Source organism: Glandiceps talaboti, chromosome 5, assembly GCF_964340395.1.
Source record: "Glandiceps talaboti chromosome 5, keGlaTala1.1, whole genome shotgun sequence".
Classification (NCBI taxonomy): Eukaryota; Metazoa; Hemichordata; class Enteropneusta; family Spengelidae; genus Glandiceps; species Glandiceps talaboti.
The window spans coordinates 12327133-12563333 of record NC_135553.1 but is presented as its reverse complement, the minus strand read 5'-3'; the positions used below and the strand labels follow the sequence as shown (position 1 = coordinate 12563333).

Below are 236201 nucleotides of genomic sequence, written 5' to 3'. Positions count from 1 at the left end.
AGAGTGAGTCAACATCTATTAATGTTTTGGGGTAGGTATGAAGCACTTTTAGATAACTTAGAAACCAAGTCAGCAGTCAATCAATTTACACACACACACACACACACACACACACACACACACACGCACACACATGTAAAACTTGATGGAAACCCAATAACTATGAACACTCAAACAAAACTTCATTTCTGAGCTAAATTTACATGAATTATGAAAAACCTACCCCATCTGAACCCCCACCAAATTAAACCACACTCAATGTGGTGGGTGAAACTTTTGATGAATGTAATAGCTTACACAGTGATTGTGGTGCACTGCATCCTCTTTGTCAACAACACAAGCACTTCATTTGGACATGCACATCAGACAATTACAATACTTCGAAGACTTGACAGCTGTATACATGCATATCATAAAAATCATTAAAAACCTATCATCACAAAAATTACCAAAATCAAACAAGAAAATTCCAACTGCGAAAAAATGTACACAACTATCATATCATGATGTCAAAGATCACACACACATAATCACCACCCAATTTCTCTCTGATGATACAACATTCTTAGACAACAAACAATTTTTTTCTCAATCAAGGAAAATGAATACACAAATCAAGTCATGTTACACGTGTCTACTGGATTTATTACAATTCAAGATTTGCTGTCTGCCTGAAGGCATGAATCATAATACCAGTATAGTACAAACGTGGAAGTGTACATTACACACCGATGACATATGTTTACAACTGGTTGATATCAGGTTACCAAACTGACCTACAGGCTATGAGTATATCTCTTAACATAACAAAAATATTGTCATTGTCAAAATATACCTCTGAGGTATTTTAAAATTCCACTACTGCTGATACCCACATCCCACCCCACCCACCCCCACCCCCACCCTACTCCTCCACCCAACTTGACACTTTGTGACTTCCTAAAATATACCCCTAAGGTATTTTAAAATTTTACTGCCGACAACCCCCCCCCCCCTGCCACCCAACTTGACACTTTCAGTGTCTTCTAAAAATACACCCCTAAGGGATTTCAAATTCCACTGTTGACATCCCCACCCCACCCAACTTGACACTATGTGGCTTTTACCCACTGACTTCATAGTTTCTGTGATTTCCAAAATTCTTAAGTTTTATCTTATCAATTTTGAGTTTTGACAATCATGTTTGGCTATTAACTGTAGCTAAGACAACATTATTCTAGAATATATTGTTCATGGTTGTAAGAATCAATAGGGCAGTAAAATACAGTTACTTTGGAACAGTAAATTAGAAATGAACGTGACCGACGTATTCATTTCTGATTTCTAAAGTCATTATATTTTACTGTCCTAAAATAACTCTAGAATGATTTATTTTAATACACAGATTTTCAACATGTTTTGAATCCTTGACTACTGATTCAGAATTGAATGCAACAAATAACTATAAAATTAAACACAAAATACACATAAATATTTTTTTACACAAATAAATATAATAAATATTTTTAAAAAAATCATTATGCAGTAATATGATTGCAGACAGAAAATGTAAATCTATTTTGAAAAATACAAGACAATTATTGAAAATTTCCTTTTCATATGTAGTGGCTGAGAAATGCATGTTTGATAGCTGTTTTCATCTGACATCAATGTGGTCGTATGGATGAGGATGGGGTATTTATTTTAGATTTGTAATTTACAAAGTAATTTTATCAGGCCTTCCTACTTGGAAAATCAATGTGGAACAGCATAGACCAAGTCTGTGTTTGAAACTCAATACAATAGAAAAATCTATGAAAATGGGTAAAAAGTTTGTTAATGTACGTACAATAACAAGGAATTTACACATTTATTAATCTATTGCAATTCATTGAGTTATAAACACAGACTTAGTCAATGTTGCTTCACATTGATTTTTCAAGTCAGAAGCCATGATAAAATTGTTTTATGAATAAAAAATAAAAAATAAAGACCTCATCCATATGGCCACTTTAAAGGGCATTAAAGTGGCACAAGCTGAGTTTATAACATTTTTTTTTACTCTCGTGAAAATACATAGAACATCCATGACAGCTGCACTAACTGTAACTGGAACATTATTTCAAACTGTTTTATCAGACCTAGTGACTTACCTGTAATATTGTACATTCTGAACAGTACTGAATCACCTACTGGTAAACGTATCTGTGTAGCTGTACACTTAAGACGGTACACTAAATACAATCAAATTGAATTTTAGGTCCACACCCTAAAATCAGTACCATAACATGGGTCATAATTTGGATCTGTTACTGTACAACTTATGGATACAACTCACCCCTTATTAACATGTACAATGTCTAATTATTGGTATTTTAACAATTTTCAGTGAAAACGTTGTTGATTGTTTGATCAAAAACTGTAACATAATACCCCAGTTACAGCCAGTGCAGCTTTAATGTATTCTAGTGTATTGTTGATATATGCCTTTGATGCCATTCAAAATTGTTGCTCTGGTATTGTTATCACCATTGATAGTGTAATACGAGTTTCCTTGACATTAGGCCAAAAAAAGAAGAATTGTTTCTGGTCAGGACAGTTTGTCAACAATGGTGTGACGATATAATTTTTTTCTTCTAATTCTCAACAAACGTGTCACTCAGTCTACTGTTTATGGCAGTTACTGTTCTTTTTATTTAATACTTTAGAGCAAGTGTGTATGTGGGGCAGATGTCATTTGCTTGTTGATGATTGGATCTGCAGTTGTCTTCACTGAAGTAGGGAGAGTTATTTTTGTGTTTCCCCATGAATCTGCAGACTGCTTGCACACACATAAAAAGACCGAAGTGGGGGTATTTAAGTGATGCATACGCTGACCAGAAACAGTTCTTTTTTTTGACCTTAGTATATGTAATATGTACACTGAACTATTATGTAATTGAATCATTTACATAATATATGAATACCCAGCTTGATTTCTGTCAAATACAAAGTGTGCTTCAGTAAACAGATCACAAAAAGTTATCCCTGAAAAGGAATAAACTCATCTAAACACTTTCTTTTAAGACTTCACTTCAAACATACAACAAAACACAAGATTTAAGGTGGTATGCACCTCCGAAATAAAAATGTTCAAACTTTTGCTGGTACTTTGTTCAAGAAAACACCAACCCATTCTCACTTAAAATCATAAAAATAAATCAAGGTTAACCATACAAATATTTTAAATAGAGGCCAAAATGATCTTAAACTTAACTCATTTTAGAAACCAAAATGGCCGTCAAATATTGCATTTATATTTTTGGTGAACCAAAATATTACTTTCATTATTTCAGGACCAGGTTTCATATTGCAAAGTTTTGTGAGATTTTTGAAGAACTTTCTGACAAATTGGTTGCCGAGTAGTCTAGGTCCTGACAGGGACCATATTATGTACTACAATCCCAGTCTAGTCAATCCTCTTGCTTGAGCACAGATATCTGTGCTCCCCCTATGGTATTCATATAAACATGATGATGTCATCATAATACGGTCACTGTCAGGACCTAAACTAGTTGTCGAGGTGCATACTACCTTAAAACGATCTGCTAAATGTCTCATATAACATTATTGCCTTTGTTAATGACAACAGACATGAAAACGTGGTAAAAATATTTAAAAAAATTTCCTTAGTTGCCGTTGAACCATACTTTTGTTGGATGACTTAATTAAAACTGTGCATGTTTTATGAGCATTTTCCTACTTAATAATACTGGTAGCGAGTTCTCTTCAAAAATTTACTCTGAACATTCATTTTTTTAAAAAGTGAACATTTTTCATATGAAAACATAATTCACCTGTCTTTCCTGTATTCTACTTCATACACCTAGTCACAAACACATACAAAGAATGTCAGAAAAACAAGTGTTTCCGATGGAGGGTTCATGAAAAAAAATTACAAAATTTATCGACACATATTTTTGAACACAGGATCATTTTCATATAAAAATGTTGATATGATATAAAAAACAGGCAATATTTGAAGAATTTTGATTAAAAATGAATATGAAAAATGCAAATAATTGATAGAAAGTGTAATTTTGTTCCAAGATAATTTTGACAGGAAAGTCCTTATGAGGCTTAAAGAGATATAAGCCAACTTGAGACATGAGTCTTTCTCTAAATGTTGGATTTATACAAAAGTCATCTTGTATCAAACTTAAGTTGAGTTGCATTAACTGGAGTATAAAATCTATGCATAGCAATGACAAGTTTATTCATGTGCGTTTTCATAGTGATCCTGATGTCAACAGCAAATTTTTTTAGGTGCACTCAAAAATTATGTCATCGAAACAATCATTTCGGTTTGCTTAACTGTTCTGCTATGGATCTCTCACTTACCAGTATACAGTTATTACCTAGCTATGAGGGCACTAGTAGACGTCTATTACCTCGCGGGCTGTTCTGCAGCAACTTTCAGTCTTGGGAAAGAGTTTCTGCATAACAGCACGATCAGGGTAATATGACATCTACTAGTGCCCGAACAAGGCCACGCAATAAAAGTTTTATAACACATCACATTCTCAGGCACATATTCTTTCCATAATCAAAGCTTGTAATTGGGGGCTCTTATGCTACATGAATAGTGCTCTGTGGTAGAACACAAATAGTGCCCATCTTATGCAAATTGAGGTCACTATGTGTCACAAGTCCATACCATGTGACACAATCTGAGCCAATCACTGATGGCTATATGAAAATGATCTGTTCTAATGATGATTAGTATACATGTTACAGAAAGTACAATACCATAATGTAATTCTTCGTATGAAACAACGATAACACAGGGAAATGTTTCAAACTACTCCATGTCCCTTTAACAAGTATGAACATCAATCATGTCTCACGGACAGCACTGTAGAGTTGTGTTTGTCTTCAAAGTACTATGCACCATGGATAAAAATTTTAAACATTTGCTGTTACAGTACTTTGTTCAAGCAAGAAAACTCCCATTCATTCTCAGTTAACCAAGAAAAAACCCTGGTGCAACCATACAAATTTTTGAAATAGCAGTCAAAATGATACAAAAATTTAGTCATTTGAAAATCCAATATGGCAACCAAATGCTGCGTTAACTCAATCAGAAATAAAAAGATTGTCGATTTCCTTGAAGATTAGAAGGCGAACCCCTAAATTTCTTTTATCATTTTAAAAGGACCCAGAACACGCTTTTATATGGAAAACTTTGGACAGATTTGAATAACTTTTATTTTCACAGAAATTGGTCCTAGGCCTGTGGCACAATCATCCTCGCTTTCAATTTGATTTCCATGAACTACAAAGTGTACAGAGAAACTTACAATAAAAAATTATGTGTTGTATATATGTCTAGAAAGTGTGGACATGTGTGGATAGTGAAATGTTCACAGGCGTACATTCATATTACTTTTGCACACTTAAAGTTTTGTGGATGAGAAACACTCAAAAGAAAAATGCAATTTTATGGTATCACATACCAAATGTCTTCATCTGCATCACTGAATTGTATACAGTTTATTACTAACAACAGTGTTATGAACTAAATGTTTGACATGAACACATATTAGCATCCACCCAACAAAGTAATTTTTGTCTAATATAAAAATATCTCTTTGCAACTTGTTTCAACTTTCCATCCCAAAGTGTATACATGGGTAGAATTTTCAGACTGACATTTGATGTTCTTTACTTCTGCCAGGGAAATCACTGCACATAAATCTATGTTTGATGAGAAATCCTTGATGATGATCCTGTGTTGGTGGAAAGAAACTTAAATCCAAGTACTTAGTTTGAGCTGGAGTGACACAAGTCTGTAAAGGTTCATCATGTCGGGGTGCTTCCACCCACCGACCAACCTGGTACACCTCAGTCGATGATGGTAGAATGATGCAACGTATCTTACAGTCCAGAGTGACACACACTACTAGTACAAATGAAAAATAGGGAAGTTGTTGGTGACTTCGATGAAAGTGTCATAACATTGGCACTGTTGTCAACACAGAATGATGGTTACGGTGAATGCGCCATAACATCTTCGTATGATGGAGGCGGTTCTGCATTGATGTCATCTGTTTCACCATCGGGTGATAGGAGCACTGTTATAGGTGACACATTGTGATTGTCGGCAGGGAGTCTGTCTTGTTCTTCGTGTAGAAGAGCCGATGTCTCGGTGTCCATTTCTGTTTCTATTATAGTAAATTGTTCCCTGTTTTGTTGGGAGTGTCTTCTGCAAAGTGCAAAATATACATTACCGGGTAAATATTGGTGGCTGGTTACATGGCGCTGATGGTAACAAACATCATGTATAATACAAAGGATAATGTGTTGACCCTTTTTAGATGTAAACTGCAAATGACTGACCACATGTTTTTTAGAAAATCTATTTTCAGTACACACTCAAGATGGCTGGAATAAAGTCATAATTATTATATATCACAGTGTATTCTTATCAAAGTCATTTTCAAAGGAAATCCAAATCAGGACAGTTTGTACAGTATGCTTGATTCATATGAAGAATTACTTGGGAATGCCACTGCTGGAAATAGAGGCATTTCCATAAACTTTCGGTTCTGGAAATACATCATGATTGTTTTACTTAAATCTTAGACATTTGAGAACTTTTCTAACGTCTATGCTTGAATGTACGATAAGCCCTTAGTAGTCATGAATATTTATCCTCTGCTATTGTACATGCATGTCTGCTGAATGACACAATGCATGTCTGCAACTAGGACCTTCACTGAACAATGAGTGAGCAGCAAGTTTCAACTTGAAGTTTCTTGGCAACCGCAGGTAATGTATCTGATGTAAAATCATGAAATGACTCTCCAGGACCCCTAAGTTTACAAAAATGCCTTATTTCTTGCAGTGGTGTTCCCATTTGATATGATCTGTGTACTGAAACATATTAAAACATGATATTTAGGCAAACTAACTTAACAATTTTAAGACATAATTTCTGGTGCACCGAGAACTTGTTGACATCAGGAATTGTTGAGAAAATAAACGGAATAACACTCCAGTGAACGCATACTGATTTTCCCAGGTAGGTTACTGAATTTAATTCCCAACAAAAATTAACATACAAGGTACAAAAATCTACGCAAGTTTTACCAGACTTGCCCCTCTCAGTTACCAAACCTTATCAAATTCATGGTACAAGAATATTTTCTTGTTTGTAAGTTTGTAAGTATTTGAGAATTCTTCATATGAAACAAACAATGCGGGAAAAAAAGTTCTGATTTAGAAAGTGCCCCTTTTAATTTGGTTTCGCTAACAACATGCTGTAAAGATGAAATTTGTCTCCAATTTATGTTTGGAAATGATGGAGTATAATTTAAAAAGTAGCAACAGACTAGTTCAATTTCATTCTGAGGAGCAACTGTGGTACATGTATGTCATGTGTACTATATTACACTTGTAGTATGTAATTCAAACTTCTTGAAAAGGCCGACTCATGGAGCAGAAACTAGTCAAAGATGCAAGTCATTCTTGTACTGAATTACTAGTAGAATTGTAGCATATTATCGTGACATTAAAATGAGGATTGGATATTTCCTTTGTATTTTCAATTTATGAAAGCATTGTATCATGACCTCCTGCTTGAAAAGTCAATGTGAAACAACATATGTCAAGTCGTTGTTTGTAACTCAATAATTAATATAAAAGTGCAAAAGATAAATAAATGTGTAAAATCTTTTGTACGTACAATAACAAAATTTTCACACATTTATTTTTAGCATTTTGCAATGTATTGAGTTTCAAACACAGACTTGGCCAATGTTGTTTCACACTGACTTTTCAAGTAGGAGGCCATGATAAAATTGTTTTATATATTAAATACCCAATTGTCATCCATAATGGCCACTTTAATCAAGTGTTCATAAGCCGTTTCAATTTGACAAAAATAATTTCAATTAGAGATATTTAATCATCAAGTGTATTGTATTTCTTCAACATCAAGTTCAAAAGTCTTCATCTCACAAAAAACCGTAGTGAACTAAATTTCTGAAATAAATAAAAAAAAAATTGCACTTTCTTTTTAATTTCAGTATAATTTATGCCAAGTATAAAATACAAATACACTGCTGCAGTGTTTTCCAATTAGTTTGATGTGTGTGTAGGAAACTGGTCACACATCAAACTACTAATTCTTTCACAATCCTCCACTATTTTTTATTTCTACAACTGATTCAATCGTACTTCAAAAATGAAATTTTAGCTTTTTTAGACAGATTTGGCATCTTTCAGCTATTGCTCAGGACACCCAGCCCTCAACACATTGATTCTTCAAATTTCTCATCTAAAAATAAAAGCAACACATCATGACACCTAAAGAAGAATACACAGCTCACAAGTGTTCAAAAAACGAGTTAAACTACATTTGATTTGTAATGTTAGCTTTATAAATGGGTTACATGGTTCACATGCTTCTAAGATATTCAACTTTCAAGTTTTCTTTTAAAAAAAGTAATTTATTGTTAAATAGGCAATCAACTAATGCCACTTCCCTGCCAAGATTTTGATTTTGATACCCCAACTATTCTAAAATTGAGTGTAATCAGAACCATACAAATTTTTTGTTAAGGCCTAATATACATTCCCTTGAAAATACTTTCTTTTTCCATAGATACCATACATACTGTCCAAAATTAGCAAAAATTAGGTCCAGGCACAACAGATAATTTCTTTTTCAGTGAAAAAAATTAAACCCCTTGAAATATGGCATTTCAACAGAATTGAAGAAAGTAAGTATATGAAAATCATTATTTTTTCTAAATATTCAGTAAAACTCACCATGCACTGATGTTGACTTGTGGACACTTTCTGAAAGCTGTCAGCACACCACACTGACAGCATCAGAGCCTCATTTGATTGAAATAATCTGTGTTAGCAGGTCATGCTGGCTACTGGGTTAGTTATTAGAAACGGTGAACAGTAAGCATGTACATACACCATGCATCAACTCATCAACTGGTGTCGAAACCACACAAGATGCTGATGGAAATAAATAAACGCCATGCACTGACCAGGGTTGAACCACACAGGTTGACATACCCTCTCTGTTTCTTAGGTACGTTATCATAATCTGATAGCATTTCCTCATCACTGATTGGTATGGTCCCTAGCATTCCGCTCCGCTGTGGTGACGCCGAAACAAAGGTAAGTCCAGCAAGAGGGTTTGCATTTGGTTGATGCTGTTGGGGTGCAGGAGGTACAACTTCAACTCTAGGTATAATGTTTATTGGCACATCTCTGTCTCTGTCCTCGACAGCTTCTGATGATGTTGACAGATGATGTCTACATGAATGACTTGTTGAATTTTGATGACTTGATCTATAGGAAGTTTGATGTGTTCTATGACGAGATCTTTTCCTGACTGTTTTTTGTCTGTCTTTTCTATGGGCTGACACACAACATGTGCTTGCACCTGTCAGCATGATGGCACTCCCACCTTATAACAAGAGATGGCAGAATTATTGCTTAAATAAGAGGTTGATCAACATAAATGGACTTGACTAAAGATCAGTGGACACATTTAAACTAACAACAAGATGGTAAGTAGTGGTGGGTAAAATCGCCCTTAATTCCTCAGTCATTTTACGGATGTTCCCCTAAAAATTGTGGTTCACAGGTTGCCCTGTTACTGATGTTCCCCAAAACACTGACCACTAACACCTAATAACAGTCACTTTCTTTTTGAGATGGTCAAAGTAATATGGCATCACAAGAAGTTTACTTCAGTTATTTCACATTTCATTGCTGCGATTAGCTTATGTCCACTTATCTTCAGTCCTGCCCAGTAAAAACACATTCTTGAGAGTGAGAATATATTTTACCACTGCACAATGAAAAATAACTTTTTCAGGCAGCAAACATCACTCAGTGTTGCCATAAAGTGAACAGATGGACATATAAACTACTGTTCCTGATTATTCCATTAGTGTGGTGAGCATAATGTGAATGTTGTGGTCAAATACATACCCCCCTTCCCTAAATGAAAGTGCTGTACAGACGTCATAAACTCATAAACTGCACTGTTGATCCACAGACAATATCTTTTCTTCTATTGTAAACTTTTATACAATAAGTTTCTCTTGATAGAATATTTTCACACAAAAATATCATCCAATTTATGTTTTAAAAAAGTTCACAAATAGATAATTACACATGCACTGAAATGACTCAGAGAACACCAATCACCCAACCTTAAACCAAGGAATTGTAATTGCTTGAGTAAACGTGACTATCTGAGAGTCTCTGACGATGCAAACATATTATCAAGAGGCGACAGATGGCTGGAGCACTGACTTCTCTGTTCATTTTGAACACAAATTGGAAATCATTAAAATGTGAAAACTATCATCTAGTTCAAAGGCTAATTGAGTTAGTTCTTTGATGTCAAAGTTCCGCCTTCAGCAGGAATACATTCCCTTTCTGGCCTCTAACAAATGACAGCTGGGCCATTAAGACCGCTCATCACAAAAATCCTATAGAAGACATTAACAGTTTAATGGCTTCATTTATTTTCATAATTGCTGTGATTTTTTTTGAACCGGTCCCACTTTCTCCCAAAATCAATTACAAATGGTGAATAGTTTTGACAGCACTGGCCATATTGATGAGATGACATACAGTTGCACGCACTGCATAAAGTTATGTTACTGACTATATATACTGAAAAGACACAATTAGGAAAAAACGGCCATGACCTTTGAACAATTGTATGTTAATTGTGTTAACTACAATGGAAATTGTAGATGTCGGATGACATCTTTAAATTTACTGCCGCAACAAAACTTATAAAATTTCGTATTTAACATTTTACAGGAAATTTATAAAATATATTAGTCTTGAAATTTTGCACAAAGTCTTCCTAATATTTCATCATAGTTTTAGTCTATTTAATTTTACAAATTCTTTCAAGTTGATTAACTTGATTTTGACTTGCTTGAGTTTTCAAAAAGCGATAAAAATTATAGAACTTAAAAAATTACAAAAAGTTTTGAAATGCCCAAACATTTTTTTTTAATTCCCCCCAAAAACTTAGGTACAAAACATGAGCAAGGGAAATTCACAGCAAAACTGTAGTCGCTTTATATTTTACATAAGACTATACTTTGAAACTGAGCAAAGGAAATTCACAGCAAAACTGTAGTCGCTTTATATGTTACATAAAACTACACTTTGAATATATTACTGCTGAAAACTATTTCATTTTTTGAATGGTTGTAATACAAAGATAGTGCTGAGTTAATATACAATTTAACGAAATTTTCATTTCTGTTCGTTTGTTGTTTCTATTTTTTACCTTATTTTTTAAATACTTTTCCACTTTCCTTATATCACCCCAAAAAAGTAGAAGTGTATTTTAGTGAATGTTTTTCTTTATTTTTTTCACAGCTAGTCAAATTCCATACAATTAAATTTGCAAATTTGACGAATTGGTGTGGAAAGCAGTACGACACGACATCTGAAATTCCAATCTACTTACCAATAAAGCAAGGGCCGGCTATTCTGAAAGCTAAAACGTGATGTTCTATATATCCAAGTGCTGTGAGTACAAGACCCAACACAAGTATAAAAATACCAGTAAACATCCAACAAGTCCCGCATAACGCAATATTATCCTGAGGTGGTTCCTCATAAGGCATGGTTAATCAAGTATGAAATATATACAAACATACGCTAACTCCACAAATGTAAATATAGACACATTTTGACGCCTTTTCACATCGGACCACGTTCACTCAATCATCGCTTCAGTCTTCAGCCACAGTCACGAAATTGACTCCCTAAGTAGTAGAAAAGTGTGTACAACTTTTACATATGACGGCAACACGTTAAATCCAAGACTTTTGCACATACAGTTGCATAATATACTGTGGAAGGATAACCAAGTAGACGTTATTTCCCGAAACAGTTGGTACCGTGAGGATTCAGAAGTTCAGTGAAGACATTACGCACACTTCTCTCACGATGTTCTTCACGACCTTAATGGACCCCTAACAGTTCTCGTATCGCGATTTGCGAGAGTTGAAGTTTCGCGACTCAACCTATATGACGTCATCGTCAGCAGAGACAACATCCAAGATGGCGCTGAATCAGTCGACGCAAGGGAACGGTGTCGTCCTTTATCAGGGCGAAAGGTAAGTATTCTGTTCTACCATAACAAGGAAAGTCTCTCGGAATTCCTATGATATTCAGCAAACAAGACTGAGACTTTTGATTCATTTGCCACCTGTACTTTAGAGGAAAACAGCGTCTGAAATCGATGCTGCAAATCTGATCATTCGAGATATGTTCATCATGTGATATTTACATTCTTCCGGCTTATGTAAAAATTCAAAATGTGTCTGATCTTGTAATTAATTTCCTTTCATAATTTATCAATTTAGCCGCTACCAATACTGTCTCAGGTCTGGGGAAAACATGAACATCTAGTTATATTTAATTGCATTATGATATTTGGTTTTGAGTGACATCAAAACATGATGGATTTGTATGTATGTATGTCTGTCAGTGTCACACCAGAAACAAAAGGATGATTTTTAGTACCAATGTACCACTGTAATTCATCATAGTCAGCGGGCTGTATAAGATGTGAAATTCCCAAAATTAAACCTACTTTCATTTTCATGCATTGCAATTGCATTATTTGGTAGTCCACGAAAGTCCACACTGTAACGTTAATAACATGATCATCTCCAAAACTCATCGAGCCATTCTTCTCACGAACAATAGACTGGACAAACTTGAAGATGGTGTAGTAAAGGCAGGATCTGTTGCTACTTTCAAAGTATTCATCCAACATGACTAAGTGGCCCCTCTCTCCATCAGTCACATACCAGTTATCTGGTTTTTCCAATTCTACATCATGTATACAGATACAGGGATGCAGAAATGACCTCTTGATGACCTTACAGTGTCTGTTATGTACATCACATTCATTTCATTCATGCAAAAATCCTTTGTTGTAAATTCAGTTGTAACTCAGTGTTAGTTTGCAACACTGGGCCATATAAATAGTTGAAGGTGTATCAGAAATGAAAAGTAATTGACACAAATTTAAGAAATGGAAATTAAAAAAGAAACCGTTCAGTTCCAATGGAATTCTTGGCTTTGTAATTTCAAGCCAAGTACAAAACATGTACCAGTACTTCATATTTTGAAAAGGGAGGTGAAGAAATTCAGTATACATTCAAAGTACATGTTGATGATGTTCAACTATATAGGTAATGATAATGCAGGATTTTTGCTAAGGTTGGAGAACCCAGTAACAGAAAATGGATAAGGTGTAAAAGTGACACTCTCTGGGTTCCTAGTTACAAATGAAAATTTATACTCACAGACAAAACATTTCTTGGAAGCAAATTTCAAATTATTGTTCATGTCTCATCAGCAACATCAGGGGTGTAGTATAGTATAGTGGGAGTTGTACATTAACAATTTTTTTTCTGTCATTTCTTTGCAGTATTCTTATGCACCAAGAAGATGTAGAGTTAGATTTTGACATGAGACCAATGCCTGATCATTTCAAAGGTACAAAGAAAGGAAAACTCTACTTGACAACACAAAGGGTAAGAAACAGATCTGTACTACATGTACATTTCAGGTTTTTTAAGACGTAAACCCCAATTTTTGAATCCCATAGACTATGAAAGATTACTACAAATACTATATCCTATTATTGGAGTCAGGGATTATATCGGATCATTCTTTTGTTCAGGACTAATTTTTTCTATACTTCTATAGTCAGTTCTCGGAGACAGTTCTTTTTCGCTCCCAAGTGTGAATTGTATTCCAACATTCCGTAGTAATATTGGAACCTTCACTACTATTTTGTCACTGAATGCTATGTGATTCAAGTGATAGAAGACCAGATGATTCATCATTGAAAAATGTGAACCGTTCCTGTTTTTAGTATCCAATATTACATTGTAATTATGTTGGACTGACTCTTACCCATTGCGTCAAGTATAAGTCATACATATTCATGAGATAATAATCATAATTATAATGTTGGTTTTATATAGCACTTTCCCACATTGTGCTCAAGGCACTTCACAATAATTACCCTTGGCACAGACCTATAGTGCCACAATGGCCTTTTATCCTTCCTCAACACCCTGGGGAGCATACAATCCATTGCAGCATTTATAAGGGCATAGGATTAAAGCATTCACATTGCAATCTCTATCCTATACCAGGTACCCAATTATACAGCTGGGTTGACTGGGGCACAATCTGGGTTCAAATCTCGCCCAAGGACTTGAAACTCAGAAACAAATGACAGCGACGGAGCTCGAACCTGCAACCTGCAGATTCCAAGCCAGCCACTCAAACTTTTTGCCAATAATGACGCCAATGAGATATGCCCAGTTGCAGATAACCATGATGGAAAGCCGTTACTGTATATTAGTAACTGTATTTTATCAAATGATATGTATCCGTATGACACTACCATTTTTGTCTTCACAGCTCATATTCCACAACCAAAACAGAGATTTGCTTGTTTCCTTTGCATTGCCCTTCTACTATATGAAGGAAGTAGAAATCAAACAGCCAGTCTTTGGAGCCAACCACATCAAGGGTAGAATTAAGGCCCAACCAGGGGGTATGTATTTGTCTCAATAAAATCTTTGTTCAACACTTTGTTATTTGTTACTTTGTTCATCAGATTTCACCATTACTCTGTTACAACTAGTGTGAGGTATGTCATAGTAATGAACTTTTCATAATTGGATGGTGTACCTTTAGATTTTATTACCCAGTATGTTATTTATTCAGCCAAGGAAAATACAAGAGACCTAAGGGACCTTTGTCACTATGAGTCACTAGACAAGTAGTGACAATGTTTAGGTCACAAGTATTTTCCCGCTGAATGACGAAAAATATTGGCGAATAACATAATTATACCAGCACCAGTAATATCAAAGAAAAGTTGAATAAAGTAATGACAATTTGGAAGGTTTTGACTCATATTTCGAACACAGCAGAACCAGTGACACAGACAAGCATTGTTGTGACATAGACACGTATTGTCATGACATAGACCGACCAGAGTATATTCTGTATTTTTTGTTCAACTTCGCTCGTGTATGGTAGAATGGTATGATGTAGCTTAGAATCTCTGTTGGGTAGATCTTGGTACTGTCCTGTCCTGTCAATCCACACTTGAGCATTGTATGTGCTCAATGTTTCAGTTTTCAACAGTTTAGTCCACATAGATAGAATGAAGTGGTGTTGAGACTATAATGGCATCTATCAGAAAATATTCCCCTTTGTGATACATGTATTATGTTGCACAGCTTCACCTCATTGAGTCACATCACATGGGGATGTTACGTACAATGTACCGTACGTCAGCTGACATGGCAGGTAGATTTAAAGTCATGCAAGTAACAATTTGTGCCCATTTTCCAGCTGGTGCTTCATTGAATTAAAATACTTATTGAATTCATATGCCTAAGCTTGGCTAACGATTTTTAGGACAGAAATCTGAAATAATATATGTATAATATATGTTTTAAATTTGTTTTCCAATTATCAGGTGGATGGGAAGGTTCTGCATATTTTAAACTTACATTTAAAACTGGTGGTGCAATAGATATGGGAGAGAGACTTTTGAAAGTGGCCAGTAGAAGTAAGTGTTATTTTCCCCCTGTATGATTTCCATGTGATGTCATTAATTGTCTGAGTGGTAGTCATCCATGCAAAGTCAAATATAAAAAAGTAGATAAATTGTCATTTTGCTGTGTAAGCTCTTTAATCCTTGTACCAGAAATGATGTCAAGATTGCTATCACAAACCAATTTACTTAGACATGACTGTGTATAGTATTGAAACTTTCAACACACGGAGTCAAACAATTTGAATCCAAAATTTTTGCCGACAGCTTGTCAGCATGGTCAGGGATGTGCTACAATTGGCTATTATCACATGTCTTTGAAGAGACACATGAAATGAGCTTGAGAGAAACAGCTGGGATCTTGATGCCAACATCCCGATTTAACTTGGGCTTCCTTTGGTAAATACAAATAGCTTCCTTCATACTCGCAAGACACTTATGCATACTTATTTTACCCTCATAGATGGTAATGTACCACCTGGACCTAGAACTCCAGTTAACCAGGTGTACCCCCCACCTGGTGCCTATGCACCTCCTCCACCAATGATGAATGGTGCACCTGGACCAGCAGCCTATGGGTTTGACTATGGCTATGCTGCTGGTGCTGCCTACCCTCCACCACCACAAGGTAGGCAAGCTAGTTTTGATTTTGGTAGGTTCAGTTGTTAGCTTAATGTGACAATTACAATGGGTCAGAGTAATTTCACACTTCATTTGTTAGTTTCACAAAATATTTTCCTCTAAGTATACCATGGCAAAAATAGTAAGAATAAAACTTTTTTGACGAAAATTGTAACATGAAGGGATTTTTGAGATACATTTTTTGCTCATGTTTTCATTTCCAACTATTTTTGGCATAAGTTTGTCAGTTGATCAAATTTTTTTTAGCTTAATAAAACACGGTACTCTTAATAGAAATGAAATTTCCAAATTCTTTTCAACCTATGCAATGTACAGTTGCAGTGCTGTTGAATGTTAAACATTAAACGAACTCTCAATGTTAGTATGATTACAATATACTGCCCTCAGTGTCCAAAATGAAATAGTATAGTACTAGTACAGCAAGTGACCATATAGTGATTTGAAAATATGTCTTTAAAGCCTTTAATTTTTATGTGAATGATAATAAAATTATCGAACTTTGTTTATGTTTAACTTACTGTGAAAATATTGGTATAAGAAGAAAAAATATGCCTGTAATACCCAACCTTGCCCAACACACTTTTGTAATGTTTTCTTATGAAATGTTGCAACAAGTCACAATGGAAGATTTTAGTTACATATAGAATGTTCAGCCTATTCGTTTGCTTTCTAAATGTATCTCAAGGCAACGAAGGATAACTTGAAATGATAAAACGTGAAATTTAGATGTTAAAAAAATTCACAGACATATCGTAGGGATAATTTTGAAAGGCATAACAGATATAGTTTATCGCAATTTGTGTGATGGTATGGCATTGTGTATATCACTCAGTCTGTTCACCTTAGTCTTCATCTATTCTATAATCAATCCAGGTCAGCCTATGGATGCACCGCCTCCACCATACTCATCAGTAGCTCCCACAGCACCACCAATGCCAGACAGTGCTTCAGGTGAGGTCAAAGTTCACAGGCCAATCAAAGTAAAAAAGAACATAGAATTGAACAGTTAACTGTAGTGGATACCTCGTAAGCAGAAAATGGGCAAGACTGTAGTTTGAATAGAGTTTTTTTTTAGAAATGCAGGAAAGCTAGAGTACAAAGAAAACAATATTGTACAAATTATTCAGAAAGAATTTTGATGATTGTGGCTATAGACATGCAGATTTTGGCTTTGGTGAGATTAAAATGTTCATAAATTTAGTAAGCTATCACATGTTGAAATGTCTGAAGCACCTTTACTTCAAAATGATTTTACGATGCATAAAGATGAGGGTTTCATTACCAGGTTTTCACGTTAGTCGAGTCGAGCCATAAGGATTATACATAGGATTGTTCTTTCGTTCTGAACCAACTTTTTCTATAGCTCTGCCAAACAAAGGGCTTTTCACAGCTACATTTCAATCTTGATTCAAACTTCTTGGGTCTTCAGAGTTTCTTCGTCATCAAATACAAACAATTGCGCATGCTACCCAGGTATTCATGTTATTCTGTTACACAGATGCTAAAGCTAGAGAAGCCATGTCCAATGGTGGTACAGCATACTACAACCCATCAGATCCACAGAATATTTACATGCCCCAACAACAGGTGAGATGTTCATAGTTGTTAAATTCACTTCTCAGCTGGTATTTTAGATGATTTTGGTCAACATCAGATGGTATTTCTACACTCTAGTAAGAAACAGTTGCTTGTTGATTTGTAACTGACTCCTATAAAATTCTAACATTAAGTCATGAGATTTTACTGACTATTATTTGAATAATCCATGTACCAAAAATGTATTGTGCATGTGTGGCTCTGTTCTGTTCACTGTCAAAACTGAGATTGTAACTGTGGCACCCCCTGGGGGTAACATGAGTACACAAGCAAGGCTTGTGTGGAGACACTTCCAAGTCCATCCCTTCAATGTGAATGTGAATGTGAATGTGTGATACTAACACAATTTAGTAACATAACTCTTTTATGTTTCTATGTCCTTTTGACAGAGTGCACCACCTCCTTACTCATCAGTGCATAATGCAGAAGACAAGAAGAATCAATGAAGAATGTCAGTATCTGTGTACATAGGGCAAAGGTCTTTATTTCCTAAACCATTTACAGTCATAGAGAGAAGTTAATAAGAAATATAACACAAGGCATGGAAATCTCACAAGTTTATTCAATTAGTTACTGTAGTCGTAGCAACAATATTGACCCAGTCGTTTGGGCGAACGATACTTCATACTAAAATATGAAATTGAATTCAGCAAACTTGGTTGACCTAAGGGGTCATGTCAGCCTTACCTACCAAATTTCAAATTGAATTGAGCCAACTTGGTTGACCTAAGGGGTCATGTCAGCCTTACCTACTAAATTTCAAATTGAATTGAGCAAACTTGCTTGACCTAAGGGGTCATGTCAGCCATAATTATCTACCAAATATCAAATTGGCTTGAGCAAACATTTGGTTAACTTATAGGGCAAGCTACCAAATATCAAATTGAGTAGTATCACCCTTACTTTAAAACTCAATATCAAGTTCAACCTGTACAATAAGTTCTTTTGCAACATTTGGATTTTTTCATACTCTGTATTAATTGGTTTTATACCAATAACGCCTTGGGATAATCTCCTTTTCTCTGATTATATTTTAGCAGAAAAATAATATGGAATTTTAATTGCGATTTATTTTCAATGTCAATAATTTTTGTTTCATGTATATATGAAGAGGAGAAGAGAAGAGCTTGTAAAAACAGTGACAATAAGTTCTAAAGTTATCAAAATAAAAAAGTGTTATTGTACTCAATAGCAAGTATTTGGAACTCTAAGTCTCTTAGAACCATAAGTTGAGATAATATGAGTACAAAGGGTGTGTGGACATCATGTATGTAGTGTTCGCACAACACAAAACAGTTATTCTATGGTACAAGTACACGTTTACAAGGTGATGCATTACATTACGTACAGTATCACACACACACACACTCACTCACACAGACACACACACAGACACAGACACACACACACACACACACACACACACACACACACACTTAAAAACATGTGAATTGCAGAATAGGCAGACAAGTGACAATTTATTAAATCTAAGATGTTAAACCACACTGCTAGATGGTCTTCATAGGTGATCAAGTAATCTGTGTGACAGAATATTGCAGTGCCACCAACGGCTATTGTACAATTTATCACTATGCTTGCGGTATCAATCCACCATCGGTAGCAGTTTTTATGACAGCACACTCACCATTCATGCAGCTATGATGAATATCTGGGTCATAACTTTTCATAATTTGTGAATATAAATTTTATAATCGGCATATATTGACATACCACTGTTTGTTTGTTTGTATGTGTATTGCAAATACAGAAAACAAATTTGGATATGCTTTCTGCTGATTTGTAGGCGTTAATATGAAGGAGTTCATGATTCCTCTGAAGCCATGCATGTCAGAAAGCCACAGTTATCCCATTCAATTGAATAGTTACTCAAATCGCATACTATAACTTGTAGTTTACCAAAATATTCTTTCTCTTAGCAAGTATACAATTTTCAGCAATACATCAATATAAAGTAATTATCATGATATTATATATTTATTCAGATTTATGGTGAAATTTGTCATGTTAAAACAACACATGAACATACTGTCTGTATAGTTTAATATTATTGAATAAATGTGGATTATGCAAAATCAGTATTATAATACAGAATAATTTTTTGTGTGTCTTTGAATATTAAGTGGATTGTGAATGTCAAGTTCAGGTATGTACATAGTTTGAAAGATAAATTGTGTCGGTAGTAAGACAGGGGTGTGGTTGGGGGGTAATTCCCAATTTCAGATAGGGTTGTGTCGCCCATGTTATGGTACCACCTGCTACAAATGATACATTCAATTTGTTGTGATCTTTCTCATTCACATGTGCATATTATAAAAGGTCATGGGTTATTGAATATATTAACATACATTACCCCCAACCCACAGCAATATGTCAGGTCAATGTAATGTCTCAATATTGACTTTTGCTAGATGCTTGGGAAAGACCACGGTAGCCAAAGTGGTTGCTTTGAAAGTTAGCTGAATTGCCTGGAGGTCTAGCAGCAAGACCATGTGTCAGCCAATCCCTCTCAGTGATGAGGGCAAAAGACACCATATATCTTACATCATGTACAGTCTAGTAAACACTTTGAAAGTATAAAGATGATCAAGCTGAAAAAAATGGCCATGCACACAATGTTCTTCAAATTAGAAGGCACCATAAAGAAATTACACAATTATAGTAATGCAGAAAAAAACCTCATTGTGTTTATCATGCCGTATTCTTTGGTGAAAAATAAAATATCTGGAATTTCTTAAGAGGTACTGAACATGGTTTGTGTTGTTGTATATAAAGCAGTCAAAATTTGGCTAAAAGGATGTGCATATTCCTGAAAATTAATTGATCTGAAAAAAGTTAACAATGTTTTAATAAGTTGAGAATGGACACCAACTTTGTTATGAAACACAGGGAAATAATTTTTCTATAGGCTTACAGTACTTCAATATCTAGGCCCTCTAGTCTAGTCTAAAAGCAGCTTTTTAACAGCACCCCTAGTGGCCAAACTATACAATCTTTTGTTTTTCTGATACAGGCACCTGCATTCTGACTTGTTACTTCATACAAGTGGGAGTTCTACTTTTTACATGATTCTATCTGGTTGTGGAAACTACAGGGCTACTGTATAATACAAAGTTTTGACCTTGCATATTTAGACACCAAAATTGATTTGGCCTCCTGTTTTTACATAAATTTCTTTCTATTCCAAAAATTTGCATGGTGATAATCATTCTTGATTTTCAATGACAATGTGTTAAGCTTTGGAAAGTAAAATATACTGTAGTTATTTTGGACAAATGCAATGTTTTGATAAAGCTACTATGGACCTTGATCATGAGAAAGATAGGTCAATAGTAGAGAGATCGACGTTGCATTCATTTCTACTTTACCATTCCAAAAGTACTATGTTTTACTATCCTATAGATTTTTAGAGTTTTGGCAATAATTTAAGACATCACAGATGAGAAGCCATTTCATATATTCATCATTACCTTACCATAACTTTGTCTGACTAAAATAACACTTTTTTGAGCAACACAATGTTCTGTAAACTCAGGTTCAATGGGTACTATTCTTTAGAATAAACCACCCAATAATAAGAGCTCTGACAAAATATTTTTTTCATAGGAACATTTATTATGAATAGAACTGTCTTAAAAATACAATACAATACATACACTACTTTTACAGTGAAACAATAACAAGTTTTTACACCTTGTTCAAAACAACTTTGTAATACTTTATACATGTATACATGTAAAACCATAAGAAGTCAAGCCATATTCCGGTTATTGGAAAGATAAATTTTTTTTCCTGGTTTGGCCACTAGGAGTGCTGTTCACAGGCCATTTTGGGCAGGAAGTGAGGACCAAATAAAGTATTGTAGCATAAAGATAGCACATATGAAGCAACTTATTTTCCAGATGCTCCACATTGTACAGTTTTATTTGTCACTACCAGTAATTAAAACATGTCTGATGCTCTTTTCAAAGAGTTCTTGTAAACATATTTTGTTCACAACTCCATACATAGCCATACGATCAGTGAGCATATGACATAAACTGTAACCTCACTTTGCCAAATATGGGAGTGACCTCTTGTGATGCCTATCTGCAAAATGGCCAGAATTTTGGAAACCAGAATATGGCATATTGTTTCTTCAAACACAAAAAAATATCATTATGTGTGTCAACTGATTTATCAGAGTACATTTATACTTAAAAAATAAACTTTCCTAAAATTTTCAATAAATTACAGCTTGTGCAGGTATTATATATTATTATTCTTCTCCAATATCTATCCTTATTCAGCAGGAAAATACTGGTGACTATAAAGGTTTGTCATGACTTGTCTCTGTGTTAAGCCTTAATTTGGTAACAGTAATAAGTATCACACAACACTGTGGTTGCATTTGTAGAGACACAATACAGCCCCCTTTAATAAGTCACTTACATTTTCCTTGGCTGAATGTGACCATAAAACATTACTGAACAAGTTTTCAAGGTCTAGTACACAAAACTTTTTTTGAAAAAAAAAATCTGAAGCCTCTAGAAACACCTATTGCATTACAAAATCAAAACTCATGTTTTAAGAGAAATATGCCTTTAGAATATACACCTTAAGAAACATCGGTGCCCAAAATGTTCAAAAAAGTACAACAATGAAATTTTAAGTTTTGATGAAACACCAAAAATATTACAAAGATAATTATACCATGTGAAACTGTATTGCCAATCATACTTATTGTACGTACATATATTTCCCTATCTGATGCGTAGACATTATCATAATCACTTGTGGTAAACTTATGATAACAAACATTGGTGCCCAAAATGTTCAAAAAAGCACAACAGAAAAAAGTACAACTTAAAATCAATGGATGGGTATGAAATTCACCACGAATAAGAACTACACCTAGAAACTAGAATTATGCACAGGTGGTTATATTTTAAAACTGCACTTAGCTGTAACTCAAGTATTATATTTTGATCAGACGACCAACAATATAGTCACTGAAAATTATTGAATTACCAATAATTAGACATTGTACATAGTAATTAGAGGTTGATTTGATCCATAAGAGTGATCACATCACACTGTGACTGGTGTTTTAAGGGTACCAACCCAAAAGTCAATTTGATTGCATTTATTGTATTATGCATACAGCTACACAAATATGTTTATCCACAGGTGATTCAATACTGTTCAGTGTGTACAATATTACAAGTAAATCATATTATCTAACAAGACAGTTTCAAAAAAGTTCCAGTTGTAGCTAGTAACAGCTTTATAAAAAAGATAACCATGAATATTGTTAATTTCCATGTACAACAATCAACTCCTACGCTAAAATAGTTTTTTTTTTTGGCTCAGCACATTTTCAGTGACATATGGGATCATCTCGAGTTGAAAAAGTATTCTGATATATTTTTGTCTGGCTGCATATACTGTCACTCTGTAGCTTTACAGATGTTCGGTTAGCTCCTGAATTTGTATTACATAAGTCTTGTTTACATGCATAAAAATCTCAAAGCTTATATACCATCGGCAGGAATCGTGATGTTGTAATGATATGAATGTAAATCTACCATGAATTCCTGACTTTGGCACACCCTATATCAAAGGTCATGGAAAAGACCAAAAACATGCTTCCTGGATTTGTTCTGTCTGCATGTGAATGACCGGCCATGACTCCATAGCTAGCATTCACTGCTGTCTGACCTATGACAGTATGAGGGGATCCAGCAGTGCATTAGGAAACGTGCCTTCATGAGCACAAGACTAGTCCAATATTACTGCTTTGACTGAAAATACATAAGTATTTAAACACTGAACATTGCATATTATTATCTTACACAACCACTAGTCAGTTTTTTGATATGTTTGATCAGTTCTCTACCTCTCAACTTTGAACTCAAGTAACTGATCATCTTATGAATACCTTTCTGACTTGTGTCTCTGAAAATTCAAACAAATTAATTTATTTTTCATATCAAAGATAGCTGGAGATCACAGAAATGGTAATTAATCAGGCCTATATATTTGTCAAACCAGCCTGTACATTCTTTTCAATCATAAAGCATCTTCAACAGGGCTTGTTCCTCACATGTGTGGGTACTGTAGTATAGCTTTTGCAGTAATTGTGCCATTAAAGGCTTGGTTTCATAAACATTGCTTTGGCCGATCCCAGCTTCTTATGCTCAAAAAACAAACTTTTCAACCTCAATGCATTATGAAATAATACTACCAGTATTTCACTTTGGTTGGTATACAAAATGATACCCTCTGATGAGGCTGCTGTTAGCCAAAAAGGCACCAGTCAACTAACAGTAGCAGAACAAATTCTCAAGTTTTGGGTTATAAAGTTTTACAGACATCAAAATTGATATCTTCCACATCTCATACAGTTTTGTACCATTTTTTTTAACATTTTTTTTTCTTTTTATAAACAATTTCATTCTGAGTGGAACAGTTTTTCAATCACCATAATTTTCAATAACAGAACAACATACAAATCTGAATGAAACTTCTTGAAAAAGAACACTTAGGTATGAAACTAGTTGAAGCCATGTGCTTGTACCTATTTCAACCACAGGATAACAGAACCAAATACATGTTGAGTTGCCAAGTGTATAAATATGACCCAGTGTGAATTTAAACCTGTGAAGTACGGTATGTTTACACCAAATGTGATGAATTATTCATCAGTTTTGAGTTACAAAGATTATAAATTTACATACATTTTTCTGGTGTTTTGGTCAATGGATCTTGTAGTTGCCACTTCCTCATCACCATGTTTCAATATTATGCCAAAAACATAGCCCGTTTACTAGGTCGGCACTAGCATTGTTAGTCTTCGTAATCTGAGAAGACGCAGGCTAGAAGGTAGTCTTGCTGCTAGACGTTCGGGCTTTCTGTCAATACTATAAGTGAACGAAGTTCGCAGTGAGGGCTTGCCCGAACAGTCTCGCTAATGTCATTTTCAGACTGGACATTCCATTGAGATTACGTTAAGCGGTGGGTTGGGCCATGTATGCATATATATACTTTAATATAGTCAATCTCTGCATGCAGGTGTTGACAAACACATTTGTCATTACTATGTCTTATCGGTTTATGGTAATTGTGAGTTTGATGAGTGTGTAGACGTTGTCATTCACACATTTCAGTTAACGCATTGGTGGTTAGTTTTACAGGCCCCTCCTTAAGATGAATATGCATGAAAAATTAGCTATTGTCCTCTGTTTGTGCTTGTCGCTAACGCGGTTCTATGATTGGCAGTTATTTATATCCTGATGACATTTGCTAGACCTTGGATGTTCCATCCTCGATAGCGATGTTCGGTCGTGTGTCGTATTGTATTGGAAGAACATCCGAGGTCTAGCAGATAGACTAGCTAGAAGGTACATCCAGCTATTAACGACGTGTCTCGGCTGCGCCATAAATAGGCTATCAAAAAACAAGAGATCAAATGTATATAGCTCAGAAGAGTATAATGATGTTTTACAGTCAAGAACTGCTGATGTCATCAAACTGCTTTGTTTCAATTTTGAGAGTCTGGAATTCTGAAGAAGCACTGATGTTTTCAGAAGTTGTACATTTTGAAACACTGCAATGGCTGACAGTAGTTCCTAACATTTGTATTTTGTGGGTTCATACAAAGAAAGTCTCTGAAATTTCAAGGAGTTTCCTAGACTTTTTGAGTCATTTTTGAGGATTTCATAGTCAACTGATGTAATTTCCATGAGTATTTATAGTGTGTCTAATGTTTCAACTGGCAAACATTTCACTTTTTACGTCTTTGTACTCACTAGCCAATACAATGGGAATTTTCAACAATCACTACTTCATAAATTTCATTTTCCAGGTCCTAGAATTTCCACTAGAATTCCAGGAAAATCATGAAATTCCATGACTTTCAACAACTTGAGCATGTGTGAACCCTATCATTAGCATCAGTGGAAAGTTACCATGTCTTTGCAGGCCACAGAAATGTATGTTATTAAATACAGGGTAAACTATTACAACACTGGACATGAGGTAGTGTTTGTGTGTTTTAATGGCATACATATATGGACACATACACACATAGTTGTGTGTGGCAAGGAGACGATTATCAAGGCATAACTGTATATAATGTTATTATTATCTTTTAAGTACAATTTATGCATATAGTTTAAATTGCTCATCAACTTCATCCATGGTATTCAATCCAAACTTAGTTTCATTGTCTTTCATTAAACTGTAAATAGCTTCCAGTTGACGTCGTTGTGCTCTGAAAGTGAAAAAAGAAGATGGTTAAATAAAAAACAGATGTCTTTGATAAGTCATCATACATGACAATTCCACCTTCAAATACACACACGCACACGCACGCATGCACGCACACACACACATGCACGCGTGCACGCACGCACGCACACACATACACACACACACACACACACACACACACACACACACACACACACACACACACACACACACACACATGTGCAGACGCACACACACCCCTACACAAATCCCCATCCTTTGGCATTCAACCATTAACACCCTGCTATCATCACAATCACTGGCTCCTGATTGAATATTGTAACCTATCCTGTGATGTACTTGTTTGATTATTCTGAGTGTTATGGTTACATATTACATGTATCAGCTGGTTTGAATACTGTCTTTATTTTTCTGTGTGTCAGTGTGTCTGTGTGTGAGGTGACAGGAGGTAGCATACAATGTATATGCAAAGTCTTATGATCAAACAGTGGGTAACACTCGAGGGTAACATAGCAAATTGTTGTAGTTTCAAGTCTCTGTATGACTATGAGTAAAGTACATGCTAGCTAAAGGCTTTCTCTAACCTACTGCTAGTAGCTACTTACTAGTAATTAATTATTAATTGATTAAAAAATACCGCCAATGGCGTTGTAGCACAACTGTACAGTTTCTAAAAATGTTTATCCATATGGTAGTCCATGCTAACAATAAGTGGCCATTTGTTGAATGGCTACCCAGTTGCCTATCCAACCATGTTGCTATCTTTACGATACATGCTATCATTTGGCTGTTGCTATGGGCGTGGTCATGTTGTTAGATATATTTGCATACATTTTTGTATGTTTTCGGTCACTTGTGTATGAATTCCTGATATTATCTTTTCAATATACTTGATTATTTGGCTGTTGCTATGGGCGTGGTCTTGTTGCTAGGCATATTTACATATATCTTTTGAATGTTTATTAAATTGTCTATTAATCCTGGTTGTTATCTTTGCAATATATGTGATCATTTGGCTGTTGCTATGGGCGTGGTCTTGTTGCTAGGCAAATTTACATACATATTTTGAATGTTTATTCAATTGTCTATTAATCCCTGTTGTTATCTTTGTGAAATACACGACCATTTCGCTGTTGCTATGGGCGTGGTCATGGTTGCTAGGGTATTTACATACATTTTTTGAATGTTTACTCATTTGCCTACCAGATGATGTTGTCATTTGACCAAAATATACTGCCATTTGGTCGTTGCTAAGGGCGTGGTCATGGTTGCTAGGGCCAATTTTGTCAAAATGTTTTGATGAAAATCTGCAGAATAACACTTTCAGAAACATCTCACCAAGTTTCAGACTCAGTGACCAAATAGTTTTTGAGATATAAGTTTTTGACCAAAAATGAACATTTTTACACCTAATTTGCATATCACTCATGGACTCACTGTATGCTTAATATCTCTTCATCCATACATCCCTAGATACATTCTCATTAAATTTCAGCCCCATCTGCTCAGTACTTTTGGAATTATACATTTTTAACCAAAAAGACACATTTTTAGCCCTAATTTGCATATCACTGATGGAATCATCATGTCATGAACAAATCTTACTTTACACCCCCTTCAGAATGTTCCCACCAAATTTCGCACCAATCTGCCCAGTAGTTTCTGAGTTTAAGTTTTTTGACCAAAAATCACATTTTTTTACCCAAATCACAGACCTGTGATGCGATCATTTTGATTTGAACAATTTCCCAACTAGACACCCAAGGTAATGGACCCACCAAATATCATGGCAATCGGTTCAGCAGTTTTTGACTTTAAGTTGTTTACACACACACACACACACATCCACACACACACACACACACACACAGACAGACGCCGGGCGATCCCTATAGCACTACTGAACAAGTTCAGTTGTGCTAAAAAGTGCAAATGTATTCATTATGTCCAAAAAGTTCCTTATTAGAGAGGGTTTGTTATTACAAGGTTATACGCTTCAGTATGAATGGCTATATCACACTAACCATCACACAACAAAAACCAATGCATGACATTTTGAATTCTCTATGAACGATTTAATTTCCATGGCAACACTGTAAATGACACTGACGACATCACACCAAACATCACATGACAAATACTATAATTGCACAATGACTTTTTCAATTATCCATGAACAATTTGATTTCCATGGCAACACTACACTGACACTGATTATGGCACATCAACCGTCACGTGACATTTTGAATTCTCTATAAATGATTTGATTTCGCTGGTAACACTTCAATGACGCTAATTCTAACTTACTCTCTCTCTTCTGTAATCTGGTTGGGTGTCATCTTCTTTTCAATCTGTTTAGTTATATAATTGGCCCTGGCTTGTTTGACTTTTCCTTGGATGTGTTCTGTGTAGTCAACAGGATTAACAGTAGCTGGATGTTGTGGTCTTTCTAACTCCTCACAGGGTTGTATTTCTTCATGACTAATGATAGCATCATCGATGTCCACTTCTTCTTCTTCTTCTTCTTCTTCTTCTTCTTCTTCTTCCTCTTCTACTTCTTCATCATCTTCTCCTTCCTCATCACTTTGTTTCTTATCACCGTCTCCCTAACAAATCAAATGAAACAAGACGTAAATTGAATGTCTTCCGTAAGGACTGTTATTCCTATATCCTTCTCACTTTTGATGCTAGCCTGTAACCTGAGAGTGTATAAAGTCTTTATGACCCACATATGGGTTTTGCCTATTGAGATTTTACAGTGGAAAGGCTCAACCCTGGGATGGCTTTTAAGTAAGCCACACTACTGAGGTCTGGCAATCCATATACATAGTTTTATCAGACATACCTCATGAAATGTTAAAATACAATTGAAATTAATAATTTGCATATTGTTGACAACGATGTTACATGATATTAAGATATCGCCAAATTACTGAAAATAATTAATCATACAAATACGTCATTAAAACTGAAAGCTACATGTATAAAGGACTTGCACTTTGATATTGTCGATGTATGACCAAATTATATGGACGTTTAGTAAACATTGCGATAACAGCAAAAAGCGATATCTCAACACGGAACGATATACATGATAACCTTATTTGGGCGATGTTTGCTGGGGCTTGATATGGGAAATTATTACATGAGTAGAGCAGATGATTTTCCCATAGCAACACATAGGACATGATTATATCTAGAGGTATATGTAACCATGTAGAGTTGACTGTTTTCATTTAGTCTATGTCAGTATTTGTCTACAGCAAATAGCATGACAACTAGTATTTGAATATTCACTTCAGATTCACTCTTCACTGTGTGTGTTTCACTTTCACAAAATCATCAACATTTTGTACAACTAGTACATGTTAATCCTAATGAAATGAGCAAACTCAAAAAACCAAGCAATATTATCCAAATATTCCATCTTGCATCACCATATTATTCACTAGTCAATTTGTCTAATAGCAATACTACATTGAAATCTCCTCTACATCTGATTATCTCTCACACTGAAAAGCCTTGTTGTTAGCAGTCCTGATTATCTAAATGCAAAGAGTAACAGATTATATTCCACTGCCTTCACAAAGATGATGGTGAAAGGAAAACATTACAATGCATATGGGAAGTTTGGTGCCAGTATTATCAAATAATCATAGGAAGAGTTATCAACATTTCTAGTATAGTACAACATTTGGATATCAAATTAAGTCTGTATTAATTTAGTACAAAAATATAGCAAGAATTTGGAACCAACATGGCACCTACATGTATGTGTGTTTATTTTTAATTGAAGAAACAGTAGAATTGATTTGAACATGACAGTTAAGTTATATACATCTCTCTCTCTGTCTATCTCTCTCACACATACACATACACACACACACACTCTCTCTCTCTCTCTCTCTCTCTCTCTCTCTCTCTCTCTTTCTCACTCTCCCTCCCCCCCCCTCTCTCACTCTCTCTCTTTCTCACTCTCTCTCTCTCCCTCCCCCCCCCTCTCTCTCTCTCTCTCTCTCTCTCTCTCTCTCTCTCTCTCTCTCTCTCTCTCTCTCTCTCTCTCTCTCTCTCTCTCTCTCTCTCTCTCTCTCTCTCTCTCTCTCTCTCTCTCTCTCTCTCTCAAATATCAAACTACTGTAGAAGTTAAGATTGACACTAACATGTGATTTCTAGTTTACTATGTGCTTCTATTAACTAGTATCTAACACTCAAATTTCAATGCTGTGTAATAGTACTATTTTTCACCATCACTTTTCATATGCCAAGTAACTTTTTGCAGTTAGGGATTTTACAAACTTAAGGTTATCTGGGTAGGAATGAAAACCATATTTACAGATGCACTTGTGTGAATGTACACACTTGAACACAACCACAACACACACACAGGCACATGCACACATTATGCTAGTTAGACAGCTTTCGACACAGACTGAGACACTAAATCATAATGGGGGGGGGGGGTATATCTGTCAGCATGACTTCTATCTTCATCACATGAATATAATTAGGACTTAATTATCTGTATTTTAAGACCTTTGACATTTTCCCTTTCAATAGTCTCCAAGGTGAAGTCTGATTACTGGTGTTACCATGGTAACTAGACTTCTGATCTCTGTGGGATGGTTCGCCACGAAAAAATAGCCTTTGTCATCAGTCACATAAATGATTTCCTTGTTGACAAGTATAATGTAGAGAATGGAGATTTGTACAGTGACAATTAGCAAACCTAACTATTTGAAGTTTTATTTTAGGGAAAATTTTTAAAGAAATGACAGATATTGACAGTTACATGGGTAGGCACTATTGCCCATATACATTACATTTTCTGTTTCAAAAACATTTCCAATTTTTTAGCGATATCAATTATCATTTCAATAGAAGATGTTTATAAAATGTGGATTGAAAAATATGAATTCTTGTCCACAAAGATATCAAAACATTTGGTGTTTGCTAAAATAATACAAAATAAATGCCATGGTTGTATATTGATGATAGGGTTTCACATTTCTAGAAATTTTCATCTGCTTTGTTTGTTCAGCTAGCTACATTTATAAGCTTCTGTTTATATATTGTACGATGCAAAGTCTGCTAGGTTGATTCTGGCTGTTATTTCAGTGAATTGAAAGCAGACTGATACACGAACAAAATAATACTACAGTCACACACTGGCCTTTTAAGAGCCACAGTAATGTTCACACTGTGAGCATACATTTGTATGTGTCTTTCATTCATTATTTTTCAGTGATAATAACGCACTTATTGTTATAACATATGATCTCTCTTCTTGTTACACTTTTGATTCAGCCATTATTAATTGCCTTTGTTAATAATAGATAAAAGGAAGAGTTACAGTTGGACTTTAACCAGGGTAAGTTATCTGTTTTCCACTCCTGTTAGGAAAATGTTCCACTGTATTCATTGTATAATAGACCATGCGGCTTTCTCAGTTTCTGATGTCATATTTGAACAGACCCCCCCCCCCCCCCCCCCCCCCATTGTAGGGCTCATGTCAACCCATAATTTTAGGTCCCAGACTCAAAGTCTGATATAGTATAGGTAACAAACACTTCAAAATGTTCCATTCATGAAAAAACAAACGTGATATGAGTTTTCACAAAAATTGTAGTTTTGCTGTAAATATTACTTTTGATGTCTAATCTTTAAATTTTGGTGACACATACAGATGTGGAGCTTGTGTACAACAGTGACCATCTGTGATAGAAACAAATAAGGTTTATGTTAGGGAGTCCGGTCCTATTCTTAACTCAAACCTAGCCCTTCCTTACTCCTTAGCTTGATATAAACATAGACATCCTTTTTTCAACATCTATGATATAAATGCAGTGCAAGAATTAGTCCACTATTCTACATAATTACCCACAATGTGATGATTTTTTGGCATTTTTCTTGAGATATGTATGCTTATTCCTACTTTCACTTATATAATACAAGTGGTGATAATTCAATACCACTTTCACTATGTAATACACATTTCTGAATAGCTAGTATGCTAATCTGATTAAAATCTTAGAAGGCAATTTGATTTGCTTTATTTATTTATAAGTTCTTCCCAAGAAGATGTGATGTGTTAGAGAAATTAGATGTGAGATTTTCATTGCAGGGAAAAGGTAATTGAGTACACTCACTGCATGTGTGACTGAATGTTCTGATGTTTCACTAATTTCCTGTATCTGCATACTGTTTAGTCGCCTCTTGCTTTGTTGTATGAGTATGAATAGAGTTGCAATAATCAGTGAGAAGATGGTGGCAATACCAGCACAGATGTAAAAAAATGGACTCTCCATATATACTTGCATGTCTATCATGGTTGGGCCTGCAACAACAATAACATATTTTGAATTATTTCATAATGCTTAATAAATCTCTGCAAAAAAAAAAATTTTTTGCAAAAATATAAAATCAAATAGTAATCAAATTTTCAGTAACTTAATATACAGCATATACAGCACTTCACTTGTTTGATACTAGAATGACAGATCTACTGACTGAGATTTGGGTTGATTTGGTTGGTTCAATCAGCAACTACTTATAAATCATTAAATGTTATAAATGAATACAACCAAAATATATACAATGTTGATATATTATTATGTCAATCTCACAGAGACAAAGAAAACAACAGAAAATTTCAAAATGAGTATTCATGGTCAAATAAAATTTTCAACTCACGGACTCATGGTTCATACAATTATTACAAATGAAAATTCCTGATAACAAAGTCAAATTTTTTCTGGAATTTTAAACCACTCTTCGTCACATTTTGCCTGTTTTCATTTTTTAAACATTCCAATCTTTCATAGCCCTGTTCATAGTCTTATTCTTCACCTCACTTGATTACAAGTATTTAGTACATCGTTCCATGAAATACCATGTCACTCACTTTGCAAACAAGGACCCCTCTCCATATTTTGTCTATGCAGTCATTTTCCTTTCGCATCATGTCATATATTTGATGTAGGCAAACAAAACAAATAACGGAACGAGTAGCGTACACTCCACTGTACACATACTATTACTAGTCACGGAGAGGAAACAAAAATGTCGACTGAAATATTAGTTTTATATGAAATTGTTTTGGGAACATGCAGCTTCCGCACGTAATATGCACAGTTCACCCGTAGTTTGTACATGTTTTCACACATGTTAATGCACTAAACTACTGTTACACAGTGCAGTGTTAGATGTCGATTCAGCCATATTCGGTCAGAATACTATTTGTATTTCAGATTGTATTTACCTAGGCTTTACATAACTGATACAACAACTTACCTATTTCAAAGAAATGTTTGGTGAATTATTCTGCGATGCAAGTTCATAAACTATGGAACATCTCAACTCGATTACTAATCGTAGCAGACACTTCACAAATTCATATTTTATATATTCTACACCCGCAATTTTATGGTAGTCGGCTTCCACTGCTACACAGCGAACGAAGCAATATTATGACGTCACTTCCGTTTGATTGTACCCATAATGCTCCTGTATCCAATATGGCGATCCCCTTGAACGTTGTTAAAGTTCATGAAGTCAGAAGTTTGTGAACCATCTGGGCCATTTAGGACTGTAACAACAGTGTGATTTGTTTGGTAAGCCCTAAGATAGATTTATTTGCATTGGATATGACAATTTTCATTAATTTTCTCCAACGTGAAATGATTGTCAACGTTATGTTCATGACACTGCCCGTGTCCTGTTGTGTTTAAAAAATCATCATACACACGTGTTTCTCATGTTTCTCCCACATCAAAACTGTATATTTTGATATGAACTTGATTTGATGGCGGAATTGAGTACACGAGGTCTTGTTACAATACCACTCATGCATGATATTACTTTCCAGCAAATGACAAGGCAGATTGATAAATTAATTAAATAATTATTTGTTTGTTTGTTTGTTTGTTTGTTTACAAAAAACATATGTTTATTTATTTATTTTTAAAATGTTTTGTTACTGATACATGCAGTGGTATGACATTCCTATGTTCAGTAACAAACTAATATAATACTAGTTTCAATCAAAATCAATACAGTCATGTACTTAGGCAACAGTCTGTGTACAACTCTAAGTTTACATGTGTATCTTTAATGCTTTGATTTCAGGGTACAACTCATTTCAACAAAACAGATTTCTCAAGTCTCATCCAGTGGATATGAGCATTGTGTTGGATCTTGTGAAAGTAAAAATCAATGAACAAGATATTCTCTTATACAAGGGTGATCAATCCAATTAGAATTAGTGGATCTTGCTTGTTTGACTACAATTCTACATTTCAAAGAAAATCTCCAAAGTTATACCATAATACACTGTCTGTGATATCATGTGTAATTTATGACAAGCAATCATCAAGAAGACAATACTCGGATCTTAAGACAACGAAAGTGAAGATTGATGTGATAAGAAGCATGGCGGCTGTAAGTACAGAAACCAAAGTGATAGGTGGGAAGGAGTACTATACAATCACAGAAGGAAAAGCCGAAGTACTGTTTCCATCATCAAATGAAGTATTTTATAATCCAGTACAGGAATTTAACAGAGATTTAACGTAAGTACTTATTGATTCATCATATACATGTAACAATGTGTACTCACAGAGCAAATCTCAAATTTTTGTCAACATTGTCAGGGATGTTATAGTATTGCAATGGTTATTCTCATAATATATTTCATTCATGTTAATGGTTGCTGGAAGGGTAAAACATTAGAGAAAAGTTGTTTGTCCCCACTGTCACAGTCACCTCGGTATTGTTTGACTATCATTTGAAGAGTTCTAACTTTTCTTTATTTCCATAATGCCTCACCCCTGTGTAAATGTACAACAGGCCTCTTCTGAGCCAGATTTGCCAGTTTCCATTATAACTGCGTTGTAGATAGACTGACAGTGTGGTCGTTGTTTGCGTTTCACACTGGTTCCATGTAAGTGACAGCAACATGAATCCTTTGTTTCCACCCTGACTATCTGAGTCCCTGTAGAGGGCTTCTTGCACACTAATTGCCCAATGACCTTGTCTGCTTTTGCAGTTGTTCTGGAGTATTATGACAATGATGTGATAAATTGAGTACCAACCAGTGAAAATTAAGTAGAGAGAGAAAGGTTTAGTTATAGGGAGAGTTAAAGATACTAAAACGATAATTGAGTTAACTTTTATTGTAACATTGTGTATAATGGTTGTGTTATCTCCTCTGATGCCGTACAAGTATTGCGGTTAACATCCAAGCTATTCCTTTCATTTCAACTAGGGTGGCAGTAATTGGACTGCATGCTGAAGAATTCCTAGAGAAGAAAAACATTGCAGGTAATACATGATTTCGTCACAATATAGCAAGACTGAAAAACACTTTTTATTTATTTATTTAAACAGGGTTAAAAATCATATAGATAAAAGACAACAAAAACAGAATAAGTAAAACACACAGAAAATGTAAGACAAATACCAATATACAGGATCAATAAAACTCATTTAAAATATGCTTCTATAAAATTAGTCTTAAAGACGGTGAACTCCAAACTTTTTCGGTAAGCTTATTAAAAGTGATTGCACTAGCATGTCTTAATGCTCTGGATGTTGTTATTAATGTGGTTGTAGGGATATATAAAACATTGCTTTGGCTGCTGAGTCTAGTATTGTGGGATGATACATTATTGATCCTTAGTAAACATGTCTGATAAACCTCACACTTACATGTACGTTACTTACAAGTGATGGATTTGTATTTTATTGATTATACATTATATTAACAACAAAGAAAGGAACTCTATCAGTAATACTAATTATGCAAGACCATTGGATATACAGTTTAGGTTTCCTTCCTTATTTATACCCCCTTAACACTCAGATTAACAAGAACTTCTAGTTCAAAAACTTGTTAAAATATGTTGCTAGATTGCTTCAACATGAAAATGGTTATTACACTTTGTCATAACACATATTTGATAAAACATGCTGTGATTCTTTGCCTTCACAGTCAGCTACTCTAACAATGAGGATAACAAACAAAATACAACAGAGAATGAATCAGAATCAACCAATCAAAGTACAGATAAAGAATCACCTGACTCATCAGCAACCAATCAAGAGAAGACAGGGCAAGGTGAAACTCCAATAAAAACAGTCAAATGTGGAGAGTTGTGTGAGGTAATGATACGATTACATACTGGATACGGACCTTCCCATCATAGTGGAGATAAACACAGAAAGTGGATAGTGAATTTTCATAAATTAATTCTTCGGCCATTCCTTACTCTTTTCTCAGACTTTAATACCTTGTAGCTGTCCACAAAAGGTTGTGTCAGTCAATGCTTGCCAAATAATTTTGAAAGTCGACACCATCATGTTGATCCAGACTTTGACTTGTACATGCCCTGTTTAAAATAACTGTGTCATGTGCATGGGAGACAATTATATGGGTTGCTGTACCAGTCAGTAAATAAAAAATGATATCATAAATAAAATAGACTCAAGCCAGTTATGTTGTATTCTAGAGGTACATCCTTTGATGATAACACAATGGGATTTCTGCTCAGAGGCCTAAGCTGATATAACTTTCAAAACTCCTAAAACTTCAAAGTCATGTGTTGCTTTCATTTCATTTTATTTTCTAAACTGACTACCGTAGTAGTGTTAGCTATTTAAAAAAAAATCTTTTGCACAGAACATGAAGGGATGCTCGCCAAGCATTATGCCTTCTGCCTATTATGTTGGTAGATGTAACCATTACTAATATATCTTCAAAGTAGCCACAAATGTACAAAGTGTACCACAAATGTACAATATTTATTATTATTTTCTGTCCAGGAAGGGATCTCAATACTTGAAGGCCTATCAGCGTCTGGACTAAGATCAATTCGTTTTGCCAAAGAAGTTGCTGGAATCAAAGACATCACTGCCAATGACTTTGCTGCAGAGGCTGTCATGGCTATCAAACAAAATATTGACCATAACGAGACTGGACATCTAGTGAAAGCTAGCCATGCAGATGCTGCGTAAGTGAAAGTTGAAAGTGATAACAATTTGGACATTGATTAGAGAGAGAGGCATTTAAGAAGGTCACATGACACCACTTTGAATAGGAGATAAGAATAAGGAAGAACGTGTGTGTGTGTGTGTGTGTGTGTGTGTGTGTGTGTGTGTATGTGTGTTTGTGTGTGTGTGTCTGTCTGTCTGTCTCTGTGTGTAATTTTTATGAGAATCTTGTGAAGAAAAACTTAATAACTTAATTTGCTAAAAGACATAAGGAGAGTATGGTCACACATTTACTACCAACTGTTAAATGATAAAATCTTTTTCTTTCCTCACCATGTATTTTCTCTCTCTGTAGTTTACTCATGTATCAACACAGAGACCCATATGAGAGATATGATGTCATTGACTTGGATCCCTATGGCAGTCCAGCCCAGTTTCTAGACTCAGCTGTGCAGTCTGTCAAAGATGGTGGTTTACTCTGTGTCACATGCACAGATATGGCAGTGCTATGTGGTAACCATAGCGAAACAACTTACTCCAAATATGGTGGTGTGGCATTGCATACTAAGTATTGTCATGAAATGGTAAGTGTGCCATACGACTGTGCTATTTGATATGTGGTAGCCATGGATATGGCACCATAATGTGATAACCATGGTGATACAGCTTACTCCAAATATGGTGGAATGGCATTGTATACTATGTATGGTCCTGAAATGGTAAATGCTTTCTTATGAAACAATATGACAGTGCTTTTTAGTGTGACGTAACAACCACTGATATGGGGATGATGTGTGGTAACCTTTGATATGGCAGACCAATGTGGTAACCATGGCAAACTAGCTTTCTCCAAATACAGTGGAGTGGCAATACTGAATATAGTGAGGTCATATCGGTATACAGTGTTGTATTTGTATATGGTAACTATGGGTATATTTATAACTGTATGGTGAAATAACTTGTATTGACTATATATTGTATTAGCTTCAAACTAACATGATAAATGGTATTACTGCTATTTGTCTAGACATCATACCATTCTTTAAACCAGGTTTTTGCTTTTCGAAACAAACATGTTGGCGAAGGGATTGATGGATTGGGTAGAAGGAAGCAATGAGTCAGTACTTTTCCAGCACTATAAATTAAGCAAAACAATGTTGTTGAATTTGACACTTTAGAAATTCCTTTGATTAATTAATTGTTTGTTTGATTGATTGATTGATTGATTGATTGTTTGATTGATTGATTGATTGGTTGATTGATTGATGGGATAGGGGATGGTCTGGGATGTTCTTATAGTCATGAGATGATGTGATTTATGTCACTTGCTTCATACTATGTGGTCATAGTAACATTTGATTAATTTATATTTCCTCCTAGGCATTAAGAATTGTCCTACAGTCTATTCAGTCACATGCAAACCGTTACCATAGATACATAGAACCGTTACTTTGTATCAGTGTGGATTTCTATATCAGATTATTTATAAGGGTTTACACCGGACAGGCACAAGTCAAGAAGTCAGCAAGGTAAGTTAAATCATGTGTACTACTCGTCTGTAAGGTACGCCTTCACACATTGATCAACTCCTTTCACATCTGTATCAAAACTTAGTCTGTAAGGTATGCTGTGATGGGTGTCCTCACACAATGGTCAACTCCTTTCAAAGCAGGCCAGTGAGAGCGGAGCGACAAGACGTATCTCATAGTCAAGTATACTATTAGTCCAAATGTTGACATTATTACACATATAGGTGCTGTCATGAAGATAAATGAAATGATGTTTCCTTTCTCTAGATTTGATATGTATCATCAGTAAGTATTTCGGCACATTGGTCAAAGTATTTATACAAAGAAATGGGTCTGAAAATAGCTTTTCAAATTTTAATCAAGCAATCATGACAAACATTGTTTGATCAAAATTTGAAATGCTCTTTCCAGGCTCAGAGCAATCATTGCACAAAGACCCAAAATTAGAAAAATGACTTTATTTTTTTAATTTTGACATTCCGCAGATTTGCCATATATATGAAGTATTTCTCACAATGTATGAACAAGATGGGAGTGAAAATGTGGTACTGATTATTAAATATGAGATTCCTGTAATGTTTGGAGACGATTGTCCATTACTTTAGTGTTTTGATTTGTCTTGCAGCAAACAAGCCATGGTGTATAGCTGTGTCAACTGTGAAACTTTTCATTTACAAAGAATTGGAACTTGCATAGAGAGTGGAAAAAGGTAGACAATTTGTAATTGTCTGTGTCATCCAAAGTGTTGCTTGAATTTACAATGTTTATTTGTAGTATCATGAAAATGATTACAAAAATGTCATGAGCCTTACTCGCACTGTAGAAACATTTATGACAGCAATACAATAATCAGCTCTTGTATCATGATCCAGGGTTCTAATTACATGCAATAGTAATGTTTCACCTGTTCATGTTGACAGGCTTTGTCAAACTGTCTGTTTGTTTGTTGGCTTTACTGCAAGGCAGACAGCTTGACAAAGCCTGTTGACCTAATCAGGCAAAATGTTACTTGGAAGAAGTTAGAACCCTTGGTTGAGAGACAAGAACTATCGGTGATTATTAGTTTGTTTTACCAGCCTGATGAACATATTTAAGGATATTTTTGACAGCGTTTAAAATTCAAAACACAAGCTCCCAGCTATATGTTGCCGTTCTAATACTTCTTTACTTCAAGGTTCAACCTCTGACTCTTTGTGTTTATACATTTGATGATGAAGACTACACTTTCATGCTCACATGCAGAACAATTTCAGAAATGTTTCAGGAAACGTCAAGGTGTCATTTGGTAGGAGGATTTCAGGACACTTTTGTGTTGTAACCGTTTGGGGTGTGCTAACATACAATGTTGAACGATTTGACTTCAAGTGGAGAGCATCTTGATGTTTCAAGGCCTTATAACTACGATATCTGTCTCCCTATCAACTACCTTCAAGGAAAGTCATTGAAACTTATATATGTTAGATTGCCCACAAACAGTTAGAACCTGTCATTAGCCAGCACCAAATTGACCAATCACAGAGTTCCTGTATACCAGTGATGTTAACTCCTTTTCCAACATGGCTGCCTCTGTCACAGAATTAACTTTGGAATTGTTGAAAGGTGCTTTGACATAAATACATTGATATATCATCAAAAGCAAAGGATTCAAAGTATTCTCAATGGAAAGGACATGTTTGTGATAACCTCGATAATCTCTACAGATAGCAGAAAGTCAATTTGCTACGAGTTGTCAACAGCAGCCTATCAGAATGACCATTTGAGGGTGAACTAAGATATATGAGTTTCAATGACTTTCCTTCAGACAGTTGAAGGAGAGATAAATACCGTAGTTATAATTCCTTGATTATTCAAAATGAGGGGAGAGATGACAAATATTAAAATCAAAACCTCTTTACTTTAACATGCCTCCCCCAACCCCCCTGCTCCTGTTACAGCTGTTGCAGCCGTAGTTTTGTTTTTGAGATTTTTTTCAAGACCTTTTGTGATACTGCAACGTTGCACTTCTTTGTTTTCATTGTATTCTCTTTTTCTTTCTTTCAGTATCAAATATAAACCAGCAACAGGTCCTCCAATGGGACAATCTTGTGAGCACTGTAACAGTAGATTTCAGGTAAATTCATCAAATTTTCTCATGTAAGGTTGGTGAAGAAAACTCAAGGTTTTGAAACTGAGCTTGAAATGCTGTGTGTGTACTTTTGATTTAAAGGAAAGGCTGGACAGATAATTTTGCTATTTGAAATTTGTAGTTATTTGTATTGGAAATAAACAGTGTCTGTCATATGATATAATATGATAATGCTAGCTAGGATTATGATGTCACTTCCTGTTTTTGTGTGCCATTGTTGTTGTTATGTTATTGTTTCATTCAACAACAGAGTGGGGAATTATCTACATCATGCATAAATTGCAAATCCTTGTACCATGTTTTTGGTGCAGAACTGCATTAACATACAGGAAGCCATGGTAAAATTGCTCTATAAATCAAAATTCCAAAATAAATCTCAAATCCTCATCCATATGACTTGTAACATGCAATAGGGAACTTGCACACTCGCCATGTTGAATGTTGCATCATGGGCCATGTGATAATAAATACTAATCAATTAGTATTGTAAACAATATTGATGCATTGTTTAAACCAGCAACAAATAATCAATTCATAGTCACCCTGACCAGTGTTGGAGGTTTATTTTATCAATACCTCCAGATAAGTTATTTCGATAACCACAGATAATCCCATAGTCCTTTGCATCTGAGCATGTGCAGCCTGGATTGCAAGTTCCCTATTGAGAACTTAGGAAGATTTGAAGTACTTTCCACCTTTTAACAAAACACTGCTGTTAATGTTATGGGTTTATCTTTTCAGATTGGTGGTCCAATGTGGGCCGAACCGTTGCACAATTCTGACTTTGTGACAAGGTTACTAAAGACTGTAGGGAAGAATACGCACAGATTTCAAACCTCGGATAGAATTATCGGAATGCTGAATGTTGTCAGTGAGGTAAGTACAAGTACAATCAAAGGAGCAAGTCAGAAGTCATTGAATGAAGTATATTTTAAAGAGCTAATTTTCAATCTTGGGTCAGTGTCTCAACACTTTCAATGTGTATCAAGCCGAATACAGTCCCCAAAATGCAAACAGTTAAAAAAATAAAGTGACAGATTTCTTTCCTGAATATTCCTAATATGGTACTACGTAGCCCAACATTAGGAGATAAAAAAATGGCAGTTACATAGGTGCTCTGTGAGCAGGATACATGGTCAAAGTCATCTAGCATAATGAGCGTCACCTACGGTAGGCTAGGCTTTGGAATAGTAGGGGACTCCGATTGTTCTATTTTGTTTCAAACATTGCTCTACTAGCCAAGCATCTATCACCCTTAAATTTTCTGTCATTTAAGCATACATGTTGATACTATAAACAGATCTATGATATCAGTACTCCCTAAAAACAACCGAAGATGAGAAACAGTACAGGTAAACAGAAACCACCTCATACACTAGTACCAGTACCAGTAGTACTAGGCAGTAATTTTGATATGATGTTTTGTTTTCAGGAATTACCAGACTCTCCACTCTATTACACAATAAGCAGAATGTGTAATGTACTTCATTGCAGTTGTCCATCTCTTATACAATTCAGGTAGGAAATTATCTTTTAACTGTGCATATCCTGTGATTGTCTGTGAGATACAACATGCTTTCCTATTGTGACAGAGTACCTAGTCAGTAAACTTATAGCAAAACCTGCACTATAGCGCTGCATGCAGTATTGGCACCCTGCACTATTATATAGGTAAAACCTCAGTCCCGGTTATCTGTATGAGTTCTTGAATCTAACTGACTGGTTTTGGCTATAGAGGGCAGACTTCTCCTGACAATCACATGGGCTATCATGGAAGGGGTTATACCGCTATATGGGGGGGGGGGGGGGGTGTCTGCTAATGGCAGCTTCATTACTGCCCTACATAAGCCAACACGGGCAAGGGAAGACTGGTTAGAGGTGAATGACACAACATGTCTGACAGTTTAATCCTGCAGTCATTTAAATAAAACTGTTCCGCCTGTAATATACAATGGTTTATCATCCACTTGGAGTTTAAGTGGCAGTTAAAACCATATGACCTGATACAGCAATATCCTGTACTCAATTAAATTTCAGAAGCTGGTACTTAACTATGTTCACAGGTTTATCCTCAGTTTCTCACAGCATACATATAAAATGGAAAATTATTAGTAGTAACTGGAATAAAGTTTTCATTATTTTTGTTCATATTTTCAACTTGTTATGTTGTTATATTACCTCGGTAATTACCGAAGCATATATGATCAGAAAGTGAGCAGACACTTGGCATTCCATAGATTTACAATTCAGTGACAAACTGTTCAAATAGTGTTGACAACTTATCCATACTGTGCACACATGGATATGGTGTAAATACAGGAATACAGAGGGCGCAAAGTTTCACACATAATGATTTGAAATTTAGGTTCAGAATATCACTTATTATGGATGTCTGTCTTTCAGGTCAGCCATTTTGCATGCTGGTTACCAGGTGTCAATTTCACACACTAATCCAGAGGCCATAAAAACAGACGCTCCAAGTCATGTGATCTGGGACATTATGAGGGCGTGGGTAAGGAAATGGATGACATGGATTTTACTGTCGTGGTTTTGAAAAATGATCAAATAGTCTGCGTGCTTCTAGATTTTGTTCACCTATAACTGGTAATGAAACAACACAGCAGTTCAAAAACAGAATTACTTTATTTGTTTATTTGGAAGCCTTGTCAATTCAAAACAGATTTCTTGTATTTTTATGATAAATACAGGAATAATAATGATACTATAAAATATGATCTAAAATAAAAGTCAAGACAGGTAGACTTTCAGCTGGTTTCATATCGTTATGTACCTATATATTGACTGACTACCTTCTCTTATGAGATGTGTGTGTGTGTGTGCATGTATGTATGTATGTATGTATGTATGTATGTATCTATGTATGTATGTGTATGTGTGTGTGTGTGTGCATGTATGTATGTATCTATGTATGTATGTGTATGTGTGTGTGTGTGCATGTATGTATGTATGTATCTATGTATGTATGTATGTATGTATGTATGTATGTATGTATGTATGTATGTATGTATGTATGTATGCATGATAAATACATAAATACATACATACATACATACATACATACATACATGCATGTATGTATGTATGTATGTATGTATGTATGTATGTATGTATGTATGACGTATGTATGTATGTATGTATGTGTGTGTGTGTATGTGTGTGTGTGCATGCTTGCGTGCGTGCGTGCATGCACGTGTGTGTGTGTGTATGTGCGTGTGTGTATGTTCATGTGTGCATATTCTTAAAATGTTTTCAGTTTTTTTAGGTAATTTTAATTTTAGTTTTGTAAGGGAAAATATCCTCAGCTATTTATTTCTATTTTTCCCAGTAAGGTGCTCTACACATTCACCTGACTGTTTCACATTCATTCAGTCACATTATCATTTCACACAAAACAACACAATTGTGTCAGTGTTTTTAAAAAAATATATATATTTTATTCAAATAAAAGAAAGAAAAAAAGCCTGGAGAGTTGGGCAGATGTAACCTATAGAGTATTCTTACAATGTACTGTATATGTGTTTGCAGGTCAAACTACACCCAGTTAAACAGGAGAGGCTTACAGAACACAGTCCTGCAACCGTTATACTCAGCAAAGAACCAAGGTGAGAATATACTGTATCTTCACTGATGGTAGTTATAAGTTGTCTGTTGTCATTACACACATGACTTGCGTGTCAGTGTTCTCACCCAAGTAATAATGTGTAATGAGAAAGGACAACTCATAGTGTCAAAGTCTTCTCCCGTTGTCTTGGTGATTGACATTGTCTACATCTGGCACCAGCTGGTTGTCATGGTACTGGTAGATACATACAGTGCCATGTACATATTTTGGATCTTGTAATGTTGAATATATGATGAGATTTTCTGTGTGTCCAACATATCCTGTAGAATATATAGTCATGAGATGGGTCATTTGATTCATTTGCTGAACTCTCCAGTAAATGAGATGTGAACGTCTTGACATGAGTATACTCCCTAAGTTATCAGCTGTATATTCGCTGGTTGTAGTAATCTTAATAGTATCTTTTACTGGCGTCATTTCAAGTGACAGTATGACAGTACTCTATATAGGTCCATTCATACAGAAACCTTTCACTGTATTTTGAAATATGCCATGCACTAATATAGCAGTTACCAGTATACACTCTTAACATCACGGCAACCAATTTCCCTGAAAATGAGAGTCCTTAAAAAATCTCTTCAAACTTTGCCATAAGAAAGATTGTGCCTGGTGCCTTTAAAGTAAAATAAATTTGGGGGTTCACCAAAGAAATGAATGTGATGTCATTTTGACCTGTATTTTAAAAATTTGTATGGTGACCCTGATATTTTATTCTTGAGATGTTGGAGACTGACTCCCTAGCTCAATGAGAAATCATCCTGAACCAAAAGTTGTTCATGCAAATGAGTAAATCCCCATTCACTATAGTAAATTTTCCACAAAATCATCACCCATCATAATTATCTTTTGAACAAAATCAATGTATACATTAACAGAAATGACACGCTGGTACAAAATAATCAATGAAGGCAGCGGCCTTCCCCAATGGCAATGAGAAGAGATTCAATGCCATGTATAGCCTGTAGACTAGAAGACTTACAGGCATGATTACAATCATAGATACTGAATGTTTCCTTCAGTGTACCAAGTGATATAAAGAAAGTGTACACAACGAGGAATCTTACTTGCAGTAATTTACCAACAAATTCAATGTATGCACGAGCTAGGTTCGACAAAAAATATGGAAAATATTCTCTGGTCGTTCTACATCATGACAACGTGTGCCTATGTCATGACAATGCGTACCTACATCACTGGTTCAAAATATGAGTCAAAAAGTTCAAAATGGCCATTAATACTTTCCCCGATTTTTCTTTGATATTATTGGCACTGGTATAATTATGTTATTCTCCATTATTTTTTTCCATTCAGCAGGAAAATACATGTGACCTAAGGGTTGTCACATTTAGCAACTCATAGTTAAACCCCCCCACCCCCCACCCCTAGGTCACTTGTATTTTCCTTGAATGAACGAATAAAAATATTAGGAGTAACATCTAATTGTTGGATGTCTAGACACTGTACTATAAATCAATGTTAGACTTTGTACATGTCAATAAAATGGTAAGTTTGCTATTCTCAAATACATCAACTGATGTTTGTTCACAGTAAGTTGTAAAATTCCAAACATATTTCTAACTGGGGTCCATTTCTACAGTAAATGCTACAAAAATTGAAGTTAGTATGTATATTTCTAGTCTAGAATCCAAGCGTTTGCAGAATTTGAGATTTTCCCCTCTCAAAATTCAAAATCCCCAATTGCCAGGATTCTAGGCTATACATTGTATCAGGTTACAAACAAATGAGTAAACAAAAAATTTCAAAATGTCCTCCAGTACCTCAAACTTGACAATTAGATTTCTGGTTAACAAATGTATGATCCACTATTGTTGATGAAAATCCACGCACAGATGATCAGTGTACGTCAAAGACTTACCATGGTCACTATCACAGGCTGCCATTTTCGATTTCTGGGGCAAAACAAGATGTTAAAACCTGATAGTAGGGCTTGAAATTAACTTGTTTGTTGGTACTCCCAGCAGTAGACTACCAGTGTTTGATAGCCCAAGGATGGTGACCAGTAGTCCCATATTCTTGAACTGAAAACAGTGGACCCATTGGAAATATGTGTGTTAATAAAATACCTTCATGTCCGTAAATCAACTCTCTTCTAAATCATGCACAATCAACAGTCGTCAAGCAGGCTATTTGATGTAAATTATCGTAGTCACAATGACAGGAATCGTTAGTCTGTGGACACTGAGACTACCATTGATTTCGAGCCCTGATGATATTAATCCAAATGTCTGGGTTAGCTACAGATGATGTGGCACATTCAGACTATAAAACATGTCTGTTGTTGATGGTTTTATAAAGTACTCTGGTGTTAAACATTAACTATTTGATTCATGATGTGTGTTTGCCATTCCACCATTATGAGTCAGTGTGTATATAGGTACATATATGTGTACTTTTATGGCCTCCATTGTTACAAAAATGTAACACATGTACACATGTACACCCCAACCATGGAATGTAAGATTTGAAAGCTTAGAGGGACTCAGTGCTGTGATGTGATGAAATCTAGTTCAAGTTGATGGTATGTTTGTATCCTAGCAACTATTAAATGTAACAGTCTAAAAACATCCTTTATTTCTGTGATATTTAAATAATTTGACAATGTGTAATATTTTATGTAATATGGCAGATTTATCATGATTTATATACCCAATATCACTTTCAATGTAATATTGGATGGAAAGTGCACACATTGAACCTATGCAGTAATTTTCCATATCCCACCCTGGCACACTTTGCCCAAATATTGCAGTTGGTTCACTCATTGATATCTGTGGTATTTTTCATAAAAAAATACCCCAGTTTGCAGCTTGTGCAGGTTTAACATCTATTAATTTCATTGTAATCTTTTCCTCTCATTTTCAGTATAGAGGTGTCTTTTGAACCACTTCCAGGTGCCAATGCCAGATCCAGAAAATATAAACTGGTCAGATTTCCTGAAAACCCACAGAAATACTGGGGACCTAAATCTCGAGCTAAAAAGAAGTAGGTACCATACTTCATAGTCTGTAAGATACCACGTGCTGTGCTGCCTTATCGGTCACAAGAGGGTGGTACAACACAATACATTTACGGTTTACATACTTTAGCAAACGATTTATATAACAATGTGCATATTGTGATCCCAGTCATTTTTTTTAGCAACAGCTGACCACCCAACAATTTGTCAACCTTTTTCCGTTTACACCATTCATATTTTTTGTGGGCAGTTGACGGTCAAAAACATATTGTTGAATGGACAAATGGAATAAGTAAACATAAAAACAACATACAACAACATACATACATACGTACGTACATACGTACATACATACATACATACATACATACATACATACATACATACATACATACATACATACATACATACATACATACATACATACATACATACATACATACATACATACATACATACATACATACATACATACATACATACATACAAACATACAAACAACATACAAACATACACACAGACTTGGAGCTGTGTGGTGTTGTCTATTTTTAATGTGTTATTTGAGACTTAGCATCCATATTTAATAAGCAAACTCAAACATGAGATGATAAGTTTAATGTCACCATGGTGCTTAGGTTATTTACCCTCGATGTTGCAAAATTGGACAAGAGAAGAAAACAAAGGAAGTTATTCAAAATGAACACTAGGTGGCAGTATACTAGGTGGCAGTATACATATGGTGGAGTGGGAGAAATATAATTGAAAACGCTCTGCAGTTGACAAAAAGATAGAATGTGTAGAAATTTAAATTGAAAGACAGGTTATGATACTCAACTGAGAGTAAGACACAACTTGTATAATGATATAGTTATCTTGCCTTGTTCAGTTTGATGTATACATGTACCTGTAATGACCTTTCCAGACATTGTGTATCAAAATGATATCATGTACAAACTCTAACTTTTGACCATTGTTCTGTTCTGTAGTTGTGTTTTAGTAGATTTACAAAAATAAATGTACATTTTATTTTATTTTAAGGATGTATCTTTAACAGAAGCGAACACTAAATTACAATGGATTTTTAAATAACCTACATGTATAAGGCTTCATTTAGCACTTTTCGATGACTGACCTTGATTGCCCAGTGTATCCCGCAACGTGTGACTGGCCACCCCTTTCATATAATTGTACAATCCAGAGCCAAGCTTAGAGCTAGACTAGTACACCTGATTCACCATGTTGATACCTAGACATCAGTGTATTGTTTTGTCTTTATTTTAGAGGTGTTGAACCACTTGCCAACAAGAGAGCTAGGCTGCAAGGAAAGCGCGGTCAAGATGGCCAACTGGAAAGAGACTACAAGAATTACCAGTGTAAAAAATTTAAAAAGGTACTGACTTTTGGTAATGAAAATTTCTACTCAGAGTCAAAACGTTTGGAAGTGAAATCCCAAATCTTGTTAGCATTGTGAGGGGTGTACTACAATGGGCTATTGTACTGACTGTGTATTGACTATTGTCCTATATGAATGTACATAAATGAACATAATCTGATTGAAGTGTGATCAAGGTAATTAGTTAAACTTGTTAATCTGATTGTTGGGGACATCTACATCTTTTTGTCAGCATCACATTAGATAAACTTGTGAACTTTGATTATTAGGGACATTGCCTTCTCTGTTGACAACATATGCATCAAATAAAAATACAAAGTCATGTGCATCGTATGATCAAACATGGCATTGTGAAATCGACATACACATTGTCATCTGTTGAGTCAGATATACTGCTACACATTGAGACTTCATATTTTGCAATCTGACCACACAACTCATGGCATGCAATTGTTACTATATTGTCTCCCCCCCCCCCCCCCACACACACACACACCCAGCAGTCAAATAATGCATTTATTTTCTCTTTTAACAGGGTGAATGTGATCTGGGAGAGGAGTGTCGATATTCACATGATGTTATCGCTGAACAAACAGAATGACAAAGATGAATCATACAAAGCTGATTCTGAAGAACTCCACAAGTCTTTCAAAGTCTTTCACCAAACACAGTCAGATTGATAGACCATTTGGCAAAAGCTGTTCAATGCGTGGTCAATTACGATGCTCCAAAATACTCCAAATATTTTAAGAAATTTAGGCTACTGCCCTCATGGGACAGTTGTGAGAGAACTCTAATAAGCTTTACCTTGCAAAAATTGTTTACTTTTTACCATATATATTCTGTGAAGTGTGCATATTATGCATTATTGAATTCTGGTGTCAGTGGATATTATTTACAGTGTTTCAACTGTTGGAGCATTCTCACAAACCAGAGCTAATATTTCATCCGCGACCTTTTGATGGTGCATTTTGGATGGTGCCTTGTTGTAGGTTATGATGATGGAGTTGGAGCAGCTCAGGATACATGTCATTAGTCGTATAATATCAATACATTGGGATTATGTACCAGAAAGCAGTAATACTGTTCTGTGAAAGAACCCAAGGATGTGGGAGTACCAGTGTGAATACTCTGGTACCTAACTAACAAGTAATGGGGTTCTGTCATTAATTACATTATTTTCCGAAAACCAAATTTTGTTAAAATATAACTGCAGTCACATGATATTATGTATATGGAATGCTTTTTAATCATTTGCATACAGGTATGCAGTATGTTTTTGGTAGATTGTTCTGCAGTATGAATATGGTGAAATACCAATTGTATGCATGTGCACTCATGTATTAAACTTAGTTATCATTGGTATATACGTAATCATGTACTTAGACTACACCATATTATACTACACTGTGCTGCATTGCAATGTACAAATGCACTGCTCTACTATGTCTGAAAGGTCCAGCCGTTGGTTCACTTATGTAACCACTAGCAGAAGGAATGCCCATATTGTTCAGGCTATGCTGTATTCTACTGGAGTGAACTTATCCAAGTCAATAGGCTATACATTGTAATAGATACTCACTAACTTTGTTAATATTGAACCCTGAATATCATACACGTACATGGACCTATAATTTCTTAGGAGCAATAAAGTACCTTCATTTTTGTATCAGAGAAAATATAGTTTGTAACCCAAATGGAGTATGTCATATCTGATATTGGAAAGACTGCTTGGGATGAATGTTTGTGTGTGGGTGTGGAAGAGTGAACATATGGGAATGATTGGGTATGAAATATTCACTGCATTCAGAATCAATAGAGAATCTGGGAAACCAGTATGACAAGTATACGAGGGTAGTATATTTCATTTCTCAGTCTCGCTACACATTTATACAGCTTTACCACACAAGATTTCGTCTTGGGATTACACTCGCACACTACATGCAATACACACAGGGATAATAAGTACATCCATCGGAGTTTCAGATCATGAACACATGAATAAACTAGACGCTTGTAAATTTGGGCCTCACTGTGGGAATTTGGAAATGGTGTACGACTTGGCAAACGTGTTAGTAATATTTTCATTATGTGCAAGCCTTTAACGTTTATATGATACGATAAATATTCATTTTCAAAATTATAATTTTCATCAGTTGAGACTGCTACAATGCAAGAATGTTGACATTTTGAGGAGATACTAGTTTGCAGACAGAACCATATAGACTTTGCTAGCCTAACAAGTTTTACATCTCAAACACTGGCAAGATAATATGTGTATGTAAACGTACGTAAAGATATGCACGAATGGGGATGTATACTGTGTATTGCCTCATAACTGGGAATAAACTGAGTTGGTATGTTTTGGGGGATAAATCTTGCTACACACACAAGTTGAAGTATTCTACTCTCTGAAATAATTGGTATTACTCAAAACCAGTATTCAAGCATAACATAAGATAGGAACCAATTTGGTGACAATTTAGCATATGATACTTGCAATAAAATGTCAACAAAACTCTCCATTATGTTGTCAACTGCTAATACGACCTGAAGATGATATTTTAGTCAAACGTTTATGCAAGTATTTCCACCACCTTCTTGCGCTGCTGTAAATAATCAGACTATGTGTTTATGGAGTTTATGAAAATTGTTATTGTTAGTTTCCATTCACTCAAACTACAAAATATGGCCAGCCAGTAAAGATCACTATCAGAGTCACATTTCCCAGTTACAATGTTGATTTTAATAAAACATTGTACAAGTACAGATCATTGCAAATTCTGTCATTTTAGTTTAGTTTCTGTTCAAATCTTTCCATGCTTTAAGTGGACCGTGGTCACTCATGTACTTGACAGTGACTCCATCAGGCATAAGTCGTTTTTCCTCCCTCATCTTCTCATAGTCTGCTCTCTCCCACTTGGTGAAGCCCCACTTTTTAGATGGAATAATCTGCAAAAAAACGAGACATAACATTTGAAATTTTAGTTATACACAGAGTGGTAGTAGAACTGGAAATGTGAAAGTGTAAGAGACTGCAATTTAATGATCCAATTACACAACATATGAACATTCTTATTTACTTAGGGAGTCTAGTGGGGGATATGACAAGGAAAGAACACCCAAACAGCTCCCCCAAAAGTAGTGTTTTGTGACGCTCTCTCTTACTGGGTCAGCTTTCCATTTTGTCACTGCATTGCTGATCATATCAGTATGAGCAGGTGTTCATGATGTTAATTGTTTCGGACCCAGAACAGTAATGGTATCACTACCTTTACAACCAATCATTCTGTGCATCTGGGTTGAACTCAAATTTCACATGAAAAGGGTACATTTAATACTAGGTGTCCAATAACTATCACTATTTAATACTTTTTCCATGATAATGACCAAATGTAAGAAATCTGGCTACAATGCCTTGGATTGAAGTTCATATATAAGTATATTTTCTTCAAATTGTTTTTGTTTTTCACCTTCAAAACCTTTTAAGTTTGTCTCATTTAGTATTCCAGAAATGTGACTAACTTTGTCCTGTGGAGGTGGTCACCAAACTTGCAAACCACTACATTGATGATGAAGTTACTCTGACAAAGTTATATATACATTGCAAAGCTTGAAACTTGGAATGGAAGTTATTTGTTTAGTCTTCAACACAGTAAACAAAACAGTATTATTACCTTCTGGCGACCAGGGAACTTGAATTTGGCTCTCCTGAGTGCTTCAATGACATGTGCTTTGTTTCCATCTTTGCTACGTACAGACATAATTGGCTGGCCGATATTGACACGGGCAACAGTTCCTTGGGGTTTACCAAAAGCACCACGCATACCAGTTTGGAGCCTAGTAGATAAAAAAAATAAGATTATAATTTCAACAACACTAGAAGTCATTCTTCAATATCATATCATCGTAAACTACACTATATGAGAAATTGCTTACAAACAAAACACAGTCTATAGCTACAAGTCATTCAGAGTGAGCTTACGATAACATCAAATGTACAGTACACTGTCCAAAATTTGTGTTTCGTTTGAACATACAGCACAAAGTATGTATCTGTATCTATTTCTCTAACATCACCTTGTTTAGCAAGGCATCACATTTTCTTTACAAATTATGTTTCAGAGGTACAAAAGTTACGTTTTGCAGAGATGTACATCTGGATATCAAAATTCAAATATTCATCAACAGGACCCCAATAACTCCTTCAACCTGAACAGTTAGATCACCACCGTTCATCTACATCCACACTGAATTAGTAAGAATCTCTTCTCCTATTTTGGGAGGTGGTGCACAACTAGCAAATAGTCACATTGTTAAAGTGGCCATATGGATGAGAATTTGGTATTCATTTTGGATTATTTGATAGTTATGAACATGGACTTGGTATATGTTATTTCACATTATTTTTTCAAGTAGAAAAACTTAGTGAAGCTGTTTTATCAAATAAAAATCCAAAATATATACCAAATTCTCATCCATATGGCCACTTTAAAGCACACTATAATGAGCTTCTCACCCTGTGTTGTTGAAATTATAACACAACACAAAACAAACTTGTCTGATTTTCTTACCTATCAGCCCCGGCACACGATAACATTTTATTGATTCTGATGACGTGGAAGGGGTGGAGTCTCATTCTTATGTGGAAGGAGTCTTTACCACAGTTCTTCACCATGTATTTGTTGGCACAGATACGGCCAGCTTCTAAAGCTTCTGATGATAACTGTTCAAATTCATCTGATACCATGTGGATACATAGTGGAAATTCATCTACGCGTGCCCTCTTACGACCCAGGTCAAAGATACGGATCTTTGCATCTGTGAAATATAAAGAGTTTGTTGGTTAAAATCTTGCTTTCTTTCAATTTTACAATATAGGGCCTATACGCTATAATCACTCCAGATATTCATTAACACTTCACTTGTGCAATGGAACTGCTTCATTCAGATCAGGATGTTCTCACTATGCACATGAACTTCATAATCACCATTACTCTACAGCTTTGCCATACTTGTAACAACTACAATCAAATTGAATATTCATGGATCTCCTTTGGCAAACAATACACATCATTGCTATACCCTTGAACTCTTTTATTGTTGTGGAGGTTAGCTGTTACTTAAAGGGTGTGGGTATGAACTCGCTCTCAGTCTCCTGGCTTTGCTGAACTGTCATTATTAGCTTGAGCAAAGCAGTACTGGCAAAGTGAATTAATTACAGGAAAATTTGTTGAACTCACAACTAGTTACTTTGAACAAACTAAAATAATAACATTCAGTGAAGCATGGGGACTGAGAGTGAGTGGGGGGAGGGGGACCCTCTAGAACAGTTCCATTTGAATTATCAACTTCAAAATCATAACAGCTGAACTGACCTGGGACACCACGACAAAACCTTGATTTTGGATAAGGCTTGTTCTTGCAGTAACGATAACTGTAAAGGAAATGATACAGGATTATTACTACAATAAGAATAACACTGATAACGACAACTATGAGTAATACTATGTTGATAATACAATATGCTTACTATGGCATGACTTGCAACTTCCAACATTTCACAAGTTCATTTTTCAACACGATACCAATTTACCATTACCATCACCCCCGAAATAAATCAACATGTACCTTACAAGTTATATGCTACCAATCTTCCTCATATTTAATTCCTTGTTCATTTTGTTTTACTTTCACCGATCAAGGTGATGTTGAGATGGGGTATCACCAACTTCCGGTACAACTACGTCACTGAACTTTCCGGAATGATTGGTTTACATTGAATGTAGACATTTATACCAAGTGAAGTTTTCTAAAGTTTCGATTGATTTTGACATTTTCAAATATCTCAAAGCATTTTACACTGAACAAAAGTCATACTGAGTACATTTGCAAAATGAGCAACAGTTTCCGATCCGACTGATGTCACCTGCTACATACAGTGCACTGCTAAGAAATATTGGTATAATACCTATATTTTGGGATTATAGAAAGAAAATAACAATACAACGTTCTCAAATGTACGCAACATGTACGAATTTGACGGATTTATAATACCATACCCTATAATTCACAAAAGGCAAGATCGAACGCGACATCAATATTGGCCAAAACATTTCATTGCGGTCAAGATTCGAGATGGTTCTGGTACTTACCAACGAGCAGGTCTTCGCCCCATCTTGACGTTCTGTTGAAAAATGAAGTTAAAGAGAATGAGAATTATAAAAATCGCGCTGTCCTATGATACTTTGATGTTTCTGCTACTACTTTTGAACATAAGTTTCAAAATATGTCTGAAGATATATCCGATGCAGCGAGATATTTAGTTGAACTATCTACACAACACACAATCATGGCGGCTTACCTGCTGGAAAAGGTCGATTGCTTGAATGTTCTCTCATAGGTCGGGAGAGGGCGTTATATAGAAAAAAAATTCGACCTTGGACACAACAGAAATAATTGTTGGTTAACTAACCATGTTTGAAAGCACATCTGTTTAACTTTAATCTTTTTAGTAGACATTTATGTGTATTTATATATATTTATATATATAATTACATAAGATACCAAATTTAATCAAAATTTCATATGCTTTAAATAAACGCTGTGCAAGAGGTCAAGAAACACGTGATGAGCTAAATCACAACAAAATGGCTCCAGCTCAGTCTCAGGAAACAAGCTGCATATGACTCTGCATCAGTCACATAATACAAAACCTCCGTCAACATACGATCGGTTTCCCAGAACGATAAAGGAAAGCTCGTGGTCATTTATAAAGAACCACGAAATGAAAAATGAGTAATAGTAAGTATATGTGTTTAATTCAATTGTTCACAAGTGTTAATCATGTGAAGATGTCTGCCCCGTCGTTAAAATACAATGTACCGCACCGGGCATGTGTACTTTTCTGATAAGAGCAATACAGACAGAGGAGTGGGCGGAGTCCACTTGCGCTGTTTTTGTGTTATTGTTTTTATCTAAAACTGGTAATTGGTCCCCGAACGTTGAAATGTTTTGATGTTTTGTATTTTGTACCATGGTCAGTGTACGAACAGATCTGACGTAGATTCAGATAGAGAAAACAGCTTGCTCGATTTCTCACATTTTCACACTGCGTGTAACAGTAAAGTTCAAACTGGGGAAATCCCATCCTTGAAATAACTACAGTGTAACGTCACTCAATGTCTAGAATAGAAACTGAAAATGGAACGTCATCGCTGAAAATGAGAACAAGTCACCGAAACCATGGAAGTATAAAAAAAGTGGGTTATACTTGCATGCTGAGAGTGAGACTAAAACGTACAAATGTAGTAGTAGTACACCCAGTTATGACAGTTGCCATTTGTGACCAACGTCAACAGATTATTTCTTGTGTGCAACCTAAGCCTAGATTTAGTTTCTAATAGCTTGAATACTAGTGGTAGTATAACCTAGCACTGTAGCAGCAGCTATTTTACTATCAATCCATTGCCATATATTGTTGTCGAGTTTACCTCTATGGAGGAAGGCAAAAGTAAGATTTTAGTCAATATCTCTAAATAGACCACTGCAATTAACTTACCGGGGTCCTTGTCTATGTAGAATTATTATGTATTACCCTCATAGCATAAACAATTATATCATCAACATTTTGTAATATTTCTTTATTTCTTATTTATGATTATTTCATAGGTGGAGATATATTACCCAATGAGAGACAGAACCTTCTGGACCGACTACTTGATGCTGTAAAACAGTGTCAAGTAAGATTTGGTGGTCGTACTGAGTTAGCTACAGATGGTGACAGTAGAGTGTCCTGTCTTTGTGCTCAGTTTGAAGCTGTATTTCAACATGGGATGAAGAAGATAAATAAACCATTTTCAGTCTTCAAGTAAGTTGTGAGAACAAAACATTATTCAGTCTTCAAGTAACTTGTCAGAACAAAAGAAAAATTTTATATAAAAAATAAGATGGGAAAAAAGTCATGAAACATTACTACCATATGTCTACCATGGGTATACATTGAGTTCAGTCATAGTTCTGACTTTAAGTTTAATTATGTACTTATAAAAAAAGTAATTAATACAACCTCTGTCATACTGAATGTTGGTTTATGTAATTCTGCATGTTGTGTATTTAGGTGTAACTGTGTTAATCATATATAGTGTGAATATACATGTACTATAATGGTCTGGTATCAATCTTGAGATTATCCGTAGATAAAAGTACATCTCAGAGGCATACAGCCTCCTTCTCAGAGGCATATAACCTCCTTCTCTGAGGCATATAACCTCCTTCTCTGAGGCATATAACCTCCTTCTCAGAGGCATATAACCTCCTTCTCTGAGGCATATAACCTCCTTTGCAGATGCGTACAACCTTCTACCTCAGATATACATAATATGCTGTTGAAAGGAATATTTAGAAATAGTGGATGTTATGTAAATCATTCTCCAATGTTGTAGTATGTAGTACTGTCAAACCGGCAATTTTATTTTGCCAAAATCTGCTCCAGTGCAGATTTAGATTAAAGTTATACATGTATTTGATAGTACTGCACAATGTTCATCTTCTGAATTTAGATTGCTACAGTATAATTTCCATTCTATTACCGTTCATTTAGTTCCTTGCTTAGCTCCTTGCTTGCTTAGTCTTTAGAAAATATGAAATTGAATAACTTAAAATTAATTTAAACTATACCTTTGAGCAACAGGACTTTTCTGTGACAAACATTCAACTTGTAAATGAAATCCAGGATCGTAGTCAAAGATCATTGTAGAGCAAATCTAGCAACTGTAAGATTTTGTAAAGCCAGGCAATGAAATGTAGCAAATTTGTTAGTAAGATTTTTTGTTGAGCCAGGCAATATAATGTAGGAATGCTGATAAGATTTTGTCAAGCCAGAAACTGTTCTATTTCAGAGTAACTGGCTTCTATAGTGTAGACTGTGTGTTATTACACTTTGTAGTGTTTATTACTATTTTAAGTTGATGCAAAAACCTTTGGATTTTAACTTTGGGACAATGCATTATGGGTATAGTTTGATGACATTCTGATGATGTCTATTGCCATGGGTTTTCAGCCATTTTGAATACTAATAAGTTTGTTTATTGTTTTACTTCCAGGCAAGTTACAGGAATTTCACTGCCAGATATTCCAGTCATTAAGCCTGAAAATGAGCCAGGTAAGAAGTAAACAACATCTAATCAGCTGATTAGCATCTGGTGGTCACCTGACAGTTAAAATGGACACATGTGTAGATTGTGTTTACAAATTTAAAATCAACAACACTTTGTAGGTGATGTAGTTAATTTTTTTAGGAAAACATCACAAATAAAAATTATGATAAGATAGAAAAAAATGAAAAAATTGTAGGAAAGTTGCCATGATTAATGTGATGTGAGTTTTAGAACTACAAAATGTATATATTAGTTGGAAAGAGGAGAAATATTGCGTGATCATCACATTACAACCTGGACATAAACTGAAATTGAGGAATGTAAAAAATCTTGGAAAAAGCCTGGAAAAGAATTGTATGAACAACTGTAACAAAGCCAGAATCAATAGAGAATGGCAGAAATAAGGCTGCATCTTTTTGAAAAATGTAGAAAATATAACGTTGTCTAATATCTTCCAAGTCCTTTCAATGAATATTCACATTTATGTATTCAGTTATTTGGATGTAGTACATGTATGTTATACATTATACAAAGGTCTTAATACATGTTGTAGAAATGTTTGCAGCTGTTGGATTCTAGCTTTGTATCACATGTCAAGATAGTAGACTTTTATCACTGATTCAGATTATGTAATAATCTGTTGTTGTTATCAGAATTGATTAAAAGGTGTGTTGCATTTACTACATGCATACTATACTGGTACAAATCAAAGCTGTGGTTCTCTCTCCCTTCATAAAATCCAAATTTTATTTTTATCCTTTCAGTCAAGGTAATAGATACGAGTACATGTATTTTTCACTCTATGGTTTTGCAATGTTTAAAGTGGCCATATGGATGAGAATTTGGTATTTATTTTGGATTTTTTTTTATAAAACAGCTTCACTATGTTTTTCTACTTGAAAAAATAATGTGAAATAACATATACCAAGTCCATGTTCACATCTCAATAAACAGCAAAACACTAAACAATGTGTAAAATCTTTGTTATTGTACGCACAATAACAAACTTTTTACACTTTTTGCATCTTTTTGCAATGTATTGAGTTATGAACATGGACTTGGTATATATTCTTTCGCTTTATTTTTTCAAGTATAAAAACAAAGTGAAGCTGTTTTATCAAATGAAAATCCAAAATAAATGCCAAATTCTCATCCATATGGCCACTTTAATTAAAGGAAATCAAAGTGAAGAGCAATTTACTGTATATGTAAAGTGTATATTCACTTATGTATACAAGTAACCAGACATACATGCTGAGATGTGACAAGGTCACTATGACTTTAGCCCATTTGTTACTATTGTGGTTTTGTTCAGACTACAAAGTTTAAATCATTTGGTAAATATTGACTTAGAAATAGCATATCTTGAATGGTGGGAGTAGATTTCACTGAAAGAAAGACAGGACAGTGACCTTTAAACCAGTATTGGCACTAGTGATTCAATTGTATAGCCCAGAAACTTGTCATGCAGCTTGAGATAAAGACCATGACAATAGTCTCTTGGCTTGCGACCCGTCTGTAGTTTGGAGAAACCTACAAGAGTACAACTTACAAGACCGAGACCCAAGTTTGACAGCGTGAGACAGTTAATTGTACACAATGCTGTACAGTAGCAGCCATATGTCTGTAAAACATATCAACTTTAGTAGCTTGTAAATACTGTTTGTTTATACATGTAATAATGTCACAAGCTTTTATGTGTGTGTATCATGTGAAAGAAAGTGATAATGCACATTTAGGTGTATGTGTGAATTAAAGGTACATGTATGGGAGAATATTATGTGTGTGTTAGTAGTTGTACCATAGACAGTGGAGGGGATCTCTATGGTTGTACAAGTGTTGACATCAGATAGAGGATAACCGATACCTGTTACTAACAGGGAAAGTAAACAACTGAATAAACACTTAGCACAGCATGTTCTGAACAGCAGAGACTTGTATTACACACCATGGTTTGATAGGAACAGTTTTATGGTATCTTTATGTACACATACATGAAATGCCAGGGGAACTGGAAATTTGTTTGTGAACTGAACTATTATGTAAAGTGGCAATAAAACTGTTCTTATCAAATGGTGGAATGTAATACAAGAGTCTGTACTTCCAACATGCTGTGCCAAGTGTTATTAATCCAATATTCAGTTGTTTACTTGTTTGTACCAGGTTCCATTTGTCCACAGTCTGATGTCGGCAGATGTATATGGGAGGTTATGTGTGTTTATTTATGGATTTTAGCCCAGCTAGAGACTTGGCTATGTAGCATTGATGACATACTGGTGTTTCAGAGTCTGGCAAATGACATTGTCAAGGTTGATAGCCAAGTCTCTGGGCTTGATGCATGTGTGTGTGTGTGTCCGTGTGCGTGTGCATGTGTGACTGCATATATGTGTGTGTGTGTGTGTGTGTGTGTGTGTGTGTGTGTGTGTGTGTGTGTGTGTGTGTGTGTGTGTGTGTGTGTGTGTGTGTGTGTGTGTGATATGCCTGGGATATGATTTGTATGTGGTGAAGTGGTGGTGGTGGTGGTGGGGGGGGGGGGATATCGAGATTTGTGTATGAACTTGTATGTGGAAGGGAACATGTATAGGGGAACATGGTGACATTGTGAGTATGTTGGGAAGGCATATATGATGATACAATGTATATCAAATCCATTGTTCCAACCGATGCCCACCTTAGTTGCCATACCAGAAGTAATATTGATTTAACACAATGAAGGTCATATCAAGTAGCTAGGAAAAACTGTCAAATATATCTATATAACACCGAATGGTGCCATGGTAGTTGAAATATAAGTGTCAAATTCATCAACCCAACTCAGTTATAGAGGCCATAGTAGTAGGAACCCATTTAATACAGAAATATAGTTGCCTTCCTAATCAATAAATTTGACTCTGATATGAGATTGCTGTAGTCCAGATAATTGGATATATATTGTTATATTCCTCAGGATTCTAACACCTGTCAAGCTGTGGTGAGTTGGAATATGCATTATGTCATGTAAAAAAAAACCCAGGAAGTGAAATAAAAATCTGTTCAGGACTGCGTAACATTAGTTAAGGCTTTTAGACAAATTTGATCTTTAAAATGTTAGCCTCAGTATGCCTTGTATTTCTGTTTTTCAAAATATAAATGAATTTACATTTTATAAAGATATGAAAATTTCTATTATGTTAAAAGACATTTGATATCATATTTAATATTATAATAAGAAATTATTATTTAAAACTGTAAAGTACATGCAACACTATCACACCATCTATGGTAACCATGGAAACACCATGATTAATATACTTGTCAGTTCTTTTCTTCCACATTGGATTAAAAACAGACGTATTTTGAACAAATCACTGTTCCTTCGGCGACTCAGTAGATCCAACAGAATAATCCAATCTTAGTCATTCAGTAGCTGGAGGTGTTGAACAACCTGGAAAAGGGTAGTTTCAATATATGTAATGCAAAAATTAAGAAAAATTGGGCAGGTAGGCCAGTCATATATTTTATTATATTATTTATGTATTTGCATCTACTATACTGTTTAAATTCAACTGAGAGTCTTAAAAGCCATTCTCGCAAACCCAAGTTGTTATTTCTTCTGCGACACTGTGAAAGTGGCACATCTTGTACCGTGCCATAAAAGAGGCTGTGGTTTACGATGTTGTAAAACTTAAAGGCGTGGAATATGATTTTAAAGAAAAATATTGACCAAAAAAATACTGCAGGAAGAAAATTTACACAGAAATTGGAGTATTTGGCCTAAATATCAGGTGTGAAAGTATGGTATTTGTCAGTTATGCACATTCTATCAGTACACCCTCAGGTTCTCTGATAATTTATTTGATTACTATGAGTAATATACCTGTACTTGTTAACTGAGCTGCAGTATATTTTAATACCTTTGGCAATCCAATATATTGTAAGATTTGTTGTACAATGCAAAAATGAAAAAAAAAAAAAAAGAATCTGAAAAAAAATGATCATGAAGCTGATAATTCTGTAGTATAATTCTCGATTTGTTTGTTAACCTTAGTATTCCAAAGGAGATGAATTCATGTAACTAATGTATAGGTGTGGTGGCTATCTAGGACAAGGTCGTGTACATGTTATTATTCTAGTGTATTTTTCCAGTTTAGTTTATCATGTGATGAATATATTTCCAGACTAGTCTCTCAATGTTAGTTCTGCTGCATGTATAATTTCTGTTAATTGGACTTTGGGTTATGCTGCAAGTGATACTGTAAACCTGCATATTTTCACGACTAGAAAATTTTGCGATTTTTCAGTCTTCATGTAGTTCACAAAGATTAATTTTCACTAATAACCATACTGGTACATTGCATTATGCAGAAATATATATTTTCACTACTACTTATTTTCGCGCTTTTGTTTTGTAGCGAAAATAAATCTTACGCGAAGAACATTTCCAGGTTTACAGTATTAGAAATATCATTCCATTTATTCTAATGAATGAACTTAAAGAAATGGATTGTTACATGCATGTTGACATGTTTCCATCATAGACCTTTTAGGTAGATCCCAGCACATCGGAAATGAAGTAATTTTGAAATATGTTGTTCATTTCAGTCAGATCCCCACAGTGTTGGGAAGACATTGATTAAAGTGTGTTCATTTCACATTTCAGTCAATTACCCAGTGTGAGAGAAGAATTGATTGTGAAATGTTATGTTGATTTCATCCTAGATCAGATAGCGGGCTAGATCAATAGTTCAATGTAGGATAAGAAACTGAATTCTTTTAGTTTAGGTTTCAGACAACCCCCCCCCCCCCCCCCCCCAACTACATTGAACAAAATTGAAACTTGTTTCAGACAGCACAATCAATTTTCTTTCAAATCAGTATGTAGTAGTATGTAGTGCTATGAATATAAAGCCAGTAAACTATGAATACAAAGCCAGTAAACTATGAATACAAAGCTAGTATGTCATGAGGAAAATATGGTTCTTTTGTTGACACTTTATTTTTGTGTCATACATTTACTGTAGCGAAAATTCTTCCATTTTTCAAATTGATGATATTTTTTTTAGAAATATTTATATTTAGGGCTATAAAACAGATCCATTAAAAGTAAAAAAAAAATTTGTAGGATGAGAACTAAAATGGCTCAAAACACCACCCCAAACTAAACAAATATATTTGTTAATCCTTCTTTGAACTGTTGATCTTGGTGAAAAACAATTGCCCTAAGAATTGATGTTCAGTTTAATACAAATGTATGGTGTTGATTTCACTCTCAGTCTCAATCATATATATCAGAAAAGAATTTGTAAACAACATTATAATGTTGATTCAGTCAGATTCCATCATGTATGAAAAAATGGTGATTAGTTAAATTCTGCTTTATCAGAAAACAATTAAATTATGAAATACAATGTTGGTTAATTTTGGCCAGATTCAACCATATGAGTTAAGAATTGATGAGACAGTTTTGATTTCAGAAATGCAGATTGCATCAATGAATTCAAGAATTAATGTTTTTACTAGATATTGTGTTAAATTCAGTAAGAAATTGACATGTTAGAAGAGGTTGACATATGATGTTCATTTCTGTTAGATTTCAGAAATGATGCTAACATGTAATGTTGATTTCAGACGGATTTCACTATGATATCAGAGAAAAGAATGGATTAGAAATAAATTGTTAAATTCAGTCAAAAAGCTGATATTTCAGGGAGAAAAGAAGATATACTATGAAATATGTTTGGTTTTTTGTTTCAGTCAGAATCCACCAGGTTAAGAAGTAATTATTTATTAAAAACGGGATTATGTTAATTTTATAACAACCTCGACATATTAACGGGGAAAACTAGAACAAAATTGATCAGGTCATATAACACCATGGTTGAAATTCAGTTGAAGTATTGATAATCTAACATTCATGTGTGCTACCATGGTTACGATGTAATGTAATTTGAGTACAGTACTGGAGGTGGATATGTATGTTTGCTAATCCAGAGTGTCAGATAAGAAATACCACTGTACTAGTAGTGAATATTTTATGATGGACTATAGATTATAGATGATATTGATGAGTAGAAATGGTTCCTGATATTGTTATCATAGTATTAAAATATTCATTTGACAACTTCCAGGGTAAGATACATATAGTTGTTATTATTAATAGTACTGTATCCATGGGGAAGGGGGGGGGGTGGGGGGGGGGTAGAGATTATAGGACTATGATTAATGTGGCCATTAGGGAAGTCGGGAGATTAAGTCTCACTATAGTATCATGTTATCATATTTAGTGTTATTGTATCATAGGAAACAATGAATAATATTTTTTTTTTTAAAGTGATGGTGATTGAAGAGGGAGGGGAGAGTGTACACAGAATTGTGTGTGTGTGTGTGTGTGTGTGTGTGTGTGTGTGTGTGTGTGTGTTGAAATGAGAAAAAGTAGAATTTCTTGTGAGTCACCACATAAGGGATAAAAGAGTGCTATAATTAAGTGCAACATAATAACACAGTAATAATGAGGGATGGAGAAGGATGGGTGGTAATGTGATATATAGATAATAATATATTTCAATAATAGTTTGTTTTATCTGCTTGCATATGTATATATACATGTAATATTATGTATTTGTATATTATTATCATATCTATCTGTCTTGCCATTGCTTTTCTTTTGTTGCATTGATATAGAAATGTTGAAGAAGCAGTGTTTTTGTTACTGCTTTGGGAACCCAACAGAGTAGGAGCTACTTATACACTTTCATGTATAGGTTTCATACCTCGTACCATAACTTAGTGAGCAATCCCACAGGGCACAGCGAATATGTCAGTGATGATTTGATTTCATTTGATATTTTTTTTGATGGTTTGATAATAATGCTGATTTTTATATTGTTTTTCTTTTCCTGACGAGTCTTTTCCTCAAGTGAATATGCACACTCTTTACTATACTGTATCGATAACTTTGGTGAAGAACTAAGATAAAATACCTACTGGAGTGGAACACAGATTTCACCTACAAATCTACATGTACTCGATCACCACACATGACAAAAACACAGAGCCTCTCTAGACCTACATTAGAAAATGGTCATTCAGTATAATTAGTAGACTTACAGTTAGCAATCCCTATTGTACATTTATTAGTTTTCTAGTTTTAATTTTCAGATAATTGTACTTCGTAAGTACTCCTAGTCCTAGATATCATTTTCACAGTAGCTAGTGTATCTACATGGAAAGGTCAAAAGTTATAATTTATACACGTTACTGTTTATAGTGAGGGCAATGCATATTAATTTATATACCATACTATTTATACTTACAGCAATACAGAATATTTGAATTGATACGTGTACCATTTAGACTGAGGACAACATGCTGTAGAGTACTTTCCATGTATTGAATAATGAATTGTACAGCCATGCAAAATAAATAGTGTACTCTCACCACTCACAGCTGACAGATAATGTATTTTCACACTAAATTACTAGATATAATAGTACATGTACAAAATTCATGATGATCAGTTAACACTACATGTGCTTTTAAAAATATTGGACTGTATTCCTGCTATAGCTATGAGTTTACAAAATATTGAGACATGTAGGGTCGGCATGATAAATGTAGGTATGATCTGTTTATTGGAATCTTTTATACTGTGCTTATACTTTGATGAAATGATAATTGATTTCTGCTGTCATTTTTTACAAAATTAACCATACGGTAAAATGTGTAAGATAAGGTATATTTAGGGGTCAACAGGATGAATCAAAGTACATTTTGGAAATTCATAGGCTTATGATAAAATAATAACACGCTAGATACATGTATGTAAAAGAATACTGAAATGTACGTGATTATCATCTGGTAGGTCAAAGGTCACATAAACTTTAGTTCAGGTCATAGGTCAACCATACTGACATGTGGACTGGTGGCATGTTCCTGTAATATTGTTCTGAAGGTCGTTCTATTCTCAATTACAATGTCAGACTAAGGCTGTCATAGTTGGTCATATTTTCTGTACTTTGGAACTTGGCACAATGTTATCAATAGAGAAAACTATCAGAAAGTAAGGCCTGGCCAGTCTCATTGAAAACAGCATTTTTTTGATAGACTTGGACTGGTAATGTACAACAATGAATGTTAATGAGCAAGTACTCAATCTGATTAAAATCTGATGTAAGAATGTGGCTCAGTTCCAAGACTTATATCGTTGTTTGTTTTCGATAAATTTGTTGTTCCAAGACTTTAGGTACAATATACATGTATCCAAAATTATGTATGTGTAGACCCTGCACAAGAAGATGAAATTAGACAGAAAACAAAATAGTATGAAATGTACAAGTCTTTAAAATGTAATACATTTCATGCTGCCATGAGCATTCTAAGTATTTTTGCACTGTATGGAATCCATAATGTATATTTCCATAAAATTCCATGCAATGTGATAGCTGAAGATGATCTTTTGACTGCAATAATTGATTGATTCATGACAGTTTCACATGTTTTTCAATAACCATTTCCTGTGTATTTTTCTTGTGTATTTGTGTAACAACAAAAGTCAGATTTTGAAGCTTTATTTCGAAAACATCCATGTAAATATTGAAACATAACTTAACATAACCAAACATAATACAGCATAACTAATATGACATGCAACATACCATAACAATGCAACTTACAATAAAATACAACAAAACGTAACACAATATACAACATACAACATAACATAGCATAACAGTCATAACATAACATAGCATAACAACACAACACAACTTACAATAACAGAGCAAAACATAACATAACATACAACATAACATTACTAACAACACAACATAGCATAACGTAACATAGCACAACACAACATAGCACAACACAACACAACACAACACAACACAACACAACACAACACAACACAACACAACACAACACAATATGACATGAGATACAGCTTTTCACCACCAGTATGATAATTTCCATATTTATTGTACAATTATGAACAACAAATTTTAAAAATGAACTACTGTAAATGGACTATAAGAATCATTGTTATGACATCTCTGACAGGGAATTATTTCATGGTGTATTAATAACTAGACTGTTAGTTTTAGTGTTACTACTGATAGAACCTCTGAAGTGACATGCTTGAATTAATGTGGCCATATGGATGAGGATTGGGGTATTTATTTTGGATTTTTAATTTATAAAACAATTTTATCATGGCTTCCTACTTGAAAAATCAATGTGAAACAACATATGCCAAGTCCTTGCTTGTATTAAACCCAATACATTACGAAAGATTGATAAATTTGTAAAATTTACACATTACACATTTACACATTTTTAATTTTCTGCACTGTACTGAGTTACAAACACAGACTTTGTCAATGTTGTTTCACATTGATTTTTCAAGTAAGAAGCCATGATAAAATTGTTTTATAGATTATAAAATCCAAAATAAATACCCAATCCTCATCCATATGGCCACTTTAATTGAATAATTTCATATGATATGTCTTCCCATAGCCTTAGAATTGCCTTGTTATGTAAATATACGTGGTTGCAGTACTATGAAACTCTCAATAAATATGATGCCTTTCTGTGTTGATTATTTTATGAATTATAAGTTACTGTTTCTGTCCTAAATTACTGAAAATTATTCACTCAGAATTCTTAAAACCAGCATCAGTTTTCTTTTCTTCAATTCCTACTAATATTTACTCCTGTTCTTTCCTATCAATGTTCATTTCAGTTTTCTGGTCAATGGTCAAGGAACACCTCAATAAACATGAACTTGAGCGATACATGTCGCTAAAGCATATCAGTACTGACAGTGGACGTGGACGGGCGTGGTTGCGATCAGCCCTCAATGAACACTCCTTAGAAAGATACATTCATACTATATTGGGAGATAAAACTACTCTACGGTAAGTTTGCTTAGATGTTGGTACGTCTGTGTATCTCACTCACAAAAAAGGTTGTGAATTTAGGGGTACACCTGACTCAAGCAGTTGGGGACTCACACATATAGCCTGAAGGTGCTATGAATTGTCAATCTAAGGTAGTCTAAAAACTACACGTGTAGGTTCATTTTCTACAATCTTACTCCCCAGCATATAGTCAAACATCCTTTACTAGTATGACATTCTGTTCTTACCACCGACAGCAGTAGTTTAATGCTATTATGCTATTAGAGTGTTGATATATAGAACTTTCCAAAATTTTGCCATGGTGGCACTCTACTTCCTGAAGTAGAGTGGCACTCTACTTCCTGTGTACCTTGGGGTATACGTGGTATAGGTTACTTGGTGAATCATAAAGCACTGCTGCTTTCCTTGATGTCTGAACAATACAAAAAACATCCCTGATTTACACTTCTTCAGAATATCAAGAGACAAAGCTCTTATGAAACAGTACAATGAGGTGATGATACCCTCAATTTTAGCGAGGGCAACATATTCTCAATTTCCTGTTTGCATTCTGGAATGACATTATCCCCTTCTCACATGAATATAACTCTAAAATTAGAGGTTGACTAAGACGCCAATTACAAGTGCCTGTCAGTGTGTGATGGATTACTACTGACATGCATTGTTCACCCTTTCCAAGCAGGACATGTAACAAGATTTTCACTAGACTTTGTCCATTTGACTATACATGGAGAGAAAGAGAGCTCATAAAAACGAGCCAACACGGATAGTTTTTAGACTAAGGCAAGGTGACTGGACTGACTGGGAAAGCCTTGACAGTTCCACAGCAACATGATAGCGAGTGTGTAAACATGTCATATAGTCCCAAGTTTGAAGAAAAATCTATAGATATTGTGTCTTTGTTTGTGCATGTATTCATCTGTATAAAAAGACTATTGCTGGAACAAATCACAGCACAGAAATCCATCTAAAAGTGTCTCTGTCAGTGGGATGGTCCCTTGATAGTAAGCAGTCAGCTTTCCTTCTTTCTGTGACCGGGGTTGAAAATTTTTTCTCAGAATGTGATTTATATTAAACTGATTTAGTGTGCGATGGATTACTACTGACATGCAAAGTTTTAGAAGTTATTTTCAAGCTGCTGTACTGCAGAAAAGTTTTATTTGGTTATTTTCTAAGTGTATTTCTGGGTAAAATTTGATGACTTGTATGGATTGTTGTAGTGAAGGATTTGAACCTTGAATGTTTCCAGAGATTGCAAGTACATGGAGTGATTTCCTGAAATGATACTGTATAGTTTATACTTCCTGTCACGGAAAGCTATGAGGATAACATTTGTGAAACCCTGATAACAACTTAGAAGGCTGGGGAACTTTTCAGAGATCAGTTTACCAAGTACTATTCTTTGACTGACGTTAACCAATCAGTTTTAAGACTAGAATTCAAACATTTTCCCCCAGCAATAAAAATATCTGTGTCATTGATTTACAAAAGTTATAATGCACAGGCAGTTCAAAGTTTTTTAGCATTGAGTTTTTCATCTGTCTTGGTCGACGATCCTCATCAGAATGACAAATTCCATAGTTACAGCTGACCACTAGGTGGCGGTATGACCAGCCGACATGTCATTGGTCATCTGCATCAGTATTTGGAAATAGACAGGCCTTTGAGATAACATGGTGCATCTGTAGGAGAAATCATAAATTTGTGAGAATTATCCTGATAAATTTATACATTTATTATCGATAATCATAGTTTGGAATGTTAAAATCTCCAAAGTAATTGAGACCAAATTAAAATTCCCTCCATAGACATGAACATTCATACCTGTGTTGTACAGCATACACATCATAATGTTGGGGGGGGGGGGGGGGGGGTCCTAAAGAAATTCCTATAAGGATATATGTTTCCATAGACTTGAATCTCTATCTAAATTTCATTACTTTCTTTGAAAAATTTCACACATTGAAAAAATATCCACCAAGAAGGGAAACTAATTGGAAATTCAAGCAGTTGTTGTACTCATTCAATGCAGATTACAAAAATTTAACAGAATTCTGCAACTTTATATTATTGCATTCTGTAGAGATAAATCTATTGAAAAGTTTCTATATGAAAATTTGTATCAGTACATCAATGCATATTAATTTGATATCTATGAAAATCCCATAGACATTTCTTTATTGTATAATATAATATAATATAATTATAAAATATTTATATAGCAAAAAGTTTTTCCTGATGAATTCGTAAGAATATTTGATGAAAATTACTTTGGTTTATAAGAAAAATGCTCCGTAGAATTGTTCAGAAAGCAGAATTTATCATCCAGAGATTACTAGAATGTTTTAGTTATATTGTGTAGAGGTCTACAGGGTCAATAGATTACAAGTCTTTCAGATCATTTTGGCAATGGAATATTAAATGTAGGTCTTGTGGGGTTTTTTTTGTAGGCAATTCTATGAAGGATGGGCATTTCTTTTCGATGATGAAAGATCTAGTATGCTGCCGATGATGGCTGCTGGCCTGGGGTCTATTTTGTTTGCTATTAACATCGACAATGAGGAACTGAATGGAGGGAGACAGGTAAGTTGTTGTAAGGGTGAAATGATGGCTGCTGGCCTGGGATCTATTTTGTTTGCTATTAACATCGACAATGAGGAACTGAATGGAGGGAGACAGAGTGATGATGATGTTGTTGTTGTTGTTGTTGTTGTTGTTGTTGTTGTTGTTGTTGTTAAAATTGAAATGATTATTGAAACAAAACTTTCCATGAAATATCATTGTAATAGCTAGATAGCATAGTATAGTAATTAGTGATATACGGTATATAGTCTATGTGTATATCTACAAAAAAAAATTCAAAATCAACAAAAAGTTTATCTGGAAAGCAACAGTGGGTGACTAAGTGTATGTGTTTATGGGTTACATCTAAAATATTCATGTATGACTCCATGTAGGTCAAATCAAGCTCATCACAATGTGATCACTTGATGATGTAGAATACCATAGAGTAATTTCTATGTCCTGATAAAGACTGTACTGGCATTCTAGTTACAGCTGATTAACAGTGCTGTTGTAACTATTTGAATGGTTCCTAGTATATTTGACAAAGTCTATATAGTATATCTTAAAGTATAATTTATATTTTCATTGATGTTGACCCATAGTATTACATTCCTGACAATTATATGCTGACAAAACAGCAGCAGAAATATGGGATTCACTGTCCAGAATTGTTTGACTCTGTGAATGCAATCTGTATTTTTTACGTTGAACTTAGAGTACATCGACAATCTCATGAATTTCATTCTGTGATGTGTTTTTTAATTTATTTTTTTTTGCAATTGTTGTACTTCTGACAATCTTGTATAAATCATCTGTTAATGGTGTTATCTGTTTTGTTATATTGTAGGTGTCTTCAGCTCACAGTTCTCCTACACACCAAAGTCGACATGCCAGTAGAACTGTGGATGAACCACAGCCAGTGTATCCAGGAGATTTACTCATAAATGGTAAATGAACCACATTATAGTTGTATAGATGAAATACAGTCATGACAATGGCAAATGAACTGTTGGCTAGCTAACACAGACACAGACTAAAACTTGTGGCAACATGTTGATATATGTGTATTGATGTAATAAAATTACACCCACAGTAGGGTGGTGTGTCTCTGACATGTTACACCCGCAGTAGGGTGGTGTGTCTCTGACATATTACACCCACAGTAGGGTGGTGTGTCTCTGACATATTACACCCACAGTAGGGTGGTGTGTCTTTTTGACAAATTACAATCACTTAATACAGATACAGGACAGATGGCATATCTACAGTATTAATAAAGAAACAAAAACAATGAAAAATAGCAAAAAAGAAATAAATAAGGAGCAGAATAAATCAAGGATATAAAATGTATATGCATTGCATCTCTTACAAGTTTAATTAGAATTTTTTTCCATAATAATGATCAAATGAATGAATTAATTCATTACTGAAATGTGTAGTTTCTTTATAACTTTAGAACAAATTCCACCAGTTTATTTTAGTGAATAAAGAAATGGTCGTGCAATTGGTTGATGAGTTGAATGTGTTATTGTTATTTTGTTACAGAGGCTTCTAGAGAAAAGAAAAAAGAGAAGAAGAAAAAGAAGAAAAAGGGAGTATCTATAGTTTCATTTGAAGGCAAAACGCCAAGATCCTACGGGGAGTCCTTAGGTGGATTTCAGGGGTCTGTTGGATCTGAAACAGGATCAGTCGAGGATAAACTGTTACATGCTGATTCTGAAGTTCCTACAGTTATAGCCAGTACTACTACAACACAGGGTTTTACCTTAGCTAATGAACAACCACACATATACACACCGTACCGAAAAAACAGTGACAATGCAATAGACAGTATGGCCAACGTTTCTCAACTCTCAACATCTTTCCCGATTAAGACTCCTCCCCCGACACCAAACGATCCGTCGTTTTTGACCCAAGTCAATAACGTGGAAAACTTGACAGATATGGTCTTTGTGACAGCTAAATTGAAACGGCAGCAGATGGAGAGTAATGGCAGCCCACGACTTGGTGGGATTATAGCAGAGAATAATATATCTGGTAATCACTCGTCTGAAGTGGCCAAAGCTCTGATTGGGGGACAAGAGGCTGATGACGCTAGCTCTGGGAAATCTGGTGATATATCGGGCGAGGTTTCTCGGACTGGGTCAGCATGTATACTTCATACTATAGATGATGACAACAATGGAGATCTCTATCCAATATCACAGGATCTAGGTAAGCATTAATGATAAATGTCAAATATACATTTCTCAGGTAGTGAGTGAGAGAATAGAAAATAGTTTGTGCGTAAACTAATTTAAGTCTAGCCACTAGATTTTGAGAGTGATCTTGCTACTTCAATATTTTCTCAAATTTCTTCTAAAAATAGACGATATCTTGGAGGGTGCCATGAAAGGACATGTCAAAGTGTAGTAACTTTCACAAAGTTGGTTGGTTGTTATCTTACTTTTCTCAAAACGGTGCTGTAAACAAAATTAACGGAGAGTAATGCCCTGTATTAGGCTAAAGAAAAAAAAATTACGTGGTTCTGATAACACCCAATTTCAAAACAGGATGGGTAGATAGGAATTGTTTTTTTGTCCAGTTCAGGTTGTTACAATGTATGTAGGGATCAACAGAGTCTGAGATTTCTCATCGACGTGTTTGTACTTTCTGTATGATATGCAGACGATATTGTGTGCCACACTATTTTTGCATTACTATTACATAACTATGTTTTCGATGATACCATAAAAAATACAATGATAGTGTTTCTAGTATTTATTCATAATGATATCTGGTACAGCTAGCATGGTCATTAAATAGTTCTTTTGACAAAATTATGTTTGAAAGGTTTCAATACTCAGTGCAGTATGAGTACCAACAGGTTATTGATTCCAAAGAGTTGTAGCAGCATAGTATTATCATCATGATACCTTCTCTCAGTTCATTCTGTTACTTCCTGATTTAAATACATCTCTAACCATGGAAATGAGAATAGAAGAACTATGGTAAATACTAGTACGTGAAGCTTTCCATACTTGAGACCATTTGTCAGGACTGGCAAATATACATTGATAGATGTTACTAGTAGTGTTATCCCTTAACAAGTTAACAAGGGTATTAAGCCAGCTGGGAAGTCTTGTGATTGTAATGAACTCATTACAGAACAGTACTGGTCCACACTTCCTGCTGAAAACCTGCCCCTGAATAGCGCCCCCTAATGGCTTCATATTTTTTTCTCTCTCTCTACAGATGACACGCAATCCAATGATTCTAGTATGTTACAGTTTGGTACAGAAACAGAGAATGCAGCGCTAGGCCTAGCCTTGGCACAGAAAAGTCTTGCTGCCAGGTATGTTAAGGAAATAGTGAAGTCAACTGTGGATGAGGTTTAAAATTTACATGTGAATAACAGTTGTCTGGCAGAGCTATAAGAAATAGTTGGTCCAGAACAAAAGAATAATCTTATTTTATCATATAGCTCAACTATTAAGATGATATCAATGCAAGAATCTGGGATTGAATTTCTGAGCTGTAATTTAATTTGTCAGACTTTTTTGTTTGCATCTCGATAGTTGATCTGCCATTGTTGTAACTGATCTATTGTGTTAGCTTCTTGATAGTTGATATGCCATTGTTGTAACTGATCTATTGTGTTAGCTTCTCCATAGTTGATCTGCCATTGTTGTAACTGATCTATTGTGTTAGCTTCTTGATAATTGATATGCCATTGTTGTAACTGACCTATTGTGTTAGCTTCTTGATAGTTGATCTGCCATTGTTGTAACTGAACCTTGTTTATTCTACAGTGAGGTTCAACAGGAGATGAGAACACTTGGAGATGGAAGTGTATCTCTTGCACAAAAATCTAGATATGAAACCATGACGACAGGTAAAAGATGTGATTCACTTATTAGAAAGTTAGGATGTGAAACTTTCATTTCAATGTTGGATGCATTGATCCCAATTTCTCAATGAACAGAACTTGAAATACCAACAAATATAAGATGAACTGAAAATAATGTATCTATCAAACACTGACAGTACTGGCCTACACGTCTCCCTGAAAATCTGCTCCTGAATAGCGCCCCCTATTGGCCAAAGTATTCATTCTCTCATCTTTATGAAAACCAAACTATACTACCTATTCCTACCTGTGATGTTCCCCACAATTAAAAACATTTGATACATTTTGTGAGAAAATTTGGTAAAATCATCGAGAAAAAATATATTGTCGAGTTATTTCTTTCATTTTTGTATGGTTGTCATTTTTAGGCCACTAAATTTGGCTTTATCATGAGTAATGTTCATGATAATGAGGATAGAATGTAAAAATAAAATAGAGAAGCAATGAAATTGTCTTTCTGTTGTCATCCAGGTGAATTGAAGCAAGCCATTGTTGCCATGATGGTCCGAAAAGATGAAGTAGAAGAACAAAACAAGTAAGCATGACCTTTGACCTGTTGATCCAATCTTCCATACATATTTAAGAAACTGTTAAAACATCTTCCAAATTATTTTTTAAAGATAAATGTAGTATGAAATCATCAAATGGTCATTGATTCTGTTATTCCAGTTCAAAATCAAGTTAAAAATGTATTTTAAAAAATATCAATGTCTTTTGTTAAAAGTTTTAACGTGTTTAATGTCTATGCATGCTGTACACTGACCGTAGCTAAAATCTCATTACACACGCACTACTTCAAAAATTTTTTATTTTTTCTTTCTGAAAATGTCAACTTTGATTTTGAAGTGTATCAACTGTTGATGTTACTTCCCTGAAAAATGTTGGTTTTTTGTCTTGTCACTTTTAGACTCTCTGGATGAAAAATTGATGAATATCTTGATACGAAATGTTAAAATGTTGTCATTCTTTTTGTTGTCTTTTAGATCTCTGAGATCATTACTAGATAGCGAGATGGAACACTCGGCAGCCCTGAGACTAGAGATAGAAGAACTGAAGCAAAAACACACTGTAGAAAATGAGCAACTCAGTAACAAAATCTCAGCTTTATCTAGGTAAGAGACAAGTTTATATTACATAAAATGTAACACATGTAGGTTGATAATATCTTAACTTCATTATATGCTTAGAGGACCCAGAAAAGTCATAGTCACCAGTTCTGCATTGTGTGACCCTTTACATTCCATATAAATGCTGTAAACAATAGTGGCATACCATAGTCCTGGTTACGCAGACTCTTATCGTAGGGGGCTCCCGCTACGCCAGAGAGTGTGATGAAATAATCAACAAATGGAAAATGTGTGTGAATATGGCTATCAGTTAGGATGCATAAATGTTGGGAAAATTCACTGCCAAGAATGTGAGACAGACTATTACGTAATATCTTTGGCAATCTAAGCCCTTGTGTGACGTGTTTGACAATCTTCAACAACAGGTACCTATTAATTTCAAAAAAATATTGCAAACTCAGTCTACAGCCTTATTCCCATGATTTGTGCATTCAGATTGATAACAGATATCACATACTTTTCATTTACTATTTCCCCTCCAGACTAGGGTGGGGTGGTAGCCATTAAGTGAGCGCCACCAACGACCAGAGTCTAGGTAACCAAGACAACACATACAGTAGAGGTGCTTTACTTAAGTGTTACTGGTTGTATTCTATTGCTATTTAGTGTTGAAAATCAAATATCAAATAAAGTAATTATGTGACAGAAAAAAATGATTTTATGTTACATTATGAATGGAATCTGCTCCAGAAGGTAATTGAGCTCTTGAAAGAAAATTGGCTGACCGAGTCTGAGAAAATCTGTACCAAGCAGAATGTCTCAAAATGTACCTAATGCCATAATATGAGTTATACATGATATTTTCCCAAAACACTGCTTGATTTTCAAAGTTTTTGCGTCATATTATTGCAAAGCTTTAGTTATGATTGTAATGTTTGTATGTTCCTGTAACAGGGAGAATGAACTTCTTAAACATCAACTAAAGAAATATGTTGGTGCAGTACAAATGCTGAGAAGAGAGGGGCCTACAGCTATAGAAGGTATGTAACAAAGCCAGTATACCACAATGTGGTTGAAAACTAATTACATGAGTGAAATAGCATGGAAGCGCTGGTAAAATTAAGGTTAGCACGCTCCTTGGGGAGCAGTGTCACTGAAAATTTGAATCTCTCCAAACATTGTCACACTTAGTTGCATGGCTCATTTGGACATACTTTTCCAACATATTTGTGACATAGATTGATATCGTGGCTACAGTGGTAAGTAAATTTACTTTAAACTCGCACACGTATAATGGGTATTTGAATTTGCAGGTATTTATTAGACATATTCAAATGCAAAATAGACTTGCATGTAGCTGTGAAAAGGAACCCATTCAAGGAAAATCATAATATTCTTTGTCTATTCATTCAGACAAATGTATGAATGATCACAGGTAACTTATAGTATCCCACTCAGATAGTTTGCAATACCTTCACCTTGTTTCCTGCACACATCAACAAATGAAGTAAAACTTGGAGATAAACTTCAACCCTATCTATCAACATCTAATAGTGTGTAAATGTTTTGCTCAATCTTCTCTTGAAAGAACCAGAAAGGTATAAAGAGTTAGTTTACCTGCTAGTCATAGGATGTGATGTTTAGCACTGCTGAAGTAGGATAAACATCATTAAACAGCAAAATGTATAAAAACAGAGTATACCTTATATCGTTAAGTTTCACTATGTTTGACATGACAGGTTTACCTGGTATACGACAGGAAGACCCACAACCAGCTATACCAGAGAGGAAGACACCACCTGTAGACTATAGGTAGGTTAACCCACTGAGTCAAATCTATCAAAGTTGAGAGCCATCTCTACACTATCGAGATTATACCCATTAGAACAGAATGTCACCATGAGGAAATCAATATTTTCACCTATTGATAATTTTTTTCTTTTGTACGTAATTTAGGAATATGTACAGATGTATCTAGAGGGGATTGCAAAATGCTGTCCGCTAAACAATCCTCAGTCCATATTTGTTCGAAATGTACATAATATAGGTGACATAAACTTAGGTGTATGTCACTGCATGTCTAAATGCACATAACATAGGGGGGTCTTTCTACATTGACTATAAAGGCACTGTTACACTACTCAGATGGAACAACTTTTCCTAGGCTATGCACAATTAACATGTCAAGTACTCAGGTAAAGTTGCTAAACCAGACACACACATAACACACTTTTTTGTCAGTATTGACTGCATTTTAATTCCCTTTGTTTCATGAACATTATTTATGTGTTTTTTGTTTTTGTTTTACTTTGTTGTGTACAATGCACTGAGACGTATGTGTAGTGCGTTCTTTAAGAATTAAATAATAATAATAATAACAACAGAACCTCATATGGTCAGTATGTTGCCTATAATGAATTGTTCCATTTGTCCACCATGTCACTGGACATTTAGAGTTATATTGACAAGACTCCATATGTTACTTGCATTTATGTCAACAGACTGACAAGACTCCTTAAGTTACTTGTATTTATGTCAACAGACTGGACAAAGAATATCAGGGTATTTTGATATGACCTTCCATGTTGGGTTGATTTCAACTTCCCCATCAGCTTTTTTTCATAGAAATGATTTCTTAAGAAATAAACTGTCATCAAAGTGCATTATTTAAAGTGGCCATATGGATGAGAATTTGGTATTTATTTTGGATTTTTATTTGATAAAACAGCTTCACTATGTTTTTCTACTTGAAAAAATAATGTGGAATAACATATACCAAGTCCATGTTCATAACTCAATACATTGCAAAAAGATGCAAAAAGTGTAAAAAGTTTGTTATTGTACGTACAATAACAAACATTTTACACGTTGTTTAATCTTTTGCAGTTTATTGAGTTGCAAACATAGACTTGGTATATGTTATTTCACATTATTTTTTCAAGTAGAAAAACATAGTGAAGCTGTTTTATCAAATAAAAATCCAAAATAAATACCAAATTCTCATCCATATGGCCACTTTAAACAACGGTTTGTTTATCTTGTGTTCTGTGTAGTGAGGAAACTAAACAATATGAATACAAGTTAATCCAAGTGGCTGAAATGCATGGGGAATTAATGGAATTTAATGAACGACTGCACAAACAACTGAACATGAAAGAATCTGTAATACGGAAACTAAGAGAAGAACTTGTAGATCTTAGAGGACCGGTAAGTATTTTGTGTGACTCCTGAAACTTTTTGAAGACAAGTCATTCTGAATCATGCTTTGTTCAAGTTTGTGCGACAAGAATCAGGATGACTTGGTGTCCATATTAATGTAAAGTCTTTCTATATATGGTTTGCTGGAGGATAGTTTTGATTTGCAACCACATAAAGACCATTCAGAATGCTCATAATTACCTGAAATAGAGTCATAGAATTTTTGTACCACCTTAAATAACACGTCATAAAAATAATAGGATTTTTTATGACACCGTGACATCCACTCCACGTTCTACATATGCATTACTGTGCATGCTTATGAAAATCAGTTGACCATCTTGTTACACACCACACATGCACTCATGCACACGCACACACACACACACACACACATACATACACACACACGCACACACACACACGCACGCACACATACACACACACACACACATACATACATACATACATACATACATACATACATACATACATACATACATACATACATACATACATACATACATACATACATACATACATACATACATACAGACACACATACTTACATACAGGCACACACACACACATACATGCACAAACATGTACACACATAACCCCCCACACATGCACACACATACGCACACACATACACAACACCCTCACACACACACACACACACACACACACACACACACACACACACACACACACACACACACACACACACACACTCAGACCTGTTAGACTAAAGAAATTGACAGAGATTTTATCACATGACATATCTCTCAATGTGATCCAGCATGTCTTTGTACATTTGTAATTTTCAAAACAGCTTCCGGAACCTGGTTCTATGGACGATGGAAATGGTGATGATTCTGATAGGTAGGAAGAAATCATTTTAACAATTGAAAAAAAAAATCTGTGCAATTTGTCTTATATAACGACTTACTCTGAATGTTAAATGTACTATACATGTCGTTATTAAATCACATTGATGAAAAATTGTTTGTGTCCTCATAAAGCTCAGGGGTCGTGTTGATGTTGCTTTGTAGACATTCCGTTGTTGGGGAACCCCAACATGCACATGTAACTTGAATGACTGCTGCACTTCTTTGAGCAACGAGAGACAGAAAGAGAAGCATATCAATACAGTAGAACTAATCAAACCAATATATACCTTGGAAATACACATAAATGCTTGAAAAAGCCAAGGAACTTTTGAATGTTAGTGTCAAACCCTTGTTTGTAAACATCCTAAACATATGCACACTGTAAAATGCGCATCACGTGACCCCTTATCTTTAAGTGCTTTATTCTATATCTGGATTTACTCTCACAGTAAATCATAAACACTTACACAGTTATAAGCTTTATGTAAAGTACCATTATTTGGTACACACACACACACTTTAGCAAGTTGGACCACAAACTTACTACATAACTTATACAGCAGATGATAATATAGAAACTATATAAAACCTTCTATGAATTTTCAAAAAATGCGCTAAAGGTTGTATTTTTCCTTCATTTCTACCAAATAGCTCCATATCAGCAGCAAATAGGGCTCTGGTCAATATCTGGATACCATCGGCTTTCTTGAAAGGAAAGGGTAAAGATTCGCACCATGTCTACCAGGTATGTGACTCAACAACTTATTGCATAACATATCATTGAGGATGGGTCATCATAACTTTTACCATTGGTGGAAAATACAATGATTGAATATGCACTTTTTTTCTTAGTTTTGCCAAAAGACAAAAGATAGAAAAGTTTGGCCACTAGTAGTGCTGTTCAGAAAGTGAAGGTCCCAAGAACTTGCGTAGTGTGGCCTCCTTTGAAGAATGGTTCTTTCCCAGTGTTCTCCTGCTAAGAGGATTGTGCTAACAGCCAGTCAGAAATGTATTTGCTAATTTTCCCTTGGATCAAGGGACTGTAAAAACATCTTTGTTGATTGCTGGCTAGTAGGTATGTCAAGGATAAAAGGTAGTACTCAGCACACAAATTTTTCTCTTGTGAAATTTGTTCATCAGATTTATGTGAGGATAAAAGATGAAGAATGGAATATCTACAGAAGATACTCACAATTCTATGATTTGCATAGCAAGATGAGAAAGATGAACCCAATGTTGAATTCTTTTGACTTTCCACCAAAGAAAACACTTGGATACAAGGTATGTAACCTTGGCAACAGATATGGAAATTATAAAATATATTACTGGAAATTGTAATGCAGATATCACTAGAAGTTAGTTGTAAGGAATATATCACTGGAAATTCGCAATTCTGTAAGTAGTTGTTCTGTGCTCTGAATAAATTTGGTAAATTTTATTTCGTCACTGGAGCATATATTTTGTCATTTGGTGAATCAGGTGTTAAGACTGGTTAGCCCAACATTAAGTGCAGTATGTGTGTCAGACTACTACACAACCATGTATTTAAGAGGTACAAGCCAGTTTCATTCAAACTTGGCCCAGTTATGAAGAATTGTTGGGTGTGATTACCATACTATGCAGACAATGGTAGATTGAAATATAACTCACTTTCAGAGATGTTCACCTTTCTCTCACCCCACCCACCCAATCCAACCCTCACCTTACCCCCACCCCATCAACTAACCCTATGATTGTTCCATGTATTTTAATTTCAGTAAGCTACAATACTTTTTCACTGTTTTGTTCACTTTAAGTCCATAGTACTTATCTTGGTAGTGGAGCCCAACAGATTCAATTAAAGGCTTTCATTTGACATTTGACTCTAGGCTCCAGACAACTGTTTTACATTGCCCAAATTTTAATCGTAATCTTAACTCTGCCTTTGCTGACAAATACTTCTGCATTCTCTTCCAGGATGCTAGATTTGTTGAAGAACGACGTAAGAGACTTCAACACTACATACGATGTCTACTAAACTTGTGGCTTCAAAACAGTTCACAGTTATCAAGTAGTCCATGTAAAGAAACACTAACCAAACTTATACCCTTCTTTAGGTAGGTCTCATTTTCCTCCAAAAACTAGTGAATATTGTCAATTTTCCAGTCACCTCTTTAACCCTAGCCCAAGCAATGCCAAGGCTAGTATTTCAAGAGGTGTTTAGCTCCCAACATTCTTTGTTTCCCAGAATGCCTCACCCAACAGACAGACCTCTTTTAAGCCAGATTTGAGGATTTTTATAAATCTTTTTTCAGAGAGGTCAAACATTGTTGAGTTGGGTCGAACATTGTATGGTTTGTGAAAATGACTTTTCTTGGTTCTCTAAGCATAAAGAAATGTAACTAAAAACTAAAGGAAAAACAGTCTTGCCTTTGTTCCACTTTACAAATGTAATAGATACACTTGTTGTGTTTGTGTGTATCAAGAAAAAAACATTTTTGATTCAAGAAAGTAAGATATTTTTTTTTTCATTACTGTTAGTCTATTTAAGACAAACTTTTATCCTATAAATCTTGAATGGAATTTGTCTGTTTTTCGTTGTCAATACAGAGAACAACCACTTCAGGAACCCAAGAAATCCTCTAAAAAATTTCGCAGGTCAAGTAAAACAACGGCTACATCACAAACCCCACAACCAGCACAAGAACTACAACAAGCACAATACACTGGACTATGACATCACTGAAGAGTTTACCAATATAGTATAATGAGACAAAGAGGCTTTCTAAAATGTTGTGTCCAAGATAAAAAGGTGTTTGGGGTCCAAGTTCCCCAATTTATTGTTTTTTAAGTGGAAATGTGTATATGTAAATGGCTATGCTGCTTTTATGTGGTATGAATAGAAATAGTGAATATTGTATGCCATGTTGCTAAATTGTGATTTGTTAGCCAGGCAAATGAGAATCAGTGAGCAAGCTAGTTTAGTGATTGGTATTGTCAATTGTGTCTACCCACCCACTAGAATCTGTCAGCCAGCCATGTGATTGGATAGCATAATGATTGACATTGTCAGTTGTGTCTACCCACCCACACGAAACTGTCAGCCAGCCTTGTGATTGGATAGCATAATGATTGACATTGTCAGTTGTGTCTACCCACCCACAAGAATCTGTCAGCCAGCCTTGTGATTGGAAAGTCATATTACCGTTTGTCCGATATTAGATCATTTCAGCTGACTGTGTCAGCCACTTAATAGTTTTGTTATTGAAACAGCTACCCGTAATTTGATTTTTCATGCCGAGTTATTTCAAACCAAGGACTGAGTCTTCATGGTAACCTAAAAATAGAATGAAAATGTCTTTTATCTCAAACATTGTATTTTGTACGATTGAAAACGCTCATCTTGAAGTGGCAAAAGAGATATAAAAAAATTCACTGACTTGATTTGTCAAGTCTGTCATGTGCTGATCACATGACATCGCCTCTGATTTGTCAAAGCCGTCATGTGCTGATCATGTGACATTTTGCATAGTGGTAATTGATGTATTTTGCCTAAATTTAATTAGTCGCAAAATGATACCTAGTGCAATTTTCACTGTCATCGTATTTGCATAGAATGTGGTTCGATAAACGTTCACACACAAAATACACAATATCTTGAAAATGTTAATAAATTACTTGATCATGTTGATGATACTATTTGGGAACAACAATTTTTCATCAATTTTTCATTTTAACTGAAATATTACAAAAATAAAAAATTGTGTTTTAAGGTAAGGATAGATATGTATTGAAATCAGCCTTAAAATTGTCTATGTCTACCTGTAAAATGAACCAAATTTAGTTTAGTTTTGTCAATGTTTCTGCTATCATGCTATGTGCAAGTTGATTTGTGTGTGTGTGAGCTGAGACATGAGATTCTACTTAAATATGTGTTTACAGACTGGTGTTATATGGCAGAGTGCTAGTTTACAACCTTCACTAGATTGATCTTGACGATGTCCTCTAAACACATATCTTGGACTTGACCTAATGGGTCAGTAGTCAAGTCTAAAATTAGACAACTATGACACTAGTAATAGGCCATTGCAGACTGCAAACAGGAAATTGAGAAAACAGCGCCCTCACTAAAATTGGGGGTGTGTGTCATCACCTCCTACTACTGTTTCATAAGAGCTTTGTGTCTTGGTATTCTGTAGAAGTGTAAATCAGGGATGTTTTTTGTATTGTACAGACATCAAGGAAAGCAACAGTGCTCTAAGATTAACCAAGTAACCTTTACCATGTATACTCCCAAGGTACACACAGGAAGTAGAGCGCCACCATTCTTCAGGGTGGTGGATTACACAAGTGGGTGATAGCGGTTCCTCTGTTGTGTGATTCTAATCACCCTGTGATCAAGATAGTGTAAACATTGGAAGTCACAAAACAGTACACTGCAAGTTTATGGAACTAGCTTTCAGAGAGCTGTCCTGCTGAGACTATAATTAAACAAACGTCCATTCAATAGGTTCTCACTGATTCGCACACCAGAAGAACCACTATCAATCACCCCCTTGTGTAATCTACCATGTTGAACAACAATGCTTTAGTTATATCCATCTTAGTAAACCGAAGACTTGATTACCTGAGTTGTATGTAGCCACTGAGAAAAGCAGAAACAATGACTGGATCTTTCAGACTACTATTTTGTCATGTTGCATTGATGAATGCAATATCAATCAGAGAATGTTTCTCTCTGTGATTGGCTGATCCTGTCGACTGACATTGATTCCCTGATATTCACACTATGTAGTGTCACTCACTACTGACATGAACCGACACAGTTGGTAGATTTAAAACCCAGTAACAGTTTACTCTCATTTTCTGCCCGATGCTTCATTAAATGTAAAAGTTTGAATTCATTTTCCTAAGCATATGGTGAGAGGAGGACATCATCAAGATCAACCCAGTGAAGGTTATACGCAACAAAAGTAATAGTGTATGAACTACAATGTATATAAGTGAGATAGCAAAATCTATATTTAGGGCATTAAGGTGACATAAGTTGTGTGTTTATAAGCTATTTGACTCGATGAAATACAAACACAATACCATGATTTAAACTATACTTAGTGTAATGTTAATGTTGGGGGATTTTGATGGCACTGAAATCGTATTCTGGTGCTGTTAGCACACTTGATAGCATATTAGCAGTTTCTTCAACATTTTAGTACGCAAATCATAAATGATGTCATCAAATCTTGTCTGTATACATATTATTCCTAAATACCAGTCCTCCTGATAACATGTCACAGTTAAATCTGATTCAGTAAGTAGAATACAACTGGTATGGTTATAAAAATATTATGCCCCCAAAAAACATATAAACTCAGCCTGTGTCCCTTTAAAGTTTTATGAAACTCAGCCTGTTTCCCTTTAAAGTTTTATGAAACTCAGCCTATTTCCCTTTAAAGTTTTATGAAACTCAGCCTGTGCCCCTTTAAAGTTTTATGAAACTCAGCCTATTTCCCTTTAAAGTTTTATGAAACTCAGCCTGTGCCCCTTTAAAGTTTTATGAAACTCAGCCTGTGTCCCTTTAAAGTTTTATGAAACTCAGCCTATTTCCCTTTAAAGTTTTATGAAACTCAGCCTGTGCCCCTTTAAAGTTCTATGAAACTCAGCATGTGCCCCTTTAAAGTTTTATGAAACTCAGCCTGTTTCCCTTTAAAGTTTTATGAAACTCAGCCTGTGCCCCTTTAAAGTTTTTATGATACTCCTCACGGGGCATTATCGCTCAGCAGAAAGTGTTTATATATTGATATGTCCCTGTCAACTTCATCTCTGCATTAGAATGAATGGTTTGATCATACATGTTAAGTAGCTAAGATGAGCTATAAGCTGGGGTTGCGTAGAAATGTGAGTAAAAATTACAATTTTGATTGTGGTGATGTTTATTGCCTACATGTTGTATTGGTGTAGAGAGTGCATGTATCTCAATGTTCAGAGAGTTTCACTTTGTATATTTTCCCACAAACCATGTTTGAAATTGTGAACCATCGTCAGCTGACTTGGAAAAATTCCATGATACGTATACGTAGAAGTGTTAAGTATTTACAAATTGTAATTACTTCCCAGAAAGTGCTACTGAGTAGGGCTGGTGTTTTATCATTATCTTTGCACTGAGAATTTGCAGTAAAAAAACATCGATAAACATACTTCAAAGAAAATTCAACTTTCTTCCCAGAAAGTATTGGTTGAGGAGGTGTGCTATGTCTGGTACCCAATGACATATCTATTTGCATCAAGAATTGTAGAAAAATATAGCAAATTTTATTTTAATGAATTTTAATATGAACTTTCTCAACGAGTTCCGTAAATTTTCTTTTGTGAAGTCGTAGGTATAGGTAGTCATTGATGCAGTTTTAGTGAAGCTGGATTGAATGCATGCATGGACTTTTACTTGGAAAATTTCATTTTACTTAACATGATTCATGCATGATAAGGAATATTTGCCAGTGCATTTCTTTACAATGTTGTTTTGCATTGGAGAAACATACTATGTATGTTGAACATATTTGCCACTTTAAAAAAATATGATTCTGTTTTATTACATGAATTGAATGCATTCAAATGGACTTTTATGGACTGATTTTCCTAACTTCTATCATTTACATGTATTTTATTTCTATGTTTAACTTTTAGTACAGTTTCTCTCGTTTTAATCAATACTGTCCATGTTCTTACCTTTGTCTTGTGGTTAGAAATGTGAGTGCATGAAGTGCGCCACCTATTACTTCCTGATAAAATCTTTTGTTTTCCCCACAATACCAGTGTATGGTATAGACCATCTCCATTGTTAAGTGTGTTATACTTTCATGTTCTTAGGGACAGGAATGTTTTGGAAATGTTTGCTTGGTAAAGGGTATGGGCAATGAAATGTTGCACATTGGTGGTTGTATGTATTGCGCCCTCAGTGGTGGAAGGGCCACATCATGTTGTTGTAGTAGTCGAGTAGTGTTGTCAATATGTACATACAAACACCTTGAGGTCAGAAATTACACACATTTATGTTGTGAAAAAACTATTTATTCCTGAAGTACGGTACTACACATGTTTGTAATCAGTGCATATTAAATGAACTTTTTCCTGTTGCATGTAGCACAGAATCTTGGATTAATTTGTTATATCATAGATGTGTGCGTCTATGGTTATGTATTGTCAGTGTCTGTCTTTCTATATAAAGCACATAATTCCCACCCAACTGATTTCTTTCACAATGTCCTTTTTGAAAAATAATAAGTGTCTTATAAGTAAAATAGATTAGTTTGAATTTGTGCACAGTGAAGGAAACGAGATGTATTGCTTTGTCATTGTTGGCACGCCAAAGCATTAATGGTGCACACACAATGAAGACTCTTGTCAGTCTAGTCTATCATTGGGTTCACTAGTTGTCATTTTTGTAAACTGTAAGAGTTTTCACCTACCAACTTAGCTGCATGGTACAATTTTTAACACAGCTGAACTGAGGTTCAGTGGGCTATAGGCATCAAGTTTTGTCTGTCTGTGTGTCTGTGTATGTGTGTGTGTATGTATGTATGTATGTATGTATGTATGTGTGTGTGTGTGTGTGTGCGTGTGTATGTGAATGCGAGGTATCCATGATGTGAACAACTTAAAGTGATAAACTGATGGATTTATTGATTTCAGCAACATTGCCTTTGGTGTGTAGATGAAAAATTGTTCAAATGAAAGCGATCCGATGAGTGGTTTTCAAGTTATGTCCAAAAGAGTGATTTTCCGTCAAAACACTCATCTTTTTACAGTGGAAGTATCTTTTATAATGTTACATAACTCCCCCCCCCCTCACTTGGCTAAAGTTCGTGGGATGTTCCATTATCCTATAGGAGTGTTTTCATGTTTGAGGTGTGTTTCTCTCACTGTATGTGTATGTCAGACATTGGATTCAGTTGTGCACATTGCCATTGGCAGCAATTTTTTTGAAGTATAAATATGGCTAAATTATTTTTCATAGTCGAATGATTCTTAGGTACTGCCATCCTTTGGGACGTTTACAGCTCATTTCATGTTAATGTTCACTGGCTTTGTTTGATACAACCGCACAAACCAATAAGAAACTATACAATTTGTATTTTAGGGGATTGCAATTTCTTGCTACATCTTAGTCAAAATGAAACAAACCATTAAAATGTACTGCATCTAGACACAGACATGTGGGTGCCAAAGTTTTGATGTCTGCATGGTGGCACTTTGTTCATTTCATTTTGACGGAATGTCGCAAGAAATTGTCTACATTCAATTTTGCTATCGTAAAGTATGGCTTGTGCAGTTTATATTTCTGATTTGTTTCTACATGGTTGTATCAAACAGAGCCAGTGAACACTCACATGAAAGGGTCAGTAACATTTCTCAACAGTGTCTTTGTTAAGGTTGGTAAGTCAGTCAAATTTACTTGACTACACTCGTCATTTTAATGGGTGTGCCTACCAAACTTGTGGCCAACTCATGGAAAAAAAAGTCTGTTTTATCTGACTCGTCCTCCCCTTTCTGTCACCAAGGTTCCCACAACCTTAGCAAAATCATTGTAAAGGGGCATGATTCAGAACCCTATGTGTTTTCTTATTGCGTGTGAAAGTCTGTTTGCTGTAGTGAAGCATGTCTTGTCACCGTACACTATTGGCACAGCTTAAAATGGTCCGATAGATGAGTATTCATAAATCACTGTCGTATTCGCCATTCTTTCACCGCATGGTTCTCGGAGCTAAGGAAAATTGACAAACAGATATGGCTTAGAAGAGAACTGTATGCAGTGTAATTGAGGGAGGCATTATGGGAAGTAAAACAATGTTCTTCACGCGTATTGAAGCTGACTATTTGTTTGGACAATGGTTCAAGACGTTGGACGCTCCTAACTAACTTCCCATGATGCCTCACCAGTGCACCCCAGTGTACAGCAATTTTCTTGTAATGAGATTTGACGCAATGCTGAACTGGTAAAAAAATAACTTGTCCGTGTTTTCTAAATATAAGAAATACAGCTTTTTAAAAAAAAAATCAGTCTTATGTTTGTTATCCATTGAAGGATCGTTCAGTATGATCGACGATAAGCAAATAAAAGGGGAGAAGTTCTGGACTGTGACATATTGACACCTTCACACATGATTTCACTTGATTTCTGAGGTCAGAATCACCTTGGTTATAACAAAGACAGCTGTCATATAAAACAAAATGACTCCAAGACAATGATCAGTTCTACTCTTAATAAATCTTTACACTTTTCAGGTACATCTACAAAATTGTCAGAATTGGGTACATTTGACCTATATTAGGAAAATGTTTTACTCTAGCTTTCAGAAGAAATGACCTCTAGCTGGGACATAGCATTTTCACACCAGTGTCAAACTTTGCCCCGTCTGTGGGGGATCTGTAACTTGCATCCTACGACACCCATCTCAGAGAAACAATATAAAGTGAACCTTGCTTAGCCTATAGACTTGTCGTGGTATCACAGGCATACCTCTCAAACCACACAAGCAGGATGTAATTTCAAATTCACTACACATTTCTCTGCAATCAAGCGCAAACGCCTTGGTGTGATTTGAAAGGTACATTGTACACCAGTGAGATCGTGACACCGAGTGCGACAAGTCCCTGGGCTAACCTTGCTCGACTTTGCCTTGGTATTACCGTATCTCAATAAGCTCTCTACTTGGTGAAATGCACGATATTTCATTGTATATTATTTTGTCAATGAAATACCATTTTGTCAGCCATTATTTTTTTTACAAGTATGTCTGTGTCTGTATGCTATAATTCCAGAGCTGTAAAGTGAACGAAGTCCAGATATGTAAATGTATAGTATATTGTGCAATTGCATGACATCTTAAATAAAACAGAATGTATAAAATGGACTATCACACTCACATGTTACATACTCTCTTCATGTTATCGATGTCGTGAAAACAATAGATGGACCCATCAACGATTATCCGGAAAAGAATGCACGTTCATAAATTTCATGTGTCCTCCGCATATAAAAATTGAAGTAGAAATTTTTTTTCAACAATATATTCACAACTACCTGTCATATTTGTAGAACTTTTAAACAAAGTGCTTCAAACGTTGAACATGTTAAAGGGCGATTAAAAAACATACAAGGTATAAGTTTATTGGGGCAACGGTTTTCAATATTTGTTGTTCTAGACCCCCCCCCCCCCCCCAATGTTGAACTCCAGCGTTCCGTATGGATTAGCTGCGAGCGACCTTCAAAAAGAAACTTTTATTACCCGATGTCCGAACTAACATCAGAGCTCTGTTCATCATTATTCCCTAAATGACGACTTTCTTTGTAAGTATTAGTCTAGAAATAGCATAGCTGTCACGAAATACAATGTAGATTTATCACCATGATGGAAGAGATTTCCTTTACTTAATGGGATGAATTCATTGAAAAATAGAGTAGGTGTTTTCATTTTTACACATCTGGTTTTCAGCCAGAATTCCTTACTTTAAACAAAGCATTGTTTACGATGATTGTCACTAGTAATTTACTGTCAGGTATTTGGTGCGCAGTGGTACATGGCGCATATGCTCCGTTTAAACATTCCCGTAATGATTATTCTACCATACATGTTACTGATCGACCGTGCGTTAAAATCCGAACATATGGCCGTTTGTTTGACCACTACTCAATGACCTTCCAGCAACGAAAGTTTTGCACAAAAGTTGTTACGTACACAGACGTGAGAACACATAATTAACTGTTAGAATCGAAAACTAAGTTTGAGTGTACACCTTTATTTTTCGTCTTCGGCAAAACACCGGGGTCGCGCATAAGGTCTTATACCGGTCCCCAGAGAGTTCAGTCGATTGACGCACTGTGCAAAGTGTACCTGGGAACGTAAACCACAAGAGATTATCTCACACAAAGGGTAACAATGAATTCATACACTTTATTCCAGACTTTACTTATACGATGTTGTACAACATATTAGACGTACAAAGTCCCAACAAAATTAGTTTTTATTTCGTCTGCTCTTTTTAAGGGAACTAGATTGAATGGGATAACCAACCCAGTACAATCGGCTCCATTACAAAGTGGTGACTCCGAAGACAAACTGTTCAGTGGTTATAGAAATAGCTTAAACCCATCAAATCATTCATGGGATATGAACTACAAACCAGCATTTATTTGTAATGGTAGAAAATAGGCTCTATTCAGGATTAAAACACAGGTTTTCTAACAATTTGGCAAACATTTATGATATTTTCGTCCGCTTGTAAATTTACAAATACAGTAAAGAATCGACACGGGGTGGGTGGGGTATAGTTGTTCAAGGTGAATATTGCTGGTTGTGATATTTTACCCAAGTATACCCCCAAACTCCTTCGATCTCTTAATGATCTTTTCTTAAATGTACATCCGCCACCATACCAATAAACTTACCAGACAGCCCCACAGCCCATTATCAGTTTTTAACTCAATTGAATATACTTACAAGAAACCTCAACTAAAGTAGTGATTCTGAGTAGTGCATATATTGTCGATGTCAATGCATGGCATTACAGTTGCCTCCTGGCGCTGTTAGAACAGTAGTTGATTACATCTTTAGTAAGGGTTTCCTCCACATTTTATTACACGTAAAATAAATTGCATAATCAAATAAGTTATGTCTTAATAACCAAGGTTGAATTCAGTCAATTGTAAGTTATAGTAAAGTATGTTTCAGTCAGTAGTACACTACATACATGTACTTTTTGAAAATATAGCAAAAATTATGCATCAAACAATTAAACCTGGCTTGTAACCCTTTAATGAAACAATATCAAAAGGTAAACCAATTTTTGTCTAAAATATTATATTTTTATTTTATTTATAGGTTATAATGCGTTGAGTTATAGATATATAAAAATGTGTCGACACTGGGTACAAAAGGCTCAGTCGCTTCGCCCGTATATATATGCTTTGTTTTGTTAACAAGTTGCTTGACACCGACGGCGAAGTAATTGTCCCTTATAAATGCCGTGTTATTTCTCAAAACTGTAAAAGTTTTTGTAAAGACATTTCTTTAAAACCACACCCTGTATATAAAAGTGCAGGTGGTCGTCAGATAAGGTCCCGGAAAGTCATGAGGTACTAAGTATTGGAGGAAACAATGTATAAACACTTGATTCAGATATACGCACACTTCGTTCATTTGTTGTTTCAAACAGATTTTAAGAACTTAAAATTTGAAAAGAGTTGACTTTTGTCGGATGATTGCCAGAAGCAAATGTTTTTTTTTTTGAAAATACATATGAACGGTAAATATAATGGGTGATTATTATATTACTGGGTGTGTCAACGAAGTCGAGATTCTTGTGTTCTCCTGTCTTTGTGTGCTTTGTATATAGATAAGAATCATATAAAAAGGGGGGTGAAAGGGGAGGTAAGGATTCGTCGAAAACACGCAAATATTTACGTTGTCATGTTAGAATCTGGGGCGTGTCTAGTTTGATGTTATTCATGTTAACGGAAAAGTCGGTATTTATATTATTAGTGATTATAGTTCAATGCAAGTTATCGACCGCTTATCACTGACAGTTCGTTTCAATAGTGGGCAAAAAGTACGGTGATCCTTTTTTATAATTCTTCCAGACAAATGAAATCACCAAGAAATTACAGATTTTTAATGTGTTGGATTTTCACTGAAATCTCGGTCAACACTGAATAAGTGTACATAACAAACGTATGGTTTACTACTTGGTGATTCTATGTATCACGATTCAATGTTAATTTATAACACACGTACACTGCATTAAACGTATTAAAGTACACAGTAGACCTTTAGATTTGTTCAAGTTAAGTGGGTCGTGATGGCCAAATAGGGTGGTCTGCTCGGAATCTGCAACGCGCAGGTCAGAGTCTCACTGCTGCTATTTCCGGACGGCTAATGAATGGTTAAAGTTCTTGGGCAAGATTTGAACTTCGATTGCGTTCCAGTAAACCTAGTTGCATAATTGGGCTCTGGTAGGATAGAGATTGCTGTGCGGAGTCCTTTAATCCCAGGCACTAACAAGGCTGCTCCGCAGGGAGTTCGGGATTATACATGGGCTGTTGTCTCGCTATAGGTCTGTGCAATTGGTAATGCATTTTATATTGGGAAGACGCTATATAAACCTCACGTTATGTTGTTATATTGTTAAAAACAATGCACATTCAAAGACCAGTTTTCTTGAATTGAATAGCTAAGCAAGTCTCCAGACTCTCATCTAGCTTAAAACTTTGCTGATTGTTGTTGTTGTTGTTGTTGTTGTTGTTGTTGTTGTTGTTGTTGGTGGTGGTGGTGTTGTTGTTGTTGTTGTTGTTGTTGTTGTTGTTGTTGTTGTTGTTGCGGCGGCGGCGGCGTCACAGCAGTGGTGTCCACGTCATTTCAAGTTCAACAAATGGTATCCCGAATCTAACTTCCCTCGATACCTAACTAACCCGTTGAACTTTCCTGCAAAAAGTTAGTGTCAACAGAGCCTGGTGTTTTGTTGCTCTAAGTTTTTGAAGTAACTCAACATAATTTTATAATTAAACTCACAAAAATAATAGTTATCGTTTCATTTCTGTAAAACGTGATTCAAAAGCGATCACCCAACAATTTTCTTGTTTGCGGACGTTTTGCTTTCTAGGTCAAAGGTTAATTGATGACATCATTTTCAAGTAGCTGCCTATTCGCCCTCGCTCTTTAAACAAACACTGGACTTTTCTTGAAAGTTTACTTTGGATAAAGATGCAAACACTAACTGACATAGTTTATTAAAATAAACTTGATCCTAGGCTACAAAGTGTATTCGTATTTTCCCAAAGAAACTATCGCCAAACACTTATCACATTTCTTTTGATTTGTTTTCATCAGAACAAAGCTATCGTTCCTTCGCCCACCTTCAGCTGTTGGAGGATATCTCTCTCTCTCTCTCTCTCTCTCTCTCTCTCTCTCTCTCTCTCTCTCTCTCTCTCTCTCTCTCTCTCTCTCTCTCTCTCTCTCTCTCTCTCTCTCTCTCTCTCTCTCTCTCTCTCTCTCTCTAACCAAAAACACCACTAGTACGTTGTACTGGTTCCTATTAAAATATTTGGCATGACATCAGCTGTAACAGGTGTAATCTTAGCTTGTATTGTACAGTCAGTTTCTTTGCCGTTGTCACCACAATTATCAACACGCTGTTAAACTATACAGGTAATGTGCTATGTTCGTGCCCGGCACACTAAGGCACTACGTTGCTTTTGTTCAGGTATAGGGTTTTGAGCAGTTGATCAAGCAGTCGTATAAATAGGCATTTTCCCAGGGTCACTTTTCGTGTCAAGATGCTTTTCAACCCAATACAATACGAATCTGTTCGTATTGAAGATATAGTTGAATAGTTATTGATCGTTAGTTGGCCGACCAGAGTACGTCTGTGGTTAGGTCGGTTCAATAATACGTGTCGAGTGTCAACGATTTACTGTTTACGTTCACAGGTAAATATACTTTCAAGCATGGAGGTATAACACCTTATACCTCAGTTGTTCAAGCGAGTTTTGTTGTGATGTCTATCAATATAGTACAATGCAAAATCAGCATTCCTCCAGGAGAGTTTTCGTTAGTACATGGTTATGTACAAACGTATGTGTATTTTTGTGTTTGTTTGTTTTATGTGTGCGTTTGTGTGGTAGTGTGTCAGTGTGTTGAAGTGTACATGTGCTGCGTTATATAGTGTGTGCACATTGTATATGTGTTTGTATAGTATGTACATTTCCATGTGTTTGTCCGCACACCTCTCCTGTCTGTCTGTCTGTCTGTCTGCCTGTCTGCCTGCCTGCCTGTCTGTCTGTCTGTCTGTCTGTCTGTCTGTCTGTCTGTCTGTCTGTCTGTCTGTATGTATGTATGTATGTATGTATGTATGTATGTATGTATGTATGTATGTATGTATGTATGTATGTATGTATGTATGTCTGTCTGTCTGTTTGTTAGTAATCTGTTTATTTGATTTTTTTCTTTCAAAATAATGTGGTTGGGATTGCTTTCTATCTGACATACGGCGGTAAGCTGTGGAAAGAATTAGCAAGAATGAAATAATGCAAACTAATAGACATATATATCTATCCATTGAGATAGTACAGAGCTAACACTCAAGACCCTAGTCATAAGTGAAAGTTAGGTGGATTACACTTAAACTACGCCAGACTAGACGAATCAATAAAACCAAACAACGAACACAAGACTAGTCACACAGATGATAGATTTAGTGTCGGTATTAATCCCAGTTACTTGGAAGGAGGACTGAGAGATGATATAGATATATGGGAGGAGGTGTGGGGTGATGAATTGGCTATAGTGGATTTGAAGGAGCATGGAGAAAACGGACTACCAGCAGGGTCAACAAAACAGCTTGGTGATTTATTCTAGCGTGTCCTCGACTTGTAAAATCAACACTTTTGACTTTGCTAAGGACATGTAGGGTTGACCTTCAACATACACTATGCTAACACGCATCTAATTTGCATACTGTCTGAAGTGTTTGCTCTATCAGTATTGCCAATAGTCTTGCTGCTAGACGTTCGGGCTTTCTTTTAATACTATAAGCGAACGAAGTTCGCAGTGAGGGATTGCCCGAACATCTAGCTAATGTCATTTTCAGTCTTGACATTCCATCCTCGATAGCGATGTTCGTTCGTGTGTCGTATTGTATCGGTAGGACATCCGAGGTCTAGCAGCTAGACTATATTGCCAAATGAGGTGAGATGTATATATTAGATGTATAGGTTTAAGTTTGTATGTAACATAATAGGATACTCTCAAAACACTGAACAACTGTCACTAAAAACATGTACTTGCAAACTTGTAAAGATCAGCAAACATGCATTTACTTAACGAATACATTCGGCGGGATTTAAACGTCTAAAAAAAAATTACATTTCACGAAATGATAACAATGAAAAAATAAGGATGCTCAAATTTGAAGAAAAGTTTTTGTCTCACTTATTCTGGTTGCCCAAATATGACAAATTGATAAAAACACTTTTGTAAAATAAGAGTGCACCTGTTTCTACTGTGAATGTATCCATTCTGGCGCTACATAAATTTTAGCGGGTTTTTAAAAATATTTTAGCGCCACTTGATTTTGGCGGATAAACAATTTTTGACTACATTATACTTATAGTCAAACCACTAGTACTTTAATTTGTGAGTAAATGAATAAAGTGAATAAAATCTGTTTTTTGTTACCTATGAATTATTCAGAATATGTACTAGTTAAAGTTAGTAAGCTTATACTCCATTTTCATGTTGACTTATTTTGGCGCAAACATGGTTTCAACTAAATAAACTCAAATACGTCGAGCGCCGATAATATATACATGTTCACAGTATTTGCTTTGTAAGTTATATCTTAACATCTTTTTATATTTTTTTCTCTTTTTCACAATTTTTCAAATTTTAGCATGGAAATTTGTGTGTTCGCCATTTTGTTTTTAAAAAACCCTTGCGTACATGAACACATTACAAAAGTTACATGAACTGTAATACATATCTATCTACCCATCTTATATATATATATATATATATATATATATATTTATATATATATATATATATATATATATATATATATATATATATATATATATATATATATATATATATATATATATATATATATATATATCCATGGCGATTGAGCACTGTACTTGGCGAAAGAAGAATGAAACTCTATGTCTATATATATATATATGTATATAATTATCCAAGTTGACATTCGATTGATATGTCGATACATTTGCGACAATGGGCAATAACATAAGTTATTCAAAAAATACATTGTGAATCAACAATTCATTTGAAGTGCAACTTGGCGAAAGGAGAATGAAACTCTATGTATATATATATATATATATATATATATATATATATATATATATATATATATATATATATATATATATATCGAATATCGAAAATTTGTTCATCGCCAGCGTACTTAGTATAAAAATATACACCCATTCAAATTTTAAGACGAAAATGGGAGTATATTTTCATGATTTTCAAATTTGGCAATTTCTAAAGTGCCAATCATAAAGTATACATCCCTTCAAAAGTTGTGAAGACAAAGGTGCTATTTTTCAATATTTTCACACAAAAAAACATAATTTCTTAATTGAGTAGCTACATGGCTCATCTATTATATATATGGCGGCCATTAATACACTCAGTTCAATTCTTGGAATTCAACTCGACCAGACTTTCCCGCTGACGGGTTGCGGTGCGTCTTGCGTATAGTTGCCGCAAACTTGAAGACTCGTCCGTGATTTTACAACAATTCAGGCTCACACAGGAATTCCTTTTCAAAAGACATACAAGTAATGAAATCGTAATGGACACTTCCTTTTGTCAAACATCCCTTCGGCGAGGAGTAACAGTCTATCAACAACCCTTTTCAAAACTATCGTGTTATTGAAATAATACGGATTTTTAAAAATCTTTATACAGTCGTAAACGGATGGCTTGGCATTAACAAGAAGATCGTTCGAAGGATCTAACCATGGATCTATTATTGGCAATAGTGAACAGACAGAAACAAAACGGTGAATGTAAGGCTCTGCTGCGTGGATCACCCTGGCTGTACTGTTGTAAAAGAATATCTGCCTTTGAGGTCAGAGGTCAGGGGGAGTTGAGAGACTATGAAAACACCGTACTCTGCTTTGCGCATTGTATACATCTTAAGTACTACTTCGAGAGCGCTCTTATAATACAGCATTTCTTGAAAGCAGTCTTACATTTCACAAGATAGACGTATACATCAAAACTATTATTGCTAGTATTCAACCTCAAATACAATCAAAACATGATAAGATATTTCTACACAAAATTCCCATGATATTATGAATTTTCGAGTGTATTCACTGGCTGTTAATTTCTAAAAACGACTGGATAGGTCATTCTGAAGACCTCGGCTGTTCAAAATACATAACTCAAGTGACATTTAAAGTTTGAGTGGCACAGTTTGTAACTGTGTGCTCTTTGGTTGTTACAATAATTCAACAATCGTTAGAATGATCCAAGGATGCGTTTCAATTTGAAACGCATCCTTGGATCATTCTAACGATTGTTGAATTATAGTAAACTTGTAATAAATTGAACTGAAGTGAAATCCATATTTGATATAAAATGAAATTAGAGCATGATTTTTTTTTGATAGCAATAAATGAACAACACTCTTGGTTATTACTGAGCCTCTTTGTGGATATCCAACTATCTGTTCCATATTGTCTAGACATACATTCAGTGTGTCAGAGTCTTACTTACAGTGGCCATATGGATGAAAATGGGTATTTATTTATTTTGGAATTTTTTGTTTTGTGTTCCTACTTGAAAATAGAAAGTAAAATAACGTATACCAAGTCCTTACTTATAACCCAATAAATTGCCCAAAATTTCAAAAAGAAAAGTGTAAAACGTTTGCTATTATACGTATAATAACAAGCTTTTTAGACACTAGCTCTTTGCAATTTATTGAGTTATAAACATGGACTTGGTATGTGTTGTTTCACTTTTTTTTCAAGTAGAAAAATATAGTATAGTTGTTTTATGAAAATAAATACAATTTGTCAGCCATATGGCCGCTTTCATGGTACTACGCTACGGAAATCAAGCTACAGGTAAACTAAATATAGATACAAACTAAATATGTTGGTGCAATATGTTTATGTTGATGCTGTCATTCGACAGTGATGTTCTATTTACACTCATAGTAGGGTGCCGTCTCTGATAACACGTGTTCGTCAAGTGGTTACGTGCACACAATCAACCACATTTTAGCGTTTACACTATCTTGATTACAGGGTTATAAAATACCCATATAACCATAACACCCGGCACTATCACCATGGACGCCCAGTTATGTTAACCTACATGTAAACAACAATAATTTCAGTTTGTGACTGTCTTAGTTTGTCTATAGCTTAATTTCCGTAGTAGTATATCTATTTTGTACATTTGAACATAATGTCTCAGTTACAGACTCTGTCACTTTAAAACCGCAAGTGACCAATTTAGTGCATTTTTTTTATATGATTGGTTCGTTGTAAAGTGACGTGGTCGGAAAATAGCGTTGACCTTTGACCTGGCGATTATTTTACCACCTATAAATTGTACAAAACATTACAATTTCAAAAGTGAATTTTATCACACAAAAATTGAAACTTCACAAAATAACAATATTTACATAACTCTGAACATCTGTGAGTCTCATGATTATATTTTAACATTAAATGTTACAAAAATGACAATTTGAAAAGTAGATTTTATCACAAAAATCTTACTTCACAAAAGCAATAACAACAATATTTGCCTAACTCTAAAACATCTCTGTATAAGCCTCAACATTATATTTTAACCTCATATTGTGTCAACAGTTACAAAATGTATGTGTTGTGGGCCTAGTAACATTTATAAGCCTATAATTGCTTTCGCATTAGGCCCCCCCAATAGAGCCAGTGAACACTAACCTGCAACGGGTTGTAGCTCATATGTAAATATATATGGTAATATGTTATTAAAAAAGTTATATATATATATATATATATATATATATATATATATATATATATATATATATATATATATATATATATATATATATATATATATATATATATATATATATATATATATATATATGCAAAAGGTTTAGTTTAAATATCAAAGTATAAGTTATAGATAATATTCTCTATTTTCACAAATTAATCAGATCTGGGCAAAATCAAATATGATCACAATTATCTCAAGTAACTATGGTAACAAGGTAATCGCCTTCATTGGGATTAATGACAACTTTAACGCTGATGACAATTCAACCAGTATGACGTCATCATACACGCCAGTTGGTATTTCAGCTGTATGCGTCTGCGCAGTTACTACCACGGAAACCGAGCTTTAAGTTTACTGAGATACCTACAGCTACACACGAACTTCAACTATTGTCGTTGAAGTGATAGATACATGTAGCAGTGTTTCCGTTGTGCAGATATGATCACCCTGTGATGAAGCCAGGGTTAACACTGAGTCCCCCAAATGTACTCTCTGAAAGATCATGAAAATCATCAAACTGTCACACTACTGTGAGTACAATTAAACCAAAGACCATTCAATAGCTTATATCAATATGTCGCCAGTAGTTTCAGTTTGTGTCTGTCTTAGTGAGCAGTAAGTTCGGTTTCCGTTGTCGTATTCTGATGGATAAAATACACACTCAGCATTTAAGTACAAATAAATTCAAATTTCTGCAGTGAAAAGTACAAAAACGGTTGTATTTTCAATGATATAAATACTTATTGTCCGCAAAAAGTCTCACTGAATAATTTTTTCGTTCACATATGATTTTGTCAAGCCAACTGTTCGCATTGTCTCGTTCTTGTTTACGTACGTAAACGAGTTCGCAAATGTGAAATGCCTAAAAACTTCAAAAATCAAAATGGACAACAATTCTGTGTGACGACTGACCACTGATATGATACTCTTTCCGTGTCGGGAAGCGCTTCAGTTTGCCAAATTCGTTTAGTTTGCTATTAAGTATGAAATTATACTATAATTGATAAATCTTGTGACAAAGTCCAAACAGTTTATGGTAAAGATTAAATATGTAAGCAGCACAAGCTGAGTTTATAAGTTGTGTTTTTTACTCAAGGGAAACTATTTACGTAAACCCTCAAGTTGATTAAACTATTCTGGTTTAACTTGATGTCATCAATGCATGTCTTCTATGACATTACATGTAATTGTCTTCCAATGTGGCATTGTTAGAACAGTTGATTGCATATTAGGGATTTCCTCGCCATTTTTAGACGCATAAAAATTTCGTCATCGGATCGTTTCTAATATCCCAATGCCAGGTTTCAGTTCAGTCAATTGCAAGTGATGGTTAAGTATGCTTCAGTAAGTAGAATACTGCGAGTAACTTTTAAATATATATGCATTAAAATTAAAGTCCGAGTCTAAAGTATAAGAAATTAGTTTTTTTTTATCCTACATTGAACTATTGATCTCACCCCCTAACTCCATGGGGATATGACAGATTGTTGATTTTCCTTCCCTGAAAACAACATGGTGAACCCCCAAATTCTTTTATTATTTCAAAAGGACCAAAATCAAGCTTTCATATGACAAAGTTTGGAGAGATTCGAAGAAATCTGATCTTCGGGAAAATTGGTCCCGAGGCGTATTCTACCTTCACGTGTGACGATAATAACTGCAGTGGTTACTTGAACATTGGATTAAATTTAATTTTAAAACCCCCAAATAAATGAGGTTTTGGATATTAGTTAATTTAGTGTCTTTTTCCACCCTAAAATTTAATTATGCGATAAGAACCAAGAACACTATAAAGTACGTAATAATTGTACACAACGAACCAGTATGTACCGAGGAAACTTTGTCAGGCACTGGTAAAACGGTCTTCATAGTTATTGTAGTGTCCGTCTTTTTCGGTGGCCTTGTCGGAATGGTGATGTTTTCTGGTGGGATGAGTTGAACATCAACTGTACTTATACCAATCATATTCCTTGCTTGACAAGACACGTCATAACTGAGGTCCATGGCAGTCATGTTATTGATTGCCAACCATATTTTGTTCCCTTCGACCCAAAGTTTATATCTTTCCATGTCAGGGCGGTCTTTCGCGCCGTCGAACAACCAGTCTAGCTCCCATATCTGTTTTGGATTAGCAAACGCTTCACAGCTTATGACAATTTTCATCCCAATGTCGCATATTGATATTGGCGGCTGTAAGATCACCACTGGTGTAAAGATAACGTTGATTGGTGCGATGTCACACAATAGTTCTTGTTGTGTTCCGGGAACGATTTCAACACAAGTGAAAATTGCATCATTGTCAGCCCATGATAATTCCAAATTGTATACACTAATCCAAGCACCGACTCTCTCGTCAAAGATGACCGAGGAATTTACACTTTCACCATTTTTACGCCATTCCAAAATCGGTGTCGGTTGTCCTCCCTGTGACAGGCACGTGATGGAGACGTGATCATTGACCATATTTGGTAATTTGCCACGACGAAGTCCAGCTATTGTACATACGGGGTTTTCTCCACTGTGAACGTGTTTCACTGTTGTACTCGGAATCGTTGTCTGCTGTATTGTGAACGAAGTTGTAGTGGTTTTGGGTATTACTGATGACGTCATTATTATTGGCGATTTGGTAGTTGTAATTAGTTGAAGTGTAAGTTCCTTTGATGTGTAACCACGTTCATTGGTTGCTTGGCACACGAAAGCGCGGGAAAAATCCTCAATTTGTACACTCTCAATTGTTAACGTGATGACGTTGACTAAAGTAGTAACTGTGTAACGAAGAATATCTGGTAGTGTCGTGCTGCCATCAAATAACCACAGTATGGTAGACAACGGTGGGTTGCTCTCAGCCCGACAGGAAAATGACACGCTGTTTCCAACATCAATTTGTATACTTTCCGGTTCTAACACCAACACCGGTGGATATTCGACATTTATTGGTCCAAATCCACAGGTGCGAGACTCGGAAAGATCTGGATGCGATTCTACACACGTGAACACTCTGTCATGGTCAGTGTTATCCAGAGTCCATTCAAACTTTATAGCCCATACTTCTTCTCTAGGAACGATCAACATCTCAGCATCCAATACGTCATCTCCCCTCTTCCATTGCAGTTGTGAAGGTCGGTCCCAACCACCTGACTTGCATGTGATTGATACTCGATCTCCTTCGTAGTTTATCGGAGGTGGTGTGGCATCACCATTGAAGCTACAGTAGGGATAGACCAATGTAGCAACAGTGCTGTGTGTTGTGGTGCTTGGTGGCGTAACAGTTGTAGTCTGTAGAACTGCTATGTTTAAAAACTTAGAAGCACTGCCCAGGGTGTTTATTGCTCTACATTCTATAACGTGAGCGGCATCACTTGACTGAAGATCATAAATTGTTAGTGTTACACCGATCTCTGTTTCAAATACCAAAAACCGACGGCTGTCAGGCACATGTGTTGAATTATCAAAATACCACGATAATGAACTTGGTTCTGGGTTTGCAGAAACTTGACAAGTGAAAGAAAGAGTTACACCTGGAATAGCATCTACCGTGTCTGGTTGTACAGTAATGACAGGGGAATATTTAACATCTATTGGTCCTATTGTACAAGTACGAACGGCTGAAAGTCTTTCATGTGATTCAATGCAGGTAAAAACTGTACCACTATCATCCCGAGTGGCAATCCATTCATAGGTAGCCGTTGATATTTTCATTTCGGTATATACAGTATACCGAAAATCAACTGATTGATCCCCACGTACCCATGTCAACTGCGAAGGTGGATCACCCCCTTGAGATTCACATGTAATGATGATAGGATACTCTCCTTGTTCGTTTATCATATCCAATCGTTCATCTGATGAACATAGAGGGTATTCCGCACCGGGAATAGATTTGGTCTCAGTGGTTGGACTTATAGTTGTGATCGTGTGAGGAATCAGCTCTACGTAAGCGTCAGTTGAGCCCTGGATATTTCTTGCTCTGCATCTCATGCTTTGAGAGAAATCAGAACTTTGTAGATTTTCAATTGTTAGCTGTGAAGTTGAGGATGTCGTGGAAATAGAATAACGCGACACATCAGGAAACTGTACCAAGCCATTGAAGTACCACTGAAAGGTTGGAAGTGGATTTCCAGTAGCAGAACAAGTGAAATGCACACTGTTACCAAGGGCACTTTGTATACTTTCTGGATAAACAGTTATGTCAGGACGATACTGGACATCTATTGGTCCAATAATACAAGTTCTTGGAGAGAATAGTCTAGGATGTGTTTCCGTGCAGGTGAGAGTGATACCATTGTCATCACGATGTAAGACCCATTGATATGTACTGGTCCATATTTTGTTGAATGTATCAGCGTTATAGATGTCCTCTAAAGTTGTAAAACCACGTGACCATTGAAGTTGAGACGGGGGATCTCCACCACGTGACTCACACGTGACCCTGACATATTGACCTTCTGTATTGGAGTCGCCATTGACGTTAATTTCTGAAGATGTGCAAGTAGGATAACCACTATCTGGAATGTCACTAATTGTTGTTGTTTGTATTGTTGTAGTTGGTGGTGATGTCAGTGTAACATAAACATTATCAAATCCTTGATTGTTGTTAGCTCTGCACATGATTGTTCTTGCATAATCACTTTGTTGAACGTTTTGTATCATCAAAGAAGATGTTGTACCAAAAGTATTTATAAAGTACCTTGATGATTCAGGAACTTGAGTTAGTCCATTGAAGTACCATTGAACTGTTGGTGAGGGATTTCCATTGGCCGTACAAGTAAAATAGGCAGTATTTCCAATAGCAACTTCCATAGATTCTGGATTTACAGTTACGTCAGGACTGTATTGAACACTGATTGGTCCAATTGTACAAATTCTTGGAAAGAATAATCTAGGATGTGTTTCAGTACAGGTGAGAGTAATGCCATTGTCATCACGATTTAAGACCCATTGATATGTACTGGTCCATATTTTGTTGAATGTATCTGTGTAATAAGTATCCTCTAAATTGGTAAAACCACGTGACCATTGAAGTTCTGATGGAGGATCTCCACCACGTGACTCACACGTGACCCTGACATATTGACCTTCACTATTGGCGTCGCCATTGACGTTAATTTCTGAGGAAGTGCAAGTAGGATAACCACTCTCTGGAATGTCACTAATTGTTGTTGTTTGTATTGTTGTAGTTGGTGGTGATGTCAGTGTAACATAAACATTGTCAAAACCTTGATTGTTGTTAGCTCTGCACATGATTGTTCTTGCATAATCATTTTGTTGAACGTTTTGTATCATCAAAGAAGATGTTGTACCAAAGGTGTTTATAAAATACCTTGATGATTCAGGAACTTGAGTTAGTCCATTGAAGTACCATTGAACTGTTGGTGAGGGATTTCCATTGGCCGTACAAGTAAAATATGCAGTATTTCCAATAGCAACTTCCATAGATTCTGGATTTACAGTTACGTCAGGACTGTATTGAACACTGATTGGTCCAATAGTACAAGTTCTTGGAAAGAATAATCTAGGATGTGTTTCAGTACAGGTGAGAGTAATGCCATTGTCATCACGATTTAAGACCCATTGATATGTACTGGTCCATATTTTGTTGAATGTATCTGCGTTATAGATGTCCTCTAAATTTGTAGAACCACGTGACCATTCAAGTTGTGATGGAGGATCTCCACCACGTGACTCACACGTGACTCTGACATACTCTCCTTCTCTATTGGCGTCGCCATCGACGTTAATTTCTGAGGATGTGCAAGTTGGATAACCACTCTCTGGAATGTCACTAATTGTTGTTGTTTGTATTGTTGTAGTTGGTGGTGATGTCAGTGTAACATAAACATTGTCAAAACCTTGATTGTTGTTAGCCCTGCACATGATTGTTCTTGCATAATCATTTTGTTGAACGTTTTGTATCATCAAAGAAGATGTTGTACCAATGGTGTTTATAAAGTACCTTGATGGTTCGGGAGCTTGACTTAATCCATTGAAGTACCATTGAACTGTTGGTGAGGGATTTCCATTGGCCGTACAAGTAAAATATGCAGTATTTCCAATAGCAACTTCCATAGATTCTGGATTTACAGTTACGTCAGGGCTGTATTGAACACTGATTGGTCCAATTGTACAAGTTCTTGGAAAGAATAATCTAGGATGTGTTTCAGTACAGGTGAGAGTAATGCCATTGTCATCACGATTTAAGACCCATTGATATGTACTGGTCCATATTTTGTTGAATGTATTAGCGTTATAGATGTTCTCTAAAGTTGTAGAACCACGTGACCATTCAAGTTCTGACGGAGGATCTCCACCACGTGACTCACACGTGACTCTGACATATTGACCTTCTCTATTGGCGTTGCCATTGACGTTAATTTCTGAAGATGTGCAAGTTGGATAACCGCTCTCTGGAATGTCACTAATTGTTGTTGTTTGTATTGTTGTAGTTGGTGGTGATGTCAGTGTAACATAAACATTGTCAAAACCTTGATTGTTATTAGCTCTGCACATGATTGTTCTTGCATAATCACTTTGTTGAACGTTTTGTATCGTCAAAGAAGATGTTGTACCAAAGGTGTTTATAAAATACCTTGATGATTCAGGAACTTGAGTTAGTCCATTGAAGTACCACTGAACTGTTGGTGAGGGATTTCCATTGGCCGTACAAGTAAAATATGCAGTATTTCCAATAGCAACTTCCATAGATTCTGGATTTACAGTTACGTCAGGACTGTATTGAACACTGATTGGTCCAATAGTACAAGTTCTTGGAAAGAATAGTCTAGGATGTGTTTCAGTACAGGTGAGAGTAATGCCATTGTCATCACGATTTAAGACCCATTGATATGTACTGGTCCATATTTTGTTGAATGTATCTGTGTAATAAGTATCCTCTAAATTGGTAAAACCACGTGACCATTCAAGTTCTGACGGAGGATCTCCACCACGTGACTCACACGTGACTCTGACATATTGACCTTCTCTATTGGCGTCGCCATTGACGTTAATTTCTGAAGATGTGCAAGTAGGATAACCACTCTCTGGAATGTCACTAATTGTTGTTGTTTGTATTGTTGTAGTTGGTGGTGATGTCAGTGTAACATAAACATTGTCAAAACCTTGATTGTTATTAGCTCTGCACATGATTGTTCTTGCATAATCATTTTGTTGAACGTTTTGTATCATCAAAGAAGATGTTGTACCAAAGGTATCTATAAAGTACCTTGATGATTCAGGCATTTGAGTTAGTCCATTGAAGTACCATTGAACTGTTGGTGAGGGATTTCCATTGGCCGTACAAGTAAAATATGCAGTATTTCCAATAGCAACTTCCATAGATTCTGGATTTACAGTTACGTCGGGACTGTATTGAACACTGATTGGTCCAATAGTACAAGTTCTTGGAAAGAATAATCTAGGATGTGTTTCAGTACAGGTGAGAGTAATGCCATTGTCATCACGATGTAAGACCCATTGATATGTACTGGTCCATATTTTGTTGAATGTATCAGCGTAATAAGTATCCTCTAAATTGGTAAAACCACGTGACCATTGAAGTTGTGACGGGGGATCTCCACCACGTGACTCACATGTGACCGTGACATATTGACCTTCTCTATTGGAGTCGCCATTGACGTTAATTTCTGAGGAAGTGCAAGTAGGATAACCACTCTCTGGAATGTCACTAATTGTTGTTGTTTGTATTGTTGTAGTTGGTGGTGCTGTCAGTGTAACATAAACATTGTCAAAACCTTGATTGTTGTTAGCTCTGCACATGATTGTTCTTGCATAATCATTTTGTTGAACGTTTTGTATCATCAAAGAAGATGTTGTACCAAAAGTATTTATAAAGTACCTTGATGATTCAGGAACTTGAGTTAGTCCATTGAAGTACCATTGAACTGTTGGTGAGGGATTTCCATTGGCCGTACAAGTAAAATAGGCAGTATTTCCAATAGCAACTTCCATAGATTCTGGATTCACAGTTACGTCAGGACTGTATTGAACACTGATTGGTCCAATAGCACAAGTTCTTGGAAAGAATAATCTAGGATGTGTTTCAGTACAGGTGAGAGTAATGCCATTGTCATCACGATTTAAGACCCATTGATATGTACTGGTCCATATTTTGTTGAACGTGTCAGCGTTATAGATGTCCTCTAAAGTTGTAAAACCACGTGACCATTGAAGTTGTGACGGGGGATCTCCACCACGTGACTCACATGTGACTCTGACATACTCTCCTTCTCTATTGGCATTGCCATTGACGTTAATTTCTGAGGAAGTGCAAGTAGGATAACCACTCTCTGGAATGTCACTAATTGTTGTTGTTTGTATTGTTGTAGTTGGTGGTGATGTCAGTGTAACATAAACATTGTCAAAACCTTGATTGTTGTTAGCTCTGCACATGATTGTTCTTGCATAATCACTTTGTTGAACATTTTGTATCGTCAGTGAAGTTGTTGTACTAAAAGTATTTATAAAGTACCTTGATGATTCAGGAACTTGAGTTAGTCCATTGAAGTACCACTGAACTGTTGGTGAGGGATTTCCATTGGCCGTACAAGTAAAATATGCAGTATTTCCAATAGCAACTTCCATAGATTCTGGATTCACAGTTACGTCAGGACTGTATTGAACACTGATTGGTCCAATAGTACAAGTTCTTGGAAAGAATAATCTAGGATGTGTTTCAGTACAGGTGAGAGTAATGCCATTGTCATCACGATGTAAGACCCATTGATATGTACTGGTCCATATTTTGTTGAATGTATCAGCGTTATAGATGTCCTCTAAAGTTGTAAAACCACGTGACCATTGAAGTTGTGACGGGGGATCTCCACCACGTGACTCACACGTGACTCTGACATACTCTCCTTCTCTATTGGCGTCGACATTGACGTTAATTTCTGAGGAAGTGCAAGTAGGATAACCACTCTCTGGAATGTCACTAATTGTTGTTGTTTGTATTGTTGTAGTTGGTGGTGATGTCAGTGTAACATAAACATTATCAAATCCTTGATTGTTATTAGCCCTGCACATGATTGTTCTTGCATAATCATTTTGTTGAACATTTTGTATCGTCAGTGAAGATGTTGTACCAAAGGTGTTTATAAAGTACCTTGATGATTCAGGAACTTGAGTTAGTCCATTGAAGTACCATTGAACTGTTGGTGAGGGATTTCCATTGGCCGTACAAGTAAAATAGGCAGTATTTCCAATAGTAACTTCCATAGATTCTGGATTCACAGTTACGTCAGGACTGTATTGAACACTGATTGGTCCAATTGTACAAGTTCTTGGAAAGAATAATCTAGGATGTGTTTCAGTACAGGTGAGAGTAATGCCATTGTCATCACGATTTAAGACCCATTGATATGTACTGGTCCATATTTTGTTGAATGTATCAGCGTTATAGATGTCCTCTAAAGTTGTAGAACCACGTGACCATTCAAGTTCTGACGGAAGATCTCCACCACGTGACTCACACGTGACTCTGACATATTGACCTTCACTATTGGCGTCGTCATTGGCGTTAATTTCTGAAGATGCGCAAGTAGGATAACCACTCTCTGGAATGTCACTAATTGTTGTTGTTTGTATTGTTGTAGTTGGTGGTGATGTTAGTGTAACATAAACATTATCAAATCCTTGATTGTTATTAGCTCTGCACATGATTGTTCTTGCATAATCATTTTGTTGAACGTTTTGTATCATCAAAGAAGATGTTGTACCAAAGGTGTTTATAAAATACCTTGATGATTCAGGAACTTGAGTTAGTCCATTGAAGTACCACTGAACTGTTGGTGAGGGATTTCCATTGGCCGTACAAGTAAAATATGCAGTATTTCCAATAGTAACTTCCATAGATTCTGGATTCACAGTTACGTCAGGACTGTATTGAACACTGATTGGTCCAATTGTACAAGTTCTTGGAAAGAATAATCTAGGATGTGTTTCAGTACAGGTGAGAGTAATGCCATTGTCATCACGATTTAAGACCCATTGATATGTACTGGTCCATATTTTGTTGAATGTATCTGTGTAATAAGTATCCTCTAAATTGGTAAAACCACGTGACCATTGAAGTTCTGATGGAGGATCTCCACCACGTGACTCACACGTGACCCTGACATATTGACCTTCACTATTGGCGTCGCCATTGACGTTAATTTCTGAGGAAGTGCAAGTAGGATAACCACTCTCTGGAATGTCACTAATTGTTGTTGTTTGTATTGTTGTAGTTGGTGGTGATGTCAGTGTAACATAAACATTGTCAAAACCTTGATTGTTGTTAGCTCTGCACATGATTGTTCTTGCATAATCATTTTGTTGAACGTTTTGTATCATCAAAGAAGATGTTGTACCAAAGGTGTTTATAAAATACCTTGATGATTCAGGAACTTGAGTTAGTCCATTGAAGTACCATTGAACTGTTGGTGAGGGATTTCCATTGGCCGTACAAGTAAAATATGCAGTATTTCCAATAGCAACTTCCATAGATTCTGGATTTACAGTTACGTCAGGACTGTATTGAACACTGATTGGTCCAATAGTACAAGTTCTTGGAAAGAATAATCTAGGATGTGTTTCAGTACAGGTGAGAGTAATGCCATTGTCATCACGATTTAAGACCCATTGATATGTACTGGTCCATATTTTGTTGAATGTATCAGCGTTATAGATGTTCTCTAAAGTTGTAGAACCACGTGACCATTCAAGTTCTGACGGAGGATCTCCACCACGTGACTCACACGTGACTCTGACATATTGACCTTCTCTATTGGCGTTGCCATTGACGTTAATTTCTGAAGATGTGCAAGTTGGATAACCGCTCTCTGGAATGTCACTAATTGTTGTTGTTTGTATTGTTGTAGTTGGTGGTGATGTCAGTGTAACATAAACATTGTCAAAACCTTGATTGTTATTAGCTCTGCACATGATTGTTCTTGCATAATCACTTTGTTGAACGTTTTGTATCGTCAAAGAAGATGTTGTACCAAAGGTGTTTATAAAATACCTTGATGATTCAGGAACTTGAGTTAGTCCATTGAAGTACCACTGAACTGTTGGTGAGGGATTTCCATTGGCCGTACAAGTAAAATATGCAGTATTTCCAATAGTAACTTCCATAGATTCTGGATTTACAGTTACGTCAGGACTGTATTGAACACTGATTGGTCCAATAGTACAAGTTCTTGGAAAGAATAATCTAGGATGTGTTTCAGTACAGGTGAGAGTAATGCCATTGTCATCACGATTTAAGACCCATTGATATGTACTGGTCCATATTTTGTTGAATGTATCAGCGTAATAAGTATCCTCTAAATTGGTAAAACCACGTGACCATTGAAGTTGTGACGGGGGATCTCCACCACGTGACTCACACGTGACCCTGACATATTGACCTTCACTATTGGCGTCGCCATTGACGTTAATTTCTGAAGATGTGCAAGTAGGATAACCACTCTCTGGAATGTCACTAATTGTTGTTGTTTGTATTGTTGTAGTTGGTGGTGATGTCAGTGTAACATAAACATTATCAAATCCTTGATTGTTATTAGCTCTGCACATGATTGTTCTTGCATAATCACTTTGTTGAACGTTTCGTATCGTCAAAGAAGATGTTGTACCAAAAGTGTTTATAAAGTACCTTGATGATTCAGGAACTTGAGTTAGTCCATTGAAGTACCACTGAACTGTTGGTGAGGGATTTCCATTGGCCGTACAAGTAAAATATGCAGTATTTCCAATAGCAACTTCCATTGATTCTGGATTTACAGTTACGTCAGGACTGTATTGAACACTGATTGGTCCAATAGTACAAGTTCTTGGAAAGAATAATCTAGGATGTGTTTCAGTACAGGTGAGAGTAATGCCATTGTCATCACGATTTAAGACCCATTGATATGTACTGGTCCATATTTTGTTGAATGTATCTGTGTAATAAGTATCCTCTAAATTGGTAAAACCACGTGACCATTGAAGTTGTGACGGGGGATCTCCACCACGTGACTCACACGTTGCTGTTATTAATGTGCCTTCAACGTTTGCAATGCTATTCGTTAGAAGTCCTGAAGATGTACATAATGGGTAGCCATCATATGGCGTGTCATCAATAGGTGATTCTGTTGTTAGGGATCCTCCCAATCTGATCTCCAATGGTTCCGTTTGAGTTCCAAGTGTGTTTTGAGCTTGACATGTAATTGTCACAAAGAGATCACTTTGACTATAACTTATTATGGTCAGTTTTATCTCCCGTCTCTCTTCGATCTCTTCTATTATATACCTATCACTGTCTGGTACATCAAGGGACTTGCCAAAAAGCCATCTTAAATATCTCAAACCAGGATTACCATATCCTTTGCATGTCACACTTATAGTCATTCCAAACTGCACGTCGATTCTCTCTGGTTCAAAAAAAAGTACCGGAGCAAAAGTAATGGTTATTGGATCAATTTCACATGTTCTGTCGTGAACGTTTTCCGGGTGACTTTCAATACATTGTAACGTGCTGGCATGGTCGATCCACGATAGACTCCATTCGTACATGTTTTCAGATTTTAGGTATTGTTCGATGTATTCTTGTGATGTAGATAATACGTCATCGCCTCTCATCCACACTAGGGTTGGTATAGGATCTCCACCTCTGCTTTCGCATGTTACGGACACTCTGTCTCCAATCCTGTTGGGTTTTGAGCCGTACCTTATACCAGATGTATAACATCTCGGGAAATCCTGCAGTGGTGGTGTTGCACGTGTAACAGGTACCAACGTAAAGTGAACAAGGATGAATGATATCAGTACATTGTTGATTACTTTCTTTGACGCCATTGGATTTGATCACTCGTACCTACGTATTGTTAAGGGTTTTTTTTCTTCCAGCCACACACAACAGTGCCCGTAATGATACATGGTCGAAATAAAGGACCCTTTCTATTGTCATTCCTTTTATGTGTTGAAATGTTTAACACGCTTGAAATACCAGCGACAATGGTAGTAGGCTGGCAAATCACGACTTCGTCTCCAAACTACACGGAACTAAAGTCCACAAAGACCGGATTAAAAGCTACTATATAGTAGCTTAGGCGATGAGGAAACACATGGAAGGTACCGATCCACTCAAGTCGTAGTTGTTAGATATTGTCCACAGGTATTACTCTGATTCGTATAGACTCGGTATCCTGGAAAGTAGGTTAGGTCGTATGATCCCAACGTACGGCGCTGTTACTACAAAGCTTAGACAGAACTTAAAGTAGTCTATAAAGGAACGATCCGTATTGGTATCCGTCGATTTATTTACTTGTATATGAACAAGGTGAAAATTAAATGACCTCAGCTTTCTACAGCCGATTCACCCAATGAAAATCCCTTCTCGTTGTCATGTTAATTAGTTACGCTTTGCACCTTACATGCGTAGTTGCATGGCCAGATCAGGTTGTATTTGTTCTCTCGTATACATACAAAGGATGTATTACAACTGTCCAAGAGCCTTTCAAGGACCAGGATTTGCACTAGTGGTAAAAGAAAATATGTTTGCCGAGTTAGAAAAGTTCACTTCAGAGGAACAATTGAAGCTTGAAATCTTTTCTGATAGGATGACAAATAGTTTTAGATTCACCTGACTGGCGTTAAAGAATTTATAGTTGAAATACAGGCAAGCAGTGATAGTTTGCACAATTCATTGGCTTACTTATGTTTACTTATGTTGACTTTTTTTAAGAATAACCGATTTAAAGACAGGCCAAGTACGATGTAAGTCTAAAGGAAAATAAACACTCGGGGGAACGTTGCACCTCTCCCGGGTCAAGTACGTACACCTCAGTCATGTCCGGAATTTCGATGGTGTAAATTACCACTGTAAATCGTCAGTCAAACGCAAAGAAAAACTAAAGAAACATTTCTGCTTTGACTTTGAGTAAATCAATTCGAGATAACGTTGCAATAGTTGAACGTTTTAGGAATATATTTGATTAGTTTGAGTCCTATAAGAATCAACTGTCAAAAGTATTATGATGTAGTTTTTAAATTTGTTTGACTGTGTTTGAGATTTCATAGAGTAAAAAGACGGCCAGCAGAATGGGCGGAAACAAGAAATTCCGTATTGAGGTGAAACGTTCCATTATGCTTTGTCCGGATGCTGCCAACAATAGTGGAAAAGCTAGTGGACACTTGTTGAAGGAGAATTAGAAGACATGCCGTTGTTTTACAGCAGAGGTCGTAAAATTAACAAAGAGTCGAAATGCTGGCCTTGTCATTTTACGACAGCTTCTTGACAAGCTTTCGGACTTTCAGCTTTAACCGAGCGAGGTTTTAACACGAATACTGATCATCGCATGGTCATGGTAAAAATCTCGAGTTGATGATCGGCACCATTCTTTATCGATCATACCGACCAGGAAAGCTACCTGTAAAGGTTGATACAGTACTTTTACATGAAATAGTAAAGTTTATGATGTATATAAAGGTGATCATTATACACCCCAAAAACAAACAGTGATCAAGACCGGCTGCAAAAATGAACTATGGAACGTAATTTTATCAATCACATAAAAGTAATTTGTTAGTTAAAACCGTGTACAGTATAGTTCTCTTCAAATTGCAGTCACTGGTACAGCTTTGCTGTTATTGTGGATTGTATGCCGTGTATGAGGTACATAGATTGTAATTTGGGAACTTTCCAATCAGATAGTCAATTTTATTTACCGTGACTCGACTCTATTCACCGATTTGACAGATCAGAGTGATTGGCCCATAAACTGTTCACCTCTGCGATCATGGCCCGAGGCAAATAACGTACCCTCCGGCGATTTCATTGAAATCCAATACCTCTATATTTTCGTTCTTTCTTTGCAGTGGTTGGTGGAGTAAACAAACTGACTACTGGCGGAACATTAACTTTTGGTCTAGATATTTGGAACATTAACAAAGTTATAGCACTCAAACTTTGTTTTGGTGCTGTGGCACCCACAGTGAATTGTGTAACAGTATAGTATATTTATATTGATATTTTATAAGCATGACAGTGACTGTCAGTGTAACGTAAAAACTACAACATAATTTGTGAAGAATGTGACTCTTATCTGTCTTAAAATGTAAAGGATACACCTTGCATTGAAATACGTATACGTATTGTGGAAAGGTACTAGGTGTGCGTGTGGAGTAGATTGATTTTTGTAAGAAAGAAAGAATTGTTGTAATGAATGAATGAATGAATGAATGAATGAATGAATGAATGAATGAATGAATGAATGAATGAATGCAGTCCTATCTATTGTTGGTGGGTCGCAAGATAGATTAACTTTCACGTTATAGTCGAGAGAAATTTCTGACCCGCAAAATGGTGCAATATTTGATTCTGATTTGCAAAAAGAAATAGGTATTGGCTAGCGCTGTCCTTGTAAGGTGTTATTTTCATGACTTGTTTTTCTGAGTTTTGATATTGCCACTGACAAGGAAGTTTCTTCCTTGTCTATATTACGCAAACGAGAAAGTGATGTCAGATTCGTCTTCAGTGAATGGCTCAAACAAAACTAATTTCGCTTTAAACCAACATTAGATATTTTAAAGTTGCACTAGATGTTTTTTCTCCGCTCATACACCCAAGAAAACATTAACTGAAAATTATTAAAATACCTACAATTAGAATACGTTGATTTTTTCCATTAGTAGTACAGTCACATGTAAAATAGTGGTCACATGGGGGGGGGGGAGAGTGGTGGCGCTGATTTTATGGTGCGGGTCCAAAAATCAATTTAATTTGACTTATTGCATCATATTATACGTACATCTAGCTACAGGAGTACGTTTACCCACAGGTGATTCAATACTGTTCAGGGTGTACAATAACAGATCTAGAATAATTTCAACAACTATTCCACTTTGTAAATGTAGCTCATGCATTTTTTAAAATTACAATTCACCAACATGTCTGAATTGTCATATGTAGCTAGCCGCTGAAATTTGTACCCATAGGTATAATTATGGCATGTCTAACTCTATGGTAAGTGGTAGTTTGCACTATTTTTTACTGTCCATGAGAAAAACCGCCAAGTGCAAATGTTATTGTCATTTCTTACAAATCGTCCATTCAAAGTTGGTGGGCGTGGTACTTTACAGGGACTAGTCAAAATCCTAGCTTTTCAGCTTGGTATAGTAATGATGGCAATAAGCAGAGTCAAATGTCAATTACAGGGGCAGAGGCCTATTATAGGAACAATAGAAAGTGTTATTAAAGTTTAAATGAAATTCATATAGTGAATGAAAATAAATGAATCGATTCTTATATGGTATGGCTTGAAGCGTGTCAGTGACGGCGTAATTTGGTTCCGACGGTCGAGTGTTGACTGTCAGATCGTATTTGACGATATTCGTCATAACAAATGTACACTTAACTGCATGGTACAACCACTGTGACTACACTCACATGGTTTTATTTATCAACCCATGTCCGAACCCACGCGTGTATTTGAATCGCTTGCGTACTAGAGGTAACATAATACACCCTTTTCGAAATTGTTTTGGTGTTGTGACGGTTCCCAGCAGATTGCATTTTGTGCAATTATTTACATTTTTGTTTCATATTTCCCAGGCTCGTGTGTCATGTTATTGTTGTTGCAGTAGCCGTATCAATGCCGTACACTATTAATATGTATAGAGAACTAAAGGAAAACAATTACATGTACAGCGCAAGACTGACGATGGGGGCGCTATTATAATGTCTCATCGTTTCTCTTTGTCGATGACGTCCCTGAAAAGTACAGTCAACCCCAGACCACCATGTACCCGAGATTTTTGTCTGACTTCATTGCCCACTTTTCTTGTTAGATCTGGAACGGACGAATGAACGAACATTAAATTAAGCTAGCGAGTAATTTGTGAAGAACAACTTTCGTAAAAGATAAAGGATTGGTACATTGCATATTACTTATATAAAACGTTTAAATATTGAAAATTTTGTTTTGTTAAGTTTTGGATCAGCTGTTTACGTATACGCCACCTAGCACTGTCTTCATGCTATCTGAAATATGATATTATATTTATTTATTTATTTATTTATTCATTTATTCATTTATTTATTGGAATAAACTATGGATAGTAGTATAATTTACAGGCTCCAAAACTGGATGAAATGGAAACTCAGACAAATATCAAAATGTGATAAAATAAAAATACAGGATGACATGATGTCAAATCAGCATAATACAACTTTTAAAAAACGTACTATATAGTCATATTGAAGAAATATACCATGCATGATTAAAAATTCCAGTAGCTCATCAAACATTGTATAATACTTTCTTGCATCGGTTTGTATTAAGATGGTATTTATTTATTAAGATGGTATTTATTTATTATCAAAACAGAAAAGTAGCGTCTCCCAATTGAAAACCATCATCCGTAATATCGATTTTTGAGATCCATCGGCCAGTGGGGGCGCTATAAGCTGGTCACAGTCAGGGCCACCACTCTATTAGTTGTCAAGCTATGCGCTTCCTAGGTACAATTTGTATAACTTTTTGAAGGCGGTTTTACTCTTTACTGCAGGATTTGAGACATATAATAGGTGCATGGAACTTACAGACCCCATGTTCGGGAAATTTAGACTAAAAGGTGGACCCTTGCTTATTGTTTTGGAATTTACCGTGGAAAAGAAGGCCATTTTTGGCGGAATACTTCACCTTCCTACAGCGTTTGATATGCTGTCACTAGCACTCCCAGTGAATTAGTAACCAATTGCATCAACTATATTATATCTTTTCTTAATAACATGCTGAAAACTCTTGTTTTAATAATAATTTAGGTGTTGTTTAAATAATGATTGCAGAAATTGAAACCAACTTAAAAAGACAAAATAAAACTATTCTTCAAATCTGTAATGGCTGTACATCTGATAGGAAGAAATAAACAACACAGAGACCATTTGAAAAACATTGGAAAACCTGAACTAGACACTCACACAGAAAAAAACAAATAAAATAAAAATCTACCTACCCAATTTATTCTAAAATTGAGCGTAATAGGAACCACACATTTTTTTTTATTAGGACTAAGTTCTTTCAGGGACGTATAAATAGATATGTCCCTGTTTACACGTCCCTGGTTCTTTCCCCTCCACTGCACAATGCACCTCTGCGCTGCGGCACTGTCTATGGCAGCGTCTCTATCTCTCATCTATGGTCCAATGACGATTATTCGAATACGTCACGGTGGTATGCAAATGAAGATGTTTTAGCGCTAGATGACTGGGGGTTTATGTCCGAGTTTATGTCAGCACTCGGTGTAATATCGGTTGCATCGGTAAGTTGTGAAACCGACTTCAATTCTTATATCAGCATAAGCGAATTTAAGACACCGAGTGAGCTTGACTGACGATCGTGAGATTCAGGTAAGTCGTGAAATACAACAAAACCATGGAAGAAAAAACATTCTCGCTGAAATGTTGTATAAATCTGTCAACGATCCCACACTGGATCGGTTATAATTAGTACCAAGGTGTGGTCAGCTATACACCTCCCCGGTACACCTCATCCAGTACAAACAACTCGTAGTCTTCCTTTATCTTTTCACGATGTCTCCATACGCAAACTCACTACGCAATTGATGTAGGCTATATATACCTTACCTCGGAATGAACTTCTAAACCGGTCATGGCCGAGGGCATGAGGCGAAACACAAATGATCCCCCAATCTACCGTTATGGTTCAACCAAACCGTTTTACTAGTATGTCTTGTTTACCTCAAGTTGATACATTATTCACAATATCTCTACCATCGAGCAGTGTAGTGATATAGGAAACTTATGCATAAAAGTACATGTATCATCAACAACAACAACAACAACATCAACAACAACAACAACAACAACAACAACAACATACGAACAGTATTAAAAGACTGTTGTTTACACGATAAAGCCTACTGACTTCATATGAATGCCCTACATGTACTTTCACCGTATACTAGTATATGCATAAACATTGTACCTATACATCAGAAGCGAAAACCATTTGTAGTCTGAGTAACAAAGAGGGTATTCTTCAATACCAAGTCAGGCGAGACAACTAGATCATATTTATGTGTCACAGTATTCAGATCAGAAATTTACAGCCCATTGCATATGCTGCAGAAGTGTACACTGGTTATTTGCCATTGTTCGCTTGATTTCTTACATTATATAATATCCCTTTCAAACTGTTTTGGTAGCGCAATCAGTCTTGTGGTATTAAATTCCTCGGATCTGCGGTTGCCGGTGTGATGCGCCAAAGTTTCTCATCTCAAAAGTTTCCGGATTGGGTCATTGCACATGCACATATTAGTCGTACATATCAATGAGATTATCTACGATATTTCTTCCGTGTGCTATGAACTGACGTTAACCCTGCTGCTCCATGATCAAGCAAGACCTCAGTTGGTAGTAGCACCCCGTAACCCCAGGCACTTTGCGACATATTCCATCGCTTTTAGTTAGCAGAACAACCCTTCTTGCAACTAGACTAGGTAACTGTCGACAGCACTACACATGTATAATATTACATGTAATGATAGTACAGCGAGAACAAGAATAGTGTATGCTAAATAAAAGCAGAAATTAACTTGCATCGAGATTTGTCCTTTCCGTGACCCTTTGTACTATGACACTAACAGCAAGTAATTGATAGATATCGGTTAGAGGTACATGTAGACAAACATTTTATGACGTGCGATCATGCATTTCTAACATGTCTCTGAATAGGGTATATGACTCCGAGTCGATATTGCACACTTCGGATATGCCGTTTCAACATTAGGGTAAACCCCTGGGATACATCATTTATTTACAACGACAAAAATTGTATGTTGCCGATAACATGGCCTCAGAAAATAGGATAGGTAGGTCGGGAGTTTATTTTATTTTATTTTATCTTTTTACACTGTAATTAATGATTTTATTAGAAAACTATTCCCATAAACAATCAACATGCCGGTCTGAATACATCTTCTGTAATACTTTGATGACATTAGTATGGACATCACTGGGGAAAGAAAACAGACATGCATGAATGTCAAGGGGACACATTTTTTCTTATCTTTTTCTTCTAAATGTTAAAAAAAATGTTTAGGGTCGGGGGCTTAAACTAGGGTCAATCGGTTTATCGAAAACACAATTTTTGGGGGACTCATGACCTGTATTGCGTTGTTCTGAGCAGAACTAGCATGACAGATGCAAGCATTAGACAGATGAGATTGACCCCATGACCTCTGGGATACTCTCCATAAATGACACGTAATATAGATGGGATGACGTCTACGGAAGCGTATTAGTGCCAAGTTGTAAGGAAAAAAATAAAATTTAAAATCTCGTAATTACGAGATTTCAATTCTCGTAATTACGACTTTTTTCTCGTAATTACGACTTTTTTCTCGTAATTACGACTTTTCAATTCTCGTAATTACGACTTTTCGATTCTCGTAATTACGACTTTTTGAATCTCGTAATTACGAGAATCGTAAAGACATTTCGATTCTCGTAATTACGTCGCAATTCTCCGGTAAGTTGATATCTAACTGGAAAAATCACACTGCCATTTTAAGTTCATGTTATAAGCAACAGCTGAGTTCTCAACAACACCCGATCATCGGGTAGTAAGTACATTTAAGGTGAACTGAACACTCTAATATAAGTCCAGTGAAATTACATAACACCTATAGGTTAAACAAAGAAATGGCAATGAAGTAACGTGTTCACATATGTACACACATATACTGGATGCAACAAGAAGTTAGTAGGTTCACTGCAATGTTTAAACAGGCAATCTGTCAATGAACTTAGCCAAATAATAAACACAAAACAAGAATTCCAGAACAACAAGAATTCTTCATCAGCAAAGAATTTGTTCAAATAATGGAGTCCAATATTAAACATATAGATATTCTTCCGAAATTCGGACACAACTCCAACTTATATCCAATGATGAAGATGTAGGGAAAGTGTCCAATACAAGACAGGATTACGACTGATGAAGGACCTAACGGCCGGTCCGAAACGTCTTAAAAGAAGGATCAATAAAGTTTCTATCTGGGGACGTCTCGCCAATGCCTTCCTACTAACACCCTGATATACCAGGGTCAATAACCTCGACAAACCGGTCACTTGGCTAACTGACCCTCAAACCAATATTATTATACCATACCAAATACATATATTCAAGTATTTATCAACCGTTGAAAAGGTCTCCACACATTTGCAAACTTGATCGAGCGACCTACGGTGCCACGTTATTGAATTTTAAATTTCAAAACCGTATAAATCTGATTTACCTTAATGAAGAAAATTCTAAACTAAAGTTGTGAATTTTACCAAATATCAGATGGTAAATACTATTTTCTTCAATTTCAAATCCATTATTGATTAATTTTGCCGACATATAATGAAAGAATATTCTTCGCTGTTTTAATGCACTCGAGTTTTTTTTTAAAGAAACGAAAAACGCAATCAAATCATACAAACCGGTTACTGTGTCAAACACTCTATAGTACATCTGCTTAGTACATCAAAATCATAAGATTCGTATCTGAACAATTCAAAAATTGAAAAATAACAAACAATAAAAAATCATAATTTCATAATTACGACGATCAAAAAGTCGTAATTACGAGAATCGTAAAGTCGTAAATACGAGAATAGAAAAGTCGTAATTACGAGAATCAAAAAGTCGTAATTACGAGAATCGAAAAGTCGTAATTACGAGAATCGAAAAGTCGTAATTACGAGAATCGAAAAGTCGTAATTACGAGAATCAGAAAGTCGTAATAACGAGAATCGAAAAGTCGTAATTACGAGAATCGAAAAGTCGTAATTACGAGAATCGAAAAGTCGTAATTACGAGAATCGAAAAGTCGTAATTACGAGAATCAAAAAGTCGTAATTACGAGAATCTTTTAGAACGATTCTCGTAATTACGACTCGGAGAATTAAACCTGTGATTATTATGAAAATCTAAAACATGTATATATTAGTAAAGTTCATGTTCGTATAAAACATGTGGCGTCTTACGATGTTTTTATCACCATGCATGGCAGCATGTGACCTATTTTTGATCAGCAAGGCGCAAGCTCCAAATACATTTTATGCACTTCGTTGAAAGCGCTTAGAATGTAGTACTATATAAGGGTAAAGTTACTTGATGGAGGGGGGCGAAGAAAATGGCATAAAAACAAGTTACTTTCCGAATTTTAAGGCTGTGACTATTTTGATGTGATTGCTTATATTTTCCATGTTACCTCTAACTCCATTCCTCCGCAGCAAACCAAAAACAAAACAATACTACATATTTGATAATGAGAGGGTGATGTGCCCCTTCTAAATATGGACCTTGGGAATCCCAAAAGTCAAATGGTTCACTCCTAAATCCCGCGCTCAGAGTGATAACTGACTTGCTACTAACTGTTGTTGGCTTACCACATGTATCATCAAAAAGTCGTAATTACGAGAATCGAAAAGTCGTAATTACGAGAATCAAAAAGTCGTAATTACGAGAATTGTCGAGGTTATTGACCCTGGTATATCAGGGTGTTAGTAGGAAGGCATTGGCGAGACGTCCCCAGATAGAAACTTTATTGATCCTTCTTTTAAGACGTTTCGGACCGGCCGTTAGGTCCTTCATCAGTCGTAATCCTGTCTTGTATTGGACACTTTCCCTACATCTTCATCATTGGATATAAGTTGGAGTTGTGTCCGAATTTCGGAAGAATATCTATATGTTTAATATTGGACTCCATTATTTGAACAAATTCTTTGCTGATGAAGAATTCTTGTTGTTCTGGAATTCTTGTTTTGTGTTTATTATTTGGCTAAGTTCATTGACAGATTGCCTGTTTAAACATTGCAGTGAACCTACTAACTTCTTGTTGCATCCAGTATATGTGTGTACATATGTGAACACGTTACTTCATTGCCATTTCTTTGTTTAACCTATAGGTGTTATGTAATTTCACTGGACTTATATTAGAGTGTTCAGTTCACCTTAAATGTACTTACTACCCGATGATCGGGTGTTGTTGAGAACTCAGCTGTTGCTTATAACATGAACTTAAAATGGCAGTGTGATTTTTCCAGTTAGATATCAACTTACCGGAGAATTGCGACGTAATTACGAGAATCGAAATGTCTTTACGATTCTCGTAATTACGAGATTCAAAAAGTCGTAATTACGAGAATCGAAAAGTCGTAATTACGAGAATTGAAAAGTCGTAATTACGAGAAAAAAGTCGTAATTACGAGAATCGAAAAGTCGTAATTACGAGATTTGAAAAGTCGTAATTACGAGAAAAAAGTCGTAATTACGAGAAAAAAGTCGTAATTACGAGAATTGGAATCTCGTAATTACGAGATTTTAAATTTTATTTTTTTCCTTACAACTTGGCACTAATACGCTTCCGTAGACGTCGTATGGATATTCAGATGTTTGAATATGCAAATATGTGTAATAGAAATGATACGTCGTAACAAGTTAAGGAGGCATTCTAGGAATCCGCTCTCTAATTTATAGTATAGGGACTTGTCAGTTTCTTCGGTTGGGGAGCTCAGAAACGGCCTATGGATTTTCATCGGTACTACAAAATGTGCTTGACCAATCTCCCCGCAAACTTTTAGATAGTATAATTATACCCCCCAGTGTTGTTTTACTAGGAGGGCTATTAGACAAACGCAGACAAAACAGATGTCACCAGTGCCTCTGATCGCCGACGTTATCGGAGACCACACGAAAGGGAGGAAGTACTCTGGGGGATATGGCTCGTTTTATTTATAAAGGTAATTTTAGGGTGTCCATTGGCTTTCAGGTAACATTTTCACAGCTTTGTACAGTTAGGTTTAATATAACGTATAACTAATTACATGGTATGACATGTACAGTACTGCAAATACTATTACGGTATGTAATACATATACTAAGTATATGTGGTTGTTAGACAAGAGTCCATCTGGACATCACTCTAAATAAAGTAACAGTAACAGTAAGGGTGGAGGTATAAGAAACGAGAACAGGACAAAACACTTCAGTTTAGACAAAAACACACACTTTCATCACAATCCAAAACACTATGACTTACTGAACACATTCAAACCAGGATAACCTCCATTCCCATCAATCAACATACCACTCAGCCGAAGAAACTGACCATTCCCTTACTCTATCGAATGTTTTACTCTCATTTCTCTTAAAGGAAACATATCCCGCAGTGCTCCTGAACTTGCATATTTTTAAAACATAGCGGACGATGACTTCGATCCCGGAGAAATCGATCTTCGAGCTTCGACACATGGAAGGTGGTACAGACAATGCTGGTTTCGTCGACGAACAGAAACAAGTAAGTTATGCACATCTAGCCAACGAAGGTTCTTTCTTAACTTCTATGCTTCATACATGTACCAAATTGCCACAGACTTGCCTCAAATAAACCAGTAGTCGAATAAATAGGAAATCACCCGTTTCACTAACTCGCTGTAGTATCCTGCTTGAGCCAAATTGTTCGATAGTTTCCACCTGTACAGATAGGTTATGTTATGGTTCTATCTACCTACCTATCCATCCATCCATCTGTGTGTGTGTGTGTGTGTGTGTGTGTGTGTGTGTGTGTGTGTGTGTGTGTGTGTGTGTGTGTGTGTGTCAGCTCGCGCGCATATGTACATGTCTGTCTGACAACATCATCATCACAACTGTGAAAGATCTGCTATCGGCAGAATATGGTTGACAACTAAAACTATTGTAGATTACAGGGCCGTAGCCTGACCAAATTGCCAAGGGGGCAGAACTTTGTCTCGGTGCAATCTTGCTAATTTACATAATTTTGCATGTAATTTACATAATATATATTTTAGCATACGCAATTAAATATCATATGTAAGGCCAGAACAATAAAAAATGCTGGTCAACGGGTAACCTAACCCATCATCATTGGGTTTACTAGTAGGTCGATTTCATTTTTTCACAATGCTTGACAAGGATAAAACAAACCATATATAATGATAGCAAAACATTTCAGGTCGAGTTTAGATAGAACTTATTCAGTCATCTTGATACTATCTCATGCAATTTGTCTGCATAGCTACAGTTAGGAAATGTACATAATTTACGGTTAAACAAATGGTGTAGTTCCTCTCACCCTCTCTTCTCAAAACATTGGCCCCGCCAATTGAAACTCAAGCATTATTTTAGCCACCCCTTCTATCACCTACACTACAGTGGAGATATAAAATCATATGGTACAATGATGCATTGGAAGGAGACAACTCCAAGAGACGTTCCCTTTAAAGTTTTAGTTGTTTTATTTACAATGGTGTTTCTAGTCTGTTCTCTATGGTGGTCTGAGCACTAATGCTACATTGCTAGAAAACATGTTCAGAAACATTTTATAGTTTTAAAAAGCCCATCAGTTTGGAGAAGATTTAAATACAAACAGTTGACAGACAGCGGAGCTAAAAATGTTTCATAATAAGCATCAGGAAACAAAAATTTAAAAATTACAATTTACACGTCTTATTAATGACGAATCCCACACTACCTGACTTTTCTCTGTGTCTGTGGATGGCAGAAGAGAAATTTATTAATTTGAAGTTTCCATATAAGACACTACGCTTATGTTACAGATGTCATTATGAGCAATACAAATGAAAACTATTAGATTCAATATACACTTGTAAATTTGAATTAGCAGACTTTCATAATGAACCATGGTATTAGAACTGAAGTATATAGTCTATGAAATTAATGAATCAAATGTTGTGATGTGTTCATGATATTTTACATCAGGGTTTACAGATCACTCTCATTTCAAATACAGGCAATTACAGTAGGCTGGCTTTGATTTTGTCTGACCAGGTAGTACACAATGTAAAAGGCATACACCCCAAAAGCAATGAAGGAATTAAATCGACAATCGGAAAATTATGCCTGGTTCAAATTATTATTTAGTTTTGAGACCTATAAAGAACAATTTTAAAGGTTGTGGTATTGGGTTAGTGTTTGACTTTGTACATACAAGTAACAATATAAGGTAAAAGACTACTACATAGTTGCACAAGTCAAAAATTATCTCAGTCTAATCCATCGGTTAATAGTGCATCTGCTAACAATCCGCATCTCAGTTTACAGAAGTTGATGCACCTTTCATCTGCGCCGATCCCAACAACACCATTGTCATAGCTGATACCAAACCACTCCATGAAACAACAAAAAAGATAACAGCATTATATTAACAATGGCTTACATGTTTAACATTACAACAAGTCATTGAGAATGACATAGTTCCCGCTATGATTGGGTTTTAAGGAATTATTACTACTCTGATCATGCAACAACACTTGTTAACCTAAATCAAACAGACTTAGATATGTTGTGTCGGCTTGTTGGACATGGAACATACCTACAACAATAAAGGATGGGTCGGGTATGGGGGATCGTATCACGATGAAAATGGATATGCACATGTATGTCATAGAACACTGTCCTAATACCAACTTTGAATGAGATCTGTTCAAGCATGTCTGAGTTATGGCTTTGGACATAGAAAAATCGCAAACAAAATGGCTGCCAGGCGGCCATATTGGATCATATCACAACAACAATGAATATGCACATATATGTCATAGAACACTGTCCTAATACCAACTTTGAATGAGATCTGTTCAAGCATGTCTAAGTTATGGCTTTGGACATGGAAAATTCACAAACAAAATGGCTGCTAGGTGGCCATATTGGATCGTATCATGACAATAAATGGATATGCACATGTATGTCATAGAACACTGTCCTAATACCAACTTTGAATGAGATCTGTTCAAGCATGTCTGAGTTATGGCTTTGGACATAGAAAAATCACAAACAAAATGGCTGCCAGGCGGCCATATTGGATCGTATAACAACAACAATGAATATGCACATGCCTACCAGATGTTATTATGGCAAAAACACACTAGCATTTGGTTGTTGGACTTAGTCATGGTTGCTAGGGCCAATTGTGTCAAAATATTTTGAATGAAATTTACAGAATAACACTTCAAGAAACCTCTCACCAAACGTCAGTCTTATTATTAACCGCATACTTTTGGAGATATAATTTTTTGACCAATTCACCTTTTTATACTTAATTTTCATATTGCTGGTGGGATTAACCATAGACCCTCCACCATGGTGGGGGTCTATTGATTAACGTATAACATTTCTTCATCTCTACACTCCTAAATGCATCCGCATTAAATTTCAGCCAAATCCTCAGAGTAGTTTTTGAATAAAACTACCTAGTATTTTTATTTCAAGTCTTTTGACCAAAAATGACAATTTTGGCCCTAATCACACACCTGTGATGCTATTATTTGCTTTGAACACTTTCCCAACTAGATACCAAACCTAAAGTAATGTCCCCACCAAATACCAAGGACATTGGTCTGGTAGTTTTTGAGTTATAAAACATACACACATACAAACGTACGACCTACATGTATACCACAGAACCTTATCAGTTGTTTTTGAAATTGTTGTCATCAAAGTAACTTCAGCAACTAGATTATTGGGAGAAATTTAGTTAAATAGATTTTATTTATTAGAATGTTTTGGTCATGCAATAAGAACCATTATACTACTATGCTTTACCGACCTGATGAATATTTTCAAGAAGATTTTGTTTTATAAAAATGATTTAAAAAATTGATATTTTATATTAAACATCTAGTAAACAAAATTTTAGTGCAACCCTTCATATCACTATACTATATGTTTATTATAAGTATAGAATAACAGTATATTTTGTATCTTATACATTTGTATTCATATAATGTACATGTGTATCGTAATACAATAGGAACACATAACACATTGATTACAATTTACATAACATGCATTTGTAATTAACAAATTACCTCTTCCCTAAACAATGGCTTACATCTGAGATGGTACAATGGCAATGATGATATTGTTAATTTTGATCGATTCCAATTGTGCAAACGGCATTTTCTGGAACTAAAACACACATGTAACCATAAATGAAGTGGCTTACCTTGCACTTCGCCGTTTATCAGACTATAGGTCCACGAGCGATGATTGTTTTCAGTGTTACGTTCAATCATTGTTGATGTTGATATGCTAACGACTATTTGCCGGCCTCCGTTAAACTCTTTCCATAGTTATAAATCGCTCTCACTCTCTCCACAAGGCTTTTGAGAATACTGGTATACCACCACAGTGTGTTTCATAAAACACGATCACTCCATTGAAGACGCATAACTTTCACGATTGTCAGAACATGACTCGACGAACCAAAAACTGTTTGGCCGTGCTGATAAACACAAAGGCCAACTTTTATATCATAACCCCTGCGTGACCTAATGGTAAAGTCCACTTCTCAAAGGTACACGAGCAGCAAGGGTGAAGGGCTCGTCCACTGCAGTCATTGCCCAAAGATATATATATAAAAACTGCTTGCGTGGAAGAATCTTACTTTGAAATAGATCGAATCAAAATGCATGAAACTCGTCTTAACATGCACGGAAGAAACATTTTTTTGGTGTGTGTAGCGTTGTGAGGCCAGAAAAAAAAGCTGTTCAACGGGCAACATAACCCGACACATCGGGTAGGTAGGTCGATTTTTTTTTACAAAGATGTAAAAACAAACCACATGTAATGATGGCAAAACATTTGAAGTTGAGTTTACATTGTACTTATTCATTCATTTTGATCTTATCTCTTGCAATTTGTCTGTATGGCAATTGATTTCCACCAGCTCTTGTTAGGAAATGTGTACAATTTACGGTTAAACAAATTTTGTATCTCCTCTCAAAATATGTTAAGACCCGCTAAATGAAACTCCAGAATTATTTTAGCCACTCCGTCTGTCACCTACACTATAGAGGAGATATAAAATTATATATGGTAGCACAGGTACAATGATGCATTAACAATAAGTGATAATCAACTACAATAACAGTCCAAATGATATTACTTGACAAAGGATGTGCATTTCACATGGATACTTGTAAGGAGATGTCTCATAATGAGCTCTGATCTATGAAGGGAGGTACTTAGTCAGGAGAGAAAGACAATTATTACCGTGATTGCTACTGATTGGAAGGATACATCCTCAAAAATGCAAACTTTTTTGAAAATAAGACAATATAGGAGGCCATTTAGAGGCATAAAATATCAAACCGAAATCATAATTTAAAGTTTTACAAAGCTTGAATGTAGTTTTAAAATACCAGAATTGAGAGACAATTATGACATACAGTACATTTTATCTGGCTATGAAGTGTATTTTGTTGTGGCAAAGCTGAAAGATATTTTGCAGATGTGGTAAATGACTTCTCCTGAACTTTAATTTGATTCCAAAAAAATCATGAATAAAGAAAGAGTAAAACATTTGAAGACTTTCAGACTATCAGACTTTTGATGGCCCAATGACTGCCCTTCCCATGGTCATAAAGTTTTGCTCATTTCGTTTAGTGAATATTGGATATGCAACAGTTTAATTTTATCTCAATTGATGCTTGTATGCATCATCAGAGCCAAGTAAACCACTGATAGTACATAATTTGGAATTGACTCAAATGTATATTGTTACATGTACTATTCAGAAAATATAAAGAAATTCCCTTAATTTTGAAACAAAGTGTGCATTTCACTGACATGCAAAGCCAGCATGAGGATATTTTGCCCATCACCAAAAAAAATATCAAAAAATTGAAATGCCAAAAATATGGGTAGGTAGGGCCCGTTGAACAGCTTTTTTTTTCTGGCCTAACGTTCAATTATATGACGTGTTCATAACACGAACTAATCCTGATCACCCAGACTCCTTTTGCGCGGATATGCAACCCGGACCATGCAAGCTGGTGAGCATTACGTAATGTGCGTGACCTCTGTTCTGGAAAACGACACGATGGCTGTGTGTTTGGACCGAGGAGCCCATGAGAAATGCACGGTAAGTAACCTGCCAAACAGTTAATTGTCCTGTTTATAGACGTGCACGCGTTTCGCTCAAAAGCAAAGGACGACTTACGTCGTATGCAAGCAGGACTAAGTTGTTGTATGACTGAGTTTGTGGATAAAACGTCATATCACTTTATCAGCGAAAGCTAGTATATGTTTTATGCAAACTTCATGACAATCATGACAATCCTTCCATTGTTTGTATTGCAGTCGTTCTAAGTTCTATCTGACGGTGTTTGTATTTATCATCCGTATTGACGTTATTAGTACTACTCATTTATAGATATAAATATCGTACTTCTGTATTAAACGTCGGTGCTTTATGGCTCAGTGTTTGCCTGCCAGAAATATTATACATTACTATTCTGTTCCATGCAATGGCTTGGATTGGTGAACAAACCATTCACACCAAAGGAAATTCATTACATTCAAAAGGTTTACATCATGCATTCATTTACATGTCATTACCATTCTGTCAAGATACATTGTACATATATTTTAGCATCATTTTCCCAACTGCACTAAGTACTCTAGTAGTACATGTATCTTATATTATCATATGAAGACACAAATTCACTGTTGAAAGACAAAAATCCCACGCATCATTATTAATCAAAAGTTAAGATAGCCTTCTGAAATATTTTAGAATTTATTTCTCAAATTTCAATTAGTCAAAATCTGGACTCCTAAATTAATAATTATTTATTCCCAAAATATATATCATGTACATAAGATAACAAAACACATTTACCAGTCCAGATGAATATGTATAATATATCAATAACTAAGGGGAAAGGGGAATGAAAATATTTGTCTTGCAACTAAACTAGTCATATATACAGTACATTTGACATTGACAATAAATACTATCTCGGCATAACTGCCATATGTCAAATGTGACAAACTAAATCTTGGATCATCAAAATTAACACACTATGACATAGTATAAAGATACGCCCAATTTGAATTAACCGAATATAGACATTTTTTAAACTCTCATTTAAACCCTGACTGGCGCGGCAGTGGATGTTCCTGATATTCAATGGTAGTCTATTCCATATTTTTGTGGTGCATTCTTTATGTGAAACTGACCCTACTTGTGTGTGCCGCTTGGAATACATAAATCATTGCTTGTACTTGCCTTGTTGAGTAGGAATGACTCATTGGAGTAAAATAATTGTGAATATCTTTGGAAGACTACATGTATTGTGTAAAGAATTTCTCGTGAACAAATTTAACAATGTTTAATTTGTTGAAATAATATCTGTCACATACACATTGATATAATATTTCACGCAGTGTATATGTCAAACAGGACATTAATTCGAAATATTCTTTCCTTTTTTCAGGTAATGAATCAGATGGATTGGTAGAGCTACAAAGGCACCAGTGTTGTCTATGGAATAAGCCAAGAACACCTGTATATGACACCCCCCCCCCCCCCCAACACTCAACTAAATAAAAAGAAAACAAATAAATAATAGGTTACTTTATAAAATCCACGATCCTGAACCAATTCTAGAGTCCTTGTGTCATGCAGAGCATTTATAAGCTGTTCAACTATGCAACAATTTCAGAAACTGTTAGGCAATTCAATCCTGCAGCTGACACACCCCTTTCAGCTGCAGGACAAGTCCTGCATCTGACACACCCCTTTCAGCTTCAGGACAAGTCCTGCAACTGACACAAACCTGAATCTTTTTCAATTTTACTGATTATGAGGGAAATTTGATAAAATTAATAAATATCTTAATTCAGATGTAATTTTAACACATTTTGATGGAAATATTTTGAAAAATACATTGCAGTGTGTTGATTTCATTATTTCACTGGAATCTTTGCAGTATATGAAAGGGTTTGACTACAGTAAACAAAACTTGAAAATTGTCATGGGAATATGTCAAAATTGATACCGTACACTCATTTATGAATCTTTCGTATGAAAATAATCTAAAAATGTGTACTTTTCGGAAGGTGGAAAATAGTTTTCGGGCTGTTAATTGTGGTTTTTCTGTCATTTCTTTGTATAGTCTCATCCCTTACCGAAAGATGACTTTACCAAATGGAAGGTTGTTAAATCCATATTCTACAGAAAGAAGCAGGCTGACCTTGACAGCGTTTATTCAAAGCTATTGTCATGGTTAAAATGCATCATGGATGACGACATAGACGGTACTTGTGCCGGAAAAAACCCTATTCCTGATGTCATTCCTGATGTCATCTACTGCATTATGTCGACAGAGGATAAGGTGAAGCGACCGAAGCCTATGAAAAAATTCCTGTATAAATTGGTTGAAAGCGCATTATTGACTGGTAAGGTGCAATATTGACTTTTAGCTCACATGATTGACTGGTAACTTTTAATAGTGCCCTATAGCTTACTATTGTCATGAATGGCATGATGTAATATTGACTTCAAGCTTCAAACATTAATGCCCTATAGTTCGCAATATTCACTTATAGAGAGAACATGATTGACTTGTAAGTTGCAATATTGACTTGCAGCCTACATTAATGACCGATATAGATCGCAATATTGAAGTTATTGACATACAGATACAATAACACGATTGACTTGTAAGTTGTAGTTATACTGACTCGTAGCTTAAGCTTACTGTAACATTATATACGAGCGGTCACGAGGGAAACAATACGTGTAATTCCTCAAAGATAAACTTTGCGTTGGTTGTCTGATGTAACTTATTGATTTCCAGCTGACATAACACCGGTATGTTGCAATATTGACTTAAAGTTAAACAATAACACCTTGGCAATACCACAATTATTGCCTGCCCTAGGACTGGCATTCTTTACCAAGCTGTGAGGATGCCGAAGCCGAAGTCCCTTACGATCACGCGTTATCATACATGTATTATAATTGTTATTGACTTACTTATATTCATGATTGGAATGTGCCTGACTTAAAAGCCTAACATTACTACCGATCCGACGGTAGGTTGCAGTGTTCACTCGCACATGCTATTATTGTCCGACAAATAAGTTGCAATATTCACCAAGGGCAAGGCTATACAAGTGTACAATATATTGACTGCTAAGTTGCATCTCAGACAAGTGTGTGGTGTCTGGGACTGTATTACTGACTCACAGTTAACTGATGTGTATATCAGTGTACTATTGTCCTGATCCTGGTGGTTGAGTTATTACTTGATCAAGATTGATGAGTAAAACTCTATTGATTGGAAACCTAGCCTGCGTGCCTAATTGTACATTAATGTATATTCAGTGATAGGTTACGATATTGACCGAACATGTCTATAATTTTTTGCATTTTAATGTGTAGGGTGCAATATGATTGACAAGGTTACATAATCGACTGGATCGAGGCGTACATTTTAGTTGAACTAAGCAATTGTTCTCTTTTTAATTTTTATCACAGGTGCCCTTATCATAACCGATGGATTGGATCACGGGATAACGAAAATGATTTGCGATATTCTAAAGGATGAGGAGGACAGACAAAAGCAATTTTGTTTGAAGAAAGATGTCTTCCTTGTTGGGATTGTTCCAGAAACTCTAGCTACTGGCTACAGAGAGGTAAATATTTAAATGAATACTAAAGTGAGTCAGTAGGGCCTATAGCCGTCACACATTTCAAATGCGCGCGCGCGCGCGCGTGTGTGTGTATGTATGTGTGTGTGTGTGTGTGTGTGTGTGTGTGTGTGTGTGTGTGTGTGTGTGTGTGTGTGTGTGTGTGTAAACAACTTAAAGTAAAAAAAACCCGCCTGACCGAATGCCGAGATTTGGTTGAGACATTACCTTGCGTATCTACATGAAAATTGTTCAAATGAAAGTGATCCGATCAGCAGTTTTCAAGTTACGTCCAAAAGAGTGATTTTCAATCAAAACAGTCCTTCTTTTACAGTGGAAGTCTATGAGGTATGGTTATGTAATGTTACATAATCAATTGGCTAAAGTCCATGGGATGTTCAATTATTCTGTAGGGATGTTTTCATGTTTGAAGTGTGTTTCTCTCATTGCATGTGTATGTCAGACATTGGAATTCGGTTGTGCTCATTGCCATTGACAGTATTTTTGTTTTGTTTTGTGTTTTTTTTTTTAATTTCAATTGGAAAATTTTGATACAAAATCGATTGTATTATTGCAAAGAATTTGAATACATTAATTTATGGTTAGTAAAATCATAAATATGTACACTCTGCCTTTCACCACAAGTTATCATTGTCGGTGCTGAGTTTTATATACTTTTTCTTGTGAATTGCCGTGCACATGATGTTCACTGCCAAGGAAGTCAGAACATTTTTGTAAACCATTTCATTTGTAAGTATAAAGAAATATGAATAGGGTAATTGTTTTATCTCGTTGGAATGGAACCCCCAAAATACACAGATACAGATAATATTAATTTATTTTGACAAAAAAGGAGGGAGATCGAGTCAAGAAAACAAAAGACTCAGAACCAGAGAAGACCCGATTAAATTTCTGCCATGACTTCTTTGTACTGCTTGCGAGTGACGGGAATGATGACGACAGTAAAAAGGAAGCCTTTGAAATAGCTTTGACGTTTCTACGACACTTGAAAGCTTCCAATATAAGCAATGGTTCATTATCAGGTAGGCAATATGTTCCATGTACCAGAGACAGGGTACATTTTTGGCATGGTTGTGGTGGACACACAGATGTAGCAGGATTCCATTATGGGAACCTTCAGTAATCACATAGAGGGGGGAGGGGGGCGCTGGGTAATGAGGAGGGTCACGTTTTACAAATCGATTCCTCGGTGAGGGCTATATATCAGAAAAAAGGGAGTAGGGGATGTCACATTTTACTTTGACCCATTGTATTGTCTAACTTTGCATTATTATGTGATTTTTGGCATCCCATCGCAGCCACTGGTTCCACTTCCCATTGCTTCCACATTGGGTAGGGTTAGGGCTAGAGCTAGGGTTAGGGTCGAGGTTAGGGTTACCGTAATATCAGAACATGTCAATCAAATCGCTGTTGACAACCATGCAATGAATTAATTGTCAGTTGTGATATGAGAAGAGGAGTGGGTCTTACAGGAGTAAGATGGGAACGTAAAATGGGAACAGTTGGGTAAGATATGGGGGAAGAATTTGTGGAGTGGAGATTTTGACCATGGTCCTGACAGTATTGGAGAGAGTGTATCAGGTCTTTGGGAATTCTGGCCTTCAGCTCAGCCAATTAGATTAAATCAGATCAACACATATATACATTGATTAATGAAGTGACGACTTCACATAAATTCACTGTCACAGTGGTTGTAGTGGGAAACATTGCCTTTGAAACCATCAATGTGGTGGCAGCGGTGGGACCAAGTCCTTACTATTGATTCTGGGACACGACGTGTACTTTTCCATGTCCGACAGCATTTTAATCCATGTGAATTTGAACAGGAGGAGGGGAGGGGGGCATGTTTAGAGAAAGGAAATTGGGGGAAGGGCCACTTTTTAACACGACGGAATTGGGGGGGGGGGTCACAATTTATTTAACAGACAAGGTCTGATTTGCTCATGCCTCCCTCCCTAATATTGCTGCAAGGAAGCCATTTACCGTGACTACTAAATACAGTGGTTTCAAAATGACGTCAATGGGATTATTATTCACAACAGTGACAAAAACGTGTTATATAATAAAATAACTCTACGGTATGATGAATGGTGTCAGCAACCATGAGTGAAAAAAGCAACACACATAGTGTACGCGCTGTGCATTAATTAGGGCATACCGGTTAAGTATGCGTGTGTGTATATATATATATATATATATATATATATATATATATATATATATATATATATATATATATATATATATATATATATATATATATATATATATATATATACATATATATATATATATATATATAATATATATATATATATATATATAATGTGTGTGTGTTTGTGTCTAGCTGTGTCTATGTCTATGCGTGTCTATGTGTGCGTGCGCACGCGCTCGTGTGTGTGTGTGTGTGTGTGTGTGTGTGTGTGTGTGTGCATGTTTGTTGGCGGCGCGAGGGTGGGGTGTTCGGTCCGTTATCGAACTCGCATGACCAGGCCTCTCTCTGGAAAGTTCGAGCTACGATATTTTGCTTAGGAACACACGAGGGTGTTTGTATGTGCCTCTCTGCGTTCAAATTTAACTAACGCAATGACTATATTTCTTTATGTCTTTCAGTGCCAAAAGATGGAAATCACGAGAGAGAGAGTAGAAAATGGTATGTAATTTTATTGTTGTATTTTATAAACAACCTAAGTGCATTTGAATCCTTCTCTACCTATAGCTTTCAGGACACAGTCTTGGCAAACTATGGGAAAGTACGGATGATTTTGTCAATCAAAGTATGATATTGACAATACCTTTAGATTTGGGCGTCAACTGGAAGGAAGGAAGGGGATATCTTCAAAATGAATTTTTTAAATAAATTTTCTCAAAATCATCGGAAAAAAACAATAAAAAAACGTAAACCTTTTCAGTATATCATCTTATCATATATTTTGTTTAAATCACGGACGTTCCTAAACCGCCATAGACAAAAATTATAATAGAAATCTCTAAAGTTGAAACAAAACGTAGTCTGGCTCGACAAATTCGGACAAATAATTTTGCTACTTTTTATTGTTTTGCATCACGTATGTTATTAGAATTGTTGAAATGTGTTTATACTACGTAAAGTTGAGTGAACAATACGATACTATTTGTCTACGTCTTTATTGAACCGTGGAAAAATATGAGTGACATAAGGGGCCCTGTCAATATTTTGTTGAAGACAAGTAGTGGCACAACCCTGATAAATAAGCCTTGCAGGTAGGGAAAGTCAACTTACCACAATATAGGGGCAATCTAAGATATGGGGTTGACGGAGAGATAGATTTCGTAGTTAGGCCTAACAAAAATATGTGTGGTTCCGATTACTCTAGCGATCAATTTTAGAATATATGGGATTGGTAGATTTTTTATTTTATTTATTTATTTTTTTTCATATGTGAGTGTCTGTGTCTAGTTCAGGTAGTTATGTTTTCCGTTGTTTTCCATATGGTCTGTCTCTGTGTTATTGGTTTCTTCTCATCATATGTACAGCCATTACAGATTGGAAGAACAGTTTTATATTTTCTTTTTGACGTCGATATCAGTTTCCGCATCCACTATTTCTTACGAGACTTCACAATTTTCGCGATTTATTTTTTCTCGAATGCGTAAAAAACGTTTAGGGTCGGTGTGAAAAACTAGATGAGATCGGGTACCCGGAACCAAACAATTTTTATTCTTAGGCCTTGCCTTGATTATTCCACATACCCGGTAGGATTACTGGGATTATCCATCCTGGATTCAATGGCTAACAACGCGGCTTTGTTTGGTTATTATTCTAACCGACATTCCGTGATATGGAAAATTAATGCAAGGTATAATTTGTGATTTCCTCATATCAATGTATAGGGACATGGTAATAGGTATATAATAACAGAGTCTATTCAATTCAATTCAATTCAATTCAATTCAATTCAATTCAATTCAATTCAATTCAGTTCAATTTAATTCAGTTCAATTCAATTCAGTTCAATTCAATTCAATTCAGTTCAGTTCAGTTCAATTCAATTCAGTTCAGTTCAATTCAATTCAGTTCAGTTCAATTCAATTCAATTCAGTTCAGTTCAATTCAATTCAATTCAATTCAATTCAATTCAATTCAGATCTATTCAATTTAATTCAATTCAATTCAATTCAATTCAATTCAATTCAATTCAGTTCAATTCAATTCAATTCAATTCAATTCAATTCAGTTCAATTCAATTCAGTTCAGTTCAATTCAATTCAATTCAATTCAATTCAATTCAATTCAGATCTATTCAATTTAATTCAATTTAATTCAATTCAATTCAATTCAATTCAATTCAATTCAATTCAGTTCAATTCAATTCAATTCAATTCAGATCTATTCAATTCAATTCAATTCAATTCAGTTCAGTTCAGTTCAGTTCAGTTCAGTTCAGTTCAATTCAATTCAGATCTATTCAATTTAATTCAATTCAATTCAATTTAATTCAATTCAATTCAATTCAATTCAATTCAATTCAATTCATTTCAATTCAATTCAATTCAATTCAATTCAATTCAATTCAATTCAATTCAATTCAATTCAATTCAGATCTATTCAATTCAGATATATTCAATTTAATACAATTCAATTCAATTCAATTCAATTCAATTCAATTCAATTCAATTCAATTCAGATATATTCAATTTAATACAATTCAATTCAATTCAATTCAATTCAATTCAATTCAATTCAATTCAATTCAGTTCAATTCAATTCAATTCAATTCAATTCAGATCTATTCAATTCAATTCAATTCAATTCAATTCAATTCAATTCAATTCAATTCAATTCAATTCAATCCAATCCAATCCAATCCAATCCAATTCAATTCTTTTATTACTCAACTCACAATATCAGAGAGTGTGGTATGGTATTACAATTCAAAAATAATACAAAACGGTATAGTATGAACAATTTACAAAAATTGTTTAACTTGTACATGGAGCTATTGCATTTTGGTATGGCAGAGAAAAGACAGGTCATTAATTTGTTTTATAACAGGAAATGTAAAGGATGTGACGAGTTCATATTTGGTCCAGCTTTCTGTTGTCACTGTGAAGTATGTTGCAATTATTATCTATGCTACGATTGCAATGAAAAAAAACGGTGGCCAAAGTAAGTATTAACGGACTTTTAATTGTCTGGTCATTAGAAATTTTGTTAATTAATATCGAAATGTTGCCAACTGCTAATGTAACAACTGGAAACATGTTGAATACAAAAAGTGACACAATAACGTAATTTATTAGTTATAATGAAATTTTTTAGAAAAGACAAAAAACCAAAGCAAAAAAAGATCCTGAAATTATTTATTGGTTTATTAAGAAATTCTAAGAAGAAAACTAATTTAAATATAAAAACAAACAAAAAACAACAATAAACAGACAAACAACACTGCTACTTAACCTCTTTGCTAATACTTATAAGAACTCCTACCATGTTGGGTTGATTACTATCTAAATATGTTTCTTCACAAACCAAACAAACATATTTGAACTTTAGATGAACTCTGACTACCAGTGAGAGTTTTCAACTCTTCACCACAATTCCATAATTGTACTTCATATCCGATTCGGTAACCATGCACTGCTATTTAAGGGTACCTATTTTAACAAGTGTCTTGCGCATATATCTGATAATTGGTTTCACCATAAGTGTTTTCATATCATTATTGTATGTTATTTCCATACTCTTCGTTAATATATTTTTGAGTAATAAATCATGATATAGGTTTGCTATTTATTATTCCTTTACAGAGATCATTCCTGTGATATCGACGAATTCAATACGTGGAAAATGGGTAAGTATTTCTCTTCGTTTAGCCCAGGAAAATACGATAGACCTGAGAGGCCTTGTCACGACGAGTCGTAGACGAGTAGTGACAACTCTTATTTAGGTCACGAACATTTTTCTGCTGCATAAAAAAAACATAGCGTTATAATAATTAGTGGGAAATTGAGAAGAGTAATGACAACTTTGACTGTTTTCACTCATACTTTAAGTACCACAAATCGAATGATGTAAACACGTTGTCATGATGTATAATGATCATGGCATATAAATCCCGTATTATTTGTTCTAATGCGTTCGACCCGGCTGTAAGGGTGTGTTATATTTAGATATTATTCCTTAGTATTTTTCTTCGTTCGTTACGATTGATCTAAGGGTCCTTGTCACTACAAGGCAATAGGTGGATAGCGACAAAACCCTTCAAGTCATTTAGTATGAGTGATGAAATATATTGGGAAATAATACAATTACACCTCCACAAATACAATTCATGAATAATTGGGAAAATGATTGCGACTTGGAACGTTTTGTTCTTATTTCGAGCACCGCAGAACCAATGATGTAGACTCGTGTTGACGTGACGTAGAATAACCTGGGTATATAATCCATATTTTCTGTTCAAGCACAATAACTTGGCTTGTACGTACGCGTGGTATAATTTAAATTTAAATTTAAATGTATTCACCGCAAGAAATAAACATACAGAAAAGAAATAAATGATAACATCCAAAAGGAAAACGATTTCAAGTTGTTGGTGAGAGACTAGAAAATATTTTTCGGAAAACTAATCGAGTCTAGCCACTCAATTTCTAAAGCATCGAATTGCATATCACACACACAAAAAAAGTGGTGACTGTAGTTGCTCAAATTAAGACTAATTACACAGTCAGAAAACAACAAACAAAAATTGTTTACGTTAATAAGAAAACAGATAAACTCTACGGTGATACGAAATTTTCATGTCAACAGGTTAAAACATCATGAAAACGCAAATAACTAATAATCTTAATATGCACTTAGAATCCATTGCTTATATTTTGATTTAAACCTAGCCCTGTCGGGGATATTTCTGATATCGTTGGGTATTTTGTTCCATAATACGTTCTGAAAATCACAAAGAATCCATGACGTAGAGTGAAAGTTAAGTTTGATAGTGGTTTTCGAAAATCGTGTCTTGCACGTAAACAAAAATATAGATGACATGTATGATATGGCTCAATAATCGGACATTTACATTAATAGGCCTACTCTGGAAATATGAAAAGGGTTTTTATTAAATATTTGTTGTAGTGTCAGCCCGAGAATGCCATGATCTGGGTGAAAAACTTCAAGAAGAAGTAAAAAAGGGTGCATGGTAAGTAAAAAAAATATATTCTATCAGGTATTATCCCAGTGTACTTGTACATTTTAAAACAACAACAACAACAACAACAACAACAACAACAACAACAACAACAACAACAATGTCCAGTAACGGAAAGCAGGTACAACACAACCTTTATCAAAATATTTTCTAATATCAACGTGCTCCCATACTTCAAACCTTTTATGTACAGGCTTGATTGCCTGTGATTTTAATCTATAATACATTCTACTCATATAGCTTTCTTTTGATTGGCTGGGATCGTATCACATGGTATGCACAAGTGACCTTTGGTGACCTCAATTTACATACATCGGAAATTATTTTAACCGTATGACACAGTAACGTGGCAAGGGATACGTTATACTACCCCTGATTTGTTTTGACGATGGAAAGAATATGTGCCGTGAATGTGCTACATAACAGCTGGTAGCGCCTTTATAGGCGGACAATAAATGTTAAACAGTTTAAAATATAACGTCACCAAGCAGCAGTCCATGCAAGTTGTTGTACTGCAATCAAAAGTAATATTATTTAGTCCTTGTCTTTCACAAACAACGAAATAGCTGTATTCGTGTGATATTTCGGGGTTTTTTCTGTGAGAAGTACTATATATATTCTAGACAATGCATATCAGATTCAGAAATAATAAAATCTTTCCCCTCAGTTGTTTAATCATTGCTTGCTTGTCTGTGATTTAATGGAACCAATTGAGTTCATGCATAGACAAGTAAGCTACTTTTCTGTGGTCTAAGGTTCATGATACGAATCAAATCTATTTCAAAGGTGAGACAGTATTTAAATATCCTTAAAATATGATATAATTTATCACGAAAATGGTCTGAGCGACAACCAGTGAAGTATTGCAAAATTCATTTTTGAAAAATGGACAATTTACATTTTGGCATACTTATCATGATTTTTTTTCGAAATGACGATTTCTAGTACATGAACTAAGTAAATACTAAATATATATTTCTACTACAAGAATAGAACAGTGCTTTCCAAAGAAACCATTACATGATAAAATTGACTTTTTGTAGGAGATGTACGGTGTGCGGTGACAATATTTGGGACAAAGTGTACTTGTGTAAGGATGAAATGTGTAAAGATGACATTCTCTGTGGATACTGTAAAGACTGGCAGAAATACTCTGAAGGGTGAGCACATCATTTTTTATGAATATTGATAGTAAGACGGTATTATCGAATTGTCAGTCCGATCATTCGTCTATCCATTGTACAGTTCCACTTAGCTAGTTGTCTGTTACTCCAGTTTTATCAAACATTACTGTTTTAAAATCCAGGCATGCACTGCAAGTGTTCCCGAAGGTTAGATTCTCAACGAAAAAGGCTAAATTGATGAAATAAGTTAATCATAACACTACTTATGCTATACAAGAATTTAGTTTCAAAATGTAGCAATCTACATCACAAAATGTGTTAATGTTTATGCTTATTATGTAAAAAAAAGTACACAAATCCATTCAGAGAATAAACCTTGTAATTCAATGAAAGCCTTGGGTCATGAAAAGAAATTTAATACCAGATTTAAACTGAATGCCTTCCACAACCCCATTATATTCAAATAAAAAATTTCGGCCATTGTACAATTCTATTCCGAAGTGTAACTAAACTTTAATACATGGATATTTTCTAGTTGACTACTTTTTCTTCCTTTTCATAGACATAATAAACAGAAGGAACTCGGTATAGCACTTCCGAAAGGTGAGAAAGCTAAACATAAAAGGTGGCTGTTGACTGTTGCACCGTATTGTCAAAATGTCTTTAAAAGCTGTCCAAGCTTTGCAAAATGAAAGCTTTGTCCTGTTGCTTTTGAAATAATAATATTTAGGCATCATCGTCTTAGGGAATCGGCGATTCGGTTTTTCATTTCCCTATAGCGTTAATATTCGATGTCCATATTGGATTCGGACACAGGTTAATTTCGATATTATTTTGATCTCAATTTCAAAAGTTTTTACAGTGACAAATTTTTATTCCGAATTTTTAAATTTGTGTTTTCGAGGTGCATAGAGTGATTCTCTTTCGACCACTTTTTCTATTTTCAATATATTGTGGGTTCTCAGATTGTATTCACACAGGTGTGTTTGTGTTATTCAGTATTGTTCATAAAAGAATTTGTAGTTCCTATTTTTATAAATTTGTTTATTATATGTTTTTGTCAAAATGATGTTTTTTAAAAAAAAATCTCTGATCAGTTTGCTTTGATGCTTGATGTATCTATTTCTATGGTCTATGCTATTAATTCTGTTTTTAGCACAACTGAACTGAAAAGGTTCAGTAGTCTGTCTGTCTGTCTGTCTGTGTCTGTGTTTGTGCGTGCGTGCGTGGGTGCGCGCGCGCGCGCGCGTGTGTGTGTGTGTGTGTGTTTAAACAACTTAAAAGTCCAAAACCGCAGGACCAATTGCCATGATATTTGGTGGGTATATTACGAAATTGGGAAATTGTTCAAATCAAAATGATCTTACCACTAGGTGTGTGAATTGGGTCAAAAAATGTGATTTTTGGTAAAAAAAAACCTTAAACATTCTTAAGAGTGTTTAGACTAAAAGTTGACAAAATGATGATCCATCAGTGATATGGAAATTAGGGCTAAACATGTGTTTTTTTGGTCAAAAATCTTTAATTCCAAAACTGAGCTGAAACTTATGGGTATGCATCTGGGGGTGTATAGATGAAGGAATATTAAGCATATAATGATCTCATCAGTGATATGCAAATTAGGTGTAAAAATGTGAAATTTGGTCAAAAACTTATATCTCAAAAAGTACTTGGTCAATGAGACCGAAACTCGAGATATTTCTAGAAGCTTTATTCGTTGTTCAAAACAAGTGACCCTTAGCAACAACCACATGACAGTATAGTTTGGCTAAATAACAACATCATCTGGTAGGCAAGTGAGTAAACATTCAAAAAATGTATGCAAATATCCCTAGAAACCATGACCACGCCCATAGCAACAGCCAAACGCTGGTGTATTTCACAAAGATAACAACAGGGATTCTTAGACAAGTGAACAGACATTCAAAAGGTGTATGCAAACATGCCTAGCAACAAGACCACACCCATGGCAACAGCCAAATGATAACATATATTGCAAAGGTAACAACAGGGATTAATAGACAAATGAATAAACATTCAAAAAATGTATGTAAATGTGCCTAGCATCAGGACCACGCCCATAGCAACAGCCACATAATCACGTATATTGCAAAGATAACAACAGGGATTAGTAGACAAATGAATAAAACATACCTAGCAGCAAGACCACACCCATAGCAGCAGCCAAATGACCACGTATATTGCAAAGATAGCATCCCGGATTCATAGACAAGTGAACAAACATTCAAAAAATGTATGCAAATATGCCAAGCAAAATGACAATGCCCTGGATAACCATTCAGCAAATGAACACCTATACCTAGCATGGCTTAGCATGTGGGTAAACATTTTTAAAAACTGTACAGTTGTTCTACAACGCCATTGGTGCAATTTTGTTCATTTTCAACTAAATCTTTTGTTTGCTGATTGTAGCTCGACAGTCAGCGACAGGTTAATTCTTTAGCATTGTCTGTCCGCCTTTACACTTTTTCTCATATTAACTTCCACTTCTGAAACCGGTTACCATAGTTTTGTTTTTTATTGTGTATATGCCTATTGGGGCTTCTACTTCTGTTATTTGTCATAGTTATCAGGAGACCTTTATCTGTGACGTGGGTCTTACTGCAAGGAGGCAAACTAGAACTCGCTGCAAGTAAAAAAGCATTGAAAGCGGGAATTCGGGTCATCACAACCTATGGTGATGGAGGAATTGCAGCCGGAATGGTAGCCGCTATAAAATCTCAACAGGAACAGTATGTTTGCTAATCTTATGAAAATCTAATGTATATATGGATGAGAAATGGGTAAATGTCTACTTGAAAACACAACATGAAATAACATAGACCAATTCCGTGTTTGTAAAGAAATGAAGAGAAAAAAGTCGAAAAAGTTTGTGATTTGGAAACCTCGGTTTTTAAGGCAAACAAGAGTGTTCGCTATTTGTAGATATTTCCTTTTTTGTGAAATGACATAAATCCTTGCATAAAGCTGACACATTATACCAACCAGTTAATATGTATGGTCTTTCTTGACTTCATAAGCAAAGAAAAAACAAATTAAGGTATCTATATTGTACTGTGCAATTAAGTTATCATGGGGGGGGGGGGTTAGATGTTTTTGGAAAATAAGTTTCGTTCTTGTAGCAACATTAATGCAATACTTGCCCAAAGCAGAACAGACTGATGTCATTACTCCTGTCAGACTAATTATCCAACTGCAAGGTATGTACGTCTTAAATTGTTTACGTAATGCATGAAACTTGTTTGAATATTATAAACCATTCATAACATTGCAACTTCCAGAATGTCAGAGAAACAGATTAGAGGAATGGTTAGAAGTAGTGTCGACATGAAGGACCATGACAAATTTGTCGAAGATCTTGTTGAAATATCTGAGCTGCTTTATCCACATCGTAACAATAAGGTGATGAAGGTCTAATAGATCAACATAGACAGTTTTTAAGGAACAAAAAAGTTAAAATTTGAGTCGATATATGCCATAGGTCATATGGAATTGGTAAAATTTGCATTCTGAAAATATAACCTAGCTATCGACAATTATTATATATAAAAATGACTCATTTCTTCCCATTACCATAAGAAAGGTTTGTAGCAAATTTCATTTCAATTGATGAAGTAGTTCTAGACACAGACAGATAGACAGACACACACACACACACACACTAAAACTATAGCATATCCTTCCCTCATGAAAGCTTATCGAACCAGATTCAAACTGAATACTTCCTGTAAAGAAAAGTGACGTTTGATTGCCGTATCTTCACTCATTGCCAGTGCATGAAATTGTACTATATGCAGCAAAGAATGGAGGAAAGGAAACAATATCTTCTCTGATGCCTCTCTGATAGTTTAAGATGCATGTGAATTGCATTCATTCTCGTTGTGCACTTGCCTAATGCATTGATAATGCATTAGGCAAGTATCTATTAAATGCAAATTGGTTGTTGGCCTAAATACATAATAAATCGTCTCTGAAAGTATGACAAAGTTTTTGCCAGTTGGAAATAAATAAAATACAGTTGTTTGAATTCAGGTTTTTAAAATTCGAAACCTCTTTCAGACTGCGAACTTTAGAAAAGTTTTCTGATTGAATAGCTGTCTACACAGTGGTTCGAGAAAAATAAATTGCTGTCCTGAGGCAGAAAAAAAATGATGTTGGAAATATTCGTCCACCCCCATATTAAATGTCCTGGTTATTACTTTGCTACATTGCCATATGGTTAAGGTCTTTCCTCTATTGATCTCAATATTACGTCTGTCTGATTACGAGTCAAACATAATATTTATCTACGTGGTCGAAATGCTAAATACAACTGCTCTCAATTTTTAAAGGCATGTACCGTATATAGTCTTTACTCTTCGTCTTTCCCTCCACAGGCCCCACCTGAGAATGAAAAGGGGATATTAAAGGATACAGCCGATAACCTGAAAAAACAAACTGGTCATCAGTACATTATCACCAGAAAACCAACTGGCAAGAACAAAAATGTCAAAATTATAACTTGTGGTATAGATGGTAGCCAAGAGGACGGTGATCTCATGAAAATCATTAGCGGAGCTATTTATAAAGGTAATAAACTTGTTTGTATCCTCACAAGTTGATAGTAATAGTAACTGGATATATTGTGATATTTATATTCACAACATTTACAAAGAATACAACTACAGCCTGGAAATGTCTTGAAATAATTTAACTGCGTTCATGAAACCTAAGTCAAATTTAAACTTGCAACTGGAACGGTTTTCGATTAAAAAGTTTAGTTAGATTAAATTGACTTATAGTTTCGTAGACCCTGGACACTATTGAATCACCTGTAAATAAACATATTTTGTGTATCAGTACACACTTGAATTTGGTACTCCAGCGTCACAGCCGTCAACTCATATACTACTTATAAATTAAACCACTTATTAACATGCACAATGTCTAATAATTAGTATTTTAACAATATCCAGTGAATATATTGTTAGTTGTTTGATGATCATTTAAAGGTTTCCGTAACAAAGAGTTGACTGCTAAAACATTTCTTAACTTTTGATATTGTCACAGATGACATATTTATATTTCAGTAAACTTAATATTTTAACAACATCGCATGTCCTAGTTTGACTGAAAGGTCAATAGACTGTCTCAAGGATATCGGATTTAGACCACACAGGATTCCAAGCATACTCGAATACATGAGACGACGGTCTGCATTTCATAAATATCTAGGATTCATAGTGATCATTCATCAATGTTTTAAAATTACTTTTAGGGCATTATAACGCCCATGAAAACTCTATATGGAGTGCATTAATTATTTGGCCATTGGCCATGCGTTATGTATATTTAGACTTTAAGGACGTCACAATAAAGAACACGGGACTGACAGGCACTCAGATTTGGCAAGAGGACTTGGCTTCGCGGGAAGTCAATGAACGAGGCACTATGCTGGGTGCTTGCCTTGTTTTCCAGTGTAGATCTTTAAACACTGTGTGTAGTCTGAGCTAATTCCCTTTAAAGTTCAAGTGTGATCCTGGTACGTACATACAGAAGTTGAGTCGGATATGAGATATGAGAGTGATTCGGGTGTTATTACTTGGTCTATCAGCTGTGTGCGAAGATCAGTAGTAATAATATCTATATATCGCATTCTGTATATAGCTGCTGACGATTCACCACAGGCCCAACTTCAGTTACTAGCTGCAGAAAACGGAATACCAAGGGCACGAAAACTCCTCAGGGACCTTACGAATAGGCAGGTAGGAAGACAATTCCTTCGTGGCTAAGAACTCTTCATTGAAATAAAAAAATACGATATTGTTTTTAAATGGAAATTGTCAAGCTAAGCAATTAAGTTATAGGATACCATTACATCACATTTCGTGTTAGTGTTCACTGGCTCTGTTTGATACAGCCACGTGGAAGCAATAAGGAACAACACACATTCTACACTTTAGTTTAAGATAGCAAGATTGAATTTTTTTGCTACATTTTTCTAAGTGAAATAAACCATTTATAAAGGGTAAATAAATTGTATTGCAACTAGACGCAGACACGCCAGCACTGTTGTTTTGATGTCTGCTTTTGCTATGTGCATGATGACATGTTAATTAGTTTCATTTACAAGAACCTCTATTCTTGTTGTCAATCTTAAAGTGCAGTTTCTTATTGCCTCTTACGCGGTTGTACGCAAACTGTGAAAACGTGAACACAAAATTGAAACAGGTTGTACCGTCAGGTCGAAAAGTACTTTCAGAATTACCTTACTAAGTATGCACATTATCTTTCAGAATATATCATATGAAGATATCATGATGTCAGCGCTTGTACTTGGTAGAGTGCCATTCTTTGAACTTCTTCTGGAAAATGGGATGCCTTTGCAGGCGTTTTTAACCCTTGATAATCTGCACAAGCTTTATGAGTCAGTAAGTTGTAACGCAATGTTGTTTTGATATCGAATATTTGGCGCAAGTAATTGTAAATAGTACATCATGGACGAAAGATAAAGTTTTTGAAACCCTGTTTCACACTTTTCTTAATTACACGCTTCCATCAGTCAAAATGTAATACTGAATCAAAACGGAAGGCACTGAACAATGTATGTTATGGTTCTATCATAAATCTTACAACAATATCAACAACAACAACAACAACAACAACAACAACAACAACAACAACAACAAACATTCAGGACATTTTGTGATATCTGCTAAACAAAAGAACACAAATGCAAATGTATTGTTCATAACGTAACAAAGGATCTATAATCATCGGGCCTTTGACCAACGTTTAAAGAGTATGAAAGACGGGGATGGTATTTATGCATAAGCTAATGGTATGATTTTTTCAAATTAGTACCGATCTTCCTGTATGCGGGTTATCTTAATAATATCCTGTAGATGTAAATTAATTGTCATTTAGGAAGTCTCCATTTGTAATTAATATTATTCATTTTTTTAAAAATTGTGTGTAATATTTGATTTGTTTTATTCTCTTTTTAATAGACTTTCAATGATAACGAAGTGTTGAACGATAGTGATAGCTGTTACACCGATGTCATCAACACGGCTTATCGCATAGATGAAGACATGTTTGATTCTGTGAGTAAGCACTATTATTTGTTGGAGATGAGGCTTAATTACTGCTTAACATATACACTCTTCTTGTTCACATACGATTAAGCTTTGCTCGTTATTTCAAGTCGAACGCTTGTTTATAAGTAGTTTATGAGTACAATATTTTCCACGTTTTGTTTTAAATCAGCTGACACACACTGTGGTTTTAAAGGCCCAGTTTTCGAAAAGGATTCAACATTAGGTGTGAAAAACAGTTGTCTGACAAAGCTGTAGAAAAAGTTGGCCCAGAACAAAAAGAAATTAAAATTTTATTTATTTTATTTTAATTTTATTTATTACGTGTCACGACAGGCAAGTCAAAGCTACACAATAAATAAAAATTAAAATAAACAATTGACTACAACAGGCCAAAAAGACCATACATATACCCAAAACACTAATGGCAGGCATACAATAAAAATACAAAAAAAAAAGATAATCTGTAAAGGGAATGGGCAAACAGGCCGAGCACCTCTACTAGTGTCCAACCACTGATAAAATAACACTAATGCGAGAACCTGGGATTGAAACCCAAACAAATGAATAAATAATTGTAAAATAAGATTAAAATACTCAAGCCTATGTTTTCATCAACTTTGGAAAAAATTGTTAATCTAAGATTGCTTTTCCTTTAAGGGATTATTCTCCGGTGACGTGCTGCAGCGTGAAAGTAGAGACTGTATTGATCTCCTAAAGAAGATATTTGCTGAAGACAAAGGGAGTTGCAAAATAACATGTTGTACCAAAACACATGCCAAGGTATACGCTTATATTCCGTAATATGTAATGTCCAACTATTAGTTGAAATCACAGACTGTTCATAATACTCACACTAAAGACCAATGATATCTGATATGCTCTCTATATCTCTACATTTGCTACAACAGCGACAGACATTGTTGATGTTACACAGAAACTTGCGGGAAAATATCAGCAGTAAACACCATGGTACCAAGGTGCACACATTAAAGTGCTTACCTTGCCTGGAAATACCAGTCCCATGTACTTATATTAACAAGGACTCATTCAAACACAAAATTGATAATCATATATCTGTGAAAAGAAAGCAGGACTTACATGTGTTTATAGTCAAGGAAAAGCAGCAAACTCATTGTGTAAAGATGTATATTCATTCAGGCAATCCATTGACTGCTTATCAGTGTCCAACTACAATGAGATCTGATTCGTAAAATCTTCAAGTACTTTACTGTACACTTCCACAAGTGAAGTGAACTTGGAGACTAACTTTGAAACCAATACTAATAATCTATCAACATTAATGTGATTATTTTCGTTCTATGTTTTGTCCAAAAAGCTGTAAAGCAAAGTACCTATACAGGTTCTCCAATATCTAAATGATATGAACAATGTGTATTTTGCTCCTTTGAGCTCATTAATTGTCATCTATCTTTCCACATAATTTAAATAAACCATAATCAAACCTGACAATTATCCTCGGAGGAGTAGTCTGCACAGACTTTATATGAAACGAAGTTGTGCAGATTTAAAGAAATGTTTTAGGTTACCAGTGTCGCAAGTTGATTAGAGGTGTGCATATAAATGACAAGTTATTATATTCTATTTACCATTTTTTCGTTTTTGTTGTGACCTTCTGCTTAGGGTTGTCGATGGCCGAGTGGTTAAACCACTTGCCTCTTACCACTGCGGTCGGGGTTCGATTACATTTACCACGCTGTAAGTAAGAAGAGTGTCGTTCAGTTTGACTCTATCGAACAACGCAGGTTTTCCCCGGGCATTAACACTGAGCATTGAGGAGGGTCGCTTTCTGTAGGTGTTACGGTCACCTGTGTGACTCATCCTGACTTTATGTCAAAGATGAATAAATAAAAAATAGATAAAATGTATGCAGTAATCTCTGATCGGCCGAATTAAAACTATATTCGTTTAGTACTATTGCAGGCGGTAATATCTCTCTATGCCATAGATTCAAAATGGTGTAAGCATAGCAAATGACGTCAATGATTCATCTTTTAATTGCCTACTAGGACGATTGCGTACTGGACAATGTACAGAAATATATTGCCGAGTGTACAGAATTCGTTTTTCAACCAAACTATTCTGACAAAGGTAAGATCGGCATCTTACATATACACCATGTAAAGCTTTGATTACTGCACAACACTAATGGCCAGGTAATTTCTCGACCAATATTACAGCTGATTTAATTTAGCCTAGAACGAATTTGTTTTCAGTTTTGTTACATATAATGAGTTATTGTATATAACCTGTGGGTAGACGTATTTCTGTAGCAGTACACACTGTGTGATGCAATACGTCAATTCAAATAGATTGGTGGGTCCGCACCCGAAAATCAGCATCCAATAAATCATATCATGATTTCGACTCATCGCTCTTCTCAGACTAAGATAAAATAGACCCCCAACTTAACATATGCAATGTCCAATTATTAGTGTGTATTTTAGTGAAAATATTGTTGCTTGTTTGGTCGAAAAAATAATACGCCAGTTAGAACTAGTGTGTATGTGGGGCAGATGTCATTTGATTGTTCATGATTGGTTCTGCAGTTGTCTTCATTGAAGTAGGGAGGGTTGTTTTTATGTTTCCCCACGGATCTGCAGACTGCATGGCCTGGACAAACACGTAAAAAAAAGACCGACGCGAGGGTATTTGGTATTTAAGTGATGCGCGCGCTAACAAGAAAAATTGTCTTGGCCTTACATTGTTAACATATTTACAGAAAAGCAACTGTGCAAATAAATTAATCGACATATAGGAAATAACATAAAGAAAACCACAGATACCTTGTCATATCAACTACAGTAAATCTCAAATGCTATACGTGTATCCGTGGCCCTAACAAGATAAACTCAAATACACGAGTCACAACTTCGGATTGTGATACACCCAATGGCACTTGAGGAGACACCATTTCGTCAGTGAACCTAGGGGCATGGGGGAGTGTATACAATTAGGTTCTTTGGGAGATCGACACATTTAAAAAAAAAGTAAATTAGTGGGTCATATTTTACAAAGACCCATTTTTTATTATCAAACTTTGCATTCTGTCATTGCCCTTGTTGCCAAATCCCACCACTGCCATCATTGTGCAGTAATATCAGAACACACATTATTTAAACGTCTGCTTCTTAAACAACTAAGGAAATTGTATTATTTTCTCTTTACACGGGTGAAAAAGGTTATAAAATAACTGAACGGGATCTGTTCTTTTGGGCATTGCTGTGTGGTCGGACTGAACTAGCAAAAGTAATCTGGAGTGTGGCATCAGACCACGTTGGTAAGTAAATAGTTAGACCTATAGAAATTAAAGTGGCATAGTAAAGAAATAATAAGTATCAGTTTCCATGTCTATGCATGTGTTTCTGAAATGAAGCAACAAAGGTTTTACTGAACGTGAAACAACACTTTTATTAAAGGCCCAGCTCAAATTAAGATTAAAATTTAGGTATGAAAGTTAAACTGTTGTCTGACACATGTGCACATTCATAGAAAGAGTTAGGCCACAACAAAGAATGGTCCTATGTAATGTAATCCTTATAGCTCCACTGATAACATACAACTACAAGTTTAGATCCTGGGATTTCATTCCTGGCCTTAAAGGAAACTAATTTTAGGACCAAATTTTAGACACTAATTACCAGCATATTAGTTTTGAGAGCTTTGCATCCAACATAGAAGCTTTATTTTTAAAACGTGCATTTTGTTTTTCTTCAGCGTTGGCTCTTCTAGGCGCCAAGGTCTTGCGATGTCTTAAGAAGGAGAGTCAAATAAACTACGAGAACGAACTCTCAGAAATACTGAGTACAAGAGAAAGGTACTGTCACTTTCCACCATTTTGTTTGTTTGTGCCATTTATCTTGCCGTCTGTACAATTCCATCTAGACACTTTATGAGAGTTATGTAGGTGATGAAACCTAAAACTAGTCATTGACTACTGACATAGATCCGAGATCTGTTGGACGAGTGTTACAGTTGACTGGCTGTAGTATCAGGACACCAACTGTATACGACAACGCGCACCTGTGTCACGACAATGCGTGTAGACGTCATTGGCCGGTTCTGCTGTGTTTGAAATATGAGTCAAAACGTTCGAAATTTCCCTTACTTTCTCCGATTTTATTTACTATCACCTCACCTGACCTAGTATAAAATTATGTTATTCTCCATTATTTTTCATTCAGTCGGAAAATACTCGTGACCTAAGGGTTTTATCACTACGAGTCGCTAGACAAGTAGTAAGAAAGACCCCTTAGGTCATGAGCAGTTTCCATAGTTGAACGAAGAAAAATATTGAGGAATAAATTCTAATTATACACCTTACTCAAACCGAAAATATGGATTATAGTAAATATCCTAGTCGATCTACGTCACGACAACCCGTGTGTACGTCATTGGTTTTGTGATATCGATATATGAGTCGCAACTTTTCCTTGGCTGAACTAAGAAATATATTTGGAATAGTACCTAACTATTCTATAAATTGAAATATCTGAGACACATATTTCATGAGGATGAAAAACAACGAATCGTTCTCTTTCTTGTTTACTCTACGGTCACTTTATAACAGTCGTGTTGAATGTGAAATTGTCACAGAGAGGGATGAAGTGAAAATACACTATACATTTGTCGTAATTCCATTGCATTGGTACAGAGAGTAATTGATTCAGTCATTTACATTTCAAACTGAGTGAAGTGTTTTATTACATAAAGTTTAATCTCAGACCCCTATAAAAAAACAACAGATATGTAAAGTGTATTGTTTATAGGTGTGAATCGTCGGGTGAAGAGGTAGATGATAGCCTCACTCGACACACAACATGTCCTCCTTACTCTTATTTTGGACTCTATTGTGTTGAACGCTCTCCGAAGTCTGCCAAATTGCCCGCTTTTCGTGCATAGTTGTAGTTGCTTATTTGCGCTCTAGGTATCTTTTTGGTATATTCAAGACAACACCATTAGATAGCTGGTGTTTCTAGGAACGCGTTGACGTAAACGCCACTAAAATTGATCATGATTTAGTTAAGTTACAGCTGTTTTATACCCCAGTTTTGACATTGATTTTATGAAATCAATTTATAAAATGACCCATTTCTAAGTAGTATTTCAGTACACATGGGCAATGTATACGTAGCAAAGATGGAAATAGTAATCGAATTTCTCGAAGCATGATCTCTCAAGGTATTTCTATAGTGATCTGAGGTTTAATACATTACCATGAAATACAAAAAAGGATAATTTTTGTGGTTTCCATAAAGAGAGTATTCCATGTTTGGTAAGATTTATGATTTGTCTATGGTATAAAGTTACGTATACTTTATACTAAGTTTTCGTCTTAAACAGAATTTGATGATAGTAGGGACGTTTTCTTTCCAAAATAAAAAATACCGAAAGTACATCAGAGTATCTCTATTATTTCTCAGGGACATTTCCAAATTAGCTTGCAACACTATCAAACTTTGCTACGAACGCCATCCAACGAAGGCTCAGAAGTTGTTAGATCTACCAGTTGCGTTATTAGATAAGAAGATGAAGATGAATTGCCTAGAACTCGCATGGACGTTTAATATGAAATATTTTCTGTCCGAGACATGCTCACAGGCAATTCTTTCTACAAAATGGAAAGAACATGGTATAAAGTCTTGGTTTGCTCCAAGAGCACAGTACGTCTGCAGTATTGTAAGTACAAAATATCATTTACATTGTTAACAACAACAACAACAACAACAACAACAACAACAACAACAACAACAACAACAACAACAACAACTGACAGACATGTACTTACAGTGATGAATTACTGCATTCTTATTACCACAGAGGATCACACGATTTCACAAATAACATCACTTAATGACCATGAACAAATGTTTGGAACTGCAGGATGAATTCATTGGCACTGCTTTGCATCCGAGAGTAAGCTAACGCATTACAAAACCAGATGCAAAGTAAATGCCTCTCGTAAGGTATGTTATTCTTGATGATTAAGTAACGAACCGCTATTCCTCTTGTGCCTCTATAAATCTTTGTTACTAGATGTTTTTTTTCACTAGCAGTTAAACACCACTTGACCCACGACATCATGTATGTAGTGTCGTTTAATTACAGCACAAATTATCAAAACATCTGAGGTGTAAGCGTGAAATGTTGATTGTTGCAAACAGAAGTACGTTTTCAATTTTCTTATTTGCTGATACCTTCATTATCAAAGTTAGCAAAATATGTCAATAAGACTCAATACTGTAGGTGTGTTTCCACTCAAAGGTAAAAGAAATTTAAGTAAACCACTGAGGTTTTAAGAAATTCAAATCAATATTCTAGAGAGAGAGAGAGAGAGAGAGAGAGAGAGAGAGAGAGAGAGAGAGAGAGAGAGAGAGAGAGAGAGAGAGAGAGAGAGAGAGAGAGAGAGAGAGAGAGAGAGAGAGAGAGAGAGAGAGAGAGAGAGAGATCTCAATAAGTATTGATTAGGCCACAAAAAGATAATTGTTTCTGGTCACCGCGTATCACTTAAATACCCTGGCGTTGGTTTTCTTTTCGTGTTTTTCCAGTCCATGCAGTCAGAAGATCTGGGGTAACACAAAAATAACCCTATATACGCACCTCGGTGAAGACAACTACAGAGCCAATCATGAACAAGCAAATGACATCTGTCCCACATACACACTTGCTCTAAAGTACTAAATAAAAAGAACATTAACTGTCATAAATAGTAACTTGAGTGACAGCTTTGTGGAGAATAAAATGAAATCGCGTCATCGCTCCACTTTAGACAGAATGTCCTGACCAGAAACCATTCTTTTTTTGGCCTTAGGTGGGTCAGGTCTGAAACCATAATTGTGGTATGTTTTGTTTGAGAATTGATACGGAAAATGCAAAAAAAGTTTCACTGGTCATTCACATTCCCATGCAAGTCTTCTACGCGTGAAAGTATACATGTAATTATGAAGAGCTAATTATAACGATAGAATAGTGATGAGTACATGTCATTTAGACAAAAAGACCAAGGGCAAAGGACTCGGGACGTTAACGTTTTGAATATGAAAACTATGGCTTGGCACATGTAATCTTTACTTGCAAATGCGGCTAAATTTAGCTAGTTAGAGATAGATCTTATTCAAAACCTAATCAGATATTACAGTAACTTAACAACAGTGTGTATCAACTTTCGTTACCATAAACCTAGTTGTTTTGAGTCATATGTATGCACAAGGACGTATGGATACACACACACACACACACACGCGCACGCACGCACGCACACACACACACACTCACATACATACATACATACATACATACATACATACATACATACATACATACATACATACATACATACATACATACATACATACATACATACAGACATACATACATACATACATATATACATACACACATACACACACATACATACATACATACATACATACATACATACATACATACATACATACATACATACATACTCTGATCACTCACTACGTTACCTCACCTTACGAGAGGTAAAAATTATGTTAGTGCCTACTGAGCAGTGCATTTTGAGCTGTTAACACAGTTGGTATTACTGTTTTTTCCAGTTGTCCACAGTGTGCCTGCTTGTTCTCTTCACAATCTTTGTTCTCACTGACCTGCATCCATATGGAAATGCCAAATCACCTACTGTGCTGGAGATTATAGTCACCACTTGGGTATCTCTCCTCATTCTGAATGAATTATACCTAGTAAGTTCTAATCTGGAAATATATGAATAGATACAAAGATCTTGTTAGCACAACTGAACTTATAAGGTTCATTATAATTAGTGTTATAGGCATGGCAAAGTGTCTGTCTGTCTGTCTGTCTGTCTGTCTGTCTGTCTGTCTGTCTGTCTGTCTGTCTGTCTGTCTGTCTGTCTGTCTGTTTGTCTGTCTGTCTGTCTGTCTGTCTTACTGTATGTATGAATGTATGTATGTATGTATGTATGTATGTATGTATGTATGTATGTATGTATGTATGTATGTATGTATGTATTTATGTGTGTGTGGATGTGTGTGTGTGTAAACAACTTAAGTCAAAAAACGCTGGGACAATTGCCATGATGTTTGGTTGGTGTATTACCTTGGGTGTCTAGTTGGACAATTGTTCAAATAAAAATGATCTTATGACCAATGTGTGATTTGGGTCAAAAAATGTGATTATTGGTCAAAAAACTTAAACTCAGAAACTACTGTGCAGATTGGTCTGAAATTTCGTGGGGACATTCGTAGGAGTGTGTATGTTAAGATTTGTTCATGAGATGATGATTCCATCAGTAATATGCCAATTAAGGCTAAATATGTGGTTTGAAATTTAATGGGGATGCATCTTGGGTTGTATAGATGAAGAAATATTACATATATATTGATCTCATAATGATCTCATCAGTGATATGCAAATTAGGTTTAAAAATGTGAATTTTGGTCAAAAATTTATATCTCAAAAAGTACATAGAGACGGAAATATGGTGAGGTGTTCTAGAAGTGTTATTCTGCATATTAGTTTAACATGTTTAACTTAATTGGCCCTAGCAAACTTGGCCACGTCCTTAGCAACAAACAAATGGCAGTATATTTTGTTAAAATAACAACATAATCTGGTAGGCAATTGAGTAAACGTTCAAAAAATGTATGCAAATATCCCTAGCAACCATGACCACGCCCATAGCAACAGCCAAAAGACGGAGTATTTCACAATGATAACAACAGAGATTCTTAGACAAGTGAACAAAACATTCAAAAAGTGTATGCAAATAAGCAACGATAACAATAGGGATTAATAGGCAGGGGAATAAACGTTCCAAAAATTTAAGTAAATTTGCCTAACAACAGGATCACACGCATAGAAACAGTCAATTGTTTATGTATATTGTAAAGATAACGAGGGATTAATAGACAAATGAATAAACATTCTAAAAATGTATGAAAATATACCTAACAACAAGACCACTTCCATAGAAGCAGCCATATGATGATGTATATCACAAGGATAACATCGGGGATTCATAGACAAGTGAACGAACGTTCAAAGAATGTATACAATCACAGACAACTAAGAAGACTTGTCTGTGATACAGTTATGTCTAGCAACAGCCAAATGATCGCATATATTGCAAAGATAACAACAGGGTTGGATAGGCAACTGGATAGTCATTCAGCAAATGGTCACCTATACCTAGTGTAACAAATAGGAGGGGGCCTCTAATGTTAAGTAACCCCCTTCAATGTTACTCTCTCTCTCCACTCTGTACACGGGATCGACTTGGACTTTTAGGGAATTAGCTCAGACTACACACAATGTTCATGGTTAACCTGGATCATTTGGAAGTGGCCACGGAGCAGATCGAAGCTCCTGACCTCGGACCGTCTCTTCCAAAGACTGAATCCATAATTTTATTATTCCATTAAATTCTTATAAACATAAAATATACAATACTCAAATGATTGGGTGATAAAGTAATCAGCACCATAAATGACTAAAACGGAAGTATTGCCGTCGCCTTAATTCAATGCAAATGATATTGACAAATATGAAAACTAGCCAAACAATGTGATCACGTCATTGTTCTTCCAACTGTCTGTAATCAGTCATTATTTGACACTGTTGATCTTTTAATAACTTAATGTTGTCATCTCAGAAGAATACTATTCGCGAAATGCAAACATTTGTTCTAAGTATTAATTCATGACAGCTGAGAGTTCACGGTGACCTCGCAAAACATCAAAACTTAGCGAATATCAAAAAGTTGTATTCTGTCATCCGTAACACTAGCATGGATCAGCATGTAGATAAACATTGTTAAAATGTACAGTTGTGCATTATTGTTTTTAGTTATTGCAGTTTCAGATGATAAAGCATACCTTTGAAATAAAACAAAAAAAAAGACCAACAACATAGTACATCAATGCACAGACAACTAATGTAATTCATCCTACTGATGCTTTGTAAATTTGAAACCTCTGCGTATAAGGTCAAAATATATTGCCAATTACTTTTATAATCCTCCACTGCAACGCAAATTTGTATTACTTCTGTCGTCTCGAAAGGTTGACACTCTCAGAAAACTTAGTAGATATATATTTTATGCTACTAAACTTAGGAAAGATGCTAGTAGAAACTCTGAGATATAAAGGGCCTGACAACTTTGATATTTTCTAGTGATCCGTTCATTTTTGTATGTTTGGCCGGTGGCCAACAGTACTGAATAAACGATTGATTGATTGATTGATTGATTGATTGATTGATTGATTGATTGATTGATTGAACTCATCCTGCCCACAGGAGCTGGCGCTGTTGCTAAATTTACCATTAGGGGCGACCCGAAGGGTTGCCTAGCGAGTCTGAAGAACTAGCGTTTCTCGCAAATTTGAGAGAATAAAGATATGCCGAAAATAGATATTTGGTTATCAAATATTAGTGATATCAATCCACATGTATATCCAAGATATTTTTATTCACTTTCTACTTTTAACTCCCTATGTGCATGCTCATTCATTGTAACTAGTGTAACAATCTTGATTTTAAATAAACGGGAAATAAGTGGCCAACGGATGGAGTCCAGAGATGCTATTGCAGTTTATTCCGTCCCTCCATGCATGCATCCTTTACCCGTCACCCGTCACGTCGATATGCACAGGCCGATCCATTAAAACTTAGCACAAAGATGGCACACCACTTTCGTCATATGCGCATACATTAGTCTCATAGCTACCTAATTTATACCAAGTGGCGGTCATACCTGCTGTAAAGATACACTAGTTGTACCATGATTGTTCATGATCTACAATAAATAAAGACTCGATCAGTTCAAGTGCCTACTCCTATATTGTCACACAAGGGATTTTCCGATATCAGTAGATTTGTACTTGACCTAAAACTTCAAGGTCAAATTTAAAAATCAATTTTTCTTTTATACAACAGACTAATTTGTGGTCAAATGTTTTCTGCTATCATTCTTTGTAATATTTGGGTGTTTCTGAATTTTCTACTAAATCTTGTACAAATGTGATACCACGTGATATGCACGTGTATTATCTTGAAGCTCACATCACACTTGAATGAATAGTAGAGATATTTGTCTGTAAAATTATGATTTTATTTTAGTACGATAGTTAGAAGATGTCTTCGATGAAGACTTGTTAAGTTACCATTTTTTTCCATACAGGCTGTCCTACATACTTGTCGGCATGAATGGAAGCGCGTGATGGTAGCTTGGTCAAATATCTTCATCAAAGTAGTGTCGATGGTCCTGTTTTTGATCTCATTATTCTGTCGGTATTTACTAACAACTCACTGGTTTGGATTTGCACGAGTTATGTACAGTTTGACACTTGGATCCTTCTATTTAAATTTATTGCCTTTGGTCTTCGCATCTGAACACCTCGGACCAAAGCTCATCATGATAGTTGTAATGGTAAGTATATTACTTCTTGGGGTTGTGGCAAATACTGATAATAAACAGACATTGTAGATGTAATATACCAAACTATTTAAAAGAAATTAATATTTCAATGAATAATTACATAATTACATGTATACAACAAGCTAATCTTAGGATCTATAATAAAACTTATTACACGGACAGTATTTGCACATTTTGTAGACATTGCCAAGTGAACTATAACCTTTTCTTACCTTTATTGACATTTCAAACCCACCATTTGAAATAGCATGAATATACGGTATTAGAGGCATCAGCAACTTTATCAAGTGTGATGTTTGAAATTAAGATGAGTCCTGGTATCTCAGCATGCCAAGATTTATTATAACAATTGCAAATTGGCGAAATCGGTGACGGTACTGTGTGTGCTGATCAATACATAATGTCTAAAATTTAATTTGAAAAGTTAGTCGGAACATGATTTGTAGGGTCGTATGCCATGAAAAGTTCCATGTAATCGTCACATGATGTTGACATGGCCACAATCATGAATGCATACCCCAGACCGAGGCCCTTCGGAAAGAGAATTAATGCGTAACTTGGACCCAGTTTCAAGACTGAAAGATTTTCAATTTTTGATTGCGAATGAATTAGTGGAGAGTTCGTATGAATTTATCCTGGTGGATTCTCCAGCAAAATTGCGCACAGATGCGATCTGATTTATATATATATATTTCTAGTGGTATTGAATGGCCAACTTGCAATAGTTGGATCAATATTCAAATTAGCAGAGGTCACACTGTACCAAGAGTTTTGCACCGTTTGCAAAGAGATGATCTAATTATCGAAAACGTAAATTTGAATAACTAATTCAATAAGTAAACCTAAAGCTACATCACAGGCGTTTGCAGGATAGATGCACTTTGGTATCACAAACGTATGTACCAAATAATATTGAATTTGAAGTGTACATTCTTAAGATATAGCTTGATTACCGAAAATCATTAATTATTCAAATGACTCAGTAATATGCATGGGATGTTTACCAACACCAGGTCGGTTCACACACAGACTTCTCATCCCTAGATTATAACCTTCCCTTACGGAAGGTAAAAAGGTGCAACATCACCTATATTGTCAGACTCTCCGGAAGCTCCGTTTGTTTGATGTCAACCCCGAGATTCTATATATAGTATATTTTATTCACTGTTCACAAGTCAATTTATGATTACATGTATTATGAAGCATGTATAAACTCTGGTTATTTCTAGGTAAAACAGTTGATAACATTCATAGTGATATTGGGAGTGTTTGTTTTGGCGTACGGTACAGCCTACGAAGCCATATTGCATCCAAATGACCCGCACAACTTCTTGTACACTTCATACTACAAACTCCATGGCGATCTTCTTACTGAAGAAATGGAAATAGCAGGTACTACAATTTGTTTAGCCTAGATCCTGCATTTGGTTGATTTCAGTTATTTCCTCACAACATCTACATATACACTTGCCCAGCTGTTCAGTATTCAAAACTGATATTAGATTTCATTATTTCACGTAACAATGGCTTTTAGATTTAAGAACAATTAAAAAAAAAAATTGGATTCAGATGTCTAAGCAATTGTTAAAGAGGAACGCCACTGCAGGAATTGAAGGCATGTTCGTGAACAGTCGGTTCTGGTTAGTTAGTCCCCGCCGGACGAAGTCCGGAAAGGGGACTTATGGCTTGGGTTCCGTCTGTCTGTGCGTCCGTGTGTCCGTCCGTCTAGAGTCGTTTCTTGGAGATGCCTGGACCGATTTTTTTCAAACTTGGTACAGGGGCAACATACAATGGCATACATATGCACGTCAATTTGTTTCATGATACGATCCAATATGGCCGCCTAGCAGCTATTTTGTTTGCAAATTTTCCCTGTCTAAAGCCATAACTCAGACATGCTTGAACAGATCTCATTCAAATTTGGTATTAGGACAGTGTTCTATGATATACATGTGCATATTCATTGTTGTCATGATACGATCCAATATGGCTGCCTAGCAGCTATTTTGTTTGCAAATTTTCGCTGTCTAAAGCCATAACTCAGACATGCTTGAACAGATCTCATTCAAATTTGGCATTAGGACAGTGTTCTATGACATACATGTGCATATTCATTGTTGTCATGATACGATCCAATATGGCTGCCTGGCAGCCATTTTGTTTGCGAATTTTTCATGTCCAACGCCATAACTCAGACATGCTTGAACAGGTCCCCCCCCCCCATACCCGACCCATCTTTTATTGTTGAATGTATTATTCCATCACATCATCTTGAAGAGTAGGGATGTCCCATGTCCAACGAGGAGATACAACATGAGTAGGCATGCTCCATGTCCAACGAGCAGACACAACATATCTAAGTCTGTTTGATTTAGGTTCACAAGTGTTGTTGCGTGATCAGAGTAGTGATATCAAGAAAATGACAACATAAACTGCCAGTTCCCTAAAACCCAATCATAGCGGGGAGTATGTCATTCTCAGTGACTTGTTATTTCATAATTTTACATCACGCATATTTCACGCGATTGCCGAGAAACACCAACTTTAAAGTTGCATTACATTTACTGTCCTCTTTATTGACTCCTGAGTGCTTATTTCCTCAGTGTAAAACTATTCATTGTACAACCATGAATATATTATTTCTATTGGATCCCATCATACAATGGCCGATAACAAAGATAGGGTTTATTTGTTATCGGCCATTGTATGATGGGATCCAACAGGCACAAGTTCAACTTGATGATTCTCCAAAATCGCAAGTAATTGTAGGTGATGTAAAACCATGAAATGACACTCCGGAACCCATAGTTTATGAAAATGCCTTTATTTCCTGGAGTGGTGTTTCCATTTAATTTTTCAACTGACTTTCTTGAAAGACGTGAAGAATATTTGTAAGGAAACTAAGGAAAGTATACAACTGTTATAATTGCACGAAATATTTTGAATGGGCATAAATTATAACAAAAGAAAATTTCCAATAATTTATAGATAATTTACATGTTACGACTTTGCACAGACTGTGATAACGTGATGTGGAAAAGCATTTTATTCAAAGCATGTGTTCAATTTAGTTTTTAGTATATTTTCATGCACAATTTGCAACTGTTTTCCGAATGTTAAACATACTTTTTACTGCTGCTGCACATTATTCAAATATAATAGTTGTACTTGAAAAGTTTAGAAATATGACTGACAGGGGAAATTATTGAATAAGGAATATTCAAGCATAGCTATCAGAGAGAAGTGTGGGTAAAATATTGTACAGTGTATCTGACATGACCTGAATTCTCGTGAGTATATAAAACATAATCGTCTTGACTCTTTTGGGGCTATTGTACATTCATTTTAGGACCGCATTCCATTGCAATCACATGCATATTGAATATTATGACGGGAATATACGTCTTAATAGGAAACGTCTTACTTCTAAATCTGCTGATTGCCGTGTTCACGTATGTATATTTAAATCTATGAGAGTAGAAACATTTTAACGTTGACTGGCTCGACGGAAATCCTATTAACATTGCTACATTTGATTTTTTGACATTCGTTACATTTTAACCATTGGGCCAGGAATACTTGAAAACGTGAATGTTGGAACAATGTAATATGGTATGGCGACGATCAGCTAAAATAACATTAGCTCACGCAAATAAAATGTACCAATGTTGGTAAAAGGTTTGTCCATCCAAACCTTAAAATGTTGTAATGTTGGTCAGATTTTTGTCCGGCCAGACCGTAAAATGAAGCAATGTTGGTCAGATTTTTGTCCGGCCAGACCGTAAAATGTAGTAATGTTGGTCAGATTTTTGTCCTGCCAGACCGTAAAATGTAGTAATGTTGGTCAGATTTGTGTCCAGCCAGACCATAAAATGTAACTGTTGCAATGTTTAAGAATTCGTGAAGTAAGGTGACGTTTTGTTTCTGCTCTCCTGGTGTCCATTGTAGATATACACTATTGGGATTAATTACTAAGCAACCATTGTTAAATGAGGTCAACATTGCCGTTTGAGGTTGTGTTCAGGCAAATTAAATCTGACACCAATTGTCATCTTCCCAGAATTAGCGTCTTTAAGTATTATGGTGTGTACCTTAATGTACAAAGGGGGGTGTGCAAAGAGGTTTATTTACAGCCAAATAACTAATTATCTCTACCGAATCCATAGATCATACCTTGTCAAAGTAAATATTAGTTCGAAACTTCGTAAGCATGTGAGTCGTTTTATTACAATATTCATATCAGGCTCATTATCTAACACGATAGGCGAATTTCTATACTTATAACTTGGTAGCCTGTGTGAACTATTTCTAGTTTTAAGTTTCGCTTCTTTATGTCAATTCCGACCAAAGTCTTAATTTGTTTTCGACTTAAAGATGACCATGTACTGACATCTGCTCACTGATTCAACACATTTCACCCCTTTCTTTTTCAGTATGTACATAGAAAAAATCCAAAACAAATCCAATGTAGTTTGGTCGTACTATCGGTATGGTCTGATTAAGGAGTATGCTGACAAGTTTCTGCCCATGCGCGGATTTCCGTTTTATCCAATGTTGTGGCTGGTGTCGAAGTGTACAAAGGGTGAAAAGGATTTACCTTCAGGGTCCAGCAAAGGTAATTTGAAGGAAAGAAGTGGATTGATATAATGAATGTAGTTAGACTGCCAACTGCATCAAAATATATCTAACTATATATAAGAACACACTTATTTATTTCGAAAGCATTACTATCCTCGTTTCTTTATAATTTAATAGAAGATTCAGTTTTGAATCGGTTGAACTTATCAAAAAGGGACATTAATAGGCAGAATTGTCGACCGTTTAACTTAATGTGCCCTACATCTACAAGTAGTGGGTGTGATTAATTCGCTGTTAGAACTAATTGAAGCGGCTGATTATTATTATTTTAGAATATTTGCTGTATTAGGCAAAGATCTAACCAGGACTTTATTACTAGGTTGTTTTACTGAAAAAGTGTTAACTTACAAACATCACACTCACAAGCCACTTTCACTACTTTTGTTTTTGCAAACATATTATGCTGATTTATTTACCAAGACCAAATTTCATATTCCAGTCTGAGACAAGTTGTACGCATTTTTTGTCTTTACAGAATTCGAATTGCGGCGCTTTGAACACACGGCAGTAAGACCATATAGAGAGAAAATGAGGACAAATCTTAAAGCTATCGAAGGCGAGTACTGGAACAAATGGGATCGACAGCTACATGAGAAAAAGACGCAGGATAAGGATATTCACGGGATACACCGTTGAGATAGTCCGCTATATGTAATTTGGGGTCAAGTCACGTGATAGCCACGTGATACCATACAGATAAGACGTCTTTCTGTTTCCCACTTTAAATTATTATGTAATTATTCAAAACAAAAGCACAGACTGAATGTGTAGATCAACAATAAAATATCAACTTCATATGTGTGACATTGGGAATCAAACGTTCATGGTGCAATTTTTTGTTCCGACAGAACACATCTATACAGTCACTCAAAATCTTTCATAATATGATAAAGAGAATACAATGTACCTCTTTATTGTCCCGTTGTCATGGAAGTGGTACATCCATTATATCGATTCCTTAACTGCTTAAGGTAAATGTCCCTTTTAAACAAGCCATTTTGTAAGCATAGCCACAACATGGGGGAGGGGGGTTAAGAAGAAATTCATTGGAATAATTACAATAATTAGAAACCATGTAAGGATAAGTTAAATTATTAAACATAAGTAAAACTGTGGAAAAGAAAGTTTCGACTTCATAAAAAAGACACAAACTAAGAATTGTCGTTGTTCAATGTAGTTCATTACATCCGTGGGTGATAGCGGTACCTTTGTTGTGCGGATGTAATCACATGTGATCAATATAATAGTGTAAATACTGGAAGTCCCCAGGATCATGGAAGTCATCAAAACACGACGCCCTACTGTGATTACAATTAAACTAATGTCAGCACATGGCAACTATAGTTTTATCTTAGTTAGCTGAAAGGTTGGTCGCCACTGTCGTAAATAGCGTAATGAAAGCAAATCATTAACTGCTTTTACGTGTATAGACTGGGCTGGCAAAGTAAAACTCAACTCAATAAGTGTTTTTTTATAAACTCTGCCGATCCCAGAATTTCATAATATCAGCCTATATGTTTTTACTACCAAATGAAATTTAATATAAACGAAATGAAATGCCATATTCACATAATTATGAGAAATATCGAAAGTTGTCAATATAGTTTGCAAAATTAGATTTATCTTCATGTTATTGTATCTTCATGTAACTTCTTGTAAATTATTAGTGTGGTTGCTGGGTCCGTGACCAATTAGTTATTCCCTATTCTTATTTTTCAGGAACAAAACAGGAATACGTTGGCCGCAATTGGTCACGGGCCTTAAATGGCAGCCTTTAATAGTTGCACACTTTTTCTCGTACTTGATTTAACTTCAACATTGTATTTTTGTGTGATTGATGCTGAATACGTTGTGTTAAGAATGTTTGCAACTTATCAAATATGCCCATGTTGATACAAAAATCTTATTTGGCCACTTTCAATACAGTTTTCTTTTTACGTTGATGATATATGTAGTACATGGGTAATATTATGAATGTACTGTAAAGATCTCACCAATAGCTAGTGCTACTTTTATGGTCTGGCTCAGCAAAAAAACACACCAGTAGAGATATTTGTAGGGGCAAGGCGTTACAATGTAGCAGTGTTTGTCGAGCAAGACGACGTTTTATGTGAGGTTTCGTGAGTTTAATGGTAAACTAGTTGTTGTTTTTTTTCGCTTGGACTATATTTCATTGGTTTGATTTCTCAATATAGCTCACACACAAAAAAGAAAAACATACCATAGACTTTCCACCAAGGTTAGTAATAATGTGGGCGCATGTTCACATGAAACTTCACAAAAGATATTACGTCATATGTATTTCCAAATGCCAGCATGATACGTGACAGGAGGACATGAATTTGTAAAATTCTTGAAATATATATTAGAAAACACTCGATCTTTGACACATTTATATATAGTGTTCTAAACTGCAGAATGTATTTATCTAGCCCTATTGGAGAGTTTTGCTTATCGTTAACTGAAAAATTAATTGTACAAAACCAATGTTATTTTTGTTTTCCTTGGGCCTCGAACTCGACTAGTTTGAACAAACTATTTTTTGTGGTCCAGCCAGAAGTTCAAGTTATTCTTTTATATATACTTTTTTTTCTCATGTGATGTGATTACTTGATTATTTCATTTTCCTCACTTGATATGTAAAATGGTTTTTTTTCGACCACTGGCAAATAAATAATATATATTGTTTTTACGGCCCAAACTCACGTCCGTCATGGTTTGGAAATTTTCTAATTAAATAAGCCAAGTTTTGGTGTTTATTTTTCATTTTCATTTTTAGAAGGGGACTTTTTATTCCGAAATTTCATTTCTTTTCTCTAGTTTCTCCGTTTATACTTTGTCAGATATCTGTAATAATGTATATTATTCCAGTCCTATATTGAATTGATGTTCTGTGTCTTTGACTTGTAAATACCAGAAGTGTATGTTAGTAATATACGCCATATTCGTGTTAGTCCCTTTGCAGTTATTTTTAAAGCGTCACAAGAGGGCATCCTGGGACATGAGTACTAAAGCTTTGACCATGGATGCCAACCACAATACACGAATTCGAATGAAAAGCATAACGTTAAGTCCATGAGTTCATGAAAATTGCATCATTTAAAGTAATAAGTTTAGTTGCACTTTTTACACTTGCTGAGAATGCCATTGACTGCAGCCTATAACACTTGGAAATTGTGATTTTTCAAAGGAGGCTATTGTGGCCCATGGTTCCTTGCTTTCGAATGCAGAGCACCTCTACTGTCGAAACTATAATATGCAATCTTTTGTCTCCTTCTTAACCTGTTGCCATGGTAAATGAATAAATTAATGCATCTATGAATTAACAAATGAATAAAGCTTATTAATTAAAATTTTAGCATGACTGTCATCCTCCTTATAAGACAAGAGAATGGAAATCGGAAGAATGTAAAACATGATGTTTGTCTCTCTAAACCCACATTTATTCATATAGATGTACAAAACAAAAGAAGCAAATCGTGGCTAAATATATTAGCTCTGTATTTCCGTATATTATTGTTACAAGGCCATATGATGTCCTATGGAGTCACAAATTTTATTGAGTTTCCTTGTGGTTAGTACACTGCAGCAAGGTTGAAACCAGCAAGTGTGCATGCTGTTAGAAATGGGACACTTGAAAGCAATCCAGTGTATATTTCTCATTAAAATTATACTTGCCTAGCTAGTGTATATAAAACTAATTTATTTTAGGGTTCCTAATTTTCGGTTTGTAACAATTACAAAGGACACATTTTTCATCTATAATCTATCAAATATATGTTTATTTAGTTATAGTCGTTGAATCTACTCTAAAAATAAAGAAAACATGAAATAATGTGCATATATATGGAATTGACAGAATTTATTCAAACACTGTCAGCTCTAGATATTACCATATAGAACATGTATGCCATATCTAAATTCATTTGAATCAAACTTTGGAGATAATGCTGATATGCAAAAATATGCTGTAATGATTAGGCCAATTATGCAAATTAATGCAAATAATCAGCAAAACATTTCTCATACATTGAGTCACATGTATAGTGTAAATTTGCCAAGTATTAGCTCATACAGTCAAACTATTCTTGAAAAACGAAAACACACATAATATGCAAATTAGGGTTATTAGAATGCACGAATTTGCTCAAGAATTAATGAGTTCTTAGCTACACCACATAAAATGTGTATACCAAATTTCATTGCATTTGAACCGAAGGTTCGTGAAAATGATGACACAAACAGATGCATACACACTTATGTGCGCTCGCGGACAGTTAAACAAACAGACAGACAGACAGACAGACAGACAGACAAACAGACAGACAGACAGACAGCCAGACAGACAGACAGACAGACAGACAGACAGACAGACAGAATCCAAAATTAAGCATTCACTTGGAAACAAAGAATTAGGAAAGCCGAAAGTGAAACTGCTATTAAATCTATCCAGAAGAGAAAGGTATAATTCGGTGACATCGATCAATCTCCACCATGGATACAAGAAGATTATGTACAGTACTGTCATAACGCTTAATGCTATATAATTTGGTGTTTAAGTTTTCCCTCGACATAAATACATAGGGCAAACATAGAGGAAACTTTCAGAAGGCTGTGTATAATACATCAACTGCTGACCAAAAACCAGGGTAGTAATAATGGGAGTCTTCCTGGTTATTATAAACGAACCTTTCAACTTTATTCCAGCCATGCTGTATTCTGCAAAGTAGAAGTAAATAAAACCTCAAACATAGCATCTTCTCCATTGTCTATGCCTTAATTAGCCAAGTGATTGACAACCAGAAGACAAGGTCCGGTTGTTGTTGTTGTTGTTCTTGTTTGTTGTTATTACTGATGATGATGGTGGAGGTGGTGATGATGATGATGATGATGATGATGATGATGATGATGATGATGATGTCATCATCACAATGATGATGACAAACAACTGTGGCCGCGTAGCCTAATGGATAAGGCGTCTGACTTCGAATCAGAAGATTGTGGGTTCGAGTCCCATCGTGGTCGATCTTTTCCTGACGCAAATAATTTAGCAGACGCAAAGAGTTATAAATACGCCTGCTTCAAACATATCTGGTGAAAGCATTACGTGAATATAGTTGTCTATGTAACTAAGACACTCTTTCGAATCTCCGAGCTCGAGCTTCAATATATATGTTTGCGAAATTCATCATTTTAATATGCTGTCCATCAAAACAGTCCACGTGCACTTTCGGGGACAACCGTACAGTTATTTGAGAGTCGTTTAGAAAAATTGAGAGAAAAACAATCATTGGATTATTATTATTTAAAGGAAAAAAATATTGACATGTCACTTTATGGACACTGCAGTCAACAAGAATCTTAAAGTGGTAATGTGGATGAGGATTTGGTATTTTTTTTTTTATATAAAAAAATTATTATGTCTCCCTACTTGTAAAAATTAATGTGAAACAACATTGACGAAATGTGTGTTTGAAACTCAATCCATTGCACAAAGATACAAAATTTTAAAAAGATTTTAACACATTTATTAACATTTTGCATTTTATTGAGTTACAAACAAGGACTTGGTCTATGTTGTTTTACATTGATTTTTAAGTAGTAAGCCACGATAAAATGTTTTTATAAATTAAAAATCCAAAATAAATACCCAATCCTCATCCATATGGCTTGTGAAACACAGAACTAACAATAGAGGCCAATGATACTAAAGTCAGTATGAGATACGATGAATCTATCAATCTAATTAAATCATGCCACAAATAGACACTTTAGTTGGAATACCCGTTGTTAAAAACACTTTTAAATGGAGAGTGTAACGGACAATAGTTTTTAGAATGAGTCATATACCACAAGAGGGCAATGTGTCAATCCCGGGTCATGGCATTAGTGTTAATAGAGATTACATTGGATCGGAGTAAATCTCTGCCAAACGACACTTTTTCACACCTAGACTTTATCGTAATCTGAAGTGGGCCTTAATGACAAAAACAAACCAAAATATTGGTATCAAAACATGGTAATGGCCTTGGAATCGGAATTACGAGAATGGCATTGCTACAAATTAACAAAGGGTTCTTTTTCAAAATTGGTTCTTTTTCAACAAAGGATAACTAAAATACCGTGTGGCCGCGTAGCCTAATGGATAAGGCGTCTGACTTCGAATCAGAAGATTGTGGGTTCGAGTCCCATCGTGGTCGTTCTTTTCCTGCTGTTAGTTTCATGTCCGAACAACTTTAGAAGATGTGTATGCCGAAAGTATGCTTGGAATCGAATCTCAGAGTTCGAATTCAGCCATTAGTGTTGATATTGTCCTTCAAAACTTTGCACTCCCGTGACATGTTTATTTTTAAAACGAAGCGGATCTGAATTTTCATAAAACTTATGAACGATACAAATATTTTGTCATTGACTTTTTGAATATGTTTGTCAAATGTTATTTAACCGATAAACTCTAAGTCATCAAAGGACAATTTTATTTGGTCACTTAGTGATACAAGAGCGGTTGCAGGGAGTAAATATACTCACACCAAGGTAGTAGCACAACGTAAATCGTGGTGTAAGGCATACAGATCACAGCTATATCGTTTCACCTGTCCCAAGCGAGGGACGTGACGACAGCCCATTCTTGACGATGATGAAACTTCGTTGTTATATTTTCCTTTTTTACTCTTAGTGGAAATTATCATTTTTGACCAAAAACCCAGAGTAAAGGCACATTCACTCTCACAGAATAAATTTGTCATTGTACATTTACTCAAAACTCGATGCAGACAGATTGTTAGACCATGATACGGGTATCAGAAAAACAGAGGATTTTATATGGCCACAAGGTGCACTGTTCTGCAGCGGTAGTAGAACCGGAAGTGAGGGACATTGGACAGGATTGCTATAACATCCTTCAACAACTCACAGTATTCTACTAACTTGCATGTACTGCAATGTGATTTTAACCCCCATTTACCACGTTTATGCCACCCTTTTGTAACACTTTCGAAAATAACTGCAGTGTGTGATTGGAAATGACTTCATGTGTGCACAGAGAACCCAGGAACCTTGTTACATGCATACACACAAACAAACAAACAAACAAACAACTATACATGGGTAAAAATTGTGGATTGTCATTTTTAAACTCATGTATAACTATCAATATGTAAATACGGGCCTGCATACTATTGAAATAATATACTATGTTTCTATATACTCATCCGTGTTGTTTGTATGGATGAGTATAGAAAGTGTATATTATTTCAATCGTATACAGGCTCGTATACACATATATACATGTACATAGATAGTTTTCCATGAGTTTAAAATGATATTCTATTCTCACATACATAGTTGGTTGTTTGTTTGTTTGTTTGTAAGAAGATTCCTGGGCTCCCTGTCATGTGTGTGTGCATATTCAGCCTGTTTACTTCACAATCAATGATTTTGATTCGGTGTCTCACTAACCCCTTGTATTGCTTGCAACAACAAAGAATTAATGTTTTTGTTTTTTACATTATACGTTCAAACTGACTGGTTTTGAAAAAAAAATGTACTTGAACTGACTGGTCCCAATGGGGAGTGATAACGTACAGTAGTCAAACTGACTGGTCCCAATGGGGAGTGATAACGTACAGTAGTCAAACTGACAGGTCCAAATGGGGAGTGATAACGTACAGTAGTCAAACTGACTGGTCCCAATGGGGAGTGATAACGTACAGTAGTCAAACTGACTGGTCCCAATGGGGAGTGATAACGTACAGTAGTCAAACTGACAGGTCCCAATGGGGAGTGATAACGTACAGTAGTCAAACGAAGTCAACATGTAATTGTACACTGTACTCATTGAGATGAGCACAACGGCGACATAAATTGACAAATAGCGAATATTGTCTAAATATCCAGATGCAGGCATCTGATAACTACCATTACGTTACTAGCATTACAGCAGCTAGTGAAAGCGACAGTGAGGCAAAATGACGATCACGGTGGAAACACATGTTGAATTTGTGGATGTACAGAAATTGGACTACTAGTTATCAGTCATGTATGTTTTATTTGACAAACATATAGTAATCCACACATTACAATCACTTCCAAACTATTTCCTGCATACACTACTTGATCATTGAAATATTAAAACATCTATGCAAACATTTCTGAGCCCACAACTATGTTGGTCAATTTTAAAAATATTTGTATGCTACTAAATATTCGCATCCTGGGAGCTCGAAATATTGACTATGCTACAAAATTTGAATACTAGTTGACACAATCGTCTTCAATCTGCTTTAAAAACTTTCGATGCGATGCAATGAATGCAAAAACCTATGTGTATGACTCAAAAACACACTTTTGCATGTTGAATGTCAAAAATGAGAGAGAAAGTGACCAGAGTAAAACCTGCTGGTATGAAATGAAGTGATTCAACTTTGTGATATGTAAAGAAAAACTCTTACAGCTTCTAAATTCTGGTAAAAAAACTGAATATTATGGTACTCTTATGCCATGCAGTAAAGTTGGGAAAGTCTAATTTAAAATTAGTTTTATTATTTAACAATATAAAGTACAGCGCATTGCAGATTACTGTTCACTCTCTCTGTTTGATACAATCATGCAAACACCAAAGAGGAACTGCACATAGCATGATCACAATTCCTTGCTACATTTAGTCTGATTGAAATAACTATTTAAACTTACTGTGACTAGAAGCAGACATGTGGGCAGAAATGTTTTGAAGTTTGCATGGTGACACTTCAGTTCATGTAATTTAGACAAAATGTTGCAAAACTGTATTCATTCAATCTTGCTATCTTAAAGTGTAGCATGTACAGTTTCTTATTGGTTTCTGCATGGTTGTATCAAACAGAGTGGGTGAACAGTAACTTGCAATGCTCTGTAAATACAGCAGCTTTGTGATTTGCATGGCAGTCTTTTGTCAACGTTTCAGAGTCAAAAATCCTGAAAATTGTTGGTTTTTGTAGTCATAAAAGATGACATACACACACATATCTCCTAGTCAGGTACTATGATTTGAGAAAGTTGTCATGCAACAACTTTGGTAATATCTCACAGACTTTCTAAAACAGCTGGAACTTTTTGCCATCTTATAATAATTTTTGTTTGAACTGCAAAAGGACATCAAACGTTTGCTGGATGTGGTATCTCTTACACCGATCTCATTTTCTGTTTGTAGTCTATGATGCAATGCAACCATACATGCTTTAACAAACACAACAACATATCAATCTGCTGATGTGAACAAATCTTTTGAAAAGAACACTTTCGATTCCAATTACTTGGCCTTTAAAGTAAAGGGCAGTGGTGAAATAAAGACAATCACATATGATATGAGTCATACAGAGTGATTTCTAAATGTGTTACATTATTCATGATTACACAGAAGCGTAAAGCAGAAAATATCTCCTTTCTACTGACTTAAGTCTTCACCATACATTTTATCTGTTTTGTACGAGTCACCATTTAACCATTTACAATGTACAGTGTGCCCTCTAATAATACCCAAATTTTATTGTTTTGGGTCAGTATGACAAAAACTGGCATTTCTTGTGAGTCAAAACACAGTAAGAGACAGGAAAACACCAAATTTTGGTGCGTCACTAGAAATTGTGTGTGTCAGTGGCATGTCAAATTGGCTTAGAGGGCATACTGGTTACTGGGTGTCACTTGAATATTTGTTTGATAAGAAAATGCCTTTATGCCCCCCCCCCCCCCAAATGTATTGATGTTGGATACAGTAGTGATAAATCCAATATGGTCGATTTTGACAGCAGTGTTACTTGAAAAATTTACCTGGAAATGGAAGCTGATGAAGGGGGAGATAGTGTCTAGTAATTCTCCCCAAGAGCTTGCTATTACCGGTAACACTATGCTGAATCAATTAAATATTCATGTCACTGCCCCTTTAACTTATCTGCATCAATTTATCAAATTGGGTTTGTCTTTTCACAGCTTTGCTTATACTAGATTTAATATTTCCCAGTCCTGAGCTTTTAATAAAGGTGTACATGTATGTTGTTAATGAGAACAAACAATATCTGTACAGAGTTCAAAGGTCAAAGTTCAAAGCTCAGGCATTTATAGTGATGGTAGTTTCACCTTTGATATCTTTACTTTTATTTGCAGATCAAAGTGACAAATCAAACGAAATTCCCTTTTCAGGTCCAGACTAACACTAACTGCAAAACGTCAAATCTGATATCAGAATTTCAATGAGGTATTTGATCGGAAATTATGAATGTCAAGATTTCAGATGTTTGGCTATACTGTAGTCCGCAGCAGTTTTGTTTGTAATGACCCTTGTCGACCCATAGCATATAAGATCTGCTATACCATTAAGTCAAGTTCGGCGCACAATATGTGCTTTATAATTAAGTCACCTAGTACGAGTCAGCTATCTCTTTGGTGTATAAGATTTCTCACAGAAACTCTCTTTGCCCTTGTTGCACATTGCTGACTATTAGTATTAATAGCAGTTTGTTCCAGGATTGCAATCAACTGTGCGACTGAACAATGCAACTACCATTTAGAGTCCTGGCTAATACACACCAAACATGATCAGTTCATTAATTAACACAAATCTAAAGAAGGTGCTTTTAGCTTGTCAAAGGTCTTGACAATATCTTGCGAGAATCTAAATAAAAAGTTAAAACTAATATAGAATTCTGAAGGTTTACAACTGAAGGACAATAAAGCATGTAAGATAATCAGAAGTGTTCTAGTATTTGAAATTATGCATGACCAAAAAAGTCTATGTTATATTTTTGGCCTATTTTATAAATTATATCATACTTGCAAGTCATCATACTTCATTTTTGGGGATATAACCACAACATCAACTTGCACTGTCTGGTATTGATTGTGCAGCTTTGCTAGGGTTGTCTTGCTCAGTTTTCATTGGTATTGTTACAAGGTTGGGAGTCTGTCTAACTTCATTTGATGTTGACTCGGCAGTTTGATCAGATGCTGAAGTCTTCTCCTTCTCTTGTCCCGATGACGTCTCTGCCGATGACGTCTCTGCCGGTGCTGTTGAGGATCCTTCAGAATCTAAAGACTGTGACCCTAATGTTCCTGGTGTATAATTAGTTCTGTTTCGTCTCCCCCTGTTTTTACCACGACCATGACCTCTCCCTGTTGGTTTACCAGTTCCTGGTTTGCCATCTTGACTTCCTTCAGCCTGCGAGGCCCCTCCATGGTGTGGGTGTCTCGCTTTGTGGGACTTTTGTCGCAGTGTCTGAGCAGTTGCTACAACATGCGGAAAGATTTTATGGATGCTACCTACTGCCTTTGTTCGTCCCTCTCTGAAAAAAACAACCACCACAATTTGATATCTGATGTATATTATAATTGGAGTTAATAAGTTTTAGTTAAAGTACAATTTGCAAATAAGCATTGCTATTTTCTGTGAATCATCAATTTAGCTCTTTTAGGCGTAAATGTAAATTTTGTAAAACAATTAATAATTATGTAATTTGCAATTTCCATGTTATTTTCTTTGTAACCTGAACTACATAACAATTGACTGTCCACTCCTCCTGTCAACACCACCTTTGTATTTTTAGAGATAATTTCCTTCATGTACTACAATTTTGAAAAGTGCAAGAACAACGTCAAATTGATCACCACCAACCTGAAAACCATTCTTGTGTCTGGTTTGATGTATTCAGGATTCTTAATGAACCTAAAGTGAACTTGTGCCTTATCTCCAGTACGTAGATGATCTTTACTCATTGACGTGATGGTGGCTGTCTGTCTGATGCTACCACAATGTACTGTATAGAAAAAAATAATGCACGGTGAAATAATTGTATAAACTTGGTGTTTCAAAAATATACACATCAGTATACACATACATTGTATGGTTTAAAAACGGTTTCTTCATTGAAATCACAGCTTTAGACTGTTGCATCCACTGAAGGATTGGTCCAAAGAATAAAGCTAAATAATACGAAACATCAAAAGCAAACTGAAGCTGATATTATGATTGTAGGAACGATTTCACGGCAAAATTTTTATCTAAGATTAAACATAGCTGGAAGGTCCATTAAAAGAAAAATACTTGTAACTTCTCATTTGAGTTTTAAATTAAACTACAAGTTTAGTTTATTTATGACATCAGCTCACCCATTGCTTGATAACGTGGACTGATAGTGGTGGGATGGTGTAGTACAAGAATCTCCCCTTCAAATTCCCAGCATGCTTTAGGCTGTACAGCTGGAGACACCATAACCATGCCTTTCCTGATCTGAGATCTTTTGATCTGAAAATTGAGAAGAAAAGAATAACCGAGATTTACCATTTTAGATTCTCTCAAAACACATCTTTAAATAAATGCTTTGTAAATATGGTGGCAACAATGGGTATACATGTACATCTGAACTGTACTGCAAGATGACACAGAAATACATCCTAGAAACAAAACCATTATTTTCTACACAGGCAAAATGTTACCTTTTTTAATGAGAAAGATGCAGTTTGTCCTCCTTTCACCATCTTCACAGGTAACCTTTTCCGGTGAATACTTTTAACGGCTATTGCCATAAACTGTCCTAAGGCATCTGGACCTAGCAGAAGTGTATCATTTAATCTGATCACTCCTTTTAATGTTGTTCCACTAACTACTGTACCTACTCCCTGTAAACAAAACAAAACATAGTTGACTCTGTAACTACATTGTATGTACCGCTTTGTGATTACAATGTGGTAAAATTTTTCTTTCAAAAATGGCTGCAAAGCACTGAAATATGACATACATTTGTACTGCCTGTTCAACCCATTTCACACTGGAGATTGAAACAGAAAGTAAGTATAGTACAACATTTTAGTTTTTGGAGACGAATATTTTTACATTTTTACTTCCTTTGATGGCTGCTAACTTATTTAAAAATTAGGATTTATTCATTCCCTGATGACAAGCTCAAGATATGTTGTTCACTGAACCCAACTGTATTTGTCTTTTAGTCGTATTGTATGAGACTGTCATGGGCTTCCCTGCCCATGGCTGATACCAAAAATTCAAGCAGAAACATACAGGAACAAAAACTGTGACAGTACTTACAGGTACAGAGTAGGTGTCATCTATTTGAAACTCTGCTGGTTCATTCTCAGCACTTTTCATTCTTGTTGACAGTAGGTTTAAGAACATCTTTAAGAGGTCCATGTTTTCACCTGTTACATTGGATATTTGGAATATTGGACACACTCTGAAAGATAAAAAGATAAATAAATCTTCCACATTCGAAGAGAGAGTTCCCCCCCCCCCCACTACAAGTGGGTATGGTGCTATTAATTAATTCTGAAATATGGACCTACAATCTTCAAGTAATGTGCATATGCACTCTATAGTGTTAGACATTTGTGCCAAGTTTGGTTGACATTGAGTCATGGGTGTCAGAGATATGGCTGAACACAGACAGAGACAGACGGACATGTGTGCACAAACACACACACACACACATGCACAGACACACAGACACACATGTACAGATGGACATGAGTCATTCCAATAGCCCCCTCAAGGCTGTCCCCATTGAGGCTAATAAATGAACAGAACTAATCACTTGAACTGCTACATTTCGCAGTTATGCTGCAACATCTGTGAACAATTCCCTTTGGGAAACACCACATAAGCATGCTTTACAAATGTATGATGAAGTAGTCAGCATAGCAATGCTTGTACTCAATTGGACATCTATATATTTGGAAACACAACTCTTTTTTGGGATTTTGTAAATACCAAGTATTTACTGTAAAACAGCAACTCAAGAGGTCAGAGATCTATCATAACCATACACTACAAGTATATGTACTATTTCTACTAGAAAGGATTATTTATCAAGATCAAAATCTACAGAAAACATCTTCACCTTTCAGAGCTGAAGTTTGTTGCCGTGACAACAACATCATCTGTGTTATTGACTAAGACAGGAATCTTTCTGCAGCCAGGCGATTTAAGGATACGCTGGAGTAACTTGAGAGTTTCTTGTAAGACATTTGGTGGGCACATGTCAATCTTTGTTACCACAACAAAGACTGGTACACTAAGAGCCAGTGCTAAACCTAGATGTTCCTTGGTCATACCAACTATACCAGCATTACTACCAATCTGTAGGAAAGTATACATAAAGGGTGTTATCAATGGAATGAAAATGTCACTGATATTTCTGCAGCATGACCTCTAGTAAGCAGCCACAAACTACAATCGTTATCTTGATTCACCGTAAAGTATTCAGGGTTCACAAACTTAAAAGTCAAACAAAATTCCAGGACTTTCCAGGAGTTTTATCAGTTTTCCGGGAGTATTCAGATCAACGTTGGTCATTTTCCATGAATATTGATCAGCAAACCTAATTTTATTTGTCAAAATACCTGGTTTTTAATACATATATTGGTGTAGATTTTTATTAAAGAGGTGTTGATAACTTGTAATCTGTAACAAGTCGTATCTGATAGTCTAGAGGGTAACAGTTTTATAACTACAAGGTAGATTCATATCCATTGGATATCCTTTTGAGTAAATCTCCACATTGTATGTTCACACATTTACATGTACACATGGAAGTTCCCTACAGTAGTGGAAACTTTTTTCCCCAAACATATTATTTGATTTTACTGTATTTTACTGTATTTCTACCATTAAGTTTGTATCAATATTTAACCCTCTAAAGCCTGATACCCTATATTTAGTGTGTAATTACATGTACATAGAGTTACAGAAACCAAGTCACTAAAGGGTTAATATTTTGTGTCATGACACTAAGACTACCCATCCTAAGTGACAGTCACATGTTTAGTGATCATTCACATGCAAAGTTTGGATTAACATTCAAATTCAGTTGTGATAAACAGAGCTATAGTAAAAATTGGTCCAGAACAAATGAGTGAGCTCAATCTAATCTGATAGGCTCCCCTGATAACATAACACAAGTGTGAAAATCTAGGATTGAATCATAGGCCTTTAAAACTTTTAAAACTCACCATCAACATACTGAAGTCAGGTGCGTGTCCTGTCATTCCAAATACTGTGGTTTTCAGATATTTCTCATGACCAGCTAAATCAATGAAAGTTATGACTTTGGACGAAGCCTGGCAGATCTTAGTCCAGTCTATCCCACCTCCTGGTATAAAAAGAAACAAATAAAAAAACAGTGGATAAATAAGTTGAAGGAAGGGGTGTGATTACATATGTGCCAGAGACTACTTGTGCACACATCGGGTATTTGCACTGCAGTGCAATACCTGAAAACATAATTGCATACCTGAATGCAAATGGTACGCAAATGAGGATGCCTTCGTTCATTCTACACTAAAGTATGTGATTGCATTGTCTTACAAATTTGTTTTTTCGGATGAATATATGTAAAAATAGCAGAACCCCATGCTGCATGAGTGCCAGTGTGGGTACTCAGAGGTATTTGCACTTGTGCTTGCAGTGTTTTCTGCTGCACAAAGCACTGCAAGCACAAAGCACTGCAAGCACTCGTGCACATACCCCGAGTGTATCATGCTTGAACTCCTGCATCATGGGGTTATATGTATAGTGTGCATACATTACATACAACATTGGTGTGCAGTAATACTTCCAGAAAATAGGTACAACTTTAAAATCTTGTAAAGAAGTATCAATTTCTTTGTTGTAGATTAGAGTAGTTGTGATGTCATCTCAAGAGGTAGGCCCATAAACCTTTGCAGGAAATCATTTCCAGAGGTATGCCCATAAACCTTTGCGGGAAATCGTCTCAAGCGGTATTTCCATAAACCTTTGCAGGAAATCAGCTCAAGAGGTGTTCCAAGAAAGGTTTGCAGGAAATCATCCCCAACATGGCTTTCTTAACAAGATTTCAAAGTTGAAGAATAAAAATATGACAGTATTAATCAATACATTGGCAGAAATACACCTGGCTGGACATTTACTTGAAAGAACTCACCGTGGTAATCTGTTTTATTGACAACTTGTCCTGTACTATCAAAGCCAAGGATGTCGTTCCCAACACTGCTAGTTCTTCCAGATTCCATCTCATGTTTGTGACGGAATAACTTCTGCCTTGCAAAGCCACGTCCATTGTCAAGTTCACCATGAGTTAAAACACCTAGTAATGTACTCTTTCCAGCATCTACATTGCCAACAACAGCAACTCTGGAAAATCATCATGAAAATGGGGATAATCAATTTTTTTGTAGATATTTTTCAGTTGTTAGTACCACACTTTTTTTTCAGTGGTGGTTCTTCCATTTTCCTCACATTCCCATGTTCATTCTGTCATGATCATAAACAGCGCCATCTATCATGGAGTGAACAAGACTGCTGATTTACAATCACAAGCTCTCAGTTTATCAAAAAAAATATATTGTCAATGTGTGTATTGGTTAAAACTTTAGTACTTACGTTCATTGCATTGACATATATTTGGACATCTGTGTTAGCACATACAAGTTTAAGTTTTATCTCTACATGTAGTCTGAATGGACTAAAAAATGTACATTCATATTTCTTTTTGACTACTGAAAGAATGGACAGAATCGACGTGATAGAGTTCACTATTAAAGCTGTCACTATGATACATCTTTGAATCTCTCCTATCTTGTCCATAAGTGTTCTCGAAAAAAAAATTTCATAGCAAACTGGCTAATATGAAATTTATTTTCGTTATGTTGATTAATTTCTATTGTTTTAAGATATAGTTGATTTTCCAGTTCCAAGATCGATTGCATGATGTTACTTGTTACATTTAGTCTTGTCTTGATTTGTCTGTACCATATTTGAAATAATATTTTCATCATGATATGATGGAAAGACATGTTGATGTTGAACTCTTTCCAATGTGAGTGAAATTATAGAAGAAAGACTACATGTCATAAATGATGGAGAAGGCTGTTACCGGTAAACCAGGGGCACAGGCTGGTGACACATACCCCCTGAGTGGTGTGCAAGCCCCTCTGTGCATACAGAATACACAGTGTTCTATGGGGAGATGTGCAATACATCTTGGACCTGGCAATAGGTCTACGGCTACATGCTATAAACTCTCTGGGGACAACACTGGATATGCATTGACACACAACACAGACAGGAAAAGACACATGCTTTTCTTACCTGACTTCATAAAAATCTTGTTCATCTGCTTTTTTCCTAACCAGGTACTCTGCTACTATTCCCTCCTGAAGAGTACGTTCTCTAAGTAACACCATATCAGCATCTAACTGGGCAGCCATCATCTTTAGTGTTGCCACTGATGCTTCTATTTCTTCTTTGCTAAGACCACTCTTAGCCCCATCTATCAAATGCAAGAGAACTTGTGTTACGACAACAGGTCTGTGTTACGAAAACAGGCCTGTTTCATGATGGGGGGGGGGGGGGGGGGTGAATGAAATTTCAATTATAAGATAGATAATACTAATAACTATCAGGATTAAAATAGCATACATTGAATATATTTATTCTAACATGTAGAAAAATTGGCAGGATGGCAATCATGATGTCAGATACACTTTAACTTAAGTTGGCAGACAGAGCAAGGGGAAAGTAGACACTACTTGTAAATAACTTATCAGGTTGGCAGCCAAATTCAGTGCAACTGTTGTTGACATCTTTCACAACAGCTGAGTAAAGCAATAGGACTATATTTTGTAATTCAATTCTAAGTGACAGTGTGTCAACAGGAATTATTTCCACACAAAAAACTTGTGTGTGTATTCTGCTACACATAAAATAAATTCACTCTCGATGGAAACCTTTCACTCCTTCAATGATTACAGCTTTTGTATTTACTACCGAGATGTTGATAAGCTGATAAAAATATCTTCTAATGTGAGATATATGGTGCTGGGTTTCTGGTAGTATTTTAATGTACATTTGTATTTACAATCATGTTTTTACATTACATCGATTGTAGTGATGTGACCGCGAGAGTTTTCACCATAGTTTACATCACATATAAACATCTGATGTTGCACTTGTGAACGTTCATTTTGGGGAGAGGCTTTTGACCTACACGAAAAACGTTTGCTTGTTGAGCTTGTGCGATATTGTGCAATTGTCCGTTACATGTATATGGACCATAAAAATTCTATTTTTGTCATACACACCTTCACAAAATTTTGAGATTGGTTTGATAAAAATTACAAACATGATTTATAGCTGACACATACATTCCTTGCTACACATCATGATTATGCAATAACAATTTCATTTTCCTGTACACTCAAAATATGTTTGTGTTTACACACTCTATGAAGTATCTACAATGTTGGAAAAAAAATATTCAAGTAAAACCACTCACCTCCTTCTCCAACCACATAGATAGTTTCTCCTTGTCCATCTTCTAATCTTCGTTGTAGCTGTGATACCAAAAATTCATAGCTAGCTTCATCCGGATTTACCAATAAGCACTGTCCAATGAGAGGAGAGGGGTTATCTAAATATCTAAGTTACATATAAACTAAAAACAATAGAAAACTACAGGTGCAAACCACAGTTATGGTTGGCATTGCTGAGTGATTACATTAGAATACTATATTTCCATTTGGGATTTAATTCACAATATTTGATAGCATGTATTTTCATATTCATCATTTCATGACTATGTATCAGCAGGAAATAAGCACTAAGGAGTCATGAATATTCAGTGTTCATCTAAGTCAATACATGCATGGCTGTATTACGTATGTGTGTACTGGTGAGATCCATGCTACTGATAAGTGAAAGTGAGTGAAACCAACTCATTTCATCTTATTTTTTTTAACATTCTAGGTTTTCCAAAAAATGAGAATGCACAAGGTAGCCTTCCCAAAGGATCATGGGATTGTAGACATTGACAACTCTTCCAGTCTATAACTGCATACAGTGCTTTGCAGCTTACTGTTCACTGGCTGTTTGATGCAACCACACAGAAACCAATAAGAAACTGCACATGCTACACTTTAATTTAGCAAAGGTGGAATGAATACAGTTTCTTGCTACATGAAATAAACCCACATGCCACCGTGCAGACACCAAAAGCAATGATGCCCATTTGTCTGTGTCTCTACAGTTTGTAGCTGCAGTACATTTAAATTGTATACTTCTTTCAGACTAAATGCAGGAAGAAATTGCCATCTTGTTATCTTCAAGTGTACAATGTTTAGTTTCTTATTAGTTTCTGTATGATAGTATGAAACACAGCCAGTGAACGGTACCCTGCAATGTGCTGTAGATGTTGAATACAACTCAGCACAAGAAATTAGTTAACTCTTCATCATACATGTATTGTAGGGTGAGCATTATGTATTCATACTATTACAGTACTCTCTAAAACAAAATAAGTAAATTATATTAAAATGCAAATCATTGGAAATCTGTATGACAAAATATATTGTCATGTGGCTTTGTTTTAAAAAAAAACATAAGGAGAAACATCGACATTGTAAATAATTCATCATACATGTATCAATGGAGACTAAAATACAATTATTTGAAATTTGTATGATAAAAGAACATATTGATAATCTCGGTAACTATTCTTTTAAAGAAACCATAAAGAGGAACCAGATGTAATGATTCATACATGTATCATTGGAAATAAAGAAAAAAAATTATAACTGTAAATGTGCATAACAAAAGAAACCATTGATAAGCAATTTCAATCGTTTTCACGAAACCATAAGGTGGAAAACATCTATGGACACCAGATTGACATTGTGATTCATGAAGTCTGTTATAGAATCCATTATTACTGTATATACAATGTACATGTATGTAGTGTATGTACATGTAGCATCATTCTCGCAAACCAGAGCTATTATTTCTTTCGCTACACTTCGAAATAAAAGTAGGGACCGACTCGTTAAGAACGATACCGAAAAATGATTGTGGTTTGCGACGATGATGTAGCATATGACAGGAGAAGCTGGGTTATAACTTATTTGCACAAGTGCTTGCGATATTCAATATTCTCTGTGATCGTACTATCAGGGACAATCGCAAAACGTCACTTCATTCATGTAGTGGGGAGGGGTTCTGGCATCAATGCAATTGCTAAACTTCATTTTCGCACTTCTAATAGAACTTCTAACCACATTTCAATGGAAAATTTCCACTCCTTCAATGATATTCGCTTTTGTATTTAATACTGACATGTCGATAAAAACTGATAGCTGGAGATATGGTGCTGGTAGTATTTGTTTACAATCATGTTTTTACATTACATTGATCATAGTGGTGTGACCACTACAGTTTTCATCATAGTTTACATCATATAAAATGTGTGATGTCACACTTGTGGATGTTTGTTTTTTTAGGTGGAGGGGTTTTTTGACCTAAATGAACACTGTTCTTTTATTGAGCAGCTTGAGCGATTTGTCCCGTATGAGAATATACATAGGAAGTGAACATAAAATAGAAAAAACCACAAACCTAAGTATAAGTAAAGTTTCCACTCTGTTCGACTCATGTCAAACTTTATTTGTTCAGAAGTTTTTGTACAAATATGTATTGTTCACAATTATGGTCTTTGTACAGTAACAAAAGTTTAAACGATCTCAGAGTTGCTTATAACAATGCCTTTTGAATCATTATGGGCTATGCACGTGATTGCAGTGCAAGTGCTATGTTCGTGTCAAATACCGTTCCAACGTTTGAAGTTCTTAGAAGAAAATTACTCTTCAGATTTTTTGACAGGGTGAAGAGTAGCTCGAACTTATTAATTTCGGCGGTATTCTCCTCCGACTGTTTTTTACGCTCGAAGATAACTTCAAGATATATGAATTTAATGTATTTTTAAAATATCTTTTTCTGTCTGTCTATTTTTTAGAGTGCTCTTTTTAATGTTTGTCTTGTGTACTACAGTAAATGTTGTGTTTTTATAGTATATGGGAGTGTATCCTGCAATAAAGTTATAATAATAATAATAATAAATAAACATGATAACATATCCCAAAGTACCCACATATGCACTTGGCATTATAAACAGGGGCTGGGGATTTTCTCTCTCCAACAACGTCTATGGTTTCTCTAGCAAACATTTTACGTGGACACTGGAATTCTTCACATCACAGTTTTTTTTTGTTTTTTTTTTAAACTTACCTTGAGAGAAATACCATTTTCTAAACCTTCCAAGTCACCATTGCTCACATCACACAAATCATCAGGGGCAAACAAATTCTGCTCCAGTGTTGGCGACCTCAAGCTCTCTTGACTTGGAGAGTTTGGCAGAAAGTTGTTCACAATAGCTGCACACATTTTGTCTATGTTCCTTGCGACGAGGCAGCAAATTAATTCTACGCTGATCTCCTTTCCACCAGCTGGGAATGAGGGTCTCCTGACTCAAACAACTAAAATAAGTTATGCTGGTTTGATCAAAATTTAAAAAGAGGACCAGAATAAAATAATGCACGGATGTGTTTACGTTGTATGGGTGGATCGCGAGGGAGATTCACACCAAAAATATGTACGAAATATATTTAAAAGTTCAAACCTTGCTATATTTGAGGATTTTGTGGTGAAGGAGTTTTCGTTTACAGATTGTAGACTTATCGACTTTGCACCTACAACAGCATCGACATTGTTCGTTTTCGGTCCACGGTCGACGCCGACGAAAATGTACCTCTCGATAATCGCACTGGCATATCTGATCTTGCAAATACTTTTCCTTTAGCCTCCTTATACTTGAAGGAACTGATGCAATGCATTGAAATGGCGAAGTATCCAAAGAAAACACTGAATTTTGTGTGTATTTGTTGTGCAATATGGGTCACCTTTCCAAAACTCAAGACTGTTGCTCGATGTGTCATCATCACACCACGCATGCGTTGTCAGCAGTGCGCCCCCACAAGGTTAAAGTTCATAAGGGCGCATTGACACAAACGGAGGCCGGCTATATACACTGAAGCGAGTTCTTGAGTAAATTTACATGTAATACGTATTACCAACATTGAAACACAGGGGCTGATAAGTACTAGTATATAAATCACTGCTTCAAATTGACACTTGAACCAATTCCTGTAAAACTGTACAGATGTGTATCTGCATTCGTTTAGTCTGGCCATATTATATAATATACTATTTGTTTATTTATTTATCTACTTATTTATTGCATCCCTTTTGTTTCAGGGGCTCACTAATATACTATATATATATATATATATATATATATATATATATATATATATATATATATATATATACATATTTATACATACTAATTATCGCTTATGTCCAGTCATGTGACCCGAAATGGTAATCAGAACAGTTGTTATTGTTTGCAGTTTATTCCATTTCCTTCGTATGTGTCGAGGGTTTTTTTATCCAGCAGCTTTCACGTGTTAGTCAGTATGATTTATTCTTCGATAAACAAAACCGATCCAATACCAAACCACTTCAATTCATCCAACCACTCCCTTGCCGACTTCAAAATTGTAGGAATCGAAAAAACGTGGAAGGATAAATCATACAGACTAAGGGAGTGTACATTTTTAATTTCCAGGGGGAGGCCGGAGGATTTCTAATGAAGCAAGGGATTTTTATTGGTGGCCCCCCCTACAAAAACTGGTATAAATTATCTGGCCCCCCCTAAGACTTCTTGTTTTTATTTCATGCCCCCCCCCCCTGAAACCACTAACAAAAATACGCACAGATGAAACACACGTACAGCAACACATAGATTTGCCAGCAGTTGCTACATGTATTAACTTATTCCATATTTATACTTACTTCAGAATTGAACCAGTGCACAAAGTTGTTGAATCACGGACACTCATAAAATCACAAATAAAGACTGTTATTAGTTAAATTGGCTGACAGGATGTCTACTTACAACTGAGGGGTAACAGAATAGACTACTGGTCTGGCTACACTTTTTCTTGGATTTTTAGCCCATCGACACTGACATAAATAAATTAGCAAATAAATGAACAAGTAAATATATACTTATTTATCACAGGTTTGGAAAAAATAGTGCAAAATTGCACCATGAGGAAACTTTTTTCCATGTGAACATATTCAAATTTTAGGATTAATTTGCAGTGGTTGGTCACACAATCATTTATTATTAATTTAAACACTTCATAAATTACACATTTTAGAAACATTTTTAATTGCAGTGCAAATGGAAAACATGTTATTTAAGATTGAAATACATATTAAGACCCTTCCTATATTATAGTATTCATATTATCTCTACGCAAAATATAAAACACTTCTGGACTATATTTCAAGAGACTTTAGTAAACTGATGCGCTGAGGGGGGGGGGGGGCAGTACATGTATCACTTCAAAGGGTTGAATAATATTTTTATGAATGCATGGCTTGCTATGAATACATTCCTCACCCAGCACCTGTGAATAATTTTGTGTTTAATTCAAACTCACAAAATCTATCATATAATACTTGAACCCTACCATGGTGATAGAATGAAAATTTATTGAAACCCATTACAATATTGGTGAGCTCTATATGGAATTTATTAGGGATTCATATATACAAAATGGCTCAAAGTGCAGTTACTGTTCCACTACAGATTGGGTATCGCCATCTATGAACAGAATACCACATCCTATGCCAGATATGCACAACCCAGGTCATTATATGGATGTGTTTGAAACACCAAACACAAATCGAACTGTTGATGACTACCAACCACGTGCTAACTTAAAAAAGCTCTATGTTTCAAAACAGTTAAATGATGAAGCTGCTATTTCTCGTTTTAGAGAAATATATTGTCAGTGTGAACAGTGTTAAAAACTACATTGAACATTTGAGAAATTTGGAGAGGATGAAAAACATTAGATCCAGACATCGATTAGAGGTACAGAAGAAAAGAGAAAACAAGAATTATAATGACTATGACTGGTTGCAGTTATTCATAAGTGGAACTCTAGAAAAACTGAACGTAAAAGAGCTAGATAAATATCTAGACAAGCATAAATTGCCAAAATATAGAAAATTAAAAGGAGAAAAAGTAGACATAATATCAACGCACATACTTGGAACACATGAATTTAGGTCAAGAAAAGTGACTGCAAATGAACTTCAAACTACAACTACAGACATCTGATCAGTGATACAAAAGTAGTGACTCTGAAAGTGAAAATGCTATAATAGGTGTTATAGACAGTGATGATTGTTTTTCTGATAACTCTGAAACTTCAAGCACGGCTGATATCTCAGACAGTGATTGTGATGAAACAAGTCCTACACAATTTCATGGGAAAGTTACCTTGAGAAGTGGTAGAGTCGCCGGTCAATTTTTGTTTCACTGAATACAAATATTGTGATTTAATAGGTTTGTGCACTGTTTTATCATCAATCCATGTTAAATGCTACTTCTGTAGGACATTGTGCACAGTCAAGTGTTGGGTTTTGCCTATATTTTATTTTATATACATATCTGGCACTTGTCCATCCTGACATTCAGGTTTAGGTTTTTTTTTGTGGCCCCCCCTAACAAATAGTGAAATTTTTGTTTAGCCCCCCCTAATTTTTCTTGAGAAAAATTGGTGGCCCCCCCCCCTGAAAATCCTCCGCCCCCCCCCCCCCTGGAAGTTAAAACTGTACACTCCCTAACACGTCACGGTGAAAGCTTCTGGCAGAGCTCTGGCTTCTGGATAACAAAACTCGACACATGCTGAGAAAATGGAATAAACCGCAAACAATAGCAATTGTTCTGATCACCATTTCGGGTCACGTGACTTGACGTAAGCGATAATTAGTGTGATCTCATATAGTGGTATGAGGTGTTGGTGGAGGGTCGATGCGTGGACTATGCCTACTTACTGAGGCGGCTTAGCAAAGCCAGAGCGAAACGTCTTGGCCAGAAACACTTAGCCGTTTATTATATATATAACCCAAAAAGCTAAGTGATGAATACATATATGATTATAATACATATATCAAAGTCCACCTATTCAGTTTACTTCATTGTTCGCATGGCGCATAACTTGAACTCCCCAATATGCTTTTAGGGTATATTTTGTTGATGACATGATGTGTTATATAACTTATTACAGCCTCAGGCTCATTTGTGGACCACTCACTCACTCACTCACTCACTCACTCACTCACGCACGCACGCACGCACGCACACACACACACACACACTCACTCACTCACGCACGCACTCACTCACTCACTCACTCACTCACTCACTCACTCACTCACTCACTCACTCACTCACACTCACTCACTCATCAACCATTTTCTATGTTTATGATTTCGAAAATAATAAATTACAATTATGTAATAGTACAGTACTTCAGCTGCTTACTCAGTATTGACAGCTGGGAACTCACTCAATGCCTTAGCTTATTTCTGTAGTGGTTTTACGCACACGATGTACTATAAACTAAAACCTTCATGAATCATATAGTTTATTTAAAAATAAGTAATTAGTTGATTATTTGTTTGTATTCATCCTACTTCCTGAAGGGAAGGCAAACTGGACTGCTTGCACGTCCACAAATTTCGTGCAACAGGTGTTTTTTTTGTAGCAATATCGTGGTTTGTAATAACTTCGTAGCTTTCAAAGAACGATGACTGTATAGTGACCATATTGAAACACATGTTCTAGAGAGTTCTGTATAGAAAAAAATTAATTGACAAGTTAATAGCTGTGTTTAACCATAGACGCATTTTGCTGTTCGATGTAAGGTAAATGACGCTGTTGTACCTATTTAGTAATACGTGGAGACTGTGAGCTGTTTTGAAACGACCCAGTTAGTTTCAATTCTCGCACTGGAAGTCTGGTAAGTACATACCACACTTGCGTTTCTTTTTAGCGAAATCCCTCGACGAAAAGAATCGATAACTCGACCAGATTAGTTATATCTATCAACTTGGTAGATCAAGTTGATAGAAAAGGTTATAATATGCAAGCATTTCAAATTTGTACCATTGTTGAGCTTTCGATCTGTGATGGTCGACGGTCCTTATCAGACTCGACGGAGGTTAGTTAGGAAGGCTGTTGTAACTGTGATGTGAAATTTGTCCTTCTGGTGAGGATCGTTGACAAGGATTGACAGAAAGTAGCTGCTCAAAGCTAAAAATCTACTTGTGCGTTGTAACCTTTCAACCGTAACACAAGAGTACATCAAGTTGTAAGCATATTTTGTAAGAGAAACAACACTTCCAAACGGCTTAACATTATTTTTTTAAACCAAACTTCATGAAATATTTGTTTCTTTAACTCTCATGTGGAAAACTAATTGTGGTGTTTTCCAATTAGCATGTAATAAGTGGTCACAAGTTTCAGGTATGACAAATAACATACAACGCATTTATACAAGAATTATATACAGCTGAAATTGAGTTTCGAATTTTGATATCAACACCCAAAAACCAACTTTCAAAGTCACATTCTAAATGTTGATCTCTTAAACACGAATTCATGGTTGAAATGAATCATATCATCTATGGTGGGATTAGTATTTCACTTGGACGTCGTTAGTCACGCACCCAGGGACCGTTGATAGTTACGTACGTTTGTTTAGTCTAATCTACTGGGATTGTTGTTGTCATAGAAACTGTTCTCGATGTCATGTTATTACTGATGCCTGACCAAAAAGATAAAATTAAGTTATTTGAAGACAGTGGATGAAAAAGTATCCACTGTCCAACAAAAGATGGAATCTAGAAAGGCCTTGAAAATGTTAGTACAACGCTGTGTGTTCTCTCTAATGTTATTCTGTGGTGAAAGTTGCAAGTGAAAGAGCGCACAAAATCAAACAAAAATTAAAGCATACAATCAAACTTCACTATTTTAATGCTTTACGAATGTAAAATCAAACAGGGTAATGTTTCGAAGCTTGTTCGTTATCCTCATTACATGCCTTTCATAGAAAAAAAGAACGAGAAATGTAAAGAATAACATTTGATATTCGTGAGTTCGAAAACGTCATGCAAAAGAAGAGTAATGCAATTTTATCGAATGACGTCAATCGCCTCAAATTTGTATTTCCGTATTTTGTTTACTGCATTTCGATGCCCAATACAATAAGCTCTAATATGTTAAATCCATATGGTTAACCGTTAAACAACAAATTGGTTGGTGGTTTTTCATTACTTAACTCCTAGAGACCAAAGGAAATGTAACAGGTGGTTTCTTTATTTTGAAATGTTTGCCATAAAGTGATCGATAAGTTAAATAGCTTTGAAAACATTATTGTTGTACAGCAACCACCTTTAGAAACATGCGTTGGAAAGAATTTTGCATAGAAAAATAAAGTATTGGTGTTTTTTGTAAATAATCCCACGCACTTTATTTTTCGATATAAGGCAAGTGGAGTTGTACATAGTACTCAGAGACTGTGAGCTGTGTTGAAACGTTACAGTTACTCTTCTCGCATTGCTAGTCCGGTGAGTATCTTCAGAGCATGCGCATGTTTAGTTTTTCAATTACTCTGTATTACGTGTAATATCACTGTAATAATGTTTACGATATGGACAAATAACGTATGCATATAAGATGAGACTTTATACTTTTAAAAATGTGGGGTTTTTTGTGTGTTTTTTTTTGGGGGGGGGGGGTATCAACCAGAATATCTATTTTATCGGATTTCTTGAAATTTCACAAAAATAGCGGGTCACAACGACACTGACAGAAATAGTGAAAGAATTTCCAAACGCTGTATGAAAGTAGATAAATATTAATACAACTACTTTGGAACGGTAAATTTGAAATAAATGCGGCTACGGACCTTGATCACACAATGATTTGATTATTCTATTCAGCGTTAATGTGTCTGAAACTTGCGGAATAATATGTTATTTGGTAGTCGATATCCACGGTTGGTCCTTGTTATAATAATCTTTATTAATACTGGATAGTTCTTTAGGCGTATAAACACTTGTCTCCCAAGAAGTCCAGTGAGGGCCATCCCTCATAGGTTCAGTGTTAATGCAGGAGGAAACCGGAGTATCCGGGGAAAACCTGCGTTGTTCGGTAGTGAAATTGACGACACTCTTCTTACTTTAATACAGCGTGATAAGTTTAATCGAACCCTGAATGGGATTCGAACCCCTCTACCGCAGTGGTTAGAGGCAAGTGGTATAACCACTCGGTCACCGGCAATGGGTCTTCTATCTGTCTGTTGTAGTTGGCCTTTTTTACTTTTCATTTCGACCAGTCCTGTTTTCTGTCTAGAACCTGAGTGATATCTAAGTAGACATTGTGTCCGGTGGTGCTGCAGTGGTGCAGTGGTCCCCGGTCAGATCAACGCAAACGTCTAATTATCATTCCAAAATGACAGTATAGTTGGCTGTCTAATTGACTTTTGAAACCATGAACGAAATATTTCCATACTGAAAGTAGTTAACTTTCCATTTTCTAGAGCCAGGGTATTTTTTTACCTCTATTATGATAAAGTTATAGTTTGGTCCAAGTCTAATGTTCATAGGATCAAGAACAAAGTATATTTAGTAAATCTTGTATATATGTAATTTGAAAGTCTTCAACTGTCTACAAACCAGTACCGTAGCCTGCGGGGGGGGGGGGGCTTTTAGGAAAAAAGAAAGATAAAAAGCTACTTTATGAATACATAGCGGTGTTATTAAAATCGTTATTTAAGTGACGATTCCTATCATGCGTGATTTAAATTGATGGTTCACTAAAGTCAAAAGTGACTGTACACTGTATCTTATATCTCTATTGTACGCTGGCTTAACTTTGAATAAAATGTGTCCAGTTAAAAATTGTAACTTCTTGCAGTGTAGCAAATTAAAAATTCTTTGTGCGGAAAAGTACAAAAGAAGCGCGCACATGCACTATGCATTTTTTCCCGAGTAAGCAGTAGTCTTGAAAGTTTCCTTCATTTGAAGATAGCAAGTCGCAATAATGTCAGAGTGAAACTCAAAAAAAAGACGGAACAAGTCGTTCAACGTGAGGTCGCCTGCTGCATGCAGTGACTCCGAAGATGCGCTCGATCTCATTTACATCTAGTTCCTTATATTAAAACATTTACTGATAAAACGGCAGATCTCTTTTTGGAATATTTGGTGGCCCTGAATAACTATTAAACTCGGTACGCAGTTTAAGATCCACTCTTTGAAGATCCACTTTCAATAATTGTGTTCGACGTTGTCTTTGGTTAAAATGTTGTTTGATATAATTATCTCATTGCACTGACACTATCGTTATTCCGCAATTCATTTTGAAGCGACAATTGGCTATGGAAAGAATGGCCCTGAATTTGTAAACAGAGCTGTACCTTCGACATCAATATCCAAACTTCAATTTCCATTATAATGTTAATGACATGTCGACAAGGAGAATCCACTGAGTTCACCTTAGGTTCCGACATAAAGGAGGGCCATAAAAGTTTTGGGAGTTGGGTAAAGAAAATAATTATTTCGTTGTGTTACTTATTTGAGAAAGCACCATCCATTTTTTTATCTAAAAGGTGTGGGTTTTTTTTACTTTGAATGTGACATCTTTTCGGCAACTACCTTGAAAGATACGACATTAGGCCATCCATATATCCATATATATATTTTTGGTGATGGGCAATATATCCTCATGCGGGCTTCGCATGTCGGTGAAATGCACACTTTGTTTCAAAATTAGGATATATCTTTATATTTTCTGAATAGTACATGATCAACAATATACAGTTGAGTCTATTCCAAATTATATAATATCGTATACAGTGGTTCACTTGGCTCTGATGATGCGCACAAGTATGAATTGAGATTAAATCAAGCTGTTGCATCTCCAATGTGCACTAAAAAGAATTGAGCAAAAGTTTATGACCATGGGAATGGGCTGAGTAGTCATTGGGTCATCAAAAATCTGAAAGTCTTGAAATGCTTTGCTCTTTATTCGTTTTTTTGGAACCAAATTAAACTTCAGGAGAAGTCATTTACCAAGTGCACATCCGCAAAATATCGTTCAGCTTTGCCACAACAAAATGCACTTCCAGATAAATTAATATATAATGCATAGCATAATTGTTTCAATTCTGGTATTTTATTACCATATCCAAGCATTGTAAGACTTTAAATTATGTCTATGGTTTGATATTTTATGCCTCTAAATGGCCTCCTACACTGTCTTATTTTCAATTTTTTTTTCGACTTTGGAGTTGTCTCCTTCCAATCAGTAGCAATCAAGGTGATAACTGGTTTTCTCCCAAAACAAGATGGAAGGTGGCTAGCTAAGTACCTTCCTGTATAGGTTAGAGCTAATTAGAGACTTCTCCTTATGCATGTGAAATCCACATCCTTAGTAAAGTAATCTCGTTTGGACTGTTATTGTAGTTGGTTATCACTATTATTTTAATACATCATTGTACCATATAATTTTACATATCCACTGTTGTGAATGTAACAGAAGGGGTGGCTAAAATAATGGTTGAGTTTCATTTGGCGGGGCTTAACAGTTTTTAAGAAGAGAGGGTGAGAGGAGCTACAACATTTGTTTAACCGTAAAAAACAAATTGCAAGAGACAATATCAAGATGACTGAATAAGTTCTATCTAAACTCGACCTGAAATATTTTGCTATCATTACATATGGTTTGTGTTATTTATCCCTGTCAAGCATTGTGAACAAATGAAATCGACCTACCTACCTAATGTGATGGGTTAGGTTGCCCGTTGACCAACTTTGTTATTTTTTCTGGCCTTACATATGATATTTAATTGCGTATGCTAAAATAAATATTATGTAAATTGCATGCAAATTTATGTTAATTTGTCACCTTCTAAATTTTAAATGCACGATTACGCCAAGACAAAGTTCTGCCCCCTTGGCAATTTGGTCAGGCTACGACCCTGATAATTTTGAAAAAGCTAGTTGACACAGGTTTGATTACAATGTAACTAGTATGACACAGCTGGGTATTAACTGAATGGTCTTAGTTTGTTAAGGATGCAATGGGTCCTTAGTCTAAACATGATAACCATAACTTAGCATCATGTTAATCAACTTGATTTGCATAGTTCAAAACCCAGGGCTGTATAAACTTAGTCATTTGTACAAAGATGGGTCAAACTGGAAAAAAATGAAAGAAAACTGACATTGTAGAACATTCCATAAAATAAAAGCAGTCTATTATAGCAAAAAATAACGTTAACATTTAGGTTTCTAGCCTATTGCATTATAGTTTGTTAACGACTTGTACATTCAAGGAAGCTGTCCAAATCTCTATTTTTGTAATCATGCCTCCTAACTCAGAATTTATCAATAAGTAGAGAGTGGAGAGAGAGAGAGAGAAAAAAGGAAGCACTCGAGAAGGTGCGTAGGGAAGGGGAGGAGGTCATGAGGAATACAGGGAATGTGGGGAGGTGGGAAAAATATCTCGATGCTAATAGAAATATTACCATTTGGATTCATTGAAACTTTCAAAAACACCTTTGAGCAGATGGTTTCCTGATACAATATCAAACAAACTTCGAGTGCCGAATTTTCAGTATTAAAGACCCATTAAAGATTTAATTATATGGCCATACATTTATTAGTGTTGGAATGAAAACATGGCGATTTTGCACACATATACCATTGTTTCTTTCAGAAAGCAGCTTAATATACGTATTGATGGTTCTACCATAATCTATTGTGAGTGGATTTGTAAGGTGCAGGTTTGTGAAAAAGTAATTAGCAAGGGATCAGCGTGTACAGGAAGTAATTAGGGAAGTAATTAGGTTTAATACGGTTTGTTGTGTATATAATTGAATGTCCCACACGTACGTTGGAACATTTCCAATGTTCATATGTAATTGTCCCATGTAAATAATAATTCTAAAGGCGCCTAGCTTGCATGACCACCCGGTGTGAGTTAGAATTTCTCAAAAGAGCATTGAATAATTATTGTGAAAATTGTTGGGGGGGGGGGCTTAGACTGTCAACAGCCGTTTTGACTTTTTTTGTAATTTATTAATACTTTATTAATATTTTGCTGCAGAAATTAATAGAATTAAAACATGGTGTGCGTTGGACGTTCGATGAAGTCAAGTCAGATTATATGTTATGTGTTTGAATCCCAGGTTCTGTATCATGTGTATAGAACAGAGAATATGCATTGTACATGCTGATTATTATATCGCATGTTGTTGGCTATATATGTGTACCTGATTAGTAAGAAATGAATAAATATTTTAGAAGGATTTTAATTTTAGTAATACGACAAAATATGGTCCGCGTCTGAATACAGACTAGGGAAAACTGATATTACGTTAGATATTGTTTTCAATTGACACATCGTGTGTTTTCTGTATTGCAACGATAGTGAGTCTTTACTGTTAGTATGCATGTTTGTTAAAGAATAGTGACGGTGACTTCACTCATTTTAGATGCATTATCTACATTTGTTTCCATATGTATGTATGTATGTATGTATGTATGTATGTATGTATGTATGTATGTATGTATGTATGTATGTGTGTGTGTGTATGTGTGTGTGTGTATGTATGTATGTACATTGTATGTATGTATGTATGTATGTATGTATGTATGGATGGATGGATGGATGGATGGATGTACGTACGTACGTACGTACGTACGTATGTATGTATGTATGTATGTATGTATGTATGTATGTATGTATGTATGTATGTATGTATGTGTGTCTGTGTCTTAGTGTGTGTGTGTGCGCGCTTGCGTGCGTCTGTCTGTCTATCTGTCTGCGCATGTGTGTGTGTGTGCATGTGTGCATGTATGTATATCGTTCTTTCGTTCTTATTTATCTTTATAATACACACGTAATAGTCAATTGGGGATAATTCTCTACTCAGTTAGTGTTCCTTTGCGCACAGACAAACATTTCTTCTTTGTCTGTGCTTTGAGTGTTGAATATCAACATCTTCGAGAACTACCAGTTTCAGCACTAAGATTTTCATTTTACACCGTGTTTAGTTTTACCACTAAGATTTTAATTTTACCCGGTGTTTGGTTTTGTCAGGGATTAATTCGAAACATTGAGACGAATATCTTATTTTCAATATCCGGGCATCAAGGCAAGATGCGGACCGAGAGTGCTTTGTTGTTACAATGTGGAATCTTCCTACTAGTTCACATGGGATTCACTATTGCCCAGGTGAGTGTCCCGTTACATTTATTATATGGAAGCAACAATACAGGCAGTATTGCATGTAATAGTTTTGTAAGTGTGGTCTCCCCTTCAAAATTTGTTATTTTTGTCGAGTAGACGCTACAATAAGCTTGCCTGTAATGTTACAAAAGGAGAAATTTCAGTTGAATATAAATCGTCCATTCTTTCTGTCTATAATGTAAATAATTTGGTGGCGTTCATTAATTTTAGTTCCTATAAGAAGACGTATTTAATTAGTAGGCTTCTCCACCTCCGGTGGTCATGATCGTTTTGAATATGTGGTATGCATGTACCGTCCAGTTAGGTTTTTCATGTCATATTTTTCGATATATATATATTTTCTATATTTGGTATGATTATATTTTGTGGCTATTTGTCGTAAAAATATACTGTTTCCGATTTCTCCGGAATATGTGATTGGATTACTTTGATATTTGGTGTACACTTAACCACTATGGTTATTCTTAATCGTAACATACTTAAACAGTTTCTGGACAACATCTGAGGTTCATCTTGGTTATCTCCTGCTATAATGAAATAAAGAAACCAGCGGACTTATTTGGACCTCTAGGTAGCTTCTTTTAAAACAATTAACAACATTGAAAAAGACAAAAAGCAGACTTATTCAATGACACATAATTTTCAAACCTTTTTCTTCAAAACATCTGATAGGTCTTACCAGGAGATTTGCAAATACCAAGTAAGTCTCCTTTATTCATCTCGCCTCAAAACAAACAAAGCTGTTACAGTATTTCTTTGAACTGGATCTTTAGCTTAAACTTGTAAACTTGCAACCCCCCCCCCCCCTCGTATTTATTTGTACAACTTAACGCAACGTCCATGATTTATGATACTTCTAAAGGGGATCGGGATAGATTAACGGCATTTACATTTCAGTATGTCGACTTATATGCAAATTCATATGCAATTTAGATGTGTGTGTGTGTGTGTCTATATATATATATATATATATATATATATATATATGTGTGTGTGTGTGTGTGTGTGTGTGTGTGTGTGTGTGTGAGAGAGCAAAGCAAAAATGAAAAGTAAAAAGAAAAACAAAACAAAACAAAACATGTTATACGGTTGGTTAAATATTGAATGTCCAAACCAAATAAATATATTTTGATATCACAGCCTGTCCAGATGGATCGACACCAGTGCAGTGCATTATAGATCCATGTGCCATAGCAAGCTGCGAAGCCTACCCTGAAGCCGAGTGCAGGTCCAACTATTGCGGTGGTTGCAATGCTGAATTTTATATTGCTGGCAGAAAGGTAGAATGCGATGGTAAGTTGTACATCAATAATTGCATATTAAACAATTCGACGAAAATAAAAGGAAAGATAATGCAAGTTTAAAGGTAAGGTATTGTGCGCAGTTTGTTTCAAAATCATTAATTAGATGTTATTTCTCAATATTTTTCGTCGTTCAGCCAAAGAAAACACGAGTGACCTAAGGGGCCTTGGGTCACGGGCATTTTCCGGCTGAATGAAGAAAAACTATTGGTGAATAACATATTTATACCAGCGCCAGTAATGTCAAAAAATTTGGTTAAGTAATGACAATTTTGAACGTTTTGACTCATATTTCGAACACAGAGGAACCAGTGAGTCAGACGTTGACACGCGTTGTGATGACATAAAGTGACATTGTCGTGCTGTAGAACGACCAGAGTATATATTCCATATTTTTTGTTTGTTCAAATTGGCTCGTGCATGGTATATTTGGGGAGTTATTGGATCAAAACAAAGGTGTGTATTAATGTGATAATTATTCCATTTGTGGAATTTGTCCTTTTTTGGTACTTAAATTGACATTTTCTATGTATTTTGAACTTTACATCCTTCTTTAATGAGTTAGTGTAAGCTAACCCCCTCAGTTTTTATTCTGAAAATTATCAAAACAAAATATACGTATTCGAGAAAAAATAATAAAATCGCGAAAATTTTGAAGTCTCGCAAGAAAGTAGCATTACATTCATTCTATTCAACCCATGTCACACGAGTCACCTGAGTGTCAATGTCATTTCACTAAGAAACAACATAACTCATCTTTTTTTACTTTATAGATTCTGATTTTGAAAATATCAACAAAAAAGTAAACAAAGTAGATAACCAAGTTATTTCGTTCCCACTTCAGGTGTAATAAAAGTAGGAGAATGTCCGATATCCGAGGGAGACAGCGAAACCAACCCCGAACTCATCTGTCAATTTTTATGTGCACATGATGGTGATTGTGAGGGATTTCAGAAATGCTGCTACAGTGGCTGTAGCAGATTTTGTGTTGACAGCATTCAAGGTAAGCATCCATGAGAGAGAGAGAGAGAGAGAGAGAGAGAGAGAGAGAGAGAGAGAGAGAGAGAGAGAGAGAGAGAGAGAGAGAGAGAGAGAGAGAGAGAGAGAGAGAGAGAGAGAGAGAGAGAGAGAGAGGGGGGGGGGGGGAGAGAGAGATAGACAGACAGAGACAGAGACAGAGAGACACAGAGAGAGAGACAGACAGACATACAGACAGACAGACAGACAGACAGACAGACAGACAGACAGATAGATAGATAGATAGATAGATAGATAGATAGATAGATAGATAGATAGATAGATAGATAGATAGATAGATAGATAGATAGATAGATAGATAGATACAGAGAGGGACAAAGAGGCAGAGATAGACAGATACATAGACAGCCTAATGTTTGATTATCTAACTTGAAAATCTGTTTTGAAAAGCATCAAGTCAAACCATGTGTAATAATATTGTGAGTTGGTATTTCCTTCATTATACCCGGTAGTACCCATTGGCTGTGTTGTAGACGGTAAATACTGGCCTGTTGGATCTATACGACTATGGGACTGTGCTGTCTGGTGAGAACAAAACTAGTCTTTTATTTTCGGTCAGTTATTTTTTCGGTGGTCACTATTATAAGCAATATACGATAATGATATGTGTTGTGTTAATGCGTTTGCATACGTAATTTCCTTGTATTGAATTATTGTACTGTTAACAGTACTTTATTGTACTTTACTGTATTGCATTGTATTATACTGCATGGCATGACATGGTATGAGAAGACATGCGTTGTACTGTTACAGTATTTCCTGTCTTGTATTTTTTGCATTGTATAGAATTTATTCAATTACATTCAATTAGTATAATTTCAATGTACAATATCCATTGTAATGTGCATTGTACTAAAGTACACTGCATTGTATTATCATTTTAATTGTATTTTATTACGTATTGCATCTTATTGTCCATATTTACTGAACTTCATAGTTGCAAATGTTGCATGTAGTATTCGATTCTTGCCATGTTTATGAATTAACCTATTTTACTGCGAGCATGTGTGAAAGTGTGAATAATATGAATGTGTGAACTGTTTTACCCTCTATGTTAGCTACAGTGTCATACAAATACGCTATGGCTATATCTTTTTTTTTACTTTTAGTAAGTGTCTTGCAGGTGGTTTCTTTGTATGTTTGGTTGACCCTGGTTTGATATGCAGTAAGTTGTCAATCTCTGTTCTTATGTTGACTATTGGTATTGTGAAAAAAACAGAGTTTCACTTATGTCCAAACCTTCAGCACCATACATCTGTAAATGTTATCGTAAATAAGTGCCACATGAAACCAGAAATGTTTTTACGGTGTCCTACTGCGGATGTAGTTTTATAGGGTGATATATCAGTTGATATGATTTGAACAGTGCTACACACTCAGTGCAACGTGCAACACTGTATAGCACTGGATGGAAAATAACAAATGACTGTTACTTTGATAACATTGTATTATTCTTTAATTTGTTTTATTTTATAGCTCCAGCTCTCTCTCTCTCTCTCTCTCTCTCTCTCTCTCTCTCTCTCTCTCTCTCTCTCTCTCTCTCTCTCTCTCTCTCTCTCTCTCTCTCTCTCTCTCTCTCTCTCTCTCTTCTTACTTACTTATTGCTAGGGTTCCTTTCAATTAACTTTGAAATTATCGTTGCAGACCCAGACATTGGTCCTTGCACAGGTGATCAACCTCCGTATACGCTTTCCAACCAAGCAGTGTTCTGTGATGGCTCTCCAAATTTAAATGGTGCCATACACGTTGATGATTGTCCGAAAGGGTATTTTTGTAACGCGTTATGGGAAGGGTATTCTGTATGCTGCCCAGAAGGTAAGTGGTGAAAAAAAGTAATTGGTGACTTTGGACCCTAAGTCTTTTATTTCGAGTATTAAACTGATACCTAATTGTACTAGATGGGCTTATACCCCAATCATCATGTTAGTGAGTATTACAATAATTTATGTTGCTATTTGTTTTCAGTCAGTGTACACAGAATTCAAAATATAGCTATTGTTAATCAGTAGCAGTGTCCTGTCCATTTACTTATAGAAGTAGCGTGGTTCACAAGCAACTAATTTTACCTGTCTGTATTCTAGAGATAATGTAGGACTTTTGATTTGTATTAAATGTTGATAGATGGTATCAAAAACCTGCTAAATCTTTCATCCTGTTAATTTTCTCTTTCAAATTCTCAAACTTATAGGCAATCATTGCTTTTACAACGGAAAGCACATTCCTGATGGCACGGAATTTCTAGACGGCTGTGCGCTCTGGTAAGAATTTGCGCATCGTTTATAGGGGAGATCTCGAGAACGCGCCCGTCGCACCAATTTCGTAGAATCTCTTGAAACATTGCCATATGAAAGCGCCTCCAGTTCCTTTGAAATAACAAATAAAATTCGGGTGTTCCTTGCCTCGTTTTCATAAGTAATCTGAATTTCCCCATGGAGTATTCGGTACAAAAGTGGATTCTAAAATGGATTGATTTGATATCGTTTGGCGTTAATTTGTATCCATAAAACCCCACCCCTCCGACTTCTTTTAATTTAAACTGAGAATATGTTTGGGGTGGTTTTTTTTGTTTGTTTTTTTAAAAGATATAACAGCAAAAGTGTTAGATACGCATGCGTCGAATGTGGACGAGTCAAGCTATCATCAGAACGGAAAATAAAATTACTACTGCAAAGCAATTCGTATTGAATCGTTCTGGTGATAAAAGCTCATATCTGCCGCACTATGTCAAGCTGTACCAAGCAAGCGATGAATTTTAATGTTTTAGGTAGGAACATGCCATGCCATAGCTGTTTCTGGTAAACACTTCTAGTTTACTCTTGCACATACGATATAGCTAAAGATGAGTGTATAGACAAATCTGTGCACGTTAATAATTCATCCACGAATCTTTTAAGTATGTATACAAAAAATGAAGTCAAATATTTGTTTGAATTAATATCTGAAACTTCGCCATTGTCACTTTTTATCACACAGCGCCTGCATTGATGGAGGTGTCAAGTGTATGGCTCCCAACGGATTACTATGCGGTTGGTATTTTCCAATGTAGGATAAAAAGTATAATACTTTTACCGAAACATCGATAAAATGAAAGTTTTGATATTAGATTACAAACTTGATGCCAAGCTATATTCTGCTGTTATAATTTGCTGGTGGCGTTACTAAGACAACGCCACCTATCAACAAGAATTATCAATGCATTCATAGCTAAACGATCGATGATTCATTTCGAAGATCTCTTCGGGTCTAGAATATAGTACATATATTTTCCTTTCAGATGACACTCCATGTATCTATGGACTTCCATACGAAGGTGCTGATGACGTGACGCAGTTTTGTAGTACATCAGATGACCCCGAAAACTGGCCAGTTCTAGTGTCTCCCTGTCCCACAAGATACTACTGCAGAGAACTAAGCTACGGATATGGTGTTTGTTGTCCTCGATTCTGTAAGATTTTCGATTTTGTAATTGTTTATTTTCTGGGTTTGTAAATTCGCAAATTGTGAAGGTTTGGATTCTTTGTCAGTAGAGCGTGAAATGTGATCGTTAAGTTGGTGATCACTATGGTGAGCTACCATCCAATTATCAGTTACATGTACAATGACGACACGTGAACTCAAACCTAACGTTGGCGTGTGTTTTTTTCTGATATTGTGAGAGTCAATTTCATCATGACTAAAATGTGACAACTGTTCTTCAATTCTTGCCATGCCAGACGACAACATGTGGAACTATTACAAATTGAATATAACTAGATTTTTTGTCGCGCAAGATGATTAAATTTAGCAACGTCTTTGAGATATTTGTCTGGCCAGATGATAAAATATAGCGCTGTTGTTAACATTGTTGTTCAGTCAGATAACAGTTTGTTTCAAGTTTCAATATTTTCGTTGTACTCACTGATACTAAGTGCTATCTTGTGTTTACTTTCGAATAACTATTGAAAATATTTGAGAGAAAATTGCACTTTCTTTGAATTTCCCATGAACTGTAATTACTAGGGAAGACTAAGTGATGCAAATGTAATGGTATTGATAACAATGGACGTCTAGTAAATATTAGCAATACGTTAGAGTTTATGTTATGGCATGGCGGACTAACAGTACGTATTTTCTGTTCTAAACAGTTCTGGCTGGATGTTGGATAGGCTTTGTCTTCTACCCCACTGGATCTATAGTAATCTGGAATTGTCGTATATGGTGAGACACGAAAAATAATTTTGTTCAGACATTTGTTGTAAAGAAACGGTCCATTGCGACAAGGATGACACCATTCGGTTTTAAATTGAAACAACCTGCTGTCAAGAATGCCAAACTCTTTTTTTTTTTATATTTCAACAGCATAACAGTTCTGGTGGAATCGTTTCGCATCAGAACAAAAAATGCAATTTACTTTAACATCTGTCTCTTTTTTTATAACAGTAAATGTTATGGGGGGAACTGGGTCTGTTTTTATCCTCCTGGACTTATTTGTGGTAAGTGATGTTTTTTTTTATTTGGTTGAATAGGAACCGTGCTGCTTCGTTCAGTTTATTCCAATCTTTTAAAGAGGCGTAGCAATTTCCTGATTTTTTTTTACAAATTTTATAAATGACATACTCTCCATCTGAGCAGTCGATCATAATATTTCTTCATAAGCCACGAGCATTTGGTGAGTGCAAAATGCCCTTAAAACCCCAACTAAATGCTATATGTTTGTGAAATATATACCTCGACGTCGTGGTCTCCTTCTTAAGCTTCTAGCATGGGAAGGGGGGTACATCCATGTAAAGGGAATACTTTCCAACAAGCTTTTCATCTGTCATTCGGAGAATGTGTCTAAATAACCTAACATAAAGCTAGTGAGTATTTATACCTGTCAGTTATTAAAGGCACGGTGTTCTTTATAGCATGTACGGTAGCATTTGGAACTCGATCTAGATGTTCAATGGTTGGCATGATCCTGCAGCATGAAGTGGCAAAATTATCCAGTTTGAATTGTTTTCCATGATTTTGGAGATCACCCAAGTTTCGCAAATATAGAACAGAACTATAACGCAGCTGGAGTTAAACAAATTCACTTTTTGTTTTGATTGTCACTATTAGTAGTGAAGTGCAGCAGAACGCAACTTCCATTGTTGCCATCAAAATGCCTTCAATACACTCTTGTATCACACATAGTCAGATGATATCACATGTCTGGGTTTGAATATATGTATATATATATATATATATATATATATATATATATATATATATATATATATATATATATATATATATATATATATATATATATATATATATACCCACATTTAAGGACATGACGAGAGTACTTATTCATTACCATCATTCGCATTTCCTTACAGACCCTCTTCTTGACCTTCCTTACGGATACCTTGGTGACGATATTGGAGAAATATACTTTTGTGGCAACACTCTAGACCCCAGTGTGGGAGACCTGTCTATCACCATAGTCAAGCAATGTCCAGATGGCTCCTTCTGCAATAGCCTTGATGGAGACTATGCCGTTTGTGTCAAGATACGACCGATTATCGAGGGTAAATATATACAATGATTTGAGTGATAATTGTGGCGTCACATAATCAGTACATCATATTCTGGTTACCTCCTTGCAGCTATTTTCGAGAGAAAGGTGTCAAAAGTGAGCAAAATAAGAGCTGAGTCAATTTGTTTTTAAACATTTTCTTTTAAAACGACTCTTGGTTAGCATTTATTTTGGCTAGTTGAGGATGTCATAACCTATATAGCCTTGAAATAGGGAAAAGTAGGATATTTTTCAAAAGAGCGTATATAGTACTACTCACTTATAACATCATTATCTGGTCAAAAGGTTGCTTAAGGAACAGCAGTGGTCAAACTATGCAATCTTTTATATGGCTACTTGTCATAATATGACGTATTCCTTTAAGTTTACTTTTCATTTCCTGTTCTCAAGGTGGATTGCAGTTTCTGGTATTGTATTTCGTTCCCATCATAGTAACAAGTTGCCACACGTTAGTCCTGTAACATAGTTTTCACAGTACAAATTCCTCGGTATCCATCGACAGTTGTTGTTTCGAATTCCAATTGTTTTGTACACAGACTCAGAGTTTCATGTCACCTGAGGGGAGCCGACCGTGTATCCTGTATATGACATGTATATTGTCGGTTTGAAGTTTAGACGTTCAGATAGGAATATACTGTCAGGTGCAGCATGGCAATACTAGTATTATACGAGAAACAAGTAGTTCCTCTTTAAAATTGAGACTTTGTCAGATATACCCACACCTATAGTCAATATCATGTTGAATCTAAAATATTTTAACATTTACGTGGCATGTAATGAACTTGGACTTCTACACTTGGGCGCCAATGTTTTGATGGCAAGCTTGGTGGCAAGAAACTGTATTTATTTAATCTTAGAGTTTCTTATTCGTTTCTGTGTAGTTGTAAGAAACAAAACCAGGCGAATACTAACACGAAACTGGCTGTAACCTGTTAGGTTTATGGACAACTTTGGCTCTATTTCGCTCCACCGGACAAACTTATCTATCGAACTCTAATCTATACAAAACATTCAATCACTTGATTCGACACATTCTTCTAATTTTTTTTTCAGACGGTGGATGTATTTTGCCGGGAATCGGGTATCTTCCTAACGGTGGGGTCATACTGATGGAAGATTGTGTCCTTTGGTAAGTTGTTTGTTACAACTGTTATTTAATAGGTATATCTCCATGTTTTAACAATTATATTGCGTGGGAAGTGAAGTTTATGTGAGAATGGCAAACAGTAAATAAGTAAATATCTGGGAACAGTAATCCACCTTAAAGTGGCCAGATGGATTAGGATTGGGTATTTATTGTGGATTTTTAATTCATAAAATAAGTTTATCATGGCTTCCTACTTGAAAAATCAATGTGAAAGTTATTACAAAATACTGAAAGATGTGGAAAAAAGGGAGGGTTTGTTATTCTACACATGCATACAAAAACAAACATTTTACACACACATTAATATCTTGCAATTGAAAAGGAATTGGCATATGTTGTTTCACGTTGAATTTTCAAGTAGGAAGCCATGGTAAAATAGTTTTATAAATTAAAAATCTACAATAAATACCCAATCCTCAGCCATGTGGTCACTTTAACGTTTACAGCTAAAATTAATCAACTCATTAAGGTAATCATTTGCAGTTCTAACGTTGCTGTATCTTTTGATGACTACACAGTAAATGCGACAATGGAAACATGGTTTGCATCAAACAATACTGTGGTAAGTTCCTTGTACTTGAATCAACAGATTTTTTTTTCAAAGCTCGCTTTTCCTCTAATATTTGGGGTCACTAATTCGGTTCCAAAGTAAAAAAGACTTGTTGAGCCCCATTTGCATTTACATTGGCCTATCTCAGTCGTCTGTAAGTATTATCTCTGTCCAATTCGTAAAAAAGGTAAGTGAACCATGTGTAGTTTAACTGGACATCACCTAGGGATGACGAAAAATCATTTTCTGACTCATTCTAAGACCAATTCTTTAAAATAGTAGTGACGTAGATGAAGTTCTAAAACCTCTATTGCTCATAGATGGAACACCATGTGGATCTGGCGGCTTGCCATATTTTGAGAGTGGATACGGGACACTTTTCTGTGGGGATGGAAAAGATGATCGTATTTGCCCACCTGGATATGATTGTACACAATTGCAAGGTGCTACCGGTTACCGGCAGGCTGTGTGCTGTCCGGGAACAAGTATGTGAAATCAAATAATCTAAACAAATTTCATTGTCGTGATGACGTCATCGTCTTTCTACTCTAACTTTGGGTAGATCCATGTTCTTATTATCATTCACCTCCCTATCACTGTCTTCTCGACATCATCTCCACAACAAGGATCAGAAGGGATAAACAGTTTGTGTCATGATTTCCCAGATTTCTACTTTGACTCTACTTTTAAACAAAAATATTTTCGATATTACCATACCTATCATTTCCTCTGACAGACTGTCTTCTCCTGTTTCTGCTACCACTGTATCATCAGCCTTTAATAGTGTAAACATCTACCGATCGGACTAATCATAATGGGGTTCTAAATCTTTATTTGAAAATTAATGTAGATAAAAACAAGAAAATAAGTTTTGAAATGCCAGAAATCATAAAAAGAAACTATCTATCCCTCTTGTATCCTGTAATCCATCCCATAATAGAAACCAGTTCAGTAGAAAGAAACCATCCTCTGGCTTGACACGATATTGATTCTTACTTTCTCCTCAAAACCCCCCTCCTTTCGTTCATAATCACGTCACCACCCCCACCCCCCCCCGTATCATCTGCATGCCGCACAAACACTACCATGCCTTTCCTTTGAACTTATTGTTTTCCCTTCCTCAGCGTTCATATTTTACTGAATTTTTGCACTGATCATTTCCTCTACTAAAATGATTTCTTTTTCATCAGGAATGTATTTTCTTCCGATATATTTCGCAGGCATATCTAATCATATGACATATTATATGGCTTCTGTTATATTCTGTAAGAATCCTTTTCTCTTCAGATGTCTTGTTGTTCCTATACATATCAAACATGAACTCTACTTTTATTCTGGTTTAATAGCTAACTCCGGTTGCCCCTGTCCTGCTATACCACGTGACGCGTCTGTAGTTTGTCTACTTGATTGTGAGGTATGTGAAGCCACGGCGTCCTACATCTGTTGTATAGATGAAGTCGCATGCCCAGGACATTGTTTTGGATTCAGCAATACTGTAGGTAAGATTGAAACCCATTCTTCTATTTGAAATAGTTCTAACTAATTCAGGCAAATATACGTTAGTCAATTGCAGATCTTAACTATGCTCAATGAAATTTTGACGTGTAGATATTTTCTGAAAAAGCATAATGACAATCTCTCTCTCTCTCTCTCTCTCTGCCTCTCTCTCTCTGTCCGTCTCTGTCTCTCTGTCTCTGTATCTATATATCTATCTGTCTGTCTGTCTGTCTGTCTGTCTGTCTGTCTGTCTGTCTGTCTGTCTCTCTCTCTCTCTCTCTCTCTCTCTCTCTCTCTCTCTCTCTCTCTCTCTCTCTCTCTCTCTCTCTCTCTCTCTCTCAATTCGACAGGTTACTGTGAGCACGAATGCAAGTTTTATCTACCACCTGACGTACGTTATGGAGACTGTGAGATATGGTGAGTTTACAATGGGTATTTAGTATGTAGTGTATGTAAGTACAAGAACCGTCTTGAACCTCCCCAGGCTCAGTACTTTAGATGAAATGGTCAAGTAATTGATAATTTTCCATGGCTACTAGCATACCTTTTTGGCTGAAAACAACATTGGTCAACTAAGAAGCTATATCTCATGTTGTTGCAGGATATAAGAAAACATCGCTCGTTTCTTTAGATTTGATTTTCTGCACCATTGTGACTTGCAAATTACACAATAAAATTCAGAACGAATTCTGAGCGAGGTCTTTAAATACAAATAATTGCTGCAAATCACCACAAACAGTGAATATATGATAAATTAAACTGAGCTCTTCGATATTATTGTTGTCTATCTTCTCTTTGAATTTATTTTCCCTTCGTTTGTTTGTAAGTCATAAACCCCAGCCAGACAGCCATGTATTGCAAATAATATATTGACGCTTACATTTAGAATGTTAAGTATATTTTATTCAGTTAGTAATCAGTGACACCTCTTCATCTAAGGTGATCGGACCTTGTTTCTAATCCTAAGCTCGAATGACACTAGAAAACAGTCTCAGGATGACCAATCATACCAGCAGTTATCTAGATAAGATAGACAGGGATGGACAGGGGTGCATAATAAATATAGAAACAAATTATTGCCAATAGCCCTTGGAAACGCGCATAGCTTTGATCTGCATTCCTCGAACGAAATAATCATTTCCATGCGCACAAGACACCTTTCTTGATATTGCGCATGTGCATGTACAACTCTTGAAGTTACAGTGAGCATACCTAATACTTTGGATAAAAAAATGATTATTAAACTTAATTATTGTGTATTGTTTTTCATCAGTACATGCACTAAGAAACTCAATGTAATTATTGACGACATTGCAGTAGTTGACGTTGAGAAATTCACAACTAGATCTTTACGACCAGCTTTACAATCATCTGTGATAAATCAATTTCTGTACAGAAGTGGTTGGATTTGTGAGGAAGATCCTGATTGTAGTAAGTATTAAAATAGAAATGTCTTGTCTGCTCTCACTTTGAATAGACCTGTAGCCGGTTCCAAGATGCATTGCGCGTCTCTCCATACAATATCATGTATTGTGTACGCGCTGAGGGGGTTCTCAGGGAGATGGATGGTTGTCACCTGACCATACCCTGGGTTTACCAGTAAAATCCCTCTCTGCCATTGATGGTGTTTAGTCTTTGTTCTATAAAATCACTCATAATCAAGGAGTCTTTCCATGTTTCCTGATTTTATTTCAAACGTACTAAAGACGGAACAAGACTAAATGTAACAACATAGGCAACGTCCTCTCGCGCAATGCATCTTGGAACTGGAAAATAGACTATAAACTCTTTCTCTCTCAGCAGTGAACATTTCTCGTTAGAATGAGTGTTTCATCTGACAATTTGACATTTCACTAGAGTATTTATTACGCAAAGGCTGAGCAGTAAGCAATGGCGACTCGTCCTTGTACAACAAATCATATGGAAGGGGGAATGGGATTGCCTACTCTTCAATTCCTAAACACATCATAAAGTCTTTTTATTTCAAGCACATGCTATAATGGTACATTCGATTGTCAGCATGATCCAATCTGTAAGCAATTATTATTATTATTCTTTATTTCATTTACATTGCCACGGCTTTCACATATCAACCTAAATGCATACGTACACGTACATGTAAATTTACACGTATCAATTAGCATAAAATTCACTAATTAATCTGATAAAAAATGTGACCGCTCTTTGTAATTAAAAAAATACGTTTTCAGACAAGTCGACTAGCTTAATTTTTGATGGATTTGTGTTTTTTTATATTGATCTATTGATCTATTAATTTATCATTCATCAATCACCTGTATTCTGTATGTTTTCAACTGACAATTCACAAACACAGTACGCTTTCATCACTCTAGATGCAGTAGGTAACGTATACAGCTGTAGCTGTAAGATCAGAAAATTGCCAAAGTATGAGAGTCACCCTATTTTTTCCTATTTCTCATTAACCGACTGACCCACATTTTCAGCTCCGACATCAAAAAAATATATATATACATTTTCGCCAGCCCTTAATATATTGTGGAACAACGCCTCCGAGGCTCTGGCAAGAATAAGCAAGTGTCTATCTGGACTGTCAATGTCATCTACAGTCATGGCGGAGGCGACGACACTTGTTCATGAACAGAACATTTCTTTATGACGGAAGTTATTCAAGTAGGGGCCTGAGAACATTGTGTCTCAGACTACTAAAAGAATTCGTTTATTTTAGTGGTCTGAGATTGTGTAGAAAGCTGGGAAAGGGCTTGTTACTAGGAATCCAATAAAAAGAAGATAGAGGAGGAAAAGGAAATGTAGAGAAACATGAAGGAGATGATTATTTATTTATGTTACTGTGGTTTTTTTTATAATCGACCGACCGACCCATAGTTGCTATGAAAAAGTAATGAGAATCATTTTAAAAATAGGGACACCCTTATATGCTCTCATTGGGTACATATTTAACGTGAATTTATTGCTTTGACAGGGCTAGCGGAGTGACATAATAGACTAACAGAGACCGTCCGACCGATATTTGTTGTACGTGTATTCAATACGTGTAACTTTCTGGTTGATTACAGACCTATGCGATTGTCCAGTTGATTTTTCCGGTTTTTGTTTTGATGACTGTGCAGAGTGTGAAGCGACCCCGTATTATCTGTGTTGCCGGAATGATGTTTGTTCTACAGGGTGTTATGGAGGAACAAACATTGGTATGTACAATGTATATATCCGAGTAATCCGGTTTATTTATTATGTCTGTTGCCCTGTACATTTGTACATGCATTACCTTGTACCGCAGGATAAATAGTCTTCATTAGGTAGGTTCTTTAACTTTCACTTTTTTTCTGTTTGTACCATTATCATCGGCATGTGTACCTCTAATCTTGTTAATACTAGAAATAGCGCTGTGATAGCAGTTTCGGAAATCGATAGAAATCTTTTTTTTTTAAACCGACCTGCAAGTTTCAGTTCGAAAAAAATAATCTTGTGGATACACGTGGTATCATGTTCGCACTGGTAAGGTTAAAAGTGTTGTATGTTAATATCTAATATATGTTTCAGGTTGGTGTGAACACGACTGTGAGTATTATGCTGTTGGTACTAGTTATGCTTCAGCCTGCGAAAAATGGTAAGTCGTTTTTGATATACATGCAAGTTAGGTAGACACGCCAAATGTCTTATATTTGTTGTGGGGATGCATCAAAATGTCCTCGCTGCAGATTGACGTTTATATCAAGATACCGTGATGTAACACCATTATGATTGGCTTCATCATAGGTTGCACTCACGACTGTTGTTATCAACAGCTAAAACTCATCGGCGAAAGGGGTGGTGTGAAATTTAACGGCGATCACAGACGTTTGTAGTCCTGTTTGATGAAGTCAAAATTACAGACACTTTGGGTCTGAGTCAGCACTTTAGCAGGAATGAATGTTTAACGAAACACACCATGTGGGCTAAGCAGTATAATCGACTGCTCTAAAAATGCGGGGTTTTTTTTATATAAATGATCATCTCATCATTGGAGCGAGTCAATGATATGTCAGTTATCACTCCCGTCATTCCGTATTGCTTCACATCGGTATAGTTTGCTGTAATCATTACAGTGTTGCTATGTTATGTTATTGAATACAAGATGGAATATCTCTCATTGTTTCCTTGCAGTACATGTGGTGACGACTTAGAATGGCACTGTGTTGACACTCCAAACAATCCAGATTGTGACCGTAAGGCATAGTATTTTGTGATGACGGTGTTAGAGGTGGTCTCAATTGGTGACAATTAAACGGTGTATAGTAAGGGGCGAGATGAATAGTCCAATGTAGGATAAAAAAAAACTAAATTCTTTTTACTTTGGGTGGGGGTGGGTGAGTTGAGCCATTTTAGTTCTCATCCTACATAAACGATTTTAGTTTTAATTGATCAGTTTTGTACCCCTAAATACAAGTATTTCTAAAAACATATCAAATTGAGAAATTGAAGAATTTTTGCAATAATGACTGCATGGCACTAACATAATGTAACGAATATCTGCATCTCTAAACTGCATAAAATACTACACAACGCCCACGAAAAACCAGTGTAAACGGTAGCGCAACCTGGCCTCCAAATATCAGTCATTAATGGTGTGCAAGCATATGAAACATCTTATCTCACTGTGAACACAAATCAACATTCATAGTTGGATGAGACAGGGAAGATTAAAATACAAGACTGTTTATTTGTGTAAAAATGTATCATAATAATTTTGTGTGCGTGCGCACTATCAGTGTCAGACTTTATTTTCTCTAAGTAATTCATGCCATAAAAACCGTGTGAGACTTTAACAAAATCTTGCTGCCCATTTGACTCTGTATGGTTTGTTTGGTAGTAAGTTTTATTTTAGTCACTGTCATATGTAAATTACTAAGTTAAACCTGTGTTTCACGTACAGCACCATGCCCCTGTCCAACAAAACTATTTTCAACATTCACGGATTGGCAATGTTGGATAAATTGTGATGACTGTGCTGCCATTGCTGGTAATCTTTGCTGTCAGGATTCGTTGTGTGCACCTGGATGTTTGGGTGGAAACAACCATGGTAAGATATTATTAGCATAATCAACTTCCGTATTTATAGTCTCACATTATTTCATTAGACGGACTGCAACTTTAAATGGTTTTAATTTAAAATAGACAACATTCTTTGTCTCTATCAATTTATCAAATGGAGAATGTTAGAAAAGTAAGTGGCTATGTTTGACTTTGTCTGTGATTTTCTGTTATGCTGACACATACACACAATCACACATAATGCCATGTATATATAACGTTGTCTTTATTTGCTATAATCATTGAAGATTAGAGAGTTTTCTGTTAATAACATTAAAACTTGGATGTCCTTAATGTACACTTTTCAGGCTTTAAATTTTTTTTCCTTCAAAAATCTGTTCTATTTAAAGATCAAATAGGTAAAGTTACCGTTGGTGGAGGAGAGACAATCTTTCGGTATTCCTTTATTCAACGGGATGGCAAAAAAGGAGTCAGCTTTGGGGTGTGGTGGGGTGGTCCGGCGGCGACGATTGGGGCGTTATCTTACGGCAGCTAACATTTTGAAGTAGTCAAACTTAACCCAAAAGCTTAAAACTCAATTTTTATGTTTTTATACAGGTGTCTGTGTCTATAACTGTACTTACTACGGTGAGGGAGAGAGCTATACCGAAAATTGTGAAATCTGGTAAGAGAAAAGTCTTGTTTTCCGGCACACATCTTGAAATATCAGGACATCCAAACCTGTTTGCTTTCATTGTTCGATTTGATAAGTAAGAAATGTTACTAAACAACACAATGGAAGGAAACTCGGTTTAAAATCTGCAACTTATTGATCTGAATTGTATGCCAACTGTTCAAACTTTGATGTAATATGCTATTTTCCTATTTGTTACTAGTACATGCTATGACGGTGTATTCCGTTGTCTACCTGATCCGGCCTGTACTGGTTAGCAATATATTATTATCATTGTATTTATAGTTGTAGCTTCATATACCTAAACTCGGTATTTAAGGTAACATGCATGTATATACGCTTGCGTTAACGCAATCATACCTATATTAGTTAACATAAAACCTACTAGCTCTACTTAAAGCTGGTGATGACGGTGTTGTTGTTGTTGATGATGATGATGATGATGATGATGATGATGATGATGATGATGATGATGATGATGATGATGGTGGTGGTGGTGGTGGTGGTGGTGGTGACGACGACGACGACAACGACGACGACAATGATGATGATGATGATGATGATGATGATGATGATGATGATGATGACGACGACGGTGGTGATGGTGGTGGTGGTGGTGGTGGTGGTGGTGGTGGTGGTGGTGGTGGTGGTGAGAGTGTCAACGTCTGTTTGTGTATTTGTCGATAGGACATTTCACGTCTAGTAAACGTACTCTAGTATGCATACTATGTGACTTTGCAATCTTTACCGAATTATTAATTTTACTTACAGACACTTGTATCAAAGGGATACCGTTGGTTGAAGCTGGTGCCCTAGTAACCTGTGTTGATGTAGACTGCCCTCAAGGCTACTTCTGTCAAAATCCACCCGGTTTATGCTGTCCCCGAACTGGTAAGTAAAATATCCACAATGAAAATGTTTTCATGAACAGATCCGGTCCCATTGAGCATTAGGAACAATTAACAGGTGGGCGAATGATTACATGGTGTAAAGTCACTAAATCATTGATCCATTATGTTATATATAGTAGCGGTTGCTCTGGCTCATATTGCTTCTGGATAATATAACCTTGGCCTATGGTATGATAATGAAGTCATTAATATTCAAAATCATCGTGTAAAGAGATTCGGTAATAACTTTGTCAAGTATTTGGTCTGTGAAGGGTCAGTTTTTCATGCTGTTCTAAAATGAACACTGGCCCTACTCCGGGTGCCAGTAATCGGGAAATTTGCATTCCCCTCTCGAATGCTATGTTGTGAGTGTTGTTTGTAATTATTTGTTACTTAATAATTTGAATTATTTGTGATTTGAATCTGCTGCTGTGTAATGCAGTGTGTATCGTCTCAGACCACAAAGGGGTGCATGTACTACTAACATGTAATTCAGGGAGAATGTTAAGTACTTATAGTTTTTTTCACATACGTTAGTTTGGCAAAATGTTGCACGTTCATAGTAGCAGGTATCAATAACACTGAGCCATGTTGTTTGGATGTTGTAGATTGCGAAACTGATGATTGGACAATATGGTTTGATCGTGATGACCCGACAGTAACAGGTGATTGGGAAACGATAGGGAGTCTCATTGATGCGTATGGTGACGAGGTGTGCTCCAATGTAGTCGCCATAGAAGTTCTGACTTTGGATGGAGAGCTACCAGAATCGACCGGTGACATTTTTCTTATTTACGGACCCACCGGTTTTGTTTGTCGCAGTCAAGACCAGCCTGGTGGTAGACAGTGCCAAGACTACAAAGTACGCTTCTGTTGTGAAGGTGAGTTGAAAGAACGTGAAGCGAAGAGGTATTATTGATTAGTTAGTAATAAGGACCATACTTACCAAGCATGTGTGTGACGTACACTGCCCGTGACGTGCACTACCCGTGTAGTACACTGCCCTGGACGTACACTGCCAAGGACGTACATTGCCCTGACATACATTGCCGTGACATACACTGCCCGTGACGTGCACTGCCCGTGCAGTACACTGCCCGGGACGTACATTGCCCGAGTCGATCAATGATAGACATTTTAAACATGAAATCAAAAGAAGTAACTTTTAAGATTTTTTTATGTCTAAAATATCAACAATGTAAACTGACAGTTTCCTAATAATAAGCTTACCACTACAGTGCCATTTATTTACAAAACCAATACCGCAATGTGCATGCAAATTCTTTCGACAAGGCAAATGACCATGTTGTGATTGTGGTAGCATTTAGGCCTAAAAATAATTATCTGGTTCCGGTTACCCAACCCCACCTAGTTTTTCACTGCCGACCCTAAACATTTTTTTAATACTGTTTGAGAAAAAAATGATAAAATCGCAAAAGTTGTGAGTTTTCATTGGATGCGGAAACTGACATCAACTTAAAAAGACAAAATAAAAATGTTCTTCCAACCTGTAATGGCTGTACACCTGATAGGAAGAAATAAACAACACAGAGACCATTTGGAAAACAATGGAAAACCTGAACTAGACACTCACGCATGAAAAACATTTATTCAATAAAATTAAATTTAAAAAATCTACCTACACCACCTATTTTAAAATTGAGCGTAATCGGAACCACTAAAAAAAATTATTAGGGCTTATCAGTATTGCGTAACACTAAAAAGTGAACCCGGTTTGGTAGCTTCGCGATTGAAAGCAAAAGGGCCTTGGGATATTTTATTCACAGTTTTACTCGCTGTATATTATTCGTAATGTATGGTGGTATGTGTTATTACTAAAGTTGTATCTATTCTGAGATACATGACAACATCAACATTACAAGGAGTAATCGCAAGGCATGTGACTAATACACAACATATTCGCAAACATCAATAAATTATTGGCAGCAACTACTTCAACCCCCTCCGAGCTCCTCCAAGAAAAAAACCGAATCACAATCCCCAAACTTGATCATCGAGTCGCAAACCCAAACTAGTAATTTTCGCAAACACAACAGTAATCTGAGTATTTTCGCAGTCGCAAACATAAAGTGTAAATCGGAAGTAGTGAAAAATGGTAATTTATATTGTCCAAAGAAAGCCTAACATCTAGCATGACTATAATAATAATTAAATGATAAAAATATCTTCTTATTTTTTCCTGAAAGATGAGCCTGCGGATCCATGTTGCTTACCTTTCGAGCGAGGTGATTGTACGTCAGCAGACTTGGAAGAGGAGAAGTGGTATTATGATTGTATGGAAGGCATTTGTAGACAGTTTACATACAGTGGGTGTGGTGGAAACGAAAACAGATTTGATAGCAAGAAGGAATGTATTAAACACTGTGCAGGTAAATATCGAATCATTTTTTCATTATATTATACGGAAAGAAAATTATCTTCAACAAAAAGTGATTTTACATGATAGTTGTTTCCATGACGTGTTACAACATTAAAATAGTGTGTGTGTGTGTGTGTGTGTGTGTGTGTGTGTGTGTGTGTGTGTGTGTGAGTGTGTGTGATAGAGAGAGAGAGAAAGACACACACACATATAATATATATATATATATATATATATATATATATATATATAATATCGTAAACCGTACAGCTCTGATGATTTACCATATTATTTATAGACAGAACCTCAGTGTAAAGTTTTATATATATATATATATATATATATATATATATATATATATATATATATATATATATATATATATATATATATATATATATATATATATATAACTGTGCTGCAAAAGTACATCCCGGGAGGGCAGACTAACGTATCAACTGATCCGTACACAGGCGAAACTACAATAAATGTGTAACAGTGTAAACTAAATTTTTGATTGCTAAGTTTGAAGAAAACATATCTAATTACAATATGGATTATGACAACTATTCTTTACCTGGGCTGAGGTAAGCTCAGTATAGGGGCAGCAGCTGACATGGTTGCGATGAACAATTCAGAACGGAATGTTTGAAATAACGTATGAAATAAAAAAAAGTACTGATTGCAACAGCTAATAAGACTTCAAATAGATACCCTCCAGAAGTACGTAAAATGCAGACTTAAGTAATATGATAGGACTCGTAGTAGTGAAGGTATACAAACTCATTTTTTAAGAATTATAAAAGTAAAACACTGATGTTGTTTTCATATTCTTGCCTTTTAACCCTCATATTCTCATTACGTTTAACAGCTGACTCCTGTTGCCTTGATGCTGACCCTGGCCCGTGCTTAGCATACTTCCCAATGTGGTATTTTGACCCGAGAGACAACACGTGTAAAGAGTTTATTTACGGTGGTTGCCATGGTAATGACAACAGATACGAAACAAAACAAGAATGTGAGAGCGCATGCCGAGGTATAGTAAAGTTTGACTTCTATCAGCTATTTTTAATTTATGTTAGTAATGTCAAAGGTCATGTTGATGGCAATACAACTGCGTGGAAGATACGTTTTGTTTGTTTGGTCATGTCATAGCCTAATTTGCTGTTCTTGTCGTTGCTGGCGGCACACCTATGCATGAAGCGTTTGTGACTATTTTGCAGTCTTGTTTTTAAACAAATCCATAATTTGACTGAATAGCCTTGTTACTGTAAATATCATTGTAAAAAGCAGTCTTCCCCGGAAAACTCAAACTGTGTACTGATTAAATTTATGCACTCGGAGGGCAGTTATAGATGAGTTCGAGTTGTCTTGACGGTTATTTGCATATTTGCTTTTTATCTTGCGGTTTATTACTTCAACCTTTGAATATGCTGTTGTTGTTTTTGGTTTTGTATTTTTGCGATATGTTTACAGCCTTCAACCAAAACATCACATGTGAAGCTGACAGAATGATAGCTACAATATCAGTTGAATGGTTACATCAACTACTGCCAAACCATGAAAATGATCAGCCAGGAGATTATCACTTGAATGAATACGACTGTGTCGGTAAGGGGCGCTATATCGGACAGAAGGATTACTACGAATTTATAACGGATTTAGAAGGATGTGGTACCACATCATATGTGAGTATTATATATAGATACACAAAAATGCTGAAAGATCGTTGACATTAAAGTTTTAATCATTTCAGGTCAAAGATATAGAACTTTCCGTAACTTTTACAAAATCACGACGATGTTAAAAGAAATATAAAAATACAAACAACAACAACAACAACAACAACAACAACGACGACGACGACGACGACGACGACGACGACGACGACGACAAAACATATCATTTTTACAAAGTATAGCTCAGGTATTGTTTCAATATAGCAGGAACGCAAACTGATTACCTCACTCTAACACATATTTATCTGTCTTATTCAGGAAAAACCTGGAGACAACAGAATCACGTACACCAACATCATACGTACAGGAAGGGGAACGGAAATCTTTGAATTGGAATGTTGCTATGAGACAGAATACACGATTGCACCTATCCATATCATTACCAACCCATGGTAAGTAGGATTCTACATTACCAAATAGAGAACTTGCAAACCTGCCATCTTGAATGTTGCATCATGGGAAATGTGATAATAAATATAAATCGATCAGTATTGTAAACAATATTGTTACACAGTAACAGTTTGTAACCACAACTAATGAATTCATGGTAGCCTGGCCTTTGTAGGAGGTTTATCTATTGATAGCTCCAGATTAGACAACCCAATAGTCCTATATGCCTCTGAGCATGCTCAGTCTGGCTTGCCAGTTCCCTACTGTCACCTCACATTAACCTACATTCGATTCACTTATTTATCCCATGACGAGATGTCTGTGTTAACCAGCATACAAGACAGTTCCATTTAAATTCCACTGCAAATTAAATTGTATGATTTCATGAACTTTATTGTAATTAGGCATAGCTCGAGTATTCTAAAGTGTTGTAATATTTTATTTTATTTTCGTTGGTGATCACTGAAACCGTACCAAAACGATAGTTCTGAGACATATACGTAACTACGATACCAATTCAAAACATTGGCTCGTCAGCATCCACCCATTGAATTGATTGATACTAGTGTAACTGACAGTCAGCAAGTATTATCAAAATAAGTCGGTAATATCACCACAGTGAATTCTGGTGATGCAATAATGGACTTTGAGATTTCGATCTCTTGACTACGACGTTTAATCAACAGGAGACATCATTCAAAACACTGTCTCTTGAAATATGGAAGGAACTACCTTAATTTGTTGGGTTTTTTAAAAAACAAATTTCGGCAGGTTTATTACAATTTTTAATGAAAATCTATCACAAATATCAGTGATTTTTATTGCAATTGTCGTTGAACTTCACAGAATGTTTTCGGCAATTATTACAAATGTCGGGTGTACAGAGCGTCCGTCATTTTCACAACTTGCCATGTCAATGAATAAGTTATATAATATCACCCTAAACATTAAATTGCCATATTGTATTATATATTCATTTGTTGTCCTCAGTATAGCATATAACCCACAGAGACTTGGCTATCCTTGAAAATTTCGTTCACTATATACTCTGTCAAGCCAGTATGTCGACCCAGCTGATTGAATATGCAATTTTTTGTGGTTGTTGTTATTCTAACTATTCCTTCGGCATCTGTTTGTCTGTCTGTCTGTCTGTCTGTCTGTCTGTCTGTCTGTCTGTCTGTCTGTCTGTCTGTCTGTCTGTCTGTCTGTGTCTGTCTGTCTGTCTGTCTGTATGTCTGTTTGTTGTTGTTGTTGTTGTTGTTGTTGTTGTTGTTGTTGTTGTTGAGTAAATTACCTTTGTGAATGTATAAAAGGAGGCTTTCTCTAGACCAGGTTTAGGCAATTTTCTACCAATGTATTCCACAACGTTTTACTTGATACTATGTTATTAGAATCTCAAACATTCCTATATGTTTTTTCTACAGCTGTGTGCTGGTCACTCTGCAAGGCTTTGGTACATTCAACATCACCGCAACGTTGTACACAGATGGCACATTCATCACTCTGTTCAATGAAAACGACTTTCCACTGATGATATGCGATGGCGTGTTCATCTGTTTTGGTATTCGAGTGGAGTTACACGACCCTAGCTTGGAGTTGTTTGCTGAGGAATGCTATGCATCAGAAAGTGAAGACCCACAAGGCATGGGTCCTCATTATGAAATGATAACTAATGGGTGAGTTGATTTGGTTTGTTTTTTTGTTCAATTCCAGAGCGTGTTGCCTAGTGAAAGGAAGGCCTTTCTCATGTCGAATTTCAGTTCGCAAACTAAGTCTCGGTTAGCCAGACTCTCACCGCTGGGGCTACATTTAGGAGACCGTACGAGACTGGTATGGGTGATATCGTAGTTGAGCTCCAGTGCTGATAGTCTGGGTAACCGAGACTATTAAGAAACGTGTATATCAATGTTTTGCGGAATCGTAGGAGCCTTGGTAATGAATGAGATAAATTTGAATAAATTTCCGAACATTGTTAGTTGTACCATATACTTTTGGTAGTGAGAACATAAAAAAAAACACATACAAAAACAGTGAGTTGACCGAGGGAAATATACTTTCCATCTTAAAACATCTTCAGCATAAGCATGCATGAATTGTTGATTAGGGATAACAGACTATTAGATTGGGATATATAGTTACGATGAATAGGGACCATAGATAAACAAAACTAATACTATATGACTGTGTTTCCTATGGAAACTTAGTTTAGCCGCCATTTTGTTTTACAGTGCCCTCAACGGCTAAATTGGTGTTGCTTGGGGGTTTATCATGACAATATTACACATACATCTAATCTATCAGTATAAGAACAGCATGAAGTATGGAGTATAATCTGGTATAACGAACTAAGAATGAACAGGAAAATTTCTGATCTATCGACAGGTGTCCGAATAACGATAATACATTGATTCCGTATGGAACCAATGATGATCTTACACTCCATTTCTGCTGGGATGCCTATGATGTAGTAAACCGTGATGATGTTGAGGATGGAGAGGAGATCAATCTGTACATACACTGTAAAGTTCATGTATGCAAGAAAAACGAAGCTGGAACTCGCTGTGCTCAGGTATGCATACAGAGACAACCCACTGTCCACCCAATATTGTGTATGATTTACTCACTCGCCACAAGGAAAACATTTGTGTTTTCCACTATACCAACAATTCTTTTCGTTCTACACAATGAGTGTTACCTTACATACATCATCATGCCCCCCCCCCCTCTGTATCAAATTCATGACTAACTAAGACTTCCCCGCCGAAATTCTTCCTTGTTTGCTCTCCTCCCTCTATAAATTTACCCGCCCACTGAAAAAAATACGTAAGAACAGCTTTTTGCAAGAACAGCGTCGTTGACTGCACCTGAGGCTAGAGCAGCTTAATAGATGTTCACTGTCATGGCAGCATAGATATATCGGAATTCGACAGAGACAACTTTGTCACCCAAAACAAAACACGCGGTTCTGTAATATCATATACAGACAACATGGTAGAATGCATCAGTCGACATATCTATGGCCTCCAGAATACAGGGTGTCCAGGTGAATTCGATTAACAAAATTATACAATCTATCTGTGACAAGTGGCTCCCTGCCGAAATCCGATACTTACTGAGTGTAGAACTTATGATGAAAAACTCATAACAACTGTATATTTGATCCGATGAAGATCATTCACAAATGAACAAATGGGGCATACATCGCAATTGTAGTGTACTAGAATAACTAATTTAAATACTACAACGAGCTTTTTTATTGACTATACCGGAGTGCAGTTTCGCTACAATCCCGTACGTATTATTCCTGTTGAATTGTCCAACAGAACGAACACATAGCGAAACGTTTCTGATTAATGTGCAAGGTTGTATAGTCGTAAACGTAGATCAATCACTAACATGCTTCATAAATTTACAGGGCTGTGAAGAATTTATATGTAAGCGTAGAGCAATATCTGACCTGTCTGATTTATTTACAGGGCTGTCAGAAACGTAAACGAAGAGAAATCTCTGACCTGTCCGATGACGGTGACTCTACCAGTACTTTCATCACCCATGGTCCTCTGCAGAAATCCAACAAGTACGTTAATTGAAATAATAACATCAACAACTTAAACTTACAGTTTAGTTTAGGATATATGACTGATTCGATTTAGACAATGTATACGTTGATATGAAGGTGGCCACTTATTGTGAAACCTATCTAATAAAAGTGGCTATGTATATGTATATCTAGTTTCAACGACATTGAATAATACATATCCATACGATATCGTGGTACATGTTTGTTGATTATGTTGTTACTCATATTACGAGGATTTATGTGACTAATGATCGTTCAAGTACTTAATAATACTACCATAATAACTGTTTGTCATAAGACGTCGCACCTATGACAATTTCTTAAAAGTCACATACAATCCTGAGGTGTAGTTTTAGAAGATTCAAGTCATTGTCCACGTGGTTCTGTGTTAATCTCCCTTTTAACACGACAATGTGTGATTCTACAACAGAGCTATTAACTCATAAATAGTGTCATACTCAAGTTGGATATGTAGTTGTGTGATGTCACACTCAAGTTGTTTCTGTTTATTTCCCTTTCAGCTGTCAAGGCTAACTGGACAGGATACACGCTACCCAATGGACAACGTCGAATACTGCAACATAAAGACATCACTGTGTTACGTCACATACTAATATTATGACGTCACTATCCATTTTCAATTGTTAATTTTAAAAGTATAATATATATACTTCACTGGACCAGGCTTAGAGAAAGAAATTTTATGGTGAAGGTATATTAATATTCATTAAAATTACAGGGGTTGATTACATTATTTAATTTTCAATTTGTTGGGTTCAGATATGAATTTGGGTTACTTTGATTTGTGTCACAGACATCTAATCTGTATTGAGCATTAAAATGTCTTATTTACAATCTTTAACCTACCAACTGGCAACACATTATTGCTACGGTTGTTGTTTTAGTAGATGGATAGTAGCAGTTTTATTGTCTGAACACAGTGGGAATGAAATTGATTTTGGGGTCTTGTTTATGTTGGGTAACTTTCTGTTGTTGTTGAGACAGGAAGTTATTTTCTACACTGAACAAGTCTACTCAAGAACATGGATATATAGACAAAACTCCTTGTCAATTACACCCCCACTGTGTACAGACAGTAAAACTAAGCAGAACAACAACTGGAGCAATAAAGTGTTGCAAGTTGGTCGGTTTTTATTTTAATTTTAAAGTTTGCAAGTTTATGGTATTATATCATTTAGTTCGGAAAAATTGGAAATTCATTTATCTCATTGCAATCTACTCAATTGATATTTAAGGGCTTTTTATTGTGTGTTTATGGTATGTTATCATATTTATACCTATATTTTCTGTCATTTAAAAAATTTGTTTAAACAATATTAATTGTATTTGTTATTTGGTGGAGGGCTGATTATATTAATTATTTATGAGGGTATACTTGTGGGCAATAAAACTTGTTCAAAGACACATTTTCGTAGTTAAACTTTTTCTCTGGTGATTGAGCACGGTTGTGTTTTGCATATGATAACAACAAAATCAACGGCACAAAAAGTTTACCTTCTATCTGAAAATTTCCCAAATTAGTTCATTATGTATATTGTGTTCTGATTAATAACCCATTCATACGAGTCGTTAATTCAATAAAGGGACCGATCAGTTTCTCTGGCGGGGGGGGGGGTGAGGGGGTCGGTGGATTTTTCCAGCGGCCAACGAAAAGTCACTGACCCCCTATCTGTAAAACCGAAAACAGCCTGACCCCCTATCACTTAACTCTAAAACATTATGTCGTCTCCCCCCCCCCCCCCATATATCATATTCACATGACAGATATTTTTTATCGTGACTCAGCGTGGACTGCATGACTGTCTCGCAAATACTTTATAAGATCCCGGGATGCACTATCATATAATTATTGACTACACAGGGTAAATATATTCAAAAAGGAGTTTAATAGTATCAGTAACAGTGAACTGTAGGAGAAAAAGCTTTAGATGGGAATTTGTGCACCTCTCATTGGGGGGGGGGGTCCTACCATTTATGTAAGAAACATGGACAATAACAAATACCACAGTTCTTCCGTCATAATCCAAACACAATGACCCCCCCCCTCCATAATTTTCAAAACAGTATCACCCCTACTGCCACTTTCAAAAACAGAGTGAACGCCCCCCCCCCCCCCCGCCGCCAAAGAAACTGACCGCTCCGTTAGGTGACTTAGTAGTTAATAGCTACCTGTTGCAGGCCAAGCTGAGTCACTCTTCAAGCGTCCAAGTAACATATATTAATGATGTTGACATACACAGATACGGTTGGTTTTCACCTTCATTCTTTCTTCCTTTCTTTACAAATGTCTCTTTGCTGGAGGACTTCGCTTTTCTTGTTATATATCTTTCCTTCAGCATTGTTTAAAAATAAAAAATTGAAATTTAAACATTTGAACCATTGATAATGCAATGGACCATTGACAATTCAGGACTTTAATATGGTATAGGCAATATGTCTACTACAGTACAGGTCCAAAACTCGAGAAATTCAGGAGTAATTCTCCAATTCCCAAATGTATTTTAAATAAATATTTCGCCTAGCCGAAATGAATACAATACTATGCCTGATGGTAGAACTATATAAAAAGTTGGATTTGGCAGAACTGTTGAAAGGGTTAGTCCTGGGGCATGAACAAAAGAATAATCTTTTCAAATCCTTATGGCTCCATTGACTGGATCGATCTCAGATCATTTTTGGTGGTCTGAGACGACATAGTCTGCAATGTATACCATGACGGGGCGCCCTCACGCATCGGCCAATCTGGAGCCGATGAGGGCGGAGCGATACGACATATTTTACACTCTATACATTTAAAACATTGCCCACATTTCTATATGTTAGATCATTATTTTATGGCACTATATAATTCTGTGTTCTAGACTTGTGGCACGTACGTAAGTTTATGTGAAACAAAATCTGCTATTTGTTTGCTATGTCATGAAATTTAAATAACAAGTTAAACAAATTTAACACATTATATTGAAACTTGCCTTGCATCTGAAAAAACAACTTGATATTTCCGTTGTCGAATTGACTTCGTCTACTAGGCAGATTACCTACTAATGCGGAACGAAACACTTTCACGGATACAGTTTGTGAGTATCATCTCCCGGGGTGACGGGCGCCCCCACAGGCTTGAACTGCATTACAAAGTGTTACAATTCTCAGTTGAGTCATCGAGTAACTTTGTGTTTCCAATTAAACTAGACAGTGTTTGAGAGCGTTTACTTTTAGTTTTTAGGACCAATTAGCACTGGTGATGACGGTTCACGCCTAGTTTTAATGATTGTAACATATTGCACACCTATATGGCAGTGTATTTCTGACTTATATTATCCTCTCCGTGAATACACCTGCGTTTGTCCAGTATAGGGAGGCTTCAATTCAAAAGATGTTTCTTGAATCTTTTGAATGCATATACTTCAATTGTTATGGTTTCCAGCCGATTTTATATGCACTATTTCGTCACAAATGCATCACAGTTTGATTTTAAAGGCCTTTTCAGAATCCAGGGATCAGAATTCGCATATTTCTAACGCAGGGGAACAGGGATACTCTCTCGGTCGAGAATATCTATCCAATCCTTTCAATATTCGATTCAACGATTTTTACTTACCATAGTTTTTTTTTTAAATTTTCTACCCCACCCTTCTCCAGTACCCCTCCACCCTGGAATATCGTGAGTCATGATAATCGATCTAACAGTACGAGATCTCGCGACTGTTGAGCAACCATATGGAAGCCGGGGATCGGTTTCCTTACCACATAGTTATATTAGGCTGACGACGCACTTGGGTTTGGGAAGAAATTAAATCTAGGCTTCAGTGTTCCACACATTAAAACAAATATAAAATTCTCGATGGTGACATTGGGTCGCTGTATCGGCCATTTTACTAGCAATTGCTGTGAGTAACAGCTACACTCATAATGCTATAAATATTTAATAACATGTTATATGCCGACCCGCCCTAGTGTATATATACATCATACATACACACACGTCTAAATACTTATTTACAGGCGCTACTGGTATTACGCAAAGGTGTTTCTATCTCTGAAAGGATGACCTAACAAGCTTAAAAGAACCAACAAGATTAGCTGAACAAGAATGAATCAACTCTACAAAGACAAAAAGGGTTGTTATTGTACAACGCTATTATTACGTTTAAAGGGAAAAATAAAGCACAGAGAAACGTCAACACGCGGTTTGGTATCAAAGCTGCGGGTACTATATTACCACATTTGCTATTGTTCCCGAATGATTGTAACCAGTTTGATTATTGTAGGAAAAGTTAACTTAATTAATACCATTTTTCCTTTCTTTTTCTCTCTATTCATTAAAAAGAATTATTCGAATCACAACGGACAACGCACCGTTTGTACCAACGCTGGCCATTTGCATGAAAAAAGTGAAAGCGTATTGATATGCAAATTGAGTATCGCTTTGTGGCAGTTAACAATAGAACAACCCAGTCGTACAAAGCAAATTTGAAGTGAATGCGTAGCTACCGCCGGTGATTGGTCGATGCTTTCCCAGGAGAGTTGAACATTTTCGTGGACCACCACTATGCCTAGCTACAACGGAACACGGATGTTAACATAGCTCATATTTTTTTGGAGATTTTGTGACAAAACCCCACAGTGTTGCCCCGCTGTTGAACATAGGGAGCACCATCTATTGTGTTTAATGCTTGCAGGATCCTTCACACTACCTGTTCATTGCTAAAAGCAGTTGAAAGCGACAGTGTTTTGTTTATGGACATTTAAATTGTGAATACATGTAGTAACTGCATTACGTAGATCAACCCGGATGAGGAGATATTTTTCTGAAATATTTACAATTAGAAGGACTTTCAAGATGACAACCATGGGTTGGCTTTGTGTGTTTCTAGTTCTACTAGTGGGATCAGTATTGGTGGATTCGACCGGAGGTAAGTCGTATTTGCGACATTTAAATGTAACAACAGATACACGGCACGATGGATTCTGTTTCAGCTGATCAACAACATGGCGTCACCGCTTGTACATTTCACGACATTTTTTTTACCATATGTGCGTTCAACTGAATCTATTAATATTTGTGTACATTACACACATATAACAGTGTAATATATAGCTATCTAATAAAATTACTGAGGAATGGCGATGTCTCAAATATCGTGGGTGTACACGCAAGTGGTAGCATTTACTATGTTGCAGTGCATACGTACGTTTGGGATTACGAAATGCAAATGTTTAAGTAACAGCTTACATCATTTTCTTGGGTGACCAAGACGGCTTCACCTTTTAATGCGTCGCTAAAACACATATAATTTGATTTATTTGTACGATTTTTGTCATAAATTATTACATATAACAGTATTACTAAGCATCCACTTGGGGCAAATATTTGATAATTTGAACAGAAAATTAAAGAATCTAACACATAGACTACTTTAAATATTAATGTCCCCAGCGGTGATAACGCCTATTCATAATAGATAAGGGCACTGCTTAATTGCTTGCTATGATAAAATTATGTCTTGGTGCTACGGATAGCTAAACACAGTGATCCCTCGGAGACATCGGTGGTTATTAGTGTGGTAATTTAGCGTTGTCAAGTGCGATTGACATTGTAGGTATTATGCGTTATAACAATAGTCGACATAGTAGCAGTGAACCGAGACCACTGAGAATAGACATGAAATGAAATTCACTTTGTGTGCGAGGTCATATTTAAGCAACTGTCGCAATATATAGTGATGTCATAATATCGCGAGTCGAGAATACATTCTGAAGTGGGAGATCGCCAAGGGTTAAAAGTCGTGTCAACTCATGAAATCAGCAGAGTTTTCGAAATAATGAATGTATACTAGTAGTAATTCATCGATATGTGTTGATGTGAGTAATGGGATGGATATTAGAATTGACGGTATTGTGATGGAGACAATATAGGTCACATAAAACGTGTAAACGGAATGTTAAGGTCTCAATTCAACATCATCAAAACACTTTCCAACGTCGTATTAGGTCATTCACACAACCTGTTACTGTACAACGTTTAACATGCCCTACGTGTACACGTTGACCCTTGCCCCCGGGTGTAATATATCAATTCCACAATGCAGTGAGAGTTAAAGCCAATTCCTTTGTTTTATGGCTTTCTAGTTTATCAAGTCAAACTATACCAGCTGTTTCATGATTCTAATTTGAAACACTTTAATTAAAATAGGATTACAATATAAATTATTAGATGCAACATGCTGCCACAGCTAAAAATCCGTTATTCAATATATTTTGATATTCGGAATCAATTAGTCCGTCATATTAGGATCATGTCTTGAACGGGTTGTTAATTTTTACTTTGGACATTTACTAAATGACTTAGGGGTGATGATTTAATATAAATAATATAAGATATGAAAGGAAAGCAGAAAAATATATCGAATCTATTAAAGGCCGTGTGCTGCTACAAAAAGGAGCACCAATACCTATACATCGTAATTTGATCGTAGGTAAATAAAAAACTTGGAAGCAAACACTGGAAAGTCAACATTTACCGGCAGATTGTAACAGCGCCAACTGTAACACATGGCTTTTTTATCATCGATATATGTTCAGTTTTTCACAGTATTTTTGCTTCTTAATCGATGTCAATTTTGTGAAGCATATTTCGTTACAATGAATTGCTTCATGAATATTTAATACGCTTCCCTTGAAGCCGCGTCTGGCAGCCATTATCTTGTTTGTTTACCTGCCGTGAAAACGTAGTAAAAGCCATTGACGTGAGAATATATGTTACTGTATAATAGGTGTTGATTTTGTAGGGTTTTTAAATTTTGCTTGGCACTGACACACATCAGAGATCCTATCCTTGACGTGGATAAAAGTACCGATAGGTTTTATCTGCAAAGGGCTAGTGTTTTAAATATACAACAAGGTCAAGCCGATCACTTAATGTCAACTGTCTAGCAAACCGATAAGCTCACTTTAGTTTTCATAAGCATATACTTTAACGTATAGACGCGATCTACTTATGACTGTTCTTGACAGTAAAAACATATTGCTGATAGTAATATGGCCATGCTTTCAATTATACTCATCTAAATGCACCAAGTTCGAAATTCTGTTAATATCACTACTAGTACAAATGTAAATAGAACAATGTAAACACAATAAAAAGTTCAATACTGTAAATTTTGTCCCCAAGTCTCATAATTATTAGAAAAAAATAATGGCATCCGTAATGATTGGACTTAATAAAAAATGGATGTTTCCGATATCCTGACCTACCCTAGTTTTAAGCCGCTGACCCTGAATATTTAATTTCATTCAAAAACGTAAAATGGTCAGAATTTCACTTTCGTTCCGGTGTAGAATTTCTTGGCAAAACATCTCTGGTCAATCACAGACAAGTAAGAAACTTGTCTGTGTGTGGGTCAATCTGTTTCAAATCCCATTCTAGGAAACCAGGTCTTTAACTGTTCATTTGTAAGTTGAATTTAAACAGTGCAGTCTTCATATTGTGTTCTTCTACTTCACATATCATTGTCTTCATTCTTTTACACCTCAACTCATCAAACTATTACTGATGAAGTATTGTGGCCAACGAGTATCTTGTCTTGAAGTTGAAGCAATTTCTCAAAACAAAACACAAGAAAAATGGAAAAACAAATTAAAATAAAATTTTAACCTACCCATTGTATTATCGTCATCGGAAACAATTTGTTTTATTTTTGCTTAAAAGGGGTTACAACAATTACATTATATCAAGGTACCAAAATATTTGGAAACACCTACAGCTTCCGTATACTTCAATTCGTGCATATTCAGCCACCGCTATCGGTTGAAATTCCGTGAACCCCGATTAAGCCTCTTATTTGAGTATGTATTTTGTACCATGACTGATTTTGACGCAAATTTGGGGTCTCTGTTTGATCCTCTTTCTACCAGAGGGGTATTTGTGTGTACGCAAAAAAACTACAAGTTGGTATAAAAATACAATATTTTAATACAGACTGTACTACGTCAAATGACGTCACTGATATCGTATAACAATCCATATATATTATAATCTAGTAAAAAAGAAAGAATAATGTACTATTCCAATATTATGCCTCTGAAATATGGCAAACGAAAAACGAAAACAACACATGGTTGTGACTCGAATTTCCCAGCCAAAATACCCTTTTACTATCGCCATATGTTACACATAGTCAGATTAGTGTAAGACCACTATACTACTATAGCAGTTTTGAGGATTAATAAATTCTGTGTTGTATGTTTACAAAGTAACGTGTCCAATCCAATCATCCGAATTCAGCTTACAAGTATTAGTGCTTGTGACACTATACAGCCAAGATTTACATTGCAACCCAGTCAATTCTAATGTTCATTCTTGCACAACGTCTAATATAATTGTACATGTATGTTGATTTACTATATTAGTCGGCAGCCAGACCGTCTTCGGTAAAATAGGAAGCACTTCGACGTTACACAAGAGTGAGTCATTCTATAGACCATGTAATGATTGTCAAATGTATTGCTTCGTGCTTACTTTGATTCTGGCCTAACTTAACACAAGTGAATTTATCAGTGCCTGGTGAATAACAAGACATGATTTAAACAAGACAGGTCGTAAATGAATACATTGTATACCTTGTTCGTTTGACAAGAACTGTGGTGAATCATACATTCTCCATGACATGTGTGTGTACATATCATATATGTGTATACACACAAACTTATATATATATATATATATATATATATATATATATATATATATATATATATATATATATATATATATATATATATATATATATATATATATATATATATATAAGTATAAGTATATGTGTCTCGCTGGAGAGAACAGTCTAGTGTTCGATGCAATATTAGTAGCAGAGCATTATAGACTTAATTCAAAAAGAATAAGGATGCAATAAGTCGTTATTACTCAGAGTTTCAAGCTTCCTCACCGATCATCAGACGACTGATAAAATTGAGATTGTCAAGGTCGATATATACACTTAATTGTTTGTGTATATATTACGTAAAAAATTGGTAAGATTAAACTATTCCTTACGGAGGTTTACTTCTGAAGTTGACGAGGGAATATTTACCTTGATGGCGACATTTCGATTCGACAAGGACCATATTAGCACCATAACACAAAAACATCAAACGACTTCATACAACTATACAAGTATATGATAAAATAGCAGTCTAAGAGTAAATGTAAATGAATTTGCTCACAAAGAGTAATCAAGGCATAAATATTGTACGTGGGTATGAAAAGGAGAATTATTTCTGAACAACACATAATTGGAATACTACAGATACACTGTAACAGAGACATAAGTAGTATTTTGACGACAGCTGATGACATAAAACACTCTCCAGTAAGATTTGATATTGGATATACTCTTCTCCTCTAAGCGTGCAATACGTACATCACCAGCGAGAGATGAAACTGTTCATCATCGTTGAGATCCTTGTAATAAGCTATTGTATCACTGGAAGATTGAATATAATGCCACTGCAGATTGTTTTGTTTTTTTTGACAGGTGGTCGACTCTTTAGAACGTAGACTTTTACATTCTGCAAAATTGCATTGAAATTTTGGAGCTTTATTACAAAAGTTATTTGTCAATTTTGTCAAGTTGATACTGACATTTTCTGAACAGTATGTTGTGTCTACAGAATATCTAGATAGAGAGAAACACAAACAAAATGGATTGCCAACTGTTCAGCAATTCTATTGGGTAAATGAGTTTTCCACAAATATTAAATAGCATTCCTATGAGTAGTATTCTTGTAGAAACTCTTACTAAGCATTAATTTGTATTCAGTTATCATACTTCAAAGACGATGTTTACGAAAGCTTGAAAAACTCATGCGATAATTTTGCTGTTGTGTTGCTAATTCTTTTTGTACTTGTACACATGACTGTATAATGAAAGATAAAGCAGATATATTACCTGTAACCATCTTTATAACATAACTTTTCATTCTGTGTCCGATTTCTGCAATTGCATGATAATTGCCTATGACTGTGTGATATCTTTTTAAATGTCAAATTAACACAAAGTCATGAATGTGATATTTTCAGTGATTTGGGCTTGACTCTGTTTCTCACCTTTCTTAAACACATTGTCAATAGATTGAAACCTGAATTGGGAGTAATTAGAAATAGGTAGAACAAATTATCCATTTGGAAGATAGGTAAACTATCAAGAAAACTTGGTATTCCATACTATAGCTATGTCACTCTTCAGTGTTATTGTTAGACTAGTCTACTTATAAACCCATTAACTAATCAACATAATAATCACATCATATTAGTACAAGCATTTTAAAATGGATGACGTAACGTTGTTAATTTCATCAAAGGATACAATTAATGAATTATAGCTCCACTATGTTATAATGATTATCGGTATAGTTTCATAATTAAGTTAACTTTTTATATTAATATGATTACTATAAATTAACAAAATTCTTCTAACATTAAACCAATACTAGTAAGGCCGTAAAAAACTGTTACCCGACCCCACTTAGTTTTTCACTGCTGACCCTAAACTTTTTTTTACGCATTCGAGAAGAAAATAATAAAATCGCGAAAATTGTGAAGTCTCGCCAGAAATAGTGGATGCGGAAACTGATATCAACTTAAAAAGACAATATAAAACTGTTCCTCCAATCTGTAATGCCTATACATCTGATGGGAAGAAACGAATAACATAGAGACCATATGGAAAACATCGGAAAACATAGCTACCTGAACTAGACATTCACACATGAAAAAAAAGAAAAAAAAAGAAATAAAAAATCTACCTAGCCCACTTATTCTATATTGAGCGTAATCGCAACCATACAATTTGTTTCTTAGGCCATAATGCAAACGAAGTGATAAATTATTATCGAACTAATCATTCATTGACTATACTACCCACCCCATCCCAAAATATGACGTTTGGTTTTTGATATGAATAGTCTAGCCACGGTAAACATACGGGTATTTCTATTTGGAGCCATTTTTTACACATTATGGCGAACAGTGACCTGACCAAATAAACCGAAACAAACTGAACCGCTTATATTGAATGAAAACATAATGATTGGAGATTAGATGAGTTAGTCATAGATGATTATTTTCAAATGTTATCTCAGGCAAATTCATCAACTCAGATTATTAGATAGAATTCCCTATAGATTGAAGACTTCAATTCGTTTTGAACTCTGACAACGCTCGAAATTAATTTTTTTTTCACATGAAAGATAAAACCATGATATACTGGTAGCTATAAATAGAATGCAATATATTGATCTGTGTGATCTTATTCTCAACACATCCCCGCAGTAGTTTTAAATACATGGGGCGAACATATAGGTGTTATTGTAAGAAAAGTGAATCTAACGAATCACTGAGACTTTAAAATTGTATATTTAATGGTGCATTAAGCATGTACGCTCTCTCTGTGTCTGTCTGTCCCCCCCTCTCTCTCTCTCTCTCTCTCTCTCTCTCTCTCTCTCTCTCTCTCTCTCTCTCTCTCTCTCTCTCTCTCTCTGCGCTCTCTCATATACGTACATGTATATATAATGTATTATATTGAATATATTTATTTGGTATTACAACGTTTTTAAGTATATTCCTTTTAATAAATACTGTATCATACATGAACGTACATAAAATCTATTACTAATTATGTATCAACAAGTAATTGGGAAACTATCATATCATCATTGGCACTTGTAAATTATTTTCTTTCAAACATATCATAATGTATTACATTTATTTTTAACCCATTCATTTGCATACCATTTGCTATAATTATCTTCTGCCAAAACACAATGACAACGGTAACACATATGCATCAGACATGTAGGGTCAGATAGTGTCAAACTGTAAAATGATATGATATACATTTTGTATATATAACGTACATATACATGTACATGGGAACAGCACAGTTGCGTGGCCTGCATAGGTTAACATATGGGGACATATTTGGAACATGTTTTCTTTCTAACACTAATGTATTAGTTCAGCTATGTTTACCAAAAATGGATTTAATTCATGCAATACTTTGCAAACGTTAACACCATCAGTAAATAAAGAGACATATATTTAAACATCATATTACACTACAAGTTTTCACTTTCAGTCTCATATATGATGTATGAATTAATGTATTTTATCAAGTGATATTTTCAATATTTATCGTACTAGCTACTGTTTTGAAATGAAACTGTTAAAAGATGAAATATAAAAATCAATGTAATATCAAATCGCCGTATTATAGCGTTCTGGCAATATTCAATATACATGGTTGATGAATAATTCACACTGTAACATTTTATAGTTGTAAACCATAAACTCATGATACTGTGCGATGTGTTGAAATGTCTGTCCTGTCTTGTATAAAGGTTTATTGGCTGAAATGTTCTACAAATGATGAAACTAAAGAAAATAGAAGGGTTTAATACTGCAAAGTTTACGACTGTTTTTACATAAATTCCGTTCTGTATGTAATTGACGGCATGCTGCAGGTGATAATATTTATTTCATGTTGTATCCGTCCTCAAAGTAGAAATACGTGTAATAGTTTGCAAAATAAACAGGTCTTTACGAATCAAATTACACCCGAAACCGTTAAAACTGTACAATGCTAATGGAAATATTCTATTCGATGTGCGGATTTATATAGTCTAGTTTACCAAAAGAATTTAATGGAAATGTTATTTCGCGGCTGAATAGTTAATATGTAAAATAACACAAACCAGACAAAAATATTTTCATTCACAAAACCTCGCAACATGATGCACGCAATGGCCTTGATTTCAATCGAACAAGTGATTTAATCCTGCCATCCCCGTCGTCGATATACTAACAATGGTTCAATGAATCATACTGGTCGTGTTTACTAGGGCGTGGCCGTACATCCTGGCACCACTTATTGAACGAACTCGTGGTATCCATAACGAACGTGTAGTATTGATATCTGCGGTCATGGCTGATTATTGAAAAGTGTGTGGGCACCAGTATATATATAATTATAAGTGGTTATTTTATCAGTCTGTAGGAAATTATGTGTAGATATTTATCTGAACATAAGACACTGGTATTGTTGCTTTTCAAAATAATGTCAGTGAATCTTCAATTCCATATCTTTGTGGAATTTTAGGAAATATCTTCAAGTTCAATAGTATTCCATGCTTCAATGGATAGTTCTACTTTTAATTTTTAATTTTACAAACAGTAGACTTAGTTATTAATTGATAACTGCCTTATATACAAAATGTAGCCCTGCCTCGATTTAATGCAGCTCTTTTAGTGTTATTTTGGTCCGTCCGACTTCACCT

At 35.7% G+C, this 236201-nt stretch overlaps 9 protein-coding genes and 2 non-coding genes across 12 annotated transcripts; 7 read left to right on the top strand and 4 right to left on the bottom strand.

Moving 5' to 3' along the window:
- The first annotated feature begins 12068 nt into the window (after window positions 1–12068).
- Window positions 12069–19261, top strand: LOC144435154 (WW domain-binding protein 2-like). The gene is made up of 8 exons (XM_078123720.1): window positions 12069–12146; window positions 13472–13577; window positions 14479–14614; window positions 15551–15643; window positions 16092–16256; window positions 17144–17221; window positions 17769–17857; window positions 18256–19261. The coding sequence occupies exons 1-8, from the start codon at window positions 12091–12093 to the stop codon at window positions 18310–18312; spliced, it is 780 nt and encodes a 259-aa protein (XP_077979846.1). The 5' UTR covers window positions 12069–12090; the 3' UTR covers window positions 18313–19261.
- Window positions 19262–21520: 2259 nt separating this feature from the next.
- LOC144435360 (uncharacterized) lies at window positions 21521–33576 on the bottom strand. The gene is made up of 4 exons (XM_078123956.1): window positions 33428–33576; window positions 32284–32471; window positions 28445–28743; window positions 21521–26138 (listed from the first exon to the last, which is right to left on the bottom strand). The coding sequence occupies exons 2-4, from the start codon at window positions 32461–32463 to the stop codon at window positions 26027–26029; spliced, it is 591 nt and encodes a 196-aa protein (XP_077980082.1). The 5' UTR covers window positions 32464–32471; window positions 33428–33576; the 3' UTR covers window positions 21521–26026.
- A 79-nt stretch (window positions 33577–33655) lies between these two features.
- LOC144435897 (tRNA (guanine(26)-N(2))-dimethyltransferase-like) lies at window positions 33656–50460 on the top strand. Its single transcript, XM_078124538.1, has 16 exons — window positions 33656–33747; window positions 34262–34704; window positions 35400–35455; window positions 36126–36295; window positions 36956–37143; window positions 37479–37707; window positions 38504–38652; window positions 39278–39361; window positions 40693–40762; window positions 41519–41653; window positions 42210–42295; window positions 43181–43289; window positions 44324–44400; window positions 47304–47423; window positions 48679–48787; window positions 49326–50460. The coding sequence occupies exons 2-16, from the start codon at window positions 34349–34351 to the stop codon at window positions 49389–49391; spliced, it is 2004 nt and encodes a 667-aa protein (XP_077980664.1). The 5' UTR covers window positions 33656–33747; window positions 34262–34348; the 3' UTR covers window positions 49392–50460.
- A 1053-nt stretch (window positions 50461–51513) lies between these two features.
- Window positions 51514–55216, bottom strand: LOC144435098 (large ribosomal subunit protein uL16-like). Its single transcript, XM_078123657.1, has 6 exons — window positions 55155–55216; window positions 54946–54977; window positions 54169–54227; window positions 53365–53611; window positions 52468–52630; window positions 51514–51742 (listed from the first exon to the last, which is right to left on the bottom strand). Exons 2-6 carry the CDS (start codon window positions 54966–54968, stop codon window positions 51587–51589), a joined length of 648 nt encoding a protein of 215 aa, XP_077979783.1. The 5' UTR covers window positions 54969–54977; window positions 55155–55216; the 3' UTR covers window positions 51514–51586.
- A 224-nt stretch (window positions 55217–55440) lies between these two features.
- Window positions 55441–86960, top strand: LOC144435896 (sorting nexin-29-like). The gene is made up of 19 exons (XM_078124537.1): window positions 55441–55594; window positions 56462–56660; window positions 57895–57953; window positions 67670–67844; window positions 70298–70430; window positions 71260–71359; window positions 71958–72626; window positions 73647–73746; window positions 74204–74286; window positions 74773–74836; window positions 75285–75413; window positions 76323–76408; window positions 77108–77180; window positions 78422–78575; window positions 79402–79451; window positions 80111–80204; window positions 80600–80740; window positions 81416–81555; window positions 82049–86960. The coding sequence occupies exons 1-19, from the start codon at window positions 55585–55587 to the stop codon at window positions 82173–82175; spliced, it is 2586 nt and encodes an 861-aa protein (XP_077980663.1). The 5' UTR covers window positions 55441–55584; the 3' UTR covers window positions 82176–86960.
- Window positions 86961–100791: 13831 nt separating this feature from the next.
- LOC144435359 (hemicentin-1-like) lies at window positions 100792–111858 on the bottom strand. Its single transcript, XM_078123955.1, has one exon. The coding sequence runs from the start codon at window positions 111856–111858 to the stop codon at window positions 100792–100794; it is 11067 nt and encodes a 3688-aa protein (XP_077980081.1).
- A 5434-nt stretch (window positions 111859–117292) lies between these two features.
- On the top strand, window positions 117293–167359 carry LOC144435358 (transient receptor potential cation channel subfamily M member 3-like). Its single transcript, XM_078123954.1, has 28 exons — window positions 117293–117412; window positions 123232–123375; window positions 131018–131300; window positions 132385–132542; window positions 133390–133579; window positions 135171–135210; window positions 137593–137706; window positions 138348–138391; window positions 139672–139735; window positions 140788–140904; window positions 141431–141471; window positions 143456–143621; window positions 144171–144291; window positions 145266–145458; window positions 146536–146633; window positions 147165–147299; window positions 147879–147974; window positions 148626–148748; window positions 149996–150077; window positions 151168–151266; window positions 151704–151803; window positions 153410–153665; window positions 155567–155710; window positions 159169–159417; window positions 160656–160818; window positions 162776–162878; window positions 163860–164041; window positions 164540–167359. The coding sequence occupies exons 2-28, from the start codon at window positions 123286–123288 to the stop codon at window positions 164698–164700; spliced, it is 3612 nt and encodes a 1203-aa protein (XP_077980080.1). The 5' UTR covers window positions 117293–117412; window positions 123232–123285; the 3' UTR covers window positions 164701–167359.
- A 1657-nt stretch (window positions 167360–169016) lies between these two features.
- Trnar-ucg (transfer RNA arginine (anticodon UCG)) lies at window positions 169017–169089 on the top strand. The gene has a single exon. It is a non-coding gene; the product is annotated as a tRNA-Arg (tRNA).
- A 1102-nt stretch (window positions 169090–170191) lies between these two features.
- Trnar-ucg (transfer RNA arginine (anticodon UCG)) lies at window positions 170192–170264 on the top strand. Its single transcript has one exon. It is a non-coding gene; the product is annotated as a tRNA-Arg (tRNA).
- A 4632-nt stretch (window positions 170265–174896) lies between these two features.
- LOC144435184 (GTP-binding protein 1-like) lies at window positions 174897–185673 on the bottom strand. Its single transcript, XM_078123756.1, has 11 exons — window positions 185135–185673; window positions 182355–182463; window positions 181169–181349; window positions 180003–180211; window positions 179053–179192; window positions 177942–178180; window positions 177134–177278; window positions 176527–176709; window positions 176200–176335; window positions 175706–175847; window positions 174897–175376 (listed from the first exon to the last, which is right to left on the bottom strand). Exons 1-11 carry the CDS (start codon window positions 185288–185290, stop codon window positions 174911–174913), a joined length of 2106 nt encoding a protein of 701 aa, XP_077979882.1. The 5' UTR covers window positions 185291–185673; the 3' UTR covers window positions 174897–174910.
- A 4026-nt stretch (window positions 185674–189699) lies between these two features.
- On the top strand, window positions 189700–224243 carry LOC144435157 (uncharacterized). Of its 2 annotated transcripts, XM_078123723.1 has the most exons (37): window positions 189700–189789; window positions 191318–191398; window positions 196938–197072; window positions 197760–197787; window positions 198228–198380; window positions 199233–199391; window positions 199879–199951; window positions 200536–200591; window positions 201071–201241; window positions 201615–201684; window positions 202400–202452; window positions 202701–202871; window positions 203551–203623; window positions 203846–203898; window positions 204772–204963; window positions 206025–206100; window positions 206637–206680; window positions 206989–207153; window positions 208015–208167; window positions 208516–208582; window positions 209439–209596; window positions 211222–211353; window positions 211706–211772; window positions 212309–212370; window positions 213078–213224; window positions 213794–213860; window positions 214072–214121; window positions 214641–214760; window positions 215368–215640; window positions 216967–217149; window positions 218011–218175; window positions 218616–218827; window positions 219137–219270; window positions 220693–220944; window positions 221651–221837; window positions 222745–222845; window positions 223370–224243. In XM_078123723.1, the coding sequence occupies exons 3-37, from the start codon at window positions 196998–197000 to the stop codon at window positions 223380–223382; spliced, it is 4155 nt and encodes a 1384-aa protein (XP_077979849.1). In that variant the 5' UTR covers window positions 189700–189789; window positions 191318–191398; window positions 196938–196997; the 3' UTR covers window positions 223383–224243. The 2 variants fall into 2 exon arrangements, with proteins under 2 accessions (XP_077979849.1, XP_077979850.1); XM_078123724.1 differs by lacking the exon at window positions 191318–191398 and having other exon boundaries at window positions 189740–189789.
- The last annotated feature ends 11958 nt before the right edge of the window (window positions 224244–236201 follow it).

Coding starts and splice junctions, on each gene's coding strand:
- LOC144435358 (XM_078123954.1), top strand. CDS start 123,286: ATGACTTCGATCCCGGAGAAATCGATCTTCGAGCTTCGACACATGGAA. Junction 143,622..144,170: donor ATAAAATCTCAACAGGAACA/GTATGTTTGCTA, acceptor TGCAACTTCCAG/AATGTCAGAGAAACAGATTA. Junction 155,711..159,168: donor TTCTGAATGAATTATACCTA/GTAAGTTCTAAT, acceptor TTTTCCATACAG/GCTGTCCTACATACTTGTCG.
- LOC144435360 (XM_078123956.1), bottom strand. CDS start 32,463: ATGATAGACATGCAAGTATATATGGAGAGTCCATTTTTTTACATCTGT. Junction 28,744..32,283: donor AACATTCAGTCACACATGCA/GTGAGTGTACTC, acceptor TTGATTTGTTAG/GGAGACGGTGATAAGAAACA. Junction 26,139..28,444: donor CAGATTACAGAAGAGAGAGA/GTAAGTTAGAAT, acceptor TTTCACTTTCAG/AGCACAACGACGTCAACTGG.
- LOC144435184 (XM_078123756.1), bottom strand. CDS start 185,290: ATGTGTGCAGCTATTGTGAACAACTTTCTGCCAAACTCTCCAAGTCAA. Junction 177,279..177,941: donor ACAAACTTCAGCTCTGAAAG/GTGAAGATGTTT, acceptor TTTATCTTTCAG/AGTGTGTCCAATATTCCAAA. Junction 176,336..176,526: donor CATCTTTCTCATTAAAAAAG/GTAACATTTTGC, acceptor CTCAATTTTCAG/ATCAAAAGATCTCAGATCAG.
- LOC144435157 (XM_078123723.1), top strand. CDS start 196,998: ATGCGGACCGAGAGTGCTTTGTTGTTACAATGTGGAATCTTCCTACTA. Junction 208,583..209,438: donor TATGGAGACTGTGAGATATG/GTGAGTTTACAA, acceptor GTTTTTCATCAG/TACATGCACTAAGAAACTCA. Junction 213,225..213,793: donor TTTGGGTGGAAACAACCATG/GTAAGATATTAT, acceptor GTTTTTATACAG/GTGTCTGTGTCTATAACTGT.
- LOC144435098 (XM_078123657.1), bottom strand. CDS start 54,968: ATGGGGCGAAGACCTGCTCGTTG. Junction 54,228..54,945: donor GGGCGAAGACCTGCTCGTTG/GTAAGTACCAGA, acceptor TTTCCTTTACAG/TTATCGTTACTGCAAGAACA. Junction 51,743..52,467: donor AGTTCCCTGGTCGCCAGAAG/GTAATAATACTG, acceptor GTTTTTTTGCAG/ATTATTCCATCTAAAAAGTG.
- LOC144435359 (XM_078123955.1), bottom strand. CDS start 111,858: ATGGCGTCAAAGAAAGTAATCAACAATGTACTGATATCATTCATCCTT.
- LOC144435897 (XM_078124538.1), top strand. CDS start 34,349: ATGAACAAGATATTCTCTTATACAAGGGTGATCAATCCAATTAGAATT. Junction 41,654..42,209: donor TGCTGAATGTTGTCAGTGAG/GTAAGTACAAGT, acceptor TTTTGTTTTCAG/GAATTACCAGACTCTCCACT. Junction 42,296..43,180: donor CCATCTCTTATACAATTCAG/GTAGGAAATTAT, acceptor TCTGTCTTTCAG/GTCAGCCATTTTGCATGCTG.
- LOC144435154 (XM_078123720.1), top strand. CDS start 12,091: ATGGCGCTGAATCAGTCGACGCAAGGGAACGGTGTCGTCCTTTATCAG. Junction 15,644..16,091: donor TTTGAAAGTGGCCAGTAGAA/GTAAGTGTTATT, acceptor TTACCCTCATAG/ATGGTAATGTACCACCTGGA. Junction 16,257..17,143: donor CTACCCTCCACCACCACAAG/GTAGGCAAGCTA, acceptor TAATCAATCCAG/GTCAGCCTATGGATGCACCG.
- LOC144435896 (XM_078124537.1), top strand. Junction 67,845..70,297: donor GGAGATAAAACTACTCTACG/GTAAGTTTGCTT, acceptor TTTTTTTTGTAG/GCAATTCTATGAAGGATGGG. Junction 71,360..71,957: donor AGGAGATTTACTCATAAATG/GTAAATGAACCA, acceptor ATTTTGTTACAG/AGGCTTCTAGAGAAAAGAAA.